This window comes from Mesoplodon bidens, assembly GCF_964165515.1.
Source record: "Mesoplodon bidens genome assembly, chromosome: 6".
NCBI classification, from domain to species: Eukaryota; Metazoa; Chordata; class Mammalia; order Artiodactyla; family Ziphiidae; genus Mesoplodon; species Mesoplodon bidens.
This window is the reverse complement of record NC_138162.1, coordinates 94223786-94512143: the sequence shown is the minus strand read 5'-3', so window position 1 is coordinate 94512143 and position 288358 is coordinate 94223786. Positions and strand designations below refer to the sequence as shown.

General features: G+C 39.0%; 3 protein-coding genes and 1 long non-coding RNA gene across 8 annotated transcripts; 2 read left to right on the top strand and 2 right to left on the bottom strand.

Annotated features, from left to right (window-relative positions):
- Window positions 1–47716: 47716 nt before the first annotated feature.
- Window positions 47717–50898, top strand: LOC308619313 (E3 ubiquitin-protein ligase RLIM-like; the record flags this gene model as incomplete). The annotated part of the gene is made up of 2 exons (XM_081237931.1): window positions 47717–47960; window positions 49292–50898. 2 exons carry the CDS (start codon window positions 47717–47719, stop codon window positions 50896–50898), a joined length of 1851 nt encoding a protein of 616 aa, XP_081094057.1.
- A 5909-nt stretch (window positions 50899–56807) lies between these two features.
- Window positions 56808–89225, bottom strand: LOC308619312 (putative spermatogenesis-associated protein 31C2; the record flags this gene model as incomplete). Its single annotated transcript, XM_081237930.1, has 4 exons — window positions 89003–89225; window positions 88587–88647; window positions 86566–88358; window positions 56808–56827 (listed from the first exon to the last, which is right to left on the bottom strand). The coding sequence occupies exons 3-4, from the start codon at window positions 88226–88228 to the stop codon at window positions 56808–56810; spliced, it is 1683 nt and encodes a 560-aa protein (XP_081094056.1). The 5' UTR covers window positions 88229–88358; window positions 88587–88647; window positions 89003–89225.
- Window positions 89226–103496: 14271 nt separating this feature from the next.
- Window positions 103497–281984, bottom strand: LOC308619363. Of its 5 annotated transcripts, none has more exons than XR_014016157.1 (7): window positions 281651–281984; window positions 241988–242052; window positions 143721–143826; window positions 126502–126628; window positions 109873–110094; window positions 108263–108351; window positions 103497–104429 (listed from the first exon to the last, which is right to left on the bottom strand). It is a non-coding gene; the product is annotated as an uncharacterized lncRNA (long non-coding RNA). The 5 variants fall into 5 exon arrangements; XR_014016159.1 differs by having other exon boundaries at window positions 109873–110091; XR_014016158.1 differs by lacking the exon at window positions 108263–108351.
- Window positions 181363–189638, top strand: LOC308618792 (spermatogenesis-associated protein 31D3-like; the record flags this gene model as incomplete). Its single annotated transcript, XM_081237062.1, has 6 exons — window positions 181363–181745; window positions 182024–182870; window positions 186266–186370; window positions 186651–186737; window positions 187073–187093; window positions 189510–189638. The coding sequence occupies exons 1-6, from the start codon at window positions 181639–181641 to the stop codon at window positions 189636–189638; spliced, it is 1296 nt and encodes a 431-aa protein (XP_081093188.1). The 5' UTR covers window positions 181363–181638.
- Window positions 281985–288358: the final 6374 nt, after the last annotated feature.

The following is a 288358-nucleotide window of genomic DNA, read 5'->3' as shown; positions in this document are numbered from 1 at the left end:
GGACATTTCATAGAAAGAGAATCATACAATATAAGGTCTTTTGTGACTGACTTTTTTACTTAGCATAATATTTTGAAGGTTCATCTAGGTGATATCATGCATCAGTATTTCATTCCTTTTTATAACCAAGTAATATTTCATTGTATGGACATACCAATTCTGTTCATCCATTTATCAGCTGATGGACATTTTGGCTGTTTCCACTTGTTTGCTACTATGAAAAATGTTGCTATAAACATTCTTCTTCAATTGGTGTGAACATATGTTTTCATTTCTCTTGGGTATACATCTAGGAGTAGAATTGCTGGGTCATATGGTAATTTCATGTTTAATTGTTGGAGGAAATGCTTAGACGGTTTTCAATTGACTGACGCCATTTTACTGTCCTACCACTATTTTTTTAAATAGTGTGAAGTGTGAGTCCTCCTACAAGTTGGAGATTATTGATACCCTCTAAAGTTTGTTTTCTGTTTGTCCTACTTGTTTTATTAATTATCTCTTCTTCCATGGCACAATCTATTTAATTCTTATGTTGCAAACGTAGCTAATTAATTTCTAATAAGTTTCCTTTCAAATATGTGTGTGTGTGTGTGTGTGTCTGTGACACAGATTACAAGTATTGATTTACAGGTTCCCAGCAAGGGTTTTTTTTTCAGCTCTAAATATTTAGTAAATTCTGACAGAAATTGTCATTAAATAATAAAATAGAGCTTACAGTTTCAAACTGAATAGAGTAAAAGTAGACTGTTATAAATATTTCATGATTCCAGAAGAAAAAGAAAAATATGAAAGAATTTAGACAAGTAGGAAAAAAAGGAAGATTTAAACCAAATTAGTAACTACATTTAATGCAAATGGACTGACTGCTTCTAATGAAAAGAAAATAAGTGTCAGATTGTATAAAATTACATGTAACTATGTGCTATCTTCAAGAGACATACCCAAAGAAAGTGGAAGAAGTAAGTAATAAATGCAAGAGCAGAAATTAATGACATAGAAAATAAACAACACAAATTCAATAGCTAACACTTGGCTCTTTGAAAATACTAATAAAAATGGCTATCTACTTGAGAGTCTTCTCAAGACCAAAAAAGAATAAAAAAAGATAGAAAGCACAAGAAACCAATATCAGAAAGGTAAAAGGGTCATATATCACATACATGTTACAGACTTTACAAAGGAAAAAATGAACAAAGTGTTTTCAAATAAATTTTAAATTTTATAAAAGTCACAGTCCCCTAGAAAAATATAACATCAAAATAGATTCAAACAGAAATAGAAATTTATACATACATTTATACATTACAGACATTGAATCAGCACTCACTACTCTCACCATGAAGAAAGCTGAAATCCAAGATTTTTCACTAGTGTGTTCTAAAGAAAGGAAGAATTCCAGTAGTACACAAGCTCTTTGAGAATAGAAAGAGGGAACACTATTCAACTACTTTTTAATATTTTCTTCATTTCAAGACAGGAAAGGGTAGTATAAGAAAGCATAATTAGAGGTGACCTTACCCAGGAAAACAGATGATAAATATAATATAAGCAAACTGAGTCCAATATAAAAAGCTAATTTCATGACAGACAACCAAAATTATTTTACACAACAAAATTAAGAAAATTAAACATACAAAAAAATTAAATCAAAAGTTTCTTATAATTTTAGCAGTCATGTATGATTTTACAAAAACCTGCAGCTAATCTTATCAAAGTAGAAACAAACTTTCTTAAATGAAAATTAGCAATCTACCATAGAGTAACATTACAGATACAGGTGAGATGATTGAAGATTTAAAGATCAGGAAGAAGACAAGGATGCCCCCTGTCACCACTTTATTCAGTATTGTACTTGAGAGTTTAGCCAGTGGACAAAGTCAAGAAAAAGAACTAAAATGTCTAAGGATTAGAAAAGAAAACACACAACTTGTTCTATTTATATATGATATGGTTGTGTACAGAGAAAATACAAAATAATATACAGGAAATTGCTAGGATTTGTAAGAGAGCTTCTTAAGATTTCTAGAAAAAAATCAATAAAAATAAATTGTGTTTTTATATAATAGCATCAAACAGAAAGTGATAGTAAAAAGAAAGAAATCCTTTTAGAGAGCACCAAAAAGCTGAAGTAGCAATAAATCCAATAAGATATACAAAGCCTTTACAGACAACATTATAATACTTTTTCAAAGACCTTGAAGATTTCAGAAATGAATAGAGATATATTTTGTGTTTATAAGTTGGATATCTTAATAGTGAAAAGATGTTAAGTCTCTAAAGATTAAGTTATAGAGTAAGAAAAATCTAAGTGAAAATGCCAAAGATTTTGTTTTGGACCTGAAAAACTTCTTTAAAAATTTATACAGATTACAAACGTCCACCACACACTTGAAGAATAATATAAATGTGGGAAAAGTTGTTCTACTGAATATTTAGTGTTCTTATAAAGCTATAGTAACAAAGAGGGTGCAGTTTTGATATAGAGACAAACAAATGAACCAAAAGAAGACTTAATAGAGACACAGAAAAACAAACCAAAACATATATTATTAAAACAATATCATATGTATATATACGTACACACACACACACACACACATACATATGGCACCTCTGTATAACAGAGGTATCACAGCACTTCAACAAAGACATAACAAACTTTTCGATTAAAAAATGCTGAGCACTAGGGTATCCATAAAGAAAAAAATAATTAAAATTGTATCATATTGTAAACAAAATTATTTCCAGATGGATTAATGACCTATATGTGAAATGGTACCAAATATATTTTAAAAGACAATATAGGAGGCTATCTTTAAGCCACCATGTAGAAAGATGGAAAAAAGTAGGAGCTTTAAAGGATTGATGTATTTACCCACATTAAATTAAGAAATATTTTCCAACAAAAGAAAACACAAAGATAGTTAAAAGAGAGGTCATGCCACAGAGTTTGAAAAGATCATTGCAACATATAAAACCAATAGAGAGACTACTATTCAAAATTTGAAAAGAACTTAAAAAGAATAAAGCTGGAGGTATCTCACGCCCTGACTTTAGACTATAGTACAGACCTACAGTAAACAAAACAGTATGGTACTGACACCAAAACAGACATATGGAACAGAATAGAGAGACCAGAAATAAACCTATATACACTTATAGTCAATTAATCTAAGACAAAGGAGGCAAGAATGTTCAATAGGAAAAAGGTCTCTTCAATAAGTGGTGCTGGGAAAACTGGACAGCTACTTGTGAAACAATTAAATTAGAACACTTTCTCACATCATATACAAAAATAAATTCAAAATGGATTAAAGACCCAAATACAAGATCAGAAACCATAAAACTCCTTGAAGAAAACCTAGGCAAAACACTCTGACATAAATAATAGCAATATTATTTTGGATCTGTCTCCTAAGACAAAGGAAACCAAAGCAAAAATAAACAAATGGGACCTAAATAAACTTAAAAGCTTTTGCACTGAAAAGGAAACCACTGACAAAATGAAAAGACAACCTACTAAATGGCAGAAAATATTTGCAAATGATATGACCTATAAGGGGTTAATATCTAAAATATATGAACATCTCATAAAACTCAATATTAAAAAAACAATTAAAAATGGGCAGAAGACCTGAATAGACATGTTTCCAAAGAATACATACAGGTGGCCAAGAGGCACATGAAAAGATGCACATCACTAATCAACAAAGAAATACAAATCAAAACCACCATGAGATATCACTTCATACCTGTCAGAATGGCTATCATCAAAAAGACTACAAATAACAAATGTTGACAAGGATGTGGAGAAAAGGGAACCCTAGTACACTGTTGGTAGGAATATGAATTGGTGCAGCCACTATGGAAAACAGTATGAAGGTTTCTCAAAAACTAAAATTAGAACTACCATAAGATCCAGCAATTCCACTCCTGGGTATATATACAAAGAAAACGAAAATACTAATCCAAAAAGATGAATGCACCCAATGTTCACAGCAGCATTATGTACATTATTTACAATAGCCAAGATATGGAAGAAACCTAAGTGCCTGCTAACAGCCAAATGAATAAATAACATGTGGTATGATACACACACACGCACACACACAGACACACACACACAGAAATATTACTCAGCCATGAAAAAGAAAGAAATCCTGCCATTTGCAACAACATGGATGGACATGGAGGGTATTATGATTAGTGAAATAAGTCAGACAGAGAAAGACAAATACTGTATGTTATCATTTCTATGTGGAATCTAAAAAATAAAATGAATGAATATAACAAAACTGAAATAGACTCACAGTTATAGAGAACAGACTAGTGGTTACCAGTGGGGAAAGAGACGGAGGAAGGAGCAAGAGAGGGGTAGGGGATAAAGAGGTATAAAATGTGTAAAATAAATCAGCTACAAAGATATATTTACAGTTCAGGAAATATGGCCAATATTTTATAATAACTTTAAATGGAGTATAATCTATAAAAATATTGAATCACTATGTTCTACATCTGAAAGTAATATAATATTGTAAATCAACTATACTTCAATTGAAAAATGAAATAAACTCTTAAAAGCAAGAATAAAAAGGCAAATAACCCAATAGAAAAGTAGGCCAAAATTTCAATAGACCCTTCAAAAAACAGCAAATCCCAAAAGCCAATAACTAGATTTAAAATTGTAAAATATTTATATTTTCACTAGTAATCATGAAAACTAAAATTCACACCATAATGAGGTACCACTCCACACAGATTAGATAGGAAATATTAAAATAAATGATAACAACTGATGTCAAGGAATTTAAATATCAGTCACCACCACTGTTGGAAGTGTAAGTTGATTTGACCACTTGTCATTATCTTGTGGTTTAAGGACATATATTCTCTGTGACTCAGCATCTCATTCCTGAAACTTCCCTATAACCCAGTAGTTCACTCCCTAGAGAAATGTGTTCTCCTGTGTACTAGGATACATATATAAACATGTATCTTGTTCAGCATTGTTCATGACAGCCATAAATAGAAAACAACACAAATATCTATCAACAGTATTACAGGAATGTGCACATAAGTAATAAATCTACAAAGAAAAACAATGAATGGGTTAACATAAAAGTTAGGTAAGTGGTTATTGTTTGTGCTATGGGAGGGTTTTGTGATGATGCAAGGCATGGAGGGGATTCTTGGTTGTTGCCAATGTTCCATTTTTTGACCCGTGTGATTGTAACAATTGTTACTGCTTCATAATTTTCATTAAATGTACATAGAGTCTATAGATTTTCCATCTAAACTCACAAAGAAAAACAGCTATTGTGCTTACTACCTACGGAGTTAAGTAAACAGGAATGATGCTACAGATGAATACTTATGTCTCCAGAGCGATGCTTGCTGGCCACAAAAGCTAAAGCACCAGGATAACTGCCTTTCCTTATTTTCAAATTCCAAGTCTCACATAAATGCACTGAGTTTGTGGAATTTCTTTTTTTTTTTTAGGTCACAGCTTTTTAATTTATTTTCTAATTTTTTTAATTTTCTATTTTTTTTTAGTTTCTGCTTTATAACAAAGTGAATCAGTCATACATATACATCTGTTCCCACATCCCTTCCCTTATGCATCTCCTTCCCTCCCACCCTCCCCTTCCCACCCCTCCAGGCGGTCACAAAGCACTGAGCTGATCTCCCTGTGCTCTGCGGCTGCTTCCCACTATCTATCTACCTTACGTTTGGTAGTGTATATATGTCCATGCCTCTCTTTCGCTTTGTCACAGCTTACCCTTCCCCCTCCCCATATCCTCAAGTCCATTCTCAAGTAGGTCTGTGTCTTTATTCCCGTTTTGCCCCTAGGTTCTTGACATTTTTTTTTAAATTCTGTATATATGTGTTAGCATACGGTATTTGTCTTTCTCTTTCTGACTTACTTCACTCTGTGTGACAGACTCTAGGTCTATCCACCTCATTACAAATAGCTCAGTTTCGTTTCTTTTTATGGCTGAGTAATATTCCATTGTATATATGTGCCACATCTTCTTTATCCATTCATCCGATGATGGACACTTAGGTTGTTTCCAGCTCCGGGCTATTGTGAATAGAGATGCAATGAACATTTTGGTACATGTCTCTTTTGGAATTATGGTTTTCTCAGGGTATATGCCTAGTAGTGGGATTGCTGGGTCATATGGTAGTTCTATTTGTAGTTTTTTAAGGAACCTCCATACTGTTCTCCATAGTGGCTGTACCAATTCACATTCCCACCAGCAGTGCAAGAGTGTTCCCTTTTCTCCACACCCTCTCCAACATTTATTGTTTCTAGATTTCTTGATGATGGCCATTCTGACTGGTGTGAGATGATATCTCATTGTAGTTTTGATTTGCATTTCTCTAATGATTAATGATGTTGAGCATTCTCTCATGTGTTTGTTGGCAGTCTGTATATCTTCTTTGGAGAAATGCCTATTTAAGGCTTCTGCCCATTTTTGGATTGGGTTGTTTGTTTTTTTGCTATTGAGCTGCATGAGCTGCTTATAAATTTTGGAGATTAATCCTTTGTCAGTTGCTTCATTTGCAAATATTTTCTCCCATTCTGAGGGTTGTCTTTTGGTCTTGTTTATGGTTGCCTTTGCTGTGCAAAAGCTTTGAAGTTTCATGAGGTCCCATTTGTTTATCTTTGTCTTTATTTCCATTTCTCTAGGAGGTGTGTCCAAAAGGATCTTGCTGTGATTTATGTCATAGAGTGTTCTACCTATATTTTCCTCTAAGAGTTTGATGGTTTCTGGCCTTACCTTTAAGTCTTTAATCCATTTTGAGCTTATTTTTGTGTATGGTGTTAGGGAATGATCTAATCTCAAACTTTTACATGTCCCTGTCCAGTTTTCCCAGCACCACTTATTGAAGAGGCTGTCCTTTCTCCACTGTACATTCCTGCCTCCTTTATCAAAGATAAGTTGGTCATATGTGCGTGGGTTTATCTCTGGGCTTTCTATCCTGATCCACTGATCTATCTTTCTGTTTTTATGCCAGTACCACACTGTCTTGATTACTGTAGCTTTGTAGTATAGTCTGAAGTCAGGGAGCCTGATTCCTCCAGCTCCGTTTTTCGTTCTCAAGATTGCTTTGGCTATTTGGGGTCTTTTGTTTTTCCAAACAAATTTTGAAATTTTTTGTTCTAGTTCTGTGAAAAATGCCAGTGGTAGTTTGATAGGGATTGCATTGAATCTGTACATTGCTTTGGGTAGTAGAGTCATTTTCACAATATTGATTCTTCCAATCCAGGAGCATGGTATATCTCTCCATCTATTTGTATCATCTTTAATTTCTTTCATCAGTGTCTTATAATTTTCTGCATACAGGTCTTTTGTTTCCTTAGGTAAGTTTATTCCTAGATATTTTATTCTTTTTGTTGCAATGGTAAATGGGAGTGCTTTCTTGATTTCATTTTCAGATTTTTCATCATTAGTGTACAGGAATGCCAGAGATTTCTGTACATTAATTTTGTATCCTGCTACTTTACCAAATTCATTGATTAGCTCTAGTAGTTTTTTGGTAGCATCTTTACTTCTTCTTTTCCAATTTGGATTCCTTTTATTTCCTTTTCTTCTCTGATTGCTGTGGCTAAAACTTCCAAACCTATGTTGAATAAAAGTGGTGAGAGTGGGCAGCCTTGTCTTGTTCCTGATCTTAGTGGAAATGGTTTCAGTTTTTCACCATTGAGGACGATGCTGGCTGTGGGTTTGTCATATATGACCTTTATTATGTTGAGGAAAGTTCCCTCTACGCCTACTTTCTGCAGGGTTTTTATCATAAATGGGTGTTGAATTTTGTCGAAAGCTTTCTCTGCATCTATTGAGATGATCATATGGTTTTTCTCCTTCAACTTGTTAATATGGTGTATCACATTGATTGATTTGCGTATATTGAAGAATCCTTGCATTCCTGGAATAAACCCAACTTGATCATGGTGTATGATCCTTTTAATGTGCTGTTGGATTCTGTTTGCTAGTATTTTGTTGAGGATTTTTGCATCTAAGTTCATCAGTGATATTGGCCTGTAGTTTTCTTTCTTTGTGACATCCTTGCCTGGTTTTGGTATCAAGGTGATGGTGGCCTCGTAGAATGAGTTTGGGAGTGTTCCTTCCTCTGAAATTGTTTGGAAGAGTTTGAGAATGATGGGAGTTAGCTCTTCTCTAAATGTTTGATAGAATTCGCCTGTGAAGCCATCTGGTCCTGGGCTTTTGTTTGATGGAAGATTTTTAATCACAGTTTCAATTTCAGTGATTGTGATTGGTCTACTCATATTTTCTATTTCTTCCTGAGTCAGTCTTGGCAGGTTGTGCATTTCTAAGAATTTGTCCTTTTCTTCCAGGTTGTCCATTTTATTGGCATAGAGTTGCTTGTAGTCATCTCTCATGATCTTTTGTATTTCTGCAGTGTCAGTTGTTACTTCTCCTTTTTCATTTCTAATTCTATTGATTTGAGTCTTCTCCCTTTTTTTCTTGATGAGTCTGGCCAATGGTTTGTCAATTTTGTTTATCTTCTCAAAGAACCAGCTTTTAGTTTGGTTGATCTTTGCTATCGTTTCCTTCATTTCTTTTTCATTTATTTCTGATCTGATCTTTATGATTTCTTTCCTTCTGCTAACTTTGGGGTGTTTTTGTTCTTCTTTCTCTAATTGCTTTAGGTGCAGGGTCAGGTTGTTTACTCAAGATGTTTCCTGTTTCTTAAGGTGGGATTGTATTACTATAATCTTCCCCCTTAGAACTGCTTTTGCTGCGTCCCATAGGTTTTAGGTCGTCGTGTCTCCATTGTCATTTGTTTCTAGGTATTTTTTAATTTCCTCTTTGATTTCTTCAGTGATCACTTCGTTATTGAGTAGTGTATTGTTTAGCCTCCATGTGTTTGTATTTTTTACAGATCTTTTCCTGTAGTTGATGTCTAGTCTCATAGCATTGTGGTCGGAAAAGATACTTGATACAATTTCAATTTTCTTAAATTTACCAAGGCTTGATTTGTGACCCAAGATATGATCTATCCTGGAGAATGTTCCATGAGCACTTGAGAAAAATGTGTATTCTGTTGTTTTTGGATGGAATGTCCTATAAATATCAAATAAGTCCATCTTGTTTAATGTATCATTTAAAGCTTGTGTTTCCTTATTTATTTTCATTTTGGATGATCTGTCCATTGGTGAAAGTGGGGTGTTAAAGTCTCCTACTATGATTGTGTTACTGTCGATTTCCCCTTTTATGGCTGTTAGTATTTGCCTTATGTATTGCGGTGCTCCTATGTTGGGTGCATAAATATTTACAATTGTTATATCTTCTTCTTGGATTGATCCCTTTATCGTTATGTAGCGTCCTTCTTTGTCTCTTCTAATAGTCTTTATTTTAAAGTCTATTTTGTCTGATATAAGAATTGCTACTCCAACTTTCTTTTGATTTCCATTTGCATGGAATATCTTTTTCCATCCCCCTACTTTCAATCTCTATGTGTCTCTAGGTCTGAAGTGTGTCTCTTATAGACAGCATATATATGGGCCTTGTTTTTGTATCCATTCAGCCACTCTGTGTCTTTTGGTGGGAGCATTTAGTCCATTTACATTTAAGGTAATTATTGATATGTATGTTCCTATTCCCATTTCCTTAATTGCTTTGGGTTCGTTATTGTAGGTATATTCCTTCTGTTGTGTTTCTTTCCTAGAGAAGTTCCTTTAGCATTTGTTGTAAAGCTGCTTTCGTGGTGCTGAACTCTCTAAGCTTTTGCTTGTCTGTAAAGGTTTTAATTTCTCCATCAAATCTGAATGAGATCCTTGCTGGGTAGAGTAATCTTGGTTGCAGGTTTCTCTCCTTCATCACTTTAATTATGTCCTGCCACTCCCTTCTGGCTTGGAGAGTTTCTGCTGAGATATCAGCTGTTAACCTGATGGGGATTCCCTTGTGTGTTATTTGTTGTTTTTCCCTTGCTGCTTTTAATATGATTTCTTTGTGTTTGATTTTTGACAGTTTGATTAATATGTGTCTTGGCGTATTTCTCCTTGGATTTATTCTGTATGGGACTCTCTGTGCCTCCTGGACTTGATTAACTATTTCCTTTCTCATATTAGGGAAGTTTTCAACTACAATCTCTTCAAATATTTTCTCAGTCCCTTTCTTTTTCTCTTCTTCTGGAACCCCTATAATTCGAATGTTGGTGCATTTAATGTTGTCCTAGAGGTCTCTGAGACTGTCCTCTGTTCTTTTCATTCTTTTTTTTAATTTTGCTCTGCATCAGTTATTTGCACTATTTTATCTTCCACCTGACTTATCCGTTCTTCTGCCTCAGTTATTCTGCTATTGATCCCATCTAGAGTATTTTTCATTTCATTTATTGTGTTTTTAATTGATGCTTGATTCATCTTTAGTTCTTCTAGGTCCTTGTTAACTGTTTCTTGCATTTTGTCTATTCTATTTCCAAGATTATGGATCTTGGAAATAGAATCTTGGATCAGCTTTACTAACATTACTCTGAAATCTTTTTCAGGTAGACTGCCTATTACCTCTTCATTTGTTAGGTCTGGTAGGTTTTTATCTTGCTCCTTCACCTGCTGTGTGTTTTTCTGTTTTCTCATTTTGCTTATGTTACTGTGTTTGGGGTCTCCTTTTTGCAGGCTGCAGATTCGTAGTTCCCGTTGTTTTTGGTGTCTGTCCCCAGTGGCTAAGGTTGTTTCAGTAGGTTGTGTAGGCTTCCTGGTGGGGGGGACTAATGCCTGTGTTCTGGTGGTTGAGGCTCGATCTTGTCTTTCTGGTGGACGGGTCCACGTCTTGTGGTGTGTTTTGGGGTGCCTATGGCCTTATTATGTTTTTAGGTAGCCTCTCTGCTAATGGGTGGGGTTGTGTTCCTGCCTTGCTAGTTGCTTGGCATAGGGTGACCAGCACTGTAGCTTGCTGGTCGTGGACTGAAGCTGGGTGCTGGTGTTGAGATGGAGATCTCTGGGAGATTTTCGCTGCTTGATATTATGTGGAGCTGGGAGGTCTCTTGTGGACCCGTGTCCTGAAGTTGGCTCTCCCACTTCAGAGGCACAGCACTGACTCCTGGCTGCAGCACCAAGAGCCTTTCATCCACCCGGCTCAGAATAACAGGGAGAAAAAGCAGAAAGAAAGAATTAGTAGAAGAAAGAAAGGAAGAAGGGAAGGAAGGAAGGAAGAAAGGAAGGAAGGAAGGAAGGAAGAAAGAAAGAAAGGAAGGAAGGAGGGAGGAAGGATGGAAAGAAAGAAAGAAAGAAAGGAGGGAGGGAGGGAGGGGTGAAAGCAAAAGGAAGAGTGAATGGAAGAAGGGAGGGAGGGAGGGAGGAAGGAAAGAAAGAAAGACAGGAGGGAGGGAGGGAGGAAGGAAAGAAAAAGAAAGTGGAAAGAAGAAGGGTGGGAGGCAGGGAGGGAGGAAAGAAAAAGAAAGAAGGAAAGGAGGAGCGGAGGGAGGGAGGGAGGAAGGGAAGGTAGGAAAAAAAGAAAGATCAGGTAAAGTAAAATAGAATAAAGTATGAAATATAGTAGCGTTATTAAAATTAAAAAGTAATTATTGAAAAAAAAACGGACAGATAGCACGCTGGGACATATGGTGGAAGCAAAGCTATACAGAGAGAATCTTACACAGAAGATTACACATACACATTCACAAAAAGAGAGCAGGGGGAAAAATCAAAATCTTGCTCTCCAAGTCCACCTCCTCAATTTGGGATAATTCGTTGTAAAAAGAGGAAAAGGGCGAGAAGTCTGAAATCTTGCTCTCTAAGTCCACCTCCTTAATTTGGGATAATTCGTTGTAAAAAGAGGGAAAGGGGGGAAAGTCTTAAATCTTGTCCTCAAAGTCCACTTCCTCAATTTGGGATGATTCGCTGTCCATTTATGCACCCCACCGACGCAGGGCACATCAAATGGACCGTGGAGCTTTAATCCGCTGCCTCCGAGGCTGCACAGAGAGATTTCCCTGTCTCTTCTCTGCTCTCACAGCTCCCGGGTCTCAGCCTTGGACCTGGCCCCGCCTCTGCGCATAGGTCGCCGGAGGGCGTCCGTTCTTCGCTCAGACAGGACGGGTTTAAAGGAGCCGCTGATTCGGGGGCTCTGGCTCACTCAGGCAGAGGGGAGGGAGGGGCGCGCAGAGTGGGGCGGGCCTGCGGCGGCAGAGGCCGGCGTGACGTTGCAGCAGCCCGTGGCGCTCCGTGCGCTTTCCCGGGAAAGCCGTCCCCGGGTCCCGGGACCCCGGCAGTGGCGGGGTGCACAGGCCCCGCGGCGGCGGCGGCAGCGGTGGCGGCAGTCCCGGCGTCCCACGCCCGTCTCCGAGGTCCGCGCCTTACCCGCGGCTCGCGTCTGTCTCCGGCGCTTCCCCAAGCAGCCCTCTTAATGCCCTCTCCTCGCGCACCAGGAAACAAAAGGGAAAAAAGTCTCTTGCCTCTTCGGCAGCTCCAGACCCTTTCCCCCGACTCCCTCCGGGCTAGCCGTGGTGCACTAACCCCTTCAGGCTCTCTTCCTGCCGCCAGCCCCAGTCCTCTCCCTGCGCTCCGACTGAAAGCCGATACCCGAGCCTCAGCTCCCAGCCCCGCCCGCCCCGGCGGCCGAGCAGCCTGAGGACACCGGTCTTCGGTGCCGGAATCTCTCCGCTTTGCCCTCCGCACCCCTGTTGCTGTGCTCTCCTCCGCTACTCCGAAGCTTTCCCCCTCCGCCACCTGCAGTCTCCGCCCGCGAAGGGGCTTGTAGTGTGTGGAAACCTTTCCTCCTTCACGGCTCCCTCCCACTGGTGCAGGTCCCGTCCCTATCCTATTGTCTCTGTTTCTTTTTTTCTTTTGCCCTACCCAGGTATGTGGGGAGTTTCTTGCCTTTTGGGGGGGGGGTCTGAGGTCTTCTGTCAGCGTTCAGTAGGTGTGCTGTAGGAGTTGTTCCACGTGTAGATGAATTTCTGATGTATCTGTGGGGAGGAAGGTGATCTCCGCGTCTTACTCTTCCGCCAACTTCCTCCGGGCCCCTGGAATTTCTTTTATATAAAGATCCCAAGCTGAAAGAGGGTTTGGGATTTTTTTTTTCTTAACTTCTATCCTCTGCCTTACGAAGGTATACTAGAAAATGCATTAGCCCCCTTATCCTCAGGGTATACATTCCAAGACCCCAGTGGTTGCATGAAACAGCAGATAGCACCGAATCCTATATATACTGTGTTTTTTTCCTATACTTACATACCTATGATAAAATTTATAAGATAGGCACAGTAAGAGGTTAACAATAACTAATAATAAAATGTAAAAATTATAGCAATATACTATAATAAAAGTTATGTGAATGTGGTCCCTTCCTCTCTCAAAATATCTTATTGTACAAATTTAATGCCTTTTCCATCTTAACTAAGCACTTATCATGCACTGTGGCCATAACTTTTGCAATTTGAGGTGTGACCGCAAAACTAGCATGAATTTATTTTTCCTTCTTCACAATTTCACATACAGAAGATTCATTCTTACCATAGATCTTAGCAACCTCAGCAAATGATTTTTTCTTTCCTTATTAAACCAAGAACTTTCACCTTTTCACCTAAAGAAAGTACTTTACAGCTTCTCTTTGGCATATCCAAATTGCCAGCATCACTCCTCTTTTGCTTTGGGGCCATTATTAAGTAAGATAAGGGTGACTTGGACACAAGCACTGTGATACTGAGACAGTCAGTTCTATAAGGAAGAGGGCTACTAAGTGACTAAGGGGTGAGGAGATACGCCAGACAAAGGGATGGTCCATACCCCGGTGGGTGGATGGATGATACAAGATTTCATCACACTACTCAGAAATTTATGAATTGTTTATTTCTGGGAGTTTCTATTGAATACTTTTGGACTTCGATTGACCGTGGGTAACTGAAACAGCAGAAAATGAAACCTCGAGTAAAGGGAAATGACTATAGATCAAATAGATGCTGAATGCCAATCCACTTATTTCACTCTAGGAGTAATCTTGGATGAATCAATTATAATACCATCTGAACTCTCCAAATATCTTTAGTTCTTTCAGATTGGTAAGAAGTGGTCTTGTTAATGACACAAGTAATTCTTTTTCCCCTTGTCAATAAACAACATGGTGCACATATTCACTGAAGTGTGTCAAAACTCACACCTGTTAAATGACATTTTCAAATTAACTTCCTTAAGGTGATCTTGCCCTTAGAGAAGTAACTTTTCTTACTTTTTCTGAGTCCTTAACTCCAAGAATCAAGTTTATTATTTAACTATACCTACACTTCCAAATACTCTCACCAATAGCCACTGTCCCCAAAGAGTTTAGACTCTAGTGTTACCCTGAAGCATTTTTTCAAAGGAAAAAAAATCTCCCTAGAAAAAAGTATTTATATTCTCTTTAGGTTTAGTCTTCCTATGGGTATCAAATAATATTCACTCCTTCCTTAAATCTAACACAGACAAAAAAATTCCTGAATCTATACCATGCCAAATTCTGAATTCTGAATTTGGGATATAGTAAATTAATGATTACTAGTTTCTTCTTCAACTTCCTTTAGTACAAACACACACACATCCTAATTTTCTTAGTCTTTTAAAATACCATCACAATTGAATACGATTACTAACTTCGGTACTATGATATCATAATATAGGATTTCCTACTATGGTACCATAAAACATTGATCTCTGATGGCTCAATCACACTGAAAAGCTCTACAAACTCTAGGGTTCTACAGCTGTAGTCCTCCTTTTGCACTGCTTATTGAGAGGAAAAATTTGTATTCATACCTTATAACTTCTCTTTAAACTTGCCTTCCATTCTTAGGTTACTTAAGATTTTGTATATTCAAATCTGTCCATAAATTGGAGTCAAATATTACTCTGATATTTGATTAGGCGCTAAAATCAGTGGAAAATATTGTTTAAGGGACTAAAGTCAAAATTACCCTTGAAAATCTCTTAAATCAATCATAATATACACTGTCCACTAAATAATTTATATCAGTTCCTCTAAAGCTTATTTAATCAATTTCCCTTACCCATCCTCTCAATTAATTATTCAATGAATTATTTGAGAATGGCAGAGAATCATGAATTCCTAAATAATGCATTCTTCTTGTCACGTTCTTACTGGCTGTCTTCTCACTAGTTTCAAGCCCTGTTTCAAATGTAGCTGGAGCCAAATACTGTATCAACTGCATTGCCCCCATCAATATTGCCATATCATTCAGGGACTTTTCCTCCGTCTTCATAAACGATCTAATTTCCCTTCTATCATCCATTTTGGATGATGCAGATACACAAATGACCTTCCCCAGACTTCTTCCCTCTCTTCATAGCCTGATAACAGCTTGTGAATTTTTCCTATGGGAAACTAATAAACTCACTAGAAAGTATTAACCTAGGCATTCATGTTAAACCATGCATTCTCAAACTTGACACTCGGCCAGTGCTTCCAGGCCAAGAATACTACTTTTCTCAAGTTACTCCCCTGCTGAATGAGTATTCATTACATCAGTTTACAAAAGCTGTGAGCACTCCCCTTCCTCAGCAACAATCTGGTAGTTTAGATAAACGGTGGAGTATTTCTTGGCTAATTTCTATGGTAGTCTTAGATGGAGGCACAGCCATATGTTATGTCACAGTACAGTAATCTCAGACAAGACCACAAGTATATAAATCCTCATTTATGTAGACTTGAATATCTGGAAGAGCATGAAAGTGGGTCTGTTACTAGAAGAAAAGCCTACTTTACAATACAAAACACATAGAGAACAGTGGAGAGCATGGATAGTGTTTTCCTCTTTTCCATTTAAAGTCTATACAGGTTTCAGCTTAAAGCTGCATCTCTGTAGGTTCTCCGTAACTTTTCTCCTCTTCACCATGACTTTGGCTTTTTTTAGCTTTCTTCTTACTCTGCAAGGCTTGATTAGCAGTCAATAGGCTCCTTTCATCTTTTCAGCAAGATAGGCTGTGGGAGAGGTCAGGTACCTTGAAGGTCCTACGGAAATATGTTTTAATCTTTCAGTTAAACATCTACAATCAAAATTTCTCTTGCAAATGTTGATAGCCTTTATTTGGTGTTATGATAATAGAAACTTTCTTTTCTCATCTAAGCTAAGGCTCTCTTCTAGGAGGGGGAAATGACCAAAAAAAGGGAGGGGGGACTTGAAGAAAACAGATCTTGTCTTACTGCGTAACACTGAAGACAGAGAACAGAATTATATGGCACTTTTTCTTGAGGAGATGATGACATTGCACTGTGGTATTCTTTTTTCTTCTTTAATTAATTAATTTTTATTTATTTTGGCTGCGTTGGGTCTTCATTGCTGCACATGGGCTTTCTCTAGTTGCGGCGAGTGGGGGTTACTCTTCAGTGCAGTGTGTGGGTTTCTCATTGCGGTGTCTTCGCTTGCTGCGGAGCACGGGCTCTAGGCACGTGGGCTTCAGTAGTTGTGCCATGCAGGCTCAGTAGTTATGGCACATGGGCTTAGTTGCTCTGGGCATGTGGGATATTCCTGGACCAGGGCTCGAACCCATGTCCCCTGCCTTGGCAGGCGGATTCTTAACCACTGCGCCACCACAGAAGTTCTGCACTGTGGTATTCTAATGAGAGAAGTGGAATTTTTTTAAATTGTTTTGCATAGAGGGAATTTACCACCATAGTGGTGATATCTGACTTCTCTTGTGTCTTAACCTCTGAGACCTAAAGCCATTCAGCAGTGTTTTCTTGGTAGCTCTTGAAATACCAGACTGTAGAAGAAGAAATTACAGACCTTTGTCCAATGTCTAAAGCCAGTTTATTAACCAGAAGCACAATTTAAGGACTCTGTACTTCAAATAAATCAAATCCTTATAGTCTCTAATTTATACATAATCTTTCAGTTCCATTATTTTTCATTTCCAAAGATAATTCTTTTTAAATCCACTAGGCTATATTTTCTACCTAAACTATATGTTCCATTAAAATAAAAGTATGGGTGTTGCTAAATGGGCCAAGATCCTCTCATGTTCTATCATGTATGTCATTAAAAATAATTTAGAAAACAATGCCATGTTTATTATCAGATTATGTGTCTGTTATAAAAGATACATTGGAAAACCAGGTTAATCATATGTGGTTTGATTGAGAAATTCATTCTTGATGAAGTAAAAAAATTTAAATGTTTAATTTTTTTCAGTAACTGCTACAAGGGAAATTTAATGCTTTTGCAGTCTAGAGCAAAAATTACATCTAATTTTAAAGAATTCGTTTAAGTAAATATATGGACATTTCATGTACCACTATTATTATGTTATTATTTTTATTGGGGGGATATTTGTTCAAAGCAACAACTCCAAATAGCCAAAAAGCTTCCCACATGCTCTTCTCTAAATTCCTGTTTTGTTTAATTATAACCCTGAGTTTAGAATTAAAAAGAAAAAGGGGGAAAGAGGGAGACCCTCCTCTGACTACAAGCACAATTAGCTGCCCATTAGCAGTTATGATCCTGGTCTTCTGCCTCTGATATCAGTGGCCTCTAATAACATGGGATGGGTTCACTCTGTGGCTTCAGCATGGGAAGAGTTTATGGTTCATCCTCATTCTTGCCTCTTTTACAACGGAAGAACCCCACCAAAGTGGAAGCCATGTCATACTTTTGTCACTTCCAGCAATAACCCCCTCCAACTTATTCTCTGGGCTACTGTTTGACCACACTGAGTTCTCTTTTAAGCTCTCTGAGAGTGACAGTGAACTAACCGGAGGACTGGTATTTTCATCATCTCTTACCCAGAAACACTGTTTCTTCTACCAGGTCTGACTGGTAGAACAAATGAAACAAATTTTCAAACAACAAAGTTTCAAACACACAAAACCTATCAAATGATTTGTTTGTTGCTTTGTTTTAATTTCAATAACTGTAGCTTTCATCTCTAGAAGTTAAATTTGGTTCTTTTATATATCTTCTATATTTCGACATAACTTTTTTTAACATGTGTGGTACAATTATAAGAGCTATTTTGACTTCCTTATCTTCTCATTCTAACATCTGTGCCAGTTTTGGGTCACTCTCAAGTGATTATTCTTATTCTAGTTCATCTTTTCCTGTCCCTTTGTATGCCTGGTAATCTTTGGTTGGATGCCATACTTATTAATTTTGCCTTGTAGTAGTGATGAATATTTTTGTATTTCTATAAATATTATTGAGTTTTGCTCTGGAACATAGTCAAGTTACTTGGAAAGGTTTTCACCTTTTTGTGTCTTGCCTTTAAGATTTGTTCTGCTCTCAAAAACTTCATTAGTTCAATGTTTTAGATCTATTGTTTAGATGATGAAAATGAAATTCCTAGAGAAAATGTAAAAGCCATGTACCTGGCTGTGGTAGGATCTCAAAAATTATCATTGAATAATTTGAATTCATATCCCTCGGATTCTAAAATCACCATGGTGCCACTCTTCACAACGTTCCTCTGTTTTAAGTTAACTCACTTATTAGCTAGATGAAAAGTCCCTCAAAAGTTTCTTAAATATCAAATTTAAATACTGTGCTAAAAAAACAATATAATTATTTTCTTACCACTGGCTGTAACAATTTCCTCATCTAATTCAGGCTTTTCACGTAACAGTAATTATATATGGTTATAATATGTGAGAACATGCAACGAGAACTTATGTTGGGAAAATATCTGTTCTTACATTTCATATTATAAAAATGTTTTCACTGTACAGGAAAAGCCAGACATATTCTAAAATATTTATTTGCAGTAATGTCTTGGATATATATTTTCCTTTAATAAGTAATAAAACTAAGAACTGACAATAGCATTGATTGAGAAGGAGTATAATTTTGAGGTTCCTGCCTCAGAGATGATGTTAATCTTCATGTTCACATTTCATGTAGTTTAGTTCAGAAAAAAGTTTTCATTTTCCTCTTTGTAACTAAAAGGATCCCCATTCTGCATTCAGAACAGTAACAGTAAAAAACAAAGGCCTACTTTATATAAAGTCAGAATTTATAAAGACACACACACCCATATATACATATATGGATGTGTGTGTGTGTGTGTGTGTGTATAAAACTTCCTTATTCTTGTTTCCAAAATATTATTGTAAAGAAAATTATGACTTCTGTGGTATTTATTCATGAATAAACTCTAATGGAGAGTTCTACTCCTCGTTTTGGTCCAGTGTGTGAACCCATATATAAGTTATGGAAATCCCCATCTTATGAGGAAGAATCTGTCTCTCGTTATACAGACTGAAAATGCCACCTACTTAATCTCTGAGTATCCTTTAAAGCCATAGGCTAGCTTTTGACCTTAGCTCTGACAGTCAGTTATGTCCATTCTGGAGACTGGACTAGAAGCTACTGACAAGAAGAAAAGACTGCTTAGAATATATTCTGGAAGTGGAAAGCACACACTGTTTTCAGTATCCAGAACAAATGTATCAGTGATTCATATTACTGTGTTTAGCGTCCCCTATCATTGATATTTGTAGTTCTAGCTGAAGTGTCTCTGCCTAGTGACTCTTGCACTAGGTTGTTCCCTGGACCAATTCTACAGCATGATTCCTAGACATAAGTTTAAACTTCCAAACACCAATCCTGGTTGTTGAATCTTTTATTTAGAGATTCCATAAACTGTCCAATATCTTTTTAATAGTTTATTTTCTACTTAATTAACCCAGAGTAAGTCACCAATTGCTCTAACATAAAAATTGATACCAGGAGAGATCACAGACAACAGATCATTGAGGATATAGGGGAAATTGCCATCTGTTATCTAGCTTGGTTGGCACTGGAGACAGTAAATCTCTAGTTGGCAATAAGAAACAAATTGAGAAAAAATTATCCTTCGAGTGTCCTGGAACTTAAAGCCTACTAGTGACCTGACTAGGGAAAATCAAGTAGTAACTCACATGTAAAAGTATGAAGGTCCTGGGACTTCCCTGGTGGTGCAGTGGTTAGGAATCCACCTGACAGTGCAAGGGACATGGGTTCGAGCCCTGGTCCGGGAAGCAACTAAGCCCACGAGCCACAACCACTGAGCCCGTGTGCCACAACTACTGAAGCCTATAAGCCTAGAGCCTGTGCTCCGCAACAAGAGAAGCCACGGCAATGAGAAGCCCACACACTGCAATGAAGAGTAGCCCTCACTCGCCACAACTAGAGAAAGCCCGTGCACAGCAATGAAAACCCAATGGAGCCAAAACTAAATAAATAAATTTATCTTTTAAAAAAGTATGAAGGCCCTGAGTATTCCAAATCTGTAGGGTGTCATGGTTACTTCTAAGGGCACTGGGAGAGCATCCTTTCCCAATTGTATTCTTAGCTCCCTTGTCAATGATCAGTTGGCTGTATATGCATATGTTTATTTCTAGTCTCTTTATTCTGTTCCATTAGTCTGTCTTTTTGCCAGTACCATGCTGTTTTGAGTACTGTAGGTTTGTAATATATTTTTTGAAATCAGAAACTCTTATGCCTCCAACTTTGCTCTTTCTCAGAACTGACAAATGGTGTTGGTGAAATTGGATATCCACATGCAAAAGAATGAAACTGGACTCTTGTATCATACACAAAACTCAACTCTAAATGGATTAAAGACTTAAACATAAGATCTGAAACTGTAAAACTCCTAGAAGAAAACATAGGGGAAAAGATCCTTGACACTAATTTTGGCAATGATGTCCTATTTATATGACACCAAAAGCACAGGCAACAAAGCAAAAATGGGCAAGTAGAACTACATCCAACTAAAAACCTTCTGAACAGCAAAGGAAACAATCAACAAAATGAAAAGGCAGCCTATGGAATAGAAGAAAACATTTGCAAACCCTGTGCTCGACATCACTAATCATCAGAAAAATGTAAATCAAAAACACAATGAGGGAATTCCCTGGTGGTCCAGTGGTTAAGACTCTGTGCTTTCACTGCTGAGGGTGCAGGTTCAAGCTCTGGTCAGGGAACTAAGATCCCACATACCGCACAGTGCAGACCAAAAAATCCCCCAAAAAACAAACAAAAAAAAAAACCCCACACAGTGAGATATCATCCTGAACCTGTTAGGATGGATATTATAAAAATAAAAAAATAGAGTATTGGTAAGGATGTGGAGAAATTGGAACTACAGTGTACTGTTGGTAAGAACGTAAAATGGTACAGTTGCTACGGAAAATAGTATGGAGGGTCTTCAAAACCTTAAAAATAGAATTATCACATGACCCAGCAATGCCACTTCTGTGTAGATAGCCTAAAGATTTGAAACCAAGATCTAGAAGATATTTCTGCCCTACCATGCTCACTGCAGCATTATTCATGATAGCCAAGATATGGACAAAACCTAAATTTCCATTGATGGATGAATACATTTTTAAAATGTAATATATACATACAATAGAATATTGTCCAGCCTTAAAAAAGAAGGAAAATCTGCCATGTGCAGTAACATCGATATACCTGAAGACGTTATGCTAAGTGAAATATGCCAGTCACAGAAGAACAAATACTGCACGATTCCACTTACATGAGATATCTAAAATAGTCAAACTCGTAGAAACAAAGAATAGAATGATAGTTGCCAGAGGCTGTATTATACACTTAAAAATGTGAGAGTAGATCGCATATTGTTTTCTTACCACAATAAAATTTCTTTTCATAAACTAATAAAATAAATTAAAAATAAAGACAACAGGATACACCAATGTAATAAGAATGTAATATTCCAGTCTTAAATTCCCAGCTCAAGGTAATGCCAAATATCATTAACTTTCTGTGAATGTGGTAAAAGTCTTACTTCTTGCATCCACAGGTTGAGATAGAATAACTCTAAACATTTAATTCTGATGACTGCTTTATTATGAGAGTTTAATTGGCATCTTGGAATGGGGCATTGACTGAAAAAGAACTGGACTTCTTTGTAGTGGGATGAGGATATAATGGTAGATTCCAATAAAGAAAGGACTCTCCAACCCTCACTTGCCATCGTTCTAAGGAGAAGTCAATTTTACAATATATAGTAACATTTTTTTCGCCATGACTGGAGACATGTAATGACTTAGCCAAGAAGAGTTACCTAGAAAATGGAAGTCAATTTTTCCCATCCCAACCTCTTTAGCCTTTACTGTATTGATTCTTGGTACTTGCAATACCACTATTCTCCACTAGTCAGGGTGGAGACATGAAGATGAAATGATAAATGCAAGTTAGACTTAAGTCTGCCTCCCAGTAGGACTAGTAGGATGCCCCAAATGTCCATAAATATTTCATTAGTTTCTTAGTATATCATTAAAGTAGTACACTCAGCCACAAGCAGAATCACCATCTTGGCTGCATGTCTCAGGGAATAATATTTTTTTAGGAAGAGCCCACTAAAAGCCCCAAGAGCTTCCTCTATTTATTATAATAATATGTCCAAAGCATGATTAAATCCCTAAGAGAATCACAGTGATTAGTTTCACTACTAAAGATTTTACAAATTCAGGGTTGGTGATTTCTATCATATTCCCTTTTAAAATTTCAATATGTCTAGTGTAGAAGTCAGCGTATTCAGGAGTAAAACAGAAGACTGTTATAAATTTGATCAGCTAGAGACAGCAAATTGAGACCGTTGTTCTATATGTGGTCTCTTCACTAGAACAAATCAGTAAGGTTCTAAGGAACCTGCTTTGCTTTCTAAGTAATCGATAGCTATTGATTAGGCACATGCTTTTATTCCTTTCCTCTAAAAAGCTGAGAACATCAGAACAATTTGCTTGCAAATCGCAAGGCAGCAGTATTAATTTCACTGTATTGTCTCAACTTTTTCATTCTATATCACAGCTTAGCTCATAGGGACCTTGACCTTCTGGCATCACACTTATCCTCTATTTTAATGACATCATGCTCAGAGAACCTACAGATCAGTAAATAGACTATCCAAAGTGTCTTGGCAAGACCCATGTCTGCATGAAAGTCATAGATAAATTGCATGAACCTTGTCCATTCCCTATGTTTTAGGAATCTCCCTCTTTATGAGGCAAATCCACCTTTCACCATAGAAGCTAAAGATCTCAAGTACTTGTTTTCTCAGCCTCCTCTGAAACTAGGGCAGTAGCACAAAAACGGAATTCTATCAGTTGGATGCATATGCCCCAGATTTGCAATTAAAAGCTGCCAGTGAGTGAGTGGAAAACAGCAATTGTAGAATCTATTCTGGTCACACAAAAGAACCCTAGTGGAAGCAATATCCTCTTTCCAGCAGCATCTAACGTTCTGTGTTTGTGAGCTCAGCATTATAATCTGCAGAGTAATCAAGTAATCCAGCAGTAGTGGCAATCTCATCTTCACCACATCAGACCATGAAATAAGTTTAGACATTTCTCCTGGCTGATAGTTTACACCCACGGTTCTCTGACTCTCCAAACCATTCTGTGAGCTACTCTATATCATTGTAATAAATTCATTTTCTTAAAGTTATCTAAGTCATATCATGTTGCTTAAAACCAAGAGTTCTGCCAATACACCCAATTAGCATTTAGTAAGCATCTTCAATTGGCCTTATCAGACCCTAAAGGAAACTAGATAAATAGGATACAAACTCTGTTAGTGCATATGCTTGTGGGGGAAACTGTGATGGTGTTAGAGTACACACATATATAATAAACCATGGGAGTATACCTAAACTTTTGCTTTTCTTATGCTAATTGTGATTTCTACTTTGTGGATTATTTAAGTAAAATGTTTAATTCCTGAACATTTGGATCTATTTTTAAATAAGTTTGGTTACTGATTTCTAATTCAACATCTCAATGGTCAGAAAGCATATTTTATTGTATTTCAGTCTTTGAAATATGTTGAGACTTGCTTTATGTACAACCATATAATTAATTTTGTAATATAGTCTATATATACTTGTTAAAAGTGTGATTTCCATCATTGTTGCGTAGAGCGTTTTATATATTTCAAATTGATTGAGTTTGGTATTTGTATTAAAAATCTTCCATGGACTTTTGGCTGGTTGTTCTACCTACTACTGAGAGAGTTGTGTTAAAATCTCCCACAAAGGGCTTCCCTGGTGGCGCAGTGGTTGAGAGTCCGCCTGCTGATGCAGGGGACGCGGGTTCGTGCCCTGGTCCGGGTAGATCCCACATGCCACGGAGCGGCTGGGCCCGTGAGCCATGGCCGCTGAGCCTGCGCGTCCGGAGCCTGTGCTCCACAATGGGAGAGGCCACAACAGTGAGAGGCCCGCGTACCGCAAAAAAAAAAAAAAACTCCCATGATGATTGTGGATTTACATATTTATTCTTCTTTTCCTGTCAAGTTTTGCTGTATGAATTTTTAAAAACATTATTGTTTGTATGAAATCTTAGATTTATTACATTGTTTTAGAGAATTGATCTTTTAATCATTATGGTATTTGAAACAAATTCTACAGGTAAGCCATTTGAATAAGATAATTTAACAAGGTTGCTGAATCCAAGGTCAGTATTTTTAAAAATCAATTGTATTTGTACAGACCAACAACAAATAGGATATTCAGAAAACGATGCTCTTGATGGTAATATCTAAAAAGTGAAACACATAAAAATAAATCTAATGAGAGATATGGAGATTTCCATTTGCAAAATTATGAAACACTACGGAGAAAAATTAAAGAATACCTAAATAAAGGGATATACCATGTTCACGGACTGAGGGACTCAACTTATTAGAGAAATCAATACTTCACATATTAATCTCAGTTTCAATATAGTCAAGTCCCATTAATTTGGGTTTTTTTATTTTTGTTTTTGTGTTTGGCTGTTAAATTTGTTGCATATTTGTTTGTTTGGCTTTTGTTTCTTTGTGGAGATTAACAATGGTTTTAAAATCACTGGGAAGTGTGTCCTCCTACAATTTAAAACTGCTACTCTCTTCCTCATTGATGCTTAAAATTTCATATTTAGATATATATTCTATAACTTTACCTTTCTTTGGACCTCTTAAATCTCACTCCTCACACTTCCCTGGGAGAGGCAGCACCTTAAGGCTTGTAAGCCATTTACATTTCAGTACAAGTTTGATATAAGTTTCCTAGAAGAAGTTTTGGTAGGAGGAGGAGAGAACAGAGATAAGAGGCACCTAAAAGGGCAAAGAAAAAAGAAAAGGAGTTCAATAAAGACAACCACAGATTGGAGAAAGACCAGCCTTTTGCTATTTCTCAATCCTTCTTAGAACAGCTCTGTTTATTGACATTCAGAAAAACAGATGACTGCAGTACTTCTGCTTATTGATTTACTTTATATTCCACTATAAGCCACTACCAATCAAGCAGTCATCATCTGCTTAATCCAAAGTTTTATTTTAAAAATGTTTTTTATGTTGCTTTTTAAGTTGATATGACATCTGGATTCTAAAACATGACATTCTGTTCTCTTTTGGATACAGGAAAAAATATTTTGATGTTTGAGACTGTATGATTAATTTTCCAAATGGTGGAAAGAGTATTGGATTGAGAACAGAGATTTTAATACTTCTTAATATTTAATATGCAATCATGTATCTTTGGTAAATTGCTTAGCTAAGCAGGCTCATAGTTTTCTCATTTGTAAAATGAAGGGACTAAAATATCTCATGAACAACGTGTTCTCAACCCCTTTAAGGGTACATGACTCTTAGTCACATGTTCATTGGATTACTCCGGAAATTCTTTGTAAGAATAAGACAGTGTAATTTTAGATGACACCTTTCTTTTAATAACATCAATTAATTTTTTCTCAAAAATTTCCAGTTAAGCAGTAGAGATAAATATCTTTTAGATATGAGTATATCAATAAAGTCTGAAGTTTTACTAAGCTCACAGAGTTGAAAGTAAAAGGATAAGTATTGTTAATATCAATATTATCATTTAGAAAATGGTTTTTACATCTTATAGGCTTACTTCAGAAACAAATAATGTTTTAAGTCATCTCCAAATGCTCAAAGGGCAAATAATCTATTCTATATATGACAACCATAAAAACACAATACTTTGATTCCTTAAATATGATTTCTAATTCAAACTTACCCCTCATTTATTATAAAAAAGTTCATTCTTTTGATCTAAATTAATTTACTAAAATAGATATAAATTGTCTGTGCTAGATAATATTTTCAAATGTAACTTCCTTGTCTTACAGTACCCTCATTTGAGACAGGAATATAATAGATGCATTATTAAAATGCCTGCTCTTTCTACAATCTAATGGTTTTCAAAATGACGTAGTCAATCAAGAAATACTTATATCAAAAGTTACTGAGACCAGGAACTTCCCTGGTGGTCCAGTGGGTAAGACTCTGTGCTCCCAATGCAGGGGGCCCGGGTTCAATACCTGGTCAGGGAACTAGATCCCGCATGCATGCTGCAACTAAGAGTCCACATGCTTCAACTAAGATACCGCATGCCATACCTAAGAAGTCTGCATGCCACAACTAAGACCCAGTGCAGCCAAATAAATAAATATTTTTTAAAAAGTTACTGAGTCCAGTGGTTTTTAAATTGTAGTTCTTGGAGTTTGGGGATTTTGTCAAGGACACTTATGAGTTTATGAAAGAGTGGAGGATACAAATAATCAAAGCCACACGTATTGTGTATTTCATAAAGTTATTGGGATTACATGTAAAATTTTGTTTGAAAGATGGGATATGTTGTATTAAACATTTGGATGTCACTGACTGTACAGACGCTTTTCAAATGTAGATGTTAATAATAATAGTAATAATGCATATTGAGCATTCATGAAATACCAGGCACTGTTTGAGTGCTTAAGAGGCACTAAGTTATTTCATCCTAACATCAATCCAATGATCATTATCTCAATTTTACAGATGTAGAAATCAAGGCACAGAAAAATTAAATTTCTGTCCCAGTTAGTAAATGAAAGAACAATAATCAAACTCAGGCTGTTTAACTGCAGTATGTTCACTCTTACCCACAACATTAATTCACTTTCTTAGGACCTCCTTAGAATAGAAAAATGGACAATCTTAAAAGTCAGAAAAAAAGAGACAAAATAGACTAAATGAAGTTTCTGATCAGAAAAGTAGCAATACAAAAGTGGTATTAAAAATATTCATCTGGTAATTAAAGTAAAATAAATAATAGGAGAACCTAACAACTTTGGGTATTTGGGCTCATTCATTTATTAATGAATATCAATTGAGCTAGTTATCATCCTTTGTGATTAGGCTACATTAATGAATAAAGCATAAAGAAAATTCTGTCCCCTTGGACTTTCTAATGGATCCAGAGACTAGTTACCTTGGCCCAAAGACCTGGCCTAGGAGGATAGCAAGGAGCTTACAGAGTGTTAGTTGAAAAAACATTCAATTTTTTTTCTATCTAAAGGCTATGGCAGAGATAGAAGAATGAGAAAATCAGAAAGCGGGACTAGGTTTGGAGAGAAAAATGATTTTGAATAGCTATCTTTCAAGGAATAGCAAGACATCCATTTATGAATATTTAGAAGGCAATTAGCAATACAAAGTTGGGGCTTTAGTGAGAGTACATTACATGGATACAATAGCCATTTCCCACTGAGGTAATAGCCAATCCAATGACAGGTTTTAGCTGGAAACATAAAATTGAATAAATAGTCTGATAGAGGAGAACCAGCACACAAAATACAGAAGTATGGTGAATACCCAAAATAATGGAATGGGAAAAATCAATAAGAAGCACTCAAAGTAACAGACTGATTTGCTAAATATGTGAAAAGTGTAACAGGTAGTACATAGACAACACAATTACAGCAAAAAGATAAGAGTCATCTGTGAGGAGCAAAAAAATCAAAAACAATTGAGATTTTAAGGTAAATGAGACAGAAGAAGAACCTTTGAATTTGGAAATTATAAAGCCATTACTGCTGTGGAAAATAAAATCTTGGTGCAATGTGGAATGAAAGCAAGGTGAAAAGAGAACATAAAGAGTTTGTTTATGTCATTTGTTTTGCACATATAATACAAGGAAGGGGAGGAGTAGACCATTAGGAAGAAGGGCATGCTTCATTTTGGTGGTAACTGCATCAAGAACACTACAGGATTTTGAAACCACAAATTAGCTGAGGATTAGAGAAAACTTTACTTAGCTTTGGAAAAGCTGTGCTTCAAATAGCTTACGGAGAGCCCAACTAATTCCTTAGTCTTTCCACTACTATATGCTGCTTCCAATAGAGTAATACAAACCTGTCACTTGTTTTTAATAATGCTTGCTCTTTGCCCCAGCAGTTTTCTCTTAATCTACTATCTTTGACTTCCTTGCCTTAGCTTACAGTAACACTTTAATACAGGGACTATAACAATAATGCTGGACTCATTTATAATTCCATCTCTTCAAACACATTTTCCCACATGAAATGTTCTTAGGATTAACTAAAAAGAAAGTAAAGTGACAAATATGAAAACCCTCTTTTAAAAAAGATTTTTTAAAAACCCTTTGCTCTGAAAGGCAGATATGAATCACTGACAACACACATTTGGGTATTAGCTAGGTGTAATAAAGTTCTCACACTCTTTCACTCAAGCTTTGTTTCAGTCCAGTTGTGTCCTCTACAGTTTATCAAGTGAATGATGGTGACTTTAGCTTGAAAGGAATCTGATAAGTCTCTGATACTCAGTCCACACTTTTCAGACACGAGAGCAATATTTGATTCTTTATAAAAATTTCCGACCTATTTAATTTGGGGGAACTCTCTAAGATAAAAGGTAATTAAATTTAACAAGTGGATACATTTGCTTGGCTGTGTGATGACCACTGGAAAAGAAAATAAAGTTTTATATAGTCTAATTGTGTCCTTCAATACTGAAAACTATTATTAGTGACAATGTTGAATTTTACCTGAGCCCTCGAATCCTGGAAAACAGCAAAAGTTAAGATATCTCTCTGCCCTTTGTGTTGTGGAAAACAGCTTAATCCTAAGAACCACCACAGATGCCTCCTCGTGTTTACCGATGGCAATGCCAGACAAAGATATTCCAAATTGCCATTTTTTTTGTCTCATAAATTATCATCTGAAGTGTTTATTCCTACTAATCAATTGGAACAAACTGCTAATTAATCAAACTGTAAAGTTTCACTCCTTCCTCCAGGCTCCAGAAGTCTGACTCACTGTCAGACTGAGTCAACATATAACTCTCCTAAGAACAGGCTGAGCTCAGGGTAAAATATTCTCTGATCTACCATCCACTCAAGTTACTCTTTTATCCCATTTTCCCACAGCCTACACTTAATACCCTTGTTACTTCCTCTCAAGAGAAGAAAAAGCCCTTTTGATTAACCACTGAGAGGCTTGCAGATCTTAGGGTCACAGCATTCTCCCTAATGCAATAGTTCTCCTCCCCCAATTGCAATACACCCCTCCTCGCACTTAACCTTTTCAGTAAAGTTTCTCCTTACTATGCTGGTATTGTTTGGGGTTTTTTTTAGTTGACATTGGCAACTGAGAGAAGAAGTAAATATTGCTGCATCTGGATATATGTGATAATGGGGGATTGAAAACTCTAAAATTTTAAATTAATTTTTATTGGAGTATAGTTCTTTTACAATGTTGTGTTAGTTTCTTGCTGTACAGCAAAGTGAATCAGTCATACATATACATATATCTGCTCTTTTTTAGATTTCCTTCCCATTTAGGTCACCACAGAGCACTGAGTAGAGTTCCCTGTGATATACAGTAGGTTCTCATTAGTTACCTATTTTACACATAGTAGTTATATATGTCAGTCCCAATCTCCCAATTCATCCCACCCACCCCTTCCCCCCTTGGTAACCGTAAGGTTGTTCTCTACATCTGTGACTCTATTTCTGCTTTGCAAATAAGTTCTTCTCTACCATTTTTCTAGATTCCGCACATAAATGGTACTATACAATATTTGATTTTCTCTGTCTGACTTACTTCACTCTGTATGACAATCTCTAGCTCCAACCATATCTCTGCAAATGGCACTATTTCATTCCTTTTTATGGCTGAGTAATATTCCATTGTATTTATGTACCACGTCTTCTTTATCCATTCTTCTGTTGATGGACATTTAGGTTCCTTCCACGTGCTGGCTATTATAAAGAGTGCTGCAGTGAACACTGGGGTGCATTCATCCTTTCGAATTATGGTTTTCTCTGGATATATGTCCAGGAGTGGGATTGCTAGGTCATATGGTAGCTCTATCTTTAGTTTTTTAAGAAACCTCCATACTGTCCTCCATAGTGGCTGTACCAATTTACAGTTCCACCAAGAGTGTTGGAGGGTACCCTTTTCTCCACACCCTCTCCAGCATTTATTGTCTGTAGATTTTTTGATGATGGCCATTCTGACTGGTATGAGGTGATACCTCACTGTCATTTTGATTTGCATTTCTCTAATGCTTAATGATGTTGAGTATCTTTTCATGTGTTTGTTGGCCACCTGTATGTCTTCTTTGGAGAAATGTCTATTTAGGTCTCCCACCCATTTTTGGATTGGGTTGTTTGTCTTTTTGATATTGAGCTGAATGAGCTATTTGTATCTTTTGGAGATTAATCCCTTGTCAGTTGCTTTGTTTGCAAATATTTTCTCGCATTCTGAGGGTGTCTTTTCATTTTGTTTATGGTTTCCTTTGCTGTGCAAAAGCTTTTAAGTTTCATTAGGTCCCATTTATTTATTTTTGTTTTTATTTTCATTACTCTAGGTGGTGGGTCGAAAAAGATCTTGCTGTGGAAAACTGTAAATATTAAATGATTTGGTTCATTCAGTGAATTATGAGTGTTAATGAATACATTAAACAGTCCACAAAGAGAGAGTCCTTTAAGCATCTGCTGTGTGCTAGGGTTTCCTCTACTAGGCCACAATTAGAAAAATCTGTTTGCTCAAAAAGCACATAGGTCAGTACAGAAGACTAACATAAAACCATCATGAGACGCATTGATAGAAATGTACACAGAGTGCTATGTTTACATTTGATAAAGTCATTTACTATGAGTGCCTAAGGTCTATGGCAGGAAAATAATGTGACAAGAAAAGTTCTATAGTAAAGGTGATATCTGAGAAGACCATCAAAGAATAAACACGACTTTGTCAGATGAACAAACTGTGGAGAATCTGTATTTGGCATTGGGAACAAAGTGATGACAAAAAGCCCAAGTAATACCATGGTTCCTCTGGAGAGCAAAAGTAGTTGGAACTGACTCAACTGTAGCTCACATATGTAAGACAACTGAAGGGGAGCTGGAAAGATGAGCAGATACAAAGCAGCACAGCCTTTTACAACTATGAAAGTTGGGGACTGCACAACTCCAGGGGGTACCATTCATAACAATGTCAATGAGAATGACACATGCTGGAGTTGTGTACAGCCCTGAGCAAGACCTCTGAGCAGGTACCAAATTAGTAGAGTATTTTTATGCCAAGTGTATAAGTTAGGATGCTTTTGGTAGCAAAAAATGGAAACCAAATCTGTCTGTCCTCAACTTTAAGAGGATTTTGGAAAGAACATCAGGGCTCATGTAACAGAGGAGGACCCTATGGGGCCTTCCTAGGACAGACCCCTCCCCCATATCCTCTATTTTAGCTCCTCTCTGAAGTACATAGATCACAGTATTTGATGCACATTTCCTGCTTTACAGATGCTAAAACCCCCACCAAATAGAAGGTTAACTACTTAATGACCATAAGCACATAGCCCCCAGGCCTACTGGAGCCAAAGAATTGATGACCTTAACCCCTGGGACACTGTCCTGTAACCTCACCATCAACCAAACAGAGAACTGTGCACAAGCTGATCACATACCCTGGGACTCCCCTCCCTCACCTTGCCTTTTAAAACACTTTGCTGAAACCCATCAGGAAAATGAGGCTTTTTGAGTACTAGCTGTCCCGGACTCTTTGTATGGCACCTTACAATAAAAACGGCACTTTCTTTCACCACAACCCAGTATCAGTAGATTGGGTTTACTGCATGTGGATAAGTGGACCCAAGTTTGCTTCAGTGACACTCACAGTAGTGGTATGGGGCTTTTGCACAGCAATGGAGACCATAAACAGGATGAAAAGACAACCCTCAGAATGGGAGAAAATATTTGCAAATGAAGCAACTGACAAAGGATTCATCTCCAAAATTTGCAAGTAGCTCACGCAGCTCAATATCAAAAAAACAAACAACCCAATCCAAAAATGGGCAGAAGACCTAAATAGACATTTCTCCAAAGAAGACCTACAGATTGCCAACAAACACATGAAAGGATGCTCAGCATCACTAAGCATTAGAGAAATGCAAATCAAAACCACAGTGAGGTATCACCTCACACCGGTCAGAATGGCCATCATCAAAAAATCTACAGACAATAAATGCTGGAGAGGGTGTGGAGAAAGGGGAACCCTCCTACACTGTTGGTGGGACTGTAAATTGGTATAGCCACTATGGAGAACAGTATGGAGGTTCCTTAAAAAACTAAAAAAGAGAACTACCATACGACTCAGCAATCTCACTACTGGGCATATACACTGAGAAAGCCATAATTCAAAAAGAGTCATGGACCACAATGTTCATTGCAGCTGTATTTACAATAGCCAGGACATGGAAGCAACCTAAATGTCCATCAACAGATGAATGGATAAAGAAGGTGTGGCACATATATACAATGAAATATTACTCAGCCATAAAAGGAAACGAAATTGAGTTATTTGTAGTGAGGTAGATGGACCTAGAGTCTGTCATACAGAGTGAAGTAAGTCAGAAAGAGAAAAACAAATACTGTATGCTAACACATATACATGGAATCTAAAAAAACCCAAAAGGTTCTGAGGAACCTAGGAGCAGGACAGGAATAAACACAAAGACATAGAGAATGGACTTGAGGACACAAGGAAGGGGGAAGTTTAGGCTGGGACGATGTGAGAGAGTAGCATGGACATATATACACTACCAAATATAAAAAAATAGAGAGCTAGTGGGAAGCAGCCGCATAGCACAGGGAGATCAGCTGGGTGCTTTGTGACCACTTAGAGGCGTGGAATAGGGAGGATGGGAGGGAGATGCAAGAGGGAGTGGATATGGGGATATATGTATACATATAGCTGATTCACTTTGTTATACAGCAGAAACTAACACACCATTGTAAAGCAATTATACTCCAATAAAGATGTTTAAAAAAAAGAAAAAGAAAAGAATGGAGGGTTTGTAAAGAAAAGGGAAAAGCCAGAAAGTGCTGGATATAATTGAGGATTTCTGCATTAGAGATTCTGCAGCACTGAAGTACAAGAAAATTGAGTAGGGGGATGAAGATTTAAGAATGTTCAACTTTTTATGAATTTAATTCCTTTCTCCTTTTTTTAAATGAGTAATGGTTAAAATTTGAATTCCTTTATAAATTACTTTTGGGTGATTAACTGTGTTTTTTAAAATGCATCTCTGTACAAAGACTCTCTCTGAAATTTATTACGGTGGCCTAAATAAATTAATACATCTTGAAGGTCTTAGTGGTAAATCACCATGTTTAATTCCAAGAGAATTTAAAAGGTAAAGAAAATTAGTTTCAAAAATATTTTCAACAAGTTGAAATTTATGAAAAAATTTGAAAGATGAGCAGCTATGGGCATACCACCTTATTTTAGCTGATGAACTAATGAATATAGACTTCACACATTTTCAAAGTACTGAACTGCCTTTTCTTCTGTAGCAATCCTCAACCTATACCAGGTTAAAAAAACTAATAATCTTAAATCATGATTTCTTCCCCAATATCCCCTTTCTACTCATTTATAAATCCTCCTTAACATTATTTTTTTCCTATTGTATTTCTTAGCATTGATTATTTCATGTATTTGATGTACAAATGTACTGAACACTTACAATATGTACAAGATACTTTTTTTTAAAGCTACATGTTAGTTGACTCTTTTGTGCTTGGCACTGGAAGATACACTGTTGGAAGATTCAGCCCCTGCACTCAATTTTCTCACAGGTTAAAGAAGATTCAGACAAGTAAATCCACAATTCAACACTCTGTTATAAAAGGTATGAGAAAGGGTTGCCCAGGGGGTTTTGATTGTAAAGAGCAGGAGAAACTATCTTTTCCTGGGTATGGGAGGATTCCTAGAGGAGATGTTACCTGAGAAAAGGAAGATGAAAAGAAATTGCCAGGTGAATAAGGGATATTTTTTAGCTTTTATTTCTATTCAATTCTCACACAAAAAGAAAAACTCAAAAAATAAATGAAGGTATATGACTCTCAGAGCTCCTTAGGCTCTTTGGTATCTATATTTGTAGCTGGAGATACATGTGCCACAATTATGTTCTAAGTTAAGGGAGTCTGCGTGTGTCATGCATCAAGCATGTAGCACAAGCTGATGTTAATAAAAATAGCCAGTCAGGCATAATCAAGGTAGAAAAGCAACAGCTCACTACATATTTACTGATAACTTTCCTCTAGTCCCCTCTCCTGTGTTCCTTTCACCCACCCAAATGTTTTGGTGTGTAAGCTTTCCTCTCAAGACAATGGAGTCCACAGCATGGCCATCACAAGTTTGAGTGTTGAACAATAAGTGAGATCCCTAGTGAATAATTATACCCAGTTGGAGAAGACTAAACAGTACTTAGAGCCAGGTGAGAGAAATAGCATTTGGCTTATGTGCTCTGAAATAATATCTGAAAGACTCAATCCATAAAGTTTCCATATGGTTGAAAGCAAGTTGAAGAGTGAACCCTGGGTCTTAACGTTATGTGTGTGTGTGTTTGTGTGTGTATGTTCTGATTCATCAAATGTTAGGGAGAAACATTTTATGATAGAAAGAGCATTGGCCCCAGAGGCATGGGTTTAAAGTTCTATATCTGTCACTCTCTTGCCAGGTGGCTTTTTTAAAAGCTCATTTAATGACTCAGTTAATGCTTTTTTACATTTGAAAAAGAATGAGCCTTTTTCCAACTTTAAAGTTTGATGATTTTATGGTCACTTTTAGTTGCAGCTTTTTAAGACTCCCCATCTAAATAAACTCTTAGGCTCCATGACGTGTGCCCAACCTAGACATGCCGAAGGGGCTTTGAAATCCTGGCCTGCTTTCAGCCAACTTTATGCATTTATATCAGCTGATTTGTTACTTGATAAAAATGTTCAGGATAATGCAGTCACTTTTTTAAATGCTGTAGAAAAGACCACTTCAGAAACAGATTAGAACAGCCATGATAATGGACCGGAGTCCTGAGGCATTGAGCTGAGAATTCCATCTCCCCCTGCATGAGAGAGGCAGATCGTTACCCTCTACAGCATCTGAAGTTGGGGATTTGCTCCCTACCCCCCTAACTCTGGCTAACAGCTTCCCATCAGCCTACCATCTGTGAATGAATCTGGACCTGCAGATTTATAGTCTCAGTTGGTACCGTGTCTTAGGATGTGGAGGACAGCTTGCTTTATTTTTCCCTAATGCTGCTCCTTCTCAATCTTAAGAGCTAACTCAAGATTTAGTGAATAATCTATACGCACGTTACATGAGCTACTCAGGTTCCCTCCCACATCGTGTCTTCCAGACTGAGGAGTTCTTCTAACCGCCTATTCTCAAACAGAAGTTCCTCCTCTCCCTCGATGGTTTTTGCTTCCCTCTGTATTTTAAGGTGTACTTATCAAAACTTCCTAAGAACTTCTAGGTTCAAACAAATTTCTATTTTGTCCAAGGGTAAGACAATACCTTTCACTTTGTTTCCAATAACCTTTGTGATAATGTCCAACAAATTTGGTCAGTGTTGGTTTCCTGGTCGTAATCTTAGACTGAATCTTCAGGCAACGGAGTCCTTAGGCTTTCTTCCGCAGTGATAATCAGTTCTCAGAGGCTTCCATCTCATAGAAGAGTTTCAATGATTTCACCTGAACTGTTTCTCCCTGCTCTCATTAGAGCTCCTCTGCTCATTTCAACTCCTGTTCATCCTACTTTGATGATTTTTTTATTACCTGGAAGAACTTAGTTCTGTGCACAAATTTGGAAATTCTCCCATGGTACTTCTTATCTTGATCCCTTGAAAAAAATGTTAAATAAGGCCAGTTCAATATGCCTTCTTAGGGGTTCCTATTATAAACCCTTTTCCTTCCAGAGAAAATGATCATTTATCCCAACTCTTCATTTACTCTCTAAGATAATTCTCTCTACATCTCAAAACATTGTCTCTAATCCCAAGAAAACTCAATTATTTAGCTTTAGTGAGGTGTAATTGATATATAATAAACTGTACTCATTTAAAGTAAAATAAATAAATAAACTCTCAACTATTTCTAAACTTCCAAGTATATATAGATAGCTGATTACTTGTGACCTCTCACCGATGGGCCTATTCCACTCAACTAAAGACAACTATGCCGCAGAAATGCACTCAGTCTGTGTAGACTACAGATCTAAACGTCTACCCACTCACGGTGTAATAATATATTCTTAATAAAATGCTCTGTAATATTGATGACTGTGGTCTTTAGTGTCCCATCAACCTAAACATGTTGATTAACGGAGTAACATGTAGATTTCACTGTGTGTTATTTACAGGAGCTTTATTTTTATTAAGGTCATTGCTAGAAAAATATGTTTCTGCTAATAGTATTTATACTATACATCAAAAGTTAAAGTTATGATTTTGGCAAGATCAGACTCCTGATACTCACTTATTTAGTACTGCCCAGTAAATTTTCAATATTAGAATTCTTTATCGATGAAGAATAAAGAATTCATGATACTTTTATTATTCACCTTTTACATTTGTATCCATTAAGAAGCATTTTCACAATACATGCTTATGAATATTTGTGGATTATTTTAATGTATCTTTCACAATGTTAAAATCTCTTTCAAGACCCATTTGCTGTTAAGAGGTCTTACCTCTTTAATAATAGATGATGGATGATTTATTGTCATATTTGCCAATGAAAAGGAAAAACATGGCCAGAATTTGTGATGTCACTCTATGTAGACACATATGCATGGAAATAACCTGTAGGTGTTACACACACACATATATAGTCCTATATATATAAGTATATATTTTTATATGTATATATTGTGCATACATATGTATGTATATGTATATGTGTGTGTATGTACTCACTTATCTTTCCACCCACCCATACATGCATCCATTGAGCTATCTAGCTATCTTCCAACACACAGTACCCCTACAATGATAAAATAGGATCAGAGTTTCATAGAAATAGAGAGCCCAAAAGATCCTTAGACATAGTTTAAAAACAAAGAATGTTATTCTTAGAGGTGTAACTCTCCGAGATAGCACCAGTAGAAAGAACTCAGCTGGAACCTAATCCCCATATTCCAATTACAAGTTGAGTTTTCATTCCACCATACCACACTGTCTTTCGCACAGATATCTGTTATACAGATGGATAGATACTGATCCTTAGAAGACAGTGTCAGTGCTGAAACTATTTTCTGTACTGAACACCCTGCTGTCAACTAAATTCTCGTTTGAGTTTTGAAGTTTACTGATGGTTTCTATCAGTCCCAAGCCCTCCTAGGCATTTTTACACATAATCAATATGAGGGGAACTTCCTGTCTGGCATCAATCAGTTCTTTAAACCACAATTATCTCTTAAAATATTGTTCTTAAGTCAGGAAAAATGGATGTTAGTGTCAAACACAGCTTTGCTCACTCTCACACACACACACACTCACGCAAATTACAAATAGTATTCGACTGCTCTATATTTCAGGCTATTCAATAACTAGATAAATGACATATACTTTCTGTCTACATAATTTTTTTTACTATGCCAAGGCATACACACTAGTTGTTCCCTGCAGTACCTGCCGAATGCAACTAAATTTGCAACAGAGTTAATCACTGGTGCAGCTGAATATTTTAAGAGATTTCTCCTCTAGTAGGAAATTCATCTTTTTTCCAAGAAAAGGGCATTTACCCACTCCTTCATCTCAAACTGAAGTAGTTCCATGATTTCCTTCCTTTCTCTGATTTCCACGCTCCACTTCCCAAAGACAAACTCATCTCTGATGACCTTTCAGTCTATGAGTATTTGGGGTAGCAGTGGGGGTAGTCCACAGTTAAAATAAAGTTTGTATACAGTCACTTTCTATGTTGTTATGAAATTATTCTAAGCTTCCCTAATAATAAACTTAAAAGAAACCATGCAACTGGTTCAGATGTGCATATGGAGATAGCTATTATCTAGAAAGCATCCAGATTTCTTAAAAAGCCAAAAAAAAAAAGAGACTGACTCACTCAGGATATATGGAAATATAAGTGAGGTAGGTGGGCTAGAGTGTATGTCATTATCAATAAAGCCCTAGGAGAAAATCATAATTTGAAAAGATACATGTACCCCAAAGTTCACTGTAGCACTATTTACAATAGCCAAGGCATGGAAGCAACCTAAATGCCCACCAACAGATGAATGGATAAAGAAGATGTGTTTCATATATATATCTATATATATATATATATATATATATATATATATACACACATACACACACACACATACACACACACACACACATACACACAATGGAATATTACTCAGCCATAAAGAAGAATGAAATAATGCCATTTGCAGCAACATGTATGGACCTATCATACTAAGTGAAGTAAGCCAGACCCAGAAAGACAAATATAATATGATATCACTTATATGTGGAATCTAAAAAAAATTATACAAATGAACTTAAATATGAAACAGAAAAAGACCCACAGACATAGAAAACAAACTTATGGTTAACAAAGGGGAAGCGGGTGAGGGATAAATTAGGAGTTTGGGATTAACATATAAACACGACTACATATAAAATCAATAACCAACAAGGACTTCCTGTATAGCATAGGGAACTATATTCAATATTTTGTAATAACCTATAAGGGTAAAGAATCTGAAAAAGAATATATATGTATATATATGTGTATATATATATATATACATACATAACTGAATCACTTTGCTGTACACCAGAAACGTATACAATATTGTAAATCAACTATACTTCAAGAAAAAAATTAAATTATATTAAATCTAAAAAATAAAATAAACCCCTAGATATATTTTTGCATAACTGAATTAAATTCTTAAAACCCCAAAAATGAATGTTTTAGCTGAATTTGAGAAATGAAGTCTAACTTAAATCTTGGGTTTAGAATTAATTTGATTCATAATGGAAGGAAGTTAGAAAATAACATTTATTAAGAACAACACTGTTTAGCAATCCTATATGAAGATATAACACACAAAATATCTCCTATTACTTCCCTGTTAGAAGAGCTCTTTGCTTTAATACTTACACTACAGAGAATTTAATTAGTTCTCAATCAAATATTCTTCAGCCAGTGATTATACAGCAATAAAACATATTTGCATCTGCAAACTCAAGGTAACTTTTATAAGAACACAGTGGTTGGAGAAAATCTTGAGTTACATTCCAAATACATTGGGTAAAACTTCAGACTCCTGTGTAGACATTTTGAAAAGCCTGCAAAGTGTCACAGAAGAGGATGTGCAACTCTGATGTTACTGGGGTTAAGAGAGGCCATGTTACTGCAAAGCAATGTTTGTTAAAACCATATTAATTATTAAGTGATTAGGATATGATGATTTTAAATATCTATATTATAACAATTTTTTGTTTCTGTTGTTTCATTGCGTTTCAGGAAATTTGTTGGGGTTGTTGGGCTAACATATAAAACATATTAAAGGTTTCCATTAAAATAATAGGAAATCGTTTCCTGGTTACATTTGAACAAAAACGGCTTGATTTTTACAAATGGATTCCTGACCTCAAGCAGGAGACACCTTTACATATAGTATCACATTTACTTTATTTTACATAGAATGTCACTAAAGTTTACCACAACCCATTTAGTTATCATTGCCTTTTACAAATAATGAAACTAAAACTGAGAGATTAAATAACTTACCCAATGTCACACAGCTCATGAGCGGGGGAGATCAGAATCCAATTCAATAGCCTTTGAATTTTTCACTATATAGTAGGACCATAGTTCAACTAATCAGGTATTTATTGAGTTTCTAACTGTGCATAACATTTGGTGTTAGGCATTAGAGGGGCACATAATGATGCCTACTTCTTGCATCACTACAGTTTACAATCTAGTAGAAGGCAAGTGCACACATTGTTCTATTTAAGAGTCTAAGAGGAAACAGGAAGGTGAAAAATGGCAAATATTTATGCAAACAGGAGTTTTACAGGCCATCTTGAAGGGCAGTGTATTTAATACAGGACTAGAAGGGTACAGATATTACAGAGAGGTTTGATATGAACTAGGGCATAAAGGGTAGGGCATCGCAGGCACAGATTACAATGTGAACAAAGGCATGGAACAAGTGACAGCACATGCAGAGAGATGTAGGTAAGGAAAGCCTGGAAGGTATTGAAGAAAACAAGTATACATGATACTTGTTAAAGGTAGCAAGGATAAGTCAGGGAGACTACTACAGAGGGGCTGTGTAGTAGGAGAGGGAGACGGGGCTCAACTCCTAATATAATAAGAACAAGTAGAGATATAAAGGCAAGGAGCAGGGTGGGGGTCAGTGGATAGAAAATTACTAAGAGGAAACATCAGGGGTAAGGAGAATTCTGGCTAAACCAATTTGACAGAACTTTTTTCTGTAGTCAGGCTAGGGTGATAAGACATGAAGGGTGAGGGATAAAGAGTTTGATCATATATCAAGGGTAGAGGATTTTTGCTAAACTGACCCACCAGAATTCATGTTAATACTAGTCTAAATGGGCCAAGGACAGAGCCTAAGGTCAGGGACTAGTTAGAAAGAGGACTCAGAGAAGCCTGACTCAAGTTTGGTCAAAGAAGAGTGCTATGGTCTGAATATTTATGTTCCCTCAAAATGTATATGTTGAAATCCTAACCCACCAAATTGGTGGTATTAGGAGGTGGAGCCCTTGGAAGGTGATTAGGTCATGAGGGTGCCACCCTCATGAATGGGATTAATGCCTTTTATTTCAGATTTTTTGTGACTATTATTATTATTTTCATTGAAATATAGTTGGTATACAATATAAGCTACAGCTGTACAATATAGTCATTTGCAATTTTTAAAGGTTATACTCCATTTATAGTTATCATAAAATATTAGCTATAGTCCCTGTGCTGTACAGTATATCCTTGTAGCTTATTTTATACATAATAGTTTGTACCTCTTAATCCCCTACCCTCTCCCCTTCCCTCTCCCCACAGGTAACCACCAGTTTGTTCACCACATCTATAAGTCTGTTTCTGTCTCGTTATATTCACTTGTTGGTTGTATTTTTTAGATTCCACAAACTCCTTCATGAATGGGATCAATGTCTTTTAAAAGAGGCTCCAGAGAGCTCACTAGCCCCCTTCCACCATGTGAGGACACAGCAAGAAGGTTCTGGCTATGAATCAGGAAGAGGGCTTTCATCAGAATGAGACCATGCTGCTATCTTGATCTTGGACTTCAGGCCTCCATAACATTACAAAATAAAGTTCTGTTTTTTATAAGCTACCCAGTCTGTGGCATTTTGTTACAGCAGCCAGAATGAAAAAAGATAGAGAGAGAATCTTTGCCAGAGGCCCTTCCTTCCTCCCTTCCTCCCTCTGGCCTTTCTTCCTTACTTTACTTTTTTCACTCTCCAATGCATATTCATTTAGTATCTACTTTAAGGAACTGAATAGATGGAAAACACAGGTTGAGCTATAAAGATCACTATTTTTATAATATACAGTTTATTGGAGGAAGAGATAAGCGTCTGTGACAGAGCATGACATGCACAATTTTATTTTAGATAAACTGGTCAGGAAGACCTTTCCCTGGAAGTGACATTTAAACTGAAGTTTGAAAGATGAAAATGTAGTAATGTTGGCAAATTTAGAGTGATTTTTGTAAGGACTTACTACACATTTTACTTTATTCTCTATGCAATAAGTTGTCAAATGTGTTTGAAGATAGAGGATGCATTCTAATAGTGTGGATAAGAGCTTGCATTTAGCCTGAATATTAAAGAGGCCCCAGGAAATCCGACCATAAGGAAACCCAAACTCTGCTCCCAATACAAATGCTACTTTTTAAAGAACTTTCACCCATTGGTCAACCTACTGTCCATTGAATTTGTTGAGGTTTGTGGATATGAAGACTTAAGCAAGAGAGGCAACTTGATTATAGTACAGTAGTTTGAATTTAAGCAAAATGGTATGCCTGAAATGTAGGGGCCTTTTTGTAATGTAATTTGAAAATGTGGTGAGTTTCTTTGAATAGGCAACCCAGACTGACCATTCAGTGACTCTCCATAAGAGCGACTACAACACCCAATTAGCACCATAAAAGGGAGAGTCGACATGACAGAGATGTGAGGTGACCATTTTTACCCACACCACACGCTGCCATTGTGGTTACACCTACTGGTGTAAATACTTGGTGAAAGAGGCAGTGCACCTCCCTGTGACTGCAGGCTACTGAACAAAATCACCAACCTCCCTTCAATAGGAGCATATAAAATTCTAGGCCTGGAGAAGAACAAGTAATAAAGTAACTATGTACTCTCCCCTGAGTTCATTATCCTCTTCTCTTCTCCCTACTGGGTCGAAGGAAGGCAGAAGATAACATTAAAGCTCATTTTCAGGGTCTGCATGTTCAGTTGTACAGGTGGTGCACTGCATATTTATAGGAGTGTCGTTCACTTTCTTCTTTACATGAATGGTGCCCCCTGGGAATTTTAGAGTGCACAACCTGTGAATGTGTATACGACAGGGCTGCTTAATTTGGTTTTACTCATATATTGTGAGCTTTTGTGTTGCTTATTCATTTTGTGTTCTCTGTGTTCATTTGTTTTGAGAAACAAACCTGATATCCGTTTCATCCTTGGAACCGTAAAATTCATCTTTAAATATATCTATATAGGTAACAAACAGAATATTATTTATGTATATGTAAGTTTATTTATTTATTACAATAATCTAGGACGTAAGACTTTACAGATAAACAAATGTGCGGAAATATGAACTAACTTGCTTGTGAATAACAGACCTGGAGCATGCCTCAGAGAAAGTGTGTAAAATGGCTCAAAACTAGAGAAAGCATAGAAGCAAACTATCCACTGACACGGCACTAATAGAAAAGCTATCAAAAGTCTAAATCCGAGCAGAACTGGGAAGAAAGGAAATCATAAGAGGGATGAGACCTTGCTAAATAAATATATTTTTATTTCCATAAATAGAGGTAAGCATAAGGAAGAGATGAAACTAATTCCTAGTGTCAAGCCTATGTAAGTGGAAAGGGTGTGATTTCAATTAACAAGAATTTCATGTTTAGATTCAAAACAAGTATTTGTGTCAAAGAACCAATTCCAGTAGATTCCATGAGACATGCATATTTAGATTCATTTTTCTGCATCAATGCTTTCAAGCTTTTAACCCATCCTTCTGGTGGGAAAGAAAAAGACATAAATATATGAAATATCTTATCAAGCTTTAATTATGTTTACTGCTTGATTTAAAATTACTCTTTATTAAGTTAAAACGAAGATATTCTAGACTAACTCCAAAGCAGAATTGAAATGGCACACGAAAATGATCAAACATGATTCAAGCATCTCATTTAACTGAGATTTTACTACATTTGTGTAATGATGTCTGATATTGTGTTTTCATTAAACATAGCAGACTAGAGCGAAACAGGGAGAGTCATCCTATAGACCTTGTATGAATCTGAACATATTATCTATTACTGTAACTTTGAGAAAATCACTTAATTTGCATCAGCCTCCATGCCTTTATCTCTGAGAATAGTAATACCTATCTTGCATGGGGCTTGAAATCAAATAAGTTAAAACACAAGCAGAGTGTCTAGCAATTACAGTTGCTCAGTAAATAGCTCTTAATATTACCAATGGTCTCTGATGTGGGAAAACTATTACATAATAAATAGATCCTTAATCGGGTATCTTTAAAATCAGGTTGAATGCAAAGAACTTCAGATTTTATGTCCTCCCTTTTTTTATTTTTACCCAGAGAATAATGCAATTCAGAAAACAGAGGGAGAGATTAATTTCCACTTCAACTGAAAAGTCATCATTATAAGAGTTTTTTCATCATGTGCTATAGTACATTAAATATAACCATAAAATCTTTGTTATCTGTCTATTGAAAGGTAGAATGGGGTGTCCCTCTTCTTGAATATGGGCTGATCCAGTGGCTTATTCAATCAACAGAATGCAAGAGAAAAGGTGTGCTTGCACTTGTGAGGTTAAGTCATAGGGAGCCTTACAGATTCCAGCCAAGTCTCTTGAAATGTTTACTTTGGGTAAAGCCACTCACTATGTAAGAATTCAACTATTTTGAGATATCCAGGTTGCTAAGACTCCAAAACTACACCGAGAAATTTCATGGAGAAAGACAGAGACAGAGAGAAAACCAGCCCCAGATTTTTCAGCCTGTGCAGCCCAACTCAAGTCCCAGATTTGTGAATGAAGATGCCATCTTGGTTGGACATTTCAGCACCAAAAGATGTGACTCAAAGAAAACTTAGCCAGAACCAAGGCCCCAGACATATGACACCAGTCAAGTTGTCTAATCTATCTCCAATCATTCAAGCCACCACAGCTGAGGCCCAGTCATGATGGAGCAGAAATGAACCATCCCCAGTATTCTTTATCTTTATTCTTAGCTCACAAAGTCCTGACTATAACAACATGGTTTCTATTGTATCTACCACTGCGTTTTGGACTGGTTTGTTATACTGCAATAGGTATCTGGAATATATGTCTTGATCATTTCTTACAGTTCTAAAGCCACAGAACTCCTTTTACCCATATTCAGGGAGAATGCTATCTCTTGCTTATTTTCAGTCTCCCTTTGAGTCATAGAATCTGTTCAGAAGCTTCCTTGGACAGAGTCAGTAAAAGAAAACTCTTGATTACAAAACTCCATCATTACAACCAGGATAAAAGAACAGCCAAATCTGCTCACACACACCCCGTTTTTTCACCACATCATAAACAATGGATTGGCCAAATTTTTAAGTGCTTGACTCTGATTGAAAGTAAGCAACTTTCCATCTTCAACCTCTTCCCCTCCAACTCAACCTAGAGTGATGCTCTAGTCAACCTCCGGACTTCCTGATGCACCTCCCATCTCTGAAATGAGAAGTGAAGAAAAAACATCTTCAGAAGACTTCTGATATCAAGACAAGGGATAGAACAAAGGCCAAAGCAGCAATATTGCCATCCAGAAGAAAAACTACTGAACCTACACTGCAATATTCAGAAGGAAAGTCAAGACATGAGAGAACTAAGTGTAAAGCACAGCTGTATTGGTGGCTTCTATTTAAATAATCAAGGTCAATAAGTAGGTCTCTGGGATGATGATCCCTATACCCTGTTACTTGCACCAGAATTGGGACATAACCAGGAACAAATAGTTCAGGAAGCTAGAGTCATTGATACTGAGAGCCAACTACAGGGAACACCAAACATCCGGGGCTATTAGTTCATGTGCTTCTGTACCTAAATTTGGAATGACTGTAAGACTTTCTGAATCTTCAGGTAACTTGCATACTATTCTAATCAAAAGCAGTCATGCTCCCTCTTAAGCTAAACCATACAACTTCAGAATCAGGTGTTACTTCTTATTGGTACCACTGTCCACTAAGCAAAGACAGAAATACAGAAGTAATCCTGACCCCTGCCTTTCCCTCATATTCCCCCTCCCCACTTTTCCCTCTTTCCCATATATTACTAGGTTTAATCAGTTCTGCTGCCTAGAGATCTGTTAAAGTCCTTCATTTTAATCATATTCCTTTGCCCTGATTCAGATCCTTGTCATCACTAGCCTAGGCTGCCCTCTATCTATTTCTGACCCTCCCACCTGAACTGTTGCCCTTCATATTCATCCTCAACACTACTATCAATATTATTTCTAAATTGCAAATTTGACCATCAACTGTCTAAAGACTTCAACATCTTTCCATTGCACTAATGATAAAGTCCAACTTCTAAACATGTCATAAAGGTCTCCATTTTTTGGCCTTGCTCTGCCAATTTAACTAATGTCTTTTTTTAGTAATTAAAATCTACTATCCTTGTTGTTTTACGAGTGTCAGCAGTGGCTGTTCTCACTTTTGAAAATATTTCCCGCTTTCATTCACTTAGAAAACTCCTATTCATCCTTTCAAACCCAAATGCAGTGAAACCGATTTTCTCTCTCACTCAAACCACTTTCTCCTCAAAACTGTAATTTTACCTCTGTGTAGCTCAATTGTTTGTTATACTCTAATGACAACAGATTCTTAAATATACTCTTCTTTGTATCTTAATATCCGATAATATGACTGACATTTAACAAACGCTGAACATACTTGACACTTGAATTGATTGAATTGAATTAAACTGAATCAATCACTCTCAAGAACACTAACAATTGTTAGGGTTTCCTGCATCAAGAGTACAAATCACGCTGAATTTTCATAATACTGCTAGTTTTGATTGAGGCACAGCAAACAAGTTTACAACGGATTTCCCCTGTGAAAAGAATAACTTCAGTAAAAGATAACAAATACACTCAGAAGTCCATAAAGGAGGCAGGGTGGTCTAGGGGATTCTGTTCGCATCCAAAGACGTGCTGAGATTTGATTCAGAGGGGAAAGATTGATTTTTCTAGCTTAAGTTAAACGAGGCATGGAACAAATGTCAAAAGCAGGACATAGACTTAGATTCTTCACTGTCACACCAGTAAAGTTACCATCCTTCCATCTCCTTGAGAACAAACAAGAAAGCCTGCTGTGGACCGTGAACAAAACAACAACTGTGAATTTACACAGCTCCTTAAACTTCTAAGTTGTGTACTGAGAGTGAATTAGAGGTCTCCTCCAGATAGCATTGCAAATGAGCGTTATTTTATTTTCACCAAGCCTTTCAGGTGATACATGCGACAAAATCAGCAAAGTCAGTACTCACTGTGGCAGACAAAGTAACTATTATGTATCTGTCCTAAAAGTTCCTGTGATGTTCTGGCTAGTTTTGCTTAAGTACCATTTATAATATTTATGAGAAAGGAGGACAAAAATGAACGTGATGCTTTTGTGGAGAAGGAATTCCCTGGCTGAGCAGAAAAGCCTGCCAAAGTTTTGGTGTTTCTTGTTTGTTTGAAACAAGACTGAAGGACCATATAATGCAAGATGAAGCCATTAACAGTTAAAAGGGAGAGGACACACTAAAGAGACTCAGCCAGGGCCCTGGTAAATTATCCAAAATTGTGGGCTTTCTTAGTGAGAGTCTAGGATTTGAGAAATTCATGAGGAGAAAAGGCGGAGGTCCCTGGGCACCTGAAAATGAGAATTGCTGCCTTGAACTAGGCTGACTTTGGCATGGCATTTTGAAGAAGGCAGTCCTATGGAATGTAACGAATAAATAGAGCATATCAGAGCCTGAAAACCTGAGAATAGGCTCATGTGGGTGAAACGAGGTGAAGCACGGTGCTTGGTACACTATAAACCCTCAGTAACATTGGCTGGTTTTGAATGAAATGAAACCTAACCTGAATCCAGTCCCTACTCGGTAACAGCGGGGAAGATAATGGGTGCCTAGGCAACGTCTAGCAAGTTCTGGGCTCGAGGCGGCTCCCAACTGTTGCGTCACCAGGGGCCACAGAACTGAGTCGGGAAGGGAGAAGGGAGGAATCTGTGCGGAGGGTCATCCGACTGAGTCGGAACCGGACACTCTGGCAGGAAGTAGAAAGCGAAGAAAACGAAACGACCATTGGTGAATTTCAACAGCACGTCGTGAATTTCAGATAATTTTCCACTTGTTTATTAAGATGGAAAACTCGGATTCCAACGATGAAGGAGATGGAGTTTCGGCCCAACACATTAGTCAAACGGACCGATTGGTTCGGGAAGAAGATTTCTCCAGGTTCGTAAATAATCTGAGTGAAGAAGATTACGAACTTATGAGAGACAACAATCTTCTAGGCATTCCAGGTGAAAGTACGGAAGAAGAGTTGCTGAGAAGACTTCAGCTAATTAAAGAAAACGCACCACAAGACTCAGATGAAAATACAGGTATATTCTGCTTTTGGAGGGAATAGGATGGGATGAATAAGGAACTTCATAATAGGAAATAGTAACTTCATAATAGGAAATATAAATTATACAGAAGTGACTTACATTCATTTGGTAAGTAACTTCTCATAAAAAGAACTGGCATTTACTTGATTTTTGGTGAGCATGTCAAGGTCTGTTTGTTTGTTTTCCTGATTCACATTTGGGTTGTTTTAATTGGGAAACAGTGCAAAGTAGCCTATTTGTATTTTTCTTGGTTTTCTACCTCAACTGAAAGTCCCTCCTACTTCCTGAATTATTTTTTCTACATAGACATGTAAAAAAAGCAAACAGAAATAGTCTCCACTGGGGACAATTGTGCTCTCTTCAACACCTGGGGACATTTGACAATGGCTAGAGATATTTTTGGTTGTCACAGGGGAGGCATGGGTGTTACTAGCATCTAGTGGGCAGAGGCCAGGGATGCTGCCAAATATCCCACAATGCACAGGATAGCTCCCCAAAACAAAGAATTGTCCAGCACCAAAATGTCAATAGTGCTAAGGCTGAGAAACCCTGCTCGGACCTCAGGTCTGGTGCCTTCCCTTCCAGTGTGAAGCAGAGGATTTTGCTGTCTAATGAAGAGGATACTATAATACTTTGGCTCTTGAACATGGTCTTATAGGTACCATGCTAGGTTCAGTCTATTCATTTGATCTGACCTTCAATTTAATGTCAATTAAAAATCTTGGTAACTTTAAGAAGTATTCAAAATGCAAACACTTTTAAACCTATAAAACTTGTTTATGTTTGGGCAATAACCTTATATTTTAAAACAGCTTATCTATTATCAAAAGCACATAAGTGAAAAGCCTAGAAGTAGTCATGTTGGAGACTAATGAAAATTAGACAATAATGTAAATTGAACTAAACTACTAGCATTGTACCTTAACTGGTGTTTACCTTGTTTAATTGCATTAGTGTTTTGACAGTGGACTGAAAAAAAAGTCTCTTGACATTCCTCTGACAGTGGTACACAGGGCTGTGTATATGATGAAATACTGAAACATAGGCTTCCTCCGGATTCCCTTTTTAAAAAATTCTCTAAGTTTATCTAGGATTAGCTCACTCTTTTTGGATGGAATCGAAACTTTTCTACCTTTACTTATAAATCTACACAGTGCAGTTTATAAAATATTAACTCTATAAATGTGAAATCAGTTGAAAACACCTGAGTATTTAAGTTCTCATTTTTTGTTTGTTTTTGAAACAAAGTTTCAGAGTGCTATTTTATGATGGTTCTAATTTTGGTAGTTCTTTTATGCACCCTCCCCATTTTTTTTTGTTAACAGACAGAGGAGACTCTTCAGATGACGTGTCTAGTGGTGACTCTCTAATAGACTGGCTTAACTGTTCTGGACAAACTGAAAATATGACAAGTGGACAAAGAGAAAACCAATCTTGGAGAGAAGAGAGCCAAATTAATCCTAAAAGTGATCAGTTCATATTCAGTTTAGAAATAAATGCTAACCTTGATCATGGGAGTCCAAATCCAGAGAATGAATATGTAGCGTCTGCAAGACTTCCCAGAAGAGAAAATATGGAAGACAGCCAAAGGCAAGTGGAAAGTCCACAATCTGAATCAATATTTACAAGACCATCTATGTCTGAACAAGATACAACTGAAACATTAATGAAATTCCCACCTACCACAAGTCAGAGAAGAGCAAGAAGTAGGAGCCCAGAGTATTGGAGAACCAGAGCAAGAATTGAAAGTTGGTCGCCTCCACGTTCACTTAGGGAAATTGTACAAAGACTGAATCATAGTATACCCTCTCAGAATTTTGAGCAGCCTCTGCTAAGTGAGAATGCGAGATTTTCTAGAACTGAGCACCAAGAAATATTGACACAGCAAATGACTGGATTTGAGTTGCAAAATAGCGGTCTTATTGAAACTTCTAGAACAAGGAATGCCGTTCATGGAGAAAATTCTCCAGATACAACCAGCAGTGGTGAATCTTGGGGAATGAGGGAAATATATCCAACCATACCCTTCAATCTTGAAGTAGGACAAGTTCATTCTGGAGCATATTCTCAGAGAGACAGCAGAGCTAGTAGAACTCAGTTAACATCTGAGACACCAAACAACACTGTCACTTCTGAAAGTGAACGAGGACTGAGGCATATGTATTCACATTCTGAGCAGGCAGGTGTGAGAGCTTATGTCAATACCATTAGAAATCCCGTTTGCAGAATGTTCAATACTAGCTTAAATGATACAACATCTGTTCCAATTCAGAGCACGTTAAGGCAGACAATGACAGAATTTAGTAACTCAAATAACCTTATGGACAGTGACAGTAATTTAGAGCATAGTGTCTCACCTCCAAGTCCAAACATGGAATGGCTAGAGTCACCTAATGGTAGTAGTAGTGGTACATTTGGTTCTGATTCAAATGCTAGCTATGATACCCATTCAAGTTCCACACTGAGTTGTCATTCAAGCCCCAATTGTACATCTAGTTCCAGTTCTAGTCCTATTTCTGGTTCCAGCTCAAGTGATGAAAATTCAGGAATTAGATCACTGATGTTTGAAGGCAGTGAAGAAACAAACTTAGCAGCAGACTTATCATCAGAGACCAGGCAAGTGGGTAGACAAATTAGCCTAATAATATATGATGAAAGTGACTCTGGGTCCTCCCATGATCTGCAAACTACAGGACTCACCAAAGCACAGATTGACAGCTTGGCTGTAAGATCTTTTGGTGAAAATGATGCACTAAAAGCCTGCAGCATTTGCCTTACAGAGTACACAGAAAACAGCAAGCTTCGCATACTACCTTGCTCCCATGAATATCACATTCACTGCATTGATCGCTGGCTGTCTGAGAACTCTACGTGTCCGATTTGTCGTAGGCAAGTAGTGGATTCCAATGAGAGTGAAAATCCTGATCGATGAATTCTCAGCTATATAAAGTGTTATAGGGCTTCCCTGGTGGCGCAGGGCTTGAGAGTCAGCCTGCCGACGCAGGGGACTGACAATAAAAATTAATTTCACACCATAGCAGTTCACTGAATTTCAATAAAAACTTAGCATGTGCACTGGGTTGGGATGTTCCTGATTCCATGGGAGAAATGTCTTAATATGATATAATGAATCTAGATAGATCCTAGTAGTATTATCTCGTCATGTAAATCCCAGACATCTCTTAGCCCTGTTCAATCCTGGTTGTGCATGCAGAGAAACAGAAACCCAACCAAAGATCAATAATTAAGAAGCCATTTAAGACTACATTAGAGTCATTCACATAAAGAAGTCATGTTACATTCCTAGAATGCCATAAAAAGCTTTGAAACCCTTCTCTTCCTATCTCTCTCCACAGCAGTTTATCCCACCTCCCTAACACTACCTTAACGTTTCGCCTATTCCCCACTACCAATGTATCAGTCAGTTCTAGCTAAAAACTGATGGCACACTTTAAAAGAGTGATGGAATAGCATTTAATGAAGAGACTAAAGTGTGTAAGGAATGAAGGGAAACCAAGAGATGATGAAGTGCCCTGAGGCTAGCAGCTGTGAGAAACCAGTATTATAACCACGAGGTTTGAAGGGGCATAGAGAGATAGCAGTTCCTGCAACCCAGAATGTCTTCGAGTTATAGGAGAAGCCCACCCAACAAGAGATGTAACCTTAGAAAATGGCATCCACTGCCAACCTAAAGTTTGGAAGGGGGCAGATCATGGAAATAAATACCCTTGCCTTCTTTCCTCCTGACTTCTAATCACTTATCAGTAGGTCATATTAACCCAACCCAACCTGAAGACACAGAGAGACTGGTCCATGAAGCTGATAAAGATCAGCCTCCTGGAATCACGAAGCAGGGTTAAGAAGGATGGCGAGTAGATCCGGTAAGCAAATCAGAGACCATCTACCACAACCAGCATTCCCAACTCTCTTCAAACCCAGCCTGTGTACGCTTTCTTGCCTCTTCCGCTTCCGCTTGTTCTCTATTCCACTCTATGACTCAGCTCTTTAACAACCCTCTCTATTTTCCTTTCATTTACTCAGATCTTGTATTTTTAAAAGTGATAAGATGACAAAGCCTTAGAACTTAATTACCTTTCTCTTAAACATGTCACACTTTGATTTGCTGTGATTGTAAACAACTAAGGATAAAGGGCAGTTATAGGTATGTCTTTAATTTTTGCCGCTTCAATATATTCAAGCTTCAATTTCTTTCTATATATGTTTAGTTCATATAATTAGTTTTTAAAACAGATTCTGATTTCTTATAAAGGGTTTTATGGTTTATATATGACTCTGAATCCTTGTGTGAATGACCCAAAGTAGCCAATTGCTGCTTGGAGCCTCACAAGCTGCAATATGAAAGCCTTAAAGGTAAAACTTGGCTTCAAGAAACATGTCTACATAGTTCAATTCTAATTGTCCCCAGTAAAACCCATCACCCAAAACCCCGAGTATTTGAAATCAAAATTTAGGTCATGCTTCCTTCCAACCTAAACATAGTGAAGGATTTTTCTCCTAATTCAGCCTGAAGGCTGTTTTTGGGGGGTTGTATTGGCCAGTCCAGAAAATTTTGCTTAAATTTTTCAATCCTGGTATAGGTGAGAGTACATTGTATTATAACCTAAAGCAGTAATCAGAAATTTTGTGCAATGTGCAACCTATACAAATGTAGGCAGTGTTAAGTATACACCTTCTCTAAAAAGTTAAAGTCAGCAACATCACTGACCTTTCTTTTCTCTGTGAATTGCTGGCAGCCACAGTATTTGCACATAACTACAACGTATAAATGGGGAGTGGTGGTGAAGTTTTTGAAAACATCTTTGAGGTAGCATATTTTTCACACAGAAGATATCTGCATGGCCAGAAATGAAGGCTTGGCTCAAACCTCTGAAATTTACATTAACTTCTGAAAGTTGTTTGAATAGTCTGATTTTTAGGAAGTATTTTTGATATCAGATATACTTCACTTAAAGTGAGTAGAATAATTATAACAGTACTTGGCTTTCATACTATCCTAACAGATTAAAACCTTCCAAAGGATGATAATTGCTTAATTAATGCTTCAGTACATTCACATGCACCTTCTGTGGTCGACAGAATTCTAAGATGATGCCCAATGATCTTTGTAGGAGCCCCTCCCCTTGAGTATGAGACCTGTGAATGTGATGGAATATCATTCCCATTATTAGATTATGATATATAGCACAGTTGATTGGGAGATTATCCAGAGTGAGCCTGACCTAATCAGGGGAGCACTTAAAAGGCACAGAGAGGACTTCTAATCCAGATAAGATGGTTTATACTCCCCTCTCCCTACTCCCCCGTTATACGCACAACTATATATCTTAGAAATAATATGAGACAACCAAAGGAGATCTCTGAAAGGTCTAGAGAAGGTGAATTGCCTAGGGACCCTCAGAATGGATGAACAGCCTCATGGCAGGGCACCTTATGACCCTCTACCAACAAAAAAATGTGATCCAGACCCAGCATTTCCTAACTCCCAACTTAGTAACAGGAAGTGGCTCAAAGAGGCTCTTCCTCCATCACATCAAATGGAAATCCCCCAAACACCAGGCGAGCCTTGCAGAACCTGCAACGACGAACAATTGGAAGCCCTGATGACACTAAGTGACCAGGGAAAGTGCTTTCCTTCCCCACTGGGCCTGAGATCCCCCTTCACCACCCAGACACGTCAGTGGCTAAGGGTCCCAGCAAAAGTGCTCCTACCACAAAAAGCTCCCGCCTGGACAATGCTCTCCTCAGATGGGCCTGAGACTCCTCTCCCCTCCCCAGAAACATCAGGCAACTTGCTGGTACCGGCAACGGAGATCCCTCCACAGAAAGCTCTCAACCTGGTAAGCACCCTCCACTCCTTACAGTCCAGGGAGATTCTGTCACAAGTGCCTGGCCCAGGAAGGACTCTTCATCACGTGTTCCAGAGATGCCCTTCCCTCACCAGAAGCACCAAGTGCCGTATCCTGGGGAAGCTACTTCAGACCCCATAAGCAGCATGAGAAGGGACCAGAGGTAACCCCACCTGCACAAGAGAAACAGACCAAAAGAGTACCACAAAGGGTCAGAAAATTAGGTTATCATGGAACCACCGTCCATAAAAGTACAGGAAATGTGTGCCAAACCTATAAAGAGTGAATGCCTGCTAAAAATTAAAAAAAACAAAACACTTTAAATAGGGACCAAAGTATCCTAACATAATAGCCAAAATGTCCAAAAGACAATAAAATATCACTACTTATACCAAGAACCAGATACATGACAGCTTGAATAAGATGGGACAGATGATGCCAACAGAGATGAATTAGATGTTAGAATTATCTGACAAGGGTTTAAAAATGCTGATTTCAGACCTTTAAGACCTCGAACACAGAACCTAGTCACTCCATGCCAGTATCCCCACCTATAGGACTGTGAGCTAATAAAGGGATGCTGTTTTAAGCCATTACATTTGTACTAATTTCTTATGCAGCAACAGACAACTAATACAACTTCTCAGCTAGGATCCATCCTGTACCTAGAAAATGATTAGAATGAGTCCTAGACAAGTAAATGGCTTAATGTCTTGGTTCTAGGCCCACTATAACATTATATTCTACCATTTTTCCCAAAAATGGAATCCCTAATTCCTGCTACTGAAGCTGCTAGAAGACAGTATCCTTCCTGTTTGAACAACCACCAATATCGTATCGCTCTAACTTTACTTCACATCACCCTATCTCATTCTACCAGTGTATGCTGCTTATATCATAAACCCAATTTAACACTCTGACTTTGAAACTATAGAGCCACTTATTTTTCTCTCAAAGCGATTGCTGAGTATTATATTGCTCTTACAAATCATATTCCTCTCTGTCTGCCCTGACAAATCAGAAATGGAGAAGATTTGTACCTGAATCTTCTGAGCTCAACCTGATACGTTTTTTACATTACAGTATATCAGTTTAAATACACAGCATCACTGTGGTTGTGAGCATAAATATTTCCATCTTAAGAATTTTCTCTGTATTTTCTTGGTAGTTTTTAAAACATTTGTTTATTTTGGCCTAATTCCAAAAAAAAAACCCTTATCTGAATAACAAATTCTTTTTGAAAGTAGTTATAGCCTGTGGATAAGTTTTTGATAGCAATATAAAGTCTATCTTTTTTGGCTAACCCTGAAAATAAGTTGTGCTCTCAATATTCCATGAAGAATTAAGTATAAAGATTCTGTTGTAAATGCAAACAAGCCTGAGCATCGAACAACATGAACATCAAAACACTGCATGTACTGGAAAGTTCACAAAGAAATGTGACGTTTCTGTTAAGTAATATTACTTGTTATCCATATGCAATACTTTGAGATCTTCAGTATCTCCTTTACTACAATTAACCAAACATTTCATGTCTTTTCATTATTTGAGAGGTGAATGTATACTCCCTTCAATGAGAAGTTCCTGGTATGAGAATTTCGAATGGAAACTGAACTGCATTTCTTTTCTGTGACTTCATTTAAGATTTGAAAATTCTTTACCATCCTAACTCAGGCTTTCTCCCTATGAAATAAGAGGCTCTCCTTTGTGTGATATTCAAAATTCTCCATTTTTAAGCATCAAGCCAGCATCTTTAACATCACTGCAAAAATGTGGAGATTTGGAAAAGCATGTTGGGGAAAATCCTTTTTCTCTCATCCACCATTCGTAGAGGACAGACACTAATTATAAGCCAACTCTGGGCTCTGGGTTCTCCATTCTCACATCACTAGTCACAACACAGTTATCTACCACCCCTGGCCTTGTCATCTTCTATTCTGGAAGTGTATTTTTTTTTTCTTTAGTATGACTTGTGACTATCTAAAACATTTTTTATTTATCTTGTGCTTGTTTTCTTCCCCATTCCTATCCCAAAATAGAAGCTCCAAAAGATCTTTCTTTTTTTTTAAATTACTACTACATTTCTAAAAACTAGAACAGTTACTGGCATATACACACACACACACTCACACACACACACACACACACACACACTGCTTCAGAATTTTTGGCCACTGTGAGCATCCCAGACTTATTTTTCACCCTTTATTCTCCAAAGAAAACCTATTTTAATACTGTTACCTACCATCCTGGATTTGATGTATTTCAACCTAGATCTCTCTCACTTACTTAACATATTTGTATAGGGTTTCTTGCCTATTAAGTTATAATATCTGCCAACCCTTTTCTAAATCACTATTCCAGGCATTCAATGCTGACCAAGAATGTGCCATGCCCAATGCTGGGTGCTAGGGTTATAGTTACAAAGTACAGCACTTATCATGAAGAAATGTATTACATTTTAAAGAAGGCAGCTGAATAAACATACAGTAACACTCTATGTCAGGGATGCCCTGACACAGATTCAGATACAGGATAAAATGGAATGATCTAGGAGGAGAAATCTACACTAATAATTCAAACGTCCTTAAAGTTGGGTTATATCTGAGTTGTATCTTACAGGACTAGTAGCAATTAGCCAATGAAATGAAGTCATTAATTTTATTCTAAGCAAAATAAACACTTCATGCAACAGTAAAGATGCATTGAAAATTTAGGGCTCAGTAAACAGTAAGTATGAGTCATCATGCTCTGGGGTAGAATAGGAAGAGATGTAAGTACATTAGCAAGAAATGAAGAGATGAGGCCAAAGAGGCAACAAGTGGTATTGTGTATCAGGCTGAAGAGTTGAACTAGATCTTCTAAGCAATGCACAATCAAGACAATTTTTCTAATAGGAATAAAATTTTTCAATTTTTAGAATGGTCATACTAGCAGGGATATGAACAGATTGTCAAAATTTAGATTGTCCCACTTACGGAGTTACGGCATTAACTGGAAGAAAAAAGTATAAAGTCCTGATATAATGGTGAGACAGTTGAGATATGGATGCATATAGATTCAAGTAGTATTAAAGAAACACAATAAAATTTGGTGGCTGCTTGGATAATTTAAAGATGACCTTAAGTTTCTGGTTTAGGTGACTGAGTAGATGGTGAGAAGTTCCACTGATATAAGAAATGTAATATAACTTGTTTGTCATAGTAGAGGAATAGATGACAATTCAGCTGGAATCTCTGAGATTTGAGATGTCAGAGTGATATTTTAGTGGCAATGTTCATCTAGCTATCACGGAATATCAAGTATGCTTCTAAAATCAGGATAAAGATGCCAGACTGAAGTCAAAGAAGTATGAGGTATTGCCTGTGGAAGTGTGTTCCATGGTAGTAGTGGAGGGAGATGGATGGAATCCTTTGGAACAGGAGCAATTATAAAGTAGACAGACATAAAGAAGCTAACAAAGATAATCAAGACAGAAAAATGAGAGGTGTAAAGATAATCATAAACACAGAGCTCATGGTCTTCATTCTTAAATATGAAGAGAAAACAAAATATCTCTAGATGTTAAGAAGAATGCAAACTCCTAGGAAAGCAAGGGTTTTGTAATTTTCACTACAATAGTCATAGCACCCAAAACACGGCCTTGCCCAAAGTAGATGTTCCATAAATATTTATTGAGATATTTGAGATAGGCATGACATAAGAGAGAATAAGATAAATATTAAAAATAGCAAAATAAGTCCTGGGAGAAATAGGAATAATTCATGGACTAGGAAAGAACCTGAAAGGCTTAGTTTTACCATGAGCAGATGGAGACCTGCCACTATTCTAAACACATACAAATGTTGAAAGCATAAGTCTTTGGCAGGAACTGTAACAAACACACTGGCCATTATAGATCACCTGGAAACAGTCTTTACATATCTTTTTTAAAAGGCTCCTTTTTAAAAGAAAGAATTGGTAAGAGGGTGGTTAAATGCCTTTCTGTCAGGCTTTTTGTTTGGAGAAAAAGGTGTAGGTGAAGTAACTGCCCCACATAGATTCTCAGTCTACGTCTCCCTCTTGCCATCCTGAGTTACTCAGGAGTTCTGCTGGGCACATATATATCTCAGAAGCTGAAGCCCTCTCCTTGCATATTATAGTAGTGGGCTTCCCTTTCTTTCAGATTTCACCGTTATTATGATAGGTTTTTGAGAGGCAAAGGTAATGGCTACGTATGCTTACATTCACAAACATCTTGAAGCAGAGCCCATTTTCTTTTGTATTTTGAAATCCAATATAAAGGAATTTAAAAATTCAGCAAGAGGGAAAGGGTTTCAGAGTATTTGGACTTGAAAGAGTATATACCCATAACTTCATTTTTGCAAGAAAATTAGCTTCTTGAAACCTTATGCAATTGCTGCCATGGTCATTGTATTAATTTTAAGTTGTAATTTTAGAGAACACTTACAAATTAGTTTAAAGGCTAGAAAGGAATTTATTGACTCACAATACAACAAAGTTTGAAAGTGCCGATACTTTCAGACACAGGTAAGTGTGGGGGCCCAAAGGATATAAATAGAAAATGTTTCTCTGACTTGGATATTCTTCCCTCTGCAGTTTGTTTTGTTTTGTTTTGTTTTGTATTATTTTGGGGAAACCTTTCTCCAAGGGGTGGCAAGAAAAATGACCAAACGCAACTCTATTTTTTTTTTTTTTTTTTTTCTTTTTGCGGTATGCGGGCCTCTCACTCTTGTGGCCTCTCCCATTGCGGAGCACAGGCTCCGGATGCGCAGGCCCAGCGGCCATGGCTCACGGGCCCAGCCGCTCCGCGGCATATGGGATCCTCCCAGACCGGGGCACGAACCCGTATCCCCTGCATCGGCAGGCGGACTCTCAACCACTGCGCCACCAGGGAGGCCCGCAACTCTATTTTTGTATATTACCAATTTACTGAACCCAGGCAAAGAGACAGCCTTTATACAAAAGACTGACTCAGCTTGGGATTTCTGTTAAAACCTCAAGTTCAGGGAATTCTAACTGGCCAGGTCTTGGTCACATGCCCAGCACGAGAATATGGAGGTGGGATCTCCAAGCCAAACCAGATGGAAATGTGGACAAATTCACCAAAAGTAGCAATGAAGGTCTTGTAAGGGTTCTCTTTTGTTTTTCACACTCTTCTGGAATCAATTCTGGTGGTATATATTTTACTAGGAAATAATCAATTTCATCCAGTTTTTAGATTTTTACAGCATATTTATGTTCAGTGCATCATCCTAAATTTAATATATTTCCCTTTGTGTTATTTTTCTTTCTGTTCCTATACTTTATACCTTGGCTTTCTCCCTTTTTCCTTGATCAGAATATCAAATGACATTCGATAAACTCTATATTAAGGTTTGGTGGGACAAGTAGAACCACTAGAAGGACTTTATTATAGAGATTAAACCTTACATGATAGTGGGGCTTTGTTAAGCAGTCTATGTAAATCCACTGTCCCTGCCTCTTGGTGCCAGTCCTGAAGTCAGTAGGGCTGGATGTCAGGAATGAGAGATGATCTGAAGTTAGAAGATCAAGGATAAGCTGGAACCTTCAAAGATAAGCTATAATCCAACTAGAAAAATGAACTGAACACCATATTAAAAGGATTATACATCATGGCCAAGTGGGATTTATTTGTAAAATGCAAGGATGGTTCAACATACGATAATCAATCAATGTGATACACCACATTAACAGAATGGAGGACAGAAAAACCAGATGATCATCTCAACTGATGCAGAAAAGGCAGAAAAAATATGTTCATTGGAGTTCAAAACTCCATAGAAAGTTTAAATAACATATTTGATAAAACTGAATTTGAATTTTATAAGTTGAAAATAAGCCAGAAAAAATGATGAGATTAAATGAAAATGTGAATGATAAAGGAATAAAGGATAAAATGGAAGACCCACATTCATCTAATAATATTTTTAGAAGGTGAGATTAGAGTGAATTTAACAAGTATTTGAAGAAATAGTACTTCTCAGAGATTAAGTTAGAAATAAATCCTCCGATAAAAGAAGTGCATGGAGTCACCAGTAAAAGAAATGAAAACAAATATATGACTATATCCTGTATCGTATACCTCACCTCAGCCTGATCCTTCCTTTGTTCCACATTAAAAGAATGTGCAACACTGGCAGACTACTTATATATACAATCTGACAGTGTCTCACTGTGTTCATGATTCCAACAAATCTATCCTCCACCTCTCTCCTTACTCCAGCAGGTGAGAATATTCCTAAAGCAACCCTCTCAGTTCTCCCACAGGCTAAACCCATGGATGAATTCTTTCTCCTTTCTTCACATTCCCTCCCCATAATTTTGAGATCCAGTTTACAGAACTTCCAGAGGTCAAATCCCAGCTTGATCATGCATTCTCATATTGAATCGCCAGCCTTCCCTGCTTCCCTGCTTTTGCCCTGCAATCCGGTTCACTTGCATTGTACTCTCTAATTAAATAATAGCACATAAACTCTTGGCCTGAGGCTCTGCTTTCTGGGGAACCAAGGCTAAAATACAGCTGGTAAACCACATCACATAATGGCAAAGAGGAAAGTCTACAAAGCAACTTGGAAGAAAGAAAGAATATCAAATAAAAAGAGCAATGAGACTAGTAGCAATCTTCTCATCAGTAACAATAGATGCCAGAAGATAACTGAAAGCACTATCCTTAAAGTACTAATGGAAAAATCACTCTTAACCTAGAATAGAACATTTAACTAACCATATTAAAAAATGAAAGAGATGACATTTTCAGACAAAGAGAGAAATTTCTACCTATAGATCTTCAATACTAAAACTTCCAAGGAATAGGTTTCTTACTGAAGGGAATTAAACTCACCGTGAAGAAGTGGGATTAAAGAACAAACTGAGCAAAGAAAGTGATATACATGTAGATAAATCCAAGAAGTTTAACTGTTAAACACTGTGTAATTGTGTGACTAATTTGGGGGCCAAGTCAAAAATAAAGTGCAATTCAATGGAATATTACTCAGCCTTAAAAAGAAACGAAATTGAGTTATTTGTAGTGAGGTGGATGGACCTAGAGTCTGTCATACAGAGTGAAGTAAGTCAGAAAGAGAAAAACAAATACCATATGCTAACACATATATATGGAATCTAAGAAAAAAAGAAAGGTCATGAAGAACCTAGTGGTAAGATGGGAATAAAGACACAGACCTACTAGAGCATGGACTTGAGGATATGGGGAGGGGGAAGGGTAAGCTGTGACAAAGTGAGAGAGTGGCATGGACATATATACACTACCAAACGTAACATAGATAGCTAGTGGGAAGTAGCCGCATAGCACAGGGAGATCAGCTAGGTGGTTTGTGACCACCTAGAGGGGTGGGATAGGGAGGGTGGGAGGGAGGGAGACGCAAGAGGGAAGAGATATGGGAACATATGTATATGTATAACTGATTCACTTTGTTATAAAGCAGAAATTAACACACCATTGTAAAGCAATTATACTCCAATATAAATGTTAAAAAAAAAGAAATTAGAAACTAAAATAATAATAATAATAAATAAGTACAATTAAAATAGAGATGATCATTACATGGAGATGATATAAAATACAATCAGAACCAATGCTTTGAAACTCATCAATTTTGCTTTCTGTAAGGGTTAGAGCTATTAAATATAAGACTGTGATCACTCAAGTAGGAATGTTAGACCTTTAATTATTAAAAATCTAGAATTAGAATAGATAAACTCCAAATCTGTTGAGGGGAAAAACATAACATTGAATGAAAAATGCAAGTTACAAAAGGAAATATATTATTTATGCAAGTTCAAATTATAAAAGAGTAGAATAGGATTTCTAACTATAAACAAATTCTTGATTTACAAAAATATGGATGCTAGAGTATAGTCAAACTTTAGACAGTGTGTAACTAAGCAGCAAGGAAAATGCCATGGACTTTGAGAGCTTTCATGTGTATCACTAATATTTTATTCTAAAACAAGGTACCAATCAAATAGGGAAAAATCACATCTTGACTCTGAGTTTTGGATATACTAGTGATTCTGTGCTGTTTTATTAAGTTTAAATAGTTATAAACAGTAAAAGTTAAAAAAAAAACTGTAATGGATCAATGTCCTTTACTAAGTCCTGAGTCTTAGATCATGCTTTCTCCTCCTCCTTGGACCAGTCCTTCTCTCTTCCTCCTTTTCCTTTTATCTCTAGTACATAACCTTGTAAATGGAACATAGTAAGTACACATTAAACATGTGTTGACATGAATAATTCACATGAATGAGCTTTGCAAACTAAAGCCATTATCATAAACATAAACTCCTCACAAAATAGCACAACTGTCTTCCAAGAAGTGAACCACTATAATAAACTCTGTTATGTGCTACAGAGTGCCTCAACATTAGTAAATGTGAAAATATGTACCATAATTAGAAAGCTATCTTGAAGAGCATTAAAAACCAAAGAAACAATTAACCAGCATCAGTATATTAGGTAAAAATTGCTTTGTTAGATGTCTTTCCAGAAAACTGCTAGACTACAGAAAATTGTAGACTGAGGAATTTTCTAAATATGATTCTGACGTGAATCCTGTAGACCTATTTTTGCAAATAAAAGTTTCTGTAGAGAAAGTGACATCATATAACACTGGTGGAACCAAAGCTTTTATGACTAAAGTGCACAATTACTGGTGCACAATTATATATAACTTTGGTGGGAGACTATTAAATATCTAGCATGCGAAGGTAATCTATTAATCTAAGAGTATAATTTTTAAGAGAGGTGAGAGTAGAAGGCCAATTTTTTTTTTATAAATTTATTTATTTATTTATTTTTGGCTGTGTTGGGTCTTCGTTTCTGTGCGAGGGCTTTCTCTAGTTGTGGCAAGCGGGGGCCACTCTTCATCGCGGTGCGTGGGCCTCTCACTGCTGCGACCTCTCCTGTTGTGGAGCACAGGCTCCAGACGCACAGGCTCAGTAGTTGTGGCTCGCGGGCTTAGCCGCTCCGCGGCATGTGGGATCCTCCCAGACCAGGGCTCGAACCCGTGTCCCCTGCATTGGCAGGCAGATTCTCGACCACTGCGCCACCAGGGAAGCCCAGAAGGCCAATTTTTATGAGAGCATAAATGCTATCAGAATTGCACTTGCGTTACTATTATAAAGTAGGACACTCGCAGGTACAGAAAAATAGGTTTCTCAAGTGTGGAAGGTGAAAGAAAGAACAATGGAAATTTTAGCTTTTTGAACATAAAAATGTGAAATATATGCTTTAGCAATGAAAATGAAACTACAAAATAATCGTTTTTATTAAAAATATTTTCTTTCCAGTTACTAGGTCTTGCTAGAATACTTTTAACCCGATCATTTAATTCCCATTTCAATCCATTCTATACACCCGATTTGGTTATGATTTCTAAAAGTAATATGTATTCCCCCCCAAACCGCAATATTTCACACAATATGAAAAGAGAATATTAAGCTTACCGTGAGATTGAGTAAAACCTATCATTATGCAGTGTCCTCATAATGAGATTGCATAGTATAAAAAGAACAAAACAGAATTGAAATAATGTATGAACATCCATATGTTACAGTTAGTTCTACTTGGGTGACACATTATACAATAATTCCGTGAAATTAATTGGAGAGAAATATCTCAAGACTTGAAAAAAAATCCAAATTCACAGACGTTAATCTACTCTAGCATTAATTTTACTACTGTTCTTTAAAAATACTGTGAACCTTTCTTGAAAATCTATTCTAAGTCAAACTCTCTTTCATAGTCAACTATGATTTTTGTACATTTATTCTATGGACTCAAGGAGAGAACTGAATGCTGATATCAGAATGTCCCTTGAGTCCACAGATAGATTCATTGACAATTATCTATATACATAACAAAAAAACATGAGCTGATACTCACTACACGCAACACTTTTGGTATTCATACTTAGAGTGTTTCCTTCAAATTGACGTTCCATAGATTTTTGGTATGCAATTATTTATGGAAAAAAGATGAAATATTAAAATCTATAAAATCGCATAAATACACATACAGTTGATAATGTCTATAAGCAGTTAAACCAAACTTTTAATTCATATTTTATTTTTTGCATTTTTGTGAGAAAAGTATCAAACTCAAAGAAAAGTTGAAAGACCAGTATAATGAATAAATATATCAACTATTAATGTACCACAATGCCAGTTTTCTCTCTCTCTCTCACTCTCCAAACACAGACACACACACACACACACACTCACACACACCTATGTCTCTTTTATCAAACAATCTGATATTAGCCTGAGGATATTATACTTCACCTCTAAACACTTCATTATGCCTGTAATGAGGATACAAACCCATATCACCACTACCACACATCCATCTTGGCTAAGAGATGTACATGAACACGGGAGGACCCTGAGGTATACCAAATATGGACTCAGAACCAGGCAAAGCAAGATGATTGGTCAAAGGAAACCTGGAAGAAATTCCCCATAAAAGTGATTCAAACTACCAAGTGAGCGCAACTCTCTCTGAGCCCGCCCATGTGTCTAGCCACATGTATTCTTTGTCCTCCTAATAAACACTTTACTTGTTTCACTACTTTCCATCTCTGTGGAAATTCATTTCTACACAGCACACAGGCCAGGAACTTGTCACTGGCCACTAGTCCCTGGTGGTCTAGTGGCTAGGATTTAGTGCTTTCACTGCCCCGGCCTGACTTCAATCTCTGGCCAGGAACCAAACTCCTGCTTCAAGCAGCTGCAGGCTGAGGCCACCTGAGATGAAAACAGGGGCAATGTTTATCTTGTTTAAGATCATGTCTTGTTAAAAAACAAAGTTCAACTGAGTAAATTTGAAAATCTGATTGGCCTTATTTGATGCTTTATGAATTGGGCAGCATCTCATCTAGTAAATAGAAGGGCACTTTGAGAAGTTTTACAGAGTGGAAGGTTTTTATAGAAAGGAGGGTTGGCAAGAAAGTCATTAGCAAAAGAAAAAAAAGGTTATTTGGGACCAGTACTATCTTCTCTTTGTAGAGAAGGGAAGCCTTGAGTTTATCATGCAGATTGCCTCTTCTTCTTGGTTTGGGGGAGATGGAGAGGGCCCCTGTGATAGATTACCATATTGGTGCCAACCAGAAAATTCCAGATTTCAGAATTAAGATAACATTTCTGGTGAAGGTCGAAATTGCAAGTAAGTTAGGTATTAAATATATGCGTGGTATCGTGGGCTTCAGCACAAATGAAACCATTTTGTGTCAGTGGTTTTCCTCCTTAATAGTCCCTAATGCAGAGCTAGCAGAAACACAACAAAGATTTGTGAAAAAGGAAATGAGTGCCTAACTCAATTGGTCAACTGGTGTAAAGAATGTGGCATAAGAATAAAAAGATCTAGAGAGCAGATGAAAGAAGCTTTTGTTTATATTTTTAAAAGGAATGTCTTCTGTGTTTTCAAATTACTGCAAATCTAATCAGCAATGTTGATGTGACTCTTAAAAATGATGCTTTTTGAAAGGTTAGAGAAAGGAAAAACAAGAAAAAAATAAGGATGTTTGGCATTCTGGATGTTGGCTAAATGGCAATTTCATCACTAAGAACATATTTTATTCTATTGTCATGATATATGGGTAATATATGTAAAGATATATTTATATGTCATACATAATATATATTTCCTTTTAATCACCCCTATTGGGGTACAATTTACATACAACTAATAGCACTCATGTTAAGTGTATAGCACAGTTAGATAAATTTTGACAAATATGTACAGTTGTGTAATCACTACCACAATCATGATACAGAAAATTTCCATTACCCAGAAAGCTTCCTTAGGCTCCTTTGTGGTCAATCCTCACCTTCCTAAAAAAGTGATATGATGATTTGCTTTCAGTGACTATAGTTTTCCCATTCTCAAATTTCCATAAATAGAATCTAACAGTGTGTCTTTGGTTCCTGTTTTCTTTCACTCAGCATGTTTTGAGATTCATCCATGTTATGTATATTAAGATTTCATTCCCCTTTATTGCTGATGTGAGTTACTCATTCACTTGATGATGAACATTTGAGCTATTTACAGTTTGCAGCCTTAACCTTTATGAAACCATCGGGATTTCCATTAGAATTCTTTAATTTCTTACCCAATTCAACGGTATGATTTGAAAGTTATCAGAAACCTGCACTTGTCAGAAAGTCTTTAGTATGAATCTTCCTGAAGATGAAGCATTTTTGCAAAAGCATCTATGAATGATAAAAAGACTTAAAAAGACACAGTTAAAGAGCTGGTTAAAATGCAATTGACAAAAAAAATTTGTTTACTTCTGTAACATACAAATTTGACATATTCAAATTTTAGAAATTTTATTTAATTTCATATAACATAAGAATATCTATATTAATGATATTTAGTATAATCTAAATGGATAACCTAAGAAGGTTGGAGATACATTTATCTCTAATCAATTGACAGTGCCTCCCATAACATACCAAATCATGCTAATTAGTTTAATATCTCTCTTTGAGATGACTTAGGGGTCCTCTGAAACATCCCAAAGGTATCTAGAGGTCAAAATATCTTTCATTAGGATTCTATCCTTGAGAAGTTTATCCAAAATGTTAAAAAGTTTCAAGACACTTGGTCAAATAGGATTACAGATCACTGTGAAACAATGCTTATGCATTTAAGCAAAGTTACAATGAAAGATTTTAAAAGCAAGTACAGAAAGTTATAACAGATTATTTAAAAGGTAAAGAAAATTTACAATCTTAATCAAAAGCAAATCAATATTCCAAGAAAACTTTTTTCTCTTAACAGAGAGAGAAAAAAAATTTAAGTTTTTGTACCACTTTACTTTTAATCTTAAAATTCATTTACTCAATTAAATTCATTCTAATCTTAGTGAGTCCTGACAACACATAGAATTTCTTTCTAAAGATTACTTTTTCCCCAGAAATCTACAACTTTCTATATTCATATTAACTTGCCCTTTATTTTATTTCCTCTTTAGAAATAACCAGCTTTCAGACAAAATTACTTCCTTTTTCTTTAACAAAATAAATTCCTATTCTTCATACCTTCTTTTAATGAAAACACACCTCCTATTACCCTGTATACGAAAATGTTCTCATTATTTCTAGTGGCTTTAATTACATATTTAATTAGAATTCTCAAGTCTTAAAAACCTAAATTCCTAGTGAAAATTAAGAAGTAAGCAATTATGAGCTGTTCTTTACATTAGCATTCTGTAGATTGGCAAATTTATAAATAAATGCTATTTATAATTTCTAAAAATATGTACTTTCTTATGGAAAATGTCTCAGTGTGACACCAAACATATTTATTAATAGTCTTAAATATCTTTACTTTCTCTGTAAAAGGAAGCCAATGTTTAGTAATTAATATTTCAGTATATTATTTTATTTGGAAAAGACCTCGATATTCAATGAATTCTCATCATTTAGCTTAATTTAGTTAAACTCTAAAATTTCAAGTTACTAAAACTTCCAGAAAAGCTATTTTTAAGTAGACATTCCTAAAACATAATTATTCCCAGAGTTCACCTAAAAACTCTTGTCTCATTTACCTCTATTTTATTCACTTGTTCTCAAAAATTATGTTTAGATTACCCAAGAAAATTTATGAGACATTAGACCAAGTCAGCCATTATCCCAAATTTAATATTGACTATTTTTCAGATCACATGAATCTGAAATTCATTCAACTTAGTTTCTTTCATATTTCTGAGCATTTCTGTAAGTGCTTAATTTCCTTTAAGTCAATTAAATAGAGCTCATTTACAAACTAACTTTGATAATACCATCCAAAGGAAAAGAGATATATTTATAATGTACACATGGACATACATACATTCCAGTCAAACGAGATCTCACAGTTTTCCTGCCTGAGTTTAAAAAGGACTCTTCTCCCTTTTTTTCCCCCCTCAGTCTCAGGAATTGGCGATGGTATAGACAAGAGTGAGTGAGAGTACATTAGAGCCCAGGGTAGAACATTTACATTTCAAAGTCACAGGGAGAAAAATGTAAGTTCCTCCTAGTAAGATTTGTTTCCTTCTGGTCAGAATAGTGAAGAGATACTTTTAACAAGCCAGCTTTTTCATATGCAAAAACAAGTTTTAGAATGTCAAAAAGTGCCCCATCTGGGGCATTATTCTCCAGAGCCTAAAGAATACTGTGACCACATGATTTTAGAAAAATATCACCTTCTCCTTTTCATGGGTATGAGCCCGTGAAACTAAGAGCTAAGAATTTCCCAATTCTGCAAAATACACCATAGGGAATATAAGATGAAACAGAGCTCTGATTACCCCTTCTCAGTTGTTTATGGCTGGTAATCTTAAAATCTCAAACAAACAAACAAATGTAGTCTCTCAGGGTTTCAAACTCCTAAGCCCAAAAGGGAAAATCCCAACAAATGTTTAGCCACTGACAGACCCAAATGGCTAAGAGAATGAATACCCTGGTATTATCACACACAAGTTCCACTACTTACTAGAGAAATCTCAACCAGCAAAGCATGTGTCTTTTTCCCTTTACCACAGAAATCAAAAGTGCCATGGGCCAATGATGCCTGCTCAGTGGCAAGTGTTCAGGGCCATCTCTGAGACAAAGGTGTTCAAGCAGCTGCTGAGTCGTATCCATGAGCTGCCACTGGTCAGGGGCCAGTGTGCTATGGTTGAGATGCCCACTAGGGATGGTGGCCCTTTCATGGTTGCCCAAATTATTGCCAAACCAAACACAGATTCACTCACTCAATGCAGAGCAAAGCCAATCTACTGATACCAGTTGTGGTGAAGGAAAGTACAGTGTTTATTTGCAGGATGCGAAGCAAGGATAACAAGCAGCTAATGCTCAAAAGACCCAAACTCCCTGAAGACTTTTGGGCAAGTGTTTCTAAAGACAACATTAGGAGTGAGGGTCTCAGGGTGAATTATCAGTTCATGGACATTCTTTTGATTAGTTGGTGGAGAGGTGACAGGGTGATGTTTTGGGAACCTTATTCATCAGCCTTCTTGTTCCAGCCAGTCTGGGACCTACATGCTTGTGATCAGCATGTAGTCAAATCCTCCATCAGGTGGAGAGCCTTAGCGTCTACAGAAAACGCTCAAGTGTCGTGGTCCATACGTGGGTTGGAAAAGAATTTCCAGACACAAGGCAGAACGTAAAGAAGATAAAATTTATTAGAGGAAAGTGTCTCTGCCAGAACAGCAGGCTGACTTCCTAGTAGTCTGGGGGAGTCGACCCCAAACATGTGCTATTGATCAGTTTTTATAGCCAGAAAACAAAGGAATGCTCCAAGTTGAAAATTTCATTTACTGATTGGTCGAGGCACATATACTTTCCTTTTATAGGGTGGCAGTGGGACAGGGAAGGTGCCTTTTCTTATTTGGGACAGGTCTCATCGCCCAGCTGGGCTCAGGAATTTCATAACCATCACAACATGGTGGGGAGGGCAATTAAGGGTCTGATAAGGGGTGTAACGCTGACACTTTTTCAGAGAGGGTTGTCCTTTGTCCTTGAAGCACCATTGTCCTTGGAGCACCACATCAAGGATATGTGTCAGACTGTTATCTATATCCCTTGAGGAGAAAGGGATAGAGACAACACTGTTTTTCAATCTCTTGTTACTTTTCTTGCTTGACTGCTTTTCCTTTGTTTCTGAATTTGGTCAGTTCTATAATCATTAACTGCTCTTTGGAAATCAAGGGAGGCCTAGGAGACTAAAGCTTTGTTCTACAAACAAGAAGCAGGGAACACTGGGAGTCTGTCACTGGGAAGGCCCCACAGGATCCTACTCAGTTTCACAATCATGAATAAAGTTGTTTCTATGAACGTTCATGTACAAATTTTGTGTGGACATATTTTTCTCATTTAAATTCCTAGGGGGTGAAATTAGGGGGTTGTATTAATGCCAAACTGTTTTCCAAAGTAGTACATCATTTCACATTTTCTTCAGGAATGTATGAGACTTCTGGTTGTTCTCCATCCTTACTAACATTTGATGCTACCAATCTTTTTAATTTTAGTCATTCTAGCAGATGTGAAGTTATTTGCATTGTGGTTTTAATTTTTCTTTGATGACTAATAATGCTGAACATTTTAAAATGTTGCTTATTTACCATTCATGTGTCTTCTTTGGTTAAGTGTCTTATTAAATTTTTGGCCCAATTTAAATTAAATTGTTTGTCTACTAAGTAGTGTTTTAGTAAAAGCTGGAGAAGAAGCCAGTTTGGCTGGATTACAGAAAACAAGGGGGAGAGTGGTAGGAATGAGGCCAAGAGAGACATGGGAGAAGGGGAGAACAGATCAAAAAGGACTTTGAGGCCTTGGTGAGAACTTTGGATTTATTGTAATTAAATTGAATTCACTGGATGATTTTGAGTCTAGAGTGGCACAATCAGGCTTAAATTTTAAGGGACCACTTTGGCAGCTCTGTGAACAGGCCAGAGGAACGGGAGTAAACACAGGATAGACTAGGAGGTTATTGCAGCAGTCAGAAAGAGAGAAACTGGTTAGTTGCAGTTCTGAATGACCTTTCCCCTCACTCTTGTTCCTAACATTCGAAACTGCATAATTTCAGATGTGGAAGACTGAGAAATTTCCTGGATTTTCTCAACAGAATATTGACTTACTCAAGGCCTTTAAGTGGAACACACTCTACTGAGGGTTGAGAGAAAGCTGACAATAGTGGCTTGCCTAGCTTAACTCCGTGGTTATGCTTGTTAGTTGTGGTTGCAATATTATGGTTGTGTGACTCTTTGGTTAGTATTCACTTTCTCCATCTTGGAATATACGTTTGATGAGGATGGAAAAATGATCTCTGCTTTGAACTGTAGCCTCAGTTTGAGCACAGTGCCTGCCAATTAGCATTTAGTCAATGGGTTTTTTTGTAGGGGAGTGAATGTGTGTATGTGTGAGGGAGAGAGAGAAGAGGGGCAGAAACAGAGAGGGGGAAGAGACAGCCATAGGGACAGGGGAACAAGTCCATATTGCAAAAGAACAGGACAATATTTTCTGTGAGTAGAATGCTCAGAGCCTGTGTACTGTGTTCTTTTCTACTTTCTCAGGTTAGATTTATCCCTTCATAAATTTTCTTTATCTTATCCAAAATGAATCTACATTTTTTTTCCTTATAAGTATAAAGAAAAAGATTTTTTTGGGGGAAAATTTTTAATGTCTCACTACAATTCAAGTACCATACATGTCTCTTTCTATTATTTGTATATCTTGAAAATATACCAGCATTATTGTCTAACACAAAGGAGGCACTAAATAAAAGTTTTTCTTTGAAACATTGGTACTATAAATTTTAAGAGACAGGAGCCATGTTTTCACAGCTCTGTTTCTTGAGCACCCAGCCCAACGGTATTGTGGAGATGCAATAACAATCACCATGAGCACAGGTCACTGCTGACAAAGGGACTTGCTTTCTCTCTAAACCATTTGACTTTGTTGGTGCCCAGGGCAGGATGCTTCAAAATATGCCTCAGTGGAATATTACTTTGAATTAAAGTTACTGAAGAAATGACTGATGCAAGAGAGACACACTGACCTTCCTATCTGTCTCCATGAAAGCAGGAAATTAATATCTCATGTGACTGGTGCCCTCCCTCTACCAGGAGGTAGAAAGACATCATTAGCACCAGAGATAGGGAATGCAGGGTCAAGATGGCTGTATAAACCTTGTTACTTCTTTAACTCAAGAAGGTTGGCAGGGACATTTCTTCCTCCTCAACAGCTGACAAGACAACCAGGAGGCTGGCTAAACCCTGCTTCCCACCACAAGACTGCTGCAGCTGAGAGATCCTAGGACACATGACAAAGGCCAGCAGAAGGTAAAATTTCTTAGCTCCTCAACTTCCCAGGCCTGTAAGGTCTGGTGGGCGGGAAAGTGCTTAAGAGTCTCCTTTTCTCTCTCTCTCAATTTAGATTAGCAGAAGAAAATACTTATGGAGCAAGATCCTTGTGACATAGAAAATCTGGTTTTTGGAAATGAGTCATCTCGTCTCAGTTTTTCTTAATCCTTTCCTCCCAGAGATAGTCACTGTTTTTCTTTGTCTCTGTCTCCTGAGTCATGTTTCATAAGAAGAAAGAACCATAGGGCAGAGTACAGGCATAGGCCCTATAAGCCTGCTGTTGGAGACAGCCTCACAGACTGGTGAGTTAACAGTTCTCTCCAGTCCAGTGCCTATTAAGACAAACTTTGCTGTCAGTCCTCTATATAAAAACTGGATGAGATTTTTCCTTCTGCATTTTTCGATGTCCTGAGAGTTTGGCTTTTTGTCCAGTGAGAATATTCTCTCTGGTCTCCACCATCTGGATGGTGTATTTACTGGGGTGCATCTGGTAACCAGTTGAATTGACTGGGGTTCTGAGACGCAAAGTCATAAACAGCACACTCTAGTCTTGTTGTGCCAGCTGTCAGAGGAGTTTGTCCTAAGGGGACCCAGTCCATAAGGGGCCTTTGTTGTTTCAACCTTCATTACCTTGTAAGTGTTGGAAAAGTCCCATTCCAGCAGCATATGCCTGGTGTCACCTACGACCAAAAATACTCTACCCAGCAAGGCTCTTATTCAGACCTGACAGAGAAATCAAAAGCTTTATAGACAAACCAAAGCTAAGAGAATTCAGCACCATCAAACCAGCTTTACAACAAATGCTAAAGGAACTTCTCTAGATGAAAAAGAAAATGCCACAACTAGAAAAAAAGACAATTATGAATGGGAAAGCTCACCATTAAAGGCAAACATACAGTAAAGGTAGGAAATCATCCACTCACAAATATGATATCAAAACAAGCAATCATGAGAGGAGGACAGTACAAATGCAGGATATTGGAAATGCATTTGAAATTAAGAGACCAGCAACTTAAAGCAACTTTTCATATATATATATATATATATACACTCTGCTATATCAAAACCTCATGGGAAATGCAAACCAGAAATCGACAATAGATACACAAAGAAAAAGCAACCCAAATGCAACACTAAAGATGGTCATCAAACCACAAGGGAAGAGAACAAAAGAGGAAGGGAAGAAAAAAGAGCTACAAAAACAAACCCAAATCAATGAACAAAATGACAATAAGAACATACATATTGATAATTACATTAAAAGTAAATAGACTAAATGCTCCAACCAAAAGACATAGACTGGCTGAATAGATACAAAAGCAAGAACCATATATATGCTGCCTACTAGAAACTCACTTTAGATCTAGACACCCACACAGACTGAAAGTGAGAGGGTAAAAGAAAGGTATTCCATACAAATGGAAATCAAAGGAAAGCCAGAGTAGCAATAGTCATAGCAGACAAAATAGACTCTAAAATAAAGACTGTAACAAGGACCAAGAAGGACACTGCATAATGATCAAGGAATCAATCCAAGAAGAAGATACAACAATTGTAAATATATATTCACCCAACATAGGAACGCCTCAATATATAAGGCAAATGCTAATAGCCATAAAAGGAGAAATTGACAGTAACACAGTAGTATTGGGGGATGTTAACACCCCACTTTCATCAATGGACAGATCATCCAGACAGAAAATCAATATGAAAACACAGGCCTTGAATGACACATTAGGCCAGAAGGACTTAATTGATATTTAGAGAGCATTCCATCTGAAAGCAGCAGAATACACACTCTCCTCAAGTGCACACGAAACATTCTCCAGGATAGATCACACGCTGGGCCACAAAGTGAGCCTTGGTCAATTTAAGAAAATTGAAATCATATGAAACACCTATTCCAAACACAATGCTATGAGATTAGAGATCAACTACAAGAAAAAAACTGTAAAAAACACAAATACATGGAGGCTAAACAATATGCTATAAGCAACCAATGTATCACTGAAGAAATCAAAACAAAAATTAAAAAATACCTACAAATGAAAACAAAAACATGAAGATCCAAAACCTATGGGATGCAGCAGAAGCATTTCTAAGAGGGAAGTTTATAGTGATAAAATCTTACCTCAGGAAACAAGAAAAATCTCAAATAAACAACCTAACCTTATACGTAAAGCAACTAGACAAAGGAGAACAAACAAAACCCAAATTTAGTAGAAAGAGAAATCATACAGATCAGAGCAGAAATAAATGAGAGAAAAAACAGTACGAAAGATCAATGAAACTAGAAGCTGGTTCTTTGAAGAGATAAACAAAATTGATAAACCATTAGCCAGCATCATCAAGAAAAAAATGGGGAGAGCTCAAAGCAATAAAATTGGAAATACAAAAGAGATTACAATGGACACCACAGATATACAAAAGCTCATAAGAGACTACTACAAGAAACTATATGCCTGTAAAATGCACAACCTAGAAGAAATGGACAATTTCTTAGAAAGGTACAACCTTCGAAGACTGAACCAGGAAGAAATAGAAAATATGAACAGACAAATCACAAGTCCTGAAATTGAAACTGTGATGAAGAAACTCCACCAGGGCATCCCTGGTGGCGCAGTTGTTAAGAAACCACCTGCCAAGGCAGGGGACACAGGTTCGAACCCTGGTCCAGGAAGATCCCACATGTCACAGAGCAACTAAGCCCGTGGGTCACAACTACTAAGCCTGCTCTCTAGAGCCCACGAACCACAGCTGCTGAGCCTGCATGCCACAACCACTGAAGCTCACGTGCCTAGATCCCATGCTCTGCAACAAGAGAAGCCACCACAATGAGTAGCCCATGCACCACAATGAAGAGTAGCCCCCGCTTGCCACAACTAAAAAAAGAAAGCCTACATACAGCAACAAACACCCAATGCAGCCAAAAATAAAATAAGTAAATAAATTTATTTAAAAAAATTATTAAAATTTATTTAAAAAAAAAGAAACTCCCAACAAACAAAAGTCCAAGATCAGATGGCTTCACAGGTGAATTCTATCAAGCCTTTAGAGAACACTAAACACCTGTTCTTCTGAAACTATTCCATAAAATTTCAGAAGAAACATTCCCAAACTCATCCTATGAGGCCATAATCACCCTGATACCAAAACCAAACAAAGGTACTACAGAAAAAGAAAAAATAAGTCAATATCACTGATGAGCATAGACTCAAAACTCATTTACAAAATACTAGCAAAGTGCATCAAACAACACATTAAAAGGCTCAGACACCATGATCAAGTGGGATTTACCCGAAGGATGCAAGGATTTTTCAATCTCCACATATCAATCAGTGTGATACACCACATCAATGAATACAGTAAAGTCACAGAATACAAAATTAATACACAGAAATCTCTTTCATTCCTATACACTAAAAACAAAAGATCAGAAAGAGAAATTATGGAAGGAGTCCCATTTACCATCACATCAAAAAGAATAAATACCTATGAATAAATCTACCTAAGGAGACAAAAGACCTGTACTCTGAAAACTCTAAGATGCTGATGAAAGAAATCGAAAGTGACACAAACAGATGGAGAGATATACCACGTGCTTGGATTGGAAGAATCAATACTGTCAAAATGAGTATACTACTTAAGGTAATCTACAGATTCAATGCAATCCCTATTAAATTACCAGTGGAATTTTTTTTTTTTTAGATTTTTTTCATGTGGACCATTTTTAAAGTCTTTATTGAATTTGTTACAATATTGCTTCTGTTTTATGTTTCGGTTTTTGTTTTTTTGTGTGTTTTTTTGGTTGCATGGCATGTGGGATCCCAACTCCCTGACCAGGGATCGAACCTGCATCCTCCTCATTGGAAGGTGAAGTCCCAACCACCGGACCACCAGGGAAGCCCCCACCAATGGCATTTTTCACAGAACTAGAACAGAACATTTTAAAATGTGTATAGAAACACAAACCCCCAAATAGCCAAAGCATACTATGAAAGCAAAATGGAGCTGGAGGAATCAGGCTCACTGTCTTCAGACTATATTACAAAGCTACAGTAATCAGTATGGTACTTGCACAAAAACAGAAATATAGATCAACGGAACAGAATAGAAAGCCCAGAAATAAACCCACACAACTATGGTCAATTAATCTATGACAAAGGAGGCAGGAATATACAAAGGAGAAAAGACAGTCTCTTCTATAAGTGGTGCTGGGAAAACTGGACAGCTACACGTAAAAAAATGAAATTAGAACAATTTTCTAACATCACAGACAAAAATAAACTCAAAATGCATTAAAGACCTAAATGTAAGACTGGATATTATAAAACTCTTAGAGGAAAATCCAGGCAGAACACTCTTTCACAGCAGCAATATCTTTTTGGATCCACCTCCTAGAGGAAAGAAAACAAAAACTAAAATAAACAAATGGGACCTAATCAAACTTCAAAGCTTTTGCACAGCAAAGGAAACCATAAACAAAACAAAAAGACAACCTACAGAATGGGAGAAAATACTTGCAAATGATGAGACTGACAATGGAATAATCTCCAAAGTATACAAATAGCTCATGCAGCTCAATATCAAAAAAGCAAACAACCCAATCAAAAAAATGGACAGAAGATCTAAATAGACATTTCTCCAAAGAAGACATACTGATGGGCAAAAAGCACATGAAAATCTGCTCAACATCGCTAATTATTAGAGACATGCAAATCAAAACTACAATGAGGTATCACCTCACACCAGTCAGAGTAACCATCATCAAAAAGTCTACAAAGTGTAGACTACAAAAATGTTGGAGAGGGTGTGGAGAAAAGGAGTCCTCCTACACTGTTGGTGGGAATGTAAATTGGTGCAACCACTATGGAGAATATTATGGGATTCCTTAAAAAACTAAAAATAGAACTACCATATGATCCATCAATCCTACTCTTAGGCATGTATCTGGAGAAAATTATACTTCCAAAAGATACATGCACCCCAGTGTTCAGTGCAGCACTATTCACAATAACCAGGATATGAAAGCAATTTAAATGTCCATTGACAGATGGATGGATAAAGAAGATGTGGTACATATATACAATGGAATATTACTCAGCCATAAAAATGAGTGAAGTAATGCCATTTGCAGTAACATGAATTGACGTAGAGATTATCATACTAAGTGAAGTAACTCAGAGAAAGACAAATATCATATGATATCACTTATCTGTGGAATCTGAAAAAATGATACAAATGAACTTAATTACAAAAGAGAAACAAACTCACAGATTTAAAATACAAACTTATGGTTACTAAAGGGAAAATGTATGGGGAGGGATAAATTAGGAGTTTGGATTCACATATACACACTACTATATATAAAATAGATAATCAACAAGACCCTACTGTATAGCAAAGGGAACTCTACTCACTATTCTGTAATAACCTATATGGCAAAAGAATCTGAAAATGAATGGATATATGTATATGTATAACTGAATCATTTTGCTGTACACCTGAAACTAATTCAACATTGTAAATCAACTATACTTCAATATAAAATAAAAATTAAATTAAAAAAAGAGATTAAAAAAAGAAGTGTCTTCCAATGCAAGGATCAGATCAAAGAACATGAATGGAATATTCCTACTGGGACGATTAGGAGGATAACACATCCTTGGTAGGTGCAGAGCCTGTTCACTTATCCTCTGACTTTCCTTGTTCCCTTTCTCCACTACATCCTATTAAGCAGATAAAAACTTTGAGAAAGCTGCCTCTTCCTTCACCAATGCCAAGAAGGACAAACTCAAAGAGCCATTTTCTGTCTGTCTTCCTCTGATGTTGCTTCTTCATGTTTGAGCTATTGGGAGGAGAGACAGGCAATAAATTCTCTTAATAAAAGCACAAAATAAAAATAAAAAACAAGCCTATATGGTCAATCATGATCCTTGCTATACTTATATAAATAAGACCAATTGTATTGAATCTAGACTTATTTTGCAAACAAATTTGTCTTAATTTGGCTATCTTTGATAGAAATGAGGGTGATTTTAGAGAGAAAAAATATCTTTCGATAGAAACCAAAATACGTATTGTGGATATTAGACTCTAGTGCCATTAATTTTCCTTGAAGTTTTGTTAATTACCTGAAAACTGGACTGTATCCTGAATTTTTCTAGTTTCCTCCACTACCTGACTACAACTCTCCAAACTAGTGTTTCCAAATTTTCTCCCACCCTTTTGACTTGGAACCATTGAAACTAAAACTGCCTTTTTTTCTGAAGTCCTGCATACTGAAGGTAGATATCTTAATATAAACTTCAGAGAAATCTCCACAGCAGCTCATGTTTAGACAGTCTTCTTCGTTCCTGTTGCTATATGGACCACTCAGAAAGCTTACCTGAACATCTGATGGACATTCAAACTCCAAAAGATGCTTTAACCCTGACATTTAGAGATCTTCTCAACTGTCTACCCTCAGAACTCAAAAACTGATATGAAATTTGCCTCAATTATTAACCATTGTTTTTTTGTCTCCATAGCAATGCCTCTTTTTATTTTATTTATTTATTTATTTATTTATTTTGTTAATCTTTTTGCGGTATGCGGGCCTCTCACTGCTGTGGCCTCTCCCGTTGCGGAGCACAGGCTCCGGACGCGCAGGCCCAGCGGCCATGGCTCACGGGCCCAGCCGCTCTGCGGCATATGGGATCCTCCCAGACCGGGGCACGAACCCGTATCCCCTGCATCGGCAGGCGGACTCTCAACCACTGCGCCACCAGGGAGGCCCACAATGCCTCTTTTTAAATACCTGATTGCTGGTACAGTAAGCTTAACTTCTACTTGGAAATACTGCTTTGGAAGAGAAAATTAAGGTAAAATGATCATATGGATGGACTCTAATCCAATATGACTTGTATCTTTATAAGGAGGGAATATTAGAACACAGACATGCACAGACTGAGGGGCAACAATGTGAGGACACAGCGAGAAGGTAGCCATCAAAGGAGAGAGACCTCAAAGAAACTAAACTTGATACTTTGATCTTGGACTTCTAGCCTCTAGAGCTATGAGAAAATATGTTTTTGTTGTTTAAGCCACCTAGTAGCCAGTGCGGTATTTTGTTATGGCAGCCCTAGCAAACAAATACAATCACTATTAGGGAAAAAAAAAAAATCATGTGCTTTGTTATTCCAGTAGAATGATTTTAACACTGATTACTTCTTACCTTGAGATTATAAAAGACAGTGATAAACATTACTGTAGAGTATATATGAGTTGTGTCCTATGAAACAAAGGAAGTTAACAAACACCTCTCAGCTGTAGATGATGCCATGTGTTCATCTGATCAGCAAGAGGACATGAGTGGAAGGGAGAACCTTTTCTGCTTCAGACAAGCAACTTCCTGGGTTGCCCTGAGTATGACAAAGAGGGCCATTGCTTGGGGTCCAGGTCTCCAAGCAGTCACAACACGCCTCAGGAACCCACAAGAAAATTGTGAAGGAAGAATATTACTAGCCAGGCCCATATGAATCTTTTCCTCCCATCACTGTTCTTTTGTGAAAAATTCTTCCAAATACACATTTTTGTCCCAAAATATCATGTTGGACACTCGCTACTAGGAGCAAATTTTTCTAGCATCTCTGTTGGATGAATTTTCACACTTGCAAAATCACTCAGAAAAGAGTTCATCCTCCCAACACCTCCCCTGCACCAGTGTCCCCCTAAACAGCATCTGACCACAATATGAAGGAACTTACCTCCCAGGTAAACAGGTGCTTGAATGTGATTTAATTATCTCTGCATCCTCTCCCTGGTCTCCCTGTGAAATCTAGTCACCTCTTTGCATTAAAGCATTTCTGTGAGAAGCCCTGTAAGGTGCTGGCTATTCTCAATTCTGTCCTGCTGGTTTCTCTGAAGTGCCCAGAAGCTGTCCTCTCCACACACAAACTGTTCTGACAAACTTCATTTGAATGATTTGGATTTTAATTCTCAATTTGCTTCTGTTCCTAAGCCTAAAGGCTTTTTTTTTTTTTAACCAATTCAGAAAAAAGCATCATTAAAAAAAAGACAAGGTTGGGCTTCCCTGGTGGCGCAGTGGTTGAGAGTCTGCCTGCCGATGCAGGGGACACGGGTTCGTGCCCCGGTCCGGGAAGATCCCACATGCCGTGGAGCGGCTGGACCCGTGAGCCATGACCGCTGAGCTGGCGTGTCCGGAGCCTGTGCTCTGCAACGGGAGAGGCCACAACAGTGAGAGGCCAGCGTACCAAAAAAAAAAAAAAAAAAAAAAAAGACAAGGCTACTCGCAGATCTAACATACTAAGCTTTAACTTAGTATGTTCTTAGGACTGATGTTTTCCAAGGAACAAACTTTCTTGTTTCCTGTGCAATAATAAAGGTTTGTTATAAAAGTTAAGTACAAAAAGTGAGAAAAAATAAAAATAGTGGTATCTTCACAGTTGAGTTTTTAACATATTTTCTGATACATGTAAAAAGAGAAAAATTGGCAAAATGAGTACCAACATTTTTAAAAATAAGAATTAAGCCTAAATCCCTGGATTTACCAATTTTATAAAATAAGAAAGTAACATTTTATAAAATACAATTTTATGAAATATGATTTTATAAAATTTGTTTAGCTAAGTAACAAATGATTTGCCCACAAAACAGATTTAGCTGGTGGAGTCCAGGGGGCACATTCTACAAAATAAATTTATTGACACTGTAAAGGGTTACTAGCATAAAATTGTGGTGGGAATAAAAAGGGCAGTGACCTTCGTCCTGAAGTTTAGGAGTGATCCCTGAATTGAGAGATATCTGAGTTGAAGTGGTCACTGGAAACAAATGGTAGAGACAAATCACAGAGAGCAGACTGTATCAATTCCAGCTTCTGGACTCAGAGAAGGAAGGAAGAGCTTCAGATTTCATTGCAGAGAATGAGGCTGAGAAACTTTAAAATCAGATGCTTTTTCCCAGATCCAGGGCGCCAGCTAATGCACAAAAATGCTTAAAGCCACATAGGTATGTCACCTTTATTTCCTAGAGAAGATGTTAGCATTTTCTAAATCCTCATCTACCGTGCCTGGCATGCATTATTTTATAGCTTTCTGGAAGTTTCATCAGCACCACTGGTATATCTGTAGTACGATGTGTCTGTGGAGAGTAGAGAATGCAGGTCCGGGCTGGGGGCAACGGACTTTTCTAGCTACCACAGTGAGTGGTGCCCCTGCAAACCTGAGTAAGGAAGACAACTTGCCTTTGGGTGGGTAGTGTTACAATCTGCATGTCTAGGGGCACAAATGTAAAGACTGACCCTGTTCTGGGAATGATTATGATTCTGACTGACCTCAAAGGGGTAATTATGAAACCCCTGGATCATCAGGATCTGGATGTTCCCTACTTTTTCCATGGTGTGATCATGACAGAAAGTGTGGCTGTAGATATCTGGGAACATTTCCAGAAATGTCCTCCTATAGGAGTTAATTATAAAGTAAATGTGTATAAAAGAGAAAATAATATTGAAACCTATCAAGGGGAGTAGATCTTAAGGGTTAATATTGTAGATGGACTACTTTGGAAACAATCTTTTTCCCTTGGAGTATTAAGAAGTCATCGCATAATTGCCATCTCTCCACATTTTGTTCTAGAGTGCCTGGTTTCTTGATATCAGTGTGAGACCTGTTTTAAATAAAAATCTATTTGTAAAAATCCAGATCTGTAATATGTTCTAAATATCATTGTAGTGTCTTTTAACTCTAGATTAAAAATCACTTCATTTTCAACAAAATATTTTGATGTAAACATCAAATGTTTTGAAAACAAAGGGGATCTGTTTTTGTTGTTTTCTCTTTTATCTAATTTTTGTATCCATTTTGTCTGGGCATATTAAATGGTAAAAATATTTATAAGATTTGCACTAGGTGAATCTTCTTCAAAAGAAAATACGGAAGGCCACAGAGTCTGGGAATATTAATATCTTTTTAATAGATTGATCCCCCTTGATTTCTTATTCTGGAGTAAAGGTACAAGTTTTTCCATGAAAATTAGACACACAAATCATCTGACACAATGTACGACAGATGGAAAATGGTTGATGGGAATTTTGCTTTAATGCACATTGTTCATTGTAATTTTGCCCAGCTTAATGAACTGTGAATTAATAATGAGGAGCAACACATTCAACGTATTATAGTAATAAAGTGCTTTTATGGACATTTTTCATGTTTCCAGACTTCCTTGGCCACCCTGAACAACTTTAACTCAAAGGATTAAAAAATAATCGCTTATTTAACTGTGTTAAAATAGTCAACTTTGAAAAGGATATTTTCCTGTATGAACTTTTTCCTAATTGATCCCATTTGGTTCTGATCAGTAAACTTACCTGAGTAAGCTGCACTATTGAAAAAAAAGTGATCTGATCGAGTCTTAGATGACATACGTGACCAGAGTCCATTGCTTTCTGATTCAACGACATAAAGGAGTAAAGGGAAAAAATTAATAATTATACAATTTTTAATTAGGAGAATAGAAAAACTAAATTTCTTGTAGAAATAAGCCCAAAGAGTCTCGTGTCAGCCCTGTTCCTCTTAAAAGACCGTGACGCTGTAATACCAATGGATAATCTGGGAGACAACCAGCTGTCATTAAGATAGATTTTACCAAGGCAAGGGCAATAGGTTGCTTATTAGCAGTGAGAAATCAGTAGTCTTTTAGAAGTGTACCCTTTGGAAAGTGTGAGATATATAATAAATGAAAGCCTTTCATTATTCATTGTTATAAGCCAGATGTAGATTAAATGTACACTACCTTCAATTCAGATATTAAGATATCCTTCCCTCAGTAATTTTATGAGGTAACATGTAGAATGTCAACCATAGGCTAAGTCATATATTTTATAATCTTTCAAAAATTTTTTAAGCAATGTGTTAACCCTATAATGAATATAAAATGGATCCTAACTGCATGTCTTAGAAAATGTGCATTTCATAGAATTATTTAAGAATGAATCCTTAATAGCCCATCTTTTTAAGTATGTTAGCTGAACGTTATGATTGTGTGATATCATTTTAGGGCATTACCACATTTTAAGAAATAAACTAATATTCAGAAGCATAATTTTGCCAGAATGTAAAATTTAAAAGCAGAAATTTGACTTGTGAAAAATCCTCACATGATTATTGGCCTGTTAAAAAATAAAGCAAACCTCACAAACCTAATGCAAGCTATTATGTGCAAAATAATGTGCTAGTTACACAGCCCTCTGGGAAGTGAATGTGAGTCCGGATGCTTCTTTCTTGGTTTATTTCATTCCTAGAGTACCTTTGTTGCAGTTTTTTCTTATGTTCCCAAAGGAAACAAGTAAGCCATCTCAAGTTTAAGCTTTGTCCTCAATAAAGTAAAAAATGTGCCAGATACCATTTGACTGGATGATAACTAAAACTGGACAAATATTTTCTCTCACTGGAGACTGACAGTGTTTTAGTTGTGCTTAAAATTTGTGATTCTCCTAAAAAAAGGGTACAAATGAAAACTTATGGTTACCAGGAGATAAGGGGGGAAGGATAAATTGGGAGATTGGGATTGACATATACACACGACTATATACAAAATAGATAATAATAACCTACTGTATAGCACGGGGAGCTCCACTCAATACTCTGTAATGGCCTCTATGGGAAAAGAATCTTTTAAAAAAGTGGACATATGTATATGTATAACTGGCTCTCTTTGCTGTACACCTGAAACTAACACAAATTTGTAACTCAACTATACTCCACTAAAAATCTTTTAAAATAAAAAAATAGAGTACTACATGCATTTCTAAGAAATAAACGTTATTTTCTTCATTCTTCTAAAATAAATAAAAATAAAATAATGTAATATGTGATTTTCAAGCTAATGAACACCTAAGAATGAAATTTGAAAATCTACATTTGGAATGTATAATTCCTTTGTTCAGAGGCAGTGACATTACAAAAGAACAAAACTTCTCAAACATTTCCCCATTTAGAGTAATGCTGACAGTGAGTGTCTGGTGGATCTCAGAGGGGCACAACTGATAATATATTTATCATGCTGCCAGTTTGCTAAGTGGTTTCATATTCACTAAGAAAGACTTGTCAATGGATACTGAAGAATAGATGTGAGGTCTCTGTGAGGTCTTTGTGCCAAGTCTCTGTGTGTTGTCTCTGGGTGAGATCTCTGTGTGAAGTCTCTGTATGCGGTCCCTTTGGAAGGTATCTCTGGGAAATCTGTTAAATCTGTGCTAGGTTTCTGTCTGAGGGTCTGTGAAGCAACATGAGGTCCCTGTGTGAGGTGTCGGTATGTGATCTCTGAGAAAGGTGTTTGCGTGAGAAGTCTCTCTTGGGAGGTGTGTCTGTGAAGTCTTTGTGTATTGTCTCTGGGTCTCTCCATTTCTTTTTTTCTTTTGGTCTCTCAATTTCTTGTCTTACTGTACCTTATGGAAGACGGAGCAGCAAGAGAAGGGCAAAGGGACTTGCTTCTTTCTGTTTTCTTGCTGTTCCATCAGCATCACCTGTCTGTGGCACCCTCCCAGCAGGAGCCAGGGGGGTCCAAGTCCAGCTTCCCCATATTCCCAGAACTCACTTCTGGGTGCCCCTGAGAGCACCCAGCAGCAGCCAGGCTCAGGTCCCAGCCCTGTCATCTCTTTCCTCTGGGTACCGACCCCTCCCACAAGTCCTGGCTCCACTCTCACTGCTCTGCCTATTCTGGAGGCTGCCTTGGGAATTGGGGCCCAGAGGTAGGGCCTGGCTCCAGGGAGAAACCAGGGGTGTGAGCAGTCCTGTGCTCACTCTGCCCCCTCCACCCCAGGTCACAGCAATTCCACGTGTTGAGGGGCCTGACAGGGATGGGGGATGGGGTCCATTTCTGTTGTCATCTGGATCAGGGGCATCAGCTAGAACAGAAATCTCCACAATGAGAAAGACACCACCTGGAGCTGTGTCCACCATGAGCCTTGCACATGGCAGGAAGCACCAAATCACTCTAGAGAAATTCTTCCTCGTCTCCCTGCTTTTCCATATGGATGGGGGTCAGGAGACAAGAAAAGCTGTGCCAGAAGCAGATCAGTGGAACACCCCTGGATTGCACCCTGCCCCATCCACTTTGCACAGGTCACCTCCACACCACCACAAATCCTGTCTGATTGCTTCTTCACCTGCCAGGCTCTGGGGTGATCAAGGACTGGGAGACAGGCAAGGCTTACTACACAATCACAGGCCAGTCCCCACCTCTCCCCTGGAGCAGTCCTTGGGCCATGTGTTTACGTGAAGGTCACCAGACTAGGAGTCACATCCCAAGTTCCCTAGTCCTGGCTTTTACACCTATTGTTAACTTATCCTTCCTAAAAGTCAAGAGGTGATGAGGTGTAAGCTTATTAAATATAGTATTAAGAGATTAACCTTCCCTGATTTGCTTTACTTCTATAAGTTTGACCTTCTGTTTTGACCTAAAGGTGGTTTCTCTAGGTCTGTGATCTTAGAGTTGGAATAGGGTAGAGACCCTGGGGTGGGGCCATGATGAGCTACTGGACCCTTAACTTTTCCTCCCCTTTAGGCCTTTAGATGGTGCTTGTATGTCAGGGGGCTGCTCTTTCAGAACTGCACATTTATGGGAATCTGGTACCACTTTGCCTCCTTCCTTCGATCCAGGGATTTTTCTACACCTACATCCCACCCTAAATTCACAGTGTTTGACCATCAGATAGTTACTACCCACAGTCACACCCCTATTCCATTCATCCAAAACTCCTTCTCTGGGGTTAACATAGAGTGGAAGGTAGGTGACCCATGAACATAGCCATTCATTTATATGGGACTGGACTCAACACAGCCCTCAGCAGCCTCCCTGATACTCCCCCCACCTACACACACAGAGCTGGAAATGCCATCCTTGTTGCTGCTCTAAAGTCTAGGAAAAACAGAGGTGGGGGAGGGTGATGCTGTACATTTTATTATGCCTAAGCTAAAAGGGGTTCATAGGGCATATCTCAATCCCAGCCTTCATCAGAGAGAGAAGGAACTCTTAAGAGCAGATGTTGGATATTCCCTACCAAGAGATCCAGGGGCAAGATTTCTCCCGTTTCTGAACTCAGAGCCCATACTCTATTCCCCCCAAACTTCCATCCACTTGGCTCTGACACTTCCTGGAGCCTGAATTGCAATGTCCGGCCCTATCGTGTAAACCTATCCACTACAGTTGCATAAAGTTCAAAGTAGCATAGAAGAAGGAGAAAGACTGGTTGAACCAGGTCCTTGGGTGTGGGTTTCATAGGTTTTTCCCATCTCATTGTTAGAGTAATTTTGGTTTGTGTAATGACAGTATCATAAGGTGCAATGAAGGGACACGAGACAAGGAGCAAGCTTGTGATGCTACTGTCCACCTCCCTCCATGCCCCTCCCTTCTAGAAGACAAAGTGCACAGCACAGACAGCAGCCATTACACTATGTTTTTATTAGAAAAAAAAATATGTATATATATATATATATATATATATGTATTGGGGAACATTAAATATCTTGGATGTGCTAATGAGAAAATCATTTTCTCTACATGGACTGAATTTTTACTTGGAGATATGTTTTCCTACTAAAGGGAAGACTAAAGAAGGATTTTACTGTCGACCAGGCAAGACACCTCCCCAAAGATGACAATGCCTTGGACAGTGTTGATGGCGGGCTGGGGCACCTGGACTCTTTGGCCCATACTGGCAGGTACTAACTGGAAACAAACTCTTCTTGGGGGGCAAGGATGGGAGGCACCTTAGGCCCAGCTGCTCATCGTCGAACCTTACACTTTTCAAACTATGTTGGTGTCTGACTTCCCTTTCCCTGATAGAACAACTCTGGCCCTTGGAGGTGGCTTTATGCCCACAGGCTGTATAACCCATCATTCTCCCTTGCTCTGGGTAGGAGGTAAGCCTATGGTAGCAGAAGCACCCACATACTGGGACTTGGAATTCCAGTTTGTGTTCATTTAACTTTGTGGCATGAAGTCCATGGTGAATTGCTCTTTTTTCTTCTGGGATCTGTCCAACAGCTCTCATGCGTGCCTGACCCTCAGCAGTCTCACTCTTCAAGGTTGATCTGCTTTTGACTGATCCGTGACTCTGGGCAGTGGCTGATATGGGCTTTTTTTTTTTTTGCAGAGCATCTCGACCATTGACTTTTTTCTTGGGGAAAATCCACTTTAAAAATAGCCTCATCCTTTTTCTGAAGAGGCTTTCTGTAGGGTTATGTTTCTTCTCTGGCATGAGCTGGAGACATCTGCTCCCAATAGAGTCTGTTATTCCCCTGACCTGGGCAGGGCGGCTCATACTTCCAGCTTGAGAGGTCCCTAATTCTTTAAACCTTTCTTCATGCTCTCCTGGTTTATGCCTCCTACAGTCCTCTCTTTTGTAAGTAGGGGCAATCATCTTGCTCTGGCTCTTCCATGAGTCTTGGAGTTTTGAAGTTTTGGGCTCCTGCTGCCCTAGGTGGCTCCTTTGGGCTTCCATAAGGCCACTTGGCTCCTGGGAAGCTAACCTGTCTCTGGTGGGGACTCTCTGGGGATGGCACTGAGGCACCTGAGAAGCCAAGTTGTCTGCAGCAAGGAACCTGTGTTTGGGAAAGTCCTGAAGCTGGTTGTCTGACTGTACCTTTACTTTGGAGTTAAACTCACTAGCAACCTCCATGTTAAGGCATGGCTCACCTGGATGTTGGAAAACAGACAGTCTAGGTAGTAGGAAACTTCTACTGGCCCCTGGCACCTCTAAACTCCTCATATGTACATTTGTGGTTTGGGATTTTGTCAACACTTTGGTTTCCAAGATAACACTAGACTGTGGTTGAAGAGCAGGAGACTCCTTGGCCTCCACAGCCTCCCTGGCCTCTTCACCTCTCAAAGATGGGGATCCTAAGTTCACCTCCATCACTGTTACCCTATGGCAGGGGTCTCGTGAGGCCTGACCACCACTCTCCTCTCTTGGCTCATTCCTGACCATTGCTGAACTTGGACCTGGCTCTAGGCTGTCCCTCTTGACCCCTTCCACACTCTCACTCTTCCAGGTTCTGCCCACAAGGCTGAGTGTGAGGGACTGAGAAGGTGGCCTGTCCTCCTGTCCAGTCAGAGAAGCCTTTGAGGGTCCATGGTAGTCAGCAGATGGAATCGCTCCCAGGGCACTCTGGATTTCCTTACACACAGCTGAGGGGGCAAGGAGAGGCCTCTTCACGGTAGGAACTGACTCTTCTGTTATCACCTTCTCTCCTGAATGAGCCTGAGGAGGTTTCTCCAGGAACTCAGCACACTTGACTTTTGAGTGGGACCCAGATACACAGGTGGCTGAAGGGGAAGTGGCAAACTGTAGAATGGTGGAGGGTTGGAACTTTTTCGACTTAAAGAGATTTATGGGCTTGAGGACCTTGAGGGGTCGGGTCCACCTGTGCTTTACCCAAAACCTTTTAATATGTGCTTCCAGTACCTCTCGAGTGTCTGGATCAGGGAAGGAAACCCTACAGGAGGTGTTCATGCAGGGTTCCCAACCCTTCAAGCAGTATCTTCCACAGGCTCCAGCAGGCACTGCTTTGCACGTCTCACCAGGAGGGTCTGGACATGAGAGCTGATGAAAGTTGCCCTTGCCAGGAAGCCTCCCCAGGCAGCTGTAGGAGAGCAGATGGGGCCAGGATGGCTGGACAGGACAGGCAGGGGTGGGCACCTGCAGCCCAAGAACCCTCCTCTGCCCCCACACTGACTTCATAATGCCCCTGCTCTCCTTCACCCTAGGGCTTTAGCCACGCCCTCCCACGGCTCCCCCTTCCAGGGCTGGGGTCACATTAGAGGCTCGGGGAGGAAGGACGACCCAGGAGAGAAGGGGAAAGATTCTTTACCTTTGCAGAAGTGAAACCAGGTCCTGAGTCCCCTCCAGTTCTTCCAGGCAATCTCTGAAAGCTGGAAATCAGGAGACTGGGTCATGGTGGTGAAGGCAGAGGCCTAAGAGCCTTTCAGGAGGCTGAGTGCAATGGCCCTTTAAGGGAAATCTTTGGAGGATTAGACTCTGGAGCCCAAGTATCAGTGTCCAAGGCCACATGTCCCTGACAGTGATGGTAAGTCTCACTTGAAAAGGGTTTGTCCTTTGCAAAGTGCTTCCACGTTCATTAGGCTCTGTTAATTAGGCTCAGGCTCTGTTTCCTGAGGAATAAGCTCTGCCACTGGCATTCTCAGAGACCGTGAAGCTGGGGCCTCAGGACTAGGAGAGATGGAAGCTAACTCTCGGGTCACGCAGGGCTGAATGGCAAAGGCTTACCTTTCAAAGATCCACTTTTCTTCCTACTCCTGCTCCTCCCCTTCAGCTTTACTTGATGCTGAGAGATAAGAAAAAGTGAGGGGCTAACACCCAACTCTCACTGTCCTCTATCTAGGCAAGCTGTGTTCATGAACAACATGACTTTCTACATTTAACTAAAACTCTGTGGGTTTTTTTCCCCTTTTACTTATTTTTAAAGTGGATAACAATCTTCAGTTTTTCTTCTTTGAAGAGTGCAAAGAAGGTTTTTTTTTTTTTTTTTTTTTTTTGGGCAGGGGGGTATTCGGGCCTCTCACTGTTGTGGCCTCTCCCATTGCGGAGCACAGGCTCCGGACGCACAGGCCCAGCGGCCATGGCTCACAGGCCCAGCCACTCCGTGGCACGTGGGATCATCGCGGACCGGGACACGAACCTGCGTCCCCTGCATTGGCAGGGGGACTCTCAACCACTGCACCACCAGGGAAGCCCAAGAAGGATTTTTTAAGTTTTAATCACCATAGATTTCTTCTGTCACTGTTCCTCTGATCAAGAAACACACACATTCTCAGACCTAAATGCCCACGTGAGCTTTGTCAGATAGGATTCTGCTTCCCAAGGCCAGACCTCTAGTCCAGCCTCTTCTCTCAGGCTCTCAGGGGCTCAGCCCCAACACAGAGGAAGGTCTCACTTGAGACACCCGCTGTGGGAAGGTGGCTGGTGAACCAGGGCTCAGGGGTCAGCCTTCCTGCAGAGATTGAACTCTTAGTAATCCAGTCCTTAACCATTAGTCACTGCATTTGGGACTTGCCCTGGAGCCCTCTACCATACCTGAACTCCTGGTCTAAGATCTTAGGCTAGAAATCCTCATGCCCACTCTAACCCCTCTCTGGCCTGGCTTTTCCCTAGAAGGATGATGTTCTATACTTTTCTGAGAGTTCCCATCTCAGGAGTCTCTCTACGTGGTTTAGAAAAGTGGAAATAAGAGTAAGAAAAAAAGAGAGAATCTCTGCTGGGATTAAGCCAAAGGTTTCTTACCTTCCTGATGTTTCTATGTTTCCTAGGTGGTGCTAAGAATAGATTACTCTGGAAGCAGTGGAGTAACATTAGGAAGAGCCCCAGTCCACACAGGAATCCAAGGATGATATCAATCACCCAGGAAGTTGGGCTGGATCTCAGCCAGATGGCAACAGTGTTTTTCAAAGAAAAGAGATTCTCCATCTTCTGAACTGCATTGCTGCCCTCAGGCAACAGAGCACTGGGAGTTTGCTTGATGGCAGAACCCCAGGCCTGCATCACAGAGCTGTGGCCTTGTCACAAAGGGCTCCTGAGTGTGGGGGAGGGGCAATAAGAGAAATAGGCTGAATCACTGCCCCTCCTTCCCATCCAGACCCACAGACACCTGCACCCTCCTGGGGCTTCCAGATCCCTCCTTCCAACTACTCTCATCCTGTCAGAGAGACCTTAGCCAATTTTCTCTTCATTCCATCTGGAACCTGGCTCCTTCATCCATTAGAGAGACCTTTACTTGAGGCCCACCAACTTGATAACTCTTGAACATCTTAAGCTGACCCTGGAAGACTAGCTGTTTCACAGACATTTTTACTCAGGATTTCCTTTGTCCTCAGCTCCAACTTTCCCGCATCATGTTTGTGTCTTGTGTAAACCCAGGGATAGAACTTGAATTTCTTTTACACTTATTTAGTTTTGTGAATTTTGAATAGTGTATGTTTTGCCTCATTTTCTATCAGAGGGAACTACACACAAAAATTAAAATAATTTATTTTTCAAAATTCATAAGTATGAAAGAATTATAAATAGCTATGTAATAGGGAAGAACAAATCTGCCTCCACATGAGATCTTTTTTACTTTAATCTTTATGCTTTGTTGCCTGAGCTAACTCTGTCCATCCCTGTGATCCAGGCTGGCTCTGCACTTTTTGTAAAACAATGTTGCCTAGAGCCTGAAATATACAGGATAGACTATTTCTAAGGCTCTGACTTTTAAGAGCCCATTCATGGAGATAAAAAGTTGCAGAACAGAGAATAATAATTGTTTTCTTGGAGGTTTACAGGAATACATGACCTGACCAGGATCTGACCCATCTGGCCAGCCTCTAGAACAAAGGATCCAACACCAAGATATTTGCAACAATTAGTCATGCCCCTCCCTCACCTTGCCTTTAAGAAGGCTTTGCTGAAAGCCTTCAGGGAGTTTGGGGTTTTTCCTGGGCATGAGCCACATGTCTTCTTGCATGGCACTGTGTAAACCTTTCTCTGCTTCAAACTCTGATGTTTCAGTATTTAGCCTCACTGTGCATCAGGCACACAGACTTGCATCTGGTAACAGTTAAACCTTCAAATGATGTTTTTGTAAGTTTGTAGTGTTTATAATTCTGGAGTTAGTAAATCTTTAAACTGCACAAAAACTTTTGGGACACACTGCAAACACGCACACACACACGTACTCATTTTCCTTAGCCAATCTAGTACTTTCAAATCCAATAATCCATACTTTTCTACTTAAAAAAAATCTTTCATATGTTGTCTCAACCCAACTTCTTAGTTTGCAATGATAAGACAGTCCCCACTCTCCAGATAAATTTTGAAATATGTGGTCTTAATCCATTAGGGCTGCTATAACAATATACCATAGACTGGGTAGATTACAAACAACAGACATTTATTACCACAGTTCTGGAGGCTGGGAAGCCCAAGATCAAGTCACCAGTATGGCCACCTCGTAGTGAGAGCTCTCTTCCAGGTTCACAGCTGGAGCCTTCTCTCTGTATCCTCATATGATGGGAGGAGGCTAGAGATATCTCTGGAGTCTCTTTTATAAGGCACTAATCCCATTCATGAAAGCTCATAAGCACTTTTGCACGGCCCCGCCTCCTATCTTTAAGAGGTAGGATTTCAACATGTAAATTTTGAGAGAACATTAACATTCAGACATGTGCACTCATTCTATACCCGGAAGCTAGGAATGGGTTAGGGTGAGCCAAGGTCCTGACCCTAAAGGGCTGTAGGGTGAAGAGTAGGACTAGGGGTCAACCCTTGGGGCTGAGCCAGGTCTTGAGCAGCCTCTTCAGATATTCCTAGTGTGTTATGGATGTATTCTCTTTTCTGAGTGTGCCTTGACTTTCCTGCCCCATCCTCCCAGGCCCCTGAAGCTTCAAGTCCAGCCTGAACCATATAGAAAGGGAGCTTTGAGTCTTACACAAAATCCCCTTATGACATCCCTTAGCAGTAACACAAGATTCACTGAAGGATTCACATGGTAAATATGTCTTAATGCCCCATGAGGGCTTTAAAATAATGTGTATTCTCTGCTTGTTGGTCATAATTTTATACAGTTTTAGTGGGAACGTGGGCATGTGAGGTTATTTGGCTATATTGCCATGAATGTGCACTTTCACAAACATATCTCCTACATCTACTATTTTTCCTACAGTCTTTTCCTCCCATATGATATTCTCACCTTAATTCAACCTTTTATCAAAATTTAGACTTAGGTCTGTCACCATGTGGACATGCTTTGTAACAAAATAGCTTCAACCGAGGAGGTCAGTGGAAGGCCTGGACCAGCTATCTTGGTTCCATGATAGTAAGCAAAGGATCGCAAACTACCATGTTAAGCTTAAGCACAAAGCGAAGTTGATTTAAGCATAGGTACACTCTCAGAGAGGGAGAGAGAGAAGGAGAGAGAAAGAGCAGGCTGTTTCTGAGAACAGGCTATTTCAGCGAAGTTAAGCAAGCCCAAAGCAAAGTATATCGAAGCAAAGGTACACTCTCGGGATGGCGGGGGGGATGGGTGTACTGTTTCTGCAAATTGAAAGCAGAATTCCTATAAAGGCTTACGAGCACTTTTCTTTTTTTTAAAGAAGATGTTGGGGGTAGGAGTTTTTATTAATTAATTTATTTATTTTTGCTGTGTTGGGTCTTCATTTCTGTGCGAGGGCTTTCTCTAGTTGTGGCAAGCGGGGGCCACTCTTCATCACGGTGCGCGGGCCTCTCACTATCGCGGCCTCTTGTTGCGGAGCACAGGGTCCAGACGCGCAGGCTCAGTAGTCGTGGCTCACGGGCCTAGTTGCTCCGCGGCATGTGGGATCCTCCCAGACCAGGGCTCGAACCCGTGTCCCCTGCATTAGCAGGCAGATTCTCAACCACTGCGCCACCAGGGAAGCCCCTTACGAGCGCTTTTAAGGAGCATTTTGCAGAGAGGCGGGGGTGAGTGACAAGGATCATTATTTGACTGACAGTCCTGAGCTATGTAACAAGTTTTCTGCTGCGCATGCTCTCATCCTTGAATCCCCAAGAAATGCCTACTGGGTGGGGGGAGGGGCAAAACCACATGTAATTTATTGTAATTATGGTATAATGAGTTTGGATTTACTATAGGGTATACGCCTGTCTGGTCTGGGCATGCACAGCCTGGAGAAGTCCCCTTATGTTACTGTGCCTCTCTTTATCAGGATAAGCTGCCCACCACCAGACCACAGTCTCTCCCGTTCTGGGTGGAGTCAAGGGAGAGTCCCCAGACGGCTGCGTGTGACTCAATTTCTTCTTCTTGTCTTTCTCACCACCGTCACCTCCTTGCTGCTAATGTCTGACTAACTACCTAACAGGTCTTCTTTGCATTCATATTTGCTCCCTAAATTTTCTCTATTACTTTATTTTCAATATGTTTTGTTTGATGGGGTTTTTTTTGGAAATTTAAAAATCTTATGATAACATTTACCTTGATTTCTTTAATTATTGTTCTACTGTTATTGATTTCTGCCATCTTATTTTATGCTTTATTTTCTACATTTTCTTTATTGTTTCTTTTTTTCCCTTCTTTGGCATCTTCCATTTTACAGGTCAAGGGTACTTATGTTTGTTTGACATTTGGGAATTTTTAATATTGTGATGGTTTTATATCTTGAATTATGTTAATTTTCTCCTCAATTTCTTACCCGTGGATGAAAAATGTTCCCTGCCATATCAGTAGACAAAGGATGTTGCAGCCATCAAGTCAGATGTCAAAGCAGGAACCCTCAACTGTGCACCTTGAGGGGATTCGGGATGGAGAAAAACAGGGTACTGATTCTAGAGTTAAGGTGCATATCAAAGGAATGATTTCACGGAGCCCAGATTCTTTCATCTTCTCATACATAGAAAAGTGCTACAGTCCTTAACTTGAGATGTCTAGTTTTCTTTAATTAATAGTAACCTTTTGATGTTCTGACTACCTGGTTTTGGTTGACTCCTCCCTTAGGTCTTCTGAGCACTTCCTCAGAGTGATCTGACAGGCTGTGTTCTGGGCTTAAGTCCTCAGAAAATCTGCCAAATAAAACATAATTCTCCTTTTGGGTTGTGCATAGTTTTCAGTCAGCAGTCTTGGCAACCAATGAAGGGGCCCAGAGCAGACTTTTCTTCTTTGCCTGAACTCTATGAGGATCCAGAGTCCTGGCACCAGCAGAGGCTTCTTGGGCCTGTCCGCTTTCTCAGAGAGTCCAGGCGAATTTGGGTGAGTATCTCCTGGTTCTTGGATCTCCAGTTTTGGTTGATGATCCTAAGTTTTATTCAGTGGTGTTCAACTCTTCTCTTGAGTAGTAGGTTATCCTTGAAACTTGGTTTCAAGAAGAAGTACTTGGGTCATCCTCAGTGAAAGACACTGGGAAGATTTTTACTCAGTTTAAACACTGAGAGCTTATCCTCAGTAGAAAAACACTGGGAAGACTTCTGCTCAAGTGGGTTAGCCTCACTTAAAAGACACTGGGAAGATCTTGCTCAGTGTAGACACTGTGGTTTATCCTCAGCTGAAAGACTGGGGAGACTTTGCTCAGGTGAAAGACACTGAGTAAAAGTTGGACTGGGTAATTAGGTGGAAGACTAACCTGTCTTCCTTGAATTGGCTACTTTAATAGAGTTTGTCAAAATAAAAGTGATCTTCACAAATTGAACTCAGAATGGGGAACTTAGCTTTCAATACAAAAGAAAAGGGAACAACAGATTTCCAGCCTCCAACGGATATCCTGGCCAGGTTTATGTCCATACAAAATTTACATTTACAAGTGCTTACTTACTTGGGACTTAAAGAAAATCTTGCCCTAAAAACGACTAAGATAGGACTCTTTTATTGCATATGCAGTTAAGTTAGAAAAAGCTGGCTCGATAAAAACATCTTTTCAGAATTCTGACTTCAAAAAAACAAAAGGCTTTCTAGGGGAAACTTGCATTTCTCTTCCTGTGTCTTTGAAATGTAAGTGTTCTGATATTCTTCTGTGTGTGTGTGTGTGTGTGTGTGTGTGTGTGTGTGTGTGTGTGTGTGTTTTGAGAACTTGGTCACTACCATCCAAAAGTACTTATATGGTGTACATTTGGCAGCCAGTCAAATAGACTGGGATTCTGAGCAGTCTTTTGTCTGACTGTACAACTCTCAGGGGCTTTTTGCCATCTTAACCTTCATTGTGTCAGCCTGTACAACAAAGACCATTACTTTCTTAAACTACTTTTGGGAGTAAACTTTCTGCATCTTATTTAGACAGCATCCTTTACACTCTTTTGTGGGGAAGCCTCTTGCGTCTTATTGGTTTGAGTCACTATTAAGGTATACCTCATTTATGGCCAGATGATGGATCCTTCAAATTGGAGAAACTTCTAAATTGGTAAATTTTTAGAGAGCTCTCATTATAAACAGCTGTTTCATTGGTTCCCATGGGGGGGCGGAAATGCTGGAAATTAGTCATATAATGGTTAACCTAAAAACTCCTTTAGTTTCAAACAAACCCAAAAAATTGGTTTGGGAAACCTTATTTGTGGTCTCTGCTTCCCCTAAATGGGTCTTACAGATGCTAATAAAAACATTAGAATAATTATTGTTAATTAGGTTAAGTAACAGGGAAAAAAACTGAAGGAAAAGCCTAAAAACTTTTTCCCAACAAGGTGGAAATTTTAAAGGGACTTCTCCTAAATGAATAAGAAATCTTTAGATGGTTATTTTAAAGTGGGATAAATAAAACAGACATTAATGAGATAAATCAAAGATTGGATACAATACTACCTAAGATTGGATGGGCCAAAGGGATCTCCTACTTGTCATCAACATTAAAGGGCCAGGCCCAAACAAGTCTGCTCTATTTACCCCAGTTTAAAGTACGTATATTTTATTACATGTAAATTTTATACACGTAAAATTACACTGAGATACCTGACCAACAATTACTTGGGGCAAAAGTTAGACCAATTAATCAAGTTAAAAGATTGACAAAAGTGCCTGAGTCCCTTGGTTCAACCATTCTCTGGGGACCCCAGAGTCTTTATAAAAATTGGTATGTTTAAATGGGCATTGTGTAAGATAATTACCTCTCTTTTGCCTAATTATATTGTGTGGGATAGACATGTTTCACTGGGGAATTCTTCCCCTGCCTGATATTATAAGACGGCATATGAAGGAAATATTAATTAAACATACTAAAGGAAACCAGTGGGATTACCTGAGCCTATACAATATAAAGTAAGAACTGACAGCTAATATTTAAGGGATAATAAAAATAAATAATGGAGACTTTACTCTGGGTCTAACCTGTGCACTCAGAAAGAGGGTCTTTGTTGAATGCCTTATGCAAGTTTAGAAGGTATGATCAATTAAACCATAAAGTTCTAGACTATAGAATTCTGAAATTTCAGTCTAGTTGGAAATCTTCTCACTGAGACAGAAAAGCAAGTTAAAGAAAACGTAGTTGGGCAAATCAATCTTTTAATATTATTTAGGTGACAGGCCAGTTCTTTGGGGAATTAAAAGCAACTGTCTTTGTCTCGCAAATCGGTACAAATCAGAAATGTAAATACAGACCACAATGACCTGAGACTGAGCCTAATTAGCTAAATTAGGTAGAACCTGAAACCAAGGTTAAAAAAGGGGAAAAAGTGGCCTTTTAAAACTCAAACTGCTGATTAGTCAGTCAAGAAGACGGAGGAGTAGGAAGATGTGGAGTTCATATCTCCCCACAAATGCATCAAGAATACATCTACAAATGGAACAATTCTCCCAGAGCACCTGATAAACACTAGCAGAGGACCTCAGGCACCTAAAAGGACAAGAAAGATCCCCACGTAAGCAGGTAGGACGAAAGAAAGAAGAAGGGAAAAGGAAGAGCAGATGAAGTGGGACGTGACCTGTGACCCTGGGCGGGGGAGCGGAGCTGAAGGTGAGAAGAGGTTCCCCGCATCTGGGGAAGCAGCGGGGAGAGAAGCTGGGGCAGAAGGAGAAATTTGGTGGCTCAGAGAACAGTGCAGCAACCAGTCTGTGGCAGGCAGGAGAGAGTGAGGCCTACACAAGTGGTCTGGCCACAGCTCTGCATGCCCCAGCCACTGGGGACCACTGGTGCACACGGGGGCTGAATGTTGGAATGTGGGGTTTGAAGAGCAGACCCAGGAAGGGGAATGATGTTGGCTGTGAGGAGACAGCTCAAGGGGATAGGAGTGAGGAGCTCCACAACAAGGAATGCTCCTGGAGGAAGCCCAGACCAGCAGAGAAGCAAAGTGCCACTGCTGCGTGATGCACAAAGGGCGGGGCCCCCATTGCAGCCTCTCTCCTCACGCACTGGCCCCTGCCTCCACAGGCACTAGGAAGGGCTCCTGCCAGAGTGGCTCACGGGCCCCCAGCCATCAACACCTCAGCACTCTCCTGCTTGGGTGGCCCATTTGCCCAGCTTGCCACCTTGACTCCCTCCTGCCTGACAGGCTCGTACATCCCATAGCCACCCAGCACCCTCTCACCTGGGCAGCCTGCCTGCCCTGATTGCCGCTTCTACATCCTCCTGCCTGACAAGCTCGTGTGCTCCAGCAGCCTTGGGAGCAGACGCCAGTGGGTGGCCCACATGCAGAGATGGGGCTGAAGCCACAGCTGAGTTCCAGGGAACATGCAACTAAGGAAGAAGAGCTGAAATCTCTCCTCATGGCTGTGCAAATCATGGCATTACACTTCCTCTGATGGCTTCCTAAATTCAGCACCTGGGAACATCCCAATGGACAAGTGCTCCTGCAGCTGAGACAGGTCTGGCTTTAGCAGCTGTGGGTTTTGTGGGCACATACATGCTGGGGTTTGGCCAGGCCAGAGTCTGAGCTGCCTCCGTATCTCACATAGTGGGGTCCAGGTACATAATTACTGCAGTCCTGGGACCTGACCTCAGTGGATCTGGGCCAGTGGCCTGGTGAAAATGATGCCTGAGTCACCAGGGCCAGTTGCCGCCATAACCACGGTTAAGGTGGGACTGAGAGCAGTACCAACAGCAGTGTACTTTGTAAGCCTACACAATGGGCGGAAAGGAGACAAAACAGAGCATACCCACAGGTGAACACCTCCAGAGGAGGAATACTCAATGGCTTCTATCCCAGTGGGGGTGCTCCAGTCCTCCCGACCTCACACCGCAGATCAGAAACACAGCTAAGAAACAGACCTGAGGGCCTCTGCTCCAACGACTAGGGATCAGAACCCAACCCTGACAAGGCAGTGACAGCCACAGAGGAAAGGGAAACTTCTGCTGAATAAAAATCAAAATTAAGAAAATCAACAGGAAAGATCAAACTTGGAAAATGTTTGCAATATCAATATCTGGCAAAGAACTCATATACAGATTAAAGAATTTTTACACTTCAAAAATAAAAAGACAATCCAATGGGAGAAAATGGCAAAAATATATTTATGGATATGTTTTATATATATAAATGTAAAGTATATGTATCCATGAATATATGCCTATTGGCTATTTGCATGTCTTCCTTTTATTTTTAAGTGCCTAATTACATTTTATATATATATACACACACTATTACATATAAAATAGGTAACTAATAAGAACCTACTGTATAGCACAGGGAACTCTATTCAGTACTCTGTAATGACCTATATGGGAATAGAAACTAAAAAAGAGTGGATATATGTATAACAGACTCACTTTGCTGTACAGCAGAAACTAACACAACATTGTAAATCAACTATACTCCAAAAAATTAATTAAATATTTACATATATTGTATACAACATATATATTAACTATATATTATTTATATATATTAGAGATTGCTCCATCAAAGACGTACAAATTATAATTATGATGAGATACCACTACGTACCACTATAATGTCTAAAATTTAAAAAACTGTTAATATCAAGTTTTGGTGTGGACCTAGAGAAACATGAATACATTGTTAATGGGCTTGTAGCATGAAAGCTTTAAAGTTAAATATACATTTACATATGACCAAGCAATTACCTAATAGTTCATACTTATCCAAGAGATATGAAGTCTTCTTAGGTCACACAAATTTGTTCACAAAAATGTGTAACACCATTATTCATAATAGGTAAAACTGGATATGACCACAATATCCAAGATTTTTTTTTAAACATCTTTATTGGAGTATAATTGCTTTACAGTGGTGTGTTAGTTTCTGCTTTATAACAAAGTGAATCAGTTATACATATACATATGTTCCCATATCTCATCCCTCTTGCGTCTCCCTCCCTCCCACCCTCCCTATCCCACCCCTCTAGGTGGTCACAAAGCACCGAGCTGATTTTCCTGTGCTATGCGGCTGCTTCCCACTAGCTATCTATTTAACGTTTGGTAGTGTATATATGTCCATGTCACTCTCTCACTTTGTCACAGCTTACCCTTCCCCCTCCCCATATCCTCAAGTCCATTCTCTAGTAGGTCTGTGTCTTTATTCCCGTCTTACCTCTAGGTTCTTCATGACCTTTTTTTTTTTTTTCTTAGATTCCATATATATGTGTTAGCATACGGTATTTGTTTTTCTCTTTCTGACTTACTTCACTCTTATGACAGACTCTAGGTCCATCCACCTCACTACAAATACATCAGTTTTGTTTCTTTTTATGGCTGAGTAATATTCCATTGTATATATGTGCCACATCATCTTTATCCATTCATCCGATGATGGACACTTACGTTGCTTCCATGTCCTGGCTATTGTAAATAGAGCTGCAGTGAACATTTTGGTACATGACTCTTTTTGAATTATGGTTTTCTCAGGGTATAGGCCCAGTACTGGGATTGCGGGGTCGTATGGTAGTTCTATTTTTAGTTTTTCAAGGAACCTCCATACAGTTCTCCATGGTGGCTGTATCAATTTACATCCCCACCAACAGTGCAATAGGGTTCCCTTTTCTCCACACCCTCTCCAGCATTTATATGGTACTGGCACAAAAACAGAAATATAGATCAATGGAACAGGACAGAAAGCCCAGAGATAACCCCACACACATATGGTCACCTTATCTTTGATAAAGGAGGCAAGAATATACAGTGGAGAAAAGACAGCCTCTTCAATAAGTGGTGCTGGGAAAACTGGACAGGTACATGTAAAAGTATGAAATTAGAACACTCCCTGACACCATACACAAAAATAAACTCAAAATGGATTAAAGTCCTAAATGTAAAGCCAGACACTATCAAACTCCTAGAGGAAAACATATGCAGAACACTCTATGATATAAATCACAGCAAGATCCTTTTGGACCCACCTCCTAGAGAAATAAAAACAAAAATAAACAAATGCGACCTAATGAAACTTAAAAGCTTTTGCACAGCAAAGGAAACCATAAACAAGACGAAAAGACAACCCTCAGAATGGGAGAAAATATTTGCAAATGAAGCAACTGACAAAGGATTTATCTCCCAAATTTAGAAGCAGCTCATGCAGCTCAATATCAAAGAAACAAACAACCCAATCTAAAAATGGGCAAAAGACCTAAATAGACATTTCTCCAAAGAAGATATACAGATTGCCAGCAAACACATGAAAGGATGCTCAACATCACTAATCATTAGAGAAATGCAAATCAAAACTACATTGAGGTATCACCTCACACCGGTCAGAATGGCCATCATCAGAAAATCTCCAACAAGATTTATATGGGTGAACCAGTTGTGGTCTATCCATACAATGTCATATCATACAGCAGTAGAAGGATAGAATTATGAGGAATGCAACAAGGATGAATCTCAGAAACACTATGCTGAGAAAAAAGCTAGACACACAAGAGTATGTACTTTATGTTTCTGTTTATATGACTTTCTAGAAAAGGAAAAATGAATCTATGGCGACAGAAAACATATCAGCAGTTGCCTGTATCAAATATGGAGTAGAGAGTGACTGCAAAGAGGAAAGGGAAAACTGCAAAGGGGGGTAATAGGAAAATTGTCTACCTTGATGGAAACAGAGTTACAAAATATTTACATTTGTCAAAATTCATTAAAGTGGACATTCAAGTTAGTATGTTTTTTATATTATACCACAATATATTTCTTTTAATAAAATAATTATGAAGAGTAGGTAAGTGGGCAAAGGACCTGAACGCCAGCTTTAGCTATGTTAGAGTTGTCAAATCAAAAAAAGATCAAGTTGCCCCTAATTTAAAAACCAAGAAAATGCATAGAAGTTGAGGAAGAGAGATTTTAACTTATTTTAAGAGTGAGTTTTCTAACAATTCGAGCTTCCTAAAAATGAAACAAACTGATTTTGAGTTGGCAATTTCTTTCTCAGTGAGGACATTCAAGTACAAGATGACGATCATTTTTCAGGTATGTTGTAGAAGTTCCTTAGAGATTGAAATTTGCATTAACCAATATTTAAGATGATTCAATAACATCAGAAAATATGCTATATTTTTATATGCTCTTTTATGGTAGAGTTCTGTCTATAATGTTTTCTAAAATATCCTTTGAATTAATATTTCAATAGTAGTCTCCAGTGCTGCAAATGTAGGCCAGAAAGTTAGATCTGTGCACAGTCTATTTTTTAAGAAGCTTGTAATCTGGAAGAGAAGATAGACAAAAATGTTGTAGCAAAATGCAGTAAGTTTCATAATAGAGATATCCTCATGCTCTTATATGACATGGAAGCAGTGTCACATTCTTAATATGTCATCTTTTTCTGAAATACTTCAGTATTAATTTCTAACAATGATAATAATTAATTAAGGCATGAATTATTTACGGAGAGATACTAGTTATTCCTAAAATATTTGGAGATTGTTTTAACATGAAGGTATTTCTTAGAATACCTCCAGTAAAGTTCCAAAACGTGTCTTTCAAAGCCTAAATGTGTTTGTACGATCCTGAAAACCTCAAGGAAAAATGTGAATGTTGCCGATTATCCACCATTTAAAGTTTTCTAGGCTTTGGCATTTTTCTGTAAGTATAAATAATTGACTATGAACTATGCAGAGAGTTGTTTTACCTGAATTTCTCTGAGATCCATCAGATGTGGCCATTAAAATGAGCCAATCTCCTCCATTACAACTACTCACTGTGCAGGCTTCTAGTCAAGCATTGGTGGAGATAGCGCAGCTCAATTTAAATGTAAAATTCAAGGTAATGTAACTAAACAAGTTAGTCCTATCCTTTTCCCCTTACTTTCCCTTAGAGAGTTTCTGAAGTTAGGGATTTGTAAAATGAAAGTATTAAACCAAATTTAATAGCAAAATGTCATTGATATCATGAGTGAAACCAAGCCCAGTTTCCATTTACCCCAAAGTATAAATTGCCTATCTGAGAAGCAGTTCAAATTTAAGTCATGTCAGATTGGTGGTCTTTCTGAGTTTCAGTTTGGAACTCTTATTTGAAGTCATTGTTTCATTCAAGAGCATCTCAATATCAATAGCAGGTTTTCTACTTCAGCAAAAGCCTTGATGTACATCAGTGCCATTGGGTCCAGAGGATAGCCTCTTTGTACGTTTTTTCTCCCAGTCTCACTGCAATGTTAAAGTCACTGATATCACAGAGCACATTTCTAATCCTAACTATATGCCCTAATTTGGGCAGAAATCCACTCCTCCACTTTTATGCAATGTATTAATAACCAGAAATTTAATTGTATTTGTTGAGACTGTAATATCAACGTGAAGCATTCCTTTTTTGAAGCTCAAATTCTTAACACTTGCTTTCCCCTTTGCAAGAAATACTTACTCCTTTACTCCCTTGTCCCCTTAGGCTACCTACGTCATACTTCAGTTAAGAAGACATTTCACAAGGGATGCCTTTCCTCATCCTTCCAGGTGAGAAAGGCTCCCTGTTCCATGGCTCACAGTACCCTGTCTATATTTACTACAATTAGTAATTCTTCTTTAGACTGCAGGCTCTAAGAAATATGGACAATGCTTGCTTTTCCACACCTTGTATTACCAGCACCTAATGCAGTGCCTGGGACCTAGTAGAAGTTCTATAAATATGTAATGATTGCTGAATGAATGAATGAATGAATGTGTTAGTAACAAGATAAATGCATAAATCGTATTTGTAAAGCACAATACAAAGTAATTTCATTAATATTCACCCACTTATTTGTACCTTTATACCCTTCTCTTCATTTATATATCTTAGAATTACTTTTATCAGCAGGGATACAGGATTTAATGATGAAATTTTGAGGAAATGTATTAGAAATATTTGTGAGTGAGTAAGCACTATGCCATGGTGAGAGAGAGAAAAAAAATAAAAGCTATTGCTATATTCTTGACTCAAGTCATACTCAATATTATTTGTTACATATTATATTACACACACAAATGCATTCTCACTGGCATGGTATCACCTACATTATTATAATTTCCATTTCCTTCCCAATCCCTCTAAAGCCCATACCTGACCCTTAGACTTATTAAATTGCATTGTTTTAAACCACTTCTCCAATTTGTCAAGGTCATATTACGGTCATGTTGAATTTTGATCTTGACAAAGTATTAATCAGTCTTATCAACTAAAGAGAACTGTAAATGACTAAATCCACATGCTTTTCTATCATCCTAGACTTGATGAAAATATTAAATAGCCTCTGGCCCAGGATTGACCTCTACATATAAAACTTCTGTCCACTTTGGTTGAGGAGGAACTATAAATGAGTTTCATTGTTCTACCTACTTTGTTTCCAATAAGTAGGTCTCTGGTGCTGATCTATTTTTATAAATTTGTGAATGAATTCCATTTGTAATATTTTTATAATATTAATATTTAATGTCTGATTTCAAGTCGTGGATGAAAAAATGCTAACATCAATGAAAACTACCACTTGCCCAAATAGATTAATAATAGTCAGAACAGGTAAAGTAGATTTAAAACCTACTGTCATGTTTATTTACTTTCCTGAATTGTTCCCACTGTGCCACTTCCTTACTTTCTGAATATGACAGGTTCATGCATGACGTCCTCCTCTAGATGCTGTGCCATTAAGAAATCTCCCTGATTATAATAGGTGATCATCTATGATGGATAATAAATATGCTTGTGCATTTTCAATCACAAATCCACGTCTTGCACACTGAAATGATTTTACTTGTTGCTTGATCACGGGGACTTCTTCCTCTGAATAAATAAGACTTGACTTTGCCTCTTTATGCAGTCATCTGTTCACAGTTCTGCCTCTCTCCAGTAGACTGTGTCTCCTTAAAGACAAATGAATATTCATTCATCTTTGATCCCCTTTGCTTAGCATGCATAGTAATTGTTCAACAAATATTTGTTTAATAAGTTAAACACCAATATGCCGTGAAGTAGGAAAATCTGGAGGTGTGAGTGGTCAAGATGGGGGGTGTGATTAAAGGACCCCTCTGAATTCTAAGAACAACATACTTAGGAGGGAATGCATGAATAATCAACGGGGCTGACTACTTGACAACTAGTATGTATTCAACTTTCAAATTCTATATTATAAGCATCCCTGAGTGTAATTTGAAATGGATAGACAGGAATTTTTATTTTATTTTTTCTAATGAGGAAGCAGTGTAGGTCTCTATTCTCATGGCCTCTGTTGCTTCCTATGAATATTTCTCCAATATCTTGACATAATCATTTTCAGGAAGCCAAGAGAGTCCAAAAGAAAATGACAAACAACAGAAATTGCTTTCATTTTCTAGTGTTTGGAAAAACATAAAAATAGGTTTAAGTTTTTCAAACATACTTAGATTTCATGAGATTTTACTTGGTTTATAATCAATATGATAAGATGCATATATATGTGTATAGAATCATCATTCATTTTAAATTGGAAATAATGTGTATCCCCATGGCTGATCTGCAAACTGTCCATAATAAGAACCAAGCTTATGTCCTCCTAAGTCTTTTGTAGCCCCATTTTAACACATTTTCTGAAAGTTATTTCACTTCAACCACTCTAGATACTTTCTAAAAAAACAATAGATGACTTTTTAAAATTTTCCTTTCAAAATGAAAATATTAAAATATGCTACAAATTGGTGCAATAATGGAAGCTACAACTTACCATGTAAGTTTGTTTGTAATTGAGCAAAATATGTTCCAATAATTTTTGCATTGTATTTGCCTTTCTCTCTGTAATTACTAACCCTTTTTCTTTCACTATGGAATGTGAATTTTGATTTCTCATCTTCAAATTTGCCTTTAAATACATTTCTACCCTTATTTTTCTTCCATCTGGAAGCTAAGTTTTCAAGAGAAAATTTGTTGCCACAAATATTGAATGTCTTCATATTAGGAATAATTCTAATGCAACTACTTTGTACTTGGAAATGTGCCACTGTGTTTAGGAAGGCTAAACACATACTTTTGGGTAAGTTCAAAAAAGATTACTCCAATGATTCAACCAAGTATATTTCAAGCATATTGATAAGAAATTTCAAACTAATTGTGTGTGATAGCCATCAATTAAAGACGTAAAATGAATGCCTGCTATTTTAAAACATAGTTAAGCCAAGGAAAAGCTGTGCATAACTAGCATGTTCTGTAAAGATAATTGGCTCACTAACTAAATTCTACCAGCCCATTCACATTTCTAGATTTTAATTGAAGAATGGATGGAAATAGTAAGGTGAGCTCATTGCCCAATACACATAAGCATGGGACAATTTTAATTTCTGCAGAGATGCCCATATTGTGTGAAATCTTCTTAATATTGTGATGGAATACAGTGAATCATGCTGTGAAAGAAGCACACATTTGTTGTACGTGTGTTCACACACACACACACAAACACACAGATACACACACATTTCTTTTCTCTCCTCTCTATTCTCATTTCAGTCCCATTTTTCCTCTTCTTAGATAACTGGTATCATGAATTGAATATAAATACTTTGAATCCATGCTTGAACTTTTTACTATATGCAAATGAATCCATGAAAAACACATGATTGCTTTGAGTTTTAAAAATTTGTAGACATGTCATCATGCCAAATATGTAATCTTAAAAATCATTTATCATGTATATAATTAATTATTTCGAGTGAAGTATTGCATTGCATCTTAAAAATAGTTTATATATGTCTTTTGTAAGCAGCATAAACTGGAATTTTTTTTTGTTTGTTTGTTTTTGTTTTTTGTGTGTTTTTGCAGTACACGGGCCTCTCACCGTTGTGGCCTCTCCCGTTGTGGAGCACAGGCTCCGGACGCGCAGGCTCAGCGGCCATGGCTCACGGGCCCAGCCGCTCCGCAGCATGTGGGATCCTCCCGGACCGGGGCACGAACCCGTGTCCCCTGCATTGGCAGGGAGACTCTCAACCACTGCGCCACCAGGGAAGCCCAAACTGGAATTTTTAAATTTATTTTTATTGTCTCTGTGATCAAATGTATTGTGATTATTGATCTATTTCTCCTTTATTTTTCCATGTTTCATCCCTCCCGGTACTAACTTCGTTTAAACACATTTTTCATTCTCTTTTTATGGTCTACCTTTTTATGAATCATATATGAAGTCTTCATTTTTAGTGTTTTCTGAAAAATTTGACATATATTTCTAACTTGAAAAAGTCTAAAACTAATTATCTCATCTTCCTCCTAAGCGGTTCATGGACCCCTCAAATTTTAAATCTGATCTCCAGTATTTCAGTATATTATCTAGTGTTTTAGTTTTACTTTGTACATACCCCCATTGGCTATTATTTTTTACACTCAACCGTTATTCAGATTCATTCCAACATTACAAATTTCTTTGCTGGTCACTGTTCAGTGCACCTTCCTACTTCTTTTTATGCTTATTTTCTTTCTTACTGAAGAACATTCTTTGTACAATGGTCTCCAATCTTGCCTAAAACACATGAGAATTATGTGAGAACTTTTTAAAGCTCCCATTATTGAAACACCGCCTAGATCACTGGTTAAAAAAAAAAAATCTCCAAGTATTGGCTTCAGGCATCAGAATATTTTTTAATGCCTTCAGACAATTCCAATAGCTGCTGCTACTGCTTTAGTCATTTTGTTGTTGTTGTTGTTCCAGTTTGTGGGTGGTAATTCCTCTTTGTCTATGAATGAAAATTTCTTTACTTCTTGTTCTTGAGTAGTTTTTTAAAATGAGGTGTAGAATTTTAATTTGGACAGCTATATGTGCTCAGTACTTTGAAGATATTATTCTATTGTTTTCCAGCATCTACCTGTTTTCTGATAAGACAACAGCATCTACCTGTTTTCTGATAAGACGACAGATATTTAAAGCCAGCCCTCAAAAACAAGGCTTATTATTTCCAGGGCCCCCTTGAATTTCTTGGTTTCAACTCCTCCTCACTATTCTAATGTTGAATTTGTTTTTTCTCCTTAAATCCTGAGACTGGGGATCCCCCCCCCATTTTTTGTAAGCTTGTTCATTTTCTTTTTATGTGTTGCTACATGTAAAAGCAACATATAAAAGAAAACACAAGTATAACAAACTGTGTGTTCAGATTGCAAGAAAGGATTCTCAATATCAGTTCAGCCTATCCTATTGACTGAAAGCATTTACCTTGTTTCTTTTACAACTAACTTGAATATTATGAGTCTTACATCTAATATACAGTACTCTTCACCCTTCTTGGAACGTCTATGCTCAATAAGGACATTAGTTGATTTGTCACTAATATTGCTTTCCCTACATGTGAGTGCATTCAGAGTTCTATCCTGTCCCATATACATAGCATAATCTTATATTTTGTATCTAACTGGCATCAGTTTTCCTTTTTTTTTTTCGATTTACTTTTAAGGTTTACTTTTAGCAGGACTGTACTGAAACACTCTTACACCTTAATAGATCTAATTGTCTGGACTTAAAATCATAGATTTCTCTATCACAGGGGCATTTGTCTGTACAGATACTGATTTCTGTTCTCTGCACATGTTTTCATGTTATATGCCCAGTGTAATATGAAGCGAGTTAATTTATTGTGTTGCATATAGTAAAGAATCCAGCAGAATAATGTTATTTAGGGGTTTTTTTCATTATTTCTATGAATAACAACAACATCAACAATAATAGTAATAGAAAAATAATTTCTACCTATAGCAAGTCTCAGTTTTTTCTTAAATGCAGTAGAAGGCCCTTCACACTCTATTTGGCAGCTTGGCTTCAGGTTTTCATATTGTTGGCTAGAAGACAGATAAAGGGGATTATGGACAGAACTGAGCCTGGTTTCTGCTAATCTCCAACTTGAATTCTTTCAAGGGTTGCAAAATATGATTCAAGTATTTCACAGGCCTTTATAACCTTTGTCATCTGTCTGGTATATGTGCCATCATGGGTGGATTTGGAACTGACATTTTATATCTCTGATCTCAACTGTATAAATATTTGTTTAGACTGACTATCAACATAGAACACAGACATTCTCTTCTGATGTATGGATGATAGAATAGTCCTTAACTGGGCCCCTAAGGATGGGGCAGGCACAAACTAACAGAGGGCAATGAGGCAAATTTTCAATGAACTCAGATTTTATATTTTCCTTTAGGTAAAAGAGTGGTTGCTTCTATACCAAAAAACTATTTCTTATAATTTGGGTTACATTAAAAATATCTCATATATACAACCATTTATCTGAATCTATAATAGTGACTTGGTTTTCTCAAATACATTATATATGGAGTCCTTTAGACTGGAATTAAATTAATCATGGTTGTCATTTTTTTTTTTCTATAGACTTCCCAGCTATTTTCCCCTAGGAAAACTCTCTTAAATAATCAAGAGAAATATTTTAGGCAACATTATGTAAATCATCACCCTTATTAGATGAATTAATATTCTTGAAGTTATAGCTCATTTCATGGAAATCAGATTAACCTGATGTTATGGGCATTGTCATTTATCAGTAAGTTATTTGTTCATATGCTCAGTATGTGACATAAAATATGTAACTTTAATAAGAGAATGGATCACCTCAAATAATTTAGCAAATCTTGAAAATGATAAGGATTAAAATTGTGGATGTATAAAGGACACAGAAGCTTGGAGAACTTTAAAACCATCTATTTCTCTCCTGTTTCCCTCACACAAGGAAATGAAGGCTGACACTTTAGCATGGTTTGGAAATCCTTCTAAAAATTATCTGACTTTCTCTTAGAATTAACACGTAATTTAAAGTTTTAAGAACTGCAGAACTGATCACATGAATTACCATAATTTAGTCAAGAATTTTTTTGAATATCCACCTTTTGACAAACATTGTACATATATATATACCAGGTTGTAGAGATGAATAAAATCATCCTTAGTCTCAAATAACTGAAAGAAAAATCCCCCAATATTAGTGAATACTGAGGAATTAAGGATGATGCTATGAGAAAATTTTTATAATGTGAAATTTATTAAGTTAAATAAAATATTGTGCTTTTGAGATTAGAATGACTTGGTTTTGTTCTAATGATACTGATGATAGACAGTGGTTGTATTTTGCAGAAGTTTTATGGGAGCAAAATAAAAACTTGATAATGTGATATAAATTTGGTCCCCCAAGGCGATTTTTATTGTTATTTCTATTGGTGTTGTTAATGAGAGAAATTTCTGTGAGCTATTAGAAAAAAAATGTGGATATCAATATCTAATCAAAAAGAAGGACAAAATAATGGATAATTAGAGAATATATATAACCAGTAAGTTAAAAATATACTCACATGCTAAGGAAGCACAGTGGTGGAAGTTTTGCTCATCATAAAGCTTTAACAGTGAGTAGAAGGTATCTTGGTGTCTTGGGTGTGGGACGATATGCTAACAACCAGTGATAGATCCGTTGTAAAATTTGGAACTGTTCCTTTGGTATTAAATTTCACTTAAGACCTGTGCTTCTGGACAGGATGGAGTAACAGGAACTGGATTTACTCTCCTGGCTTAAACTGCTAAAAGTAAAAAAAATATATATATATTAAACAATACTTTTAGACATTGAACAACAAACAGCACAAGACAACGGTTGTATAAAGCTGTTAATTATAATGATAACCCATAAAAACCAGTGGCATAATGTTTTGTGTAATACAGTTAAATGTTGGTGTTTGAACAAGTCCCTGGTCACCTGTGAAAAATAAAGGTGGATTCTCTTTTCATATTTATTAACAAAATGAATTTCATAGGGATGCAGTATTTAAATATGTTAAAATACTACAATTACTAGAAGAAAACATTTTTGTTTTATTTAATAAAAGTTAATTTTTAAATTTTTTTATATTTTTATGTGTTGCATTTATTGCTTTAAGATTATACAAATATGTTTTGATATAATTTAATACATGCAGCATCAACTAGAGTATTCAGTACACAGAGTATTCAATGGGTATAGGCTTAGTAGTGGGACCAAATTAGCCCTAGACTGAATTGTTTCACTTGCAGCCTAATAAGGCTTACAAGGAAGCCTCAAAATGATCAAACTATTTCTTAACTACCTCTTTGAGCAAAGTTACAAATATTTACAAAAATACAAATACGCCCTGCAACCAGTAAAGTAAAATTCACAATATCTGACATGCAATCTAGAATTACTAGGGATGCAAAGACGAAGGAAAATATAACCCATAACAAGGAGAAAAATTAATTAATGAAAACAGACTGAAAAATGGTACAATCAGTAAACAAAGACATTCAAACAGTTATTATAACTAATTTTCATAGGTTCAAAAAGTTTAAAGGAAAGCGTCAACATCTTAAATAGACATACAGAGGATATAAAAATAACCCAAATTGAGTTCCTAGAGATGAAAAATATAGTTTCTGAGATGAAAAATAAACTGGATGGGATTAAAAGAGATGAGGCAATGCAGAAGCAAAGACTGACCTCCCTGCAAAAGCAAAAGTTTGTTATTATAATCTGTCCCACTGAGTAGTCCAAATATAAAGTCTGAAATGCAAAATGCCAGCTTGGTCATCTTTTTCCATTTCAAGGTTGCTTTACCCTTTCTGGTTTGTGCTTCCAAAAATAATTAAAGTATAAAATTATGAAAATTGTATTCAATGGTATTAAAATTAAGCATCTATCCATTTTATGGATTGCCCTGCATAATGCAAATATCTAAAATCTAAATATTATGTGTATATATACATATATGTATACATACATATATGGATATATATCTCACTAGCAGAATGAAAAGAAAATATGAAAGTACAACACAAGCTGTGGAGGAATATAGTAAAGGAAAGTAAAATGATAGTATTTTTGTTTTTAGATATAGTTGCCCTACGCAGTGGAAAAAGGATATACGGATTAGCATATTTTATTTTCTGAGAAGCATGAATCAATTTAAAAGATGAATTTAAAGAATCATTAATTTAAATACATAATCAGTCTTCAATTTTTTTGTTACTGACAACATCCCCTTTAAGATTTTCAAAATGCTGAAAGGTGGGATTCCAAGATTTTTAGTTGCTATAGAAGCAATTATTAGCAAATCCTTTCTTCTAATCTCATTACAGAAAATAGTGCCCTTTGTGCCCAGAGAACTCCCATTAGAACAGATAGCTAGTGGGAAGCAGCCACATAGCACAGGGAGATCAGCTGGGTGCTTTGTGACCGCCTAGAGGGGTGGGATAGGGAGGGTGGGAGGGAGGGAGACGCAAGAGGGAAGTGATATGGGAACATGTGTATATGTATAACTGATTCACTTTGTTATAAAGCAGAAACTAACACACCACTGTAAAGCAAGTATACTCCAATAAAGATGTTAAAAAAAAAAAAAAGGAACTGCATTTCGGAGCAGCTCAGAACATAGGGTGTACCACTCTGGAGCTATCCGACATTTCCTGTGTCTGATTAAATATTGTGTATATATGCTATGTATTTATATCTCCATCTAAATATACGTCTGTATCTCCTAAAATACTCTCTCACATATAATGAAGTCACAGTTTCCAGATAGTTGTTCTGGTAGTCATTAGACAAAATATAGTCTCATTTATTTAAAAAATGTGAAATGAGAGAAATGTATGAAAAACTTGATCCATCTTCTGACTGAATTTGTGGTATTGGTACCTTCAGAAGAGGAAATAATTAATTTATTGTAAATTATTTTATTCCTCATTTATTAGAGAGGAAATTTATAAACTGAAACTGTTAGGGCTTAAAGGGTTTTTTTCCAGAAGATAATATCTGTGGTTCTCACCTTACACTGAGCAGTATATCACTAGTAAACAATCAGACAAATAGGTACATTATTAAGTTATTTTATTTTCACCTGGCTTTTTAATACTATCATCTGATATACATCATATTAATTGACACTGCAATTTCTTCCTTGATTTGTATATTTTTTTCTACAAACACTTTGCATTCCAACTTCCACGTATCTGATTTACTCATCCCTGTGATGGTCTTCATCTTCAGACATCTTGCTGTCTGGGCTGTTCAACCCTGTGACAGTAAAAGCACACTCACTAGGGACTAGGAGTTTGAGAAGGACTTAGAAAATTGTTTGGAACCTGAAAAAAAGGGCTCCAGAATATGAAAACAAATCTGCAAAATGGAGATCAAAACTTGTGTAATTAATATTTTCAACTAATATTACTACAACAGCAATGTTACTCAGCTTTCATATAGTTATCTATAAATTATATTGGATATGTGACTTGGGCACATTTTAATGCATTTGATAACATTTAGGGTAAAGCTTCTAAAAGGGCAATTGCCTAGGACTGAGGAAGGTTTAAAAATGGCCCTGCACAGAATGAACTAGAAGTGACTTCAATGGGAGGCTGAGGCAGAGATGCTGGACCCGGAGAGTGACAGAGCAGGCGTACATTGGAGAGAGCTTTCCTATATAGGAGAGCCAAGAATGTGTTACTTATTGAGGGGGGAGCATGAAGGTAGTGGACCCTATAATGAGAATCCTAAGATTGCTCCTAGATTTCTAACTTGGATAAATGACAGGACGGTACTCTTTGGTGAATACTAAAGGAACTGCAACAGCAGCAAAAGTCTAAGAATGGAACTTTAACATATCACAATGCCACCTTTAAAGTAAATTTGGCATTCTTCCCTTTTTGAATGAATGAAAATACATTAATTAAAGACATACACGGGCTTCCCTGGTGGCGCAGTGGTTGACAGTCCGCCTGCCGATGCAAGGGACACGGGTTCGTGCCCCGGTTTGGGAAGATCCCACATGCCGCGGAGCGGCTGGGTCCGTGCGCCATGGCCGCTGAGCCTGCGCATCCGGAGCCTGTGCTTCGCAACGGGAGAGGCCACAGCAGTGAGAAGCCTGCGTACCACAAAACAAAACAAAACAAAAAGACATACACATTCACACACCTGCTAATATCTGCTCTTCTGCAATCGTGTTTTCTGTATAGTGTCTAAATATCTCTTCCAGTTGAAGTAGTGCTTAAACACTTCAATAGGCCTCTTTTCAGCCAAAAAGAAAAACTGTCTATGACTGTTTCAACATATTTTAAATATATGTATAATCATTGCCAACTTGTCTGCTTTGCAGATTCTAGTTTCCTATACAATATTTAATATCTCCCTTTATTGAAAATGTCATTGCTCAGTATTATGATTGTTTTTCATTTTGATTATATGTCTGAATATTAGAATTATTGATTAATCTCTTTATTAATGGAATAATCTCAGCACAATGTTCAATACACTTCTTCTCTACCATTATTATATGTTATTTTAAAGATTTTCCATACAGTTACTTTAAATGGGATTTTCAGATTTTTCAGGCTTTTTGAAGTCAGTAGGATAGGCTCCAGTGAGTAAAAGAAATGCTGAAGAACAACAATATGAATTAAACAAATTTAAGTAGTTAAGAAAGCACTAATCTAGTCATTGAGAAATGTATACTAATATTTACATAGTATGTATATATAAATCAATAGTTTCTAAATGAGATAATCTACTGAACAAAATATCTTAAAATATGAATGAAAAGATGTTGTAAAATCTCTATATGATTAAAGTACAAAAATTTTTATAAGCTTGGAAGATAAATAATAAGTGCATTTTTGTCTGGGAGACAAGTTGTTATCTGGGAAACCTCAAGACATTTTGTAGATTATTGAAATCACTTTACTATCAATCTTGAGCATTTCTCCTATCAACTCTATAATTAGTATTGGAAATTACCATGATGACTCTATTTCACTATCAGGAACATTGAAGAAACTATTTCAAGTGCTAAACATTGGTTTTAACAAATAAAAAACAATTCATCTGAAGAAGATGTTACAATGAGCTGAGGAATTAAAAGATCTCAAAGTAGAGAAATTTCACTGACTGCAGTATAAACAACTTGAGGGTAGAGAGTGTCTGTTTTTCCTGTTTGCCCTCCAAATTTGGGAACAGTTTTATATGCACGGTGCAGGGTAATAAGCAAATGTTTAACAAATGAAAAGTACTGAATTCATTACCTTGTGGTACAAATTAGGATTTCTTTTGTACTGTAACTAGAAGATTTTAACTTCAGCATTATGAATTATTAATGTCTTTATCTGATTCCCAGTTCTGTGTCAACCAAACTTATTTGAGTGATAATTAGAGGACTTCATGTTTATCCTATCTTCTAGGATTTCACTTTTGCATATCTGTTAATTCATAATTTTGACATTTTTATAGCACAACCAAAGACTATAAAAACACACAGAGCAAGCACTTGCCAAAGAACTCTAAATAAAACACATCTCAGATATGAAATTAGATCCATGCTTGGTTCTACTTCTAAGTGCTTCATCTAAAGAGAGACGTGCAACACTGCTGCATGAATTAATCACCTAGGGTGACTTTTAAACCTACCAACAGCTGGCCCCTCTATCATATCTGATTTTATTCAATAGTCTAAGTGATAATAATTTTTGGATCAAGAACTTTATTTTACTGGTTGTAAAGGTGGGCACATGCACACGCACACAATCCCCAGTGCTTTTAAAAATTGTGGGACAGAATTAATCATAACTATTGAGTTTAAATGCCATTTATCAACTTATTAAAGTGCAAGCATGCAGGGAAAATAAGCTAAAGACAAGACTTTCGTTTTGCAATTTATTTTTTAAAAGTCTTGTAGAAATCTTTATGAAATTAACACAAAATGGTGGTACCAAAAATCTTTTTGCTTTGTTTATTCCCTAGTCTGTGGCAATGTAAAGAGTGGAAGTTAACCCGGAATTTAAGTTAAGGAAAGCTATATTGTATTAAGTTTAGCCAAAATTCTCTAACTTGCCATATTTTTTCAAATAAATAAACTTTCTATTCTCTTCCCTCTCTCCTCATCTCCCTTAAGGTACGTCAACTCTAACCCCGCCCCCCCATACACACACCTTGTTGCCTCTGATATTATCTCCTCTACTAGAGGCGCTTTTGTACTTATTGCTACACGATAGTTCAACAATAAAATGTGATAAATGCAGGCAAAGGTGTTTCAAGAAAGAAGGTAAATGTCCTTACACATTTTCAACATAGAAACAAAAAGTTTACAAAACAGCAAAATTAAAAAAAAAATAGTTATAGATAAAGTTTGCAGATAATGTTGTCATCCCTCTTAAAAGAAGAGGTATAAGGCACAGAAGGAATGTAGTGTTGAGGACAATGAAAATCAGCAGTTATTGAAATCTATTTATGCTGCATTCAATGGATTTAGAAGACAGAGGCTTGAGTGTTGTCGTTATTACTTGTTTGCCATTTGATGGTGGGCAAAATATTTAATTTCATTGGGTTTCTCTTTCTATGCCTCTAAAATGTGGATTCCCAGGCTAAGAAATTATTTCAAATCTTTTCTAGGTCTATAAGTCACAGACCTTAGTGTACCCTTTCTAAAGGCCACATTTTCACAAAAGATAGCATTCTTGTAAAACACCTTTATAGAAAGAAAAAGCTATAGTTAGAAAGCCCACTCAGTGTCCAGGGTTTTCTGAAGTCGTACTGCTGTTTGTAACCAGGTGTAGGCCAGTAGGACAACACATTTGCTTTAATAACTGTCCAGATTTCTTGGAGTTAAAGATAAGTGTTTCATTATTCTAAGTGTTGACCTAAGAAATTATTGAAAATAAGAATTGTTCTAATTTACTTCTTGAATTGCCCAGTTCTTACATGGCCTGACACGAAAGGCGATTTAAAAGATTGCATTTAAGTTTGGACATATAGCCTTCATCCTGCTGTTTCATCACAGACCTCTTACAAGATAAACACGTGCAACCATTTTGAGTTTCTGAATGGGAGTGCTCCTTATAGTATTTTCCCCTTATAAATTTCTTGCCAACTTACTCCAATTTGAATGCAGGTAGAAATTTATAAATTTCTCCAAGAACTTATTTTTATTTTTATGAATCTTACTGATTTTGTGTTAATACCGAGGACTTTATCAAATTCATAGACATTTGATAGAATAAAAAGCAAAAGCATAATTCGGAAAAATCCAAAAACCTCAAATAGAAAATAAGATGCTATGTTGTTAGTAACAGAAATTAGCACAAATAGACTGAAAAACTGACCACCATTGTAAACTGAGCTTTTAACTATGGCAGTCGCCAGGAAAAGGAGGGTTACTCCTCTTTTTTTGGCCTTCTTTTAACAATCTCGAAAATTAAAGAAAGATTGAAATGACAATAAAAATAATTTATTTCCCAAACCATTTGAGAGTAGTTGCTAACACAATGCAATGTCTCCCCCAAATCCTCTAGTATTTCCTACAAACACATATCCAAATATAATCATGAAAATAAGGAAATTAACACTGACACATGACCACAGAGCTACTAATCCTCAGACCCCTTTCAAGTTTTGTCAATTATCCCCATCATGTCCTTCATAATAAAAGGATCAGCCCAGTGTCACATGTTGCATCTAGTTGTCCTGTCTCTTTAGTTTTTTAATCTGGAAAATTTTCTCAGGCTTCCCTTGAATCTCTAGAAAGTTTTAAAGAATATGGATCAGTTATTTTGTAGGATTTAGCTGTTTGTATTTGTCTCATGATTATTCAGGATATGTGTAGTTGGCAGGAATAACACAGTGGTGAAGCTCTGTTCTTCTCACTGCTTCCTATCAAACAATTTTGGCAAACTTTTAACCTGTAACCTTACTGGAATATCATGTGACTCATTTGATTAAGGTGTATCACCCAGTCTTCTCCATTGTAAAGTTATTTTTTTCTCCTTCATTATTAATAATTTTTGTGGTAAGGCACTTTGTAATTATGTAAATATCCTGTTCCTCATCAAACATAATTTACTCAATTTAATTATTTAAATCAGTATGAACTCATAGACTCCTATTTTATTCAATTGAGTATAATACATTTCTGCCATTATTTATTTTGAGGCTGAGATTGTTCAAGATTTGTCCAGTGGAAACCCCTTCAGTTTGGCTTCTATATCCTTTGATGTTTCCCAATTATTCTGTGATATCTCCCTTCTTTTTTTTTTTAACATCTTTATTGGAGTATACTTGTTTTACAATGGTGTGTTAGTTTCTGCTTTATAACAAAGTGAATCAGTTATACATGTATCCTCATATCTCTTCCATCTTGCATCGCTCTCCTTCCCACCATCCCAATCCCACCCCTCTAGGTCACAAAGCACCAAACTGATCTCCCTGTGCTATGCGGCTGCTTCCCACTAGCTATCTATTTTACGTTTGCTAGTGTATATATGTCCATGCCACTCTCTCACTTTGTCACAGCTTATCCTTCCCCCTCCCCATATCCTTAAGTCCATTCTCTAGTAGGTCTGTGTCTTTATTCCCGTCTTACCCCTAGGTTCTTCATGACATTTTATTTTTTTTTAGATTCCATATATATGTGTTAGCATACGGTATTTGTCTTTCTCTTTCTGACTTACTTCACTCTGTATGACAGACTCTAGGTCCATCCACCTCACTACAAATAACTCAATTTCGCTTCTTTTTATGGCTGATCCCTTACTTCTTGAAACAATAATATGTTCTAGGGTCATCTTATATTTTCCCTGTAGCGGTTCTAGAATCAGCCATTTCTCCAAAGACCTTTAGTTCCTTCAGTTGGAGAGCTGTATTTAGAAACCAAGATCTGGACACTAGGTGTATTCATTGCTCTTGGGAAGCAGTGGTCCCAGGTACTCTCAATAGGCAGAGCTAGGGGATTTATGTACATATATACATACACACATATGAAAACACATATTCATAACCATTTACACATATTCACAAACACATTCATAAACATATGCATGCATATAGTCTATGTTTTTTCTATAATGTCTCTATACTGAAAATCATGTGTTCACATTAACATCCTCCATTCCCTTTCAACACTCTTTCATTCTAGTTTTTGCCCTTTTCATATTTTAACTCCCTCCACAGATATTAAAATAACACTGATTACCATATTCTTAATATCCTTAATTATTTGATCAATCTTCCTGTATTTAAGTAAATTCTTGTAGCTGCCACTTTCCCATCCACACATTTTCTCCACCTGGCACGGGTTAGGACAATCTGTACACAGTGGTTGCCAAGGCCACTTCCTCATGTGGATGCCCTTTCACACGAATCAGACTTCAGCAGTCAACTCCAGGCTCCCTTATGCAGACATCCTCTCCCCTTTCTCAGACTCTGAGACCCAATGCCAAGTCACTTGGTCCCTTGAATGCCCACCTCCCCCATGCTGACAAAGGGTTATTTTACCTCACTTAATGGACTAATTTGTTCAAGAAGGGAAGGGATCACAACACTATAAAGCAGTTATACTCCAATAAAGATATAAAAAAAAAGGGAAGGGACAAGGAAGGGGATGAAGAAAGGGAGGTGGACAGGGATGAACAGGTATCTTTCCTTTCTAAACAATATTTGAAGAGGCCCTTCATTTAGAAGTTGCAAAGACATTATGAAGTAGCAGCTGAAGAACTGAAACAATGACATATATTTACACATCTGTATCCCTACATCTATGACACACAATGTACACCTAATTTTATAGCAACCAAAATATAATTTAACAAAACTTATGATGCTTAGCCATACACTTTAATACTCAGCAACTTAAAAAAATGTGCAGTGCCATTTGGCTGTTAACTATCATCCATTTATATGAATGGATGTGTAAAACTCCTAGCCAAGAGTGCTTGGGATAGCGTCTCTACTGATCCTTACTGGATCCTCTTCTTCTTTTGTCACTCTTTTCAGTCATTTGTTGATTCTCGATTGTATCTCATTGGTGACTTGCATGACCATTGGTAATCATATCTGGGCAAATACCCCAGCTTGGTGTCTCTCAAAGGGCTGACTGAAAACCACCTGCAACAGAATCAACTGTGGTACTAGATAAAATTCAGGTCCACAGGCCCTGTTCTGATTTCCTGCCCAGAAGCTCTTTAGAGAGTAATGAGTATTTGGAAAATACCTTAGCTAATTCTCACACATTAACACTGAAACCATGGTGGAGTTTGCATGTCTACAATTCCTCAAAGTTCACGGTTTAAAACACATAGGTCTCACCAACTACAGTTCTTTTATTTTAGCTTCATCAATTCACATTTGTTATTTAACCAACTTGGAAATTGCCAGATGTGTGAATAGCCGCCAAAGTAAAATGTATCTATCTTTTGCAAAAATGTCTTCTACTAAATGTCTCTACAAAATGAAATGTAAATACCTTCTAAGATCTTGCTTGGAGGAATCTTACAGATTTTTTAAATCTTCCAGGTTTTAGGGAATAGCAAGTGCAAAGGCCCTGATGTTGGGAAAGCCACTGCAGAAAGAAAATCTGGATGTGTGTGTGAGAGAAGAGTAGTAGTAAACGAGCTTGGAGAGTAGGGCAGAAGAAATACTGAATAAAGCATGTGGGACAGGTAAAAAGTTTAATTTTTATTCTAAAGTGATGGGAACAGGTTTTGGGAAATAATGTGATATGATTCATGGTTTTTTTGTGATTATTCTGGCTATTGTAATGGTTATAGACTATAAGGATTGGGGCAAGAGGGGAGGAAGCAAGGAGGTTGTGGAAGAGGCTGCCTATTGCATTAGATGAGGCAAGCAATGATGGCTTGGAGTAAGTAAAGACGGCAAGAGTAAGGTGAGAGGTAGGTGGATTCAGGATGTATTTTCAAGTTAGACTGGCAAGAATTTCTGATGGACTGGACACAGGAATTGTGCGAAAGTGAGAGTTTAAGGATGAATCTAACATTTTTGGCCTGAGCAACTGGATGTGTTATGGAGCCAGGAAAAACGGGAGTGCAATGGATGGATCAAAGCAAAATATTTAGTTTTATTTGCTAAGTTTGAAATGTCTATTATGCATAGATTGGAGATATTTAGTGGGAAATTGGAATTAGGAGTCTGGAGGTTAGGTGAGTGCTTAGGGCTAGAAGTACGAATTGGGGAATCATAAGTCATCTTCCCATTCAAGTAATGGGACTAGATTAAAACTCATGAGTAGTTAAGGTAGATGGAGAGTGAAGGGGGCCAGGAATGAGCCTTAGGGCATTCTTAAAGACATTGAGGGATGGGAGGCATCACCAAGGGAGACTGCCAAGGAATGGTGAGTGAGGAGGGGAGAAATCTAGGAGAGGATGGTGTCCTGGTAGCCAGTGAAACAAAATATTCATTCTGGAAATGATGAGGTTCATTTCCCAAAGTTTCTTGAATTGATGATCATTTGAAACTTGGTATTTTAAAAAGAGCTTTAGCAAACAGAAAAGAGAATAATTTTCTATCATGAGTGATTGATTGCAGTAGCATGGGGAATGGAAAAGTTGTGAAAAGGGCATCAAGAATCTATGTAAAAGACAATTTTAAACAAAAGTATTCATTTAAAAAACAAGTACACAATATTTAGACATTATATTTTGTCTTTGTGTCAACAGCAGCTACAGCATGCTGTAAGTGAAAGATGAAGGATTACAGTTTAATATCAAATCAGGGAAAAAGGTGAAATAGTTGAATTCTTTGTAGATTTTTAATAGATTTCAAACCTCTATTGGTTTTGAATAATGCCATATTTCAAACATAATTTTCTAAATAATCATAACAATTTTAGAATCAGAATAAACCTTATATAACCTTATATAAAACTTATTTAAATGCACATATAGTTCATTTTTATGGGTAAAACTAGGACTCTGGTCTTCTGATTACCAGTACTATTTCTTATTGCAACACACTGTTTAAATGTATAGATGATTGAAAAAAAGAGCATACCAGTGATCTCTTAAATGTTTTACAAAATATTAAGTAATTACAATTAGGGGAAATAAAGCTCATGAGGATTAAATTACAGGAAGAGTTTATAAGAGGACAAACAAGTAGGAGATGTTTTTCCACACAGATAAATATGAGGTTTTAGTAGAAAATGACCAAAACTGCATTTATAAGGTCATGATACTAGCTAAATGAAATAAAGACAACCATCATGTAAATAACATATAATTTTGAAGGTGAATTTTGAATATGGAGACTGGTACAGATTAACATCTGATTATAATAAAAATCAGACAGGCAGGTAACAAGGTCTTCTTCATCCAATCACAGCTTATCAGGAATAAGGGAACCTCTTGATACTTTGGTATGTGCCATTTTAGGACAATGAACTTGGTACAAAGTGAACACCTGATACAAGAAATAGTTTAGAAACATAAATATGATTCAAGAAATTCATGGATGGTGAAAGCTATGTTGGATTATTTCAAAAAGTTAGGGATGACTTGGTTAAGTAACTTCTCTTTTTAATAACAGAATAACTGTCACATAAAAGATCTCACTATGCCATTGACAAAGATAAAATCCCGGGACGCCATGGCTTCACAGTCTAATAGTCTAGAGATACAATGTCCAGTATAGTGTCCATTAGTCACAAGTGGCTATTAAATACTTGAAATGTGGGCAAGTTTGACTTAGGAACTGAAATTTTAATTTTATTGAACTTACATTTAAAAATTTAAAAACACATGTGACTAATGGCTGTAGTTTTTCACAGCACTAAGAACATTTCCATTATCATGGAAAGTTCTATTGACCAGAGCTGACCCATAACCTTTTTACTTAATTTTACATTTATTCCTCTTTGCTAAGAAAATCCTCTCTCTTACTAAAAAACAATATTAGCAAGATGGTAGATATAAGCTCAAGATGCAAAAATCTATTGGATTTCTATAAACCAGGAACAAAGAGAGAGCTTAAAAATTATTTAAAGTGGAAAAAAAAACTACCTAGGAATAAATCTAAATAAAAATGTGCAAGACATTTATGGAGAAAATGAAACCTTATTGAAAGATGTTAAAGAAGTCTTAAATAAATGGAGAGGAACATCTTGTTTATGGATTGAAAAGACTCATCATAATGGTATAATTTTTCCCCAACTTAATTTATATAGTCAATACAATTACAATAAAAATACTTAATAGAGGTTTTACAGGATTGCCAATTCTGAAATTTATGTGAATGGTCAAGAACAGCTCAGACACACCTAAAAAATCCATTCATCCCAAAATGGTCCTGGAAAACTTAATTATTCATAAGAAAACAAAGAAATTGGATAATACAGACAAGTCGATTGTAAGTGCATTAATGGCTTGAATATAAAACAAAGATACACTAGAACTTTCAGAAGAAAATATACTATATCTGGGTAGCATTAAACTAGGGAAGGACATTTTAAGTAGAACAAAAAGACACTAAGCTAAAAGATAAATTTGATTTCATTAAAATTGAGAGCCGCTATTTATCACAAGACAACATTAAAAATGTTAGAAGGTATGAAATAACTTATTTGTGTCATATATAGCTGACCAAAGATTATTTGCTTGTATTTAAAAAACAATACAAATAAGTAAGAAAAAGATAAACAGTAGAAAAATGGACAAAAGATATTCTCTGGACTTCACAGAATAGGAAACATAGGCAACTGTTAAACAAATGAAAGGATTCTCAGCCTATCAGTAATTAGAGAAATACAAATTAAAATTGTTATGGACTGAATTGTGTTCCCTAAAATTCGTATGTGGATGCCCCATCTCCCAATGTGGCTGTTTGGAGACAGGGACTTTAAAAACATAATTATGGTTGAATGAGGTCATAATGGTGGGGCCCTAACTGATATGACTGGTGTCCTTGTAAGAAGAGAAAGAGATAAGAGGGATGTATACACACAGAGAAAAGGCCATGTGAGGACATAGCAAGGAAGCAGTGGTCATCTGCAAGTCAAGGACAGAGGCCTCAGGAGGACCCAAAACTGCCAACATCTTGAGCCTGGACTTCCAGCCTCCAGAACTGTGAGAAGATAAATCTCTTGTTTTTTAAGCCACTGAATCTGAGGTATTTTGCTAGGACAACCTGAGCAGACTAATACAAGGAACAAAAGACTAGAATGGCCATTCTAACTGGTGAAGCTATAGAGCAAAAGGGCTGAAAATTGATTCCATAACTTTGGAAAACATTTTGACATGAATTTTTAAAGTTGAATATTTGAATTCCCTACAACTCAGCAATTCTACTCTTAGTATGTCTACTCTTTTACTTATGTTAAATCTTGCACATGTGTACCAGGAAACATTAAAATAAATGTTCATGGAAGTACTGTCCGTAATAGGCCCCAAACAACCCAAATATCATTAATAGAATAATAAACACATTTTCTTGTATTTATACAATAAAATATTATACAGTAGTACAAATGAATGAACACTAGTTAAAGTAAAGTGGATGAACCTTAGAAACATAATGTTGAGTAAAAAAAGCAAGCACAGAAGACTAAAGTATGATATCAATTTTATAAATCTCAATAATAAGCAAAATCAGATAAAAATTATGTGGATGTTCAACATAAAGCCAAGATCAGAGTGATTTCTTTGGTGAAAGCAGGAAGGTGGGATCAGGGCAGAGAACAGAGAGAAGACTCAGCAGTTTTGATTCTAGTTCTTAGTTTTGGTGGTGTGTTTGCAGGAGTTTTTATTATTTCTCATAACTTACATACAATTAAATATATTCTTTTGTAGATTATCTAATAATATTTAAAAAATCAAAATCCATTATATACCAAAGATAACCCCTAGACATTAATTATAGAGAGTCCACTTTGAAACAACATACATAGTTACTCATACATCTTCTGTAGTTGAAAGCTTTTAGCTATGAAATTCTTCCCCCTTCATAGGAGGACTTTATGTTCCATAATGAAGGAAAATTGTTCCTACTTTAGGACAATTTGCCTTCTTTATTTAAGTGATACTAGCCCTTTGGCTGCCTAGAAATTTTAAAAACAACTGATAACTACATCTACTGCCTGCAAGAGAATAAAGGAAAAGGAGCATAGGAGGCAATCTCATACATTACTGATAAACACATACAAAGACAATATTGGTACAAAGCTATTTCTCCATATAGCAACTCTGAATTTTATTAATAAATACCTATATATATATATATATATCTCAAACATTAATAAAAGAATAAAATCCAATATGAGTACATTTGCTCTTTTTTTGCAATTAGTTCCAGGATTCTATTTTAGATTATTACTTCATATCTGCGAGAGTTGGGTGTGTGTTTGTGTGTTTGGTTTTATGGAAGTTGCATTGTGCTAAATTTTACATTTCTTTCTAGAATTAAATGGCTTTTGTTATCCCTTGGGAATACTGAAGATAGCAACAACAGATTACTACCTACCGGTGGAAAAGTATAAATAGCAATTTTAGCTGCTAGTGATTCTGAAATTGCCCTTAACTTTGTCCTTCTAAAAATGCTCCAAGAATTACGTTTTGCAAATCCACAGATTTACTATCCATATTCAAGTCATTTACGTGGACAAAGAATGTAGCCTGAGGTATCAGTACAAAGGATGTTATAGCCATCAAGCCATCAGCCACTGAAGCCACCCCCAATGCTGCACCCTGAGGGGATTCAGGATGGAGAACACAGGATACTGGCCCTAGATAATTAAAGTGCATATCAAGGGAATGATTTCCATGAGACCAGATTCTTGCATCTCACCATATATAGAAAAGTGCTAAATTTATTTAATTAAGATGTCTAGTTTCTTTAATTAACAGTAATCTTTTGATGTTCCAACTACCTGGGTTTTTTTTTTTTTTTTGCAAGAACCCCTAAATATCCTGTGCCCTCCCTTACCTCTTCGGAACAGTCCCTCAGAGCTATCTGAGAGGTTGTCTCCTGATTTAAGTCCTCAGTATGTCCTCCAAATAAAACATAATTCTCAACTTTTAGGTTGTGCATTTTTTTTCAGTCCACATTTAATTGTATGGCTCACGTAGGTACTATGCCTAGATGTAATGGGATGAGCTGTAAATTATTAAAACTAGATAAATTCTGTCAGCTCTACCACTAGCTGAGATCAGGCTTTCATCTCTGGATACTTCTGTCATAGACCATGGTAGATATGGGGTCTGTGTTGGTCTTAAAATTATTCTTAGAATTGTGGGGACTCATTCATTCTTTCAGCAAATTTTATTGCTTATATTCTATGTGTCAGTTACAGTGCTGGGTCTTGAAATACAGAAGTCAACACACGAAAATACAAGGATAAAACACATTTTCTACCATATTAACTTTTTTCATTCATTAATTCATCCCTAAATCATTCAACACGCATCTTCTTATTGAATACTGATGAGGGGTCAAATGCTAGGCTAAACACTGAGTATATAACTGCAAATGAGATGGATAGGCCCTGACTTTGATGTCACTACTATCTTTTGTCCTGCCATATAATGGCACAGCTTCATTATTCCCTTTACCCTAAGTTTTTATCACAAATTGCTAATGAAAATAAAACTGTTAGTGGAGTTTCAACATGCATAGGTAAATGAGAACACAGAACTCCCCTTTCGCATGCCCCATTCTTCTCCTTCTAACTCCCTATGTGAACCCACTTTGTGCCAAGACCAAGAATTTGTGCCCCAATAAGAACCAAGCTGATTTCCTCACACTGACTGGGGCTATTACTCACTTAGAAGACATGATGCTTAATTTTGATAAGCAACTAGAAGACCATGGAGACAACCTATAAAAATGATTTGTCTTGTGAGAAAATACTAAAAAGGGTTAATGTGCTGTTCCACATGTCTAACCTGCTGGGATTAAACCACAGGCACCAAGATAACCAAGTGTACTTGGCAACAATGAGCTAAAAATGAAAAAAAAAAAGCATCATACTGTTACTGTATTCATTTTCCCCCAAGGCACTCTCTGATAAACATCACAACCTCTAAGGGAATTGAGAACAACTTCCTTGTGGGGTAGGTTAGATATGCATCTTTTTCCAAGCAGTTATATCATATCCAGCTATCAGCACACCTTATTTAAGGTGATTGTAATGTATGAGATTAAATGTTCCTACCTGATTGGAAACCTTCTTGTCTTCAATTCATTGGCTATACTGGATTATTTTTCTTGGGTCAGACTTCCAGAATTCTACCAGAAATCGTTCCTTTGGGGAAACAAGGCCTTCCCAGAAACTCAGGAAACTGAAATGGAGACAGCAAGAGAGAAGGAAATTATTTGGACATATAGACCTCAATTGTTTGGTTTTAAGTAAATGTCCCAGCAAACATCTTCTACATGGTTTAATAACTTTAGGGAAATTCACAGTTTATAAGTTTGTGTACTCATAAACTGAACATATTATGATAAGAGTACAGGTTGCATTTTGTGTCTTCAACTCAAGCAAAGACTTCAAAAAGGCCCAGTTATCCTTTGTTCATTAAGACACAAAGAGAGGGCAAAAAGGGCAAGTTTCTAAGTCTTTTTCTTTAAAATTTACTTCCTTTCTTCAGTCTTCATCAAGATCTCCAGGAAATTAACTTTACTAAAGTTAATTATTCATAAAATAAACATACGAACCTGCAGAAGACTATCTCACAGGGACCTGTAATGTACAATATCCATCGCATATATGCACCATGAGCTTGTCTTTTCTAGCACTGGCATACACAAAACTCTGTGTGTGTGTGTGTGTGTGTTTGCACATGTGTGTCTTTTTTGTGTGATGGAGCCATAGGGAGAAAATAAATCTATTGGCTGCAATTCAGTGATGTAGAAAGATTTAAGGGTAAAGGAAAAGGCTACATCAAGTGAAGCAATAAAGTCATGAGGTTGTGCTTCCATAATAATAACAATAGCAGTCTTCTGTAACCAAGGGAGCAGGCCCCTCAAATTATAGTCACACCTGTTAGACCATCTGCCCATAAATTTCACACTCTCATTAATGGAAAACAAATGGCACTGTCTCTCCTTCCCTTTGTCCATTGGCTATTCTCATAGAAACGATTTTTCTCTTCAAGGTCGTGCTCTTTCCTATCTGTTTCAAAATATTAGGATTTAGGAGGGGTGATACATAATGTGCCATGCCTTGGTACTTGTACCAGTGATGGCTCTGTAAGGAGCACTGGATTGTTAGGAGGCTATAAATTGAATTCCCCTAGAAGCAGAACCTGAGGCAATAATTTGAATGCCAACTGTGCATCTGGGAGGTGCTTCCAGAAAACTCAGAAGTGGAGTGGGAATTGAGAATGGAGCCATGGAAGGAAGCCAACAGAGGTGCATTACTGAATCAATTACTCCTGCAGGAAACTGCTGCCAGTACTTCAGGGGAGTTCTGTGAAACTCTATAGAACATGTCTCAGAGTTATCCCAAGAATTGGTGAGAAACTTGAAGTACTTATCTTCCAGTCCCCTCTGTCCTTGGTTGAAAGCTACACCCAGATACATTAACTCCTGTACATTTCTGGTTGCCCTAAGGTGGATAATTGCAGGTGGTAGCATGAGTCTATCAGCATATACTGGAATGATGAGTGCTGGGGAGATATGAGTGGAGCATTGAAACCATCTAATACAGTGGGGGCAGGAGATATTAATTATTGGCTTGCAAGTCCAAATGGTAACCTTAAATTCCTGGGTTAATGGTTTTACTTTGAGGTATTTAAGCATGATGTATGAGTAAAAATTTCCTCTATTAAATCAAGTTGAAGATCCTAAGTCCCTAATCTTCTGGAAAACTGTGGGTATCTTTTTAACAGATTTTTGAAAAGTAACATGATTAAGATTTCAAACTGACCATTCATTCATTCATTCACTCATTCAACAAACATTTATTGAACACCTAAAGTAGGCCATGGGTTAAACTAGGCACCAGTGTTACTGTTACTAAAATCATTATCGTGCCACCTAGAAGTCAATGTATTGTGAGACTCAAATAAGAAAATCCATAGTTACCGTAAAAATTATTACAGAGTGCTATAGGAAGACACGGTAAGACCTTAATTCATGCTGTGGACAGTAGTATATGGGGGATATCAGTAGGGCTTCCTGTAGAAGGCAATGGAAATGGATATGTAACATGAAGGAAGGGTGAATTTTTGAGGAAAAGAGAAGATAAATTCATGTTTGCCAGAAAATGAATGGTTAAGGATCAGTCCAGAAAGGAGTTCCATTCATAATCAGTATAAGAAATGTCACTGGGGCTTCCCTGGTGGCGCAGTGGTTGAGAGTCCGCCTGCCGATGCTGGGGACACGGGTTCGTGCCCTGGTCTGGGAAGATCCCACATGCCACGGAGCGGCTGGGCCCGTGAGCCATGGCTGCTGAGCCTGCACGTCCGGAGCCTGTGCTCTGCAACGGGAGAGGCCACAACAGGGAGAGGCCCGCATACCGCAAAAAAAAAAAAAAAAAAAAAGAAATGCTCACTGGAGTGTAAGAAAAGAAGACAATGGAGAGGGTGGTAGAAGCCAGACCATGAATGGTCCATGTATGTATAGGAAGTGCTGTGGTGTAGTCTTTGTGTTCCCCTCCAAATTTATACGTTGAAATCTTAATTTCCAGAGGTTATAGTATTAGTAGGTGGGGCCTTTGGGAAATGATTATGGTATTAGTGCTCTTATACAAGAGACGCCCCAGAGCTCCCGAAGCTCTTCTGCCATGTGAGGTTACCATGAGAAGTCTGTGACTCAGAAGAGGGCCCTCATCTGACAATACTGCCACCCTATTCTTGCACTTGCAGCCTCCAGAACTGTGAGAAAAAAATGCCTGTTGTTTATGAGCCACCCAACCTGCACCATAATCTTACAGCAGCCCAAAAGGACAAAGAGAGTTTGGATGTGAGATTTTACTCCAAGAAAGATGGGAATCCATTGAAGGATTTTAACTGGTAACTTAGAAGAGAGAAAAGTTTCATAACACAATCAGGTATTTTTATAAGAAAAAGTTGTTTCATTTTCAGAAAGATCACTCTGGAAATGCTGTGACTAGATTTTTGGAGAAGGGTGATGGCAGTCCCGGATATAGAAAGATGAGTTAGTAGTCCATTAACGTAAGTCAAACAAGAAAGTGGATATAGAAAGTGTGAATTTGTGGCTGAGTGTTCTTTTTTTTAGCACTTGAAAAATGTTATGTCAATGCTTCTGACTCCAGAGTTTTAGACAAGAAATATGCTGTCATTGGAATTGGTGTTTCTCAATAAGTAATGCATCATTTCTTCCTGTCCACTTTCAAGATTTTTTTTGTCTCTACTTATCAGAAGTTTAGTTATGACGCGTCTTGGCAAGGATATCTTTGCGTTTTTCCTCTTTGGGTTTGTTCAGATTCTTGAATTTGTGTTTATGTTTTCTAAAAAATTGGGAACTTTTTAGTCATGATTTCTTTGAATACTTTGTCAGTCCTACTTGCTCTCTTTTTTCATTCTGGAACTTTGATGATACGAATGTTAGTGCTTTTGTTACTGTTTACAGGTTCTTGAGATCCTGTTCTTTCTCCCATCTTTACCCCTCAGTCTATTTTTCTCTGTACATGTGGTACACTGTATTGATCTCTTCTAAGTTCATGATTCTATGCTTTATAATCTCCACTCTACTCTTGAGCAAAGTTTTTTGATTGTTGTAGTTTTCAGTTCTACTGTTCTCATTTGTTTTTATTGTTATAGCTTCTAGTTCTTTGTTTACATTTTCTATTTTTCCCATTTCTGCCAAGGAAAACATAATTGCTAATTGAAGCACTTATGTGACAGCTTATTTAAAATCCTTGTCTGATCATTTCAACAGAAGTTTTATCTCAGTGTTGGTGTATGTTTATTGTCCTTTCTCATTTATTCTGTGATTTCCTGGTTCTTGGTGTCATAAGTATTTTTCCATTGTATTCTCAACATTGTGAGTTATTATGTGACTGTGTATCCATTTTAATTTTATTATTACTTTTTAGAAGGAAGTCATCCTATTTGAGGCGTAGTATGAGGACTGGGAGGTTACGTACAGATTTCCATTGGGCCCTACTGACGATACCCCAGCAAAAGTGGGCACTTACATTGTCTCACTGAAGACAGATCAAGTAGAAGTTCAGCTCCTATTGGCCTTTCTGACACCTTCCCCTCAAAAGTGGGAACATTAATATCATTGTGTTGCCTTTTAGTAGGAGTGGAAGTTCATCTCCCCAGTAGATTTCTTGACACCAGGGGAGGGGAGAAGTGAAGTGTTTGCTGTCCTTCCTCCCACTTCATTGCTTCTTGTTGATGCCGGGTGTGGGTAGAGGGTCAGCTACGTGCTTGCCCCACTGACACCAAGGTAAGAGGAAGAGAACTACCAACTAGCCCTGCTTGTGCCATCTCATTCTGTCTTACTGCCTCAGGATGGTTATGGGGATTCAGCACCCCACTGGGTCTCACTGACACCATGTGTTGGCGGTTAGTGGGGTGCCTACTCCCTCCAACCTGTAACATCCTATTCTTATTGATGTCAGGGAGAGACGGAGGCTAAGTCCCACCATTGGACCCCACGACTGTGTGAGGGCAGCCCAGTGTTAACTAGCCTGTCAGGCACCACCTTTTAAAGTCTGTTTGCTAATGGAAAGGGGTGGAGGCTCAGCTCACCACTGGACCACACTGAAACAACCCTGGTGGGGAATCAGAGCGCTGGCTCTTCTGGAGGGCAGGAGTGGGGTGGTGTGGAAGATCAAATCCTACCTTGGCCCAACTGAAACGACAGGACATAGGGGATGGGTGCAATATTCCACTGGCACTTGGCTCGAGTACTGTGTATATTCCACTGGCACTTGGCTCGAGTAGTGTGTATATTATTGCCCAAATGGTCTTCTGTCTTTAGCAACCCCTTTCCTCATACTTTGGCTAGGGGGAACAGGGTTTTGTGTTTTTTTCGGAAGCTTTTTTGTCTGTTGTTCTGTTGGTGGTTATTGATTGGGGGTTCCTGTAATAGCCTCTCCAGGATGTATGGGAAGCAACAGGAAACACAGGGGACTCATCACCATGTTATTCCTCAAGTCCCAAAGTCCCTAGTTAAGTCTGCCTTCTCATTTCCACCTTTCAGCGTCTTCCTATGTTTGTTGTTATGTTCAAGGTTTTAGTTTTAAGTGGGAGAACCTGGGAGAAATGGGCTACTTCATCTTCTTGGAAGCAGAGGTCTGGAGGCCTACTGATGTTAAAAAGTACTGCTGACTGTAAGTTAAAATTTGATGATATACACCTTGCCCTTTAAGAATTATTCTGCTAGATGATGTGGCTTCCCAAAGTTGCTACAATTTGATTTTCATACTTCTAAAAGTCAAGTGTTTTGCTGGAGTTGAAATTTAAAGATAAGCAAGAGATGAGGCTAAGATGATCTATGTGGTAACAGATTAAAGTTGGAAACATCAATATACGTTCATGTTTAGCTTAATATTGCTTCATATTACCTTAATACACATGGTTATGTAGAGAGATACTTATAGATATGTGCCTATACATGGGTCATGTACACACATATTATCTCTTTGCTCTGTCAGCTGACAAGATCTAGAAGCAATGACATCCAAGCAGCAATTAGTACACCCCACACCCAGATCCTCCTGTCTAATACCGTTCTCCACTAAAAAGACCTAGTTATCCTTGAAGAAATAGCTGATTCTAGGACTGGGGCAGTAAATATACAAGATTTATAGACAAGACCATCTTATAGTGTCAGAAAGTTCCAAAAAAATATATAGGATGGGGATACCTCAGAGTGGCACAAGAGCCAACTGAAAAGAGTTCACAAGGGTCAGGACTAGAGCAATTTGAGGAACAAAGTAACTAAAGTAGAATTAGATTATAACCCAAAGTATAAAATAAAAATCCATGAGTTCTTCTGATATAAATAAATAATTGGATACATAAATAAATGCAGGAGAATAGATAAATCTCCAGTGCAAAGGAATTCCAAATAGTTTATGTAGTACTCCATCTGAAGCATAACTCCCTATTCCTTAGTTGTGGGCTGAGCATATTGACTTCCTTCCAAAAAGTACAGCATGAAAATGGGAAAACAGTAATCGTACGATGGAGAAACCTGAAAAACACTACCTCAGCCTGGTGATCAAGGTCGACCTCAGCATTCATAATGCATATTGATACTTCGTACACTTGATGTGATCTTACAGAATGACCCTTCTACTCTGTGGTCTTCCTCCCCAAAACACATAATCCCAATATTATCATGAAAAATGCATCAAACAAATTCTAGTAGTGGGTATCCTACAAAAAACTAACTACTCAAAATTGTCAAGGTCATCCAAGGAAAATATGAGAAGTTATCAAACCCAAGAGGAGCCTAAGGAAACATGGCAACTAAAGGTAATGTGATGTTTTGGATGAAATCCTGGAATAGAAAAAGGACATTATTGTATGCATAATAGTCCACTGCCAAATCCATTAATCCATTAGCATTTGCATTGATCTTTGTATTCCCTTTTACTACAGGAGTTAAAGTTAAAAGTCCATGTGCACTACAGATAGCATTTCATTTCTTCTCATCTTCTCAAGTACTTCACAGCACTGCATTTTCTACAACCCATCTACTCCTTATGAATGATTCTTGCCAAAATTCAACCTCATTCTAGACTAGTAACTCCAACTTAAAATGTTAAAAACTATACGTGCAACATGAAAGCCTCCCTCCTCCCCTAATCCCTGCATATCTTCTTTAGCCAATTCATGTCTGAACTTTTCAAAATTGTTATCTTCATATATTGTTTCCATTTCCTCATGTCCCATTTACTCTATAAGTTACATCCATCTGACTTCTCTCACCGTAATCTCTTTGCCCACTGTCCTGAAATTTTACTTATGGAGGTCACCAGCGATCTCCATGTCAGTATAGCCAACGAATAGTTTTTGTCCTATTTCTAGGCTTTTTCCTTCTTTAAAAAAGAAAAAGAAAAACAAAAACCGTTTTTTTTTTTCTTCTATGCTTTTACACTCTCATCATCTTCTGTCTTGGTATATTTTACTGGCTTTCTGTGTTTAATCTGATTTCTAATATTCTATTAGTTTCCTTTATCTTGAGTGGAATAAACCAGTATATGAAGGATTATTCTCAACAGCTAGTTCTCATAATAACAGTACTAGGAGCAGCAGTCAATACTCTGTAATGCTTATCATGTGCCAGACACTATTCTAAGACACTGTTTAAATACATATATATAGACACACACAAATATATATGAGGTTTTCCTCCTCATAGGCCTATGAATTAAGCCTATTATTATACCCATGTTACAAATGAGAAAACTGAGGCAATGAGAGGCCAAGGTCCCATGATCAGTACATGGTGAAGCCCCGCCTGCGTTGATGCTGGAACTTTAGAGTAGACAGGATAAATAATGTCTCACAGATTGGCCTTAAAAGTGAGCAACATTCAATTAATGACTTGTTAAGTATCAGAAAAAAATGGAACATTTTAAATTGAATGGGAACTACTGAGTCATGTATCAGTAACTAAGAATGACTCTTATTGAATGAAATTATTTTTCATTATTCTTTTGAAAGAAGAATATTCTTGTGTAAGTGTTTCACAGTTGTTTTTTCATTCACATATTTATTCAGTTATTGGACCCACATTTCCTACACACCTTCTATGTGCCAGTGTCTGCTGCCAGCTGTTTTGCAAAATCAGAAGAAAAGGAAAGGTAATTCCTTTTCACCATTGCCTCAGCCAGTATTTCTTCTGTAATTAAAATTGAAAGCTTTCCCCAACAGGTTCTCAGAGGCTCTCCCAGAGAAACAGATTTCTCTTTTCCTGTATAATTAAGCACAAATTGTAAGGTGCAGGGCTTGGCCATAGAGGGATGGATGGTCAGAGGTGTTCCGTGCAAGGCTGGGGGACGCTTTTGTGTTTGGTTAGCTGTTAGGAAATGCTAATTTCCTTTTCTCTTGCCATTAGGCACTAATTCCCTGCTGTGCCAGAATTTTTTTGCAGGCTGGGGCCAGAAAGGTGAAGGGAGCTGTACAGCACAAATGCCACAGAATCACCTGCACCAGGAAACTGCTGCTGGGCCAGGAAGGTGATTGTTCACCCAGCGTTTGTGCCAACAATGTACCTCACAACTCCTTTTCTTCTCGTCCTTGGGAGCAGGCCTAAGAGTAGGTACTAAATTCGGTCTCTGACTGTCTCAGGTCGCTAAGCGTGTACCCTACACACGAGGTTCCAATAGCAATTAAGCATCTAATCAAAATCTCCTAGCTCAGGAACAAAAGCCAAGGCTTAACTCTTTCCTGGGCTGCTGACTGCAAGGAGATCCGTGTTGCCTGCCTGTCAGAGCCACGTGTCTGCGTCCCCACATCTACTGCTCTGAAGGGGAGACAGCCCACAGCAAGCTCCCAAGCCCTACAGCACAGATACCCTGAAAGCTCGGGGAGGCCAATGTGTGTTCCTTCTGCTTCTCACAAACACAAGGCAAAACGGGCTGCACCCACATCACCCTAACACCTCTGCCTCTGCAGGTCTCATCCCAGAAACGCCCTGTCCTTTTAAAGAACCAGGTGGCCAGAACTGTGACCACAGATGACAATTTTTCTGCCATTTTATTTTAGCCCTATGCAAAGAGCCTCTAGCGTGGCCCTATGACTCTGTCCGCCTGGTGTTGACACCTTGTATGATCACCACCTCCCTCTGAGCATAGACAGGACCTGTGACTTTTTTCTAAACAATTGAGTATGGCAAAGGTGAAGGGGTTTGGCAGATGTTATAAAGGTCCCAAGTCAAAAGGGTAAATCAAAAAGGAGATTATCCTGTGTGGCCTTAATCAGGTGAAAGCTCATAAAAGAGGCACCGGGCCTTCTACAGGCCAGAGACCCTCCTTGCTGGCTGAAGCAAGCAGCCACACCGAAGAAGCCCACAGGGAGGAACTGCATTGCCTCTAGGATCTGGGGTGGCCTCCAGTGACAATCAGCAAAAAGCTGGGGACCCCAGTCTTGGAGCAACCAGGATATGAATTCTGCCAATGACCTGAATGAGCATGGAAGTGCATTCCCCCCAAGGCTGATGTCCACATGAAAATGTGGTCCACCCAACACGTTTATCAGAGCCTGGTGAGACCCCAAGCAGAGGACCCAGTGCCTGGACTCCGGACCCATAAAACCTGGGTTGTTTTAAGCCACTCATTTGTTACTCAGCAAACAGATAACTAATACAATTCCTAAGCATTCAGATCCTACATTTTTAAATGACTGGTGGCTCAGCTGTATTGCAGCCATGGTCTTCATCATTAATATCTTCAAATCACCAGCCAATTAATATATTCCTTCTATGCATTGCCCCTTGGGTCCATGGTGCATATTTTTTGAGACCATTGAGCTCTTGAGGTCTTCTGTCAATCATTTCTCATTTCTTCTCAACCTTGCCTTTTTAGTCACTGAGAGCCCATATTGCAAAGAAAGATCTTAAAGTGAGTAGAAAACTACATTAAACAAAAAGATATGGATCCTATGCTTGACACACAAATATTACAAAAATATATTCTTTTTCTTTTAATCAAGCCTTCACATGCACAAAGAGAAAATCATATTTTATTCCTGCTTGTCTTAAGCCTCATGAAGCCTTCAGTTCATAAACTTCTAGAAAACTTTCAAAGTTCTCAACAAATATGTTTTGTAGTTCAGATCATTTTAGAAATCAACTGCCATAGACCAATAGGATTTTTTCCCCATGGAGTTTGACAAGCTGAACCTATTTATATGGAAGAGCGGGCCAAGAAAGGCTAGGATACGTCCAAAGACTCCAAACGCCAGATATGAAGAATTATTATAAAGTGATACTTTATAGTATATTATAAAGTATGATGTTGCCACAATGATTTAAAAAATAATAAACCAACAGAATAAAAAGAGGTGCCCAACACAGGCCCATGCATGTATTGAAATCTGATATATGGAAGATGGGACATTACAAATCAGAGGGGAACAATGTTCTATATACTGAATGGTACCCCATGATAGGTTCCCAATATAGGGGTGGGGGATAAATAAAACGGAAGAAATCGTCATTTAGGAATTTAGTTAACTACCAAACAATGAAAAGAAAAAGAGGTAAAAAAAGGTATAAGCCAGTATTTTTAAACTATAACACAGTAAACAGTTATATAAATCATGTTATTCATTGTGTTTTGCAATCATTTATCATTTTAAAACAATCTAGGGTTAAGAGAGGCTGACTGACCTTTTAAAATATATTAATTACTGCCTATGATTCAGCTCTTAAAAATATATGCTTAATTTGTGATTGAGAAAGGGGATTCATTTTAAAAAATAGCTTTAACATGCGTTTGGCCTAACAAAAGCCAAACATGGGATGTATTTCAAAATCATAGGATTATGAAGATTGGACGCGAGCATGATGAAACAAGATTGGTCATGAATTGATAAGTACTAAAGCAAAATAATGGGCATCTAGGGATTTATTATGTATGTGTGTGTTTGACATTTTCCATAACTAAGAAAGTATTTTAAAAAAGGAAAGAAAAAGAGTGTTTGGTAAAGCACCTCAAGTAAGAAAGTTAAACAATAAGTCCCCTACATACAAATGAGTTCCATTCCGAGAACGCGTTCCTTAAGTCCAAATTGTTTGCAAATCCAACAAAGTTAGCCTAGGTACCCAACTAACAACTCGGCTATATAGTACGGGACTGAAATAGGTTTATAATACTTTTCACACAAATAATACATACAAAACAAACAGAAAAAATAAAGAAAACATTTTTAATCTTACAGTACAGTACTCTGAAAAGTACAGTAGTACCAGCTACTTTACCTACACTTTTACGCTTGCTTCTGGACAGCCTGGGCTTGAAATAAAGATACTGTACTACTGTCCTCTATACAGTTCTGTAAACTACACAAAAGCACAACCACTCGTAGAAGATGCATGCACGTGACAATTTACCCCAGACACTTGAACTTACGTGATTGGACATGCGAATGCATGTTTGCATCTTTGAAAGTTCACAACTTGAAGGTTTGTATGTAGGGGACTTACTGTACAGAACTTGTGTGCTATTATTTTAAGAAAACACACATGTATATATGTGCATATATATGTGTATATATAGGCATAATAAAATGTGCATAAAAAGTTATGTTATATATATATACACACACACACACATATATATACGCATATATACATAATTAACATAACTTTTGGGGGCAGGCAAGTCTACATTCTTACACAGTCATGTTACAGGTGAGGATCCTGATCTCTCCTGGGTGGTTATCTTCTGTTTGCCCTCCCAGGTCCCCTCTCCACCCTTCTCTGGTGAACTGGAAGGGTGAGGTTGACAGGATCCCAGCCCCTGAGACTTCTAGCTGGGTCTGGGCCATGGAGAGCATCAGAGAGATGTGAGGGAGGGAGGAGGAAAGTGAAGGCAGGGGATTTGTTTCCCTGGCTTTCTCCCTGCTAGATAGCCTCCAAGTGGGCTAACTATGACCTTTTACTGAAGGTTACTGTACCTCTCAAGAAGACCAATTCTCCAGGGGTCCTTTTTCTGCTGCGGTCCTGAAACTGATCCCTCTCTTCTTCCCTTTGGACATAGAGATTGTCTCAGCTCAGCTGCTCCTAGCCCCAGATTCCTGCACAATCCCTCCTATGGGGCTGTACTCACACCCTTGTAACAGTTTTGTGTGCCATCTGTTATCTATTAGGACCCTAATTACCACCCTCTTCATTAAACAATAGATGGTACACAGTTATTATAAATAGAGATGGGGAGATTATTATTCTCTACATTTGCAAATCTTTCCAGTATTGCAGTTATGTCCTAGGTGATTCCCAAACTGGACACAGCAGACATAGGAATAAAGGAAAAGAGAGATGTGCAATTGGGGGTTATCAACTAGATACTTACTGGTCCACAAACCAGTTCCTTTTGCTAATAGACATGGAGGCAACTGAGAAGACAGTCCTTTCTCTGAAAAGCCCCAATTGTGAGAGCAATTCAGCTCTTCTAACTTTCCCTATATCTGAACCTAGACTCAGTGCTATAGGACTATTAGAGCACATCAAATATTGCACTATAGTTACCTGGATACATGTATTTATCTCCTCCAGTAGGCTGTGAGCAATTCAAGGAAAAGAGTCCGTCTCATTCAACTTTATATCCTTGCCATCTAGCACAGTGTCTGGCATATAACAGACACAGTAAATGTTAATTGAATGAATAAACGCCTGCTTGAATAAATGAATGCCAGTGGGGCCAGTGTGTTCCATAGCAGGGCTCTAAACAGAGGCTCTTCTCACCTTCCAGTCGCCATCTGGCTTCCAAAAGCAGCACCAAATCCAAATGTGACCTTGGTACCATGGAATAAAGAATCTTTCTCATCTGAATCACGCTGGCTACATCTGCCTGGCTACAGTCAACATAAGGTCTTGAGGCTGAGACACACCTTCATTTGTCAAAAGGGGGAGGGGAGCAGATGGCAAATGAAGGTACTAAAGCTCATTAATTCCTAATGGAGTTGTCCTCCTGGATGTAATTAGAACAACAAGAAGAGCCAAAGGAGGAGGGTTTGGGAAATAAAGTAGGCAGCTGGAAGAGGTTTATGAACGGTATAAACCCTCAGGGAGCTTTCCATTAGAGAGAATAATAATGTCCACACTTCACAATGGCATAGTTCTCCTCAACCAGCAAAACACATCTGCATACATTATTTCAATAGCGTCTCAGGAAATGATTGTAAGACACAGAGGAGAGTTTTATTTTTCCAATTGTGTAAATTTAAAAAGTTAAACTTCTCCTCAGAGAAGTTAAGCCACCTGCCCTGAGTAACATGGCTAGAAAGTTATAGAATAAGGATGGATTTCAAACATTCTGACACTGAATTTGGTCTCCATCCATTCCATGGCTATAAACGGAGAGAGTGACCTTCAGACCAATTCTAAAAAGCATGTGACACTCCACCCAGCCCAGCTATTCCACAGCATGCTCTTTTCTTCCATGCCCACTACCAATCACTTAAAGACAACCAGTTGCCTTCTATTTTTGATTGGCAAGTGGGACACAGAAGTTCTTATGAGCCTAGAGTTTTTATTTCTTTATGTCCCCATGGAAGACCTCAAGCCAAGAGAGAAGGGAACTCTTCCTATTAGACCTGGTTAACTGACTCCATTTCTTCCCACTGTTCCCAACACAAAATAAATTTATTCAAATATGTAGTTGCATTGAAATTGAGAATTACATATTGTACTTTGATCTTATAGGAAGTGTGCAGCATAAAGCTGAGATATCAGCATTAAATGCAGAGACTTTATAACTAAGGGCTTGCTAGTAAGCCTGGGTTTTCATACTCAGGTCAGTCTACCCAAAAAGAAGTACGTTACTTGAAAATTGACTCTTTGCATTAAAGTAAACTTGCCCCTTAAAGTCTTCTTCTTCCTCTCTCAAAGACACACAGCTGACTTAGTTCAGAAGCAAGCTGAAAAGAGTAAGGAAGATGTTCTATTTAACCAGCATCAATTGCTTATAACTCTCCTGTTCTCAGCATCTTTTCCCCCCAAGAAAGCATTCAGCCAACATTTTTATTGGACTGATGCCCAGATTGCTCCATTAATTCATGCAACTACCTTTGTTGGAGTGCTCCAGGCATTATTACTCATGAATCCTACAGAGCACAAATATATCTCTAGAAATACTGTCATTTGTATTACATATGACCTTAAAGCATCTTCATAAATTATACCTTCAAAGCAAACTAGAGAGCACTGAAGTCTTTTGCTATGTTAGTCATCTTAGTTTCACTAGACCCATTGTCTTTTCTTTACATATGCAATGTGACTAAATTGGTTTTACTGATCTGGGTCCTTCAGATTCATCAACTTTATCTTAAAGTGTATAAGATATATGATCTTTAAATCTGTAATGGTATCTTTCTGCTCTGTGGGTTTCATTGGTTCAAACTTATCTTCCAATTATGTCTTCCTGAGATGTATTCTAGCTATGATGGGGGCTTCTAGGCTGTGGTTTGTTTCTGGTACTGTATCTATTAAGTAATCAAACCAGAAAAACAACAAAAATTGTGCTTTGGCTTCATATACATTAGACCATTTAACATGAAACCCGTCCATTTTCAGAGATTTGGGCAACAAATATAGTCACTTAATTATTAAATTAGTTAGCTTATCCTAAACAATTGTCAGTAGCCCACCATGGTAATAAGAAAGTTCTTTCTCAAAATAATTACCATTTGATTTCCAATTGCTTATAAAACGAGCACTGTTTTCTACCCCAAATTTCCATGAAATCTTTTAATAAATATTCTTGTTTCATATTAGGAGTTTAAATGAATAAGGCATTATTCACATAAAAGAAATAAGTACTTTGATCTACTACATTATTTTCAAAAGGAAAGTAGAACCACAATGTATGATGATATCCTGAACATGATCTGGGACACAAAAAAATCAGTATTATCTGTGAAACCCTGAGCAAAATTTCTCTCCTTTGCGGACAGAAAGCAACAATGTCATTCAGCTATTTACATATGGCCCAGATACTAATGAGGAACTGTTTCCTGCTTTCTGTGAAGGAAAAGTGAACTATGAATAAATATCACTGGGGTCATTATCACCTGCACACACAGGTAACTGGTGGCTTGCAACAAATGAGTGTCAGAAGCAAAATGGATCTGTAGCAGGAAAATCTGTCTTAAGGCATGATTGGGGATAAAAGACTAACTGTGGATAAATATTTGTGGTGCCTGGCAAAGCTCTCCAAGTTCCAAGATGACGAAAGACCTTTCACACATATATGGAACTTTCCATGAGAGTTCTAGAGCCTTTCAACCTCAGAATATATCTGGCCTATCCTCTTTTCAAAAGGTAAACTGACAGGATCTTGGAGAAATGGGAGTTGAACCTGCTCTTAGAGATCTTCAGAGAAGAGGAATTTCAGCTTCCTGGCTTAACTATGTTGCTTCTATCTAGTTTATTTTACATGGCACACTTATCATGCTTAAAAATCAGCCCAAGTCCACCTGTTATTTTTTTTTAGCAGCATTCACTCATTTATTCAATAATTATATACTGAGCACCTCTTATAGTCCAGGCACAACTTTACTAGCTGGGATTCAAGAGAGAACAAAAGAGACCATAATTCTTCCTCTTGTCGTCTTTATTATTCTAGCAATAACCTGTTCAATTCCCAGTAACATCCTTATTTCTTGTATGAAATTGGGTCAACTTCTTTGACCAAAGCTAGTTTTGTTAGAATTTAATTCCTTTAACAAAAAATTCAGCGACATGAAAACCAACATTAGTTTTGTACTCACAATTTGACAGCATTTGGGGCTGGTTCTTTTTTATTATTTGTCATTCTCATGTTTCCTAGAGGGGTACCCTGAACTGAAGAACAGTTTCCCTCCATCCTGGAAGGATACCAGTTCAACCGCATACACATCCCTGAGGGACACAGGTGGAATGTGAAGAAAGAGGGGGCCTAGCCAGCCATATGGCCCATTCAACATTGGGGAAAAATGGAATTGCCTTTACATCAAGTTTCTTAGGGAGGATATAGGGAAAGCTTGTACAGAATTACTACTCCAGCTAATCTGTAGCTCTTGCTACTACTACCATTGTCCTTTGACCTCACGTACATTAGAATACTTGGTCCTCACAGCAACTCCATGAGGAACAGATGAGAAAACAGGCTGGCAAAGGTAAGTGACTTGTCTACAATTAACAGCTCTGACAAATGGCGGTGCTGAAATTCAAACTTATTTCAGGGGTCCGTCTCATGAAAAACCTATGATGTTAGTTATCTAATAAAACCATAGAAAGGGAGGAAAACCTAGGCAGAACACTCTATGACATAAATCACAGCAAGAACCTTTCTGACCCACCTCCTAGACAAATGGAAATAAAAACAAAAATAAACAAATGAGACCTAATGAAACTTAAAAGCTTTTGCACAGCAAAGGAAACCATAAACAAGATGAAAAGACAACCCTCAGAATGGGAGAAAATATTTGCCAATATTTGAAGCAACTGACAAAGGATTAATCTCCAAAGTTTACAAGCAGCTCATGCAGCTCAATATCAAAAAAACAACCCCATCCAAAAATGAGAAGACCTAAATAGACATTTCTCCAAAGAAGATATACAGATTGCCAGCAAACACATGAAAGGATGCTCAACATCACTAATCATTAGAGAAATGCAAATCCAAACTACAATGACGTATCACCTCACACCAGTCAGAGGGGCCATCATCAAAAAATCTAGAAACAAGAAATGCTGGAGAGGGTGTGGAGAAAAGGGAATCTTCTTGCACTGTTGGTGGGAATGTAAATTGATACAGCCACTATGGAGAACAGTATGGAGATTCCTTAAAAAACTAAAAGTAGAACTACCATATGCCCAGCAATCCCACTACTGGGCATATACCCTGAGAAAACCATAATTCAAAAAGAGTCTTGTACCACAATGTTCATTGCAGCTCTATTTACAATAGCCAGGACATGGAAGTGACCTAAGTGTCCATCGACAGATGAGTGGATAAAGAAGATGTGGCACATATATACAATGGAATATTACTCAGCCATAAAAAGAAACGAAATTGAGTTATTTGTAGTGAGGTGGATGGACCTAGAGTCTGTCATACAGAGTGAAGTAAGTCAGAAAGAGAAAAACAAATACCATATGCTAACACATATATATGGAATCTAAAAAAAAAAAAAAGGTTCTGAAGAACCTAGGAGCAGGACAGGAATAAAGACACAGACGTAGAGAATGGACTTGAGGACACAGGGAGGGAGAAGGGTAAGCTGGGTGAAGTGAGAGTGTGGCATGGACATATATACACTATCAAATGTCAAATAGACAGCTAGTGGGAAGCAGCCGCATAGCACAGGGAGATCAGCTCAGTGCTTTGTGACCACCTAGAGGGGTGGGGAAGGGAGGGTGGGAGGGAGACGCAAGAGGGAGGAGATATGGGGATATATGTGTACGTATAGCTGATTCACTTTGTTATAGAGCAGAAACTAGCACACCACTGTGAAGCAATTATACTCCAATAAAGTTGTTAAAAAAAACATAGAAACGAATTAAACTTTAACCATCATTATTTCATCCTATAGAATGACATAACCCAAGAGAAAAAGATAGAGGTGTTGAATATCACTCATGCATTTTCAGTTCCTTCTGTGAATCTTAGCTACTGTAATAAAAGCATTGTTTTGAGCATTGTTTTATATGCATCCTCATATAAGACCACACATGCCTGTATCGATTAAAATTTAAAAGAAATAAATATTAACTGCAGATATCTAGTTCACTTACCTTGAACAAAGTAGCTTCAGGTGCTTCCACTTTTGAAGCTGGATAAATATCAGACAGGAACGAAGTTCACTTTAGTTTGGTCCAGGAAGAAAAAAGATTCACAGCTCTGAGAATAAAGAAAGAATCAGACCTTGTCAGGGCATTTGGTTCTAATTAACTAGTGACAAAATGGTTCTACACTGCAACTATGTAAAAGTGGCTGAGTTATTTGAGCTAGGAAAGGTCAAAAACAATGATTATGATCAAGATGTTATTATTGCATATACTTTTGATTATTGGGAGTGAATCTTCCTCTCTCTTTTCCTCATTAAAATTTTATGGTTTATCAATTTAAAGTTAAGTGAACAAGATAATTTAACATTATTTTGATAATGGAGCATATTCCTTGTAAAACATAAATCCCTGGAGGCTTTCTCAATTCCCCTTCTTCTATCCCCACAAAGCTGCCTCTGTCTAGTATTGAGCCATGGCTTTGCTCAAGAAAGCAAAACAAAACACAAATTATCTAGTGGTAGCAATCTGAATGAAGACCTGGCCCAGAGGACAAAAAATGTGATTTAACATAAAATAGGATGTCATGATCTAAACTACTCATTTACCATAAATCCCTGAGTACCATTAGTTGTCTTTTCAGATAAATTCAATAAAAATTTATTGACTATTTTCCATGTACAAGCGCTTTGCTAGATATTAAGAAAAAGGAGGTGAATAGAAGATCAGGCTCTCTTCTCTGCAATCTATCTTGGAAGAAAGGAATATATGCAAACAATCCTGAATAATTTCAGGGATAGAGAGAAAAAATAGCATACTTTTGAAGAGTAATGCTAACTTGATATGATTCTATTTTATTCTTTCTGATCTATTGTAAACCCTTGGAAACCAGAAATTTGTATTTTTCAGAATCTTTGCACATGTGAGCATTTTAACCAGTAGTCCTTTTTAGTGAAGGACAGAAATTGTGTATGTTCTAAGGTACACGTGTAGCCTGATATCAGCTTCAGACACAGTTGGATCAGGCTTTTTTGTTTTTTGTTTTTTTGCTACGCGGGCCTCTCACTGTTGTGGCCTCTCCCGTTGCGGAGCACAGGCTCCGGATGTACGGGCTCAGCGGCCATGGCTCACGGGCCCAGCCGCTCCGCGGCATGTGGAATCCTCCCAGACCGGGGCACGAACCCATGTCCCCTGCATCGGCAGGCAGACTCTCAACCACTGCGCCACCAGGGAAGCCCGGATCAGGCTTTTTAAAGGGACATAAGAATTTCTTTCTCCATTCCTTGGGTCTGGTTTTCTCTATATTGGCTTCCTTCTTCAAAGATCCTCTAATAGTGGGATTAAAGATAGCCCCAGAAATACTGCACCTGGTTAGTAACCCTGGGAGAAAGACAGCTTCTCTTCCCAACAGTTTTAGTCCAAAGTCATGGAATTCATTCCTAATGGACTGTTTCATGTCGTGTGCCCATCACCACACAATTCACTGGGGCCAGAGAAATGGACTACACTGATTGGCCAGTCTGAGTCATGTGCCCACTGCTGGAGCTCTGCTGCTTCCAAAGCACATGACTGAGAGATGTAGGGAGAGACGCCCCAAAGGGAAACCTAAATGTAGTTACCATAGGAAAGGCAATGTCTCCTGGGCAAGATAAATATCATGTGCCACCACAAAAAGAACTCAGCAAATATTTGTTAATTGGTGTATTGATTAGTAAGTCTGGGATAAGTGAAATGATGATAAATACAATGTGTGAAGGGAAACACAGCCAAGATCAATTGTGAAATGGAGCTACAGAGGTGGGCAGTATCCTACGAGGCCTCTTGGAAACAAATCAACAAAAAGGAGCTGACCTTGACTGTTTGCACTGTTTGAGAAGAATTAACTGAGTCTATAATCAGTAAACAATCCTGAGGGCTTGGTAAGGTGAGTTCTGCCTTCTGTGATATGAAAATTGTGTCATAGGTATCAGAAGGTGAACATGGCTAACTGTCTGTGATTGCCACAAAACAAGAAAAATAAAATGAAATAGAAATCTTAAATCAGTCCTTGAATCACAACAGATACAATTATGAAAACCAGACTATATATTAATCAGATTTTCATGTATTACTTTAAAAGACTTCCCTAAAAAGCCATGAGGAAAAGGGACCTCTTACTTGAACTATGGAATGATCTGAATTGCAACAATATACCAGTGCTTCAAAAGAAAGTCAATTAGTCCTATAAAAACAGTGTCTAGGGCTTCCCTGGTGGCGCAGTGGTTGGGAGTCCGCCTGCCGGTGCAGGGGACAGGGTTCGTGTCCCGGTCCGGGAAGATCCCACATGCCGCGGAGCGGCTGGGCCCGTGAGCCATGGCCGCTGAGCTTGTGCGTCCGGAGCCTGTGCTCCGCAATGGGAGAGGCCACAACAGTGAGAGGCCCGCATACTGCAAAAAAAAAAAAAAAAAAGAAAAAGAAAGAAAACAGTGTCTATAAAATATGTGTAACCTTTGATAATTCATTATATTTGCAAGGCAGAGGAACCTTTAAAAATGCATCATTTTTTTCCTAAATGACTTAATTTTCATTATTAGACTACTTTAAACAAATTTTAATTAATGCATTAAAAGCTTTGAGTAGTTCTTACTTTAACCAACCAGCAACTAGAACAAGTTTCAAGAAGACTTCAAGTCCAGCCACATGCCTCCAAGAAAAGCTACACCTACAGTATCACAGACATATGGCCTCATGTGTCCATCTTGGCACGTCAGAATTCATGTCACTTGCCCAACTCCTTGCAAACGTCCGTTTTTACATGGTAATGATTCATTTAAGATCATTAGAAAGCCATAAGTTTTCACTTATTCATTCAGAAGCAATTTTTAGTTCCTACAAGCACTGTGCTAGGAAATAGGATACAAAAATGAATATGTCTCTTGCTCCTAAGGAACTCACAGACTGAAGACACCCAGGGGAGCCAAAATGTTCCATACAATCTCATGAGCATGGGGACAGGGGGACATGCAAGGTAAGAGGGGCTACAAACCTTATCTGTACCTGATCACACTATTTTAAAAGTTGGCCATTCCGAACTAATTCGGAGTACGTTATCTCCAAAAGTTTATATGTTCCTAATTTCTCCATCATTTCCACTCTTAGGCATTCCCTAATTGTACCAAAGGTAGAGTGTGTTTTATATGAAAAAAACTGCTACAGGGCAATCATTGACAGCGATGTACTAATATAATACCCGACCAGAGAAAGCACGCTTTGCCATGATAAATTGTTCAAACTATGAGGAGCAGTAGGGCTGAAATGAATCTAGTCGTGAACAAAAAAAAAGATTGAATGGAAACAGTTTGTATAAAAGGATACACTTGATATTTTCACTCTAGACATACAGATTAAGAGGCTGTCTATCAAGGTAAATCAATTTGCAATTTGAGACTGATTTTCTCCACCCTCAAGAAATGATTTGCAGGTATTTGTGGCTTTTCGTTTTGCTTTGACTATTATTTCATATTTTACTTGTAATTCTTCTTATGGAACACTAAGAACATTTATTTGTTCTTCGGTCAGGTTTATTGAGGTATAATTTACAGCCAGTAAAATTCACCCTTTCTAGCGTACAGTTCTAAGAGTTTTGACAAATGGATATAGTCTTACAACCTCCACCATAATGAAGATAGAGAATAGTTCCAGCATCCTGAAAATTTTTCCCTGCCCCTTGGAAGTCAACCTGTAGCCCCCTGACAATCACTAATAAGTTTTCTGTCCCCATAGTTTGACTTTGTCCAGAAAGTCATATAAATGTAATCAACAAGTATGTAACATTTTGAGTTTGGCTTCTTTCACTTAGCACAAGGTAAGTGAGATTATCCGTGTTGTGTGTGTCAGGAAATGTGGACTGGCATATTGTCCTTTAGAGTTTCCCTTATTTTTCCAAAGCCAAAGTCAATATGCAAAGCCTGGATCTCTTGCCATTTAGTTTGTCCATGGTTAGGAAGAAACCGAGTTTTTACTATGGCTGTTTGTTTTCAGCAGAGCAGGGAAAGAAGAAACACTCTCAGGGAATAATCATAATCTGTGGTTATTATAGGCACTAAGTCATATGTTTGTAAGACCCAAACTTTTGTTAGTCAAATGACTGGGCACTAAAATTAATTCGGAGACTCAAGGCAGAGTTTAAGTGTGGTTTTCCTTATCTTTTCATTATTGCAATAGCAACGGAATACATATTTGTGACTTAATGGTACAACACATTAGTTTTCTTATCTGACCCACCTTTAACAAAATGGAATTACTGTAGAGGCAAAGGAATCAAGAAGGTAAATCTCTTACCAGGAGTAGGAGAGAACGGATAGAGGCCCCTGTGACCTAAACCTTAGTCATTCGAGTGCCACCTTCATAATTGTACCTCTACCCACACGTTACCCATATCATTATTTATTTAACAATTATATGGGTCACAGTTTTACTTAGATAAATTTATTTTCAACAGGACATTCTTATTCCTTACTCTTTTAAATGGAAATCCCTTGCCATAAATAAAACTATGAAAAATATCCAACAGTATAAAACTCTACCTATATGAGTCAATGTACCTCCCCAAATCATCCTGAGTTCTTGAGTATCACTGGTGGAGCTCATGTACACACCCACACATGCTTTTGGAAACACAGCAACGAGAGTAGCTGTCCCATGCTTTAAATGCTTTCTCCTTGACCATGTATTCTGTGCACACCAAGGCAAAGAGTCTGCTCAGAGATAAAGCATTAAAACCTGTTTAAAATAACAAAGTACGATATGTCTTTCTACCTATGTCAGGCATTGGAAGCCTGCAACTTATTTGCCAAACAGGTTACCAGGGCTGATTTTTATGGAAAGACGGACCAGATGCACCTTCTTCCTCATCTCTTCAAAGTGGCCCTTCTGAGCAAGGCCAAGGCCAGTGTGATTCAGCAACACCCACGTTTGTTAGGGTATCTCCTTACCCTAGACTAAAAAATGGAACAGAACCTTGGCCCCAAAAGACTTAAAGAATTTATTCACCAATTCATATCTTTATGCTAGTATAATCATGTATTTGATGGTTGCTATAGAAATCTATGTAGACAATCATCACATTTTTAAAGGAAATACATTACTGAAATTTCTTCTGACCCGTGGTCACTATGCTCTTTGACAAGACAGTTGACCTTCACGATGTTAATCATCTCATCTGTTTGAAAGGGACTAAAATGTTTGCTCTGCTTCCTGTTTAATAAAGCTATCAAGAGGATTAATGAGAGAAAACCTCTAGAATACTCCAAGCAGCAGTATTTCCAAAAAGGCAGCAGTAAAACAGCAGGTGCCTCTTGTGAATATACATTTGTCTTCTTCATGGAAACTCATCCTGAAGGACATCGGGCTTCCAGCTTATATTTAATTGGCTGATTATGTTGACACTCTTGAGCTCCTTGCCAAGTTACAGGGAAGAGTTTTCTTGGAAACCAGAGTTCCCCAACTTTCTCCAGCTATGCAGTTTAATTACATCTAGCAAAATGACAACAGAGCTCATAATTAGCCTGGAGAGTAATTACTGCTGAATCAGTCCAAACACCACAGCTACCAAATTCAACACAGGTGCTTAGACGAAGAGAAAAGAGTTTTCTCAATACCCAACAGAAGGTGGATATGGAAGATGTGCTTTATGACTCTCTTCCCATGAGCTTAAACATACAACCTGTGCAAAATGCCTTGTGTCTTTACAGCCAGGATGCCCCTAAGTATTTTATAAAGAACCAGACTCAAAAACATTTCAAATACTGATATCACATATCTTGAAATGTGCAGTGACTGGGGCATACTTTCTTTCTATGCAAATTTCTTCAACCTAGAGCTCCCTTTCCCCTTCTCCTTTTATTGAGGAGTCTAAAAAGCCTACATAATTCATCTACTGTTTCTAAACTATGAATGAAAGAGTGATATAGAGAAAATTATAAAGCAAGCGAAAAATCACGCTGTACCTCGTGTTCATCCTGTGACCTCTAAGAGTGACTATAAGCCTGTAGGGTGGGTACCACACTCCCAGAGAGTTATGAATGCATTGTCAGATCAAAGGCTTGAAAGCCAACAACCGCCCAAGGGAACCCCCTATTTTCTCTCTGAGAACCACCGAAAGAGGAAAGAAGCTAGATTAGGTAGGTAGAAAAAGGAAGGAGTTGATCCCATTTAACAGATGTTATCCATTTCTTACCCCCTCTGTGTACAGGTCACTTAAGGTATGTTTAAATATATGCACACCTAGAATCCAACAAAGACAAATTCAATCCCCAAGTGATTCTAACGTGCAGCCAGAGTTGAGAACAGCTGGTCTGGAGTAACCAAAAGGTCGGCCAGATGGTATAGTTGCATGAGACTCAGGGAATGGACAGAACCAGGTAAAGGAGAAGGAAGGAGGCGGCCAGAAAGAATGAAGTGACAGATCAGCACTCCAGAAGCTCATGTTCCAAAGAAGCTAAAGGTGTGGGGCAACGGACGAGCACTCAATTCTTAAACCGTGTAAGAAACAAGTACACCGTCCCCTAACTAGAGGCTGATGAGATTGTGTTGAAGAAGCACTTTTAATGGATTTGTAGGATGCGTCTGTTTGCTGGTTTGATTTTCTGTTGGCTTGTTTGTTTGTGTGTTTAGAGGAGTTAGGGGTTTTGCTGCAAATTTTTAAAAGTCATCCTAATATTGACTAAAAAGAAAAACCGTGTTCATACAACCCAAAGGGAAATCCATGGAAAGGAAGGAGGAAATTGACATCTAGGGAAGGCCTTGTGGAAAGATCCAAATAAGGGAAATGTATACAAAGGCACAGCCCTGATGCTTGTACCTTGCTTACACCAGGACTGAGGGGAGCCGCTGCAAAGCCATTTGCTTGCACAAGGCTGGAGGAGAGATTACATGGCTGCCAGGAGAGGAATGTTGTCAGAGCGAGTTCGGAACCAGCTCAGCCATGCTCTCCAGTGCTGGGAGGCCCGACCACTGTGCACGCAGCCGCACCACCATCTGTACAGGGCTGCTTCTCAGTGCTGGGCCAAAGCCGAGCTACACCCCCGCCCCCGCCCCACGAGAGGAGGAGCAGGCAACGTTCTAGACCACAGCTCTGTCCACTGGAGGGCAGGCGTATGAGAGCCACGAGGCGACCTCCTGAGACAGCCTCTGTGTGGGGGCACACGTGCCCACGTCCACACATGGTAGGAAATGGCTCTCAGAGAGATGTGTCCCCTTCACTCTCAGTTCTTGAGGTGGCATTGCTCAGGTTGGCTTGGTGCACCTGTGATTTGAAATCCTAAGACACGTGTTCAAGACTCAAGTCTACATCTCACTTCCTGGATGACCACTGGCAAATCATTTCTGTGAGCCTTAGTGTCACCATTTTGTAAGTGGAGGTAACAGAATTTTAGAGTTCATCTAGTCTAAGCATATCATTTTACAATTGAAACTGAGAACCAGAGAATCTGAAGTGAATGCCCACCTTCAGCCAGCTAATGGATGCTAAGCAGAATTCACACTCAAATTTCCCGGCTTAAGTTCAGTTTTCTTCCCTAAGCACTGCAATCTTCTGCCTCAATACTTCCCCTGACTCATAGGATGGGTTTAAGAAAGGATGTTAGGCAGGTAAGAGCTTCTGATTCAAGATGACGGACTGAAGACACACATCACGTCCAATGCCTCCCGAAAAGCCCATGGAACTTATGGAAAAGATTTTTAAAAGAAGGAGAAAGGGGAAGAAGAGGATGAGAAGGGAGAAAAGGGTACAAGCAGTGAACTATGAACTGTGAACAAATCCTGGAAGATTGCGAGCACATTGGGATCCGATTGGTAGAGAAAATTTTTCAAAAATAAAAAACCAGTTTAAGTTAAAAAGGGTGCCTTCATCAATAAGAACATTATTAAATATATTATATTATAAATAGGGTATATAATATTAAATTTAATATGAATGTATTGAATATATATTTATAAATATGTAAAATTAAATACATTTTAATTCATATATATATAATAGACTACTACTATGCAGCCTTTGGAATTCCCAGAAGTAGGGAAGATCTTTATATACTGACATGGAAAGATATTAATTATGTAATGTCAAATGAACAAAAGATGTCAAAACGATACAAATACAAACCGATTTTACGTGTGCATGTCGTATGTTCCTATAGTAAAAATGGCAAATGCTTACAGTGCTTGTTATGTAAATAACAAGCTATAAGCACCATTTTGTATGTAAGAAAGAGAAACATGAGAAACAGAGAGGTTAAGTAACTTGCCCAAAGTCACAAAGCTACAATTAAGTGGTGGGGCTGGGACAAATCAAGGCCATGTGGCTCCTGAGTTGATGTCTTTCCCAGCAACTCTCAGCCTGTCAGAACAGCATAGATAGCTCTGAAAGGATACACATCCTGGTATGAGTTAGGGAGGTGAGGAGTGAAGACTCCATTTTACTTTTACGCTTCCTATTGTTTAACAGTCTTCAATAAGAATGTATGTTTTTTTCACTTCGTTTTAAAACTTATTATACCGGGGCTTCCCTGGTGGCGCAGTGGTTGAGAATCTGCCTGCTAATGCAGGGGACATGGGTTCGAGACCTGGTCTGGGAGGATCCCACATGCCGCGGAGCAACTAGGCCCGTGAGCCACAACTACTGAGCCTGCGCGTCTGGAGCCTGTGCTCCCCAACAGGAGAGGCCGTGATAGTGAGAGGCCCGTGCACCGTGATGAAGAGTAGCCCCCGCTTGCCACAACTAGAGAAAGCCCTCGCACAGAAACGAAGACCCAACACAGCAAAAATAAATCAATTAATTAATTAAAAATTTTGTTAAAAAAATTATGATACCATAAAATTGGCTCATTTTTGAGGTACACTTTTATAAATTATAGCACATGTATGGGTTCATGTAACCATCAGCACAGTCAGGATACAGAGCAGTTTCATTACACCCAAAAAAACTCCCCATTGCTCTCACTTTATAGTCACACACTCTCCTGGCCTCAAACCCCTAGCAACCACTGACCTACTCCCCATCACTATACGGATGACCCTTGAACAACATGGGTTTGAATGGCGCAGGTCCACTTATATAGGACTTTTTTTTCAATGGTAAATTCTACAGTACTACACGATCCAAGGTTGGTTGAATCTGCCAATGCAAAACCGTGGATGAGGAAGGCTAACTCTAAAGTCATATTCTGATTTTTGACTTGTGGGGGGTTGGCATTCCTAATTCCCATATTATTCAAGGGTCAACTGTAGTTCTGATTCCTTGAGAAAATCATGCTCTATGTAGTCTTTTGAGGTTAGCTTCTTTCACTCAGCATAGTGCCTTTGAGATTATCCAAGTTGTTATGTGCATCAAAAATTTGTTCTTTATACTGCTGAGTAGAATTCCATCACATGAATGCAGCAGTCTGTTTATTCACTTGCCCACTGAAGCCCACATTTAGGCTGTTTCTAGTTTAGGGTGATTATGAATAGAGCTACTCTAAGCATTTGTGTAGAGTTTTTATATCAACACGAATCTTCATTCCTCTTGGGCAAATACCTAGGAGTGTGCTTGCAGAGTCTTATGATAAGTATCTGTTTACCTTTATATGAAACTGTCAAGCCGTTTTCTAGTGTTGCTGTACAATTTTGCATTCTCACCAGCAATGGATGACAGTTCCTGTTGCTCTACATTCTCACCAGCATTTGGTATTTTTAATATTTTAATTTTAGCCATTCTCATAGGTGTGTAGTAAGAATATATCACTTAAATTGTTAAAAAAAAAGGAAAAGAAATGAACAACATTGGCAAGTATAAAACAAATAGGTTATCTCCTAAGCTGACGGTGGGAAGAAATACAAATAACTGTTTTGGAAAATTCCATTCATCCATTAAATATTTCTTGAGCACCCAATATATGTGTCTGCTGGTCTCCTCACAGGCATGTTTCAAAGCCTTAGGAATGTTCATGTACTTTATGAGTTTACTTTTCATTTTGTCATCCCTATTTTCTATTTACTTATAATACCCACAGTTTCTGTCACACAACACAAATGTAGTTTCAAAAAAGTAGAGTTAAAAAAGATAACATATTTAAATTAATTATTATTTATATTAATAATATGGTATTTGGGAAAACATCATCCTCTACAGTTACACAAGATAAAAGGAAGTCCAGATAGAGTGTACTCAGCTATAGAACTTTACCTGTTTGTTCCACCCTGAATCTATCTATGTCTTGTCATCTATCAAAAGCACCGTAACAGGTAGAAGAGTTAGTTTATTCCCTACAAATGCCTTGCGAATGCTTGGCAATGAGAAATTAATTAGAGAAGATATAAGGGCCAATTGATTTTCTGGCCGCCAACTGTCCACTTTGCGGATTATTTATGGAAGCCAGAAGATAGAAAAAAGGCAAACACGTGTGCCTGGGCTGGAAGGCAGCAAGGGGCTGCCCAGGAATTCAATTACAGTAATCCCTGCTGGCTCAGGACTTCCTTGCATCTTTGCCATGTCCTCCTCACCAAACCTGGGCCACCTGGGCCAAGAGACTGAGTGTAATGCATTAGCGTCCCAAAGACCTCTTTCTCCTGGTTTTGTATAGATTGTCAACATCTTCAGTAGTACAGAGAGAGATGTGAGAAAGTCCATTTTGAAAATAAAAATTCATATTACGAAAAGGCTGACCGGGCTTCCCTAGTGGCACAGTCTGCCTGCCGATGCAGGGGACACTGGTTCGTGCCCCGGTCCGGGAAGATCCCACATGCCACGGAGCGGCTAGGCCCGTGAGCCATGGTCGCTGAGCCTGTGCGTCCGGAGCCTGTGCTCTGCAACGGGAGAGGCCACAAGAGTGAGAGGCCCGCATAACGCAAAAAAAAAAAAAAAAAAAAAAAAAAGGCTGACCAACATGGCCCCAGACCGAAGGAAAAAAATCAAGAAAAGAAATTATTCTCAGAAATTACATTTACCCAAGTAAAGTATATTCAGGAAAAGACCTGCATGTCTCCCCAGGGTAGTCTCCTGTTGGTCCCTGACCCCAATTCTCCTAAACCAGGGGAAATTTAACTAATCGGTTAGAAATGCTTTTCATAATTCCTTTGTGTAGGGTCCTAATCACAGAGGCCTAGAATTTTAAGTTGGTTGAATATGTGATTTTATATTTTAGTTCAGATTTCATAGATGGGACACAGAGGCTTCGAGAAGGGGGCTGACAGCAACGTCAGAGCAGAACCACGACCAGAAGGAAAAGTTGTCAGATATCCGGTCTATAACATGGGTCAAACTTATTTACTTTCCATCACTGTCCTGCCTCTTCAAGGAGAGCTATTCACATGCATTGCTTTTGGAGATTCTTGCCATCACCTATGACAACTGGTGTTTATAATGACATTTCCTTGCAGAAATGCCCCTCAAGAAAGCAGAAGGAGCAGGAAGAGGAAAATCTTCCAAATGCACGTGAAAAACTACTGCAAAGTACTTGAGAAAAACATTTTTTCACTCAAGTAGGTTTTAAGCACAAATAGCTCATTCTTAATGAGATCCAGCTGATCCTAAACATTTTACAATTTCACTACATCATTTTCCAGCATTCCTGTCACATGGATCAAGATGCATAATACAGCTACAAATTAAGTTCAATTCCTCAGTCAATTTTTAAAGGAGTGAAATTCAGCCACAATACTTCAGCTATCACTATTTATCCAAGAACTACTGGTATGGACTTGGCCTTCCATGTACTTTCTATGAGTAAGGATAGAAAGGACCCAAGAAAATGAAAGAGATTTCTGGAAGCAAAGGTAATTAATGGATTTTCCATTTCCAGGGAGTTCATTCCTTAGGTATATAAGAATACATTTAAGTTATGACTACTCAAAATCCTATCTGATTTTTATGTTATTATCCATATTTAAGGTCTGGAGCATCTAAAAATAGTATGTCTAACTGAGGTGACCTGTCCTAGCAGAGTGATTGACAGTGCTGGTTAAATCCTCCTGGTTCAGCTGCCTCTCCTTAAGTATCTGAATGGATACTTTTATTTCAAGACTTTATAATAATCACAACTAATAATTATTAAGCCCTAACTAGATGTCAGGTGCTCTTTTAAGCAAATAACATGTACTAATTCATTTAACTCTCAAACAAACCTCTGAGGTGAGTACTACTGTTATCCCCATTTTAAAGCTGAAGAAACAGGCAAGTGAGGCTAAGATACAGGTGGTCAAAGTCACATGGCATATAAAAGCTGGGAAATGAACCCACGCTTGTGAAGAAACAAAACCTATTTACGAACAAATTATGTAGAGTTTATTCAAGAGTTAATTTAAGTGCACATGGGAATAGATAAGGATATGCAGTAAATTACTAAGAATTAACGTGGATGACCATGGTCTGGGTTTATTGTTAACTCCACCTCACTACAAAAGCTATGAGCAAAAATTGATTAGAAGCAGATCTTTATCCTGGACCACACCCCTGTCTTGCTGCCTGGTACTGAGTGTCCCTTCTGCTTCCAGTAGCTCCACGTCTCACACTCAGCCTTGCTGCCCTTGTTTGGATCATTCGGTGCCTTTTTTCATAGCAAGTAAATATACTGCAAAGAGTTTTAACTCCTTTCTACTACTGCACCATTTCAGTCCTTAAATCAGAGAGCTTTCTTGCCTTAACTCTAAAAATTTCTTGTCCATGACACAAATGAACATATCTACGAAACAGAGACTCACAGACAGAGAACAGACTTGTGGTTGCCAAAGGGGAGTGGAGGTAGGGGAGGGAAGTATTGAGAGTTTAGGATTAGCAGGTACAAACTAGTATATACAGAATGGATAAACAACAAGGTCCTACTGTATAGCACAGGGAACTATATTCTATATCCTGTGATAGGGACTTCCCCGGTGGCACAGTGGTTAAGAATCCGCCTGGGGGATTCAATGCAGGGGACATGGGTTCGAGCCCTGGTCCAGGAAGATCCCACATGCCGCGGGGCAACTAAGCCCGTGCACCACAACTTCTGAGCCTGTGCTCTAGAGCCCGCGAGCCAGAACTACTGAGCCTGTGTGCCTAGAGCCTGTGCTCCGCAACAAGCCACCACAATGAGAAGCCCATGCACCGCAACAAAGAGTAGCCCCTGCTCACCACAACTAGAGAAAGCCCGCCCCCAGCAACGAAGACTCAATGCAGCCAAAAATTTAAAAAAAACTAAATAAAATAAAATTTATTTTAAAAAATCCTGTGATAAACCATAATGGAAAAGAATAGATATATGTATAACTGAGTCACTGCTGTACAGCAGAAATTAACACAACATTGTAAGTCAACTACACTTAAATAAAATTTTAAAAATTAAAGATTTCCTGTGAATTTCTATTTCTCTAGCTATTTGTTGCTATCTTCACCAGCACTGAATGTGTAATTCCTTCCACTGGCATGCCCTCTGCAAATGCCTTCTGAGAAGCTGTGGATATCCTCTGAATTGTATAGGTCTCCCTGGCTTTGATAGCACTTAGATGGGCATCTATAGGGCTGCCCATAGATCAAGAGTTTTTTAAACTGGAAAGTTCATATGAATCACCTGCAGATCACATTAAAAGGCAGACTCTGACTCAGTATTCTGGGGTAAGACCTGAGATTCTGCATTTCTAACAGGTGATTTCTTCCAGGTGACATTTATGCTGCTTCAAAGACCACACTACAAGCAAGGACCTCACAGACTTTTCTCTTCTTTATCAGTTTCTTTTATCCCACTATTACTGCCCCAGTATCCTTCTTCCATCTCCTGCTTTAGCCGCAACAGCTGGGTTATAGTATTTTCACATGCAACAGATGTTGTCTCATCAGAGTTTTTTTTTTCCTGTTTCTATGGTCACCAACATGTATGTTTCTCTGTTCCCCTAAGAATATAATTGACCAAATAATCTAGAAATTTTCTCAAGGTAGTAATTCAGGGCAACTGAGTGAGGGAAAACATCACCAGTATTACCCTTAGAAATATTTAATGCATAAATGGATAGGCTTTGAAGTTACCCTCTTCTTAGCTCATATTTATTCTCTTCTAGCAGCTGAAAGTCTAACTTAGGAGGAAATGGAAAAGAGATGAGGAGGGCTTTGCCCAAGAGAGCTTTCATCAGTAAAGTACCAAAGTAATTACTGCACCTGACAAATTTCTACTCCTTGTTTTAACCCAGTTTTAATAAAAGAAAGATTCAACAGTGGTTTATATTACCTGGCATTGCCTTTAATTTCATCAAGCTCCAATATGAAGACTTGCCACGTTTACACTAAACTGCTTTTTCTCCTGAAGTTCATTTGTGAAGGCAGCTGCTGGGGCTTTAATCAGCTTTTCTTCAATCTTTCATTTCTAACACACTGTGAGTGATAATGGCTCTCCCAGGCGCCCCCCTGCAAACTAGGCAAATTCTCCTTCACGTCACTCCCAGGTAGTCAGTGGTAGAGAAAGCATCTACTAATTAAGAACTGAAAGGCCATTTCAAATGATCTGGCTATGAAGACTTAGCATTTCACATTCACGGTGGGCCACATCCAAACGTAAGGTCCTCCGACCTGCTGGACCAGATTATATTTCTCCGAGCTTAGGAACAGCAGGCAAACTCTTGGCATTTCAGAAGTTCCGTTGAAATCGAGGGTAATAACATGCTGCTCATGTTTGAGAGCACAAAGCCCTTAGAATAACCTTGTCAGTATTAAGCAGATCACAGGAGTTCAAATCTCAATCATGGAGGCCCTACTGTGTCAAGGAGCACTTTGGAAAACCTTCACAATGTTTTACGCCGCCAGGATAATTCTTTTAGCATTGATACTACTTAAAAAGTTCCTTTCATGGGCTTCCCTGGTGGCGCAGTGGTTGGGAGTTCGCCTGCCGATGCAGAGGACGTGGGTTTGTGCCCCGGTCCGGGAGGATCCCACATGCCGCGGAGCGGCTGGGCCTGTGAGCCATGGCCGCTGAGCCTGCGCGTCCGGAGACTGTGCTCCGCGGCGGAGAAGCCGCGGCAGTGAGAGGCCCGCGTACCGCAAAAAAAAAAAAAAAAAAAAAAAAAAAAAAGTTCGTTTCCTATGACTTTCTCTAAAAACCTGTAGGCAGCAAGCTGTCGCATGATTTGAAGAGTGTTTAAAATTCAGTCTAGAAAAGTTCCGTTTCAAGATGGCAACATAAGAAAATCCTGAACTCACCTCCTCCCACAGACACACTGGGTCCACAGCTACATACGGAAAATTTTTCTCTTAAGAAAACCTAGGGCTTCCCTGGTGGCGCAGTTGAGAGTCCGCGTGCCGATGCGGGGGACGCGGGTTTGTGCCCCGGTCGGGGAGGATCCCACATGCCGCGGAGCGGCTGGGCCCGTGAGCCATGGCCGCTGAGCCTGCGCGTCCGGAGCCTGTGCTCCGCAACGGGAGAGGCCACAACAGTGAGAGGCCCGTGTACCGCAAAAAAAAAAAAAAAAGAAAGAAAGAAAACCTAAAGTCCAAGTCCGGCTGAATGACCACTACACATCTGGCAAACAAGAAGGAAACCACATGGAAACGGGCATACAATCTCGATATAAACGCCACCCCCAGCTCACCCCAGTGAGCCACAACCAGGAGAAAACTCAAAACCCGGAGCTTCTCCCCAAGAAGGAAAGAGTTTGAACCCCACATTGGACACCTCACCTTTTAGGACCTGCACCTGAGAGACGAGCCCCCAAAAGCCCTAACTTGGAAAACCAACAGGGCTCACATCTTCAGACGCAGAGCTGTAGCTATCTGAGAGCCAGCTCTTAAAGCGGCCCTGTGCTCAGATGTACCCGCCCCCGGGCCCAGCTCAGAGGCAGCCAATCAAGCCCTGATTTAACGTGAAGGAGGCTCACCTGCTTATATTAGTGTTGACCTGAGGGGCAGGCATCTTAATTTAACACACACCTCTAGAAGCCTGCTGGAACAGTCTCCAGGGATGGAGACTGGTGGGGCCATCTTCGCACTCTCCCTTTGCTGTGCTCCAGAGCACCAGTATCTTCTCCCATCAGGAGCTCTTTCCATGTGCCTGGTGCCCAGATCTCTGTGGCTGCCACCTGGGGCGGGGGATACCTCTTGACCACCTGGCTCTGGAGGCAAGTGGAGCTTGCATTCCTGGTCCCCTGGGGCTGTAAAAATCAGTGTCACCCAGAAAGGAGCTCATACCCCAATTTTTGCAGCTGATGCCAGAGTACACATCTCCATCACCTGGCTCTGGCAGGCAGTGGCGCTTACACTTGTGGGTCTCACACAACCAAAGGAGAAAGAATTCTTCAGCAGCTACCACCCCCGGGGCACAGCAAGAGGCAACAGACCCAGAAGCCTATCTTTCTGTGAAGAAGACCTATTAGCTTATCATCATGGCTGTGGCCTGAGGGGCAAGCTTCTAATTAAACACACATCTAGGGGTTGACTGTAATCCTGTTCAGAGGCCTTGGAGGGCAGGCACTGTCTTCATGCTCTCCCTCTGCTGCCCTCCAGAGAGCCGGTGTCTCCTGGAAGGAAGCTTTACACTTGGCTACTGCCTTGGTTTTTGTATCTGGCGCCCCAGTTTTTGCAGTTGCTGCCTAGGGGATGCCCCTTGATTGCCTGGCTCTGGTGGACAGGGGGACTTGCCTTTGTGGATCCTACGGGATTGTAGCAAATCAGAGAGATGGTTCTTGGCAGGCTGCCAGCCCAGGGACTGAGCCGGAGGCAGACTGATGCACATACCCCAGTCATCTGTGAAGGAGGCTGCTTGGCTTATCCTGGAGCTCCAGCCTGAGGGGCAGGCTTCAGGTTCAGCACACATGTAGTGGATTACGGAGCTGCTCTCCGTAATTACGGAATGAGGAATGCAGGCTGTGGATGCCATCTTGGCACTCTCCCTCTGCCTCGTTCCAGTTCACCAGTATCTCCCAGAAAGAGCTTATATACTTGTTTGGAGCCCTGATTTGTGTGACTGCCAGGTCACCTGGCCAGCAGAGCTTACACTTATGGTCCTACAAAACATGTATCTGTGTACGTTTTCATACTTTAAAAAGCCACTGCCTGAGGGTCTGGCTTCTAAACAGCCTGAATCTAGGGGCTGAGATCCTCCCATTAGGGATGCTGACAGGTCTTGGCACATTCTCAATTACTGGGAGTTATTAAAAATGTAATGGGCTGCTTGCATAAGCACAAAGGTTTGAGAGACAAAAAAGCATTGGGGCAGGGTTGAACAACAAGCTTCATCTCCTACACAAGGCCACTCCTTCAAGGCTGAGAGAGGCGATTGTTTCATCTACTGTACAGAAACCAAAACAGAGGGTCAAGAAAATGAAGAAACAGAGGCGTATGTTCCAAATGAAAGAACAAGATAAAACCTCAGGAAAAAAAAAAGCCTTAATGAAATGGAGGTAATAGGAGAAGAACAACAGGATAAGCATCTCCAAATAAGGGGTGAAAGTGACAGTGGCCAGCTGATAAGAACCATCCTTCCTGACAATTTCCTCTTTATCCCCATCTGGAATGTGGGTAGTCAATGTCCTGGGAGAGAACTGGACCTGGGACAGGATTATAAGGGAGGATCCTGGGACAATGAAAAACCCCGATCAAACTTCTACTTCTTTGAGACCAGCTTGAGGTATCATCTGGTCTGCTTTCCTGGGGGCTCTCTGGCTTCCACAAAGGAGAGCCAGGTGTGTCATAAGGCGGAGTGGAGGGGAGTTTTATAACGATAAAGGAGTCACTCCAACAAGAGGATATAACATATGTAAATATATATGCACCCAACACAGAAGCACTTAAATATATAAAGCAAACATTAACAGACCTAAAGAGAGAAACAGACAGCAATACCATAGTAGGGAATTTTAAAACCCCACTTACATCAATGGATAGATCATTCACACAGAAAATCGATAAGGGAACATCAGCCTTAAATGACACATTAGACCAAATGAACTTAACAGGTATATATAGAAAATTCCATACAAAAGCAACACAAATACACACTCTTCTCAAGTACACATGAAACATTTTCCAGGATAGAGAATATGTTAGGCCAAAAAACAAGTCTTTTTTAATTTATTTATTTTATTTTATTTTATTTATTTATTTATTTTTGGCTGTGTTGGGTCTTCGTTTCTGTGCGAGGGCTTTCTCTAGTTGCGGTGAGCAGGGCCCACTCTTCATCGCGGTGCACAGGCCTCTCACTGTCGCGGCCCCTCTTGTTGCGGAGCACAGGCTCCAGACACGCAGGCTCAGTAGTTGTGGCTCACAGGCCTAGATGCTCCGCGGCATGTGGGATCTTCCCAGAGCAGGGCTCGAACCCGTGTCCCCTGCATTGGCAGGCAGATTCTCAACCACTGTGCCACCAGGGAAGCCCCCCATAAAACAAGTCTTAATAAATGTAAGAGGACTGGAATCATATCAAGTACCTTTTTTCCAGGTACAATGGTATGAAACCAAAATTAATTACATGAAGGAAGCTGGAAAATTCAAAACTATGTGGCGATTAAACAACATGCTACTAAAACACCAATGGGTCGGGGCTCCGGCTCCGCCTCCCGCTTCAGCTCCAGCTCCTGCTCAGCCCAAAGAGCCTCCACCGGCCTCTGCTTTAGGAAAATCAGCCCCTCCTTAAGCTTCAGCCTGCAAGGGACCAGAAGACCATAAAGGTTTAGGAATAAAAATGAAACCCAACACCCACAGGAATAAAAGTCTCAATGTCCATCCAGTCATAAAACCCAGTGGAGGTGCTGGGGAAACTGCCCAAAGGAGACAGCATTACAGACAGAAAAGAGAAGGACAACTAAAAAATCCACCTACTGGGAAACGCTTGTAAAAATCGGCTCTTTTTAGAGTTGCGAAAACTAGCCTAGTGCTAGTGAGAGAGGAGGCCACCAGCTGAGATGTCGGGCAAGTGCTACCAGACTCCATCAGTCCACAGGTCTCTCCCCCAACACCCGCAGCAGGCAAGGTGCTTCTCCTCCCTCCTGCTTGGCCTGACTGAACCCCGTTTCTCTCAACGGTCATTTTGGGGGGTTGATTACAAAGCACACGTCATGGATTCTAGATTTTTAAACGTTAAAAACTTTCCCCTAAGAGAGAACAACAGACCTTAAAGATGATCTCTTTTCACTCTTTTGATTTAATCATATATACCTTTTGACATTTCTCAAGAAAGAGCCTACAGACCAGATATTGTGTCAGGCCTATCTTTCCACGTAGCGTCGAATTGGATTCAATCAGCAGCCGAGTTTGTCATCCTAACGACATCCTGTGGAGTTAGAAGCTCACAATTACAAAGTGCTTCCACATCAGTGATATCGTTTGCTTCTCACAGTAAACCTTAAGGAAGGGAAGGGAGGTAATGTTACCCCCACTGTACAGATCAGTAAATTGAGACCTACTGCCACTTTGTCTGGCTTATTGGACGAGACAGCAGCTTCCTTGGAAGGCACAGAGGGACTGACTCTGAGGGGGGCGCATAGGAAAGTTTCCGGTCGTGGCAGCAACGTGTCTCTGCAAAACAGGATCCTGAAAAGGGGGTTTTCGGGTAAGGATGTGGTAATGAAATACTAGAGCGGGAAGACAAACACTACTTAGGTCACGCTGTTGCCTACGGAGAGCTCTGGGTGAATGGCTTCCTTCCCTAACTCTCTGCTTTCTCAGTCCTATCCATTCTTCAAAGCCAAACCCAAATCCCACAGATCCAGGAGCCGTTCTTGAGTATCTAGCACAGAGAAACCATAATAACGACACCTTAAGATTTCCATGTGCCTTAGCTCCTTACATCATGATAAGCTTTCGAGGTAGGCTTCGTAGTCCGTTTTACAAATGAGGAAAGTGAAGCTCAGAGGGGTTCAGTAACTTTACAAGCTGACACAGCTAATAAGCAGCAAAGTCTGGATTTCAAACTCCATCACCTCACAGCGGCCTCACCTTCCTGTACATGTATCACACCTTGTATATTGCCTGCCAACGTGTCCCTTACTTCATCAGCCTTTTGTTGTAAGTTCTTTGAGGGCAGAGAGCAAGCCTTATACTTCTTTGTAACCACCCCCTCCCGTACTTAGCAGAGCCCCATGTACACAGTAGGTTCTCAAGAAGCATCATATGTTAAATATCTATTTGGTAGGAACAGTAGTTACGGGATTTTTTTGGTACTCTGAATGTCAGGGTCTCTGCTGTATATAATTAAAACAAGAGTGAACATGGGAAAAAAAGAACAAAACAACCAATGGGTCAAAGAGGAAATCAAGAGAGAAATTTAAAAATACCTTGAGACAAACAAAAATGGAAGTAGGCCAAAATTTGGGGGATGCAGTAAAAGCAGTTGTAAGAGAGAAGTTCATAACAATAAATACCTACCTCAAGAAACTTTACACTTCAAGGAAGTAGAAAAAGAAGAACAAATGAAGCTCAAAGTTAGTAGAAGTAAGGAAATCACAAAGATTACAGCAGAAACAGAGACCAAAAAGACAATACAGAAGTTCAGTGAAACTTAGAGCTGGTTCTTTGAAACGATAAACAAAATTGACAAGTCTTTAGCTAGAGTTACCAAGAAAAAAAGGGAGGACTCAAACAAATAAAACAGAAGTAGAAGAGGAAATATCACAAATGGTACAACATAAATACAAAGGATCATAAGAGACTACTATGAAAAATTATACACCAAGAAATTGGACAACCTAGAAGAAATAAAAATTCCCAGAAATATACAACTATGAAGAGAGAATCATGATTAAGTAGAAAATAGGAACAGACCAATTACTAGTAAGAAGACTGAATCAGTAATCTAAAAGGAGGTCAACGTCATGAGTCGTCAGGGAAACGCAAATCAAAACCACAATGTGATATCACTTCACACCTGTTAGGATGGCTATTATCAACAAGCCAAGAAATAACAAGTATTGGTGAGGATGTGGAGAAAAGGGAACCCTTGTGCACTGTTGGTAAGAATATAGACTGGTGCAGCCACTGTGGAAAACATTATGGAGGTTCTGCAAGAAATGAAAACTATAACTACCATATGACCCAGTAATTCTACTTCTGGGTATTTATCCAAAGAAAACAAAAACACTAACTCAAAAATACATATGCACCCCCATATTCACTACAGCATTATTTTACAATAGCCAAGATATGGAAACAACAGAAGTGTCTATCAATGGATGAATGAATGAAGAATTTTATATACATTATATATACACACACACACATACACACACGATGGAATATTACTCAGCCATAAAAAGAATGAAATCTTGGGCTTCCCTGGTGGTGAAGTGGTTGAGAGTCTGCCTGCCGATGCAGGGGACATGGGTTCGTGCCCCGGTCCGGGAAGATCCCACATGCCGCAGAGCGGCTGGGCCCGTGGGCCACGGCTGCTGGGCCTGTGCATCCGGAGCCTGTGGTCTGCAACGGGAGAGGCCACAACGGTGAGAGGCCCCCGTACCACAAAAAAAAAAAAAAAAAATCTTGCCATTTGCAACAACATGGGTGGGCAGCATGATGCTAAGTGAAATAAGTCAGAAAGAGAATGACAAATACCATTTGACCTCTCTTATATGTGGACCCTAAAACAAACAAACAAAACACAAAACAAGCTCAGATACAGGAAACAGATTAGTGATTGCCAGAGGCAGGGGGTGGGGTGGTAGGAGAAATGAGTGAAGGGAGTACACATTTACTTTTAAATGTTTTTACATTTAAGCAAAGAATCTGTGTTACAGGTCTATGACATAACTTCATTAAAGGAAAGGGGGGAAATTTATCTGAAAATGAGTAGACATTATAAGACTGAGGACTAAAGGAACTATATGAATAAGCACTCTTCTCTTGTTAATAAAGTGGTTTCCCTCACTTCTCAATTCTGATACCCCTATACACGTGTACTGGGTTTGAGCAAGTAATCAAAGAGATGATGAATAATGGTTAAAAAAAAAAAGAAGAGACAAATTTTTAAAAAATAAAATACTGTTAATTCTGTGGAGGTTTATTAATAAAAAATAATGTTTAAAGGGGGCAATGTTGCTCATTCTGGTTCTGAATGAGTCCTTCCTCCCTATAAAAAGCAACAAACTTTGTGACTATATAGTGATTGCTCCCTGCCCCCAGGTGCCAGGGTTGGGGGCTGCAGGATTCAGGGCACTGCAGGCCTTTTCTTCTTTGTCACACAGCCTCTCTTGCATCTTCTCTTCCCTCAGTTTCCATTACCTCTCTCTTTCCTGGTTATCTTCACTTTTCTCTAACTGCTCTTTCTCAGGTCCTCTGCCGGCCCCTGGTCTGTTTCCCCAGAGCTTTGTCCTTCACTCTCCCATTGTGCAGATTCCCCAAGGGACATCTTCTAAACCCAAGACGCCCATGTCGTCCACCCTGTATGTTGAAGACCCCTACTTACATCTTCAGGCTGCCCTCTCTGCTGAGCTCCAGAACTGGACCCCAAATATATTTAATCACAGGTGTTTACAAAGTTTCTACTATGTATGACATAACTGGGAAGAGGATATCTCTACCTGTTTAGATAATTCAAATTTGACATATTAGAAACTGAACAGATCATCTTCTCTGTTTCTGAATGGCATCAACAATCACCCAAGCCAGAGAGGGAAAGAGAGAGAGAGAGAGAGAGAGAAGGAAGGAGAAGGAGGGAGATGGAGGGAGGGAGGAAAGAAGGAAGGAGGAAGGAGAGGAGGGAGGGAGTGAAGAAGGAAGGGGAAAGGGGGAGGGAGGGAGGGAAAGAAAGGAAGCAAGCTCAGTGCTCAGCCTAGTTCGTGGTCAAGAAGTTACAAAGTTTATACTGTGGAAGTATAAGTCAGTAATTGAAATGCAGTTGAGATATGGCATCCGTGATGTCTATGGAATAAAAACACTCAAAAGTACCTAATTCCAAAAATGCTAGGACATTTCTAACATAGAAGTGTATTTTATATGTTCTCATAGGACTGCTTTAAGGATTGTGGCTAACTTAAGTCTTCTATACCAGGAAGCTGACCAGATTCCCCAAGGAAATGCCTTGGACCTCCACACCCAAAGCACTGGGTTCAGAGCACTGCACACTAAAGAAATGACTCCCACCAAATGCTCATTCCTGACCAGGCAAAAAATAACTCTCCCTATTCCTGAGGTCTGATAGCAGGTGTTTCAGTGAAATGCCAAAGAATGAGCCAGGAAAGAGACACATCATATTCAAAAAAGCCTGTGCCAGCAAGGAGAGCGGGGGCAGGAGATGGCAGTAAACTGGGGACTTAGAGGAACAAAGAACACAGAGACAGAGCAGGTGTGGTAGGGAGATGCTTTCCTGAGATCCGTGACCTTCCTTTGACCACACACATCAGAGAACTGTTCAGATGAGGTCAAGAAACTCAACAGTTGGTATTCAACGTACCAACTTGGCCAAATGCATCTGTCAGTGTGACCTGAATTGCCTTGGGTTTCACCTATTTGTGGGCGTAAATAGAGTTCGAGAAATGGTATCAAGCAAAAATTTCCTGGTTTATAGTTCTGTCTTGTTGTAGCATTTTGGTCCCTAAGTACACACACACTGAGCATCCTCAGAGGTGTTTGCATGGGTTTCAAAAACATGTTCCATTTGTTCTTCCACTTTGGCAGCCACTGGAATGTCAGGTGTCAGCTAAGGTATCCGAGGATGGCTCTGTCACACTGACACTGCTGTGTGCCCTCCATGAAAGAGCCATATTTTCTAGTCTGCCAGGAAACCTGGAAGAGTGGTTCACACCCTGAAGATGGCAGGACAGCCCTGTGTGCCTTTCACTCTCCTTAGGGCCGTGCTCCATGTAGAAACACAGAGATGCTCCTCTTTCCTTGGGACACAAACCTAGTGCAAGGGGCTGAACAGAGGAATAATACCTTCTTGCCTCCTTCATTTCTCCATCTCTGCATCCAAGTATTTGAATCAAAATTATTCCAAAATTCAAACTATTTTATGAAATGCTTATATGTCATGTTGGGCCTGATACTTATAAAGTGGATAAAAGGTCTCTTCTAAGAGCTTCAGGGTTGAGAGAGAGCACCAGAATGGTAAGTCCGCTATAGACGCAGCGACTACGTTTTCAAGGTTTAGTGGACAGTTCCTATTTCAAGTAGTCTGCTCCATAAATACACTTGTCTTCAGACAATGTGAAAATAAAATGACTGGAATACTGTGGAGCAAGGAGTACAGTAAGGCGCAGCAGGGTTTCATGAATTAACTATGCAGTAAGGACCTAGAGGTTTTTTTAACCATTTTTCTTTTCCTTTCCATGTATGAAAATAAATTGCTAAAGAAGATGAACTTCTGGGACTTCCCTGGTGGCACAGTGTTTAAGAATCCACCTGCCAATGCAGGGTACATGGGCTCGAGCCCTGGTCCAGGAAGATCCCACATGCCACGGAGCAACTAAGGCCGTGTGTCATAACTGCTGAGCTTGTACTCTAGAGCCCGCGAGCCACAACTACTGAGCCTGCGTGCTGCAACTAATGAAGCCCGCACGCCTAGAGCCTGTGCTCTGCAACAAGAGAAGCCACCACAATGAGAAGCCCGTGTACCACAATGAAGAGTAGCCCCCACTCGCCGCAACTAAAGAAAAGCCCGCACGCAGCAATGGAGACCCAACGCAGCCAAAGATAAACAAACATTTTTTTAAAAATCAAAAATAAATGTGAAAATGTTTTCTTTTGCTCTAATAGTAAAATAATGCATTTTCTCAATCTGCTGTTGTTCTTTTTAAAAAGTTGGTTTTGCTACTCCTTTTTTTTTTTTTTACAAATAGAAGTTTCAAATTTTATGTAGTCTGAACAGTTGGTCTTTTGTTTTATGATTTCTTAAAAGGATTTTAAGCTTAGGAAGTCATCCTTGGTTTTAAATTCACAGATCTAATACCTTGTTGGAGCAGGCATTTGGAAAAGGATGTTTTAAAAATATTTAACTTTTTAATATATCTGGGATTTTTTTTGTTATACACTAGGAAAGATGGGTCTAAATTAATTTTATTTCCCTTAAATTCCTACCCAGTTATTCCTGCACAAGTTAATGAATAGTTCTTCCTTTCTGGTGATGTCACTTTTGTTTCCTAGCCAATTCTTGTATGGAAAAAAAATCAATTCTGGACTGTCTAGTGTGTGTTCTATATCTTTATATTTTTCCTTCTTTCTGTAGTGTCTTATTTTAATTATCATAGCCTTATTTTTTTTCACCATAGAGTGTTTATTTTCCATATAAAAGGGCAGAAGCTAACATGTGAGCAAAAGGGTAAAAAGCGTGGAGCTCGTGTGGGAGACCATGACTGGTGACTTGAGGCTGAGGGTGGTGAAGGCTGGTCCAGGGGGAGAATTGGAGGTTGGGATGAAGAGATGGGGTCAGATCCAGGCCCTGTCCTTCAGGCAGACCATGAGACATGTTGATGCCAAAATTTATGGGATATAGCAAAAGCAGTTTTAAAAGAGACTTCTCACAAAAAATGCGTACTGGTCTTGGAGAGTTTCCCAGAGAGGCATGGGGTGAGGGATGGTGACGACTGCTGTTCACCCTGGGGACAGAGTCAACTGGCGGCAGCCACCGTTGGCGCTCTCCCCACCATGTGGACACTGGTGCTGGTGGGCACCACTCCCTCCAGCTCAGCTTTATGCTGTACTTAAATATCTAGTGTGGCTGCCGTTCATATTCTTCATTCAAAAATTTCTTTGATAAACTTATCAATTTTTTCTTCCTGAGAACATCAGAATCTAGTCAGATTCTCCAAATTTTCTTAGAATATTTATTGGACTTTGTAAATCATTATGAGGGTTGTCATGAGCTTGTGTATTATTTATGTATGAATTTACACCCATTTTCAATCAACTTTTGATGTTAGTGATGACAGAACACAGATTAGAGTCAATGAATTAGTCTAAAATAGTAACAAAGACATTTTATCTCAGTTGCCTCCTTCACTTGAGCAATTCATAGCCAAATTAAATTTAATCCCCTTTCATTTTTGCACCTAAATGTCTGGTGGAGATGTAATGCAACAATCAAGGATCCAGTGACTGGCCTCAGGGTGCAGAATAAAAGACACAATGATCAACATTGTCAGTGAATGGATTTGGAAACACTTGAAGGGTAATTCACGTTTCAACTTTTAACTTTCATTTGAATTCGTCAGTATTTCAAATGGAAACCCATGATCCCCTTCTGCAAGAATTTTCACCTTGGGTGTTTACAATTCTTTTCTCTTATTTCCTTTGCCCTCTTCATGCTTGTGGTATCTGTACAGCAAGTTCTCCTGGCCCTAATTCTTAGTACTCTTGAAACTCTCCTGACAGCAGAAAGCAGTGATCAGATAGGTTGAATGATTCAATGGAAATTTAATCGGATCTCATTTTAGCTACGTGTAAGAAGCAACCTGCTATGAACTAGAATTGTAATGCTGGAAGTTATCTGATTCCTACAGGCCTCTCTTCCTTCTCTGCCCTGGTGAATGACTGCTATAGGAAGTTAAAGCATGTAAAACATGATAAACATTGATTTCTTGCCTTGGCCATTGAACTGGACATCTTGCCTTCTTGCAGGTAAAACTGAAGAGGAGTATGATAGATTCTAACTTTTATTTATAAGGGTGAAGCTTTTAAATGTACTCACTTAAGTTGCTTCTTGAGGCAGTAATGTCCTATTTCCTTTAAATTAGACTTCCAGCTTTGAACCCAGTTTATAAAGCAAAACAAGATGAAACAAAAACCTAGACAAAGCAACCTCTGTCAGTAGAACACTTTAACAAAGACTGATGACCTGAAGAATAGGGTTGACAAGATGCGATTGGTCAGTTCACTGCTCTGAAGGAGAGGCATCCTTTATTTGTGGCTGCCTAGGGAAGGCCAGTTACAACGCAGAAAAGCTAAGAAATGGTAGGAGAAAGTGGAGAAACAAACAGGAAAAGAGTGAAAAACTGCACATAAGAAAAATGGAAGGTATAGAAGAAACAGCAACTTTCACAGTTGATTGTGCCACAGTTCAAGAAGAGTATAGCGACCACTGTTACATTGTTGGCCCGTGATCTCCCAGTATTTGCCTCTGTGTAGTCCTCTTTCTTAGAACCTGAGTTGGGAGTATGACTTATTTTAATTAACTGGAAGTGGCAGAGTGATGCTCTATCAGTTCTTGTTCCAAGCCTTAAGAAGTTCTGCTTTTGTTCTCTTCAGAGCCATGATCTGCTTTATAAGAATGCTGTTAGCCTGCTACAGCTATGTGGAGAGGCTGTCAGAAAAGCCACATAAGAGGGAGAGGCCCTGAGAGACAAGCCTGGCCATCCCAGTGTCTCAGTCAAGCCCAGGCCCCTGCTGACCTGCCAGCTGGATGAGTCCACGTGAGTAGCCATCAGTAAGATCAACAGAAGGGTCACCCAGCCAAGCCCAACCCAGATTGCAGAATTATGAGCAAATAAAATGTTCATTGTTTTAAGCCACTAATTTTTGGGGTGGTTTGTTATACAGCAAAATATAGCTCCTGGCATGTTAAAATGAAGTCAGTGATCAAGACGCAGTGACTCTACTCTCTGAGACAGTATTGTGTGGACTGAAGATGCACGTCTGGGACCAAAGCAAGCTTGGTTCAAATCCTTACTTTTTCACCTTTTAGCGCTTATGGCCTTGGGCAAGTTATTTAATCTTTCTGGGGCTCAGTCTTGTTATCTGTGAGTGAGAGAACTATTTCTTCTCTCACAAGATAGTTAAGAAATGAAATGAGTGAAAGTTTGGGGCACAAATTAAGTACCCACCAAATCTTATATTATTTGTTATATTCCATTTCCTTCCTGTCGTTCCCTCACCCCCTGAGGGGATAAAAGTGATCCAAACTACATTAACTTTTTAGGGTAGCCCTGTGACCTGCTAAAGGCAGTTCTGTCATAGGTCAGTTTTGCACTGCATATGTACATTTGGCAAACAATTATTGTGTTTATATGAAAAAGAGGTAAACTCCTAAAATACAGGTGATGGACTTTTAAAATGATAGCAGGTTTGTGGGGCACTGCTGGAGACAATGCACATGTGTCCATGTCCCAGACGGCCTACACCTGCTCCTCTGCAGTATCACAGCTGTTTATTAGACTAAGCTGGGGTCACCAAAGAATACTGAAGTTACATTCAGCTTATTTTATTGCAGAAGGCATGAAGGCACATGCTGTATTTCCATTTGGTTTTCACAAAAATGCATTACTATCTCAATGGTTTGTGAAGTTCACTTAGGCAAAAATTGCAGATTTCGAGGTAGTACTGCATAAACTTTGGTGTTTGTTGAGTCCTTGTCTTCATACTGGAAAGAAGAAAGTCCTATATTGAGTGACTAAATTATGTGCAGACACCAAGAGAAAACACACACATGCACACACGCGAAAGAAAGGATTAAGGATAAAAGAAATAAACCTGCTCTGGCCTCAGTTTCCAATTTGTTAAATGAGAAAGCCAGACTAGAAGGTTCTCCAAGGTCACTTCCAGCTCTGAGTTTTAGCAGACATCTCAAATTCTGTGCATTTATTAGCGCTTTGTGAGATTAAAAACACAGGTTGTTCTCCAGCAAAACTTTAATTGCAGAGCTTTAATTAGAAAAAATCAAAATACTCTTTCAGATTATGCTTTTTTAATTTTAGTTTTAATTGTGTTTTTATTGTTTCCATATTATTTTAAAAGAGAGATGAAAGCTGCAGTTTGACAAATTGCTACATCCGTCTGCTTGCCGTACAACTGCCCTAGCAAGTTAACTTAAAACAACTTTCTAAAATGTACTTTTAATGAGAAACTTAGACCCTTGAAATTTGAATAAAACATTTTTTTTCCTTCAGACTTCTTATAGGGCTGTAGAGTTTCCATACCTCAGTGCCAAGAGCATGGCAGAGGAATTTCGCTCAGCTTAGTAATTACCTTGTGTTACTCTAGCTCAAAGTTGTTTTTCTCTTAATGGCTTAAGAGAGCCATTCAAATGCTTTGATTCTAGTAATACAAGTTTTAATGGGCAAGGCAGGTGAATGCCCATGTAATGTTTAGCCTATTAAACTGGCCATATCCAAAGCTTATGCAGAGTAAATTCTTACTAGGGACTCTGAATAAGGGCAGATCAACGTGGACAAAAGCTTGAGAAAATAAGAGAGCTAAAGTAAGTCTGCGAATGTCCTTCCTCTCTCCAACTAAGATCCCGATTATAGTGGACATTTATTTTTGCCTTCTTTCATGGCGAGGGGAAAGAGCTCCCCAAAGTCTCCCTGTGTGCTTCCAGAATGTTGATTCACCCACAGGCTTCACAGTGGACCATGTATATGAGACCACGGTTTCTCAGACTATCTGTGGTGAAGGACCAGTTTGCTTCATCTCCCACACCCCCATCCACTGTGGACTGGTACTTGTATATAATATAGTAAAAATGAATCACTGGAAAAATGACACACAAACTATGACATACAAAAGATAAGCCTGTTTTTATTATTAAATTTAATGACTCTCTCAAATTGCAGTACAAGTTTCTAACCATCCTCAGTTTCTATACTTACCTTTTTTTTAACATCTTTATTGGAGTATAATTGCTTTACAATGGTGTGTTAGTTTCTGCTGTATAACAAAGTGAATCAGCTATACATATACATATATCCCCATATCTCCTCCCTCTGGCATCTCCCTCCCACCCTCCCTATCCCAACCCTCTAGGTGGCCGCAAAGCACCGAGCCGATCTCCCTGTGCTATGCGGCTGTTTCCCACTAGCTATCTGTTTTACATTTGGTGGTGTATATATGTCCATGCCACTCTCTCACTTCATTCCAGCTTACCCTTCCCCCTCCCCGTGTCCTCAAGTCCATTCTCTGTGTCTTTATTCCTGTCCTGCCCCTAGGTTCTTCAGAACCATTTTTGTTTGTTTAGATTCCATATCTATGTGTTAGCATATGGTATTTGTTTTTCTCTTTCTGGCTTACTTCAGTCCGTATAACAGACTCTAGGTCCACCCACCTCACTACAAAGAACTCAATTTCGTTTATTTTTATGGCTGAGTAATATTCCATTGTCTAAACTTATCTTGTTGTAGATGGTAACAAACATGTGGAAACAGGCATTGGTCCACGGACCACACTTTGAGTAGCACTGACCTAGACTAGGCCAGTAGTATTCTCTGGTTCCCAGTAATTATTTCATGGGTGTTCTTATGACCTGAGCTGGTCCCAGTCACTTGAATGTTGGAACTTTGGTTGAGAAACTGGGACAACAATTCTGTTTTTCCTGGCTGGATGCCACCTTGGGACTATAAGAGAAGTGGCTTGAGAATGAGTCAACACCAAGAAAGCAGAACCAAGAGGTAGCAAGTCAGAAACTGAATCTGCTCCTGTGTTATAGAGAAATAGAAGCCAATAAATTAAAAATTTTGCTCAAGCTAGAATTCATTAGGTTTTCTATCATCTGCAAGAGAAAGAGTCCTATGTCATATAATTTGCATGTTTCCCCCTAACTCTCAGTCACCTTGCCAGTCATCTTTCCAAAACAGAGATCTGGGAAGGCCATTCTTCTGGTTATGAAAACCTTAGCTTCCCACTCCCTTGGTCCAGAGTTCAGGCTTCTTAAACTGTCATTCAAAGTCATTCACAGTTGAGTCCCCTTCTTTCTCAGCCTCATTTTTTTGGCTACTCTCATCCTCAGACACATGCCCAATGCTTTAGTGTGACCACACATGCACTTTTATATATGTTATAGGTTTGCTCATGTTCACTTTGGCTGGATTGCACTTTCTCTTCGCACACCCTCCTCTGATTTTCTAAGAATAGGAACTTGAGAACATAAGGTGTTCATTACTTTTAAATGTTAAGCATTATGCATCACCATCATTCCTGCTGACTCAAGGGCTAATTTTGAGAGTGTTGGCAGGAGGGCAAATTGATGCACCCAGACATTTGACAAAAACTGCATTTAGACTCCAAAGCTTTCATTTCATAGGGAGTCTGATATGGTTATATTACCAAAATCTCAGAAAACAACAAACTTAGACAAAGTGTGACTTTAAGTTATTGCAAAAACGAATAAGCAAGAAATGAAAACATATGTGTGCACCAAAATGTGTACACAGATGTTCATAGCAGCTTTATTCATAATAGCTGAAAGTGGAAACAAACCAAATGTTCATCAGCTGATCAGTGTATAAACAAAATGTGGTATATCCATAAAATGAAATATTACTTGCCATGAAAAGAAGTGCTGATACATGTAACAACATGGACTAACCTTGAAAACATTATGCTAAGTGAAAGAAGCCAGATATAAAAGGCCACATATTGTATAATTCCATTTATATGAATGTCTGGAATTGACAAATCTATAGAGAAAGTCGATTCGTGGTAACCTAGGGCTGGGGAGAGTGATGAGATTGAAGGGTGAAGGCTAGGGGGAACAGAGTTTCTTTTCTAGAGTGATGAAAATGTTCCCAAATTGATTGTAGTGATGGATGCACAACATTGTGAATATACTAAAAGTCATTGAACTGTACACTTTTAATGGGTGAATTATATGGTATGTGAATTATGCCTCAACAACGTGCTTTGTTAAGAAAAAGAGTTTATAGGAGCTTTATTCATAGGTGCCAAAACTGGGAAGCAAGAAGATGTCTAAGGTGAATGGATAAATCAACTGTGGTACATCCAGACAACTGAATAGTATTTATTCAGCACTGAAAAAATGAGCTATTAAGCCATGAAAATACATGCAGGAACCTTAAATGCATATCATTAAGTGAAAGAAGCCAATCTGAAAAGGCGACCTACACACTGTATCATTTCAACTATATGACATTCTGGAAAAGGCAAAACACTGGAGACAGTAAAAAGATTGGTGGTTGCCAGGGGTTAGGGTGGAGCGTGCAGTGAAGAGGCAGAGCACAGAGGATTTCCAGGGCAGCGAAACTACTCTGTGTGATACTACAATGGTGGAGACATGTCACTATACACTTGTCTGACTCACGTAAACTATGGGCTCTGGGTGATAATGATGTGTCCATGTAGGTATGATTGTAACAAATGTCCCACTCTGGTGCTGCATTTTTTTTTAATTTCCTTCCTCCCTCCCTCCCTCCTTCCCTCCCTCCCTCCCTTCTTTCCTTTCCTTTCCTTTCCTTTCCTTTCCTTCCTTTCTGCTGTGTTGGGTCTTCTTTGCTGCCCGCAGGCTTTCTCTAGTTGCAGTGAGCGGGGGCTACCCTTGGTTGCGGTGCATGGGCTTCTCATTGCAGTGGCTTCTCTTGTTGCAGAGCACGGGCTCTAGGTGTGTGGGCTCCAGTAGTTATGGCTTGCGGGCTCAGTAGTTGTGGCTCACAGGCTCTAGAGCACTGCCTCAGTAGTTGTGGTGCACAGGCTTAGCTGCTCCGTGGCATGTAGGGTCTTCCTGGACCAGGGATCGAACCCATGTCCCCTGCATTGGCAGGCGTAACCACTGCACCACCAGGGAAGCCCTGGTGCTGGATGTTGATAGTGGGAGAGGTTATATGTGTGTGTGGAGGGGTGTTGGGGGGGTCAGATGGCATATGGGAGCTCTGTGTTTTCTGCTCAGTTTTGTTGTGAACCTTAAACTGCTCTAAAAATTAAAGTCTAAAGAAAGAAGCAAAGGAGGGTGAGGAGGAAGGTGGTGAGGAACAGGAAGATGGCCAGGGCAGGGACGGAGAGGAGGAGGAGGTGACCTCACAAGGCCCGTCTCAGTTGGCACCACGTCTGAAATTTTCCCTGCCTCTCTCTCGTTTCCCTCCTGGCGGAAGAATTAATTGCTCTTTCATCTGTGTTTTCATTGTGTTCTTATTCCTACTTCTTTTATAGTTCATATCACTTTATTATACTTGTTTGCAGGCCTTACTTACTGAACTATGACCTGCCTGAGGGCAGAGGCAATGCCTTATTTTCTTGATATTTCTATTAGAAATACTACATGGTAGAGTTCAATGGAAGTGTGGTGTGTGTATGAACGAAGAACATCTTAAAGCGGCAGTGTTAAGTTCAGTTTTAAATAGAATCTGTTGTTCTTCAGGCTTTTTGGTAACCTAAAAAAAGCTCCCTCTACGTGGCTCATCCCTGGGACCGTGGCCAGTGTGTGAGCGAGAGCACTGAGGATATGTGACAATCCTAGACGAACGACTTATCCCTACTGAGTCTCCTCCAATAGGCAGTGTACTATTCTAGTAGAGCTTTTCGGAAATACTCTTTCTTGGGGATAATCTAACCATGTGCAGCCTGAAATCTGGGACCAGACTTCTGTGTAGTGACGAAGGTCAACTGGGAAGATGTCATTGGGCGGAGAGGAGAAGATCTCACTCTACTGAAAGCCACCACTGCCACCTCAGGATGGCTGCCTGAAATGCTCTGGTGAGAGCTTTATTACAAGGCTTTGGGGTTAGATATATGTAAAATGTGTGACATGTGTTCCTGGGAGGGATGACATTTTAAGCTTTTATTATTCATTTATACCTTACTGAGAATCATATGTAATAGAGTTCTTGAAAGTAGGTTTTAAGAGGGCAATAGAGAAAACTTATCAAGATACTGGTGCTGAGAATGAAAAGGAAAAGGTACCTAAGAGGTGATAGGATGCCAAAAATAGCTTTTCTTTACTTCCCAAATTTGGCCTCATTTAATGGATAAAGTGAATATTCTCAATCACATAACCACTTTAATTTTAGTACCAGGGCATACTTTTAAAGAAGTCACTTATTTATATTGTTTAAAATAGTAACATTGAGAATGTGAGGAATTTAGTAGGCAGGGCTCTACTACTTACTTGCTGAACGATCTAAGGAAGTTTCTTCCCGTCTCTGAGCTTCATTTTTATTTACTGATAAAATGGGCACAATAATACCTGTACTGTTTACATCACAGGATGTTTGTGAAAATCCACTGAGATTGCTGAAAGCAAAATGTTCTATAAATTAGACAAATAAATTTATAATTTATCATTGATGTTAGTCTAGGAAGGATAAGTGCTGTGAACTTCTCCTACTAAATACCAATGGAGTTTATTTGTGGTTGGTACAAAAAAAAAAGAAAGAAAAAAAAAGTGCTGTACATTTAGTCCTTTGTTTCTTTCAATTTTGAAGGAGCTCTACCAGGTTCTGAAAAGGAATCTTATTAACATTTGGGGAAAAGCCTTTTTATTGAAACTTCTTGTAAGTTTTACACGCAAGGCACACACATGTATGTAAGGATATCTAGCCAACATGTGCCCTTTTAAAAGAGAAAAGCTCTTCTATAACCATCTTCTCCAAGGATCGTTAATTTGTATCAGAAAATTGGAGAGGCATGCAGGGATACCTTCCTAAGGAGCATAAAATGTCTGAGCAGTTATCACCCATAGCATCTGTCCCTTCTCTGATCTATTCCAGAGATCACTTGCCAATTCACAAATGCCATGGGGGACCTCTCCTGTGCGGTTATGTAACTCTTGACCTGTGTAGGGCTTGCCCCTAAAACTGCACCATGAGGTCCTTAAGGACAGAGCCTGCGACTTACAGGTACTTGTGTCTCCTAGTTTCCAGCAGGAAATATTTATTAAATGAAAACTTGGCTGAGGCTGCATATCAAGGTCAGGAGGAAGTGGTGCCTCTTGGCAGATTTTATCCTCAGGGTAGGTTACCTGTTCCTGCATAATTGAAAGAAGACTCTGTGGGTTTGAAGGCTGTCTAACCCTTTCACAGGAGATCAAGTAACTGTGCTAGGCCATGGGTGTCAAATAAAGGGCATCACAGTTTAAGAAAGACATGAGAAATTAGGAGACAGTTTAGAGAACAGCTATCATGAAGATAAAGAGTTTAGAAAGGAAGATGTAGGAAGAGGGGAGGGAAATACTGGGATTATTTAAACCTGACAAGAGGAGCCTGAAAAAAAGCATGGCAGGTAGTTGATTTTCAAACATTTATGGGGATGATTATATAGAGCAGAGCTTCTCAACCTTTGTGGCAAGGCACACTTAAGAAAAGATGATATTTACAGGGCCCACAAGGATAATCAGGTAAGGCTGCTCAAGACTCGATTCTTCTCTAAGGCTCTGACATTCCTGGGTCCCACCGTGCCACCAGAGGACTTAGCACAGCCTTTGGGTAGTGTTATGGACAGAATATTTGTGTCCTACCAAACTCATATGTTGAAACCCTAAGGCCAACAATATGATATCATAGTATTAGGAGATGGGGCCTTTGGGAGGTGATTAGGTCACAACAGTGGAGCCTTCATGAATGGAATTAATGCTCTTATAGAAGAGACCTCACAGAGCTCTCTCACCCACTTTTTCTGCAGGGTTGCTGGGAGAAGACAGCTGTTGACGAACCAGGAAGTAGGTCTCACCAGACACAGAATCTGCTGTTGCCTTCATTTCGGACTTCCCAGCCTCCAGGACTATGAGAAATACGTGTTTGTTGTTTAAGCACCCAGTCTATGGTGTTTTGTTACGGCAGCCCAAACTGACTAGGACAGGGATTTGTGCACATGTTAGAAAATTGATGTCCCCTAGTCAGGGACTGTCTGTGTTTTAGGTAGAGTAGGAAGAAGTAGGGTCAAAACAAAAGATGGAAGATTGGAATAAAATGAGAAAACACTTTATTCTTAGATTTGAAAATACCAGATGGGTTTGTCAAAGGGTGCGTGTGTGTGTGTGTGTGTAGCATGTCCTAAAAGTCTTTATGCAGTTTAAGCTTCACTAACTTCAGAAAAATAAGTGCTACAGACTTATCCTCAAGATCTCGTGAAAGTTTAATTATTTACATTTATTTTATAGTAACTTTAGTTTTGTGAATGTTGAACAATGAATTCTTCATTTTAATTATTTGAGTCAGCCCCTCTGACTGAAGATGGTAACGGCTGACTGCAACAAAAAGCAAAATTCCCTATTCAACATTCACAAAACTGGATAAAAGAACTTTTAAGTTCTTTAGAACTGGGTTTGCATAGTGAAAAGATTCTATAGGAAAGATGGATTTAAGGACATATATGATCCTGAGTATAAATGTGTGGGTACAAGCAAAAATTCCAGACAGTATTTCAGACACTTAAGGCAGTGGAATTGGTGAGACCCAAGTCAAGTTTCTATCAAACAGTAGAGGGGACCCAGGTAGTATCTGGGTTACCAATGGGACAAGCAGAAAATTTCATTACTGTAAATATATGAAACCATGAAAGGATGGAGTTGGAAAATAGGACGGCAGGGTAGGGCAGAGGGACCTGGAAGGCCCAGCAGGGGCGGAAGGGGTTGCTGGACTGGTGGGTGGGGGAGGGGCCGTGGACACACCCTCTCCATGTTGTCCCCTCCCCCACACTCAGAAACCCTTTGTGACTCTCCAGTGCTCTGTGATGCAGGCCTGGGACTGCTCAATAAATTCAGTAACTTCAAGCAGCCTTGTGATTCAGAAAACGGAATTCAGAAAATGGAACGCTCTCTCATTTTTGAACAGCTTACTGACCCATGTCCGAGCTGTGACTCAACATCCTTGGATACTGACCAAAACCTCGTCGTCCTGTGCGGGTTGGGGTTGCTTCTTCTGTTCCTGTGGTACCTGGTGCGCTTGCCATTTTCATCTATCTTTAGTAAAACCAAAGACATCCGAAAGGTAAGCAGCCCTGGGTGAGCCCCCAACGGAGATTCTTTATTGTTGTTTCCATTTCTATTCCCACATTTTGTGTGTGTGTGTGTGTGCATTGTTTTTATTAGTTTCTGCTTTATAACAAAGTGAATCAGTCATACATATACATCTGTTCCCACATCCCTTCCCTCAAGCATCTCCCTCCCTCCCACCCTCTCCATCCCACCCCTCCAGGCGGTCACAAAGCACCGACCTGGTCTCCCTGTGCTCTGTGGCTGCTTCCAGTGGAAGCCCATGTCCCATCTGAGTGTTTGGAGGACTCCAGGATAAAATCCCAAACAGTAATTCTGTGGCCCTGGGTTGGGTTATTTAGAGAGTTTGGGATCTCTGCAGGAGAACAGAGTTCCCCATTGCTTGATCATGCCTCACATTCTCATGTCAGGCATCACTCGACAAAGCCTTCCTTTGTGCTGGGCTGATCAGAGCAGCAATGCTGAGCCTCTGACCATAGGCTGGAGCCTGAGCTCCAGGATACAGGGTCCTATCTGAGGGACATGGACGTAACTGTTGGCCTCAGATGCTAGGCCCTCCTTGGGCAGATGACTTCTGACTGAGAATATCAAGTGTGGACCTCATAGTCGAAAGTCCTTCTTTGAGTTTGTCAAAGAAGAAAAAAATGGAAAGCATTTTAAACCTTTAAAATTGATAAAAAGAAGGAACATAAAGTTCTGTTAATTAAAAGAGAGTCATATTATTCACGGATAATGAATATCTGAGTTTCCTAGAGAAGAGTGAGAGAAATGAGCCCCAGCCCTTCATTCTTTTCTTTTGTTCTCAGCATCAGGGCAGAGCCAAGAGGAGAAGGAAAGGTGGAACACCAAAAGGTAAGGTTCTGCCTATCCCACCTGAACTCTCCAAGGGTGACCCTTCCTGCCTTTTCCAGGAGATCCAAGGTCCCTGATCTCTGAGGATGTCAACTGCTAGGTACAGTTTCTCTCAGAGACCAGAGTTCTCAGAGGAGAGGCTTGTGGGAAGGCAGTCAGAGCCTGAGACACTTCTCAGATTCCCTGCTCTGCTCATCGCTGGGCATGAAGCAGTGATGGACCTGGGCAATGGGTGTTTCCCAACAGATGGCCAGGTGAGATGTCAAGAGTCAGAACTTCTGTGTCCTGACTTTGTAAAAGTCCTTTGACTTCCTGGATGATCAGATCCCTCTCTAAGGCAACACTGATCTCTGGGCTTCACATGGTGGTTTTGAGCATCACATGAGATAAAATGCATGTGAAAGTACTTTACAAGAAGCAACATACACATGTTAATATCATTGACCATTTGACCTCATCTACTAATTCTTGGGTCTTTCAGAGTCTAATATCCCAAGGGTTTCCCATAAGGGGACTCCTTTATTATCCCTATGCTTCTACCTTCATTACATATAACCCACTCTCCTGGTTTCTCAGGTTGGAGATGTCACCAGACAGAAACAGAGGAGAAAACGCAGCTGATTTCTATTCTGAAAAGGTGACTCTTTCCCCTTCTTTCCTGATCCCCCCTTAGCATGTTCTATGCAATTCCAGGGATTCAGTGCAACCTGCTGTAGTCATGGCAGGGGGTAGCATAGGAATGAGTATGTGATGAAGGCCTTGAGGTGAGGGCTACTGAGCATGTTGTGAACTCATGGATGTGGAGCAATGTGAAGGGGCAGCAGGCTTCCAGTGACCCCACCCCTGCCAGGCCAGCAGGTCCCCCTTTCCTTGTTCTGGTCCTGGTTGCACCTTTGTACTTCCTGTCTTCTGCAGCACCCTGGGCCGGCACGATGACACCACCCGCTTGCGTCAACTCTTATGTCCAGACCCCTTCTGTGAGGTGTGTAATAATGCAACTGCTGAGGTCAGTCGGCTGCTACTCCCAGAGGCCCTGGAAGATTCTACTTCCTCTGTGTCCCGGTTGGCTTCCACAGCTTCTGTGACTGAGTCATCGTTTACTCTGTCCCCTGCCTTCTCAACAGTCCCTCCAAGGGACCTAACACCAGCCTCTCTGCTTGAGCCTACCACACTGCCCACCTCCGTTCTCTCCCCTAACCCAATGACCCCCTTAGCTGACTCTTTTTCACCCTCCCCATTGGGTCATTCTCTGGCACCAGAGCCTTTTCCTTCCTTGGATTCCAAATTCCCTGTGGACTACTCCCCACCCCAACCCCTTGCCTTTCCCCGTCTCCTACCACGTGACACTCAGACAGCAGGTCCTGTTCTCCCACGAGAGGCCACTTTGTCTCCGGATACCATTTTCTCTCTTGACCCCACCCTTTCCCAAGATATCAACCCCTTATCAGATTTGTCCCAGGCAATGAATCACCCCGATTCTTTTGATTGTCATCATGCACCACCAGCTCTGTCTGTTTCACCACAGCCAGACTGCACTTTATCTGTCACTCAATCTAAATCAATTGCCATCTTACTGAAGCCTGTTCCTGAGAACTCACTTCCAGAAAGCCCTGGTGTAATGTTCCAGCTAGAGGAAGATGTGGGGAAAGATCTGGGACACAGCCTAGAGAATGGCCCAAAAGATCACCTGTTGAATGACCCAAAGAGCTCTTCAGGTAAGGATCTGGGGTATGACTCTGAGAAAGACCTAAACAGTCAGATGGTGAGTCTCTCAGAGAAAAATTCAAGGGTGTCAGCAAAGAGTCTAAGTCGGAGACAACTTGAAAATGTCCTAAAAGGACATTTGAGCAAGAAGTTGGAGGACATACATGAGGGTCGGCTCCCTGAGACTGTGCGTAATTCATGGCATGCTATCAAGCAAACATTGCTTCTTTCTGTGAAATCCCACACCCGAACAAAACAGAGAAGTTTGCCATCATCAGTGGGTGAGGCCTACCCCCTGAATACCTTCCAGGACCTGACTTTTGTTGATTCCAGTCAACAACAGATGCTGGAAGCCCATATTAAAAGGTTTCATATGAGGATGTTGTGGGCCCTTCCCCGCAAGGTCCTTGAATCCATCCAGATCTTTAAATTGAAAGATGCCTCATGCCAGTCCTTGTCTCATGCCAACTTGCCCTCCTCAACCAATGTGATTTCTGAGGCAGACTCCAAATCTGGGAGCTTCAAGTCCTTGAGAGGAAGCTCTGCATCTCTCCATGGAGACAAAGTGGGAACAACAAATTCAGCCCCTGACCTGGATCGTTCTCTCCCTGCCACCTCACCTGTGGGCAAAGGAGGACAGAGGGTCCTGAGACAACCACGCTCTGATGTCAACCGTGGGCTGGCAGAGGGTGTTCAGAGAATTAAGGATGCCAGACAGACTCGTCTGCCTGTCTCCCTCTGCATCACAGGGAAAGCAGGTCATAGACAGACTCAACTAGCCAACAGATATCCCCAAAAGCTGCTTGCAAAGCAAGCTGGGGCCAGATATGAGCCGAAGCATAAGAGTGTGCGTTCCAGTGATAAAGGAGAAATGCTACGGGGCAAAAAGGTGGAGAAGTCAGAACCTGTTTCAATGCCCAGATGGTCTAGGGAGGTATTCACGGCTGAGGAGCTTGATACTCTTCAATTGAAAACTAGTGACATGTTGGCAACTAGCAAGCCAGGGAGCTCCCAAATGATAAATGTGAATGAGAATAAAGTAGAAACTACCGTGACCACTGGAAGCCCCCCACCCAAATTACCAGTTCCCCAAGATCCTAAATCATTAGACCTTAAAGAACAACTGTTCAGTGAGTTGAACTTTAAACTGGAGAACAGCGAGCGTAGCCAGGCTCAAGGCCAACCCACTGACACATCCCTTACTTCAGATAACTTGACTTACGAGGCCTCACTGACTCATGCCCAGGGTGTCTCAGGTGGGGACATGGGAGCTTCCCAGGTGCTGAATGTCCATTTGGAGGACAGAGGAATCAGGATGGAGCAGCAGCAGGAACCTTGGGTCCCTAAACATGCCTTAAGGAGGTGCCAGGATAAGAATTTCCCACCAACTGCAAAGAGAGTGAGCCCTCTGGAGCCCAAGGCAGAAGAGCTTGATCGAGGGGATAAAGGGTTCGGGACATCCCAACTTAGGAGGAAGCGTTTCCCTACTCAGGAGATGGTACTAGAGAAGACACTTGCGAGCAAGTCTTCCCAGATCCTATCACAGAAGGGACAGCCTCTTCCTGAAGGCCATATCAGAAAAAGAATGAAGCACTTCTTGCAATGGCTTTTTTCTGGGATAAAATACAAAAGGCAAGAAGATGCCCAGGAAAAGGACAGCCCCATATCAACTGTGCAGAACAGAGGCCTAGTTAAAAGTAGAGCTGTCTTGACTGGGACAACTGAAGCTCAGAAAATCGCGACAGGCATCAGGAAGTTCCTAGATGAGAAACCGGGGTGTCAGTATGCAATGGATGTCACCTACCCTCAAGAGCCCCTTCCTTCCCCAGTGCACTTTAGGAAAACTCAGCAAAAGGCGCAAGTGCAGGTCTGGACAGAGCCTGTCCAGGGGCATCCTTTCAACCACAGGGCTCCCTCCTGTAAACTGACAAATATCAAGTCCTGCCATCAAGAAGCTATCTTTGCTGGCCAGAGTTATCTTCCAAGTAGTACAAGACAGATCAGAGATAAGAAGAGACACCCCCAGAAAGTTGTGGCATTCAAGGACCAGCGACTGTGTCACAAACATCCCCCACCAGTGTCCCACAGGGAGCCTGTGCCCCATCCAAGCCCCACCCGCAGGCGTCAGGCTGGCCAGGCACCCACCACTGCGCTCAGCACTGCTGAAGGCCCTGTGTTCAGACATCTGTCTCTACTGTCTAGACAGAAAACACTGCCCCAGAATTTCCAGGGATGAAGACTTCCCATCCAGAAATAACTCCTTCCTTGTAGAGATTATTGATTCTCCCCAATAAATATTTATCTAATAATAGTGTATCTTTTCTGTGTACTGTGTACTGTGTTGGGGGCATGGGATTTGGGTAACTCAGGGCTTATGTGTAAGGGAAAGGAAGGAGATAGTTCAGCTCTTACTGATTGCTTCCTTTGGCTTTGGCTAACAGGTGACCAGTCCTCTGGAGTTCTTGCTGAGAAATAGATATTGTGCCCCTTCCACCCCCGCCACTACCCCCGCCCCGCCCCAAAGCCCATTTCCTCCCTGATGAAATTTGAGGAGGTGGGCTTTGTCTTCTGCCGCTTAGCTTAGCCTTAATGAAAATGTATAGCAGCCCACATATCCCCCCTCACTGAATGTTTTATATCCTTTAGAGAAGTAGGGGAGATAGGTCTTTTATACCTGAGGAGCGTTAAGTACAGGTATACTTTCTGAAAATAATGCTGAAGAAGAAACAACAGCTTGATCATTATTTAGAACTCAGTTACCAGAGGCTCCTACAGGGGGCTGAACCCTGAATGGCACTATTTGGGCGGAGGTGCTGCTCCACTGGACCCTGGGCTACTTGCCGTAGGGTCCAGGAACAGCACAGCAGCTGCTTAAGAATCTGTTATGTGGGTCATGTTAATGTATCGGGAGAGCATACTTTAAACTTGACATGGAGGTTTCCTTACTAGAAAGGCACCCTGGGGAAGTGGTTCCCCTCCCGGGGTATTTTTTCAGGCTGCTCAGTTGATGACTGGTTTTTTTTTTTTGCAGAGGAAAACACCACTCAGCTGTCAGTGGTAGGAATGTTGACCAGGCAGCCACCTACCTCCCAGGGTAAAATACAGCTGAGAGTAAGCAAAAGATGTCTTAAAGTGAGTGGGAAAGAAAGAAAAAGTGAAGGGAAAGAATGTCCTTACTGGTGGAACAAAGTTCATGCCTCATCATTCCCATATTCTGACCCTGTCCTGCTCCCCCATTCCTCAATCTGATCCAAGCACCATGTCCTTGAGGCTGACCAGAGAACTGCACGGCACACTGATGCCTTATATCAAAAAGGCATGGGGGTGTCTTTGAGCACTAAAACAGTATCTCCAAGGATGTCATCAAGATGGCATCCCCCTCTTTGGGGAAGGTGATCATGGTGCTTTCCTTCCATCTATGCTTGATGGGAATATACAAGATATTGCCCTTAGTGTGTACAGTTCACCAATCAAGATGAAGGTGCCACCACTGATATTAATAGCCTTGGTGGAGCCGTGGTACACCTCCCCAGGATACCTGCAGCTCAGGAACCAGAGGTGAGTCCTAGACTATGCACTGGGGTTATCAGACATTTGGGGGCTTACCATGGACCTCCTGTTTTTGGCCAAGGCTGCACACATACCCACCCTTACAGTGAGGTCTAGAGGGAAGGCAACTCTACTTGTACAGACTGGGACTCAAAAATAGGGTGAGTATCCTATAGAGCACCTGAGGTAGTTTTTCCAGAAAGACTTATGGATACTGGGTGTTAAAACAAAAAAACAAAAATAGATGTCCACTACAGCCTTCTCTCACTACTTTTATTTTCTTATCCAGAGTTATGACATTGATCCTACAATATCTGAAGCTTATGGTCACACAGAGAAGGCAGATTCCGTGGAGCCCCCGGGAGAGGGACAAAAGGTGGGAGGGGGCCCAGGGTGGGGAACATGAAGAGGTGAGGAGTGGTGGAGGGCTCTAACCTCCATGTGGATAGACCTATCAGTAACCCAGCTTCCCTGTTCCTACATCATCTCATTTTTACTTCCATTCCAGTGCAGTCACTGCCACACTGTAGAGCTTATTACCAGGAACACTTCTGCCATCTGGAATAATACAGTCTGACATTCCACCCTTTGGCCTCATCCTCCATCCTCCCAGCTTATATACTACTTGTTAATTTTTCAACTTTAGGTCGTTTTTCCACTTACTCTTCCTCTATCCACCAAGCTCTTGTTTTCTTTTTCTCTCTCTCCAAGGTAGGCTTGGTGGTCTATCAGGTAAGCAACATTTAAAAAGCTCCACTACAAATAGGTCCCATCCAATCACCTTTAATCCTTCCCGTCTGGCAAAATCCCCTATCTCTGCCTTTTCCAGAAATACCTTCCCATAAGTAGCTGATGACTATTGGATTAAATCTCACAATCAAGTCTACTGATGCCATGATAAATTCAGCCCTCATGCTACCTGGAAATAATGCAGCCATTCCACAAATTCTTATTCCATGCTTACTAACATGTGAACAAAACAAATGGAACTTAGGTCACTGTTTCCTTAGTCCATTTTCTCTCCAGTGCTACTCAAATCTATTTCAAATCTCCTTCACTTTTCTCAAATTTAGGCCATCTCCACTTGCTCAGCAGATGTGCCAAACCACCATTCACAGAGGAACTAGAAGTCATGAGATGGGAAATTTTCATCAAAATCCTTAAAAAAAAAAATTTCCCATTCCTCCTTTCCTTCTTCCTTCCTGTTATATGGAAAGAAGTTTCTTTCCCAACGTCAAAGGAATTACACTTCCTGAAATTTCCTTATTGAGAGATAGCTAAACTCTAGTCTTGATGGACTGATCACCCTGGCCAGGTATCCTTTTGCTCCCTCCCTCTCCTTATGAGTCACTCTACATCTTTTATTATTTTTAAAGCTTTTTAGTAAAAAATGTTTAAACATGCACGAAAGCAGACAGAACAATGTAACCTCCCATACACCCCTCACCCAGCTTTCACAGTTATCATTTGGCATGTGTGCTACATCCCATCTTTTACACTATGATTAAAGTGCAAAAGCCCATTTAAACACCTTGTCATCTATCTCTTAAGACATATGCTATGTGCCCATGTCAGAGCTCTCACATTTCTTTGATACTTATCACCTGTGGTACACAGTTATTCACAACAGATGTACACAGCATTGGTGACAAAAAAGCATTGTGCTTTAGAGGCTCTGGCAATCAGTTCTGCTCTGCCTTTTAGTCAACCCTAAGGAGTCATTTGAATGAATTCTTCCCTCAACCCCATATAAGAAGTAATCTTACAGGTCAAATTCAGTGCACAATATTGCTTTCCCTTAATCACACAGTAACTATAACATGCAGAGAGCATAGAAGTAGTAAACTGGGCATGTTGATAAAGACTTGACATTACTATATGTGTTTTCAAATATTTACAAGAAAATATTTTTCCTGTCACATAGTTAAAATGAGCTATTGTGTTCCGAGTTAAACACAGTAGATAAAACACACTTGTTTATCTTCTCTCTTTCCCCAAATGCCATTAAAAGCAAGAGTAGATGAAAAAAAAAAGTAAGAGTAGGTGAAAAGAGGTTCAACATCTCTAGCCATCAGGGAAATGAAAACCAAAGCCACTATGATATAACACTTCACACACACAAGAATGACGAGAAAAACAAAGTCAGTTTAAAACAAGTGTTGGTGAGAATGCGGAGAAACTGGAACCCTGATACACTGCTTGTGGGAATGAAAAATGGTGCAGCTGTTTTGGAAAACAGTCTGGCAGCGCTTCAAAGTGTTAAATATAGAATTACTATGTGACCCAGCAACTCCACTTCTAGGTATGTACTCAAGAGAAATGAAAACATATGTCCACACAAAAACTTGTAAACAAATGTTCAAAGCAGTATTATTCATAAGAGTTAAAAGGCAGAAACAACCCAAATGTCCATCAACTGATGAATGGGTAAATAAAATATGGTATATCCATGCAGTGTAATACTTTTGGCGTTAAAAAGCACTGATACATGCTACAACATGGCTGAACCTTGAAAACACGCTAAGTGAAAGAAGCCAGTCACAAATAACCACGTATGATTCCATTCATGTGAAATATTCAGAATAGGGAAGCCAAGAGAGGACAGAAAGTAGATTAATGGTTGCTTAGAGCTGGGAGATGAAGGGTGGCGGGTAATAGCTAAAGGTTACGGGGTTCTTTCTGAAGTCATGAAAATGTTTTTAAAATTGTGATGCACATATCTGTGAGTATACTAAAAATCCTGGAATTACACACTTTAAATGAGTAAATTGCATGGTATGTGAACTATATCTCAATAAAACTATTCAAACAAAGGATTTAAAAAGAATAAGTGCTTAAGGATGACTAGAAGGAGAGAGGATACAACAAAAGATGTCAACACATTTTTGGAAGATGGAAATCTGGTGGAGAAATGGTAACTGGTGAGCAGAGCAGACGAAGTGCTGGCAAACCGATTCACACCACAAAACGCCAGAAGACGGATGACCTGGTGGCACCAGATCAGAAAAGCTAGGGGTTCCATGCTGTAAACACGCTGATTTTTTTCCTTCTTTTTTTTTTGTATTGTGTTTAATTTAAAAACATTTGTTGGTGGGGAGGGTGTGGTGCTCTTCTTCAGCATTTTGTAAAATCCTGTTGAAATGTGCAGAGGGTCCCAGGTTTCTTGCCTGGGACAGAATGTGAGAAAACTTTTGAAGCTGGCATTACACATTTCTGGGGTTTGGGTATGGTGATGGTGGTAGCTGCAAGAATCAAAGGCAGAAATCCCAAAGTTTAGCTAAAATCCAGGACAGCAGGCAATGGTCCATTTTTTAAATGTATTTATTTGAAAATAACTAAACTTGTGGAAAAGATGCATGGATGGTAAAAACTATGTACCCTTTATCCAGACTTACCTACTAACATTTTGACCCATTTGAGATCTCTCTCCTCTCTCTGTCTCTGTTTCTGTCTCCTTCCCTTCCTGCCTCCACTCTCTCTATATATGAATACACACACACACACACACATATATGAAAAATATGCATACATTTCTGAATATTTGAAAATACATTTCATGCACCATGCACCTTCTCCTTGAATATTTCATTGTGTATTTAAGAAAAAGAAGATTCTCTTACATACAGTACAGTTAGTTTTCCCCTTCAGTAAATTTAACAATGACATAAAACTTTTAACTAATCTCCCATTCATATTCCATTTTTGTCAATTTATTGAGTAATGTCCTTTGTGGCTTTTTTTCAAAACCTCCATTACAGGATTCAGAATCACAGACTGCATTTAGTTGCCATGTGTTTTTAGTCTCCTTTAATCTGGATCAGTGTTTCTCAGTCTTTCTTTTTTTATGACAAGGCCACTTTTTGAAGAATATATTTGATGTGTCATTTTTATGACCCCTTCTATCCTGGAAATTCTTTTGGTGGAGCTTATATTGCTCAGACTTTAGAGGATGTTTTTACAGTTGTGAATCCTAGGGACCTCAGGGACAGTCAGGACCAAACTTTCTATAAAAAAAAAAAACAATACCAGAGATACAAAGATATGTGGAGGGGTTTTTCTGAACAGATACACCTCCTGCAGTCAAGGGAGGAAGGTATGTGAGATGGAGTGGGCTTGAAATGGACCCTCCTTTTGGGTACAGACAAGAGTGGAGCTGTGGCTGCAGGAGAAGACAGGTAAAGAAAGGAGCTGTCCTTACTAGTATCCTCCTCATAGGGGAGGGAGAGAATTAGGTATCTGGGGTCAAGACTGATTCATCAGACTCAACGAGGGAATACAGGCAAGCAAAGTAAGGAAATGACACAGCTTAATTTCAGCAGTTTATAATCTAAATAATGAAGGCACAAGGGCTACAACTATTAAATGACTAGCATGGGGAGATGAAATAAATACATATACACATCAACAAAAATGACATCATTGTTTAAAAAGGTATGGAGATGCCAACAGGAATTTTGGTGGCAAGTAAGAAAGTAGATGGGGAAAAAAATCATAAAACTTTTCATAGAAGAAGTAACCATGAGTGTGATTCCAAAAAGCTAAAACGTATTGCTAAATATTGTGCTCATTAGAAGTTATGTTAAAGAGAAGCCCACTCCTTAAATCAGGGTGTGTTTGGGCCTTCGGGTTGTGTTCTGTAAAATAAAAAAAAAAAATTTTAAATGTTTTGAGAGGGATTTTTCAGAAGAGGGAGCAAGCAGCAGGATGAGACACTGTATGGCTGGAGGAGGCTAGATTTGAGAACCTTAGGGGGCTAAATAGCCGAAGAGGGATTTTAGGAAAAAAAGAACTACTAAAGCTTTTTAAGTTGTTTGCCATAGGTTCATGGGTGTGCCATGCCCTTGTTTCCCTTTTTGTCATGCTTCCTGTTCACTGGTACAGGCTACTCTGCACTCTTACACTTTTTGGTGAATGTGAATTCTTTTGAGGAGATATGGGGGCGTATATTTCTTCTGACTACGTTTCTGGCTTCATACAGGTGAGAACACATTATGTATGAGGGGAAGCTGTAGTTGAAGGCTTGGAGGTAAAAATCCCTTGGCATAGAAGAGTTTTAAATATTATGTGGGGTCCAAAGGTAGATCACCAAGCAGTAAAAGGGTCTCAGGTAATATCTGGGTAACGTGTGGAATAAATAGAAATTTTCACTAAGGTAAATATATGGTATGTAAATGTGTGGGTTGGAAGGTGGGTTAGAGGTATCTAAAGGGCCCTGGAGGGATGGATAGATCTGCTGGGTTGGATGGTGGGGGAAGGATTGTGGGTTTCTCTCTCTTGTGTTGTCCCCTCCCTCACCCTCAAGAACCTTTGGTGTTTACGCTTAACCTCTGTAATGTGGGCCTAGAACTCTAGTCTAGAATGTGCACTTTCAATGCCCAGATGCTTGAGGCAGCAACGCACTTCTGATGATCTGGACCCTCTTCTTTGTCTGAGGAGCCTTACTGCACCATGGCTGAGCTCCAGCTCAACTTCCTAGGTTTTCCCATCCTTGCCTTTGTGTATTGGGTGGGGCTCCTTCTTCTGGCACTGTGCTACCTAAGGAGGAATTCATGTTTCCCAATATTTTGGAAACAGGGAGAAATCGATCAGGTCAGCAAACCAGAGTCCCTCAAAGATATTAAATCTTTTCAAATAGATGCATTCAATGGTATCAGTTTCCCTCTAAGTACTGCTTTTTCTGCAGCTCACAAATTTTGACAAGTTGTATTTTAATTTTCATTTAGTTTAAAATATTTTTTCTCTTGATATTTCTTCCTTGACCCATGTTTTAGTAGCATGTTGTTTACTCTCCAAACATTTTGGCATTTCCAGCTATTTTTCTGTAATTGATTTCTAGTTGAAGTCCATTATGGTCTGAAAATATACTTTGTATGATTTCTATTTTATATTTGTTAAGGTGTGTTTTGTGGCCCAAGATGTGGTTTATTTTGGTCAGTGCTCCATGTGTGCTTGAGAAGAATGCATATTCTGTTGTTGGATGAAGTATTCTACAAATGTCAATTAGATCAAGTTGATTGATGGTGCTGTTTAGGTCAACTATATCCTTACTGATTTTCCGCCTGCTGAACCTGTCCATTTCTCATAGAGGGGTGTTGAAGTCTCCAAAAATAACAGTGGATTCACCTAATTCTCCTTGCAGTTGGACCAGTTTTTGCCTCACATATTTTGACAGTCTGTTGTTAGACTGTACACGTTAAGGATTGTTGTGTCTTCTTGGAGAGTTGACCCCTTTGTTGTTATGTACTGCCCCGCTTTATCCCTCATAACTTTCCTTGTTCTGAAGCCTGCTTTGTCTGAAATTAATATAGTTCCTCCTGCTTTCTTTCATCTGTGTTACCATGGAACAGTTTTCTCTTTCCCTTTACTTTTAATCATCTGTGTCTTTATATTTAAAGTGGGTGTTTTGTAGACAACAAATAATTGGATCTTGGTTTATCCACTGACAGTCTGTCTTTTAATTGGTGAATTTAGAACACTTACATTTAGTGATTTTTTTATATAGTTGGATTAATATCTGCCATATCTGTAACTGTTTAGTATTTATTATGTGTATTCTTTTTTTCTTCTTCTCTTTTTTTGCCTTTTCTGATTTTAAACAAGCAGTTTATAAGATTCCATTTCTCTCTTCTCTTAGCATGTCAAGTATTCTTCTTTAAAAAATATTTTCATGGTTGCCCATGAATTTGTAATATACATTTACAACTAATCTAAGGCCACTTTTATATAGAACATTATACCACTTCATAGGTAGTGCAGGTTCCATTATAACAGAGTTCCCAATTCCTCCCTCCTGTCCCTTGTAACACTGATGTCATTTATTTCACTTATCCATATACTATAATCACCCAATACACTATCATTAGTATTATTAGGTCAACTGAGAATAAGAAAAATAAAAGTTTTGTTTTACCTTCATTTATTCCTTCTTTTCCCTTCCTTTATGTAGAGCTGAGTTGTCCTTTTCCTTCTCCTTGAAGAACTTTTTAAACATTTATTCCAGGGCAAATCTGCTGCTGATGAGTATCTCAGTTTTTGTTTGAGAAAGTTTTTATTTCTCCTTCACTTTTGAAGGATAATTTCACTAGACACAAAGTTCTAGGGTGATTTTTTTTCTTGCAACACTTTAAATATTTCACTCAATTCTCTTCTTGCTTGCATGGTTTATGATAAGCCCATAATTCTTATCCTTGTTCCTTTAGAGGCAGGATATTACTTTCTTCTGTATTCTTTCAAGATTTTATCTTTCAGCTTCCTACAGTTTTAATAAAATATGTCCAGGTATAGACGTTCTTCGTATTTATATGCTTGGTGTTCTCTGAGCTCCCACAATCTATGGTTAATCCGTCATTAATTTTGGAAAATCCTGGGCTGTTATTTCTTCAAATATTTCTTATTCTCTCTTCTCTCTTTCTTCTCCTTTTGGTATTTCAATTACATGTATATTACACATTTTGAAACTGTCTCACAGTTCTTGGATATTCTGAGTTAAAGGTTTTTTTAAAAATTCTTTTTCTCTTTGCATTTCAGTTTGCAAAGTTTCTACTGACAGACATATTTTCAAACTCACTTACTCTTTCCCTGGCCATAGGCAATATACAGATGAGCCAATTAAAAGCATTCTTCATTTCTGTTATAGTGTTTTTGGTTTCCAACATTTCCTTTTGATTCTTTCTTAGAGTTTCCCTCTCTCTGCTTATTGCTCATCTGTTCTTGCATGTTTCTGCTTTTTCCATTAGAGCCCTTAACATGAAACGATGGTTATTTTGGATTCCATGTATGACAATTCAAAAATCTCTGTCATATCTGAATGTGGATCTGATGCTTGCTTTATCTATTCAGACTGTTTTTTCTTGCCTTTTTATCATACCTTGTAATTTCTTGTTGAAAAGCCAGACATAATGTATTGGGTAATAGGAACTGAAGTAAACAGACCTTAGTGTGAAGTTTTATGTTAACCCAGGTAGGTGTTGGTTGTGTTTAATATTTACTGTAGCTGTATATGTCAGAGACTTCAATTTCCTATAGTGTCCTTGTTTTAATCTCCCTTGGTGTCTTCAGATTTCCCTAAGTCTCCTCCTTATATAGAGCCTATGCCTTGCAGCTCTTTCGGCTATGATCCTCTGTTACCATACTGGAGCCCTGTTGAGGTGGTAGTAAGGAGCTGGGGGGGAGGCGATATGATTAAATCTGTCGTTTAGTGGTCCTGTGTCCCTGCGTTCTTCACAGGTGTTTCTAACTCTTTTCTCTCTTTCTTTCTTTTCACTTTTTAGAAGAGATAAGAAAGCTAGAGGGAACTGGAGTTGGATAACTTCCCTTCTCCCATGTGGGATAAGTCTCTGGTAGTCTTTTCCTCTGCGGAGTAAGCTTCTGTTATGGAGAACATTCAGGGGATATTTCAGAATGTTTTCAAAATTGTTACTTTTCTTCCCATTCCCACACTCCTCCACCAGAAACATCAGAATTTTTCATGGCTCTTCACTGTGAGAACCTGGTGGGGTTCCCATAGGCGAAACCCATGAATAGGTGGAGGCCCCCCTAAGATAATGACCCTAGGAGTTTCTCGCTCTCATGTTAGCCCATGTGCATCCTCTAGCAATTTGTCAAAGGGTCCTTTTAAGTGTTCCTATCAATTTATAGCTCCAGTGGCCTCTGCTTGAGGTAAGCTGACCTCAACTATGATTCTCTACATTCACCCTCTATGAAGATTTTGGAGTGATTTGCCCTGTGACCTTAATTCTCTAATGCTACAAGAAAAGTCACTGACTTTCAATTGGTTCAGATTTTGCTTCTTCTAAAGACTGGAGTAATGACTCTCAAGCTCTTTAAGTGTTGGGGCTGGAACCAAAAGTTGCCTCTCAAAGAATGATTCTTTATTTTCTTGTTCCCCTGCTCACATTTCTCAGTGAGATTGGTTGGGTCAGAGAGACACCTAAGTTAGGAAGTTCAAGGAGAGGATAGAACATCATAGGCCAGGCAAGGCCAGTAGTTCTGGGGGGACTAAGGCTTCCAGTTGAAGCCCATGGCCCATCTGAGCGTTTGGAGATTGCAGGATAAAATCCCAAGCATAACTTTGCGGCCCTGGGTTGGGTTATTTAGAGAGTTTGGGATCTCTGCAGGAGAAGAGAGTTCTCCATTGCTTGATCATGCCTCACGTTCTCACGTCAGGCCTCACTCAACAGAGCCTTCCTTTATGCTGGGCTGATCAGAGCAGCAATGCTGAGCCTCTGAGAGCCTCTGAGCAGAGCCTGGAGCCTGAGCTCCAGGATACACGGTCCTATCTGAGGGACATGGATGTGACTGTTGGCCTCAGATGCTAGGCCCTCCTTGGGCAGATGACTTCTGACTGAGAATATCAAGTGTGGACCTCATAGATAAAAGTCCTTCTTTGAGTTTGTCAAAGAAGAAAAAAATCGAAAGCATTTTAAACCTTTAAAATTGATAAAAGGAAGGAATATAACGTTCTATTGGTTCCGGAAGATCCCACATACCACGGAGCAACTAAGCCCGTGTGCCGCAACTACTGAGCCTGCGCTCTAGAGCCTGTGCGCCACAACTACTGAAGGCCGCGCACCTAGAGCCCATGCTCCGCAACGAGAAGCCACCGCGATGAGAAGCCCGCACACTGCAACAAAGAGTAGCCCCCACTCTCCGCAACTAGAAAAAGCTCGCGCGCAGCAACGAAGACCCAACACAGAGCCAAAAATAATAAATAAATAAAAAATTTTTAAAAAGTAAGCAGTTATGAGCTTCTATAAACCTACTGTTTCTTTACTTGATTTAAATGAATTTAATTCTTTAAATAACTGAGCAGGTAGAGAATTTAGACTCAGCCATTATTAGAGGTACCTTATACAACCAAAGTGGTATAAAAACCCTGTAACATGAAAGTGTTGTGGAGGTCCTTCTGGTCTTCTGAGACCGGGACACCTGTACCTTTATGTCCCATTTATAAATGTTCCTGTATAATGTTTGCGATGCTGAAATATTCGATGAGATAGATACGCCATGCCTATTACATGCCTTCCCTATATCTCTCTCAACTACATCCCTCTAATGAGTTGGTGCAGCTCCAAGGCTCTATCCAGTAACAAGGTAGTGTCAGGCAGTGCTTGTTGTACTCACTGGCTTTTAATCCTCCAACTGCCTTGTAATCTCCTCCTTCACACCTTGATGCTTAGAAATGGCATATTTCCTGAGGAAGAGGTTTCTACGGAGTCCTGGATACTTGCTTGAAATGGGGACAGGAGGATGGAGGAACAGAAGGGAAGATATAGGGAAGATGAACGGATTATTTTTATATAAATTTTTCTGCCATAAAAACTATAGGTACCAAGCAAAGCAATCAGGGAAATTTATATTCATGCATTAATTGACCACTTACAACGATGAGTAGATAGAGAACATTAGGTAGATTAAGGAAGTATCTAGGAGGTAAAATGGATAAGATTGATAATGGATAGGATATAGTGGCTGATGTGAGAGGTTGAACTCAAGGATTATTGTTAGGTGCCTGGTTTATACAACTGGGTGAATGGTGTCACTACACACTAAGACAAATGAAAATGAAGGAGGAGAGATTCGGTAGTTTAGGGAGACCATGAGTATTTAGCTTTATGTATATTTTAAATGAACAGATTTAGATGTTAAATAGGCAACTGGATTTACAGAATTCAGATTAGAGGTCTCAGGTACACAAATGTCCAAACTTTATGGAGTTGGTAACTGAAGCTGTGTGTTTCTGTGAAATCATATTATGAGTTCTAGAGTGAGGGGACATAATGGCCTAGAACTGAATTTTGAAGAATTTCAACATTTCATGTCTGAGGAGAAGGATACGCACCTGCAAAGAAGATAGAGAATGAACTGCCGCAGAGATTAGAGGAAAACCAGAGGAGTTTTTGGGTCAAGGAAAATCAAGTCTCAAAGACAGAAGCAAATCCTACTTACAGATCAAGTAAGTAGGAGATAAAATTTTCACATCACATCCATGGATTTGGAAATAACTTATGAAGTACCTTTTTATTGGAGTAATAAAAGATGGATTCTATTGGGAGTGGGTTGAAGCATGAGAAGGAAGTAATAAAGTGAAGGTATCAAATATAGATAAACATTTTTAAACAGCTTTATGGAGGCACAACTGATGCACAAAAAATGGCACATGTTTAATGTATACTATTTGATGAGTTTGGACATATGCATAAACCCATGAGACAATTAACACAATCAAGGTAATAGACGTATCTGTCCCCTCCAAAAGCTTGTGTCCCATTTTTTCTGTGTGTGGTAAGAACACTTAACATGAAATTGACCCTCTTAACTAATTTTAAGTGCTTAACACTATTGTTAACTACAGACACTACTTGTACAGCAGATTTCTCGAATTTATTCATCTTGTATAACTGAAAATTCATACCTGCTGAACAACAGCTCCCCATTTCTCCCTTTCCCCAGCCCCTGGCAACCAACATTCTATTCTCTGCTTCCATGAAGTCTGATTATTTTAGGTACCTCATATAAATGGAATTAGGCAGTATGTGTCCTTCTGTGACTGGCTTGTTTACTTAGCTTATTGTCCTCCAGGTTCATCCCTGTTGCCACAATGGTAGAACCTCCTTCTTCTTTTAAAGTTGAAAATATTCCATTGTAAATATATACTACATGTTTTGAACCATTCATCTGTCGATGGACAGTTTGGGAAAAGCTTCTTGACATTGATCTTGGCAATGATTTATTGGCTATGACACTAAAAGCACAGACCACAGAAGCAAAAATAGACAAGTAGAACTACATCAAAATAAAAAGCTCCTGCACAGCAAAGGAAACAACCAACAGAATGGAAAGGTAACCAATGGAATGGGAGAAAATATTTGAAAATCATATATCTGGTAAGAGGTAAATATCCAAAATTTATAAGGAATTCCCACAACTAAGTAGCAAATAAACCAAATAACTCAATTAAGAAATGGGCCAAGAACTTGAATATACATTTTCCAAAGAACACATATGAATGGCCAAAATGTATATGAAAAGGTACTCAGCATCGCTAATCATCAGGGCAATGCAAATCAAAATCACAAAGAGATATCACCTCACACCTGTTAGGATGCTTAGTTTCAAAAATACAAAGGTAACAAGCACCAGAGAGAATATGGAGAAATTGGATCTCTTGTACACTGTTGGTGGGAATACAAAATGGTATATAGTCACTATGGAAAACAGTATGGAGGCTTCTCGAAAAATTAAAAATAGAACTATCATATGATTTAGCAATCCCACTTCTGAATGGATATATGTATATATATATATGTATATATATATGTGTGTGTGTGTGTGTGTGTATATGTATAAGAGAACTGAAATCAGGATCTCAAAAAGATTGCACTCTCATGTTCATTGAAGCATTATTCACAATTGCCAAGATATAGAAAAACATTTTCAAGAATTATTTTAAAAACTGTGCCTTTGAAGAAGAGATAGTGTGGTAATTAGTAATAGAAGTCAGGTGGAGAAAGGTGAGTTTGGTTTTGCTTTTCTTTTTTGCTTTACTCTTCTTTATTATTTTTCCCAATTTGGAAGATTTTAGAATGTTTAAAAACGATAGTGGAAAAGATCCAGATTAGAGAAGGTATTGAACAAAATAAGGATCCTTAGAGAGTGCAAGGTGATGCAATCCAAATCAGGAGTAAGGGAATTGGGTTTAGTAGGAATAGAGCTTCTGTTCTGTTAAATTACCAAAGGAGATAAAGATGGCAGCAGATGTAGTAACTCTATTATGTTAATGAACAGGAAAGTTCTCCTAATGTTTTTTCTTTTCTTTTCTGTGAATTAAAAGAGATTATCTCCTGATATTATAGCAAATGGTGGGGACATGCCATTTAAGAAGAGTGCACTAGCTGAATCACTTTGTTATACAGCAGAAACTAACACAACATTGTAAAGCAATTATACTCCAATAAAGATTTTTTTAAAAAAACAAAGAACAGTGCAGAAAGAGAGAACAAACTGTAAAGAGTGGGAAATGATGGGTCCAGATTAATGTAGCAGAATTAAAGGGCAATATTAAAGGACCTTTGAGGTTAGTGATCATGAATTTATAAAGGAAACCATCTAAACTATTATACACTTTACTTGGGAAGACTTTGAAAGCTGGAGATCAAGAAAAGAGAAAGCAATGGTTTGGGTTGATCCAGCATAACTAAAAGACACTGGAACAGGGCTAGGGACAAACACACTATTAGATAATGGACACTGGAATGTAAGAGAGTAAGGAGAGATACAAAGGCAGTATCAGGAGAAAGCAAGGGAGTAAACAGACTTTGCGTCAAAGTACTATCATAGTGGTGGGGTATTTGAACAAGTGAACTGGAATGTGAGAAGTTATTGTAAAGGGATGGCATATTTGTGTGAATAATTTTTAAAGACTATTTCTCTTTTTCCAGCTCTGATTTTTATTTTAGAGGACTGACTCCTGAAAACTCGGTTTCCCAGGATTCACTGGCAACTAGCTTCCAATTAATTTTGAGTAAAGGAAGGACTGGTGAGAGTTTGGAAGAAGGGGATAGGGGAGAACCCAGAAGGCCCTCTTTCTTTGAGTTGTACATACAACTGAGGCTTCGTCTCCCTCATGCGTCCAATTCCTGCTCAAGGGCTTCTCCCTCCATGTTCCCAGCACCCACCAGCAGTCTCTACATTCATTACCGTTCTGCTTAGGGGATTCAGTCTTTCCAAACTCTAGGTTGCCTTCCTATTTCATTTGACTCCAGCTTTTATAACTTTTGAAACAAGCTCCTTTTATTAAAATCTACTTTCTAAACTTCCTGAAGCAGATTTCCTGTCCTGCATGAGTAATCCCAGGAAAAAGATGCTCAAGATGGGACTCTGGAATAAGGTTTTGAGCTTGAATGTAGTAGTGACTCCACTGCCAATGCAAAGACAAGTGTTTCTTCCGAGTAGTGGAAGCAATAAATAAATTACCAGCAATATTTGCTTTGAACATATTGCCAGTTGAAGACAATACTTTTACATGTCAAGCGGCAGCTGATTTTGTCTATTACAGCAGTAGTAACTACAAGCTCCACGGGGACCATTAGCTGCTTCTTATAGCACCAGAGAGCTTACAAAATGAAAATGTTTACACTTAATGTTAAAAGGTGTTAGGTGTTTAAACTCTCAGATCCAGGCATGGGAAGACACAGAGAGCCACACTGAGGGCCTTAAAATTTTCTCATGTCTTATAGCCACACAGCAGACATGGCTGAGGATCAAGTTTCAAATCTAAAAGTGTGAGTTGCAGAATTAAAATCCAAGTTCAACGTACATCTGTGCTAAGTCTCACAGATTAATATCAGGACATTGATCAGGAAGAGCTGGGTATTAAGATAAGGATATATTGAGTATTTAGGATAAGTGCAGGTAGGCAGACTCAGATTAATATGAAAATTTTTAACCCAAATCTTCCTGTGGTTTCCTCGCCAAAGGAAGCCACCCTTCTTCCTCCCCATTTGAGGAAACTAACCTTCCCTTACTTAACATATCTCTAAAGACCTCATCTAAATAGGTTAGTTTTCAAGGAAATTTCTACTTTTCTCAAGACCCACCCACATCAGCACTTACTGCATCCTAATAACTACAGTCAGATTCCACCAGGCCCCAGGAGGCAAGTATAATGTCCACCCTGGTAGGAGTTAGCATATACATCAAAAGAAATGCTATATCCTGCTAATGTGTATCAGCAGAAACCTGTAGAATGTGTGTGTGGCATATGGTTTTTTGGGTTTTTTTGTTTGTTGTTTTGCAGTACGCGGGGCTCTCACTGTTGTGGCCTCTCCCATTGCGGAGCACAGGCTCCGGACACGCAGGCTCAGTGGCCATGGCTCATGGGCCCAGCCACTCCGTGGCATGTGGGATCCTCCTGGACCGGGGCACGAACCCGTGTCCCCTGCATCGGCAGGTGGACTCTCAACCACTGTGCCACCAGGGAAGCCCTGGCTTATGTTTTATAAGTGCTAGACTGAGAAAGATGGAATATAAAGTTGGAAGGGGTTGAATTTATTATAAAGAACTTACCTGAGATTCAAAGTATTAGCTCTAGCTGATGGAATTGGCTCTAATCGTTGGCTTGTTTGGCTGACTGAAACATAGATTCAATAGTCAGCAACATTCAAAGAGGGCAAGATGCCATAATTTATCTGACAGAATCCATGTACTTAAAATGGGAATGTTGGATTGGATTAAGTATGTGAAACCCACTCAACTATCCCACAGTTATGCCCCCACAGAGGTCATCGATAACATTCTTCTTCAAGACATTAAGACATTCATTGATGAGAGAAATACAAGCATCCTTGAAAACCTCTGTGGCATCTGTCTTCTGTGGGCTAAAGATGACAATGCGGGATAGCACCAATGAAATGGCCCCTGTGCTTTTAACAGGAATATGGGGTTACAGAGTAGCAGAGGTTAAGTGGTAGCATTTAATATGAGAAACAAGGTGAGTGCAATTATCATAAAGGTCAGCAGGGCAGAGTGGCAGTATTTTGACCCAAAGTGACTTCCAGCAGTAACAGATTAATCACATTTACACTGGGAAGTACATTGATGAGCAGGCTTGAACGGTATAAATGAAAATAAAATTCAAGCACAATGAGCAGAAACCTGCATTGATTTTCCAGGAGTGAAAATTACAGCCTCGCCCAGACCTAAACCAGAGATCAGGTGGCTACAATAGCTTCAGAAACTTTGCTGCAACACTGTCAAAAGTATAGAGTGTGATTTTTTTTTCTCCAGGTCTACCTCAAAGGGGTTTACAATTTTCCAGGGGGAATGTTTAGAAAGAAAAGTGGAAAACTCAGAATTTTTCAGAGATTATTAAAATAAATTTACACACCTGAGGTTCCAAAACATCACTGTGGTCTTCAGGTCATAATAGGGCTTATGGAAGCCATGTGATAATTGGAATTTTGACACAAGTTCACCTCACTAGAAATCCTGTGCAGTGACCTACACTATATTTCCCCATATCTGAATATATTTTTGGAGTACACATACTTGGAAAATGACAGAACTCTCAAACAACGTAAGTGCTATTAAGAACGGCTACTGCCTGACATCCATTAGGATAGCTATTATTAAAAACAATAATAAATAACAAGTATTGGCATGGATGTGTAGAAATCTGAACCCTTCTCCATTGCAGTTCCTCAAAAAATTAAACAGAATTACCATACGATCTAGCTATTCTACTTCAGAGTATATATCCAAAGGAATTAAAAGCAGGGACTTGAACAGATGTTTGTAATTTCATGTTCTTAGCAGCATTATTCACAATAGCCAAAAGATGGAAACAACCTAAATGTCCATCAACAGAGGAATTGATAAACAAAATGTAGTATATACATACAATGGAATATTAAATGACCTTTAAAAGGTAAAAATTCTGACACACACTACGATACGGATGAACTTTGAAGACATTATGCTAAATGAAATAAGCCAGAACAGAAAACACAAATACTGTGATTCCAGTCCTATGAGGTACTAGAGTAGTCAAATTTATATAGACAGATAATAGAATGGTGATTGCCAGGGTCTGGGTGCAGTGATGAATGGAGAGGTGTTGTTTAATGGGTAGAGAGTTTCAGTTTGGGAAGATGAACAAAGTCCTGGAGATGAATGGTAATGATGGTTGCACAACAACGTGAATGTACTTGATGCCACTAAATGGTACACCTAAACATGGTTAAGATGGTAACTTTTATGTCATGCATATTTTGCCACAACTGGAAAAAAATACATCGGAAGGGCCAAGTGGAAGCTCCTGGAACTGTCCCTACATGCAAACAATACCAAAAAAATAGCAACAGCACATATCTGGGGAATTTGCAGAGACTAAAATAACCATGCAGATGGTAATCTCCATCACCTGCCCCATTTAAATAATCTGTTTGGCCTGGAAAAAAGGCAAATAAGTCATGGACAATGATTGTTGATTATCATAAGATAATGAGGTACTAATTCTAATCAAAGCTGCTGGATTTTATGGGCCTTTTTTTTTTTTTTTTTTTTTTTTTTTTTTTTTTTGCAGTACGCGGGCCTCTCACTGTTGTGACCTCTCCCATTGTGGAGCACAGGCTCTGGACGTGCAGGCTCAGCGGCCATGGCTCACGGGCCCAGCCGCTCTGCGGCATGTGGGATCTTCCCGGACTGGGGCATGAACCCGTGTCCCCTGCATCGGCAGGTGGACTCTCAACCACTGCGCCACCAGGGAAGCCCCCAATGGGCCTTTTTTTCCTGGAACAAATCAAAACATCTCTAACTCCTGATATACAGCTATTGATCTGGCGAATAGTTGTCTCCACATCAAACAGCAAAGATAATGGAGCAGTTTACTTCTATCTGACAGAGACAGAAGTACACTCAAACTCTGTCTTACTTGAGTGCTATGCCAAGTCTCCCGATGTCTATAATATTATAGCCCATAGGGAGATTAGTCATCTGGATATCACAAAAGCATTATGATAGTCCCTTGTATTGATGAGTTTATGGTGATTGGACATGAGAAAAAGTAGGAAGTACTCAAGTTGTGTCAGTAAGATACACAGATGTCAAAGAGTGGGAAATAAACTCCATGAAAATTTAGGATGTCAAATATATCACAGCCTAGGTATGATAATGCACACAAACGGAAACCAACCTCCAGAAAGCACTGAACATCGTGTTGATTTGTTTTAAAGATGGAGGCAGCACACAGCTAGGATTCCGAACGATTTGTTACACACTCCCTTTCCTAAATCCCATTCCTGATAGTGACTGCTCTTTCCTTTTACCCCTTCTCTCCTGTCCTCACCCTTCCTTTATTGTTCCCTATCCTTCTGCCCCTCTGCCCTCTTTCATTCTTCCTCATAGAGAATAACCTGGGCTATTATTTGTATTCTTTACATTCTTTATATCTCTCTCCCGTCCACCCCCCACCTCAACAAAGGCCTTGTACCAACTAAGAAAGGAAACATTTCAAGTCCTCAGAGTATTGAGAGGAAAAAGTTATGGGGAAATAGCAAATCCTGACAATTTAAATATTCTCTATGTATCACAGAAGTATATTTATCGTAAATAAATTCATACATGCAATAATAGCACAAATAGAAAATATTCACAAGCTACCAGACTGCCAAATTCTGCGTGAGATACAAAATCACATACCCATACTATCTGCTTTCCAATTTATAATTAAAACCATGTTACTGCAGAATTTTAAAAATAGCATTTTGATCATTATAAAAGAAAAAATTATAACTACATCAAAATTGTAAATTTCTGCACTTTTAAAGACACCATTAGAAAATGAAAGGGAAAGCCAAAGATTGGAGAAAATATTCATGAGATATAGATATAGATATAGATATAGATATAGATATAGATATATACATAACATAGACTGGCAACCAGGATATGTAAGATGATCTTACAACTCAATAGTGAAGTAGTATTTGGGGGAAATACGACTTCAGAATTATAAGAAACAAATATTTGTGTTTAAGCCACCCAGCCTATAGTATTTTTTCTTGAGATATAGTTGAAATATAACATTATGTAAGTGCAAGGTGTACACTTGTTGGTTTGGTACATTTGTATATTGCAGTATGATTACCACCAGTAGCATTAGCTAACACCTCTATCATGTCCCGTAATTATCATTTTTTTGTGGTGAGAATAATTATGATCTAGTCTCTTAGCAACTTTGAAGTTTATAGTACAGTACTGTTGACTGTAATCACCATGCTGTGCATTAAATCTCCAGGGCTTACTTACCTATCAATACCAGTTGCAAGTTTATATCATTTGACCAACATTTTTCCAATTTCCCCACCCCCAGTCCTGGAAACCACCATTCTACTCTTTGCTTTTATGACTTTGGCTTTTTTAGATTCCATATATAAGTGATATAAGACAGAAAAAGACAGTCTATGGTATTTTTGTCATAGCAGACCAAACAAAGGAGTATTTGGGAGATGCCATATCATGTAAGCTTTTTAGTCAATGGTGAGAAATATTGATTTTATTCAATTACAATAGGATAGTGCAATGCAGAGTTGGGTTTGGAGGCTTAAACATGGGAGAAAAATGACCTAATTTATTTTTTTAAGATTATCTATTGGGGGGGGGCTTCCCTGGTGGCACAGTGGTTGAGAGTCTGCCTGCCGATGCAGGGTTCACAGCTTCGTGCCCCGGTCCGGGAAGATCCCACATGCTGCGCAGCGGCTGGGCCCGCGAGCCATGGCTGCTGAGCCTGCGGGTCTGGAGCCTGTGCTCAGCAATGGGAGAGGCCACAGCAGTGAGAGGCCCGCGTACCACAAAAAAAAAAAAAAAAAAAAAAAAAAAAAAGATTATCTATGGGGAGTTTCCTATAGACAAATAAACAAGGATTCAAGAAGAAACTTTAGAAGGCCCTTTTTAAGAGTCCAGGTAAAGGATAGCAGATTAAGGTGGTAAAAATAGAAAAACATTAACTAGCAATTAACTGAGAAATAGATTTTCAGGAACTAACCCCCACACATTTAGATAATTCATCTGAAATACGCTATTTGAAAATATACCTTCTTAGGATGCATCATATCTCTGAAGGAAATGCTAAAATACCAATGGATTGATAGTCCAAGCAATGAAGATTTACTGAGTGTGTGTGTGTGTGTGTGTGTGTGTGTGTGTGTGTCGTCCTCAACTGTCCTAGGTTCAAGGAAAGGCAAATAGAAATAAAACCTTCATGTTGGAATACTGTCCCACAGTGAGTAAAGGTATCATGTACTTTTAAAATTATATCTATTTAAACAAAGCCTAATATAATGGGAAAAATAAACTAGACCTGGAATCACAAGACCTGAGTTTGAATCGCAGCTTGATTAATTACCAGAATATTAAGTTCGGGCAAGTTGTCCACATTTGATCAATTTCAGGTTCCTTATTTACAAAATGGTTGGCTGGATCGAGTGATCACTAGGCTCCCTTCTTGCATGAGATTTTGTTATTCTACAACACCATATTGGTATTCTCCTTAAAGTGAATTTCAAGTGTTTGGTCAAGAAGAGGCTCATTTACTTCTTTTATTTCAAATTTAATAATAATGTAAGCCCTCATCCCATCAGGCAAAGAAGAAATTCTACCAGTTTGTCATCATTCAAGAATCCATTTCTTTCGTTAGATCACATGAACATTCTAGAGGCTTAAAATATCCCTAGAAAGTGTGGTAGAGGCTCTGTATTTGGGCCTTAAACAAAAGATATATCTTGTTGAACTTTCATGGTGGCTTTAAATCTGCTGACTCTACTGCTTCACTGATAAACTGGAATAACAGGAAAGTTGGTGCCTGAACCCATATTACTTGCATGAAGTGCATAACCACTGTTTCTGAAATCTTTCTCTATCTCTGGAGACATGCCCTATTTTCACACTGCCATAGTGAATGTTTAAGTCTCCTGCTACATGAAGATATGTCCCTCTCTCCAGCCTCAGGGACATCTATCCCTCTTCCTTTGGAGTCTCAATGGCTCTCCTCTTTTTCCTCTCTCTCTCTCTCTCACCTAACATTATTCTTTCAAAGTATTTGTGCTTTTCAAAGAACAAAGGAAAATCTGTCAATTCCAGGAATCACCAGCTTTCCACCCTAACACAAATCTCCCCTGAAGTAATTAACAGCAAATGTTGACTACCATCTTGAAGTGGTGGTAATAGAGTTGTTGGGGAAAACAAACACAAATTAAAGTTTCAATAAATTATACTGCCATAACTACAAATAATTAGCTCTTCAAGAAAGCAGATTTATATATCGACAAAATCCTTGCTTTGGAGCCTCCTCACCTTAGTCCTTAGGGGAACAATCAATGATCTGAAATCTATCCCTTACCAAGCATACTTTGAAAAGTTCATTCTACTATACAGCTCATTAGATAGAACTTGCAATAAATCTTAACAGACTCAGAGAAGAAAATGTTTATTTAAAGTGGTAAATTTTTCAAAACTTCATATGGAGCCTGACCGTATTTCCTAAGATCTGATTCCTGCATTTCACTTCAGATTATCCCCAATCATTAGAGAGATCTCTATCCAAAAGCTATGTGAATCTTCTATGTTCATGTTGCCATATCTGACTACATATATATATTCTTATTTAACACACACAAAAACTCATGCACACACTGTCTCTCACTCTCTCTCTCACATACATACACAAACACGCACACACCCATCCCTTCAGTTCATATATTTGTAAACCTACATACTCTTTTTGTAACTGCAATTTATTTTTTAAATCCACATTATGTTATTATGATCCACCCATGTTAATACACACAAAAACATTTCATTCAATTTACCTACTGTATAATATTACTTTTGAGAACAAACCATAATTTATCAATTACCTTTAAGAAGGGAATTTAGGTAACATCCACCTTATTATAAACAGCACTACATTAAGATTCCAATGCACATAGCTTCTAATGTAGATAAATAAGAATTTCCTTAATGATAGAGAGGCTGACCTTTCTTTTCTAAGTTTCGTGGCCACCCAGATTTATTCTTTTGTGTTTTTATTTGTCCATTTGTCTATACTGCTGTGGAAATGTTTCAATATTAATGTCAAATAATCTGTTCAGCTTTTCTTCATACTTTGTGATTGTTTAAATGTTGTGTTTAAGACACCTTTCCCTAACCTGATTTCATAAAGCTATATCCATATTTTGCTTTTAAAGTATTAATGTTTTTTCTTTCATATTTAATGTTTGATTTGAACTGGAATTTATTTTCTCATTTCTTTAAGATAGGGGTCTAACCCTTTGTCCATATGAATTTCCAATAATCTCAACACCATTTACTAAAAGGTTCATTCTTTCTCCACAAATCTGTAATGTTACCACATTAGTCTTTTTTTTAATCTATCTATGTTCCTGGGCCCTATATTCTGTTCAATTTTGTTTGTCTTATACCTTTGCTGTGCCAGTACCACACTGTTTTAATTAATATGACTTTAAGTGTTTATATCAGGTAGCATAGGTTGCCCTTTCTTCATGTTTCTTAATGTTTTCATAACTTCTTCAAAAATTTTTGGCTACTTTCAACTCTCTACTTATACGTAATGGTCACCTTGGCTAAGACACGGTAACCAGACATTTGGTCGAACAGTATTCATGATATTTGTGTGAAGAATTTTTTTTAGATGAGATTAACATTTAACCCAATCAGTTGAAAGTCTTAATAGAAAGAAGACTGACGTCCCCTCAAAAAGAGGGAATTCTGCCAGCAGACTGCCTTTGGACTCACACTGCAATATCAGCTCTTCTCTGGGTCTCCAGCCTGTTGCCCTGCCCTGCAGAGTTTTTGCACATACACATGTCCTATTGGCTCTGCTTCCGTTTCTCTGGAGAACTCTGCCTAATACACTTCTCTCCCATATAAACTTTAGATTTAGCTTGTCATGGCTTATGAAAATATCTACTGCAATTTTCATTGTAATAGCAATGCATACACAAGTTAGTGGCATGGTCAATTATAAGATATTGATTCATTTTTTCAAAGAATATTATAAAGTGTTCCATTTAATTTTTTACATCCTTTAAGAAAGCATCATTTTCTCCATGAATATTTGACTCACATTATTATATTTATTCTCAAATACCTGATATTTATTATTTTATTGTGAATGATATTTTTACTTAATAGTAAACGTATTAATGGAATAGTATTTAGTAATAGTAGTACATTTTCTTACTGGTTGTTGCTAATATTTTAAATTCTTATTGGTTTTTGTACATCAGTCTTGTATCCAGCAAGTTCAGAGATTACAGATTTTCTTGTATTTTGTACGCAGACATTTTCCACTTCTTTTTTTGTTTTCAAATGTATTTTCCACTGGCTTTTGCTTCTGCACATATAAATTAATCTTGTGTTAATATTTTATTTAGAATAGTTTTATTGATCTCTATAAACGGATGTGTTGTATATTTAATTTATTTATTTTGGTTTGGCTATTGTATACTGAAAAAGTGAGTATACCCTCTTGTTTCACTCTCTGAAAAATTTTATATAAGATAAAGGTTAATTTGACTCCTGAAGGATTTGCAAAGTCACTTTTAAAATGTCTGGTCCTGGTGTTTTTGTTTGCTGATTTGTAGACATTTGACCAGACTATCCTATTCATGTAAAAGTTGTTAGTATACTATGTTTCTCTATTTCCTCTTAAGACAATTGTGCTAATTTTATTTTTTAATTCAATTTTTTATAAATTTTCATATTAATGGCATAATACTCTTTACTTTATTCCTATAATTAGTAAAACTCCAAATATATGTAAATAAAACCCCTTTTCTTTCAGAGTTTTGTTTGTGCCTTCCTCTTCTATGAACATAAAAAAATACCATTCTTTATATTTTCAAAGAAACAAAATTGAAGTTTACTGATCCTCTCTACTGTCTATTTAGATCCCATTTTTTACTGACATATAATTCACATACCATAGAATTCACCTATTTATAGATTTCAGTGATTTTGAGTATATTCTCATATAAGTGCAACCATCATTACAGTCAATTTTGAACATTTTTATCACTTCAAAAAACAAATCTAATATTCTTTAGGCATCACCTCCCTATATTCCCACCCTACTTCCCACAAGCTCTAAGCAACCACTAATCTATTTTCTGTCTCTGTAGATTTCACTATTCTGGACATTGCATAGAAAGAGAATCATACAATATAAGGTCTTTTGTGACTGACTTTTTTACTTAGCATAATATTTTGAAGGTTCATCTAGGTGATAGCATGCATCAGTATTTCATTCCTTTTTATAGCCAAGTAATATTTCATTGTATGGACATACCAATTCTGTTCATCCATTCCTCAGTGGATGGACATTTTGACTGTTTCCACTTGTTTGCTACTATGAAAAATGTTGCTATAAACATTCTTCTTCAATTGGTGTGAACATATGTTTTCATTTCTCTTGGGTATACATCTAGGAGTAGAATTGCTGGGTCATATGGTAAGTTCATGTTTAATTGTTGGAGGAACTGCTTAGATGGTTTTCAATTGAGTGATGCCATTTTGCTGTCCTACCACTATTTTTTTAAATAGTGTGAAGTGTGAGTCCTCCTACAAGTTAGTGATTATTGATACCCTCTATAGTTTGTTTTCTGTTTGTCCTACTTGTTTTATTAATTATCTCTTCTTCTATTATGGCACAATCTATTTAATTCTTATGTTGCAAACTTAGCTAATTAATTTCTAATAAGTTTCCTTTCAAATATGTGTGTGTGTGTGTGTGTGTGACACAGATTACAAGTATTGATTTACAGGTTCCCAGCAAGGGTTTTTTTTTTTCAGTTCTAAATATTTAGTAAATTCTGACAGAAATTGTCATTAAATAATAAAATAGAGCTTACAGTTTCAAACTTAATAGAGTAAAAGTAGACTGCTATAAATATTTCATGATTCCAGAAGAAAAAGAAAAATATGAAAGAATTTAGACAAGTAGGAAAAAAAGGAAGATTTAAACCAAATTAGTAACTACATTTAATGCAAATGGATTGGCTGCTCCAAATGAAAAGAAAATAAGTGTCAGATTGTATAAAATTACATGTAACTATGTGCTATCTTCAAGAGACATACCCAAAGAAAGTGGAAGAAGTAAATAATAAATGCAAGAGCAGAAATTAATGACATAGAAAATAAACAATACAAATTCAAAAGCTAACATTTGGCTGTTGAAAATACTAATGAAAATGGCTATCTACTTGAGGGACTTCTCAAGACCAAAAAAGAAAAAAAAAAAAAGATAGAAAGCACAAGAAACCAATATCAGAAAGGTAAAAGGGTCATATATCACATACATGTTACAGACTTTACAAAGGAAAAAGTGAACAAAGAGTTTTCAAATAAATTTTAAATTTTATAAAAATCACAGTCCTCTAGAAAAATATAACATCAAAATAGATTCAAACACAAATAGAAATTTATACATATGTTTATACATTACAGACATTGAATCAGCACTCACTACTCTCACCATGAAGAGAGCTGAAATCCAAGATTTTTCACTAGTGTGTTCTAAAGAAAGGAAGAATTCCAGTAGTACACAAGCTCTTTGAGAATAGAAAGAGGGAACACTATTCAACTACTTTTTAATATTTTCTTCATTTCAAGACAGGAAAGGACAGGATAAGAAAGGATAATTAGAGGTAACCTTACCCAGGAAAACAGATGATAAATATAATATAAGCAAACTGAGTCCTACATAAAAGGCTAATTTCATGACAGACAACCAAAATTATTTGAGACAACAAAATTAATAATAAAATTAAACATACAAAAAAATTAAATCAAAAGTTTCTTATAATTTCAGCAGTCGTGTGTGATTTTACAAAAACCCGCAGCTAATCTTATCAAAGTAGAAACAGAAACTTTCTTAAATGAAAATTAGCTATCTACCATAGAGTAACATTATAGATACAGGTGAGATGATGAAAGATTTAAAGATCAGGAACAAGACAAGAATGCCCCCTGTCACCACTCTATTCAGTATTGTACTTGAGAGTTTAGCCAGTGGAGAAAGTCAAGAAAAAGAACTAAGATGTCTAAGGATTAGAAAAGAAAACACACAACTTGTTCTATTTATATATGATATTGTTGTGTACAGAGAAAACACAAAATAATGTACAGGAAATTGCTAGGATTTGTAAGAGAGTTTCATAAGATTTCTAGATAAAAATCAATAAAAATAAATTGTATTTTTATATAATAGCATCAAACAGAAAGTGATATTAAAAAATCCTTTTAGATAGCACCAAAAAGCTGAAGTAGCAATAAATCCAATAAGATATACAAAACCTTTACAGACAACATTATAATACTTTTTCAAAGACCTTGAAGAAATCAGAAATGAATAGAGATACATTTTGTGTTTATAAGTTGGATATCTTAATAGTGAAAAGATGTTAAGTCTCTAAAGATTAAGTTATAGAGTAAGCAAAATCTAAGTGAAAATGCCAAAGATTTTGTTTTGGACCTGAAAAACTTCTTTAAAAATTTATACGGATTACAAAAGCCCACCACACACTTGAAGAATAATATAAATGTGGGAAAACTTGTTCTACTGAATATTTAGTGTTCTTATAAAGCTATAGTAACAAAGAGAGTGCAGTTTTGATATAGAGACAAACAAATGAACCAAAAGAAGACTTAATAGAGACACAGAAAAACAAACCAAAACATGTATTATTAAAACAAAATCATATATATATGTATATGTACACACACACACACACACACACACACACATGGCAACTCTGCATAACAGAGGTATCACAGCACCTCAACAAAGACATAACAAACTTTTCGATTAAAAAATGCTGAGCACTAGGGTATCCATGAAGAAAAAATAATTAAAATTGTTTCATATTGTAAACAAAATTATTTCCAGATGGATTAATGACCTAAATGTGAAACGGTACCAAATATATTTTAAAAGACAATATAGGAGGCTATCTTTAAGCCACAAAGTAGAAAGATGGAAAAAAGTATAAGCTTTAAAGGAAAAGATTGATGTATTTACCCACATTAAATTAAGAAATATTTTCCAACAAAAGAAAACACAAAGATAGTTAAAAGAAAGGTTATGCCACAGAGTTTGAAAAGATCACTGCAACATATAAAACCAATAGAGAGACTACTATTCCAAACGTGAAAAGAACTTAAAAAGAATAAAGCTGGAGGTATCTCACACCCTGACTTCAGACTATAGTACAAACCTACAGTAATCAAAACAGTATGGTACTGACACCAAAACAGACATATGGAACAGAACAGAGAGACCAGAAATAAACCTATACACTTATGGTCCATTAATCTAAGACAAAGGAGGCAAGAATGTTCAATAGGAAAAAGGTCTCTTCAATAAGTGGTGATGGGAAAACTGGACAGCTACTTGTGAAACAATTAAATTAGAACACTTTCTCACATCATATACAAAAATAAATTCAAAGTGGATTAAAGACCTAAATACAAGATCAGAAACCATAAAACTCCTTGAAGAAAACATAGGCAAAACACTCTGACATAAATAATAGCAATATTATTTTGGATCTGTCTCCTAAGACAAAGGAAACCAAAACAAAAGTAAACAAATGGGACCTAAATAAACTTAAAAGCTTTCGCACTGAAAAGGAAACCATTGACAAAATGAAAAGACAACCTACTAAATGGCAGAAAATATTTGCAAATGATATGACCTATAAGGGGTTAATATCTAAAATATATAAACAGCTCATAAAACTCAATATTAAAAAAAAACAATTAAAAATGGGCAGAAGACCTGAATAGACATGTTTCCAAAGAATACATACAGGTGGCCAATAGGCACATGAAAAGATGCACATCACTAATCAACAAAGAAATGCAAATCAAAACCACAATGAGACATCACTTCATACCTGTCAGAATGGCTATCATCAAAAAGACTACAAATAACAAATGTTGGCAAGGATGTGGAGAAGAGGGAACCCTAGTACACTGCTGGTAGGAATATGAATTGGTGCAGCCACTATGGAAAACAGTATGAAGGTTTCTCAAAAACTAAAATTAGAACTACCATAAGATCCAGCAATTCCACTCCCGGGTATATATACAAAGAAAACGAAAATACTAATCCAAAAAGATGAATGCACCCAATGTTCACAGCAGCATTATGTACATTACTTACAATAGCCAAGATATGGAAGAAACCTAAGTGCCTGCTACCAGCCAAATGAATAAATAACATGTGGTATGATACACACACACACACACACACACACACACACACACACACACAAATATTACTCAGCCATGAAAAAGAAAGAAATCCTGCCATATGCAACAATATGGATGGACATGGAGGGTATTATGATTAGTGAAATAAGTCAGACAGAGAAAGACAAATACTGTATGTTATCATTTATATGTGGAATCTAAAAAATAAAATGAATGAATATAACAAAACTGAAATAGACTCACAGTTATAGAGAACAGACTCGTGCTTACCAGTGGGGAAAGAGAAGGAGGAAGGGGCACGATAGGGGTAGGGGATAAAGAGGTATAAAATGTGTAAAATAAATCAGCTACAAAGATATATTTACAGTTCAGGAAATATGGCCAATATTTTATAATAACTTTAAATAGAGTATAATCTATACAAATATTGAATCACTATGTTCTACACCTGAACATAATATAATATTGTAAATCAACTATACTTCAATTACAAAAAGGAAATAAACTCTTAAAAGCAAGAATACAAAGGAAAATAACCCAATAGAAAAATAGGCCAAAAATTCAATAGACCCTTCAAAAAACAGCAAATCCCAAAAGCCAATAACTATATTTAAAATTGTAAAATATTTATATTTTCACTAGTAATCATAAAAACTAAAATTCACACCATAATGAGGTACCACTCCACACAGATTAGATAGGAAATATTAAAATAAATGATAACAACTAATGTCAAGGAATTTAAATATGAATCACCACCACTGCTGGAAGTGTAAGTTGATTTGACCACTTGTCATTATCTTCTGGTTTAAGGACATATTTTCTCTGTGACTCAGCATCTCATTCCTGAAACTTCCCTGTAACCCAGTATTTCACTCCCTAGAGAAATGTGTTCTCCTGTGTACTAGGATACATATATAAACATGTATCTTGTTCAGCACTGTTCATGACAGCCATAAATAGAAAACAACACAAATATCTATCAACAGTATTATAGGAATGTGCACATAAGTAATAAATCTACAAAGAAAAACAATGAATGGGTTAACATAAAAGTTAGGTAAGTGGTTATTGTTTGTGCTATGGGAGGAGGGTTTTGTGATGATGCAAGGCATAGAGGGGATTCTTGGTTGTTGCCAATGTTCCATTTCTTGACCTGTGTGATTGTAACAATTGTTATTGCTTCATAATTGTCATTAAATGTACATAGAGTCTATACATTTTCCATCTAAACTCACAAAGAAAAGCAGCTATTGTGCTTACCACCTACGGAGTTAAGTACACAGGAATGATGCTACAGATGAATACTTATGTCTCCATAGAGATGCTTGCTGGCCACAAAAGTTAAAGCACCAGGATAACTGCCTTTCCTTATTTTCAAATTCCAAGTCTCACATAAATGCACTGAGTTTGTGGAATTTCTTTTACATAAAGATCCCAAGCTGAAAGAGGGTCTCGGATATTTTTTTCTTAACTTCTAACCTCTGCCTTAGGAAGGTACACTAGAAAATGCAGTAGCCCCCTTATCCTCAGGGTATACGTTCCAAGACCCCAGTGGTTGCATGAAACAGCAGAAAGCATCGAATCCTATATGTACTGTGTTTTTTTCCTATACTTACATACCTATGATAAAATTTATAAGATAGGCACAGTAAGAGGTTAACAACAACTAATAATAAAATGTAAAAATTATAGCAATATACTATAATAAAAGTTATGTGAATGTGGTCCCTTCCTCTCTCAAAATATCTTATTGTACAAATTCAATGCCTCTTCCATCTTAAGTAAGCACTTATCATGCACTGTGGCCATAACTTTTGCAATTTGAGGTGTGACCGCAAACCTAGCATGAATTTATTTTTCCTTCTTCACAATTTCACATACAGAAGATTCATTCTTACCATAGATCTTAGCAACCTCAGCATGTGATTTTTTCTTTCCTTATTAAACCAAGAACTTTCATCTTTTCACCTAAAGAAAGTACTTTACAGCTTCTCTTTGGCATATCCAAATTGCCAGCATCACTCCTCTTTTGCTTTGGGGCCATTATTAAATAAAATAAGGGTGACTTGGACACAAGCACTGTGATACGGAGACAGTCAGTTCTATAACCAAGATGGCTACTAGGTGACTAAGGGGTGAGATACACCAGACAAAGGGATGGTCCATACCCCGGTGGGTGGATGGAAGATACAAGATTTCATCACACTACTCAGAAATTTATGAATTGTTTATTTCTGGGAGTTTCCATTTAATATTTTTGGACTTCGGTTGACCGTGGGTAACTGAAACAGCAGAAAATGAAACCTCGAATAAAGGGAAATGACTATAGATCAAATAGATGCTGAATGCCAATCCACTTATTTCACTCTAGGAGTAATCTTGGATGAACCAATTATAATACCATCTGAACTCTCCAAATATCTTTAGTTCTTTCAGATTGGTAAGAAGTGGTCTTGTTAATGACATAAGTAATTCTTTTTCCCCTTGTCAATATACAACATGGTGCACATATTCACTGAAGTGTGTCAAAACTCACACCTGTTAAATGACATTTTCAAATTAACTTCCTTAAGGTGATCTTGCCCTTAGAGAAGTAACTTTTCTTGCTTTCTCAGAGTCCTTAACTCCAAGAATCAAGTTTATTATTTAACTATACCTACACTTCCAAATACTCTCACCAGTAGCCACTGTCCCCAAAGAGTTTAGACTCTAGTGTTGCCCTGAAGCATTTTTTCAAAGGAAAAAAAATCTCCCTAGAAAAAAGTATTTATATTCTCTTTAGGTTTAGTCTTCCTATGGGTATCAAATAATATTCACTCCTTCCTTAAATCTAACACAGACAAAAAAATTCCTGAATCTATACCATGCCAACTTCTGAATTCTGAATTTGGGATATAGTAAATTAATGATTAATAGTTTCTTCTTCAACTTCCTTTAGTACAAACACACACACATCCTAACTTTCTTAGTCTTTTACAATACCATCACAATTGAATAAGATTACTAACTTCGATACTAAGATATCATAATATAGGATTTCCTACTATGGTACCATAAAACATTGATCTCTGATGGCTCAATCACACTGAAAAGCTCTACAAACTCTAGGGTTCTACAGCTGTAGTTCTCCTTTTGCACTGCTTATTGAGAGGAAAAATTTGTATTCATACCTTATAACTTCTCTTTAAACTTGCCTTCCATTCTTAGGTTACTTAAGATTTTGTATATTCAAATCTGTCCATAAATTGGAGTCAAATATTACTCTGATATTTGATTAGGTGCTAAAATCAGTGGAAAATATTGTTTAAGGGAGTAAAGTCAAAATTACCCTTGAAAATCTCTTAAGTCCATCATAATATACACTGACCACTAAATAATTTATATCAGTTCCTCTAAAGCTTATTTAATCAATTTCCCTTACCCATCCTCTCAATTAACTATTCAATGAATTATTTGATTATGGCAGAGAATCATGAATTCCTAAATAATGCATTCTTCTTCTCACGTACCTACCTACTGGCTGTCTTTTCACTAGTTTCAAGCCCTGTTTCAAATGTAGCTGGAGCCAAATACTGTATCAACTGCATTGCCCCCATCAATATTGCCATATCATTCAGGGACTTTTCCTCTGTCTTCAGAAACGATCTAATTTCCCTTCTATCATCCATTTTGGATGATGCAGATACACAAATGACCTTCCCCAGACTTCTTCCCTCTCTTCAGAGCCTGATAACAGCTTGTGAATTTTTCCTATGGGAAACTAATAAACTCACTAGAAAGTATTAACCTAGGCATTCATGTTAAACCATGCATTCTCAAACTTGACACTCAGCCAGTGCTTCCAGGCCAAGATTACTACTTTTCTCAAGTTACTCCCCTGCTGAAAGAGCATTCATTACATCAATATACAAAAGCTGTGAGCACTCCCCTTCCTCAGCAACAATCTGGTAGTTTAGATAAACGGTGGAGTATTTCTTGGCTAATTTCTATGGTAGTCTTAGATGGAGGCACAGCCATATGTTATGTCACAGTACAGTAATCTCAGACAAGACCACAAGTATATAAATCCTTATTTATGTAGACTTGAATATCTGGAAGAGCATGAAAGTGGGTCTGTTACTAGAAGAAAAGCCTACTTTACAATACAAAACACATAGAGAACAGTGGAGAGCATGGATAGTGTTTTCCTCTTTTCCATTTAAAGTCTATACAGGTTTCAGCTTAAAGCTGCATCTCTGTAGGTTCTCCCTAACTTTTCTCCTCTTCACCATGACCTTGGTTTTTTTTAGCTTTCTTCTTACTCTGCAAGGCTTGATTAGCAGTCAATAGGCTCCTTTCATCTTCTCAGCAAGATAGGCTGTGGGAGAGGTCAGGTACCTTGAAGGTCCTACGGAAATATGTTCTAATCTTTCAGTTAAACATCTACAATCAAAATTTCTCTTGCAAATGTTGATAGCCTTTATTTGGTGTTATGATAATAGAAACTTTCTTTTCTCATCTAAGCTAAGGCTCTCTTCTAGTAGGGGGAAATGACCAAAAAAAGGGAGGGGGGACTTGGAGAAAACAGATCTTGTCTTACTGCGTAACACTGAAGACAGAGAACAGAATTATATGGCACTTTTTCTTGAGGAGATGATGACATTGCACTGTGGTATTCTTTTTTTCTTCTTTAATTAATTAATTTTTATTTATTTTTGGCTGCGTTGGATCTTCATTGCTGCACGTGGGCTTTCTCCAGTTGCGGCGAGTCGGGGTTACTCTTCATTGCGGTGTGTGGGTTTCTCACTGCGGTGTCTTCGCTTGCTGCGGAGCACGGGCTCTAGGCACGTGGGCTTCAGTAGTTGTGCCATGCAGGCTCAGTAGTTATGGCACACGGGCTTAGTTGCTCTGGGCATGTGGGATCTTCCTGGACCAGGGCTCGAACCCATGTCCCCTGCCTTGGCAGGCGGATTCTTAACCACTGCGCCACCACGGAAGTTCTGCACTGTGGTATTCTAATGAGAGAAGTGGAAATTTTTAAAATTGTTTTGCATAGAGGGAATTTACCACCATAGTGGTGATATCTGACTTCTCTTGTGTCTTAACTTCTGAGACCTAAAGCCATTCAGCAGTGTTTTCTTGGTAGCTCTTGAAATACCAGACTGTAGTAGAAGAAATTACAGACCTTTGTCCAATGTCTAAAGCCAGTTTATTAACCAGAAGCACAATTTAAGGACTCTGTACTTCAAATAAATCAAATCCTTATAGTCTCTAATTTATACATAATCTTTCAGTTCCATTATTTTTCATTTCCAAAGATCATTTTTTTTAAATCCACTAGGCTATATTTTCTACCTAAACTATATGTTCCATTAAAATAAAAGTATGGGGGTTGCTAAATGGGCCAAGGTCCTCTCGTGTTCTATCATGTATGTCATTAAAAATAATTTAGAAGGGCTTCCCTGGTGGTGCAGTGGTTAAGAATCCGCCTGCCAATGCAGTGAACACGGGTTCGAGCCCTGGTCCGGGAAGATCCCATATGCCATGGAGCAACTAGGCCTGTGTGCCACAACTACTGATCCTGCGCTCTAGATCCCGAAAGCCACAACTACTGAAGCCCGCGCTCCTAGAGCCCGTGCTCTGCAGCAAGAGAAGCCACCACAATGATAAACCCGTGCACTGCAATTAAGAGTAGCCCCCGCTCGCCGCAACCAGAGAAAGCCCGCGTGCAGCAACGAAGACCCAACGCAGCCAAAAATAAATAAATTAATTTAAAAAAAATTTAGAAAACAATGCCATGTTTATTATCAGATTATGTGTCTGTTATAAAAGATACATTGGAAAACCAGGTTAATCATATGTGGTTTGATTGAGAAATTCAATCTTGATGAAGTAAAAAAAATTTAAATGTTTAATTTTTTTTCAGTAACTACTACAAGGGAAATTTAATGCTTTTGCAGTCTAGACCAAAAATTACATCTAATTTTAAAGAATTCATTTAAGTAAATATATGGACATTTCATGTACTACTATTATTATGTTATTATTTTTATTGGGGGGATATTTGTTCAAAGCAACAACTCCAAATAGCCAAAAAGCTTCCCACATGCTCTTCTCTAAATTCCTGTTTTGTTTAATTATAACCCTGAGTTTAGAATTAAAAAGAAAAAGGGGAAAAGAGGGAGACCCTCCTCTGACTACAAGCACAATTAGCTGCCCATTAGCAATTACGATCCTGGTCTTCTGCCTCTGATATCAGTGGCCTCTAATAACATGGGATGGGTTCACTCTGTGGCTTCAGCATGGGAAGAGTTTATGGTTCATCCTCATTCTTGCCTCTTTTACAACGGAAGACACCCCAAAGTGGAAGCCATGTCTTATTTTTGTCACTTCCAGCAATAACCCCCTCCAACTTATTCTCTGGGCTACTGTTTGACCACACTGAGTTCTCTTTTAAGCTCTCTGAGAGTGACAGTGAACTAACTGGAGGACTGGTATTCTCACCATCTCTTACCCAGAAACACTGTTTCTTCTACCAGGTCTGACTGGTAGAACAAATGAAACAAATTTTCAAACAACAAAGTTTCAAACTCACAAAACCTATCAAATGATTTGTTTGTTGCTTTGTTTTAATCTCAATAACTGCACCTTTCATCTCTAGATGTTAAATTTGGTTCTTTTAGATATCTTCTATATTTCGACATAATTTTTTTTAACATGTGTGGTACAATTATAAAAGCTATTTTGACTTTCTTATCTTCTCATTCTAACATCTGTGCCAGTTTTGGGTCACTTTCAAGTGATTATTCTTATTATAGTTCATCTTTTCCTGTCCCTTTGTATGCCTGGTAATCTTTGGTTGGATGCCATACTTATTAATTTTGCCTTGTAGTAGTGATGAATATTTTTGTATTTCTATAAATATTATTGAGTTTTGCTCTGGAACATAGTCAAGTTACTTGGAAAGGTTTTCACCTTTTTGTGTCTTGCCTTTAAGATTTGTTCTGCTCTCAAAAACTTCATTAGTTCAATGTTTTAGATCTATTGTTTAGATGATGAAAATGAAATTCCTAGAGAAAATGTAAAAGCCATGTACCTGGCTGTGGTAGGATCTCAAAAATTATCACTGAATAATTTGAATTCATATCCCTCGGATTCTAAAAACACCATGGTGCCACTCTTCACAACGTTCCTCTGTTTTTAATTAACTCACTTATTAGCTAGATGAAAAGTCCCTCAAAAGTTTCTTAAATATCAAATTTACATACTGTGCTAAAAACAATATATAATTATTTTCTTACCACTGGCTCTAACAATTTACTCATCTAATTCAGGTTTTTCAATTAACAGTAATTATATATGGTTATAATATGTGAGAATATGCAATGAGAACTTACGTTGGAAAAATATCTATTCTTACATTTCATATTATAAAAATGTTTTCACTGTACAGGAAAAGCCAGACATATTCTAAAATATTTATTTGCAGTAATGTCTTGGATATATATTTTCCTTTAATAAGTAATAAAACTAAGAACTGACAATAGCATTGATTGAGAAGGAGTATAATTTTGAGGTTCCTGCCTCAGAGATGATGTTAATCTTCATGTTCACATTTCATGTAGTTTAGTTCAGAAAAAAGTTTTCATTTTCCTCTCTGTAACTAAAAGGATCCCCATTCTGCATTCAGAACAGTAACAGTAAAAAACCAAGGCCTACTTTATATAAAGTCAGAATTTATAAAGACACACACACCCATATATACATATATGGATGTGTGTGTGTGTGTGTGTATAAAACTTCCTTATTCTTGTTTCCAAAATATTATTGTAAAGAAAATTATGACTTCTGTGGTATTTATTCATGAATAAACTCTAATGGAGAGTTCTACTCCTCGTTTTTGTCCAGTGTGTGAACCCATATATAAGTTATGGAAATCCCCATCTTATGAGGAAGAATCTGTCTCTCGTTATACAGACTGAAAATGCCACCTACTTAATCTCTGAGTATCCTTTAAAGCCATAGGCTAGCATATGACCTTAGCTCTGACAATCAGTTATATCCATTCTGGAGACTGGACTAGAAGCTACTGACAAGAAGAAAAGACTGCTTAGAATATATTCTGGAAGTGGAAAGCACACACTGTTTTCAGTATCCAGAACAAATGTATCAGTGATTCATATTACTGTATTTAGCATCCCCTATCATTGATATTTGTAGTTCTAGCTGAAGTGTCTCTGCCCAGTGACTCTTGCACTAGGTTGTTCCCTGGACCAATTCTACAGCATGATTCCTAGGCATAAGTTTAAACTTCCAAACACCAAACCTGGTTGTTGAATCTTTTATTTAGAGATTCCATAAACTGTCCAATATCTTTTTAATAGTTTATTTTCTACGTAATTAACCCAGAGTAAGTCACCGATTGCTCTAACATAAAAATTGATACCAGGAGAGATCACAGACAACAGATCATTGAGGATATAGGGGAAATAGTCATCACTTATCTAGCCTGGTCGGTACTGAAGAAAGTAAATCTCTAGTTGGCAATAAGAAACAAGTTGAGAAAAAATTATCCTTCGAGTCTCCTGCAACTTAAAGCCTACTAGTGACCTAACTAGGGAAAATCAAGTAGTAACTCACATGTAAAAGTATGAAGGTCCTGGGACTTCCCTGGTGGTGCAGTGGTTAGGAATCCACCTGACAGTGCAAGGGACATGGGTTCGAGCCCTGGTCTGGGAAGCAACTAAGCCCACGAGCCACAACTACTGAGCCCGTGTGCCACAACTACTGAAGCCTATGAGCCTAGAGCCTGTGCTCTGCAACAAGAGAAGCCACGGCAATGAGAAGCCCACACACTGCAATGAAGAGTAGCCCTCACTCGCCACAACTAGAGAAACCCTGTGCACAGCAATGAAGACCCAATGGAGCCAAAAATAAATACATAAATTTATCTTTTCAAAAAGTATGAAGGCCCTGAGTATTCCAAATCTGTAGGGTGTCATGGTTACTTCTAAGGGCACTGGGAGAGCATCCTTTCCCAATTGTGTATTCTTAGCTCCCTTGTCAATGATCAGTTGGCTGTATATGCATATGTTTATTTCTAGTCTCTTTATTCTGTTCCATTAGTCTGTCTTTTTGCCAGTACCATGCTCTTTTGAGTACTGTAGGTTTGTAATTTATTTTTTGAAATCACAAACTGTTATGCCTCCAAATTTGCACTTTCTCAGAACTGACAAATGGTGCTGGTGAAATTGGATATCCACATGCAAAAGAATGAAACTGGACTCTTGTATCATACACAAAAATCAACTCTAAATGGATTAAAGACTTAAACATAAGATCTGAAACTGTAAAACTCCTAGAAGAAAACATAGGGGAAAAGATCCTTGACACTAATTTTGGCAATGATGTCCTATCTATATGACACCAGAAGCACAGGCAACAAAGCAAAAATGGGCAAGTAGAACTACATCAAACTAAAAACCTTCTGAACAGCAAAGGAAACAATCAACAAAATGAAAAGGCAGCCTATGGAATAGAAGAAAACATTTGCAAACCCTGTGCTCGACATCACTAATCATCAGAAAAATGTAAATCAAAAACACAATGAGGGAATTCCCTGGTGGTCCAGTGGTTAAGACTCTGTGCTTTCACTGCTGAGGGTGCAGGTTCAAGCTCTGGTCAGGGAACTAAGATCCCACATACCGCACAGTGCAGACCAAAAAATCCCCCAAAAAACAAACAAACAAAAAAACCCCACACAGTGAGATATCATCCTGAACCTGTTAGGATGGATATTATAAAAATAAAAATAAATAAAGTATTGGTAAGGATGTGGAGAAATTGGAACTACAGTATACTGTTGGTAAGAACGTAACATGGTACAGTTGCTACAGAAAATAGTATGGAGGGTCTTCAAAACCTTAAAAATAGAATTATCACATGACCCAGCAATGCCACTTCTGTGTAGATAGTCTAAAGATTTGAAACCAAGATCTAGAAGATATTTCTGCCCTACCATGCTCACTGCAGCATTATTCATGATAGCCAAGATATGGACAAAACCTAAATTTCCATTGATGGATGAATACATTTTAAAAATGTAATATATACATACAATAGAATATTGTCCAGCCTTAAAAAAGAAGGAAAATCTGCCATGTGCAGTAATGTAGATATATCTGAAGACGTTACGCTAAGTGAAATATGCCAGTCACAGAAGAACAAATACTGCATGATTCCACTTACATGAGATATCTAAAATAGTCAAACTTATAGAAACAAAGAATAGAATGATAGTTGCCAGAGGCTGTATTATACACTTAAAAATTTGAGAGTAGATCGCATATTGTTTTCTTACCACAATAAAGTTTTTCATAAATTAATAAAATAACTTAAAAATAAAGACAACAGGATACACCAATGTTATAAGAATGTAATGTTCCAGTCTTAAATTCCCAGCTCAAGGTAATGCCAAAATATCATTAGCTTTCTGTGAATGTGATAAAAGTCTTACTTCTTGCATCCACAGGTTGAGATAGAATAACAGTAAAAATTTAATTCTGATGACTGCTTTATTATGAGAGTTTAATTGGCATCTTGGAATGGGGCATTGACTGAAAAAGAACTGGACTTCTTTGTAGTGGGATGAGGATATAATGGTAGATTCCAATAAAGAAAGGACTCTCCAACCCTCACTTGCCATAGTTCTAAGGAGAAGTCAATTTTACAATATATAGTAACATTTTTTTCGCCATGATTGGAGACATGTAATGACTTAGCCAAGAAGAGTTACCTAGAAAATGGAAGTCAATTTTTCCCATCCCAACCTCTTTAGCCTTCACTGTATTGATTCTTGGTACTTGCAATACCACTATTCTCCACTAGTCAGGGTGGAGACATGAAGATGAAATGATAAATGCAAGTTAGACTTAAGTCTGCCTCCTAGTAGGACTAGTAGGATGCCCCAAATGTCCATAAATATTTCATTAGTTTCTTAGTATATCATTAAAGTAGTACACTCAGCCACAAGCAGAATCACCATCTTGGCTGCATGTCTCAGGGAATAATATTTTTATTAGGAAGCCCAATAAAAGCCCCAAGAGCTTCCTCTATTTATTATAATAATGTATCAAAAGCATGATTAAATCCCTAAGAGAATCACAGTGATTAGTTTCACTACTAAAGATTTTACAAATTCAGGGTTGGTGATTTCTATCATATTCCCTTTTAAAATTTCAATTTGTCTAGTGTAGAAGTCAGAGTATTCAGGAGTAAAACAGAAGACTGTTATAAATTTGATCAGCTAGAGACAGCAAATTGAGGCCGTTATTCTATATGTGGTCTCTTCACTAGAACAAATCAATAAGGTTCTAAGGAACCTGCTTTGCTTTCTAAGTAATCGATAGCTATTGATTAGGCACATGCTTTTATTCCTTTACTCTAAAAAGCTGAGAACATCAGAACAATTTGCTTGCAAATCACAAGGCAGCAGTATTAATTTCACTGTATTGTCTCAACTTTTTCATTCTATATCACAGCTTAGCTCATAGGGACCTTGACCTTCTGGCATCACACTTATCCTCTATTTTATTGACATCATGCTCAGAGAACCTACAGATCAGTAAATAGACTATCCAAAGTGTCTTGGCAAGACCCATGTCTGCCTGAAAGTCAGAGATAAATTGCATGAACCTTGTCCATTCCCTATGTTTTAGGAATCTCCCTCTTTATGAGGCAAATCCACCTTTCACCATAGAAGCTAAACATCTCAAGTACTTGTTTTCTCAGCCTCCTTTGAAACTAGGGCATTAGCACAAAAACGGAATTCTATCAGTTGGATGCATATGCCCCAGATTTGCAATTAAAAGCTGCCAGTGAGTGAGTGGAAAACAGCAATTGTAGAGTCTATACTGGTCACACAAAAGAACCCTAGTGGAAGCAATATCCTCTTTCCAGCAGCATCTAACGTTCTGTGTTTGTGAGCTCAGCATTACAATCTGCAGGGTAATCAAGTAATCCAGCAGTAGTGGCAATCTCATCTTCACCACATCAGACCATGAAATAAGTTTAGACATTTCTCCTGGCTGATAGTTTACACCCACGGTTCTCTGACTCTCCAAACCATTCTGTGAGCTTCTCTATATCATTGTAATAAATTCATTTTCTTAAAGTTATCTAAGTTATATCATGTTGCTTAAAACCAAGAGTTCTGCTGATACACCAATTAGCATTTAGTAAGCATCTTCAACTGGCCTTATCAGACCCTAAAGGAAACTAGATAAATAGGATACAAACTCTGTTAGTGCATATGCTTGTGGGGGAAACTGTGATGGTGTTAGAGTACACACATATATAATAAACCATGGGAGTATACCTAAAATTTTGCTTTTCTTATGCTAATTGTGATTTCTACTTTGTGGATTATTTAAGTAAAATGCTTAATTCCTGAACATTTGGATCTATTTTTAAATAATTTTGGTTACTGATTTCTAACTCAACATCTCAATGGTCAGAAAGCATATTTTATTGTATTTCAGTCTTTGAAATATGTTGAGACTTGCTTTATGTACAACCATATAATTAATTTTGTAATATAGTCTATATATACTTGTTAAAAGTGTGGTTTCCATTATTGTTGCGTAGAGCGTTTTATATATTTCAAATTGATCAAGTTTGGTATTTGTGTTAAAAATCTTCCATGGACTTTTGGCTGGTTGTTCTACCTACTACTGAGAGAGTTGTGTTAAAATCTCCCACGATGATTGTGGATTTACATATTTATTCTTCTTTTCCTGTCAATTTTTGCTGTATGAATTTTTAAAAACATTATTGTTTGTATGAGATCTTCGATTTATTACATTGTTTTAGAGAATTGATCTTTTAATCATTATGGTATTTGAAACAAATTCTACAGGTAAGCCATTTGAATAAGATAATTTAACAAGGTTGCTGAATCCAAGGTCAGTATTTTTAAAAATCAATTGTATTTGTACAGACCAACAACAAATAGGATATTCAGAAAACGATGCTCTTGATGGTAATATCTAAAAAGCGAAACACATAAAAATAAATCTAATGAGAGATATGGAGATTTCTATATGCAAAATTATGAAACACTACTGAGAAAAATTAAAGAATACCTAAATAAAGGGATGTAGCATGTTCATGGACTGAGGGAATCAACTTATTAGAGAAATCAATACTTCACATATTAATCTCAGTTTCAACATAGTCAAGTCCCATTAATTTGGGGTTTTTTATTTTTGTTTTTGTGTTTGGCTGTTATATTTGTTGCATATTTGTTTGTTTGGCTTTTGTTTCTTTGTGGAGATTAACAATGGTTTTAAAATCACTGGGAAGTGTGTTCTCCTACAATTTAATACTGCTACTCTCTTCCTCATTGATGCTTAAAATTTCATATTTAGATATATATTCTATAACTTTACCTTTCTTTGCCCCTCTTAAATCTCACTCCTCACACTTCCCTGGGAGAGGCAGCACCTTAAGGCTTGTAAGCCATTTACATTTCAGTACAAGTTTGATATAAGTTTCCTAGAAGAAGTTTTGGTAGGAGGAGGAGAGAACAGAGATAAGAGGCACCTAAAAGGGCAAAGAAAAAAGAAAAGGAGTTCAATAAAGACAACCACAGATTGGAGAAAGACCAGCCTTTTGCTATTTCTCAATCCTTCTTAGAACAGCTCTGTTTATTGACATTCAGAAAAACAGATAACTGCAGTATTTCTGCTTATTGATTTACTTTATATTCCACTATAAGCCACTACCAATCAAGCAGTCATCATCTGCTTAATCCAAAGTTTTATTTTAAAATTGTTTTTTATGTTGCTTTTTAAGTTGATATGACATCTGGGTTCTAAAACATGACATTCTGTTCTCTTTTGGATACAGGAAAAATATTTTGATGTTTGAGACTGTATGATTAATTTTCCAAATGGTGGAAAGAGTATTGGATTGAGAACAGAGATTTTAATACTTCTTAATATTTAATATGCAATCATCTATCTTTGGTAAATTGCTTAGCTAAGCAGGCTCATAGTTTTCTCATTTGTAAAATGAAGGGACTAAAATATCTCATGAACAACGTGTCCTCAACCCCTTTAAGGGTACATGACTCTTAGTCACATGTTCATTGGATTACTCCGGAAATTCTTTGTAAGAAAAAGACAGTATAATTTTAGATGACACCTTTCTTTTAATAACATCAATTAATTTTTTTCTCAAAAATTTCCAGTTAAGCAGTAGAGATAAATATCTTTTAGATATGGGGATATCAATAAAGTCTGAAGTTTTACTAAGCTTACAGAGTTGAAAGTAAAAGGATAAGTATTGTTAATATCAATATTATCATTTAGAAAATGGTTTTTACATCTTATAGGCTTACTTCAGAAACAAATAATGTTTTAAGTCATCTCCAAATGCTCAAAGGGCAAATAATCTATTCTATATATGACAACCATCATAACACAATACTTTGATTCCTTAAATATGATTTCTAATTCAAACTTACCCCTCATTTATTATTAAAAATGTTTATTCCTTTTATCTAAATTAATTTACTAAAATAGATATAAATTCTCTGTGCTAGATAATATTTTCAAATGTAACTTTCTTGTCTTACAATAACCTCATTGGAGACAGGAATATAATAGATGCATTATTAAAATGCCTGCTCTTTCTACAATCTACTGGTTTTCAAAATGACTTAGTCAATCAGTAAATACTTATATCAAAAGTTACTGAGACCAGGGACTTCCCTGCTGGTCCAGTGGGTAACACTCTGTGCTCCCCATGCAGGGGGCCCGGGTTCAATACCTGGTCAGGGAACTAGATCCTGCATGCATGCTGCAACTAAGAGTCCACATGCTGCAACTAAGATTCCGCATGCCACAACTAAGTAGTCTGCATGCCACAACTAAGACCCAGTGCAGCCAAATAAATAAATATTAACAAAAAAGTTACTGAGACCAGTGGTTTTTAAATTGTAGTTCTTGGAGTTTGGGGATTTTGTCAAGGACACTTATGAGTTTATGAAAGAGCGGAGGATACAAATAATCAAAGCCACACTTATTTTGTATTTCATAAAGTTATTGGGATTACATGTAAAATTTTGTTTGAAAGATGGGATATGTTGTATTAAACATTTGGATGTCACTGACTATACAGACGCTTTTCAAATGTAGAGGTTAATAATAATAATAACAATAATAATGCACATTGAGCATTCATTAAATACCAGGCACTGTTTGAGTGCTTAAGAGGAACTAAGTTATTTCATCCTAACATCAATCCAATGATCATTATCTCAATTTTACAGACGTAGAAATCAAGGCACAGAAAAATTAAATATCTGTCCCAGTTAGTAAATGAAAGAACAATAATCAAACTCAGGCTGTTTAACTCCAGTACGTTCACTCTTACCCACAACACTAATTCACTTTCTTAGGACCTCCTTAGAATAGAAAAATGGACAATCTTAAAAGTCAGAAAAAAAGAGACAAAATAGACTAAATGAAGTTTCTGATCAGAAAAGCAGCAATACAAAAGTGGTATTAAAAATATTCATCTGGTAATTAAAGTAAAATAAATAACAGGAGATAACTTTGGGTATTTGGGATCATTCATTTATTAATGAATATTAATTGAGCTAGTTATCATCCTTTGTGATTAGGCTACATTAATGAACAAAGCATAAAGAAAATTCTGCCCCCTTGGACTTTCTAATGGATCCAGAGACTAGTTACCTTGGCCCAAAGACCTGGCCTAGGAGGATAGCAAGGAGCCTACAGAGTGTTAGTTGAAAAAACATTCAAATTTTTTTGTATCTAAAGGCTATGGCAGAGATAGAAGAATGAGAAAATCAGAAAGCGGGACTAGGTTTGGAGAGAAAAATGATTTTGAATAGCTATCTTTCAAGGAATAGCAAGACATCCATTTATGAATATTTAGAAGGCAATTAGCAATACAAAGTTGGGGCTTTAGTGAGAGTACATTACATGAATACCATAGCCATTTCCCACTGAGGTAATAGCCAATCCAATGGTAGGTTTTAGCTGGAAACATAAAATTGAATCAATAGTCTGATAGAGGAGAACCAGCACACAAAATACAGAAGTATGGTGAATTCCCAAAATAATGGAATGGGAAAAATCAAAAAGAAGCACTCAAAGTAACAAACTGATTTGCTAAATATGTAAAAAGAGTAACAGGTAGTACATAGTCAACACAATTACAGCAAAAAGATAAGAGTCATCTGTGAGGAGCAAAAAATCAAAAGCAATTGAGATTTTAAAGTAAATGAGACAAGAAAAACCTTTGAATTTGGAAATTATAAAGCCACTACTGATGTGGAAAATAAAATCTAGGTGCAATGTGGAATGAAAGCAGGGTGAAAAGAGAACATAAAGAGTTCGTATATGTCATTTGTTTTGCACATATAGTACAAGGAAGGGGAGGAGTAGACCATTAGGAAGAAGGGCATGCTTCATTTTGGTGGTAACTGCATCAAGAACACTACAGGATTTTGAAACCACAAATTAGCTGATGATTAGAGAAAACTTTACTTAGCTTTGGAAAAGCTGTGCTTCAAATAGCTTACGGAGAGCCCAACTAATTCCTTAGTCTTTCCACTACTATATGCTACTTCCAATAGAGTAATACAAACCTGTCACTTGTTTTTAATAATGCTTGCTCATTTCCCCAGCAGTTTTCTCTTAATCTTCTATCTTTGACTTCCTTGCCTTAGCTTACAGTAACATTATTTATTTATTTATTTATTTATTTTTTGCTGTACACGGGCCTCTCACTGTTGTGGCCTCTCCCGTTGCGGGGCACAGGCTCCGGACGCGCAGGCTCAGCGGCCGTGGCTCACAGGCCCAGCCACTCCGCGGCATGTGGGATCCTCCCGGACCGGGGCACGAACCCGCGTCCTCTGCATCAGCAGGCGGACTCTCAACCACTGCGCCTCCAGGGAAGCCCCGAAAACAAAGTTTTATATAGTCTAATTGTGTCCTTCGATACTGAAAACTATTATTAGTGACAATGTTGAATTTTACCTGAGCCCTCGAATCCTGGAAAACAGCAAAAGTTAAGATATCTCTCTGCCCTTTGTTTGTGGAAAACAGCTTATTCCTAAGAACCACCACAGATGCCTCCTCTTGTTTACCTATGGCAATGCTAGACAAAGATATTCCAAATTGCCATTTTTTTTGTCTCATAAATTATCATCTGAAGTGTTTATTCCTACTAATCAATTGGAACAAACTGCTTATTAATCAAACTGTAAAGTTTCACTCCTTCCTCCAGGCTCCAGAACTCTGACTCACTGTCAGACTGAGTCAACATATAATCTCTCCTAAGAACAGGCTGAGCTCAGGGTAAAATATTCTCTGATCTACCATCCACTCAAGCTACTCTTTTATCCCATTTTCCCTCACCCTACCCTTAATACCCCTGTTACTTCCTCTCAAGAGAAGAAAAACCCCTTTTGATTAACCACTGAGAGGCTTGCAGATCGTAGGGTCACAGCATTCTCCCTAATGCAATAGTTCTCCTCCCCCAATTGCAATACACCCCTCCTCACACTTACCCTTTAGAGTAAAGTTTCTCCTTACTATGCTGGTATTGTTCGGGTTTTTTTTTAGTTGACATTGGCAACTGAGAGAAGAAGTAAATATTGCTGCATCTGGATATATGTGATAATGGGGGATTGAAAACTCTAAAATTTTTAATTGATTTTTATTGGAGTATAGTTCTTTTACAATGTTGTGTTAGTTTCTTGCTGTACAGCAAAGTGAATCAGTCATACATATACATATATCTGCTCTTTTTTAGATTTCCTTCCCATTTAGGTCACCACAGAGCACTGAGTAGAGTTCCCTGTGATATACAGTAGGTTCTCATTAGTTACCTATTTTATACATAGTAGTTATATATGTCAGTCCCAATCTCCCAATTCATCCCACCCACCCCTTCCCCCCTTGGTAACCGTAAGGTTGTTCTCTACATGTGTGACTCTATTTCTGCTTTGCAAATAAGTTCATCTCTACCATTTTTCTAGATTCCACACATAAATGGTACTATATACAATATTTGTTTTTCTCTGTCTGACTTACTTCACTCTGTATGACAATCTCTAGCTCCAACCACATCTCTGCAAATGGCACTATTTCATTCCTTTTTATGGCTGAGTAATATTCCATTGTATATATGTACCGCATCTTCTTTATCCATTCTTCTGTTGATGGACATTTAGGTTCCTTCCACGTGCTGGCTATTATAAATAGTGCTGCAGTGAACACTGGGGGTGCATCCATCCTTTAGAATTATGGTTTTCTCCGGATATATGCCTAGGAGTGGGATTGCTAGGTCATATGGTAGCTCTATCTTTAGTTTTTTAAGGAACCTCCATACTGTTCTCCATAGTGGCTATACCAATTTACAGTTCCACCAGCAGTGTAGGAGGGTTCCCTTTTCTCCACACCCTCTCCAGCATTTATTGTCTGTAGATTTTTTGATGATGGCCATTCTGACTGGTATGAGGTGATACCTCACTGTCATTTTGATTTGCATTTCTCTAATGCTTAGTGATGTTGAGCATCTTTTCATGTGTTTGTTGGCCACCTGTATGTCTTCTTTGGAGAAATGTCTATTTAGGTCTTCCACCCATTTTTTGATTGGGTTGTTTGACTTTTTGATATTGAGCTGAATGAGCTGTTTGTATATTTTGGAGATTAATCCCTTGTCAGTTGCTTTGTTTGCAAATATTTTCTCCCATTCCGAGGGTTGTCTTTTCATTTTGTTTATGGTTTCCTTTGCTGTGCAAAAGCTTTTAAGTTTCATTAGGTCCCATTTATTTATTTTTGTTTTTATTTTCATTACTCTAGGTGGTGGGTCGAAAAAGATCTTGCTGTGGAAAACTGTAAATATTAAATGATTTGGTTCATTCAGTGAATTGTGAGTGTTAATGAATACATTAAACAGTCCACAAAGAGAGAGTCCTTTAAGCATCTGCTGTGTGCTAGGGTTTCCTCTACTAGGCCACAATTAGAAAAATCTGTTTGCTCAAAAAGCACATAGGTCGGTACAGAAGACTAACATAAAACCATCATGAGATGCACTGATAGAAATGTACACAAAGTGCTATGTTTACATTTGATAAAGTCATTTACTATGAGTGCCTAGGGCCTATGGCAGGAAAATGATGTGACCAGAAAAGTTTTATAGTAAAGGTGGTATCTGAGAAGAGCATCAAAGAATAAACACGACTTTGTCAGACGAACAAACTGTGAAGAATCTGTATTTGGCATTGGGAACAAAGTGATCACAAAAAGCCCAAGTAATACCATGGTTCCTCTGGAGAGCAAAAGTAGTTGGAACTGACTCAACTGCAGCTCACATATGTAAGACAACTGAAGGGGAGCTGGAAAGATGAGCAGATACAAAGCAGCACAGCCTTTTACAACTATGAAGGTTGGGGGCTGCACAATTCCAGGGGGTACCATTCATAATAATGTCAATGTGAATGACACATGCTGGAGTTGTGTACAGCCCTGAGCAAGACCTCTGAGCAGGTACCAAATTAGTAGAGTATTTTTATGCCAAGTGTGTAAGTTAGGATGCTTTTGGTAGCAAAAAATGGAAACCAAATCTGTCTGTCCTCAACTTTAAGAGGATTTTGGAAAAAACATCAGGGCTCATGTAACAGAGGAGAACCCTATGGGGCCTTCCTAGGATAGACCCCTCCCCCATATCCTCTACTTTAGCTCCTCTCTGAAGTACATAGATCACAGTATTTGATGCACATTTCCTGCTTTACAGATGCTAAAACCCCCACCAAATGGAAGGTTAACTACTTACTGACCATGAGCACATAGCCCCCAGGCCTACTGGAGCCAAAGAATTGATGACCTTAACCCTTGGGACACTGTCCTGTAACCTCACCATCAACCAGAGAACTGTGCACAAACTGATCACATACCTTGGGACTCCCCTCCCTCACCTTGCCTTTAAAAACACTTTGCTGAAACCCATCAGGAAAATGAGGCTTTTTGAGTACTAGCTGTCCCGGACTCTTTGTATGGCGCCTTACAATAAAACACTGCACTTTCTTTCACCACAACCCAGTGTCAGTAGATTGGGTTTACTGCATGTGGATAAGTGGACCCAAGTTTGCTTCAGTGACACTCACAGTACTGCTATGGGGCTTTTGCACAGCAATGGAAACCATAAACAAGACGAAAAGACAACCCTCAGAATGGGAGAAAATATTTGCAAATGAAGCAACTGACAAAGGATTCATCTCCAAAATTTGCAAGTAGCTCACGCAGCTCAATATCAAAGAAACAAAGAACCCAATCCAAAAATGGGCAGAAGACCTAAATAGACGTTTCTCCAAAGAAGACATACAGATTGCCAACAAACACATGAAAGGATGTTCAGCATCACTAATCATTAGAGAAATGCAAATCAAAACCACAGTGAGGTATCACCTCACACTGGTCAGAATGGCCATCATCAAAAAATCTACAGACAATAAATGCTGGAGAGGGTGTGGAGAAAAGGGAACCTCCTACACTGTTGGTGGGACTGTAAATTGGTATAGCCACTATGGAGAACAGTATGGAGGTTCCTTAAAAAACTAAAAAAGAGAACTACCATACGACCCAGCAATCCCACTACTGGACATATACACTGAGAAAGCCATAATTCAAAAAGAATCACGGACCACAATGTTCATTGCAGGTGTATTTACAATAGCCAGGACATGGAAGCAACCTAAATGTCCATCAACAGATGAAATGGATAAAGAAGATGTGGCACATATATACAATGGAATATTACTCAGCCATAAAAAGAAATGAAATTGAGTTATTTGTAGTGAGGTGGATGGACCTAGAGTCTGTCATACAGAGTGAAGTAAGTCAGAAAGAGAAAAACAAATACCGTATGCTAACACATATATATGGAATCTAAAAAAAAAAAAAGGTTCTGAAGAACCTAGGAGCAGGACAGAAATAAAGACACAGACGTAGAGAATGGACTTGAGGACACAGGGAGGGAGAAGGGTAAGCTGGGTGAAGTGAGAGTGTGGCATGGACATATATACACTATCAAATGTCAAATAGAGAGCTAGTGGGAAGCAGCCGCATAGCACAGGGAGATCAGCTCAGTGCTTTGTGACTACCTAGAGGCGTGGAATAGGGAGGGTGGGAGGGAGACGCAAGAGGGAGGGGATATGGGGATATATGTATACATATAGCTGATTCACTTTGTTATACAGCAGAAACTAACACACCATTGTAAAGCAATTATACTCCAATAAAGATGTTTAAAAAAAAGAAAAAGAAAAGAATGGAGGGTTTGTAAAGAAAAGGGAAAAGCCAGAAAGTGCTGGATATAATTGAGGATTTCTGCATTAGAGATTCTGCAGCACTGAAGTACAAGAAAATTGAGTAGGGTATGAAGATTTAAGAATGTTCAACTTTTTATGAATTTAATTCCTTTCTCCTTTTTTTTAATGAGTAATGGTTAAAATTTGAATTCCTTTATAAATTACTTTTGGGTGATTAACTGTGTTTTTTAAAATGCATCTCTGTACAAAGACTCTCTCTGAAATTTATTACGGTGGCCTAAATAAATTAATACATCTTGAAGGTCTTAGTGGTAAATCACCATGTTTAATTCCAAGAGAATTTAAAAGGTAAAGAAAATTAGTTTCAAAAATATTTTCAACAAGTTGAAATTTATGAAAAAAATTGAAAGATGAGCAGCTATGGGCATACCACCTTATTTTAGCTGATGAACTAATGAATATAGACTTCACACATTTTCAAAGTACTGAACTGCCTTTTCTTCTGTAGCAATCCTCAACCTATACCAGGTTAAAAAACCTAATAATCTTAAATCATGATTTCTTCCCTAAAATCCCCTTTCTACTCATTTATAAATCCTCCTTAACATTATTTTTTTCCTATTGTATTTCTTAGCATTGATTATTTCATGTATTTGATGTACAAATGTACTGAACACTTACAATATGTACAAGATACTTTTTTTTAAAGCTACATGTTAGTTGACTCTTTTGTGCTTGGCACTGGAAGATACACTGTTGGAAGATTCAGCCCCTGCACTCAATTTTCTCACAGGTTAAAGAAGATTCAGACAAGTAAATCCACAATTCAACACTCTGTTATAAAAGGTATGAGAAAGGGTTGCCCAGGGGGTTGTGATTGTAAAGAGCAGGAGAAACTATCTTTTCCTGGGTATGGGAGGATTCCTAGAGGAGATGTTACCTGAGAAAAGGAAGATGAAAAGAAATTGCCAGGTGAATAAGGGATATTTTTTAGCTTTTATTTCTATTCAATTCTCACACAAAAAGAAAAACTCAAAAAATAAATGAAGGTATATGACTCTCAGAGCTCCTTAGGCTCTTTGGTATCTATATTTGTAGCTGGAGATACATGTGCCACAATTATGTTCTAAGTTAAGGGAGTCTGCGTGTGTCATGCATCAAGCATGTAGCGCAAGCTCATGTTAATAAAAATAGCCAGTCAGGCATAATCAAGGTAGAAAAGCAACAACTCACTACATATTCACTGATAACTTTCCTCTAGTCCCCTCTCCTGTGTTCCTTTCACCCACCCAAATGTTTTGGTGTGTAAGCTTTCCTCTCAAGACAATGGAGTCCACAGCATAGCCATCACAAGTTTGAGTGTTGAACAATAGGTGAGATCCCTAGTGAATAATTATACCCAGTTGGAGAAGACTAAACAGTGCTTCGAGCCAGGTGAGAGAAATAGCATTTGGCTTATCTGCTCTGAAATAATATCTGAAAGACTCAATCCATAAAGTTTCCATATGGTTGAAAGCAAGTTGAAGAGTGAACCCTGGGTCTTAACAGTGTGTGTGTGTGTGTGTGTGTGTGTGTGTCTGTGTGTGTGTGTGTGTGTGTGTGTGTTTTGATTCAACAAATGTTAGGGAGAAACATTTTATGATAGAAAGAGCATTGGCCTCAGAGGCATGGGTTTAAAGTTCTATATCTGTCACTCTCTTGCCAGGAGGCTTTTTTAAAAGCTCATTTAATGACTCAGTTAATGCTTTTTTACATTTGAAAAAGAATGAGCCTTTTTCCAACTTTAAAGTTTGATGATTTTATGGTCACTTTTAGTTGCGGCTTTTTAAGACTCCCCATCTAAATAAACTCTTAGGCTCCATGACGTGTGCCCAACCTAGACATGCCGAAGGGGCTTTGAAATCCTGGCCTGCTTTCAGCCAACTTTATGCATTTATATCAGCTGATTTGTTACTTGATAAAAATGTTCAGGATAATACAGTCACTTTTTTAAATGCTGTAGAAAAGAACACTTCAGAAACAGATTAGAACAGCCATGATAATGGACCAGAGTCCTGAGCCATTGAGCTGAGAATTCTATCTCCCCCTGCATGAGAGAGGCAGGTCGTTACCCTCTACAGCATCTGAAGTTGGGAATTTGCTTCCTACCCCCCTAACTCTGGTAACAGCTTCCCATCAGCTTACCATCTGTGAATGAATCTGGACCTGCAGATTTATAGTCTCAGTTGGTACCGTGTCTTAGGATGTGGAGGACAGCTTGCTTTATTATTCCCTAATGCTGCTTCTTCTCAATCTTAAGAGCTAACTCAAGATTTAGTGAATAATCTATACACACGTTACATGAGCTACTCAGATTCCCTCCCACATCGTGTCTTCCAGACTGAGGAGTTCTTCCAACTGCCTATTCTCAAACCCCTAACCTCACCCTCACCGTCAGCTGAGGACCTGCTTCCTCAGTTGCAATGGAAGGGGGAGGCTTCTGGAAGCCTTCCAGTGCCAAAGGATGCAGGGGAGACGGGTTTGTGCTCTGGTCCAGGAGGATCCCACATGCCGTGGATCGGCTGGGCCCTTGAGCCATGGCTGCTGAGCCTGCACGTCTGGAGCCTGTGCTCCGCGGCGGGAGAGGCCACAACAGTGAGAGGCCCGCGTACAGCAGAAAACAAAAACAAAAAGAAAAACAAAAACAAGAAAGTATTGGGGCAGTAAGACAGGCAGTGGACATGAACAGGCCCTTCATATAAAAACAGAAAGACACCAGTCTGAAAAGACTACAGAATGAAGGACTCCCAACTACGTGACATTCTGGAAAGGGCAAAAATACACAGACAGTAACAAGACCAGCAGCTGTCGGGGGCTTGGGGGCACTCGGCGGGTGAACAGGTGGCCCCCAGGGATGTTTCGGGCAGTGAAATGGTCCTGGGTGGCACTGCAGTGGTGGCTGCAGGTCATCACGCCTGTCCAAACCTGAACAGTAGGACACAGAGAGTGAGCCTTAATATAAACTACAGACTCCAGGGGAGAATTAGGTGTCAGTGCGGATCCATCACTGAGATGACGCGCCACACAGGCGAGACATGTTACCGAGGGAGGGAACCCAGAGGGACGGGCGTAGGGAACTGCTGTCTGCTCGACTCTCCTGGAACCCTAAAACTGCTCTAAACACTGTCTACCAATTAAAAAGAAGAAACAGCTTCTAAGCACGTGAAAATACTCTCAACCTCATTCACGAGTCAGAAAACCCCAAGGGAACGTCCATACTGCTTACCGGGGCCTAGGATGAGCGGGAACACGCCGCGGCCTCGCCCCTTCCTGTCGGGCATCGCGCTGGAGCCCAGAGTCCCCCTGACTTGACCCACCGCACCCCACCCCACGTTTCATGCCGTCCACAGTCTCTACACATGACATCTTTTGATCAGATGACTCACTGTCCCAATTACAAGGTTTCAGTTTCTGCACAGGAAGAAACCAAAACCAGCACAGAGGGGAGGCTCTTCAGTCAACCTCAGGGTCTGCCTGCCTTCACGTCCCGCTCTTCCTGACGGGAGGCCCACATCCTAAGGAGGGAGGTCCTTACCAGCACCTCAGGAGCCTCATCCAGTCCACCTCACGCTGCTCTGAGAGCCTCGCCAACCTCTGCAGCTACCCAAGTCCTGGTCACTTCAGGGCCGTCCCCCTTCCCCGAGTCACTGAGCCACGTGCTCTGACAATGCATTTAAAACCAGGCTCTCGGACTTCCCTGGTGGCACACTGGTTAAGAATCCGCCTGCCAATGGTGGGCACACGGGTTGGAACCCTGGTCCGGGAACATCCCACGTGCTGCAGAGCAACTAAGCTCGTGCGCCACAACTACTGAGCCTGCGCTCTAGAGCCCGCGCGCCACAACTACTGAGCCCGGGACCCGCAACTACTGAAGCCCGCATGCCTAGAAGCCATGCTCCGCAATAAGAGAAGCCACCGCAATGAGAAGCCCGCTCACCGCCACGAAGAGTAGCGCCCGCTCGCTGCAACTAGAGAACAAAGCCCGCGCGCAGCAACAGAGACCCAACACAGCCAAAACTGAATAAGTTAAATAGTAAACAAATAAAAAAAATAAATGAATAAATAAATAAATAAATAAATAAAAGCAGGCTCTGCTTTGTCAGCACTCTGGATTTCCCTACGTATCGACGGGCAGGATTCCCGTCCTCTCCTGTAATTACGTCTGTGAAGTGCCTTTCCCGAGGAGAACAGAAGCTCCTGGAAGCAGGGAATTGCTTCTTAAGATCACATGCACAACCTGAAGACATTTGATGTTTATGTCAAAGATAAAAGACAGAACACTAGATGGTGTGAAGGGTCCTCGAGGCCAAGAGCCAGGCAAGCAGGGCACTTCCTCTGGGGATCCTTCCATCAGCAGAGCAGAAAATGTCCGTGGCCAGAACTGGCACTCAATTCGCTTTGAGCTGAGAAGCACCCATGTAATTACATAGGCTCCCCAAAGAGTAATTACTCCCACATTTATGAAAGGAGATGGCTTTTCAGGCAGGGAAGGCAAGTACAGTCTTCCCAGCTGGCTGGACTGTGTGTGCTGATGGTCACGATGGAGCTGGGCCCCAGAGCTCTGCTCTCCCCTCAAACCCCCAACCTCACCCTCACCCTCAGCTGAGGAGCTGCTTCCCTGAGAACAGAGAAGCCATCGGAGGGCTTCCCCACCTGCAACCCAGCTCTGCCATCCCCTCCCCACTCCAGGACGCTGGCCAGCAGCTCTCCCCTCCCCCACACGCATCTACTGGATCAATTCCCACTGTTATTTCTCCCATCACAACACAACACAACACAACACAACATCCTCCCCGGACCTCAGCTCCTACCCCAGCTACTGTCCAGTTTCTATTTTCCCCGTCACAGCAAAATGTCTTGAAAAAGTTGGGACCAGAACAAACCCAGTTCTCCCACTCCTCTCTCCTAAGCCTCTCCGATCAGGATTTCACCTCACAGATCCATCCAAACGCATCATTGGCGAGGTACGACCTCCCCCCAGTGCTGGGCTCGATGGTTAATGGCTCCGCGGAACGGCAACCTCGTTTGTCCAGTCACCCAGGGAACCTCTAAAGTGCTTCCCACATGCAGACAAAACGCTGTGATTAATATTTTAGGAGAAATACTCAGCGTGGAGAATACACTTGAGCTGCTGGAGGAAAGAGGTAGCGGCACAGAAAAAAAGTTTCTGTAACTACAGGAATGAACAGATAAGCTGTTTTAATGGTAACAAGTATGGGATGAAGGAGAACGAATAAAAACCATTTAGAAGACGACATTAACAAGCCTCACACTACAACGTGGTAACAGAGGATGGAGAAGGACTTTAGAAGGAACTCATTTTTCTGGGTAGGTGACAGGCTGGATGATGCAACGATGAGCCGCCAGGGACAACAGCTCAAGGCAAGGGGCAGGGGGGCTGTAAATAATCATTTCTGGATCTACTGGATCTAGTCATCCGAGGTGCCCTTTGGACAAACTCCATAGAGATGCTGGCAAGTGGCTGGACAGAGGCATCTGTCTGGTCCAGGTGGGAGAACTGACAGAGTTGGAGGTGAAAAGCGCCAGAGGGTGAGATCAGACGGGGTGGAGAGTCATGGACCAAGGGTGAAACGACAACACACACAGAGGGCGGAGGAAAGAATCAGTCAGGAAGACAGCAAGGAGAGATCTGTCACAGAAACCCACAGAGCAGACTCTGCAGATGGCAAGGCGACAGTGGTCTGAGGTGACGACTGGCAAATCTCCACTGCTTTGTATGCTGGATGCCAGGTCACCTCAACCGGATCAGGTTCCGTGGAGGGGCAGAACCAAGACCGCAGGCTGCACGATACAATTCAGCTGGGAAACAAGGAATCTTTGCCAGAGACCTCACTGCATGGTGTGTAACGCGAACCTCTGAGATTGTAAGAGACAAAGAGCGAAATTTACTGGAAGGGTGACAAGGCTGTTCTTCCAGATGATCCTCATTGCATCCCTCGACTGAGCACTGAAAACAATGTACCTATGTGACAACGGTGTTCTACTGAACCGACAAGTTATATGCACTGAGTGCTCCCTGGACAGCACGCTCTCGGCTTACAGGAAGCACAAGGAAGGCACCAATGTCAACACGTTAGGGGCTGTCGCTCAGGAAGGCTCACGGCCTACAGCGGGATCCTCAGGGAAACCTTTTAACGCCCGAGAACAAAAGTGCTTCGGCAGGACCATGTAAGTCGAGCAAGGGATGGTGTTTTGCCACCAATGTCAAGAACACGAGGCTTGTACTGTGGCTCTAAGAGGATCGTGGGATCTACACGTAGGACTTGCCAGAAACACTTGGTGCTGACCTGCTCCTCTACGCTTTGTCTAACCACATCTTTTACCTACTCCTACTTTCCCATTTTAACTTTTGAACTATTCGCCTCCCAAGGTGTTATCACAAAGGAACAGCAGCAGATAAATACGAAAACAGCAAAACTCACCAGAGGCTGATTCATTTTCCGCTGCTCTTGGAACAACGTGCAGGACTGTGACAGTGGAGGCGGACCTGGAGAAGGAAAACGCAGGCAGTGAAGCTACGACTGAAGCGGCTCGGGATGCACGAGCACCCGCCCCGCGCTCCACAGGAGACACCTGTGGGAGACCCGTCCTTTCACCTTCAGAAGGGCCTGTGAGAATAAGGAGGGAGCAACCACCCTCAGGTCTGTAACTCCCACGTGACTGTAGTACCTGAGGGGATACTTTATTTTTCTGTAGCGAGTGTACATTGAATCCTATTAAAATAAACCTCCGTCATTAAATATGAAATTTAAAAACGCTTATAGTTTATCTCTTCCAAGTCTGTTAACAACTTAGATCAGAACATCCACAGGATACCCAGAATAAAGGGACACACTCAGGTGCCTTTCAGTCTTGCAATGATTTGTACAAACTTTACAAACTTACGTGCGACGCTCAAAAACATCTTTTATTAAAACTGACTTTAAGTGGACAGAACACCTGCCCTAGGAGTCTGGAGTCCTGTGAGCGACCCCACGTGCACACCCGGTGAGGATCTAGGACAAGTCATCTCCCTCCTCAGGCCCCATTGCTTCCTTCCTCACCCGAGGCAGCAGGACAGCAGCCCTGCAGACTCATCCTGCACCGATTACACTGGGCGACTCCACAGGGCACAACCCAGGGGGGCGGCGGACGCTTACATTAGACAGCCAAGGTGCTGACGCGCCTTGAGACACACGCGCGAGATGCCGAGACGGCGACAGGAGGGGGAGGAGGTGGATCGGGGTTGGACGGAGGGGAGGACGCGGCACGTCCCGGCCGAGCCTGTGGACCCTGCTCCCCCAGGACACCCGGAGCTCACAAGTCCCAGGGGAGCCCCATCCGGAGCAGCCAGCCCTGTCCTCCAGCCCGGCCCCTCCACCTCCGGGAAGCGGTTAAACCCTCCCGGTGGCTCTACTGCGGGCCCTGGGGCGGGCAAAGCCAAGCCCCGGGGCGGGCCAAGCCCCGCTCTCCAAGCCCCGCTCTCCCAAGCCCTGCTCTCCAAGGGCCGCAGGCTCCACAACCGCCTGCAGGCCTGCAGACGCAACACCTACCCCGTGGGCACTCGCTCACCGGCCCCGGGCTCCCGAGGCTCCAGTCCGGGGGCTGCTCCTCGGGCGCGCTCCTCTCTCGGGGTCTCTATTTTTAAAATATTTATAAGTAACCCATTTTGTAGAAAACACCTATCTTTCATCATAAGAATTATGACACTTTATACTTTCATTCCAGCCTAACTTTTATACTCTATTTTCTACCATTTGGCAACTTATACCCTACGCTCTAGTCAAACAAAAATCTCCTTTACAATCACTGAAATATACTGTGTTGGTTCTCAAGTCCAGGATGTTCCTTCTGCCTGGTATGCCCCTGACCTTCTCTCCACGTGGAACATACCTACTGACATTCAAAACCTAATTCCAAGACCCCCTCATTGTTGGCATTCTCTTTAATATCCCCTAGAAGGGTTACTGACTCCGAGTTCTATTTTACAAATTTATATTTTTATGATTTATTTAATAGCCTATCTCTATTCGATTGTAATGAGTTGTTCATGCATCTCTCACACTCTCTTTGAGTTCCTCTGGCCTTTATTTTTTCTTTTATCTCTTACCCATAAGCACAGTGCTTGCTCCATAGTACGTGCTCAACGTGTTGGCTGAGTGAAAAAAGACACCTTTTAGCTCTAATCATTTGTGAAATTTCATTTAAAATGACAGCAGATCACCCTTTGTTTCCTAACTTAATTTCTAGTACTATAGAATGTACACTCAGAACACGGTCAGTGGCCTACAGGAACAGTGTTCTCACTGGACTGCATGCATATAGTCAACCCCCTTATAACTTTCTCTGGCATACAACTGCCAGACATGTTATTAAGAAAAAAAAACAAAAAAAGATGTACCAACCCCTCACCTATTAGAAAACTTCCAGAAGCTCTCCATTCCTTATGGTATCTTTTCTACTTGATTTTTCAAATACCTCTGTCTTACTTAATCTATTCAGAACTGCCTTTTCTACCTTTGGCTTTCATTTTCAATTTCATTCATATCATTATCTGCACTTACCCATAGAACCTAAGCATATTTCAGTTTCTTATGCAAGTTTCCTCACTAGAGGTCAAAGGGGCAAGGACTATTGTGATAAAATATTAAATAAATAGACGATAGAACTTTGTTCTATTCGTCTGGGAAAATTACTACCTGAAACAAAATAATTCTGGAAACTGAAGGGATCAGACCAGTCAGCTTTGTTTACTTCAGACTCAAATCAATGTCTTGTCCTTACCTGAGCTCTGGTTACATTTAGAAAAAAGTACTGTAAATACAGTGAATGAGCAAGGCCACTATCTGAGACATGTCTGGGTCCTTAGTATAGTAACTGGGGGAATGGTAAGCGTTGGTCAATGTTTGCTGATTGATGACTCAATAGATCTGGTTAAGCCTCACCATCAGAATTCCAGATTTTTTAACAAGCTTCTCAGTCTTTTCAACCCAAAGAAAAAACTAAAGAAAACCAGATGACAAGCATTTCAAATTGTAAAATATCCTGGTTGTCAAATTTAAATAGGGATATCCTGTGCAATGGAGAGGCTGGCTGGTGCCAATTTCACATTTTGTTCTCTAGTGTCCGGACGAAGCCTGCTCTGCCAGTGAGCTGACAGGTCGAGAGCACTCCAGCTTCCACAGACACCCGAGAACTTTCTATTTTTCATGGTGTTCCTGCCTTACCTAAGGGAAGGACTGTATTCACAGTGAAAAGAGTTATGATTAATCACCAATAGAGAGATTCTTCCACTTTCTGGGTGCCCACGTTAAAAGCCTGGTATAGTCAACACTCCCTCTAACATAGGTCGTGTATTGAAATGAGAAAACTATCACCTAATATGGCCAGAGAGATGAAGGGACTTGGCCCAGCTGAGCCCAGGAGACACCTCTAATTCAAAACCTCAACCATTAACATAGTGATTGTGATCAAGGAGACTTGCAGCACGTAAGAGATTCAAAAAGCATATTAATCCACCTCCGGCAACACTGCCAGTGTAAAAGAACGATTAACCTTCTCTCCCACTTGATTCAACCTGGCTGTGTATTATACCACTCTAAATGCTGGCAGACTCTATGCTTATGGCTTCCATTAGGTAGCACTTAGTATACACGAAAACTTTCTTCAAGAAGTAATTACTTTTGAAACCATAAACATTTCAGTTGGGAAAAGAGAAAAAGAAAGGAGGTGCAAGTAAAAGGAACTAGGAAAAAATAAGAAAATACCCTCAAATATAAACATGTTGATTCAAAAAATAATTTAAAGGGGATTTAAACGATACTAGGTGAGCATTTATTCTGTTTCTGCTTTAAATAAAGCATTCTGTTTTATTTGTTAGGTGTTGTACTTGTTTAGTATCTAACGTCTGTTAAAAACCTCTCGAAAGAGATGTATTCATTCTGGTATCCTAAGCACCTATCTGGATGAACAGCACAAGCAATAGGAAGTCATGGGGCATAATGGACCTTGCAAAGGCTCTGGAATCCATCTCTTACTTATGGTCTTTGAGACTCAGGCTCCTCCTCTATGTAGTGTGCATAAAACTTAGTGGAGATAGAACACTAGGGACACAGAAGGTCAAAGCAGGTATTTACTACGACTTTTCAAATATCTTCCTTTAGGAAAACAAATATATTTTATTTGCAATGAGGCTTTCTTGTGAATTTTATTCTTCTAAAGAAAAATATTTTTAGTGAACAATTCATTCGTTTGCCTCCCTGTGCTACTTTATTGACAATACTCAGGTAGGGGTGGTTTTCTCTCAAGCAGTTAACTCCATGTGATTTGTATTTCAGACCTTCCTAAAAGCATGTTTTCCTGCTCTTTCTTTCCACCCCATCCCAGCTCTACTTAAAATATTGTGACCCTCTATTAAAATGCACAGAACCCTGGGAAAATAAGGAGAAGCAAAATGTTTGTCACTGCCAGCTCTGGTATGCATATATCAGAGAATAAATTATAACTGATGAAGACAGAAATGGGACCCATATCTGTCTGACTTCAGAAACCAGAAGTGTAGCTACTACAAGCTGATGAATTGGAACTCAGATCAAGGCCTAGAGTGGAGAGGAGTCTTCTGATCAGAAGGGGAAAGTAAACAAAGGGCAGCGTTTAATTATTTAATAATAAGTAAGAGAATGACTATGGTGTTTTTACAGAACAGGATATAATATTGAAATAAAACCCCCCAAAGTGACACAGAAACATAATGCAATCCTCTTAAGCTACAACCCTTCCTAAACCAAACCATACCATTCTCTTCACACAGCCTGGAAAGTCAAAAGAAAGGGGATACTGATCTGCATCACACTGGCATTAGAAGCAGATCTACTTTTAATGAAGTTTTACTTCATGGACTGAAGTTTCCCCCCCAAAAGGGTAAGCTTTCTTCTCAAGAAACATCACTGTGTAATAATCAAGGAGCCAGGGATGCTGATATTAATTGTTCTAAGTACAGGGATTTGTTTTGCAGAAAAAAGTACCAATCAGAAAGAGAACTGACCAATAATTACTTAACAAAACTGCTTCAGAAGTAGATTTCTAAATCTACTTTTAGATTAATTGATAGTTAGGAAAATCTTACTAAGTTTATTCATTTAGAGGAAATCTGTGCAAGCCTCTGAAACCAAGAGGTATCGTATCAAAAGAGATAAGGTCACTAGACACTTATGTAAGAGCTACTTCTTCCTCAAATGGCCACCATATAGTCATTTCTATTACATTACCAAGAAGTAACAATGCACCTTTAGGAAACTAGTATGAAAGAAAAACATAATAAAATTTTTTGCAGGTGACTCTCTGATCTCATAGGTGTGTGTTAATTTTCCAAAGTTGGGACTGGATCCCGTCTTTACAAAATGCTCCTTGAAATATCACATTGAAAATCTTCTCTTTTACTCCTTACTGTAAACACTGTATATGTTTTTAAGAAGACCAATAAAAAATATGGACTATGGGGCTTCCCTGGTGGCGCAGTGGTTGAGAGTCTGCCTGCCGATGCAGGGGACACGGGTTCGTGCCCCGGTCCAGGAAGATCCCACATGCCACGGAGCGGCTGGGCCCGTGAGCCAGGGCCGCTGAGCCTGCGCGTGCAGAGCCTGTGCTCTGCAACGGGAAGTGCTACAGCAGTGACAGGCACGCGTACCGCAAAAAAAAAAAATATATATATATATATATATATGTATATATATGTATATATATGTATATACATATACATATATATATATATGTACTATGAAATTATTTTTCCAGTAGTGAAATTATGGAGAATACGACTTGCATTTCTACTGTATTCCTGCAAAAAGAGGAAGTCCTTTTCCACAAAGACTGTCATCAATGTTAACTCTGGGAGAGAAGTATTTGTAGTTGTCTCATGCTTTGTGGTGACAGACTCTCACTTTTCCCCGTCTCTATTGTGGGTAACAGGGCACACTTTGGGCTGAGAATTCACGCTGTGGTCGGAAAAGAAAGAAACGAAAAATACCCTCATTAACAGTGCTCTTTAACAAGTTCATCAAATGGGCCTCAGGCATTCTAAACAGCAGCAATTAAAAAATAACTTTAGATTTCATACATTTCTTCCAGTAGGATGAAAAGCTGAGGTATGTTAACTTTAATTTTATGGTTTGGGTGAATACAGAGTTCGATTACTCCCTGTCAAAGCAGAAATCAGCCTTTTACAGGGAATAAGTGCTAATTAAGCAAAACAGAGTAAGCATGTTATATGAAGTATATTTGTTTCTTTCCTGTGCACTTTGGCTGCACAAGCTCTAACCACAGTTTCCGGAGCGACCATCAGTGCTCCCTAAGAATGCCAATGCAGTGTTCCGTCCAGCTAGTGGGGTGCAGAGACCAGTCAGAATGCTGATGCTTTCCACAAAGGAGATGGGGCTAGGCAGGCAAATGCAATCAGGGAGTATTATCTCTGTCTTGTGTGCCTGCTACAAAACAGTGTCCTCTCAAGACTACTCTATCCCTTCTTTGCTTTATACGTGTATGTGTAAGTTTGTATATGTAAGCTTTACAAGTCTCTCATAAGAGAAAACTAAAAATGCCCAGGAAAAAGACAAAACTGCTTCAACAGAGAAAGGTCTCTCTGTTCCAGTTGAAGAGGATATAGAGTTAATAACAGGAAATATCCATCCCCTGAAACTGTATGAAACATGGATGCTTCCACAATTTACTCAAGGTCTCACTGACCAGGCTGTAATTTTTTTTTTTTTTTTTTTTTTTTTTTTCTTTTTGCGGTATGCGGGCCTCTCACTGTTGTGGCCTCTCCCGTTGCGGAGCACAGGCTCCGGACGCGCAGGCCCAGCGGCCATGGCTCACGGGCCCAGCCGCTCCGCGGCATATGGGATCCTCCCAGACCGGGGCACGAACCCGTATCCCCTGCATCGGCAGGCGGACTCTCAACCACTGCGCCACCAGGGAGGCCCTGTAATTTTAATTATTATTTCTTATGATTATGGTAGATAAAAAGTCTCAGTAGTATGCTAAAACTCTTTAACACCTGTTGACCTTTTTTCTTGATAGCTTTCCTCCTGCCAGGCTCCAGCCAACAGTAGCAGTAACAGATATCCAGATCTTAAGAGGATAGAAGTATAATGGTGCACTGAATATGGAAAGGAAGAACCAGTAATGGTTCCTATACATTCATAACGCGAATCAGCATCAAACTAAGGGAAAAAGCTTCCCCAAGAAGAAGTTGACAGCAAATAGTTTTGCCTCTTAATGCATTGAGGAAACAACTTTGAAGTTATCCGTAGCCACCGCTTCTGAAGCGACCAGTAGCTTTGCAACTATTAGTTTACTTGTATTAGATTAATTTATATTAGAGTTTATTTAATGTAATTGCTCACAAATTTTAAACCATTTTGTAGAGTAGTGTTCTGTATCTGTTTAAATGAAATGCTTTCCTAAGCTCAAGATCAGTGTTTTTATGTCGTGTAAATTATGAAATTACTGTGGAATATCTGGTAAACTTGATAGGAAACCCCAGATGTCAGCACTTTGCTGGGCAAGATTTAAAGTGGCCCACACCATTAACCCTCATCAGGAGCAGTAGCAGTGGGCTAAGTCATAAGGGCACGCCCATCCATTACATTCACCCAGGATACTGTGAGTGAGAATCAAAGGGCAGTCAGAGACCTCTATGCTCAGATTCCACTGCCAAGAAATGGCCTAAGTCAGCTCTTGTTGTTGAAGAAAATAACCCTTTAGGACTCAGACTGAATCCTATTTTAAGTTTTAGAGGAGGAAGGATACTATTTAAACATTGATGAAATGTGCCTCTCTTTTTTTATCAGCATAGAAATTTATTTGAATTCAAAATAATATGGTTATATTTAGCATAGTGTAATAATTATCTAAAGCACATATCATCGCTGGCTCTGAAACAGTTCTAAAGATGTCATTCTTTTGAAGTAAAAAATACGCAGTAAAAATGTACAAGGAAGCAAAAATATGAAAAAAACAGTTTGCTGAGTATGGGAAGTTGTTACAAGATGGGCACACCAAGATAATTGTAACAGAGTCCAAATTACATAACATGCAGCAAGGAGTTCTCTTGCTTTAACAACTCCTAGAAAATAAACCAGTAATCTCAATGCAAGAATACCACCACTGGGATAACAGGACACATTTTCTGAGGCACACAGGTAGTAATTCACTATACTTCCCCTTTCTCTAATACCTTTTCTCACACCAATTTCTTTTCTTTCCTCGAGGATAGATTTTATCCTGTTGAAAACAATTTTAGTTTTATTTGTAAAGTGGAGTAAATAATATCCTGAGTGAAGTAGGCAGCGTTTTAGCTGAAGATGCTCAGGAATCAAACTTTTGAAAAAGGCCAATCAGCTAGCTAGCTAGCAGTTACCATCAGTGGCTTGCAGAAAAAAAAAATTACAGATGATATGTTTGTTAAATAGATAAAAAGAATAAGCAGTTTAAAATGGGTGAAAAATCCCAGGATCTACTGTGACCTAGACCAGAGGTCCCTAACCTTTTTGGAACTAGGGACCGGTCTCCTGGAAGCAAATTTTTCCGGGGAGGTGGGGCGGGGTGTGTGGGGTTCAGGCGGTAATGTGAGCCATAGGGAGCGGCAGATGAAGCTTATAGCTGGCTTGCTTGCGACTCACCTCCTGCTGTGCAGCCCAGTTCCTAAGAGGCTGCGGACTGGTACCCATCCGAGGCCAAGGGGTTGGGGACCCCTGACCTAGACACTCAAAAGCAGACAGTTGACCTTTGATTAAGCCCATTTTCCTGTGGAGTGAGCCATAAGGGGCTCCAAGACACAGTTTGCTTTCAATGGTTCAGTGTTCACAGCCAGAGGGCAAACTCAGAATGTCTCCTCCTCTTGCAAAAACTGGACCGCGAATGAGAAGTCTTTTTTAGAGTAGCCCTTCACGCACGACATCCCTGCAGATCTGATGGGCTTGACTGCCCAGAAGGATTGGGCTCTTCGTGCTGGTAGCAGAGCCTCATGCTAATCCCAGATCCTTAGCCATGAGTGTTGCTCCAAATCCGCCCTGATAGTAACCAGCCAGGTGAACTCCATCCATCACCCCAGGTGCAGGATTGTAAGTGTCACTTGACCAACATCGTCCTAAGCTCGTATTTAGGATTTTAGCCAAGAGTTTTGGGTCAAGCCCTAACCTGAGTCCCAGATTCATAGCTCCAGCAGTTCCAATCCTACTAACAGCTAACAGCAAGTGTTTGCAGATCTGCGAAGCCTGGCCAGTCCCAACAGCTCCACGATGCACCACATGGGAGCCCATGCACCACAGCAGCTCAACCCCTCCCATCCTAAATGTGAGGTTGCCAGACCGAGCCGTTCCCACACCACCAGAAACAGGGGCATCCGAGAAAACTGCTCCCATTGTCTCAACTTCTTTGGCCAATTCTCTCAAAACCATAGGATCAACAGTACTGGAATCTATTAATAGTCTTTCTTCACTTTTTTTTGAATTCCATTTGCTAGAGTATAAGCTTCTAGCGCATTGATGCACTGTAATAATTCTGTCACCTTTTTCGGCTACATCCGCTGCAGAAGACACTACCGGGTTCACTTGCATCTAGAAGCTCTTTGCATGCATCAGGGAACACATCAGCAATAGTGAGTGGCTAGCCATGTTTCAAGAGCTCTTTTGCCATTGGATTCCCCACGTTGCCTACTCCAGTGAATCCAACTGGAGTCTTGGAAGCTACTGACCTAGAACACAGCGCTGCAAGGCTGGCCGCCGACGGCTGCTGCAGACGACTCCCTGTACCAGAGGCCGGAGATGGCTCCACGGAGACGGAAGGAGGCTGACACGTTGCCCGCGCCCCTCCTTCCCACGGTGACCTCCTCGACTCCCGGCTCACCCACTGGCTGCTATAGGGTGCGTGGTGCGGAGGGCCGGCTTGGCTGTGGCGATTCTTAATACCTCTTTGTTACTAGGTTACACATACAATTTCACCTAGTGAGCAATTTAACAGAAGGAATTTTTTTCTACGGCATTTTTGTGGCACAGCAGATAGAAGCGAGGTCACTATTTCTTTGAAAAACTGAACTAAAAGTTTATAGAAAGTCATGATTCATTCTACAAATATGCTGAGTCAAAGAAATGTGGAAATTGGTGCGATGGAAGAAGAGCGCTAGACTTCCCTGATGCTCAACTGGGACCTTTCTTCTGGTGTCAGAACATGGTTGTCTAACTCCTTTAATCCCAGTGGATTTTCCAAAAATTCCAGAATCTTCAGATTTTGGTAGCCCCTGTTTACTCCCTTTGCCCCCCCATGCCAAACCCCCACCCCACCCCGCACACATTTATTTTTTACCAGTTGTCCTCCGGGGTGCTTTTCTTTATATAGTTATTGCAGCAGTTTGTTAGACTACTGACCCCCAGTGCAAATGCCCCTCCCCCCCGGTTTCTCACCCTGTGTAGTTTTGTTCCACCTTGACCTGGGTTTGGTCACATGACTTGCTTTGGCCCAATGGCATATCAAGAGCTGAAGCTTGGAGAGTACTCGTGCTTTAGGGCTTGTCCTCATGGAAACCTGACATGTTAGGAAGCCTGGCTAACCTAGTGGAGAATAGGTCCAGGCCACAGCCAGCACCAATGGCCAGACATGTGAAAGCAACCAGCCCCAGTCCAGCAACCAGATGATGGCAGCCTCAGTAGTCACCTCAGGTGAAAGCAAGATAGATCCACCCAGGGGATCCCAGCCCATTCTGCTGATTCACAAATTGTGAGGAGATAAAGTGCCTGCTGTTTTAAACCACCAAGCATAGGAGTAGTTCATCACACAGGAAGAGATATAACTATCTTCACTGTTAGATTCTCTTCCCATTTTATACCATGTTTCCCCTCAAACGACTGTTCCTTTATCCAAGATTCTAGGAAAGAAATAACAACTGATGAGGCAGATAGAGCCTTAACATTTTTTAAAAGCTTTATAAACTTTTAAAATAACTATGTTAATAAAATCAATATTTATTTGATCACAAAATTATTTTCTTCAGTTGCCTTAAGAAGTAATGCAGAATTGTACTAAGTTTATAAATCTGGAGGCTCTAAAAATGTGTTATTCCTTGGATTCAAGTCCTAGTGTACTTTATGTGGGCATTCACGTTTGCAAAGTGATTCCAGGAAATTTGCGATTTCATTTTACAACTTTGGCCTAAGGAGTCTTATGATATTTTACCTGAGAAAAATAATATATTAATTCCACTTTCAGCTATTAAACCCATGGCTTCCTGTATTTTCTAAATTCCCTATCAGTAAAGAAGACTACGTATAGCATACAAGACTGTCATGATTAGGAGGAAGGTAGTACAGAAAGAACCTGTCAAATTAGGCATTGCCCAGTCATGTCAGTATACTAACGTGGGGAGCCACAGGCAGCTTGAAGCCTGGAAAAAAGACAGATACAATGTAATGATTATCCTAAGGATCCGGATAATGATTCCTATGATTTTGTTTTAAATATTAATGGCAGAGGATTCTGGGGAAATGATGGTGGCTACAGAGAAGATTTTTATCCCTGAATATGCCACCCCTCCCCTAAATACACAAGCCCCCACCCCCACAAAGAAGAAAGAAAAGCATCTAGGATAGCAAGATCAAAAACCCACAGACAACATCTACAACAAGGTGTCCACATTAACTGCAACATACAGCCAGGTAGGAACAAATCAACAACAGGAAAAAGACCTACATATGTGTATCCCAAGGTGTGTGGGAGGAAGACGAGGGAAGGACTCTCTCTCTCTTTCAGGAGAGCCAAAGGTTACTATGGTTCACGAACTCACTGAGATTGAAAAACTCACTGAGAACAGCGGCAGAAACCGGGAGTGAACGTTGCAGGCTCCACTTTGCAGCTGAGTGCAAGAACTTTGAAATGTTCTGAGGATGCCAAGTGTTCTGGGGTCTGTGAAACCTTGACACCTATCAAACCAAAGCACCATTCCAGAACAAATCCCCATACTCAACAAGGACAAGAAAGAGGAGCCCTGGGTAAATGGGCAGAGGAGGGCCAAGGAGGAAGATTTTAGAAATTTTAAGGTCATTTTTTAAAATTATGTTGTGAAAATAATAGAAGATAGTGAGCCCTGGAGTTCTGAAGCTAGAAATTATATTCTGATCTATGATTCCCTCCTAAAGTGGAAACTTATTTCACTTAAAAATGAGTGACAGAAGAGTATTCCACTCACATCCTGTAGAAAATCAGTGAGAAAAAAAAAGAAGGGTGAAAAGAAAGTTCCAGCAAATCCTGAAAACGTGACAGAAAGACACGTCCACAGAACAAATGAAATTTATTGCCTGATATTGCGGAAAAAGTAAAAGAAATTTTAAAAGGAATAGAAACTGGTTTTAAGAAAAACATAAAAGAAATTAGAAAAATTCAGAAATGAAGTGATTGGAGAATAGCAAGATTTGAAAAGGTGAAAAAATTCAGTAAGTAATTTGTTTAAAAAAAATCATGTCCCGAGAGAAGGTTAAACTAGAAGGAACACAAGTTTGAATAAACACAGTGGATAATGCCTCCTTGGAGAAATAGCTGATTTCAAATCCAGCATAAGAAACGAACAAGATGTTCCTGTTACACCTTGTCATACAAGAGAGCTGGGAAGACTTCAAAGACTACTGTGGTTGTGTGGAAAGGACTCAGGAGCCAACTTGAACAGGATCCGTGAACCTAAGAGGGGACAATCTCCGCATCGATATTTATAATAACCTCACTGAAAACAACAACAAAGAAAGAAAATACCTCATTAGTCATCTTCGGAAGCTACTTTGGAGTCAACCTTTCTCTCTCCTGTTTTTTCTTTTTTTGTAAAACTGGTAAATAAAATAAAAGAAACATTTATTCTTCCTTTCCTAATTAAACTGTAACTCAGGGCAACCAAGTAGTTGATGAAATCATCTTCTAGCTAGTAAATGAATAATAATCTAATTAGTAGAATATCACCATTTGGTACCCTTAAGAAATTAATGGATCTAGACATTGATCATTAATGGCCGCAATGTCACAGTAAGACAGACACTTTATAGTTCCTTTTGGAATTCATCAATATTATCTATGAAGTAAACTTGACAAAAAATCACACCTGAATTATGTCAGTGCTCTAGATCTATCTACCAACTGACAGTAAATACATGGGCCAAAGGAGCATGATAAATATATAAGCATAAAGGGGATGCAATCAGCATAATCCAGACAGTTGGGAACCCTACTGGATGAATGCTTTGAATTCAATGACAAATACTTGCAAGAAAAATGAGCAAATTGAGTTCTTTTAAACCTATACTTTAAAAGAAATTGTGTTTGGATCAGCAATCAAATAAATAATGGTTATTAAAATAAAAATACATTTATAGGACAATCAAGGAAACATGAACTGACTGGCTATTTGTTGATATTAAGGAATTATTATTATTTGCGGATGTGTGATAATGACATAGTTGAGCTTAAAAAGGGCAGTTCTTGCATTTTAGAAATATGTATACTGACGTTTTCACTGAGAAAAAGAAACCTGGGATTTGCTTTAAACTTGCTGGGGATGATGGTGGTAGTAGTAAGAGAGGGGACAGAGAAAATCTATTGGCCTGAAATGGACATTTGATGAGAACAATTGAGGAAAGTTTCTACTTCTTTCTTTTTACTCCTGTAGATGTTTGAAATGTTCCATACTAAAACATGTTTTATAAATGTAGATGGCTTGCAATTTGCTCTTCTGAACTCTCAGAAGGCAAAAAGCCATTCTTAAATTAGGAGCTTTCTTCTCTAGCCAAGAATTCTAATGATAATTGTGTCCCAACTGGCCAGTGCACTCAGATTGCTCTGAGATCTGTTGGTGGAAAAAAATAAAGAGGCTCTTTAGTCTTAGAAGAAAACAACAAAGAGTAAAGGCTGCTGCTAGGTCTAGGGCAATAGTGTAGTATCAGTATAAGACAAAATATTAGTTTCTTCCAAAATCCACTTGTTACTACTGTGTATACTTTTGCAGCAAAATATCTTTTCTACATTGTCAGCATTAAAGTAAATTTACTATTTAGGGGGCATTTAAATTATCATATACTCAAAGCCTAGAAAGAATCCCCTAGGCTGAAATGACATTAAATCTTATTTTGGCCATTGTAGTGTATTCTCCAGTCCTACTTGCTTTGTCTATAACTGTCCTAAAAAGGTGTGAGGAGATCTGCCAATATTAATGCCAGGATTCAAAATGAGTTCTTTGCAGCTTGCTTCCTTCAGGATCTTCTGCCCTCAGACCCATGTATTTACTTAATGCCTCAGATTATTGTATATGTCACATCTTTCCAACTAGAAGACAAGCTCCTTTAAGGGCAGTGACTAGTCTCATCAACATCGAATTTACTCCAACACCAGTGCTTTCAAAATGTGTGTTGCTTAGTATATGTCTGACCGTAAGAAGTTATAGAGACAATTCTACTCTAACTAAATAATAATGATACTACTACTACTATTTCTACTACTGCTGCTAATAAAATGTATGAAATAGAGTATAAATGGGAAAATAAAGATAACACTGGAAATCCCAGACTATAAAATGAATGATCCCAAAGCCACTTGCCAATCCATTGACTGTAAACAGTTACTTGTGAATTGGTCAACATTTAAATGCATAATTGAGAGAAGGGTTAAAACAAATTTTATTACCAAAAAACACAATTTTTATACCTACAATTTTTGAGCTCAACTAACCTGTAGTTTTAACAGAAATAGATGAGATTCCAAGTATTCATTCAGGTTCCTAAACCTGTAGTTTTAACAGAAATAGATGAGATTCCAAGTATTCATTCAGGTTCCTAAATGATCCATTCCCTATCTTTCCTTATGAAACAATCAGTTATAACTCTAATCATTTGTCAAGGATTCACCAATCTCTACTTCCTTTATTTTCCAAGGTTTGGTATCATTACAAAATTAAGTCCTTTGGCGGAATTTAATAGTTTCAAAATCCCTCATCAATATTATTCACTGGGATAAAATCATATGAAAATTTTAAAAACACTGACTATGTGCTGAGAAATGATCCTTCAGTGATTCACTCAAGGTGGAGACTAGCATTCAGGATACACCTGAGGTAGAACTTGAATTCCAAAGTGGACCTTTAAACCACAGCTCATCTTCTCTTTTTAAAACCATCAGAAATAAGCCTGTTGCCTGACCTTTGACATTCTGCAAAGAGACCATATTTACATCTTTTGTCTCTTTTAACTTCCCTAGTCCCCTTCTCTACTTTCAGAATAGTGATTCCCAGATAAGTACAATGAGTTCAAACAGTGTGGTTAAAGGGGTAATTAGTCTGCTCTGCAGCCAAGTTACTCACAGAATAAACAAGTTGGCTTTCACAGTTGTTAGTTTCTTCCTGGGCTTTGTTTAGAGGGGTCTCAGCTCAAGCAAGCAGCCTGTCAGCAGCCTGAAATAACTCTGTGGAAATCTAATGGCATATATGTAAAATATGTCTATGAAACCTTTTATGCAATCTTAGATGCATAATTTTACTACTTCTTTAGGCCTGGAAAAGGATATTCAGCTACAAAAGGACAGAAAAGAAAATGTGTATAATGCCTCATGCCTGCCTCACACCCTAGAACCTTATTTTACCCCTGTTTCATCAGAAAATGATGTATACTGTAAGAAACATTTTTAAAATTATTTGATCAAATATTTAAGTGCACTAAGTCTCTGTATTTCTTAAAGCAAATATAGTTACCTTTCTGTCCCTTTCTAAAAGAAAGCAAAAGATACAGTTCTTTTTTCTTAAGACTCAGGGTTTATGGATATTAATTATTACACTATATTGACACCCAGACATGTTTATAGGAGGCTTTTGAGACATACAGAGCTATTTATTCCCATACCAAATGGCACTTCTTTTTCCTCTGCCTTCTGCTTGTATTTTTTCTGTTGTGATTATATCTTACTGAGGCTGCTACATGTCTTTGTTTGATTTGAGGTTCTAAAGGTAAGACTGTATAGTCTCCTTTTTACAGAATAATAATGGGTTTTATGACTGTTTGCCTTCAGAAGCCTCCTTTTCCACTCATTCTCATTTCATATCTATGGTGAGGTGTCTAAAACAGATGAGTTAGTTCTGAACTGGTGACATATAAATCAATTATTATTTGATTCATATTCAAAGCAGCTCCTCCTAAAATAGTGGCCTTCCTGTCTGTGGGATGTAGTCTAACCTACTGCCTGGATCTACACCCACCAACATCCATATTTTGTCTATTGTTACCTTGGACACTTGTAGGAACTGAGTGGGTTTCTGTTTCTATAGTGTCTATTGACAGACAAATGAATAAAGAAAATATGGCACATATGTAGAATGGAATATTATTCAGCCTTAAAAAATAAGGGAATCTTGCCATTTGCAACAACTTGGATGAACCTTGAGGGCATTATGCTAAGTGAAATACGTCAGAAAGAGAAAGACAAACACTGCATAATCTCACTTTTACGTGGTGTAATCTAAAAAAGCTGCTCTCACAGAAACCGAGTAGAATGGTGGCCATCAAGGGCTGGGGAGTGGAGGAAATGGGGAGTTGTTGGTCAAAGGGTATAACCTTCCAGTTATAAGATGAATAAATCCTGGGAGTCTGATGTACAGCATGGTGACTATAGTTAACAACACTCTATTGCATACTCAAAAGTTTCTGAGATAGTAGATCTTACATGTTCTCATCACACACACACACACACACACACACACACAAAATGTAATTAATTGTGTAAGGTCATGGATGTGTTAACTAACCTTATTGTGGTAATCATTTTGCAATATATACATGTATCAAATTATGATGCTGTACACCTTAAACTTATACAGTGTTATATGTCAATTACATCTCAATAAAACTGGAAAGAAGAAAAAGATTCAAATGGAGAAGGGTGAGGCTGGTAGAAAAAAGCCACTGCCTTGAGCAGTACCGAGGTGGGCGGAAAGCCATGGGGCTCTATTAGCACTGCTGGGGAGGCTCTGTTCCCACGTGTGGGGAGGGGGTAGGACAGCACAGCTGTGATCCTTATTGCAGACCCTAGGCAGCCTCAGGCAACTTTTCAAAGTTAGATGCTGAAAACCAATAAATGAAATTATAAGGAACAATTACATAAATGCCTTTATTCTACTTCTGGTCCTCTTGGCAACTTTTTCCACCTAAAAGCTGCGCCCTGCAGTTCTCAAAGCAGGAACATTAACATGGATCAGAAGTTTCCAAACTTTTCTTCATCAACCCCTACACCAAAAGAAAAGTTGAAATTTTATGACCCCTAGTATATGAAGTATCTTGTGTGTTTTTAATATTTATCAAGAGAACATTTAACAGTTAGCTACTATGTGCCAAGAGAAAATAAAAATAAGACACAGACTTTAAATGCAGACTTTGTTCCGGTATTCTTCTTCCTTTTAACTTCAGTATAAGAACTATTGAGCTATTTGCTGTCCCAGTAAGGGGATAAGCAGATGATTACAGAATCCTGTGATCTCTTCCCAAGTTTGCAACTATAGGGTTGGTCCTAGAATTGCTCAATAACTTTGTATTTTGATTTAAGGGGAAACTAAAAGAACTTCCTGTCCCAAAGTAACTCTGCTTTGCGGAGACTGGAGGTGCCGTGCAACTGACTTAAGATACTGTTTATTTGTTTAAACAGTTAAATAAGTAGTTTCTATTTAACAAGTGAGCACAAATTTTCACAACAGTACCTACCCCATGACATAACTCAAATGAAAACTCTGAGGGAAAGGAAAACTAGATGGGCAAAAAGTCCAGGTTCCATCCACTGTACATGGGATATTGATAGGCTTGTAAAACTTACAGAGGTACCTGGGGGTACCCAGGAACCCTGGGTATTTAGTATACAGATCAGCAAAGGATGGTGGAAAATAAGATGACACCAGGTCAGGGGACAAATTAAGCAGGTGAAGCTGGTCCTTTATATTCTTTTCCCTTCTGATACACCACTGCTCGTTCATGTCCAGAATATGTTCTGTATCCTCAGTAGACCTACACACACACACACACACACACACACAGACACGTGTGTAGCACACAAACATGCACGCATGCATGCATGTACACATACATGGAGTCCCCAGTCTTCTCAGTTAAAATTCAGCTTGTAGTAACTAAAGAAAATTTATAATGCCCTATATTTTATAGATTTTAAAAATACTTGCACTTTAATAGAAAACTTTTAATGTCTGAAAATCCCTTCTGACGAAGGAAGTTATTTCTGATATTGGAGGTTGACAGTTTCACAGAGAAAACTTCAGGAGCACAGAGACATGCCTGACCCTCTCCCCACGCACCACCTGGGGAGAATTCACCAACACAGAGGCTCAATCCCTCTGCTAAGTCAAAATCAAGTATACCAACATCATTATTTCACAGAGAATACCCTACCTCACGTTAGGCATTCATATGTATTTTACTTGTTGAAGAGAGGAAGAAGATATAAAGGAGGGAATCATCCAAAATTACAGAGTACACCATTTAAGTCAATATAGATATTTAAATTTAAGGTAAAATTAAATGATAATTTGAAATTATATGTGGAGTTTTATTTACTAAAGAATATTTTGCAAAGTTCAACTCCTATTTGAACTTATATTTTCAGAGAAGGTATTTGGTCCAAATGAAGAATACCTTCAATTATTGTTCTTTTATTGCAAGCAAAAAAGGATTTATACTTCTTTTCATGAAATATGGTTGTTTGACAACAGAAGGATAAATATTTTATATTTTTAGAAACAACAGTCAGGCTACTGATATTCTTAGTTAGTTTTAATAAATCTGAATGCTTCTTATCATCTACTCTTTAGCTTGTACCTGAGGAGTTGAATACCTCCAGGAAGATATGTGCTCCAGACCCGTAAATATGCAGTTCACAGAGCCCACCACCAGAGGGCAATAAAGAAGTCAAATCTTGAAACCATGGAGTGAAAATAGTGGGAGTTTAAATAAAAGCAACATTTCACAGTATGCTTTTCTGACCAACGTTGTATCTAATAACTTAATGGATTGTATGTACATGGATTCTGACACTTCACTGGTCAATTTCTATGAAAAGGGGAACGTAATTGGAGTGTAGAAAAACAGTATACTTACATCTTAAAATTCCACCCCTACAGAATCTACTACTCACTATTGAAAAATGGTAAGAAGAATAGCTTTCTGTGTCTCAGTCACCAGTTAACATTTTCAAGAGTAGAATTTATCTTCCTATGATGCTCAAATACACAGGAAAAATGCATATCTAGGACAATGGATAAACTCTCTATGACATGTGAAAATAATTCTTCAAATGGAAAAAGTAAAAGATCTACAAGGAACAGTTTTATATGCATTAGTGTGGATATATACATAAAGAGGCTCTAAGAAACATAAAAATCACTTCCAGGAAGTAATTTTAGGTAGAAGAGAATTAACATGGATGAGGAAGAAAAGAGAGCTGGTTTTAAGATAGTTTCATTTACTTGGTTTTTTTGTGTGTTTATTTATTTGTTTTATTTATTTGGTCTTTGGAATATAAGGAAACACTGGCTTTCACATCCGTATCCCAGTGGAACAAAGGGACTGAGGTCTATACTGGAGCCCAGCCATTGTTTGACTATCTTGTAATAATACTGGTGAAATACAGCCAAATCATTTGAACTACAAGCATCCTCTCTGACAATAATCTTAAGACATCAACATTATAAATTAAAGAAAGGAAAGAGAGAATACTGTTTTCTTTAGAGAGAAAATACAGATTCTGGATCAAATCAATAATGTCAGCAAACCTCATGGGTATAAAATATTCTGCTGCCTATCTTTTAGATCATGCCTCTAGAAGAGGGAAACTGGGTGATAATTTCCCCAGATTTTATATTTAATTCAAATATTTTAGGTAAGAGGCATCTCTAGTAAAACAATGTATCATTGATTTTTTCCAATAGGATAGCTCACAGGAGTTCCTCTTTCCTTCTCAAATACATATGGGGAAATGGAGGTGGGTGTGGGTTAGAGGAACTATCTAAATAGAGCATAGTAATCAACAGTTTGTTTTTTAAAAATAGAAATTTCTATTTAAATTGTTTCCAGAGACAGGAACACACAGAGACAATTCCATGTGACAACAGTGGAAGAGACCAGAGTGATGCAGCTGCAAGTCAAAAAATGCCAACACCAGTGATTGATGGCCACCACCAGAATCTGGTTAAGACAAAGAAGGATCCTCCCCTTGAGGCAGAAAGAACATGGCCCTCTCAACACTCTGAGTTTGATCTTCTGGCTTCTAGAGCTGTGATAAAATACATTTCTGTTCTTTTAAGCTAACAAGTTTGTGGTATCTTGTTATGGTAGCCCTAGAGATAACAGTATTTGATTCCTGAGATGGCAACTGTATTCTGACTATGTAATGACTATTCCAAGATGATCAACAGACACAAAGATAAAGAAAGGCAAAACTGAGACTAAGCCCAGTTCTTTTTATTCCCAGAATAATAAATGATTTTTTAATTAATTTAGATCTGTCTAACCCCTCTGCTTTTCAAAAGACTATGTGTGACCAATCAAGTATTAATATGTTATACTTTCATTTTAATTCATCTCAAATTATTTCTAATTCCCCTTATGAGTTCTTACTTGACCCATGAATTATTTAGGAATATATTGTTTAATTTCCATTTGTGATTTTCAACAAATTTCTTTCTGTTAACGATTCCTTATTGCATTCTGTTGTCATCTGAAAGCACTCTTTGTATTGTTTATATCCTTTAAAATGTATTGAAATTTGTTTTATGGCCTAGCATATAGTATATCCATGTGCATTTGAAAAGAATGTATATTCTGATGCTGTTGGGTGGAATGTTTTATAGATGGCTGTTAGGTCTAGTTGATTGATAATGTGCAAGTTTTTTTATTTTCTTGTTGATTTTCTGTCTGTTCTGCTATTGAAAGAAAGGTATTAAAGTATCCAACTATTATTGTAGAACTGTCTGTTTCTCTTTTCCATTGTGTCGATTTTGCTTCATTGTATTTTGAAGTTCTGTTGTTAGGTGCATATAAGTTTATAATTATTATACATTCTAGATGGTATAATCATTTTATGAGTTTAAAATATCTTTGTCTCTAGTAAAAATTTTCGTCTTAAAATATATTTTTTTCTGATATTTTCTTAGCCACTCCAGTTTTGTTGTTGTTGTCTTGGTTTGTTTTGTTGTTACTGTTATGGTATATCTATTCCAACCCTTTTACACTTCACCTATATATTTTCTTGACTCTGAAGTGGGTCACTTTCTTGTTGATGTTATATACATATGCAACTGTATATTACATTCAAAAATTACATATATAATAACAAATTATGGCAGACTTTGAACTGGACCTTTTTTTTTTTTTGGTACGCGGGCCTCTCACTGTTGTGGCCTCTCCTGTTGCGGGGCACAGGCTCCGGACGCGCAGGCTCAGCGGCCATGGCTCATGGGCCTAGCCGCTCCGCGGCATGTGGGATCTTCCCAAACCGGGGCACAAACCTGTGTCCTCTGCATCGGCAGGCGGACTCTCAGCCACTGCACCACCAGGGAAGCCCTGAACTTCACCTTTAAATGAGTATGATTTAGACAGTAGAGCTTCCCTACCAAATGCAAATAACTCACTTGAACTCTCTTTTTTGTAAAGGACAGACCAATTCTTCCAAGGGGAATTCTTGAACTCATTAGATATGTGATATTCATTGTAATTAGTTGTATTTAACACCACAGAAAGGACTTGGTCAAAGGCTATTTTACTCTTTTCTTCCTCACTGGATGATTAGCTAGGTTCATTTTTAAATGGAAGATATACTCTAGATATTTAAATGTAGGGGATCTCTTCCTTTCAAATCTCAGAAAGAAAGGTGTGCTTCAGTTTCCCTGCAGAAAGCTCTAGTATCTTGCCCCCCCTTTTGGAAGAGGAACAAATCCTTCTTTCTCTATTCTTCTTTGTCTTCTTCCCTTCATCAGCAGTGAGCCTCTTTATCATTTTTGTCAGCCTAAAGAATAATTTTTCTCTTTCCAGGCCATTCAAAAATTGTACACTAAAAAGTAAACGGAAAGAGCTTTATTTATAAAAATAAAACAGCTATGGCATTAGTTCTTAAAGAGTATAAAACTTTGATCCCTCATTCCAACAAAAAGTCTTGTTAGCATTTAGGGTTCAATGAGAGGCAATACACAAAAATGTTTTGGTGACTCATTTGACATCTTTACTCATAGGTTTGAATTCATAATGGTGAATATCAGACATATTTGTCTTAGGCAATTAACATTAAATTATATCTAGACGTATTTTAAATTACCACATTAACATTAGCAAGTAATCTTAGAACTCATCTTGAAAGTAAAAGGTACTTTTATACTTTATAATGAAAAAATCAATAAAATGTGCCTTTATGCAGAGAAAATGTAATTATAATACCAATTAATGTTAACTGGTCACTTTTTTATTGAAGTAGAGTTGACATACAATATTATGTTAGTTTCAAGTGTTCAACATAGTGATCCAACATCTAAATACATTTGAATTGGTCACCATGATAAGTCTAGTAACCATATATCACCATACAAAATTATTTCAGTATTATTGACTAGATTCCTTATGCGGTAGATTGCATCCCCAAGACATTTATTTTATAACTGGAAATTTGTACCCCTTAATCCCCTTCACCTATTTCTCTCAGTCCCCTATCCCCCTTCCCCTCTAGTAATCACCAGTTTGTTCTCTGTATCTACAAGTTTGTTTCTCTTTTGTTTTCTTTGTTTTATTTTTTAGGTTTCACATATAAGTGAAATCATACAGTATTTGTTCTTATCTGTCTGACTTATTTCACTTAGCACACCTAGTACTCTAGGTCAATCCATGTTGTTGCAAGTGAAGATATTTCATTCTTTTTTAGGACTAAGTAATATTTCATTATATATATGTGTATATATACACCACATCTTCTTTATCCATTCATCTATTTATGGACACTAGTTTCTTCCATATCTTGGCTATTATAAGTAACGCTCAAATGAACAGAGGGATGCATACATCCTTTCTTATTAGTGTTTTTGTTTTCTTTGGATAGATACTCAGAAGTTGAATTGTTGGATCATATGGTAATTCTATTTTTAACATTTGGGGGAACCTCTGTACTGTTTTCCATAGTGGCTGCACCAATTTACATTCCCACTAACAGTGCACAAGGGTTCCCTTTTTGATCAAGGCCATTCTGACAGGGGTAAGGTGATATCTCACTGTGGTTTTGAGTTGCATTTCCCAGATGATTAGTGATATTGAGAATCTTTTCATGTGTCTTTTGGTCATTTGTATGTATTCCCAAAGCAATGTAACCCCTATCAAAATACCAATGGCATTTTTCACAGAATTAGAACAAATAATCCTAAAATTTGTATAGAATCATCCAAACAAACAAACAAACAACCTCCAATAACCAAAGCTATATTGAGAAAGGAAAACAAAGCTGGTGGTATGACATGCACTGATCTCAGACTATACTACAAAGCTATAGTAATCAAAACGTTATGGTATTAGCATAACAACAGACACATAGGTCAGTGGAATAGAATAGGGAGCCCAGAAATGAACCCACAGTTATGTGATCAATTAATCTACAACAAAGGAGGCAAGAACATACAATGAAATAAAGACAATAAATGGTGTTAGGAAAATTGGACAACTACTTGTAAAAGAGTGAAACTGAATTATTTCCTTATACCATACATAAAAATAAATTTAAAATGGATTAAAGACTCACATTTAAGACCTGAAACCATAAAACCCCTAGGAAAAATACATTGACATCGATCTTAGCAATATTTTTGGGGGGTCTATCTCCTCAGGCATGGCCAACAGAAGTAAAATTAAACAAGTGTCATTATATCAAACTGAAAAGCTTTTGCAGAGAGGAGAAAACCATCACAAAATGAAAAGGTAACTTACTGAATGGAAGATTTTTTCAAATGATATATCTGATAAAGAGTTAATATCCAAATTATCTAAAGAAATCATACAATTTAATATCAAAAACCCCCAGATATTCCAATTTAAAAATGGGCAGAGAACCTGAACTGGTTACTTTTTAAAGTGTTTGATACAGTACTTAGATGCATTCTTTTTTCATTAGCCTTGAATATCAATACTCTTAACATCTCCATTTATAAATGAAGAAATTAAGGGATGGAGAGATAAATGACTTGTCTAAGGTACAAAGCTTATTACAAAAAAGATTATACTGGGCCTCCCTGGTGGCGCAGTGGTTGAGAGTCCGCCTGCCGATGCAGGGGATACGGGTTCGTGCCCCGATCTGGGAGGATCCCATATGCCGCGGAGCGGCTGGGCCCGTGAGCCATGGCCGCTGGGCCTGCGCATCCGGAGCCTGTGCTCCGCAACGGGAGAGGCCACAACAGTGAGAGGCCCGCATACCGCAAAAAGAAAAAAAAAAAAAAAAAAAAAAAAAAAAAAAAAGATTATACTAAACCAGACCTCTGATTCAGATTCCTATACTTTAATCATTATGGCTTACTGCAGAAGATTAGAGACAGAACTTGACATTGAAAGCTTAGATTCCAGTTTTTAATGAGACTTCTTCACCATGCCTTTATGTCTAAGGGAAAAAATTCTGGTCTGTACTGCCATTAATGGTAATACTGCTTTAGAGAATTGTTCTGGAGGGAAAGGATATTATTCAAATTTATTTTTAAAGTTTTTTTTTTGGTTTCACTTTGTTTCTTAATTTTCTCATGCTAGGATGGGAGGGCAAACAAAACCTAAACTAACAATACCAACTATACGTGTGTGTGTGAGTGTGCCTGTACTTATAAGTATGAAAATACAACTTACAAGAAAAGGCAAGGCCAGAATCTATAAGGCTAAGGATTTTGACTTTATCTTAGATGCAAGAGAAAGCAATTAAATGAAAAGATAGTTGTGTAGATACTAGGCTGTTCAAGTAGAGCAAAGGAGAAATGGTAGTGGCTAAGATGGTGGCAATGAAGATGAAGAGAAACATTATAAATGTGATGAGAGAGAGAGAGATGAGATTCCAGAGGACCTAATGATGCAGTCGATGCAGAAAGTGAAGAAAAGGAAGGAATTGAGGACCATTCCCAGGTTTTTGCATTGAGTTACTTTTTGTGTGAATCATGGCACCATTCACTGAGCAAGAAAAGATTTGCAGGATGGGACAGTTTGGAAGAAGGAATAATTGAAGTTTCATTTTAGACATCTTAGCTGTAGAGACGTCAAGCAGTGTTCCTCATATTTCTCCAATGAAAAGAATCACCTGGGGATCTTAGTGCACATATGGATTATCACCTTTTCTGCTAGAACTTCTGGTTTGGTAGTCTGAGTTGAACACAAAGTACTGGATTTTCTCACACTGCAGAAGAAAAAAAAATACACTGAAGGAGGTGGGAAAGAGCTAACCTAAGTAACTTTGGAAAATAGTATTTTAATATACTGTAATTAACCATGCACAATATATACTGAAAACATAAAGACAAAAAGAAATGTACACAAATATTGAACTTGTTAGTAAATTTATTTTTCACACGTGTACAGGTTAATGATTTTTAAATATTTTATGTGTATTCCAGAATTGAGCAAATGAATAAATAGACTGCAAATAATGAGAATCAGGTTTCTAATTGTTAAAGAAAAGAGCTACAAATAAGGAAAGGGTAAGGGAGGCTAGAATAAACCCTGTGGTGTTGGATTGGAATCAAGGTATCAATTTGAATTCATATATCAATTTGAAGTTATATATATATGTAGATAGACAGATGATAGATAATGTGTGTGTATACACACACACCCAGATAGATAATATGAAAATAGAGATACTTGTATATTTTTATGTATTCGTATATATATTTTTAGCTCTCTCTGCTGAAAACACAATGAGGTAGCTTGGATAGCGATAAATCCACCTCATACCAAGATTCTGGTTTCTGAATACCATTATTAATGCAAGAAACAAGAACTCCATGGAGAAATGACTGATTCAAGGCTGAGACAGAGGAAAGTACAAGATGGGTCTGGAGCATTTTGTGGTGTCAGAAAGTAAGATATTACTCCAAAAATTGTATGGCCATGTAGGAAAAATATAGGAGACAGCTGGAAGGAGTACCAGTGACCAAATATGGAACACTTTGAGAAACAAAACTATTAATGATAGTAATAAATTTTAACCCGTAGAATAAAATAAATATCCACAAGTTCACACTGATGTATGTATATATATAAACAAATAACCAGATAAATACATAAATGAAGAAGAAGAACAGCTCTTTCTTATACTCAAATTATAGTTAATAAATGTAGAGGGAATGATGGGAATAGAAAATGAACAATCATCAAACACCACAGTAAAGGATGGAGTCAAAAATTATTGATGGATGCTAAGATTAGTATGGGAAAATTAAACAAGAAGCAGAATATTTGAACAATCTCAAATAATTACAAAGGGAAAAATAGTGATTTTGCAGCTATCATTATAACTAAGTCATCAACGTTAGCATCCCCAGTAGTGAGACATACAGATTTGTTTGCACCTCTAATATGTACTGAAAATGGCATATCTCTCCTGAAGTGTTCTTGTCAAGAAATACATATCCTCAGTCTAACCATGAGAAAATATCAAACAAATCCTATTTGAGAAAAATTCTACAAAATGACTGGCTAGGATGTTCCATTAGTTCAAGGTCATAACAGACAAAAAAAGACTGAGGAACTATCCTAGATTAGAGAAGAATGGGGAGATATGACAAGCAAATGCAATAAGGGATCCTAGATTTGAATCTGGACCACAAGACAATAGGCAATATTTGAATACGAGTCTATAAATCGTTAGTAGCATTGTGACAATGTAAACTTTCTGCTTTCAATAATCATACTCTAGTAATATAAAATGTTAACATTTGGGGAAGCTGAGTAAAGGGTATATGGGAACTCATACTGCTATGTTTGAAGTTTTTTGATAAATAAGATTTGATAACAGTTTTATAAAACCTTTGTTTGGACATTTCTGAACCTCTTTTTTGTTTCCTTATGGAAGAAAGTTGCTTGTTTAGGGTTAATACTAATTCAGTGGGGGTAAGATTTACACAGGACCAACCCTAACCATAATAGTGTGTGGCACAGGAAACAACTTTGAATGGCCATTTCAAGGAACAATATACTTAAGTGTATTCAATGAGTAAAATGGATGAACTACACAAATTAATGAGTTGAAAAACCATAGAATCATAGAATTTTCTCACTGTAAAGGCTCTTACTTTCATAACTTTTCAGAACTTTTCCGTTCCTATGGGTAAATACCAAAGAGCAGGATTACTCGGTCACTGTATGGTAAAAGTACGTTTATTTTGTAAGAAACTGCTAAGTATCCCACTAGCCACAAATGAGAATTCCAATTGTTCTGCATCATCACCAACTTCAGTATTTCGGTTTTGGGATTTCAGCCATTTAAATAGGTGTGTAGTGGTATCTCATTATTGGTCTAATTCAAAATTCACTGATGACATGGAATGTGTAGCATCTTTTCATATGCTTATTTGCCATGTGTCTATTTTCTTTGTTTAACCATAGTAGTTTTGTTGTTTTTTTTTTAACCAAGGCCTGCTAACTCTTGTCCTCCTGTGTCTATTTATGTTGTCTTTTTTCTCTCTTTCTTCTTTTTTTTGAACTTTTGATCATTTAGTCTTTTTCCTGGTTATGTCCAATTATTTTTTATACTAAAATTGGGCTTAACTTATTTTAGGAAACTATAAAGATACCTCCACATTCTGGATGTTGTTATCTTTCTCTTGAAAAGATTTACTTTGGCCCATGGCAGACAGTTACTATAGGGACTGGTAACCTTAGTCCATTCTCAGTTTGAGCTCATTCAAAGCCATTTTTCAGGCTGTGTGAAGGTTGGTCTATTTCTGTCTTGTCCTTCCCTACGGGTGTTGCCCTTTGGGATTACCATGTGAAAGTTTGGATTCTCCCTATTCCCAACTACCCTTGTATTTGTTACGCTTTAAATGTGATGGTTCCCACAGCCCTGTGAGACTAAAGATACACTTAGCTTGTCATTCCATTAGTTGTTGCCTTTAGCTTGAGCTGTTGCCCTTTGGCTTCTGTGGTTAGAGTCTTTTGAACTCCTTGGCTTTTCAGTTCCTAGGCTGTAAGATCTGAATCAGCAAATGCCCAGAGGAGAAAAGCTGCACCAAATGTCAAGCCTGCGTCTGTGTTTCCCTTCTCTCCACAACTTGGCCCACACGTCTTGGTGTCTCCCTGACGTTCAGATGCCAGCGAACAGATGTTTCCTTGCTTTGTCCAGCTTTGCTACAATTCCTGTAGACGTCGCCTGACCTTATGTGATTACTGAACTGTCGTCTCAACTACCCCCAGGAAGAAAATGTACAATTTTACGTTTCATTTTCTATATTACCTCAGGTTCTGTAGAGACCTTTTACCTCACTGCTCGGTCTAGTTCCTGTGTTCGCAGTAAGATGGAGATAAGGTGGAGGCTAAGAATACTGGGGGGAAATCACTGATGAATGATACGTCTCGTTCTTTTTGTTTTTCCTCTCCTTACTTATTACTCTGGCAGCCTACACCTGCCTTTCTTCATTTGACCCAGTTGCCCAAATAAGAAACCCACTCTGGTAAAGACCTGACTTTACTCTCATAAATGTCTGCATGTTAGGATTAGCTAGATGATGAACACCATGCCAGAGTTCTTTGTGTGAGACTTTTGCAGACTTTTGTGAGCCCTTTAGTTTGCCTCTTGCCAACGCTGCTCAGATTGTTGAGGTTTTCTAAGATTCTGTAGGTCAAACCTCTCTACCTGCATACCAGATGAGCCCTTCTCTCTTTCCTGACCTCACTTGTGGGAGGTTAGCCCACGGTTCTTCTTTTTCCCCATCCAATCATAATTGTTCATGAATTCCAAAAGGCCCTCAAAGTATCTGCCGTCCCTTTCTCTCTTCTCTTTTCTATCAACACTGGTAAATATTAACCATATATTTGCATACCTCTTTCTTACTTACAGTGGAATATTGGAAGGCTCGATCATTAAGTGTGAGTCCCACCAAACTAGGACTCATACAACACTCTCCTCCAGGCCAAAACTTTTGATATCCACTGGCTTTTTCTTATACTATCTTATATGGAGCTAAATTTGTAATGATTTAGTTAATTCCTGAGTTATGTGACAATAAGAAATCAGTCAAATTAGCACTACAGAAGTGCAGCTTAGACCTAGGGACCAGAAACAAGGACCACAAAAACCTGTTAACCAATAAGTTTCACTTGTACTTCATGTTTAACAACTGCTGAGGGTGAATGGGAAGTGAGGGAAAAAGAGTTTAACTTCATATCACAGAAACTTGCGCTAAAATGAAGAGGAAAATGACCCAGTTCCTGGTTCAAGTCACTGTAATCTGCTTCAATAAATAGTAACAGCACACAAGGAAAACAAACACTATATGATAGGAACAAGGGATAATTAAATACCAGATCAGGGAGGACAGATGACACTTGCTATGGGATTTCATTAAAGAAGGATTCCAAAAAGTACTGGCTTCTTCTGAGAAGACTTCTCAGAACAGGTAGCATTTAAACTGAGTCTTGAACAAGTATATAGAGGGTAGGGAACAGGCCTTCCGGGCAGGGAACAGGCACAGTGTCAGGAATGGCACAAAGGGCTTACGGAATAGGGGACAAAACTGGCTGAACACAGGAGTGCTACGTGTTGGGGAATATGGGGGAAGGCTGGCTGAGGTTGGTTAAATGAAACATAATTAGACGGAAGAGAAAGGAGGTGGAAAGACACATGGAAGACTGTGGAAAGCCCCTGAAGATGGAGGTCAGCATAATAATATGAAGAACTCAGTGGTACTTTGACACTGTATGAATGTCTAGGTTTAAAAAATCAGGAAAACACAATAAAACAATAAACTACTGATAGAATGATATGTACCCAGAGGCCAGATACCAAAGAATACACACTGTGTCTTTCCATGTATGTCATATATGGTGATAGAGGTCAGCTTAGGTGTTGCCCTGGGAGAGTATGGAACACAAAGAAGTAACAGAGAACCGTGTAGGGTGTTAGAAATATTTTATAATATCTTGATCTGGTGTTGCATACATGGGTGCACAGAGATGTAAAAATTCAGTTATTAGCAATAAAGTTAACCTACTAGATTTTTTTTTAATGTATGCGTACATTAAAAAAAAATCTAGTAGGTTAATTAGGCTGTCAGTTGTGTGAAGTAAATTTTGGTCAAGGAATAGCCAAGGTAGTAATGCAGTAATAAGTTATAAATGTACTCACTGTGCTCTAGAATGTCACAATTGGAATACAAGAAACATGTGTAAGAAAAAAGACAAATATTCAACATTGATGGTTGGATGAGCTGAATAAGTTAGATCACTCTACTTTCAATTTAAGAACTTGGCCAGTGTTTGGATACCTCTGAACAAAGAAAAAAAAGAAATACAATTTTTATTATGCATATGCTATGTATCAATCCCTGACGTATATTTTGACACATATAAACATGGGAAATATTACACCTTGTAACTGAGACAATGAAGATGAGTGAGGTAGCTGGTTTTGACACTAGAGGCTGAGAAAACCATCAGCTCATAATCGTAAGAAGTCTGAAGCCGGAGGAAAAGAATCAAGAGAAAATAGTGGTAAGTGCCAGGAGCCTCTGGAAACTACATCAGAGATGAAGACTCCAGGACTGTTGAGCTTTCTAAGAGTCCCAATAACTCAGGTAAAAACAGAGGGCTTAAAACTGAATCCTGGGGATATATGTATGCATATAGCTGATTCACTTTGTTATACAGCAAAAACTAACACAACACTGTAAAGCAATTAAACTCCAATAAAGATGTAAAAAAAAAAACAAAACCTGAGTCCTGCAAAGTAACAATTGTTACGACAAACAGTAAAGAATTATAAGAAAAATAATCACATGCCTGTCCCAACAGAGAAATATCCTAAGCTCCATCTCACCATTTCTCCGATTGGCCTTTCACAAAATACAGTCCCATCAGCTGAATATAGGTTTGTCAAGTAACTGTGAGTAAGACTGAATTAAACAAAAATAAATCAATTCCTTCCTCCAAAACTTTTCAGAGTATGTAATGTAACAAAGTGAAACTTGAATTTCATGTCGGGATGTAGAGTACAGCTCTTCTCAAATGCTTCTGTCTTGTAACTACATTAACATCATCTAAAACCAGTGTTCTGCAGGACAGAGATTGTGAAACACTGCTCTCATCATGTAAGATATCAAGTCTTTCTGAAAATCCATTCTTCCTTCTGCCCTTTCTCGTGTTGTCCCTGTCACCTGGAATGTCTGTCCTAAGCTCCATCTGCCAAAACCCTACCCAGTTTTAGGATCCAAGAGATAATAAAAGGCTTACATTACTGAAAGGCAGAGAAAGAAATCCCTTCCTAGGGATCTACATTTCCTTACTAGGGAAAAGAAAAATTGTAAAGTATACCACAGTGACCTGAAGTCTATGAATGTAACTATATTGTGTTACTTTGAGTTCTGTAAAAGTCAATGTGCTACAATATACATCTATATGAATGTTTGATCTCTTACAAGTAGAACTTGCTGATAACTTTCATCATGAGCAAGGTTAATGATTAAGGGAGCCATTGTATTTGGCTCAGCCCTTATAACTAGGGAATATTAAAATTGGAAAGGTCTCTAGATATCAGCAAATCTATCCACCTCATATTCTAAGTAAGGAAACTGAGACCTTCATAGATTGGGTATTTATATTAACAAAGGAAAAGGATATAAGATTGGCAGAACTACCTTTTAGATTAAGAATTTTGAGATTTTTATACACTACTAGGACATAATGTCCACTGATACTGAGACAATGTGTTTCTTAGTCATCATTTTCTATTGCACTGACCAAGCGAGGTGGCAGTCAGTAGTTGTACAAAGGGAAAACGAAAACTTTAGAAACTCCCCATTTATATACACAGGGAAATTCATCATTCATGTCATTTAAGCTAACTGGATGCAGTTTATCAGCTACATTGAGGAATGGTGAAGTGAAGTGTCTATACAATTAACATGTTAGTTTGTGTCATGACCTCCCTGTTGTTCAAGTGAGTTAACGGTTAGCACTCAACTAGGCACTTAAGAGTCCACTATAAATCTGGACTAAACGTTTATTTGTGGCGTCTTTATTCTTCTTTGGTGCCCTTAGGCAGAATTAGCCCTCTTATGTTTTGATAAATTCAAGTATTAAACAGGGCTAAGGTTTCACAAGTTCTTTGGCCTAAACATGGGGGTAAGGGAGACCAATGAGCTGGAGTACTTCTAGATTTAAGAATGGTCAGATTGAGGAAGAAGAGTCTTATGCCAGAGGTGAAAGAAGACTGATTATAATTACCTATTTTTAAAAATTCCAACACTTTTCAATGTTCTAAAGTGACCAGGAAGTACATGGGTTTGCTAGGAAGTAACGGAGTCAAGCAAGAATATTCTGTAAGAGTTTGTGGATGGCAAAGAAGAGGAAAGGAAGATAGAGACAATCCTAGAAAAGGTTTTGGTTGGCCGTAATAATGAAGTCAGAAGGAGGAGAAGAAGAAGAAGAAGAATGACACATGCAATGGGAAAGAGAAAGCAAGAATAGAGAAGCAAAAGGGAGAGTAGAAAAATGAGACAAATTTGGAGAAAGAAATGAGGAAGAAAACTGGGTGAAAGAAGGAAGCACTGATGGTAGACCACTTGACACTCAAACATTAACACGATGCACATTTAAGATGTGCCATCAATGGCCATGGTCATTACCCTCAAATAGTTTACAGTATGTGTTTCAGAGACATTTATAAATTGAAAATGCCATTAAAATAAGTGCCAGGGTATAAGTATTCATGGAATTGTATGGGAGAATAAAAAGTCCCCCGTCAAAGAGCCTTCTGAGACATCAGAAAAAAAGGAAAAACCTAAAAAGCATAAGACTCTTCCTATTTTCATTTCCAATGATACATCCCAATCTTGATGATCAATCAGTGATTTAAATATCAACTATAAACCCAGTATTTTATGAGCTGCTATGCAGTACACTATACTAGAGCAATAGAACAGAGAGGACCTCAAACCCTCTGTTCCCTCAAATTGAAAGGCACGCTTCCTGACCCCTCCAGACCACTACTGGACACAGGGAACACACACTAATGTTTCAGGACCCCAACCAGCAGTCACCTGCTTTGTGATTACTTCCATGACACACCCCCACTAACACCACTGACTTTCCTGCTCCTACGGGACATGACACAGATTTCCTATTTTAACACATACCACAGTGCATTATGATTGCAGGTAGATGTTCTAACAACTTAAAAGAGAATGATGACTTTTTTCTCTTTACATCTTGTTATTTCCCTACTCATAATATTTCTTGAAGAGAAACCATAAAAATATAAACAAACACAAAAAACACATAATATACAAAACGTGTGCTTTGCACCTTAACACAAACTTAAGTAAAATTAGTTCTGACAGTATCCGGCATGACAAACTTCCATGGTACAAATGAGAATGGACCAAGGTTTGAGCAGGTACAGGAGACAATCCAGGCATGAACAACACCAAGGAAAGGTAGACAGGAAGTAACATGGTGTGTAGGAAATCACGAGACCAGTCTGATGGGAAGAGACTTAAACAAGACTAAAATTCACTTTCTAAACCTCCATCTCCAATTGGACAATTCACAAGACACAGGTGCACCAAAGTGGCCAAATATTCAATCCCTTTAAAGGGGAGGAACAGTTTAAAATTTTATAAATTTAGTTTGCCCAAAAGCAACTGTCAAATGTTGGCAGGACACAATGGAGGCTTACCTTTGTTAACATAGTTAAGTCTCTCTCACAACTAGAACACTTGGCTCCACGTTCCTTAGCGCACCTGACGCACTTACACAGCATTGATGAGCTTTACACAACTGGAAGGTCACATCTTTATTTCTTATTGCAGGAACACAACATCTGGAAACTTTATTTCTAACAGAAGCTAAAGCAAAATTACTGTAAAATGAGTCATTTAAACCATACATTTTATCACCTTTAAAAAGCATCTGCTCTGTGCTAAGGATTAGAAATGACTCCTGTCCTTAAAGCCTCATTAAGGAGGAAGATCTATAAAGTCAAAATTTCAATCACATGACATAAAGCACAGAAGTGCCTATGGAGGCCAAAAGTTATATCTAAGTGACGGCTTCATGATAACCCTGGAGTACAGTCTAGAAAGATGAGGCTATGCAGAGTTGGAGTAGGAGGTGCATTAACTGCACAGGGAGCACCTGTGCAAATACACTCAAGCCTGACACCTGCTGGGCACTGTAAATACTGCAGGTGGGGATGACTAAAGACCAGCGGTCCAAGTGTGAGAAGAGACAGAAATAAAAATAGAGATGTTGGCCCAAGCAAGCCTGGGAGAGAGCATGGCTTGTATCCCACAAGTGATGAGGCCTGGGGCTACCACTGGCTGAGTAAGGGTGCCTCCGCTGATGAGAAAAAGGCACCCCGCAGCTGAAGAACCAATTAGATAAAGAGAGTGATCACAAAAAGCTCCCCTTCCTCAGGGCAAAGAGCCCCAGGAGGCTTGGCAAAGCACAGTTCAGACTACAGGCCTCTGTGCAGAGCACACGCTGGGCGGCTAGTATGCACTGACTCTGTGTGGGCAAGCCATTAGCAGCATTATTTTAGGCATATCTTGTCATGTTAGAAGATCACTCAACCCGGGTAGGCAGATGAACTTAGAGGAACTGAGACCAGGGGCCGCAAAACCACCCAGGAGTTTCTACCATAGTCGGGGCAAAATGTAATGTGGATGAAGAAGCAAATTTAGGAGGAGGCCAAAATTTACAAGCTAGACCCACTGGATGAAAGTCATAAAGAAAGTTCAGTGAAGGAATTCTGAAGAGAATGGGCTCTGCATTTTTCTTACAATCAATGTAAAATATTAGGCAAAATTAAGTACAATGGCTTTTAAGGTCCCTTCCAGCTCTAATTTCTTTTGATTTCTAACTTATTACTCTCGTTAAGTAAAGTCCCTTCAGAGGTACAGAACAGTTCCTACACCTGAATGGGATGCAAAGAATAATCTGACTTCTCTTCACCAGGGAATGAGTTGAACTGTCCTTGCAGAAGAGGTAACACATGGTGAGAACCCCAGATCCTAGAAAAGGCCCAGGCACACGATAAGTATTCAGCTTTTTGAAAACAAATGAACAATCATTTCCTCTCCTAGATCTTCACACCCTTTCTCTGCTGGCTGCTTTCTTTCAGCTTATAAACTTCCTCAGTATACCCACTTAAAAAGCCCTCAGACCTATGATTCTTTGGATCTTCTTGTGGGTAACCTAAGTCTCTCCCATGCCTTCAAACACCTCTCCTCCCCAAAAGCCCAGATCTGAACCTTGGGCCCAGACCTGTCCACCAGGCCCCTCTAAAGCACTGAAGATGAAGTAAGATCCTCTCCCAACCCCCAATACCTTCCTACTGTGCTCTATATCTCTCAAAAAGATGCAGCTGTAAACTGTCACCCACGCTTGCTGCCCTCCCTTTTCTAACTGGTCACCAGGCCCCACCCATTCTCTCTCAGATCTGCAAAATCCAGTCCAACCTTTTATAACTTAAGTGGAAACCTTAGATTACAATTCACCCTGCACCCAATCAAGTGCCTTGCACATGGAGGTCCAAGTGAGTCTCTAAACCAGAAGTCCATCTCACCGTTCTTTAGGGTTTCCCACAGCCTTCAGGATAAACACCTAAACTTCTGACAGGACAAACAAGGCCCCGTTCTGTTGGGCCCCACTAGGTTTCCAGTATCAACTCTCATTTCTTTCCCAAACCCTGAGTTCTAGTCCTATACCTTAGTTTTGCCATATTTTCTTATATTTCTCAAACTTTGACACACACTGCTCCCTCCTGCCACCCCAGGAGCTTCTACATATCCTTAGAAAGGATGGCACCTCCTCCAAGAAGCCTACCCTGAACTTTCCCTTCCAAGATTCTGTGCTCTGCAAAGGGGAAAGGTGGGGGGGTGGGGTGGGGAGGGATGCATTAGGAGTTTGGGATTAACATAGACACACGACTCTGTATAAAACAGATAATCAACAAGGACCTACCGCATAGCACAGGGAAGTCTACTCCATAGCCTGGAACAAACTGTACGGGATAAGAATCTGAAAAGGAATGGATATATGAATAACTAAACCACTTTGCTGTACACCTGAAACTAACACAACATTGTACATCAACTAACCTCCAATATAAAATAATAATTAAATTTAAAAAAAGATTCTGTGCTCTGTAGCACCAGAACTCACTTCTTCCAGAGCACTGACTACTGTGCTTGTGTCTACCTGCCGCCCAGTAGGAGGGGAGATTACCTAGGGCGGAAGCATCGTCTCCAGCAGCCCTTGGTTCTGACAACTCATTCAAGTGCCAGGATACTTGACACACATAACCTGCTTAATTAATTCTAAGAACCCACAGAAAGAGTGGTTTTTAATGTCATTTTACAAGCGTGGGGATTGCAGTTCAAAAGTAACCTGCCCAGGCCACAGACAGCATAAGCCCTGGAATTCAAATCCTAAGCTGCCTTCACACCCCTGCCCTTTCCACTATATGATACGACTACTGAAAAACAGAATTTTTTTTCCTGAGCCCTCTTTTAATGGAAAGGAAATGAAGCTGGGATATACCAGTTTCCTAATCGCTTTGGCGTGTACCAGGCAAAGTCGTTCAACAGACCAGGTAATATCTGTGGAACAATTAACGATGCTCCAAACTGTCCTAAGTGTCCTACATTGTAGGGTCTACAAGCATTAACACAGTGCGACCTTGTAACCTCCAGAGAGAGTGAGTCCTGTTCAGCCCATGCTACAGATGAGAACACTGAGACCTAGAAGCCTTAGAGCACTCGGCCGGGGTCACCGAGCCGGCAGGAGTCCGAGGCCGCACGCCCCATCTAGCGCACGCACACCCGGGCACTGGGCACCGGTTCTAGTGCCCACCCTCCACCTTGCACCATCTAAAACCCCGCTTCGCAGCGCCCACACGAGAGCCCCTGGAAGCGGGAAGTACAAAGCTGTCTCAGCTGTCTCAAACAGATGAACCAGTTTGCAGGGCAGAAGCTGAGACACAGATGTAGAGAACAAACGTATGGACACCAAGGGAGGAAAGCCGCAGGGGGGTGGGGATGGTGGTGTGCTGAACTGGGCGACTCGGATTGACGTGTATACACTGATGTGTATAAAATTGATGACTAATAAGAACATGCTGTATAAAAAAATAAAATAAAATTCAAAAATCAAAAAAAAAAAAGAATACTGTCTACTGTCCTCCGCGCCCCCTGGAACACTCACTGTACATATCCAGGAGGTGCCTGCAGAATGAATGAATCCATGAACAAACAAGCTCACTCGTTTCAAACGTGCAGTCACATGCGAAATCTGACCTTCTGAGAAGTTAAGCTTCTGGAAGGAGCCCATTTTCTTAATGTATTCAGCATCGAGTCATCACAAAATAGGAACTCTTATAAAGTACTGGCCCCTCACTTCCCCTGAGAAAGCAAAATTCCTCAGCAGGGAAATGGGAGGGTAGCAGACATTACCCGCAAAGCTTTAGGAAGGCTGCGGCTCGCTGAGCACGTCACTAGGGCCCCTGACCGCCTGCCTGGTAGTAGGACAGACACACCAGGAACGGCTGCTGACCGGCAGAAAGAGCGCCCGGCCAGGCAGGCAGCACACCCCGCACCCTGCCAAGCGAGGTCTGGCCAGCAAGGGAAAGACGCTCTCCACTTCAGAACCGCCCACCACCAGAAAGCCAGGTCCTGCCAGGACCTGGACACACGAGGCCTTCCTTACAAGGGTTACACATCTGTGGCCTCGCTCTGCCTCGAATAAAAGACAGTGACGGGGACAACGTGACCATCTCCAGATGAACGTTCAACTTCGTTTCAAGTGCCTGGGTGCTGGGTCACAGTGGATTTCTAAACTCTTCCAATATTCAAAAATACCAATTCCTAAGATGCAAAAGAGTTGTTAAACATACACTTAGCACAGACCCCAGTCCCACTCCTGAGTATTTTCTCAAGTGAGGTAAAAACCCAAGTTCACATGGAAACCTGCCCTGGGATGTTTACAGCAGCTTTATTCCTGATCCCCTCAAAACTGGAAACATCCCACAAGTCCTGCCACCCGCAGGCGAATGGACAAACGGAAAATGGAATACAACACAGCCAGAAAAAGGAGTGGCTTCTCATACCCGCAACAACAGGGATGACGGACTTCCCTGGTGGTCCAGTGGCTAAGACTCCACACTCCCAATTCAGGGGGCCCGGGGTCCATCCCTGCTCAGGGAACTAGATCCCCCACGCCGCAACTAAAACATACTGCACACGGCAATGAAGATCCCATGTGCCGCAACTAAGACCCAGCACAGCCAAGTAAATAACTAACTAAATAAATAGTTAAAACAACAACAACAAAAAAAAACAAACCCGGGAGGAATCTCGCATAGCTTTTGCTGAGCCAAAGCAGCCAGAATCAAAAAGCTACATGCTGTTGTTCCGTTTATCTGACTTTCTGGAAAAGCCAAAACCTTAGGGACGGAGAGGAGATTAGTGGCCAAGAGGCTAGAGGCACCCTGGCGCCAAAGGGCAGCAAATGGCATGACAGGATTGCTCTGCCGCCTGATGGCGATCAAAACTCCTACAACTGTGCACTACAAGTGAACTATGCTTCACGGCTACTAAGGAGACACAAATTATTACAGTTTGAAAAATGTGCCGGCCAGCCATCCCCTGCATGACAAATGCAGTAAGAGGGGCGGGGAGGCGAGGCAAGTGGATCAGCTGGAGTTCTGAAGGTTCTCCCCACTTTCAGTTTCCCTCCCCTGGCATGTCTCCCCGCCCGGCCCACTGCTGCTCAGGCCGCCCACCCGGGCCGCCTGGAGTTACCCAACCGGAAAAGCCAGAGCCCAGGCTCAGCCGCGCCTCCAGGCACAGGAAGGGCAAAAATAGAAAGCGCCAGTGCGCAGTGGAGGGCTGGAAACCCTCGGACCTCAGATAACTGCGGAGAACCTGGGCTCGGAGTCAACATCGGCTCCAGGCGGTCCCAGCGTCCCGACCCCGGCCGCGACACACTTTCCACAAAACTGACACACACGCGCGGGTCGCGCGGGCTTCCCCGCCGGGTCGCCTGGAGGCCGGTCCCCCGCAAGCTGAGCGCACGAAAGGGCGCCCCCTGCGCTTTCCCTCCGGAAGGTGGGCTGCGGGGCCCAAGCGTAAACCCTGAGACAAGGTACACGCGCACCACGCCGCCACAGGGGACGAGAGGCCGGACGCCCACCTGGCCGGACACCCTGCATTTCTGGAATCACCGGACTTGTGTGTAAATTTCCCTTTGGCGTGTCATTTTCCAAAGGCCACTCAAGATCAGGGGACAGCACGCCTCCTCTCCAAGTGTCCTGCCAGCCCACCCACTCAAGATCAGAGGGACAAAATGCCTAACTAAAACAAAACAAAACAGAAACACAAAAAACTGGAGAGAGGGAGGAAAGGGTGCCCTCAAAAAAAAAAAAAAAAAAAAAAAACCTAAGCACGTTGACAGCGCTAAGAATAAACTACCAGGCAAAAGAAACCCTACATGTCAAATCCTAAAGTACAGAAGGGCAAGCCCGCCGGCAGTCCAGGCCCGGGGAGACCGGGGTCCCCAGCCCTGCAGAGCCAACCGCAGACCGGCTCGGGCGCCCCTCAGAAGCGCGGGGTCCCCGCGGCCGAGTCTGCGCCCCCGGCCGGCGCCGGCTCCCCTCTGCCCACCCTGCGCGCGGGGGCTGGAAACGGCCGCGGAGAACCACGGCGGGGCCGGAAGGGGGGCTCCAAAGGAGGTCTGGCGACTCGAGTCGCTCCGTTTCTCGGTGGGTTCAGCGCGCGCCGTGGGGGAAGAGAGGCGGGGGTCCGGGAGGAGGGGACGTGTGGCACTTACGTAGACCGGCAGCGGCCACGGGCAGACGGCGGGCTCGGCCCCCACGAGCGATTCCAGCCTCAGTTCCACCTTCTCCCCCATGTCTTCGCGCGCCGCCCCTGCACCGTGCTAGTCTAGCGGTTGGGGGAAGGGCGCGGCGCCGCCGGCGGGGGCGGGGCAAACAGGCAGGCGGGCGGTGAGGGGAGGGGGCCTGGCCTGGGCCTCAGCCGCCGCCGCCACGCTCCCGTCCGGCCCCCGGCTCCCTCTTTGTGGTCACAGGCCCCGGGCCTCCAGCGCTGCTGCGAACTCAGGCCTGCGTGAGGCGAGCACAATGAGCCGGGGACCGGGCCGAACCGCTCGCGGCGCGCGCGGCCCACCCTGTGGACACGCCCGCTCTCACGCACGCACGCACGCACGCACGCACGCATGTCTTCGGCTGCCCCCAGCCACACCCACCTGCCCGAAGTGGGGACCCGAGGAGACCCCTCGGGGCCTGGGGTGGCGGGTTCGACTCCCGCCCTTGACGTACCGTGACACGCTCCCCCTCCCCCCCAATAAGAAGACTATAATTCCTCATTAAATATGACAGCTGGAATCCCGGCTTCTGTTCACAAAAATGCCGTGTATTTAGCCTATGCTAGGCACCAGACCGCGGACGCTCAGTACTGGCAAAAAAGGAAATGCCCTGCCCTCATGGCACTGCCATTTTAATTGGAATAGTAGGGACAATGTTCAAGGGAGAAAATAAAGTGTCATCATCGCCACGGGGATGGTTAATCTCATGTGCGCACTGCGTGGGGCCCCGGCAACCACAAACATTATTCCAGATGTGGCCAGGAAGGTATTTTTCAGAAGAGATTAACACTGAAATTGGTCCACTTTGCGTAAAGGAGACTGTCAAGGCCGCGGCGTGGGTGGGCCTCGTCCATCAGTTGAAGGACTGGAGAGAAAAATGAGGTTCCCTAGAAAGAGGGAACTGTTCCTCCAATGGCCTTGGGACATCAGCTCTTCCCTGTGTCTCCAGCCCAGAGTCCTGCCCGGACTTGCTTGCCTCACAGTCACATGAGTCAACTCCTTAAAACAAAACTATATATGTAAAAATACTGAATATATACAAGCCTATTAATTTGTATATGTGTGTATACATATTATATATATGTATACACGTTTATATGTGCGTGCGTTTGTATTATATGTGTAAGTACTATATACAGTATACATACAAGCCTATATATTTGTGTGTATATATTGTATACATGTATGTATGTGTATATATATAGTATACATATTATAAATGTGAACATGCTGTATATATACACACACCCATATATTGATATATGGGTGTGTGTATATATACAGTATATGTACACTGTACATATGTATGTATACAGTGTATATTTATATATAGGTGTGTATATATGTTGTATACCTGTATGTGTATATGTTGCATAGGTATTATATGTATATATGTATATACTATATATAGACACACTTGCATATGTATTTAGATGTGTATGTACATGCGCATATTTACATATAGGTGTGTATGTGTGTGTATACATTGTGTATATGTATGTGTATATATCTTATATATATGATATATATGTATATATGCGATGAATTTATATGTGCAGTACATATATATTTTTATGCTACATGCTTTTAGATGTAGGTGTATATATGTCTATATGTATGTACGTGTATTGCATATATTATATATGTATGTATACTGTATATATACACATCTAAATATCTTTGTATGTGTGTATATATGTATGATATATATGTACCTAGGTGTGTCTATTGCATATGTTATATGTATGTGTACATACTGTATATATACAAACTATGCATTTGATATGTGTGTATGTATAGTGTATATGTATACGTGTATTGTATGTGTGTATACATACTGTATATATACAAACGATGCATTTTATATACGTGTGTATATATGTATGTGTGTATTGCATATACTATATGTGTATATGTCTGTATGCATACTGCATATATACACAGCTGTATATTTTTGTATGCGTGTACATATGTATGTGTGTGTGTGTGTATACACACACACACCCTATGGATTCTGTTTGTCTGGAGAAGCCTCACTGATACGGACACTTATGACAATTGAGCACCTGCTCTTTGCCAGCCAGGGAGCCAAACGCTTGTCTTTTCGGTGTCTCCCTTAAGTGTCACAAGTCCCGGGAGGGAAGGTGATGCCGCTCCTACCAGTTGAGGTGCCTCAGGGTCAGAGAGGCGCACAGGGTGGGGGGCTGGAGCCTGGTGGAGCCCAGGTGGAGTTCTAGCAGCAGTACAGCCTAGCAGTGCCACTTCCCCACGTGCTTCTCACAAAGACGCCGAGGGAGAGACGGGGTCTGAAGGAGGGGATGAGGAAGCTTCCGTGGGTCCGCAAGCCCAGACCAAGGCTGACTCGTCAAGGGTGTTAGAGGTCAGGACTGTGGTTACCCTGGGGGTGGGGTTACACAGAGCCATTCCCATTCCGAAAAAGTATGCATTCTGCTCTTGTTTGTATGTTTACCCCCCCACCCCCAAATCTTTTAAAAACAGACTCTCTTGGCTGCTGGGAGCACACACGGGGAAGTTGTGTGTGAGGGGGTGTGATCCAGTGGACAGGGAGGATAAGCCCCCCACTCGTAGGGCCAGGAGTGGCTCAGCTTTGTGAGCTAAGGATGGCCCGCGAGGTCCCAGAGAGAAGGGTCCCTACTCCGTCCCTGCTCCGTGCACCCCATTCCCAGCCTGAGAAACCCAGAGCTACCCACACACACACACACCAGGGAGGAGAGCCAGTCACCCTGGCTCACAGGCTGCGGCTCCAAGGCTCCGGGCACTAGGAGCTATTTTCAGTTTTCATGCCCTAGGACATGGCCAGAGCTATTGTCTCCGGAAACTCTCTGTCTGTCTCTCGCCCGCCCTCCCTCCCTCCCTCTTCTGCCTCTTCCCCTCCCGCTCCAGCTGTCCTGCTCTCCACCCTGCATTTCTACACAGGATGGCTCACAGACAGCTGCTCCCTGTGTCCACCCGCCACCATTCGATGGATGTCAAAGCAAGCCCTGGGGACTTCCTTGGAGGTCCAGCGATTAAGACTCCGAATTTCCACTGCAGGGGGCGCGGGTTCGATCCCTGGTCAGGGAAATAAAATCCCACATGCCGCACGGCACGGCCATAAAAATAAATAAATAAAAAATAAAGTTAGAGTGATGAAACAGCCCTAGTGGTGCAAGAATGGGACGTAAAGCTCTATGGTATAGAATAAAGGTCCGGAAAGAGATATATGAGAACTTGATATGACAGAAAGTGGGGAAATTAAGGAGTTTTCAATAAATGGCATTTGGACAATTGCATACCCATGTGGGTAAAAGTAAACTAGGAAAAAAAAAAAAAAGCAAGCCCTGGTCAGGTGTGACCTTGGGCCCAGGGCCATTGGCACACATTGTCGTGTGGGATGTTCTGCCTTAGACTCCTCCCTCCCTCCTGTGTCACTTTCCCTGCCAGGTAAAGAACTCTGCCTGGTCAGTAAGACCCTAGAGGTCCTTGGCCATTGTTATTGCAGTTGGAATTGTTACTGTTTACATAGGGTGACCAACACCCGCCCCCAGTTTGCCCAGGACCGCTCAGGTTTGAGCGCTGGAACTGTGGGGAAACCCTCATTCCTGGGGAACCCCAGAAGGCTGGTCAGCCTATTTTGGACGGATCTTTCACTTGATCTCCCAACCCCCGAGAGCCAGAAAGGGAATCTCCCCCCTCCTTCCATGGTAACCATCATTCATTCATCCACTCATCCCTTATTCAACTCCTTTATTCAGCAAGTATTTATGAAGCATCTACTACACATCAGACACTCCTCTAGGTGCTGGGGACAGTAAACTGAGAAGGTGTGATTGATTACATGGGGATGATGTCTCGGAGACCACTGCAGGGCAGGGGAGGTGGGAGAGGGAAGGGGCAGTTCTAAATGCAGGCTCTGACGGGATTGGGGCAGACCTTGCCCTGGGCCAGGCTGGTTGCTTCAACACAGCTGTCCTCACCCAGGGCCATCCTGCCCCCGCCTCCCCCAGTTTTTTGGTGATGTCTGGGAAAATCTGTGGTGGTCACAACTGGGGTGGAGAGGCACCTGGAATCAAATGAGTGGGGCCAGGGATGCTGCTGAACCCCACACAGTGCCCAGGAGGGGCCCCCAGCAGAGGATGACCTGCCCCAAATAACCCCAGTGCCGTGGGGGAGACCCTGCACTAATATTATTCAGACCCGCTGGTGCCCCTAGATTCCTGCACAGGCAGGGACTCTAACCGGGTCACCTCTGTATCCCGAGGTGACCTAGAGTGGAGCAGCCAGGAGGGCTGAGTATCAGGGGTGAAATGACGAATCTCTGTGCCCACTCTCCCCGCCACACCCCAGGGTCGATGGCCTCTATCTCCTCCCTGTGCAGGTAGCTTTTCCCTGAGCCATTTCTTCTTGTCAAGGTCCCTGTCACAGGTTGGGTTCCCCGAAGATGACATTGAGAGCAAGGATTGTAGTGCAGTTGGTTGATGTGAGACGTGTAGAGAACAGATACAGCTGCCATAGGGTCCCGCAATTCCACTCCTGGGCATAGACCCGGAGAAAACTCTAATTCAAAAATATACATACAACCCTGGGATTTCCCTAGTGGTCCAGTAGTTAAGACTCCGTGCTTCCAGTGCAGGGAGCGTGGGTTCCATCTCTGGCCAGGGAACTAAGATCCCACATGCCGTGTGACAAAAAAAAAAAAAAGAAAGAAAGAGAGAAAGAAAGAAAGAAAAAGAAAGAAAGAAAAGATGCATGCACCCCAATGTTCATTGCAGCACTATTTACAATAGCCAAGACGTGGAAACTACCTAAATGTCCACTGATGGATGAATGGATAAAGAAGATGTGGTACATATATACAATGGAATATTATTCAGCCATAAAAAGAATGAAATAATGCTATTTGCAGCAACGTCGTGGATGGACCTAGAGATTATCACACTAAGTGAAGTAAGTCAGAAGAGAAAGACAAATATATGATCTCACTTATATGTGAAATCTAAAATACGGCACAAATGAACTTGTCTATGAAACAAAAAGACTCACAGACACAGAGAACAGACTGATACGGGTTTGGGTCTCTCAGGGCCTTGGCTGTTTTATCAGTTTATCAAGCCTCTCATGAACCATGCTGGGTCTGAAGAGTTACTACGATACAATTTGATTTTACAGCACTATCCCCAAAATTTAAAAACAATCTCAAAAGCAAGCCAATCCCCCACTCCTAGAAGAGTGAAACTAGGCACATTTTTGTTCCCAGAATCCAGTACAGAATTTGACCAAAGAACATAGCAGAAACTCAATGGCATTTGAGAGAAAGAGAAAGTCTCTTTGGTTTTAGCCTCACTAGGATGTCCATTAGTCTATGCCATTTCTTTGAAATTTCTGACCTGCGAACTTTGAACCAGGAGGAATCTTTTAGCCTGACGTTGATTTGTCACTATGAATTCGCCATGTGCAGTGCACAGCCCTGAGCATCTATCACACGTGGACTCTTGAGCTATCCTTCCTGTTTGATGACCTTGTGGTTCATACTGCAGTACTGAACTAATTATGGGTTCTGTCTAGTGACATTACACCTCTAGTTCTGAGGCATAGATTTGACAGTCCTATGCCGCCATGGCCATGTTCACTGCCTTCTGCTATGGAACTGCCTAGACCAAAGGCAGCTGCCTTTAAGAGAACATTTCTTTCTCCAACATAATTGACAAATCCAGTGTCAGCTTGGGTCCACATGTAAGGGGAGTCACTTGAGCCTACGGTAGACCATATGTGTCAATGCCGACAAGTTCTATAAAACATGTTTTCCTTACAATTGAGTCTTTGTCTCAGTCAAGCCTGCTTGGGAAAAACTGTACCTGAAGGGTACAGTTGGCTGTGGCTGCTATTGCAGCAGCTGGCTGATGGACAGCTGCCTGAGACTTTTCTGCCCTGTAAACTCCTGCACACTCTCAAGCCAAGTGCCAGGTATACTAAAAACCCTCCAGGTGCCTTATTCATTCCACTCCAGGTATTGCTCAGTCACCTGCAACTCCCTAATGCCCCTTTTCTTTATGTCAGACCTTTACTTAAGTGGCTCTAAAGAAACAGCCACTTTCCCACACCATAAACTGCAGCCATCAGCCAAAATCAAAGTATCTTACGGCTGGTATAGTGGGTTGGATGGTGGCCCCCAAAAGGATATATCCATGTCCTCATCCTTGACGGTTACCTCATTTGAAAAGAAATGTTTTTGCAAATGTCATTAAGGATCTTGAGATGGGATTTCCATCCTATATTATCTGGATGGGTCCTAAATACAATGACAATTGTCCTTATTATATAAGAAGGGCAGAGGGACATTTGAGACACACCAAAGAGAAGATACAGACACCAAAAGGGGGTGATGTGAAGACAGAGACAAAAACTGAGTGATGTGGCCTCAAGCCAAGGAAGCTGGCAACCACCAGAAGCTGAAAGAGGCAAGGGATAGAATCTCCCCTAAAGCATCTGTAGGGAGAGCAGCCTTGCTGACACCTTGATATCAGACTTCTGACCTCTACAACTGTGAGATAGTGAATTTCTATTGTGTTAAGCGTCCAAGTTTGTGGTAGTCTGTTACAATAAGCACGGGAGAATAATACAGCATGTCTTAAACCTTTTCTAGGCTTCAGCAGT